Source organism: Bidens hawaiensis, unplaced genomic scaffold, assembly GCF_021521415.1.
Source record: "Bidens hawaiensis isolate Kalapana, Puna unplaced genomic scaffold, B.hawaiensis_p1.1 tig00010984_1, whole genome shotgun sequence".
In the NCBI taxonomy this organism is placed as follows: Eukaryota; Viridiplantae; Streptophyta; class Magnoliopsida; order Asterales; family Asteraceae; genus Bidens; species Bidens hawaiensis.
In genome coordinates this window covers 470,005-758,362 of record NW_027491849.1, presented here as the reverse complement: position 1 = coordinate 758,362, position 288,358 = coordinate 470,005, and the positions used below count along the sequence as shown (strand labels likewise).

General features: G+C 37.1%; 3 protein-coding genes and 3 pseudogenes across 3 annotated transcripts; 3 read left to right on the top strand and 3 right to left on the bottom strand.

Annotated features, from left to right (window-relative positions):
- Nucleotides 1-48,998: 48,998 nt before the first annotated feature.
- LOC143536897 (elongation factor 1-gamma-like) lies at nt 48,999-230,887 on the bottom strand. The gene is made up of 8 exons (XM_077030783.1): nt 230,875-230,887; nt 51,867-51,923; nt 50,606-50,755; nt 50,459-50,519; nt 50,335-50,387; nt 50,152-50,253; nt 49,505-49,988; nt 48,999-49,378 (listed from the first exon to the last, which is right to left on the bottom strand). Exons 2-8 carry the CDS (start codon nt 51,873-51,875, stop codon nt 48,999-49,001), a joined length of 1,239 nt encoding a protein of 412 aa, XP_076886898.1. The 5' UTR covers nt 51,876-51,923; nt 230,875-230,887.
- Nucleotides 67,461-68,434, bottom strand: LOC143536896 (glucuronoxylan 4-O-methyltransferase 1 pseudogene; annotated as a pseudogene).
- LOC143536899 (putative serine/threonine-protein kinase At1g54610) lies at nt 70,566-78,620 on the bottom strand. Its single transcript, XM_077030785.1, has 8 exons — nt 78,153-78,620; nt 76,729-77,013; nt 75,248-75,565; nt 73,765-73,992; nt 73,579-73,679; nt 73,356-73,470; nt 72,025-72,423; nt 70,566-70,784 (listed from the first exon to the last, which is right to left on the bottom strand). The coding sequence occupies exons 1-8, from the start codon at nt 78,612-78,614 to the stop codon at nt 70,590-70,592; spliced, it is 2,103 nt and encodes a 700-aa protein (XP_076886900.1). The 5' UTR covers nt 78,615-78,620; the 3' UTR covers nt 70,566-70,589.
- Nucleotides 117,808-119,393, top strand: LOC143536903 (protein FAR1-RELATED SEQUENCE 5-like). The gene is made up of 2 exons (XM_077030788.1): nt 117,808-118,275; nt 118,800-119,393. Exons 1-2 carry the CDS (start codon nt 117,808-117,810, stop codon nt 119,391-119,393), a joined length of 1,062 nt encoding a protein of 353 aa, XP_076886903.1.
- On the top strand, nt 166,252-172,917 carry LOC143536902 (uncharacterized; annotated as a pseudogene).
- LOC143536895 (uncharacterized) lies at nt 180,526-182,063 on the top strand (annotated as a pseudogene).
- Nucleotides 230,888-288,358: the final 57,471 nt, after the last annotated feature.

The following is a 288,358-nucleotide window of genomic DNA, read 5'->3' as shown; positions in this document are numbered from 1 at the left end:
AACAGCAAAGAGCGGCGGTGGAAAAAAGAAAACGGTGGCGGCAAAATCCATGTTTGATTGTCCTGCGTGAGGTTTAAAGAGAGATCTGAAAGAAGTTCAATTTTGATGAATTGACATGATTGATTGTCGATCTAGGTTGCGGATAGTTTGGAGAAATATCTGTTTTTAGGGTTTCAGAGGGTAATAAGTGCAACTTTTCATATTTTATCTCATATTTCTCGTGATATCCTTGCAATTTCAATTTCTACGGTGGCTTCCAAATCTACTTTCAGTACTGGTGGTAGGGTACTTGACTCATTTAGGAAGCAATTTGGTTACTCTAGAGAAGGTGGGGAGCGACGTGAGAGCGGCACGTAAAATTTATGGTCGACAATATATATATATATATATATAGGGGTGGGATATGGTGAAAACTCCTCTTAAATAGAAAACTTAAAAACTCCTAAAAACTACTAAAAAAACCATTTTTAACTTCTTTTTTTAAATTTTTTTTGAAGTTTTTTTTTTCATTATTCTTATACATTGTTATTGGTTGTAGTGCACATGTGCAATAGTGTGCATTGCATATATGCAAAAGTGTTTGTATTGCATAGAATACAACACTATGGCACATATTTGATATACACAATTGTATATATGTAATATAAGACTAATATGCATATCGAATAAACATTAGTACGTATGTGTAGTATAACATTAACGCACGTGTGCACTACATCGACTTTTATTTCATTATTAATTTTTTTTCCATATAATACAACACTACTACACATATACAATGCACAAATATTGAATATATGCAATTAAACACTATTAATCTTAAAAATACATAGTAATACACATGTGTAACACAACGGTATCGCACAGTAATACGTATGTGCATTACAGCGGATTGTTTTTTATTTTTTTCGAGCAAAGGGTAAGAAAATATAAGAATAATGGCAAAAGCAAAAATTTGAAAATATTTTTTTATTTTTAATTAAAAATAATTCTTTAGGAGTTTTTAAGTTTTCTCTCTAAAGATGAGTTTTCTCTTGATCCTCTCCCTATATATACATATATATATAGACACACACACAGACAAAATTAAAAACTCGTCTTTAGAGAGAAAACTTAAAAACTCCTAAAGAATTATTTTTAAATAAAAATAAAAACTATTTTCAAATTTCCGTTTTTGCCATTATTCTTATATTTTGTTACCCTTTACTCGAAAAAATTAAAAAAAAAACGTTGTAATGCACTTCCGTATTACTGTGCAATACCGTTGTATTACACATGTGTATTGCTATGTATTTTTAAGTTCAATAGTGTTTAATTGCATATATTCAATATATGTGTATTTTATATGTGTAGTAGTGTTTTATTATATGCAAAATAATAATAATAATAATAATAATAATAATAATAATAAAAGTCAATTTAGTGCATATATGCGTTAATGTTATATTACACATACGTACTAATGTGTATTCGATGTGCGTATTAGTCGAACATTGCATATATATAATAGTGTGGGTCAAATATGTGCAATAGTGTTATATTCTATGCAATACAACATTTTTGCATATATGCAATGTACACTATTACACATGTTCACTACACCGACAAGGTTACCAACAAGTTTTTTTTTTTTTTTTTGCTTTTTTTAACAATAACAACATATCAGAATAATGGAAAAAAAATAGACTACAAAAAAAATTAAGTTAAAAACAATTCTTTAGGAGTTTTTAAGTATTCTATTTAAGATAAGTTTCCATTTAATCCCACCCCTATATATATATATATAGGATCAGGATCATGTGAGAATTTTTTGGGAATTGAGAACTATGAGAACTATTTTGGACCACAAAAAAACCCAAAAATAAAAAAAATCATAAAACAAAAAAAAAACACAAAAATAAAAAAAGTAAAAAAACCAAAGTTTTTATTTATCTCCTGGTTTCTAAAAAAACGTAAAAAAAATTTCTCGGTTTAGCTAAATTATACATATATGTATAATATGTACATATATGTACACACATGTTTTTTTCCTATACACATATGTATAATTTAAGGTAAATGATAATGTACATATGTGTACATTACGTAACTAGAGATTAAATGAAAGTATACATATATGTATAGGTATAATACGAATTAAAAAGAAAAAAAAATCAGTTTTTTTTATTATACATATATGTATAATATGTACACACATGTTTTTTCCTATACACATATGTATAATTATGTATAATTTAAGGTAGATGATAATGTACATATGTGTACATTACGTAACTAGAGATTAAATGAAAGTATACATATGTGAATAGGTATAATACGAATTAAAAAGCAAAAAAAAAATTCGGTTTTTTTTTTAAATGAAACCGCAATGAAATATAAGAATTTTGGTTTTTTTACATTTTTAAAATTTTCGTTTTGTTTTTGTTTTATAATTTTTTTAAATATTTTTTAGAGGTTTTTTTTTGTGGTCCAAAATGGTTCTCAAAATTCTCAATTTGCCAATGGTTCTCTTAGGATCCTTACCCTATATATATATATATATATATATAGAGAGAATCAGGATCATATAAGAACTTTTTAAAAATTGAGAACCATGGCACATTTTAGACCACAAAAAACCCAAAAATTAAAATATATATATATAAAATAAGAAAAAAACACAAAAATAAGAAAAGTAAAAAAACCAAAATACTTATTTATCATCCCGGTTTCATAAAAAAATGAAAAAAATCTTGGTTTAGCTAAATTATACATATATGTATAATGTGTACATATATGCAGTGACGGAACCACATACTAGACACCGGTTCGGCCGAACCCGGTGTTTTTTCTGTTTTATATACAACCTATTGTATCGAATTAACAAGCGAACTCATTCTTATTCGGCGAGCGCATTGGTGGAGCCACATACTAGGCACCGGGTTCGGCCGAACCCGGTGTTTTTTTCGGTTTTATATACAACCTACTGTATCGAATTATTAGGCGAACCCATTCTTATTAGGTGAGCAAACCCAGTATCATCTAGAAAAACATTCGAACCCATAATTATGAAAAAAATAGTTAAAACATTTTTAGTAATGAATATTTTGTTAAAAAATATAGAAAGCTTTACAAAAACTTGAAAAATTACTAACAAAAATTATAAATTAGTCAATAATATATATTATAAAAAAGCCCAAAATTATTTATAAAATTGGTGAATAAGCCCAACCCAATCAACATTCTTAATAAAACATAATACCTAAATAAAAATTAAATTTAAACAAAATGAGCAACTGATCAAATTCTGTTTCAATCGACCAAAGTCCAAACGTCGTCTACTTATCTTCAACTCTACGCCAGTTTGCCTCAAGGCTTCAATCATCGCCTGTCACACCCCGATCCAAGGCCTAGGAGTGTTAACAACAGTTGGTACCTGTTTTATAAATATATCAGAGTAGCGGGTTCATTTTAGCGGAAGTCTTTAAATATTAAAATATTAATTTACATTATCAAAATTACTCGGGAATTAAACACCCGAGTTTCAGTTTTATAAGATAGTGATATTAATAATACAAAGATTTATAATATTACAAAACCGAGCCATCTCGAGCGACCTTCTATGACTCCAATCCTTGTACATCATCTATTGACATTTAATTACCTGCAAGGGTGGGAAAAACATGTCAGCTATATGCTGGCGAAACGTTGACTCGATAAAACAGTTTATAACAGTCGTTAAATACATAGTTTTCTGTTTCACAAACTCAGCAGGAATGCCTGTCCATTCCCGGGATTTGTACCACTGCCCTACACACACAATTCAAAGGTTCCCCGAGTACATGTAAGGCCCCGTTCCCGGAACCCTACTTTGGCGTTGGATTTACTCATAAACACAGTTCCAAAATCAGAGTTAATTAAAACTTTCGCAGAATAACTTAAAACTTCAAACAACACATTACAAAACATTAAATCTTGTCTAACAAAAGTTAACTTGTCTTAATACATATCATATAATTCAGAATACTTCTATCTCGGGATGCCAGTCTTCCAGTCCCTGCCACATGCCATCCTCAAGCCAGCTCCTTCAATCTATTTACCTGCGTGCATAGTAAAAGTCAGCTACGCTGAGTGAGTTCTAGTTTAACAGGTTACAGGATTATTTTTACACATTCTTTCATTTACATACAAATATTATTTGTACTACTCTTACATTATTCTTACACGTTCTTACAACATACTATTATACATACATTCTTGCACAGATATTATAAGGGTCTGCCACCCGACTTCTTGCACCGATATCGTAGAGTCGGCCACTCTATTCTTGCCCAGGTATTAGAAGGGCCTGCCATCCAGACTCTTACTATTCTTGCCCAGGTATTAAAAGGGTCTGTCACCCTGACTCTTACTATTCTTGCCCAGGTATTAAAAGGGCCTGCCACCCTGACTCTTACTATTCTTTCACGTGTATATATATCCGAAGACACACAGTATGTTCATTCTTACTTTCATACTTTTACTTACCTTCATTATTTTTATACATACATAACTGTTCTACGTTTTAAAGAGACTTTCGCCCTACAACCTTCGCATATATTATTAAGGTATGCAACCCTTCATTCTTCGCCTATATTATTAGGGTAGGCAACCCTTTATTCTTCGCCTATATTATTAGGGTAGGCAACCCTTTATGCTTCGCCTATATTATTAGGGTAGGCAACCCTTTATTCTTCGCCTATATTATTTGGGTAGGCAATCCTTTATTCTTCAACTCTACATATCATACATACCATTCATACACTACACATATCGTACATACCTTTCTTTCGTTAGCTATATCTGTTCTCATATACCTCTTACACATATCATACATACATTCCTTTGTTAGTTATATTTGTTCTCATATACCTCTTCACACATACGTTTAGCTCTTTCTACACTAATTAGGTATATTTATGAACATTCATACGGCAAACACTTCCCACTTAAGGTAAGTGTATAAACTAATCACATTGAGTATGCACACAGCCCCGAAAACATCTCAAGAGAAATGGGGCTAGAACTCATCTGGAGTCAGTTTCTCTCGCCGTTACTGGTAATGCCCTTCCTTAGTTGTGCACGACTAACTGTACAATACATTACGCGTGTCAATCATCTGTTACTAGTATCTCTTATATCTATGCTAATGAAACCCTCAATTAACGGGGTCATGGAATTTCGCATGGAAGAATTTCTCATGGAAGAATTTCGCTTCTCATGGAATTTCTCTTCTCATGGGATTTCTCTTCTCATGCTTTTTCTCTTCTCATGGGAATTTCTCTTCTCATACTTTTTCTCTTCTCATGCTTTTTCTCTTCTGTAAGGCCCCGTTACCGGTAGCCCTACTTTCGTGTTGGATTTACTCATAAACACAGTTCTAAATATCAGAGTTAATTAAAACATTTACGCGGAATATAAAACTTTCATAAAACATTACATAATTCATAACTTGTCTCAAAACATCCAATCTTTCAACATTAAAGCATTAAAATTAAAACATCATAAGTCTTCAGATTCCAGACTCTTGTTCAATGCCACGTGTCTCCTCAAGCAAGCCGCCTCATCATACTCACCTGCGTGCATACTAAAAGTCAGCTACGCTGAGTGAGTTCTAGTTAATCGTACACTATACAATACACATAAACTTATATTCTTTCATTCATACTTTCATACTTTCATTCTTTCATACTTTCATTCTTTCTTTTGTATTAACTTACCTTCATATCTTACGTTATAAACAGCATTACGCCCTACATTCCTCGAGTATTATTAGGGCTCGGTACCCTCCTTCCTCGAGTATTATTAGGGCTCGGTACCCTCCTTCCTCGAGTATTATTAGGGCTCGGTACCCTCTTTCCACGAGTATTATTAGGGCTCGGTTTCCCTCTTTCCACGAGTATTATTAGGGCTCGGTTTCCCTCTTTCCTCTAATATTAGTAGGGTTCGGTTCCCTAGTTCTCGAATATTAGTAGGGTTCGATTCCCTCTTCGTTACCATACAACCATACATCATACCTCGAGTATTATTCGGGCTCGGTACCCTTTTCGTAACCATACAACCATCCTTTCCTTCTTTTATTAACTTTATCACATTCATACACATAAGCATACATATCATACTTACCTTATACTTAGCGTTACAACCTGACAGTACGTGCAATATCCGAAGATCGTTCACGTACCGTCAAGCCATCATTCATACATATCACATTATTCACATAAGGCATACACTTATCTCTTAGGATAAGCGTATTAACAAACATATTGAGTATGCACACAGCCCCGAAAACATAACACATAAATGGGGCTAGAAACTCACCTGAACACGGTTACGTTCACCGTTAATCGTAATCCCTTTCTTCAGTTGTGCACGGCTGACTGTATAACAAGTATACATATCAATTAACTATCACTACTCATAATGTATTTCTATCTTTATATGACCCAAAACGAACGGGGGTCCGGGGGCAGCGCCCCTGGCAGCGGGGTCTAGGGGCGGCAGCCCCTAGCAGGGTCCAAGGGGCAGAGCCCCTGGCTGGGGTCGAGCTGCCAGGTCAGCTTGGAAAAATTTTATTTCCATTAACTGTCTTAACACATTTTTCATTAGATTTTTAATTTATTTTCTAAACGAACTTGACTTTAAGCGAAGTTAAACCTTAGGCGAACTTAGCTTTAGGCGAAGTTATCAGGCGAACTTGGCTTTAGGCGAAGTTAAACCTCAGGCGAACTTAGCTCTAGGCGAAGTTATCAGGCGAACTTGGCTCTAGGCGAAGTTATCAGGCGAACTTGGCTTTAGGCGAAGTTACCAGTTAGGCGAACTTGGCCTCAGGCGAAGTTACCAGTTAGGCGAACTTGGCCGTAAGCGAAGTTATCAATTAGGCGAACTTGGCTTTAGGCGAAGTTACCAGTTAGGCGAACTTGGCCTCAGGCGAAGTTACCAGTTAGGCGAACTTGGCCGTGAGCGAAGTTATCAATTAGGCGAACTTGGCCTCAGGCGAAGTTATCGCTTTGAAGGCGAAGTTGCCCAGTTGCAGGCGAAGTTGCCCAGATCAGCCACGGCTTTGATTTCTGTCCAGCATTTTGGGCGATTTTAACACCCTTGTTATGGTTCGATATCACCCACTACGTTTCCCAACCATTTTCGGTCGTATCTACACTATAAAACTTGGATCTTTAAACTTCAAAGATCAAGAAGCATACCTTTTTGAGCTTGTTTGGATCTCGTTTACTTGTTTAATCACAACCAACGCTCTCTCTCTCTCTCTCAGATCTGTCCGTTCCTCTCCTCGGTCGGCCGGCGGTGTTTGGTGTGTGGTGTGTGTGTCTTGGAGTGTTAGAAAATAGATGGAATGAATGATGGTTTGGGGTTTTAGGAGATATTTATATCCCTTAAATCCCATGGACCTAAGGCCCATTCTCATTTAACCCATCTCAATTATTCCAAGTTCATGATCCGCTCCTTACTCGATAATAAATAATTAACGCGAAATCACTAAACATAACTTTCTTTATTCAACATTAAAATTTTAGGATGTTACATCTTCTCATACTTTTTCTCTTCTCGTGGTTTTTTTTCTCTTCTCATGCTTTTTCTCTTCTCATACTTTTTCTCTTCTCATGGTTTTTCTCTCCTCATGTTTTTCTTCACATTTCACAGCCCGATCTATCATCCTATCAGTTTGCATGTCGAAACCGACTAAAAACTTAACCATTTAAACTGAAACCTACTTTTTGCTTCGGGGGTTCGGTTCGGATCCGAGACGACTCGAGGATCTGGACGTGATTCTTGTTATTTGAAGACACTTTGAGCACCAAGATTTTCCTTACTTTAACCCGGATTTGGATTCGGGTCTTGAGAGAGTATGTGTTTACTATGGTGTGTGTGAAAGTGTGTGGAGAGAAAGAAAAATGGTGAAAGGGTGGAGGGGTTGGGTTTATATAGGGGGTTATGGGCCCCACAACCCACTCACACTTCCAAGTCCAAATATTATCCAAACACTAAACACACGACTAACTTAACGACACACACGCAACAGTAAATTCTCTTTTATTGCAATCTCGTAATACGGATGTTACAGTACATAGCCCCTGTTCGGAGACAACTTTCCCCTAGGCTATGTAACCCTGTTGGAGAACCGGTTATGACTAACTTGGTTTTGTCTGCCAGTTATCAGTTATGTTTGGATCCAGACACATGTGTATTCGGTCTGTGTTGCTTTTTATTATCTATTTTGTATTATAACGATTTTTAGAGATTATATCTCATGCAAACATTTATCAGACTCTTTGTAATAAACAACCAGTTTATCACAAGAGTAAAATCAGTTCAAACAGTAAAATGTTAACGTGTTCACCTTATATTATCAGTCGGAAATATTAACTTCCTTGGCTTCAGTATGCTATTAACCTATATTCATAATAGGTATGCATAAGTACCTAGTTGGTATTATTCAGGAGACGTTAAGTCTGTTTCAGTTCAGCAAACTCAAGGTCTGATCAGCAGACTTGAAGTCTGATTCAGTTCAGCAGACTCGAGGTCTGATTAGCAGACTCTTAGGTCTGACCTAACCTTAGTATAGTTATAGTCGTTATATGAAAATACTTTGGTTTTATATATGACGTTTGGAATAGCACGCTTTGGCCTAATAAAGGATATCACGTTGGCAAACTTCTCCAGGTAAGCAAACGGGTTCCACGGTTGATTGGGATGTATACGAATTGCTTTCCTTAGGCAAGAAGAGTATACTAATGATACCCCCCTTCCAGTTAATACGTGCTCGTCAAAATAATAGTTTTGGTAACATTACTTCACATGGAAGCAACGTCTTTACTTTGTAAAACATTACTTGGAAAATATTAGCAATTTAACGACTATACCCTTAATTAAGTTATATCTATGTATTTAAAGTAACTAGTAAAGTAACTTAACCTTAATCCTACCTTAATCGGCTAAGCGGAACTTAAGAACTTAAGAAATCAGCAGCACTTCGGTGTGTGCTTCGTTTATCATATCAACAGCTCGTTTAACAGCGTAACGACTCCTCGTTTCTTCACGAAAACAGCCGTCGACACCCTAGAACACCCTTGGCATGATTCCTTAGGTTAAGTGTGTGAAAATGAGTGTGAAAATGGGATGAATGGGCTGTGTTCGTGGCTGCCCTATTTATAGCTGATTTTGTGCATCTTCGCGATACGCGAAGATGCTTGCTTGATCCAGTTCGCGATGCGCGAAGTTGCATGTACGGCGCTGCAAAATTAACCCCGTGCTGACACGTGTCGCCTCGTCACTGGGTAACGTTGAATTGTGTGCCAACCACTTCGCGATACGCGAAGATGTTCTTCTTTGCATCTTCAGTCCCTTTAGTTTCAGGTTTGTCATTTTTAGCCCTTCCACTTCTAAAATTTGCATTTTTGGCCCAAAAATAGATAGGGTATTTTCACAGTGTTACATCGCCTCACCTTCGGACTTCAACCAGACAACCACAACAACGGCCGACCAACTATTTCTTTAACAAATGATGCTTGCATTTATTATATTGAAAATAAGTTTTTTTTAAGTCCAGATTTAAGATGTTATGAATCGTTTTCAAAAAAAGAAAATGCATTGGGAACAATACTAATATGTAATATCTTTTTTATTAATTAATATGATTATATATTTTATTTAATGTTGATAATGTACTTTCACTATGATAGTGATATTTTTTTAAGTTATCTGACCGAAATACTGACCAGGCCCGTCGATGCCGGAAAAAAAATGGGGCATCGAAAGATCCCGAACCCATAGGAAAAATATTCTGGCTCCGCCACTACATATATGTACACACATGCTTTTTATGCATATATGTATAATTTAAGGTAAATGATAATGAACATATGTGTACATTACGTAACTAGATATTAAATTAAATTATACACATGTGTATAGGTATAATATGAATGAATTTTTTTTATGAAACCGAAATAAAATATAAGAATTTTGATTTTTTTACTTTTTCTAAAATGTTCGCTTTTTTATTTTATAATTTTTTAAATATTTTTATAGGTTTTTTAGTGGTCCAAAATAGTTCTCAAAGTCCTTAATTTGCAAAGGTTCTCTTAGGATCCTTACCCTAAATATATATATATATGGAGAGGAACAAGAGAAAACTCATCTTTAGAGAGAAAACTTAAAAACTCCTAAAGAATTATTTTTAATTAAAAATAAAAAAATATTTTCAAATTTCTGTTTTTGCCATTATTCCTATATGTTCTTACCTTCTGCTACAAAAAAATAAAAAAAAAACCGTTATAATGCACATACGTATTATTGTGCGATACCATTGTATTACACATGTGTATTACTATATATTTTTAAGTTTAATAGTGTTTAATTGCATATATTCAAAATTTGTGTATTGTATATGTGTAGTAGTGTTGTATTATATGGAAAAAATAATAATAAAATAAAAGTCGATGTGGTGCATATGTGCGTTAATGTTGTATTACACATATGTAGTAATGTGTATTCGATGTGTGTATTAGTCTTATATTGCAAATATACAATAGTGTATGTCAAATATGTGCAATAGTGTTGTATTCTATGAAATATAAACACTTTTACATATATGCAATGCACACTATTACACATGCGTACTACACCGACGAGTTCACCGACAAGGTTTTTTTTTTTTTTTGGAACCAATAACAACATATAAGAATAATGGAAAAAAACTTCAAAAAAAAATTTTTAAAAGTTAAAAATTGTTTTTTATTAGTTTTTAAGTTTTTTATTAGTATTTAAGAACAGTTTTACTAGATCACACCCGTATATATATATATATATATATATATATATATATATATATATATATATATATATATATATATACACACGGGTGTGATCTAGTAAAAATTGGTTGGCTTCCGTAAGCCAAGTAAGGATCGATTTGATCAACAGGGTGTAGCTGGTTTGGATTTATCGGGTTCAGTTCAGTCGGGTTTACATACACCGGTTAAGTCGGATTTACCTAAACAGTTGTCCACCTAGGACCAAAATTTGTACTAACTTGATCAGATGGCTCAGCATCGGGGGGCAGGGTTGTATCGCCTTGCAACCCGACGTTTTTGTCCATAATAGTTTGTATATGACATCTGCATATATATACACTTAGGGAAAGGTAGACTACCAATCATAACTTATCCCTACTTATTAAATAAATGGTTAAAGCATAGGTACTAATTTTTATTAATACCTAAATCGCTGAAACCGATGGCTCTGATACCAACCTGTCACACCCCGATCCAGGGCCTAGGAGTGTGACCAACAGTTGGTACCTGTTTTATAAATATATCAGAGTAGCGGGTTCATTTTAGCGGAAGTCTTTAAATATTAAAATATTAATATACATTATCAAAATTACTCGGGAATTAAACACCCGAGTTTCAGTTTTATAAGATAGTGATATTAATAATACAAAGATTTATAATATTCCAAAAATTAGCCATCTCGAGCGACCTTCTATGACTCCAATCCTTGTACATCATCTATTGACATCTAATTACCTGCAAGGGTGGGAAAAACACGTCAGCTATATGCTGGTGAAACGTTAACTCGATAAAACAGTTTATAACAGTCGTTAAATACAAACATAATTTTCTGTTTCACAAACTCAGCAGGAATGCCTGTCCATTCCCAGGATTTGTACCACTTCCCTACACACACAATTCAAAGGTTCCCCGAGTACATAGCCCCTGTTCGGAGACAACTTTCCCCTAGGCTATGTAACCCTATTGGAGAACCGATTATGACTAACTTGGTTTTGTCTGCCAGTTATCAGTTATGTTTGGATCCAGACACATGTGAATTCGGTCTGAGTTGATTTTTATTATCCATTTTGTATTATAACGATTTTTAGAGATTATATCTCATGCAAACATTTTTATCAAACTCTTTGTAATAAACAACCAGTTTATCACAAGAGTAAAATCAGTTCAAACAGTAAAATGTTAACGTGTTCACCTTATATTATCAGTCGGAAATATTAACTTCCTTGGCTTCAGTATGCTATTAACCTATATTCATAATAGGTATGCATAAGTACCTAGTTGGTATTATTCAGCAGACTTTAAAAGTTAAAAATTGTTTTTTATAAGTTTTTAAGTTTTTTCTTTAAGAGTAGTTTTTACTAGATCACACCCATATATATATATATATATATATATATATATATAGGTTTAGTTTCATTTGAGAACTCAAAAAAACTTAAGAAATCTTTAGAAACTCTTAAAGACCAAATATTTTTTTTTAACTTTTTATATTTATCAACATTATTTGAGACTTGTTTTATCATATTAAAAAAAAGTTTTATTACATATATAAATCATAAGTTACACATATGTAAAATTTATGTGATCAAAAATTTACATATGTGTAAAAAAACATAGATATGTGTGAAAAACTAATTTTCATAATTGTAATCGTAAATATAGATATCAAAAGTGATAAAACTACACTCAAATAACATTAACATGCAAAAATTTTTATAAAAAACGTTAGTTATTAAGAGTTCCTTCAAGTTCTTAAATAATTTAATAGCTCTGTAATGATACTAATCCTACATATATGTGTGTGTGTGTAGGAGATGGTTCATGCAAGAAGTCAAGTTATAGCGAGAAGTGCGAAAAATCAATCTGGGCCATTGATTACATTAATCAATGGCATATATTGATAATGGCAAACTGGTAATTCTCAATAATCTCATATACATGTTTTTTAATGTGAAAATGGTATTTTTATACTTTAAATGTATGCACTCAATAATGAAACTCTCACTTGTTACTCCTTAAAAACATTTATAATTATCAAAACATAAATGACTTATAATTAGCTACATTTAATATTCATTCTTTTTTAAATGGGTATAATATTTGTTCTCTGTTAATGTTCTTTAACTAATGATTTAGGGTATGGATTCTATGCCACTGTAATATACACACATCAGTTTTACGTGCACTACATTATTAATTATGACTACACATTATTTAAAAATGTGTCTACACTACATTAGTTTTACCTACATTACGTTAGTTTTGTCTACACAATATTTGAAAGTGTGCCCACACTGTGATATTCGTGACAAAATCAGGTACACCTTAGTAATTACATATCAAATAAACGATTTACCGTTTATTGCGAAACGAACAAACGAATAATCAAACGAGACCGGTTATAACCCAGGCATATGGGGGGCTATCTATAAGTGATATACGTATATTAGAAGCTAACATATTAATATTATGGCTATAGTACATAGCAAACCAGTTAAACGAAAAGATACTCGTTTAACAACCCGCTATGACCTTAAACGCGAAAACTAGTTCCAAAACAAGCTTTGTATCATCCGTTTAACTGAAAAAGACCTAGAAAAAAATTATTTGAAATGTTTTAAGTGATCCGTGAAAATATTTTGGGTTTTTACAAACAAAACGTATATTTTTCTAAATTTACAAAAATTTGGCCGAAAAACACTCAATTTCGCGCTGTTTTTCGTGCCCGTTATATTTTTCTCACCAAAAACCAAAACCCGAAATAAATTTAGACTCGGGATTTACGTTCGGGAATGACCAAAGTGGGGCCTAAGACTTGCGGACGCCAAGATTGAAGCGCACCCTTTTTTTACCTTTCTTCATATTTAAGAAACTAAACAAGATATTTTCCACATATTTCAAGCCAAATTCTAGAGAAAAATTTATGCTCTCTCTCATTCTTCAAAAAAACCTAAGGTAACAAATTTATTTTGATCATGTTAGGCTTGATTTCAACATGATTATTACATATATATTGAAGTTTGATTACCAAAAATCAATTCTAACCATGCAAAAACTCTTAAAACGATTCAGAACATATTTTTATCCTAAGAATGCTTAGAAATCAGAGTGAATAACTTTTTTTTGCCATAAACACATATTAGGAGGTTTAAATCGCGTTTTTACAGTTCAAAAACTCTATTTTTGAAACCCTAACCGAAAACCTTTGTTTAAAGACTGGATGATTGATGATACATGCTTGGTTTTATGATATATGACCTCTAGATATATACCTAGAAGGCCAAGAACCCGGACAAGCGAGAAAAGGGTCGAAGCAACCAAAAACCGTAAAGGTATTACCGAAAGCCTCGTTTAGGGGCTATTTAGGACCCGATTGTGATGTGCTTGATGTTAAGATATGAAACTTTGCAAGGACATCAGGGACCATATGAATGAGTCCCCGTCCAAATTTGGGAATTTTTCGATAATCTGAGAATATTTGGTGAATTATTACCGTTTGTTATGGTTTATTTAGGAAAAATAGTTAAATTGCTTGAAAAATTATAAAATTTTGTGGATAACTCGGTTAACACATCACATGATCATATATAAATTTTGGTATCAGTTGGAGAACCCTAGATATAGTCTCTGGATTCGCGTTTATTCGAGTTTTAACGATCGTTTTTTGGCTCAAAAAGGTAATTTAGCAAAATTGTGAAGTTTTGGAAATTTTGCAGGGTACTTTGGAATTCATTTGGATCACTCAGAAAATTTATCAGATTTTTCAGAAATCGTTTGGTATAAACGGACGATTTACCTATTAAAAATAGCATATAAAATGAATTTTTATAAATTAATGTTTATCAATAAATAATTCCAAATATATTTTTATAAAAATATAAATAAATTAATTAGTGAGTGTATAAATTTTTGTAATTTAAATATAAACAGATAATTAATTGTGCTAATTTGAAAGTTAAACAAATTCAATTCTGATAAAAACCGACAGGATTGTGATTAACGAACCTGTTGGAATATCAAAACATTAAGAGTGGTCAAATATCATATTTTTGAGTTAATTGAATAAAACCGAACATTTGTGAGAAATCCGGACAATTCGGATGAATTGTGCGCGTTTTTCTCCAAACCAAACTATATAAACTAGAAATAGCGAACCCAGACATATAAACTATGAATTCTCTTCATAAATTTAATCATTTTATCAACAGACACGTTTACCCGTGTTTATGTGATTATACCTGTTTTAGAAACGCAAAAACAACTAACTTGGCCCAACACGTGAAACGGTGAAACTGAGCCAAGTTCGATTTTAAACTTTAGACATTAAGCAACGTCACAATCTAAGTCTACAGACATGTTCTATGCGTGACAGCTATACCCAGACTAGTTATACAACCTAGTTTAGTATGGATACTATAATAATATTAAAATATTAATATTTTAATACTGATTATATGAATCAAGTGGTAACAAGCGAAAAGAACCGCGAACTGATACAGTGTTGAGTGCATACTATACATTGAGTTCATGACCCCTCTTTCTAAACTGCTTTACGAACTTTTGGGGTGAAAAGCATGTTTCTTTATACCTATATATCTGAAAACATGTGATGATGTGAATTATCTAAGTGCTAACACACAAAAGTCCCCACAATCAAAGTGATTAACTTCGAGACGGTGGCTTGTGAATAGTACTATTGATTTGACAAACCCAAACGGATCCGGCACAGATTCTGAGACATTACTTACACCGTTTGCAGATGATCGTAACTGTACAAACACGCTATGTAGTGTTATGCATGGCTACTTGGGGCATGTTGTGGGCGGAAGGGGGGCCACAGTAGTAGATATTACGTGGGAAATGGAGGCACGTAGCACGAACCAACAGTCAAGGCTTCATTGTAACTTAGCATAATTACATCACATATATATATATATATGCATGTGTACATAAACGTTTTTACACACATACATGCATACATACAAACTATGATTGTTATGGTTACGCATAACTGATTTTTTGTAACTCGTGAAACTCACCAACTATTTGTAGTTAACATGTTTTAAAATGCTTTTCAGGTGTACAAAAAATTGGAATTAGAATGATGGCGTGCTACCTGTGTTGGACTGTGATTGATGCTGTGTAAATAGATGCAAGTGCATTAGTAATAAGTAATCAGTTTAACGGACTTGTTTTGATTGTATCACCTAGTTTGTACACGATCCTAGAACGATCTAATATATTTTAAATTAGTTTGTAATGTTTCTTTATAAACAATGTGGTTGATACCAGAGGTATCTGTTACATACCCGTTTTACGCTTCCGCATTTGCTAGTCGGGGTATGACAGAAGTTGGTATTAGAGCCACTGGTTATAAAGAATTAGGTTATCCCTTAGGATGCCTAAAATATAACCGTAGGCTCGATTATCTCTGGGAAAATAAATAATAAGTAACGATACATACTGAAGGATATCGGGATGAACTCGAAGGGCAGGAGAGTTATTATGGTTCGGAACGTAATAGCATACTTGCTTATACGAGGGGATTTTGGGGAGAAGTCGCGGAACATACTGATAGGTAAAAATGACAATATATGTGATGTTAAGTATATATATGTAACATGCATACGTGTTTATTTCTGGCATAATGTATACGAATAAGTGTATGTAAACATTATACCGACTCAATTACAATAGAAAGTAGGTAACCGGGCAACAAGTTGCGCCGCTACCCCTTTTTGAATAGCAAATGTTATAACTAATATTAAACCTTATTATAATTAATATTATAATTCATTATAATTAATATTTTACCTGATCATAAATAATATTATATTTTTCCCTAATTAATAATATCCCATACTCTGATTAATACTATTGAAAAATGTTATTTCTATGACTAACCGTTGCACAGAAAGATGTCAAGATCTGGCAGTCTTGTGTCGGATGAAGAACCGGTGTTGCCTATAAATGAGGATATCAGTACAGCCGACCCTGAAAGACCCACCTAACCAGCAAACTCGTCAAGCCATCCGTATTCGAGTACCTCAAACCACTCATACATTTTCTCCACTCATATCGATTTGTTATAAGATAGAAACCTCACGCCCTCGGGCAAATGATGTACCTTGGCTTTATATGGGTTATACTTACTCCCAATTAATAAATTACAAATTTTAGTAGACCCAGCATGATTAAGGGTACTTACTAACCTGGTGAAAGAACGTTCTATAGCTATATCTAGTAACATCCAAAGGTAAAGTGAGATGTATGAGTGCATTCTGACATACAACAAACTGTTTAAACTTATAACGGTCAGGTGCCTATTCACGTGGGTGTCGGGACAAAACAGTGTAGCAATGGTGGGATTGCATTGGAATAATTATTGCATGTGTTGTGAACTGTTCATGATTATTATAATGTGTAGACGAATAGACAGGGATAGTATGGTACTGTTGTGTATAGTTTTTTTTTCGGTACTCCATAAATGTATCTAGTAGTATGCTATGCTAATATGCAGGACGATTTAGATCTTTTATTACAAATACTGACCGTTACCGGGATCAATTTACTTGTCACTTGGTTGCAACTTTTGATATATATATATATATATATATATATATATATATATATAAACAATGGCCTTTATTAGGCTAAGTCTATGTACTATCCTTAGTATATAGACACAAAAACAGATGTGTGTGATACATATGTGCTATTTGAAATACCTGATTACTAAATGATGTGATTCCTTCTATGATGAGTTATATGTTGAGATTACTATTAATTGAGGTATAAATGATTATCGTTATAGAATTGCCTCGAAGAAAACAAACACACTATCTGAGGCAGTTGTGGCCGAGACGATTTTCGACAACTGCAGAGAGTAATTCCGACAATAGCAGCACGATTCGTTGCCTGCATTAATACAACTATGACCTTAAACGCGAAAACTAGTTCCAAAACAAGTATTGTATTATCCGTTAAGCCAAAAGAGACCTACAAAACACTTATTTAAAATGTTTTAAGTGATTCGTGAAAATATTTTGGATTTTTACAAACAAATAGTTTGTTTTTCTTAATTTACAAAAATTTGGCCGAAAAACACTCGATTTCGCGCTGTTTGTCGTACCCGGTATATTTTTCTCGCAAAAAACCAAACCCAAAATAAATTTAGAGTCGGTATTTTATGTTCGGGCAAGCAAAACAAGGCAAATTGACCAAAGTGGGGCCTAAGACTTGCGGCCGCCAAAAGTGAAGCCCACCCATTTTTTACCTTTCTTCATATTTAAGAAACTAAACAAAATATTTTCCACATATTTCAAGCCAAATTCTGGAGAAAAATTTTTGCTCTCTCTCATACTTCAAAAAAACCTAAGGAACATATTTATTTTGATCATTTTAGGCTTGATTTCAACATGATTATTACATATATATTGAAGTTTGATTACCAAAAATCAATTCTAACCATGCAAAAACCCTTAAAATGATTCAAATCATATTTTGCTCCTAAACAAGCATAGAAATCAGAATGAATAACTTTCTTTTGCCCATAAACATGGATTAGCAGGTTAAAAATCACGTTTTTACGTTTCAAAAACTCGGTTTGAAACCCTAACCGAAACCCTTTGTTTCAAGGTTGGATGATTGATGATATGTCACACCCCAACCTAAGGCGGAAATGCCGGGGCGTGATCCGATTGCTCACAGCTCAAAGATACTATCATAATACAAAAGTGACAATATCTATAAGTTAATTATTTAATTTGAATAAAATACACATAATATCCAAGTATGAAAAAATATTCCAAATAAACTTTAACAATGGTTGTCTTCGTTAAATCCTAAGGTGCATACCTCAACTTTAATTAATGGTAACCTGCATATGCATAGAAAACATAGTTTGTCAACAACACATGTTGAGTGAGTTTATCACCAGTTTTACAATAAAATAATGTTAATATAATAAATAAGAGAAATAAGAAAACGTAATAAATGCGGTAAATGAATCAAACCATGAGCAAATAAGTTGCCAATTAAACCATTGCCAAGCGAATTGGGTGCCGGTAAATCAACTAAGAGCAAATAATAATAAGACCGTTGCCGAGCGATTCGGGCATTGGTCAATAGTATGAGAACCCTATACAAGGGGATATTATGGACCTTTCCGAATGCGAATTTGCACATAAACATGTAAACACATAACAACTATATCTTATTAATCACACACAATTACACGTTTGCTATTGTTTGAGATATATATATATATATATAATATGATATACGCATATGTCCCCAAACGTTTTAGAAAACTGAGTAAAATAGGGGAATGACAAAACTCACCTTAAATTAATGACAAGCTAATATAAATACGAATAAGCGAGTTAACGAATAAGCGAGTCGTCCACTACACGTCAAACGATATAAACAATTCAGTATCTAAAAATTTGATATATGATAATATAAGTAAAAACGAACTCGTTGCCGCTGCAATCAACCCAAACGGATGTTCCGAATTCAAGTTATGTTTGTTATAAGATTTAAGCTAGCTGGTACTGACCAGAATCCGAACAGCGAGTCGGATGTTGGGTTTTGGTCAGTAGCCTTAAAATTTCATTACGAGAATAAAAGTCTTCTGGACTGAACGTTGAATCCGACCAGAAGTATGACAAAACATTAAGTCAAACAAGTTGACTATTTTGCCCTTTATCGAGTTTTAAAGTAATTGACTAGTCAACACCCTTCAACCTAAGAAATTGATTGAAGATCTACTAGGGAATGTTTATGAATGAAATCTCAGTTACAACTTACCCGGAAATTAAAAGAATAAAGAGATATGACGAGTCAAAAATCCACACGCATGCAAAGTCAACCAGTTTATGAACGGTTCTTCAATAAAATAGCAAAACCAAATAGATTTGATGATGGACAGAGATAGGTGACGGCTAGGGTTAGTATATTAGGATATGAGGAAGTTTGTGGCAGAAGAATCATGTGTTGTTTATATAGAATAAGCATAAACGAACCATATTTGGAAGATTTACTCGTTTAGGTAACCGAATAAGAGTTTAATGATCAAATCGATGAAATAAACCAAAAAATTTTGTGCTTGATCAGTAATCTAAAGTATGGTCTTGTATTTTAGTTAATATCCTTTTCTTGGACCTTAATTCACTCGATTTATGCCTAAAATAAGCGATTTTAATTCCAAAAACAAGTTAGGAAACGAAATCGATCATGTAAACTGCCCAGCTACTCCATAGCGCCGCGTGATGTGGAGCCCTAGGTTGGTCGCGTAGTGCCCCGGCCTCCCTAGGGTTGAGGTTTCACATTTTGTCATAATTGGTCCTTGTGGTTCAATTATTGGTCAAATATTGAATTATTTATGAAATAAAGAAGAAATGAACATGATATAAACTATGAGGGGTTTAAAGTGAACTTTAGAAAAATAAATACTTATAAATATTTGATTTGATTAGTAATAATGATCTAAAAATGTTCTCGGGTCGGGTTATGCCTAAAATACAGCCTCCCCTACTTTAGGGAATTTCGTCTCGAAATTAAGGAAAACCAACACATTATCATTTTGAAAACAACTAAAATTTTAAAGAAAACATCATAACATAGAACTTCCAGTAACCGAAACAACGCTTCAAATAACAATCCGATAAGGGCACTTATATATAGGATGCACCAGCGGCGTATCCACCATGTCTTTGTCATCTCATTATTTGTACTGTTACCCAAGCTACCTTAGGTTCTAAATCATGACACATAATTGTACGTATTATGATTTTCATGCGAGGAATTTGGTAATTACGTGTCGACCCATAATTACTTAGATCGTCGGATGGTCCACATAACTGGCTTCATCATGTGGATTATAAAACATTTAAAACCATCATTTTGAAAGAAACAAACATTTTGATAACTTTAAATATAGATTTAGGATATACTCAATAACTTTTCGAGTTGGATTATTAAAACCGTGTAATTTTTAAAACATCTTTTATGGCAAAGATATGAATTATAATGATCGAGAATAAGCTAAGAGTAGAATATTATGTGAAGTTAACCTTGATAGCTAAAGAAACTTGATTCATGAGATGGTATGCGCAAAAGTTTACTAAACAACAAATCTCAAAATAACTAGTGACATGTGAACTCTTTTAAATATCGTATTTATTAGGAATAAAATTCTTAAGACCGATAGTATAGGTTTAAACATAGTTAACAAAAAATTTGATGAGTCCAGTTTGGTTAATTTGAGAACTTATGAGATTAAAGAGAAGTTAATATAAAATTTATAGCTTTTCAAGTTGTGATTTTGAGATGAGATTAATTCGATTTTATAATAAAATATTATAATAATTAATAAATAATAATTTAAATATTAATGAAAATGCAAAAATTTACATATTCAAAAAAATCATTGACAGATTAAATTGGGAAACGGATATTCCTGAACCACCGAGATAGTCCTATTCCAATTAAATCTTTAAAATTAGATAAAATATAAAGTGGATAATTGAAGATATTAAATTAGATTTAGTTGGGAATTCGTGAATTTTTTTTTCACAAAATCGTTATAAATATTAGGAAATATGTAAATTGAATTATTGATAATGGAAATTCAAGTAAATAATAAATTTTAAATTAATAGTGATACCAAAAATAAGATGTGAAGCTTATCATAAAATAAGATAAATGCAAGACTAGAAATGCATGAACCACCATGACTATTCTAACAACTACGAATTTATCATTTAAACCTTCAAAAATTTCAAGGTGTATCAAAAATCAAAGTGGGGAGTTGAAATATTTACGAACCCACGTTTAGTTTCAAATAACGAACTTAATCAATAAATAAAGTGAGTGATGGGTTTTAATGGAGATTTATCAAAAAGTTAATTTTAATGGAAAAAATTTAATTAATGGAAGATTTAATTTAATAATGAAAAATAAATTTTGAATGATGAAAAATTTAGTTTAATATCAATCAAATTTACAATATTTGAATTTTAATACTAAAGATTTATAAAATGGAAAGTAAGTTGTGAAAAGTAACATGAGGAAAAACAAGAGGTAATAAAATAATTATAGTTTAAAGGTGAGGGTAATGATTGAAATACACTTGGTAATTTATAGTTTGAGAATATGGAAATAAATGAGAAAAGATGATTTAAATAATATTTTAACGGATATGAGTTAGTATAAGATTTCTTGTTCGAGATATTTTGGTTTTGTAGAGGTTGACGGTTGATTGGTTAATGGCATACAACAGCAACTCCTTGGCGATTCTAGTTGTCGAACGGCGATCGTGAGAAGCAGATGAACAACATTGATTATGATGATGAATTCTTAGGAAAAACATTCTATGAGGACCAATAATGAAATTTTATAAGATGATGGGTAAGTTGTGGAAATGAATTGATATAAGATAATAGAGATGTGTATTTAAATGAAATTGTGCTAGTGAGGACTCGAGGACGAGTCAGGATTTAACATAATAATTTTTGAGATATTTAATTGAATAAGCAATGTTTATAAAATTTCAAAAGTAAAATGTTATTGTGTTGGGCTTCCCATGGTAGTTCGAGATCCCAAATAAAATAATGAAACATGTTCAATGAGTTGGCCTCCCATGAGCTTTCCATGGCAATTTGAATGGCCCAACTAAAATAATGAGTAACAAACAATTGAGTTGGTCAGCCCATGAGCGTGTACATGGTGTTAACTGACCAAACTAATTAACAAATTATCAAATCAATGGAGTTGGTCCGGCCATGAGTGTTACATGGCATTTAACCGACCGAACTAAATATCGAATCAACGAATCAAATAGTTTAAAAATAATTAAAAACACAATTTTAGAAGTTCTCCCGAATTTAGCCATGAACCACCGTGAATTCAGTTTTTATAAAATGAGTGTAACCGTTTAGCCCTGGTTATGTTTACCACGCAACCATTTAGCCGGTTATGTGTACCACTTAAAGTTACGGTTGTACGAAATTTGTCATACCCCCATGCTTCAAGGTAAAGTAGCAAAACCAAAACACGGGAATTCTTAAGGGATTTCCCACAATAAAAGGCAATCAACTAAAAATAAGAAGTTTTAAAAATATTTTGAAAGTGAGGCATAACCTCGGAATTCGTGTGTGTGTGCAATACATAAATAAGATAAAATACAATAAAATAATTAATCTAATTAAGTTGTAAACAATTAAATAGCACATAAGGCAGTTCAGATAAACATGTATGGGTTCCTAACATATGACAAGGACAATTTCTAACGACCTATCTTATAACCTTCGGCTCCGATACTAGGGCTAGCAATTCGTGTCTTAACAGGTATAACAGGTTTGAAGCGACGCGCTTAACAAAATTATCAAACATGACTACAATTCGTTTAACTACTTTATATGACATGACTATAAGATAGTTTTAAGTTTTATGTGTCAATAAAGGAAAATGATGGAATCTAGCCTACTAATTTCAATTATTTAAGAAAATAAAAGAATCACATACCGCACATTTTTTATTAACAGGTCTTATCGTGCATTAAACAGGTACCCAATTGCCAGCCCTACCGATACCAATCTGTCACACCCCAACCTAAGACGGAAATGCCAGGGCGTGATCCGATTGCTCAAATCTCGAAGATACTATTGATGTGGTCTAAATTATACATATTATTATATAAATATTTCCTACTTTTAAGTGCTTTTGAGCCAAGTTTTTACTTAATATTATTAATATTTGGTTCACATGTGAGTTTAATGGTTTCTAGAGACAATAAGCTAAAATGAAGTATTTTTACTAAACTTGAGGCCGATGAATAACGAGTAAAACATATGATATATTATCTAATTATGATTATTACAACTATATGTAGTATTTAATAAGAAAAAATAAATAAATAAAAGCTAACATACAAAAGTGAATGTATATTCTAATAATAATAATAATAATAATGAATAATATAGTATGATGAAAAAGTTGATAGAGAACAAGAATTGTAAATATAAGAGCATTCCCAACCCATCCTTTATATTTTTGTGAGGGGGATTTGTAAATTATATGGTATGGTTATGAGTGGTTGTGAGTAGAGGAGTGAGCAAATGTTATAGGGGAAAGTTAAATTTGGGGATTCACTGTTCATACCGTATAATTTTTTAATATTTTCTAAAAATGGTTGTGAGTGGAGGAAAGAGAAAAGATAATGATAAAGGTATAAAACGTATTATATAATTAAACAAAAGAGAAAAAAAACAGTGATTTTTAGTGTAATTATATGATATATATAGATATAAGGTAGAGAATGAGTTGGTGAAGAGGTAGGTCCCAGCAGAGCCCAGTTGGACCCGCAAGACTCACCTTGAAGAGGTACGTCTGCGCAGAAACCAACTGGATCCGCAGGACCAACCATGCTCAGAGACGTGACGTCCTTACGCGCAGTACGCAAGCTGTTCCCGCAGGAAATGCCTCCCAATGGTGAAGGACTCTGCCTGTTCCCGCAGTTGCGGATACAAGCCATCAGGGAAGGCCACCCGCGCAGCAAGGCTACACGCACAAGGCACTTAGCTCTCAATCACTCAGTGTCACCTGAAGGAATGAGCAAAGCCGGGAACAATCCCGCATAAGGGCGGGAGGGGGAATACTCCCGCCCAAATAAGCCAGTCCGTACGATACGGGAAGATCTTCTGTACTGTACCTGACGAGGTATGGGCAAAAGATCTGACTAAAGATACGACAGCTTATTGACAACAGTATGGCGAGCAGCATGCTCCTGTACTGTATCACTATTAGCCGCTGCCTACTCACCAACTCCTGTCATACCACGTGCATAGCCGGCAGTTGGTGGAAAAGGAATAGTACACAGCAGACCTGGTCACTATCAGCCGCTGCCTACCCACCAACTACCAGCAGGGCACGTGCGTAGGCCACTGTTGGTGGAACAGGAACACTATTGCAGCCGGCCACACCTCCTTGGAAACCTACCTTCGGCTATAAATACCACAAATGGTATGATCATCTCATCTTAACATATCTTATCATATTATACCTGATATCTGCTCTAGCAATCTCTTAATATACATTTATATTTAAAGAGCAATCTAGTCTGATTCTCACGCCGGAGGGTGGTCACAAGGAGGAACCCCCCCCCCTTCTCAGTGACAAGCTCACGGTGTCTGTTTTGCAGGTTATCAGAAGAACCATCTTTTATGGGTCTAACCCCTCGTGGGAAACATCTATCTAACCCCCAGGTTACCCGTAATCTGCCCGGGGTCCGGTTAGTGTTTCTTCATTGGCGCCATCCGTGCATAAAAGCTAGAACTTCATTTTTCTCCAGTCTTTTCAAACTTCTGGAAAGATGGTTAAAGAAACTCCGGTAACCACAACCCTAGCTACTGGGGGGAATACCGGCTACACAGTCTTTACAAACACTACCCCGGTTACCCAAGCCGGGGCAAGTGAAGTAAATTTTACGAACACTACCCAAGTTACCCAAGCTGGGGCAAGTGCAGTAAATAATCGCTCACTGGGAATCACCGATACCCAGTTAGAGAAACGAACAAGACTCCCCCGCCAAACACTCGATGAAGTTAAGGCATGGGCGGAGGCACGTCAAAAGGAATTCCAAGCTGAGTTGGACGAACGCTTGCGTTCCGTCCAACAGGCTGACGAATTCGAAGAATACTTGGACGATGACTCGGAGGAGTCCGACTCCGACGCGAACCCTCGCCATAGGGCAAAAGGGAAGCGTAAGGAAACGGACTCCCAACCGAGAAGGCATTTTGGAGAAGCCTTCAAACCAAAAAACACAAGTGGAAGTCCACGTGACTTCTCCAAAACATTCAGACCAAATGTTGCAAATGCGGGAACGTCCAAATTTGCAAGGGACATTGCGGAAGCAATTGCCCCAAAAAGTGCCAAACAAATGTCCAGCATAGGCACATATGATGGTATATCTGACCCAGATGATCATTTGAACAGATTCATAGCGGGGGCAACCGTCAGTAGTTGGACGGAACCTACGTGGTGTTACATGTTCCAAATGACGCTTGTCGGGGCTGCTAGAGCGTGGTTCGATCGTCTACCGGTCAACCACATCTACGACTGGGCAGACTTCCAACAGAAGTTTAGCCAACACTTCAGCCAGCAAAGAAAGTATACCGAGGAGCAATGGACAATCCTCAAATGCATTCGAGAGGAAGATGAATCTTTGCTAGACTTCATCACTCGCTTCAACTCAAAGAAGCTAAGTCTGGGTAACATTAGCGAAGATCTTGTTCGCGCTGCTTTTATTCAGGGCGCGAACGACCCAGAGCTCATCCGCACCTTAACGGGTAAAGATGGCATGCCATCCACATGGGATGCCATCATGACAGCAGCTAAACGCTTTGCAGAAATGGAGAAGCAACTGGGTAGAGATCTCCCACAGAGCACAAACCTCTACACCCAGAAAACAAGAGAAGACAACGTCCTTACCGCCCGATTAAACAAAAAGCGGAAGCTAGGCATTTGGCAGTCAAGGGTAAACTTTGACACCTCATCCGGCTTGCAGCATCGGTTAGGCGGAAGGGATAACGTACAGTCAAACAAGAACTCCAGATGGACGCCGCTCACCAAAAGCGTCACCGAGATATTCGCTACTGAGGAGCTCCCATGGCCAAAGCCTCAAATAATCCGACATCGTCACAATGCTGATCGGAGCAAATACTGTGACTTTCACAGGACAAAAGGCCACAACACCGAAGAATGCATAGACGTAAAGGACATGGTCGAAGCATTTGTCAGAGATGGGACGCTCGCGCACCTCGTGGCGCAATGAACGCTGAGCAGGCTGATGCGTGTAGAACCCCAGCTGGGGAAAACACGAATAAAATTGCAGCTTCAATATGGAGACTACATGCTGCGTAAAGAACGAGATCCCGAACCAGGTATCGGCTCGATGGCACTCCCATCCCAACATGGAAGGGAGCTCAATTACACAGTTTGCATGTAAATCAATTCCAAATTTGTAAAGAAAAGGCCCAGAGCCACTTCTAATGGAAATGATTCTCCTTAGAACATCGACGCTGATGATTTTACATTTATACTTTTAACACTGATGCCGGTTTTCACCGCATACATAAGTGTGAGTCGTTGCGTGGGGAAGGCGGCAAAACCCGGATAAACCCAAAAAACGGCAAACCTTCACGCAGGTCAGTTGAAGGGGAAAAGTTCAGTCATCCCACTAAATGAAAGTGCCGGTCTATCCGCATGAATCATGATAGAGGAAACTGAACACTAACCTATTAACAACCGCGCGTCGAACGGTTAATTTATTCAACACGGATATGCCGGTCTTCACCGCATAATTACGTGGAAAGTCGTTGCGTGGGGAAGGCGGCAAAACCCGCATAAACCCAAAAAACGGCAAACCTTCACGCAGGTCAGTTGAAGGGGAAAAGTTCAGTCATCCTACTAAATGAAAGTGCCGGTCTATCCGCATGAATCATGAGAGGAAACTGAACACTAACCTATTGACAACCGCGCGTCGAACGGTTCAAAACAGAATTTCTAACAAAAGGATGAGGAAAACCTACACGCAGGTCAGATATAGGTAAAGTTTAGCCATCCTACTAAGTGCAAGTGACGGTCCTACCCGCACAATCACGAAAGAGGAAGCAAAACTTCAACCTATTATCTACCACGTTCAAAGGTTAACTTATCCTAAACACTTAGAAATTTCAAAAAAGATGAGGAAAACCTCCACGCAGGTCAGATGTAGGTAAAGTTTAGCCATCCTACTAAGTGCAAGTGACGGTCCTACCCGCACAATCACGAAAGAGGAAGCAAAACTTCAACCTATTATCTACCACGTTCAAAGGTTAACTTATCCTAAATACTTAGAAATTTCAAAAAAATGAGGAAAACCTCCACGCAGGTCAGACGTAGGTAAAGTTTAGCCATCCTAAGTGCAAGTGACGGTCCTACCCGCACAATCACGAAAGAGGAAGCAAAACTTCAACCTATTATCTACCACGTTCAAAGGTTAACTTATTCTAAACACTTGGAAAATTGCTAATTTAAACTAAAGTATGCAAGTCATATAACGTTTATAAAGCAAGGAATCCAGAGAAAATAGCGGTCTTACCCGCACAAAGATTTATATTTCACAATGATTCATTACAAGAATGGCCGGGTAACTACCCGCCTACAAGAAAATAAATCTATACAAGCTAAATCTATCCTAGCAGTGGGAAGGGATCTTTAGGATCAAGCTTCAGGGCCACTTCCACTTGGACCAGCACCATCAGTAGATCGTGGCAGTTCAAGGAAAGCTTTAAGGATAGCTAGCCCATCATCAGCAGCAGCAACTTGGTTCACCTTCTCCACCACCGGATGCGGGAAGGCGGCATACTGATTCACTGCTTGGTCGTAAACAGCTTAAGTATCAACATTGTACAAAGGGAAGTTGGAAGGCGGGATGCCTTTCTCAACGAACCCTAGACCAAGCAGGAAGCCGGCCTTTTCCCCATCCTCGTGAGAAGCGTTGAGGGCTGCGCTCATAGCATCGTCATAAGACGTCTCTGAGAAGACCCGATGCACAACCTACAAGAAAATATACAAGCATCAAAACCTTTTCTATCTACAAAGAAAAGCGTAAAGAAATGAAAAGCATACCTGAGACAACGCTTCTCGAAGAAGCCATTCCTTGGCAACCAGAGCTTCTTGGAGGGCAGCTTGAGCTTCGTTACGGGCGCGTTCGGCTTCACTCTTGTTGAGGTTGGCAAGCAACACTTCTTTAGCCGCAGCCTCTTCGACGCCCTTTAGCCTCCGCTCAGTATGGTCAAGCACCCCCCTCTGGTCCAAGATCTCCTGGAGCTTTTTGGCGTCTTCCATCGCCAAGGCATCATGAGCCTGCTGGAGAGCCTCTAATTTGGCTTTAAGCTCTTCATTCCCCACGCGTAGAGGCTCAGCAACAGCTTCAGCCTTGGTGGCCCTCTCGGTTGCGTTCCTTGCAGTTTCCTTAGCCAGCCGAAGCTGTTCATTAACAGCTTGGGCAGCCTTGGAACGGGCCTCGAGCCGGGCCTGAACTTCAACCTCGAGGGCCTTGAAGGCCTTCTCCTTTTCCGCAGCAGCTGCGGTAAGCCTTTGGTTCTCCTCCCGGACAGCCCGCGCCTGAGCTACTTCTTTAATGCGAGCTGCTTTTAACTTGTCGTTTTCACGACAAAGCAGCTCGACGCGCGGCTGCATCCGGGCCAGGAGAACCCGAAGCTCATTGGTTAGCCTACCCTCCTGGTAGCTAGCCATGGCTTCCCCCAACGCACCACTGGGAGCAGCGTCACGAGCCCACTCCACGCACTCCACAGGGGTGCGAAGGGTTGTTCCTCGGCGAATGTTCCATCGTGGAACATACACTTCATTGGAATCCGACACTGCAAAAAACATAAAGCAGTTAGGAAAAGATGATAAAAAAAATATATATATATAAAATGGGCCAAAAGAACCCTACGCACCTGTAGGGTCAATAACAGGCCGATAGCCGCCAAACCCATCACCTGAACCCAACGGAAATCCATCCAAGAGGTCAGGCAGATGGGAAGGAGGCAGAGGTTGGCGATAAGCCCCATGCATACCTGAAGGTTCGGCCGTCGTTGCCGATGACGGAGGCATGGTAGAAGCCGCCGCGGTCGCCGCCGCGGAATCCGCAGCAAAAGTAACCGCCGGCTCGGTGAAAGATGCTGTAAAAATAGCACTCACAGCCGGCGGTGACGTCATCACAGCTGGAACAGTCGGCTCAAAGGAGTGAGCAACTGAACCAGCGGAAGCAGGCGCAGGCGCCTGGGTCGTCGCCTCAGGTAGGCTGACCAAGCCTACCGTCATGGGCGGAGTACTCTGCGCTCCACCCTGGAATGCGTCAACATCCACGCCTGCACAAAGAAGATAAGTGTTAATGATATTAAGCTATGAAGTTAAAGATAAAGGAAGTTTGTACTTACGGGTTTTCTTGAGCCTAAATGTACGGACAGGCGGGGATGAACCCGATGGAGCCGGCCTCTTCACGCCGCTCACCATTGTCATCCTGGGCTCTTCGGTGACAGTTGTCACAGCCTCCGGAATGGTAGTCTTATCACCACCGGGATTCCCCGCCACCTCTTCGCTCTCGGTCTCCGAATCAGACCGAGGCGCCGGATCGGCAGTGGAGGCCACCTTCTCCTTCCCCTTCCCGCCGGCAGCCTTCTTCTTCCGCACCAACGGAGGACCATCTGCGGATTCCTCATCAGAACACACGATTAGAGGAATTCCAGCAGAGGTTTCAACATTGAGGGGTCGAGGGTCGAATAGCGCCTTACCTGGCCGCCTGGCGCTAAGGATCTCGTGGCCTAACGGGTAGACCTCCACGAACCGATCCGCCGTTTGTTCTAGGATGGGCAACTCGTTCTCGTCTAGAGCGCGAGTACCCATCCGAGCGGGACCGTCAGCCTCCCGCGGGTACATGAGCGACTGCAAGTCGTTCCCCTCTGAAATAAACAGGAAAAAAGTTAGAAGAGATTCTAAATCAACAAAAAGAAACAAAGCATACCGTAAGGAACAGAGTTCGAACCGTATTCGAGGACGATTGGGATCTTTTGCGCATCCGCAGCCTTCCACACCCGGCTCATCCCCAGCATCACCATCCCGGACTCCGCAAACCGGTAAACCGGAGATTGGACTCGGGATATCTTCGCAAACCATTCCGCCTCCTGATAGTTGGAGGCGTGAAGGCTGGGAAGTGCTTGCCCATTCTTGAATTTCATGGCAAGGGGGATGGTGCGAGCGGAAATGTAGAAGAACTCCCGCTTCCACGAGCGAAGACTGCGCTCGGTTGCGCAAATCTTCAAACCCTTTATCCGGGTTATCAACGTATACCACCCCTGGATGCACCTCCAAGAGTAGAAGGTCATCAGGCGGTCAACATAGGGCTCAATGCCCAGAATCCGGCAGACCCACTCGAAGTGGCGAATCTTGGCAATCGCCATCGGATGCACCTCGGTCAGGTGCACACCGTGCCTCTCAAGGACACGGTAAACAAACTTTGTCAATGGGAACCTAAGATTCCCATAGACAAAGAATGCAGCATAAACCCCGATCTTGCCTCTGGGGGCATCATACACCGTCTGGTGGGGTTCAGGAAACTCAAGCTCGAGAGACTCGAGCATGAACTTCCTGACGACGTACTGATACAGATCGACAGGCAGAGCACACTGGCACTCGCCAGCAGTACTCTTGTCATCGGCTGTAGACTCGAGATCACGTGAAGACATCTTGCAGATGAAAGAAGAAAACGATTTCAAGGGAATGCTCGACTGAAAAGATGAGTATTCGCCGGAAATCGTTTTGAAGATGAAGAGAAGAGTGAAAGTGTGGATTACAAAGAACCCTCTCCCCCTTTATATACTAATCGCAATTAATGCGATGAATTTAATGCGGAAGAGAGAGAAATCAAAGGTGCAATGAAACTATGACACGTGGCAAAAAGCAAGCTGGCAACAGCTGTTGAAAGGACGCGTACCATTAATTTCGCGGCCACGCGCCCGAAATATCGCGCCCACGCGCCTGAAAAGGCGTCTGGAATGACCATGTACTGTCACGTCACCATAACTTCCTGCACGTCCTGACACAGTCAGAAGAAACCGTCGCACGACGTTTCAGAGGTTTGGACTGTTCTTATCCTTTCACCAACTCTTCGAATTTCAAAATTCAAAAAGATTCAAAAGTAAGCGGGAAAATACCCCTTACCTTGGCAACCAAGTAACTGTAAGACGGATGCGGGTACAGTGTTAAGGCAAAACCCTTCATATACCTAGCACCCGCAGGGAATTGAAGCCAAGTAACTTGGCAACCAAGTAACCGTAAGACGGATGCGGGTACAGTGTTAAGGCAAAACCCTTCACATACCTAGCACCCGCAGGGAATTGAAGCCAAGAATACCTTGGCAACCAAGTAACTGTAAGACGGATGCGGGTACAGTGTTAAGGCAAAACCCTTCACATACCTAGCACCCGCAGGGAATTGAAGCCAAGTAACTTGGCAACCAAGTAACCGTAAGACGGATGCGGGTACAGTGTTAAGGCAAAACCCTTCACATACCTAGCACCCGCAGGGAATTGAAGCCAAGAATACCTTGGCAACCAAGTAACCGTAAGACGGATGCGGGTACAGTGTTAAGGCAAAACCCTTCACATACCTAGCACCCGCAGGGAATTGAAGCCAAGAATACCTTGGCAACCAAGTAACCATAAGACGGGTGCGGGTACAGTGTAAAGGCAAAACCCTTCACATACCTAGCACCCGCAGGGAATTGAAGCCAAGAATACCTCGGCAACCAAGTAACTATAAGATGGGTGCGGGTACAGTGTAAAGGCAAAACCCTTCACATACCTAGCACCCGCAGGGAATTGACGCCAGGAATACCTTGGAAGTAAAGTAACCGTAAGACGAGCGCGGGTACAGTGTTAAGGCAAAACCCTTCACATACCTAGCGCTCCGCAGGGAATTGAAACCAAGAAGGATCTTCTGGGCAATGCTTGCGGAAACGGAAATAACATCTCCGCATAGCGAGAACGTCGAGAACTACATTGTTTGAAGCTCCAGGATGGAATTGGTGGTTTTAACATAATTGATCACTATGTTCAAAACTACCAAAACCTCATGGAGAATCCACACAAGTGGGACTCAACGCTCCTGACATGCGAGGAGGTTACAGACCTACCCGCATCATACCCAAAGATCAAGCAGGAAACTCGGGAATTCCTGCAAGTGACAAGGACTTCCGCGGGAAGAATCCCCATGGAAAACCTTAAAAAACACTTTTTCAAAACCCTTTGCTTAAGTCCAAAAGTTCACCTCACTTTATTAAACACTCATGAGAAGAACATTGGACTGGGGGACTTGAAGAGGTAGGTCCCAGCAGAGCCCAGTTGGACCCGCAAGACTCACCTTGAAGAGGGACGTCTGCGCAGAAACCAACTGGATCCGCAGGACCAACCATGCTCAGAGACGTGACGTCCTTACGCGCAGTACGCAAGCTGTTCCCGCAGGAAATGCCTCCCAATGGTGAAGGACTCTGCCTGTTCCCGCAGTTGCGGATACAAGCCATCAGGGAAGGCCACCCGCGCAGCAAGGCTACACGCACAAGGCACTTAGCTCTCAATCACTCAGTGTCACCTGAAGGAATGAGCAAAGCCGGGAACAATCCCGCACAGGGGCGGGAGGGGGAATACTCCCGCCCAAATAAGCCAGTGCGTACGATACGGGAAGATCTTCTGTACTGTACCTGACGAGGTATGGGCAAAAGATCTGACTAAAGATACGACAGCTTATTGACAACAGTATGGCGAGCAGCATGCTCCTGTACTGTATCACTATTAGCCGCTGCCTACTCACCAACTCCTGTCATACCACGTGCATAGCCGGCAGTTGGTGGAAAAGGAATAGTACACAGCAGGCCTGGTCACTATCAGCCGCTGCCTACCCACCAACTACCAGCAGGGCACGTGTGTAGGCCACTGTTGGTGGAACAGGAACACTATTGCAGCCGGCCACAGCTCCTTGGAAACCTACCTTCGGCTATAAATACCACAAATGGTATGATCATCTCATCTTAACATATCTTATCATATTATACCTGATATCTGCTCTAGCAATCTCTTAATATACATTTATATTTAAAGAGCAATCTAGTCTGATTCTCACGCCGGAGGGTGGTCACAAGGAGGAACCCCCCCCCCCTTCTCAGTGACAAGCTCACGGTGTCTGTTTTGCAGGTTATCAGAAGAACCATCTTTTCTGGGTCTAACCCCTCGTGGGAAACATCTATCTAACCCCCAGGTTACCCGTAATCTGCCCGGGGTCCGGTTAGTGTTTCTTCAGTTGGGAATGCTTTAAACGAATTGTAAACATAAACCCTAGGCCGTCATTATTATTACTATAAATATTTAGTGAAACATTATTATTTAAGCCTCTTTTTGTCTTTCGAGGGTTGAGGAGAAACTCAGAAGAGCCGCCATAGATAAAACTTTTCCATCCTCAGTCTAATAGATTATTATTATTATTTATTCCTGAAGTCAAAAGTTCCTGGTGGAGAGGTTTAATTGCTTTGGAGGAGTTCACGTTATATTAGTTGAGAAATTAGTGCCACAAGTCAACAGAGGCAAAAGACAAAAGCAGCCGTGACATATAACAAGCTTGGAGTCCATAACAGCCGCAAGTCCGAAATTTCTCGGAGGAATTCAGGTTCACACCTACTCATTCATACACGGTTATCTTGTTTATTCTATTACTTTTATTATGAACTTGGGTGTTGAACAAATTTATTTTATTCCTGTTTTGAGCATGACTACTGGCTAAAACCTTTTTAGTTACCTAAGCTTTGAATGAATATTTGTTGAGTTTAGATTGCTTGTCAGTTTTATTGGTTATTGGTGTTGGACTAATATTATTGTAACCAACTTTTTGATGTTTGATAAGATGAACATGCATGCTTATTTTTAATTTACTTTTATTTAATAGTTTCATATGTGTCTCTATGAAAGTTTTTCATGTGTAGATGCATATTAGGTTACCTACTGTGTGTTCGTAACTAGTTTATGGTTTATAGTCGACATAAACCATAGGAATTATTGTTTGAAGGTTTAGAGATTTTAAGTGTTCTACCTATCTTGATACTGAGAAGTAATAGATAGTTGGGATTGTCTTGGTCATTAGGTGGTTTGGGTATAGATTACATGAGAGTGGATTTCCCCCTTATTGTCTTTTGATTTTTGCTATCCTAAGTCTTTTTGAGCATCTTTAGGTTACTCCTTACGTCCCTTACACTCCCGGATGTATTGTGATTAGTGATACTGAGAGGTGATCCAGTCATCAGAGTACTTTAATATTGTTGGAGAGACTGATAGGTAATCCAACCAACCGGTTTGTGTCATACGTCCTTAGGGTTTCCTTTTAGGTCACACCTAGAGAATGATCAGATCCACTAGGATTTCTAGGGTGTCGTATCTTTAGATCTCGGTTCCATCACAGTTTTGATAGCCGATAAGCGTCCAAGATTCACAAATAGGATTTCAAGCCTAGCTAACGCCCTTCTAATTATTGTCTTCGTCTAAGTCTTAGAGCTTTAATTTATTTTTCCTAGTTTAATTTAGTAAATTAATTATAAGTTTTAAAATAAAATAAATAAATATTCAAAAATAATTTGTGTAAGTGTCAGTTTTAGTTTAAGTATTTTTAGTTTATAGTTAATAACTAAAAAACATAAAAATCAATTAAATGTATTTATTTGAGTTTTTAGTCAAAGTCTAGTTTAGGTGTCGCTAGTGTCCTTTAGGTTCGATATCCCGGACTTCTTTAGGCTTTACTACAGTCGATAGGTACACTTGCCTGTCTAGTGATCTAGCATTAGGAGAGTCTAGGTTTATAAATTTAAAACTAGAGTGTCTAGGTTAAGCTAAGTTTTTATAGACCGTTTTCAGCACATCAACTATCATAATACAAAAGTGACAATATCTATAAGTTAATTATTTAATTTCAATAAAATGCACATAATATCCAAGCATGACAAAATATTCCAAATAAATAAATATAATCCAAATAAGCTTAAACAATGGTTGTCTTCGTAAATCCTAAGGTCTTTCTAAGTGTCCATACTTCAACTTCAATTAATGGTAACCAGCATATGCGTAGAAAACAAAGTTTGTCAACAACACATGTTGAGTGAGTTTATCACCAGTTTTGCAATAAAATAATGTTAATATAATAAATAAGAGAAATAAGCAAAACGTAATAAATGCGGTAAATGAATCAAACCATGAGCAAATAAGTTGTCAATTAAACCATTGCCAAGCGAATCTGGCGCCGGTAAATCAACCATGAGCAAATAATAATAAGACCGTTTCCAATCGAATCAGGCGTTGGTCAATAGTATGAGAACCCTATACAAGGGGATATTATGGACCTCTCCGAATGCGAATGTGCACATAAACAAGTAAACACATAACAAGCGTATTTGATTAATCACACACAATTACACGTTTGCTATTGTTTGAGATATATATATATATATATATATATATATATATATATATATATATATAAAATACGATATACGCATATGTCCTCAAAACGTTTTAAAAAACTGAGTAAAATAGGGGAATGACAAAACTCACCTTACATTAATGACAAGCTAATATAAATACGAATAAGCGAGTCGTCCACTACATGTCAAACTATATAAACAATTTAGAATCAACCCAAACGGATGTTTAGAATTCAAGTTATGTTTGTTTTAAGATTTAAGCGAGCTGGTACTGACCAGAATCCGAACAGCGAGTCGGAAGTCGGGTTTTGGTCAGTAGCCTTAAAATTTCATTACAAGAATAAAAGTCATCTGGACCGAACGTTTAATCCGACCAGAAGTATGAGAAAACGTTAAGTCAAACAAGTTGACTATTTTGCCCTTTATCGAGTTTTAAAGCAATTGACCAGTCAACACCCTTCAATCTCAGAAATCGATTGAAGGTTATCTACTAGGGAATGTTTATGAATGAAATCTCAATTTACAACTTACCCGAGAAAGTGAAAGAATCAAGAGATATGACGAGTCAAAGATCCACACGCATGCAAAGTCAACCGATTTATGAACGGTTCTTCAACAAAATAGCAAAACCGAATAGATTTTATGATGGACAGAGGTAGATGACGGCTAGGGTTAGTATATTAGGGTATGAGGAAGTTTGTGGCAGAAAAATCATGTGTTGTTTATGTAGAATAAGCAAAAACGAACCATATTTGGAAGATTTACTCGTTTAGGTGACCGAATAAGAGTTTAATGACCAAATCGATAAAATAAACCAAACAATTTCGTGCTTGATCAGTAATCTAGAATATGGACTTGTATTTAGTTAATATCCTTTTCTTGGACCTTAATTCACTCGATTTATGCCCAAAATAAGCGATTTTAATGCCAAAAACGAGTTGGGAAACGAAATCGATCATGTAAACTGCCCAGCTACTCCATAGCACCGCGTAATGTGGAGCCCTAGGCTGGTAGCGCAGCACCCCAGCCTCCCTAGGGGTGAGGTTTCACATTTTGTCATAATTGGTCCTTGTGGTTCGATTATTGGTCAAATATTGAATTATTTATGAAATAAAGAAGAAATGAACATGATATAAACTATGACGGGTTTAAAGTGAACTTTAGAAAAATAAATACTTATAAATATTATATTTGATTAGTAATAATGATCTAAAAATGTTCTCGGGTCGGGTTATGAGTAAACGAATACGAGTTTAGAAAATCCAAAATTTTACATGATACATGCTTGATTTTATGATATATGACCTGTAGATATACTAGCTAGAAGGCCAAGAACCCGGACAAGCCAGATAAGGGTCGAAACAACCGAAAACCGCAAAGGTATTATCGAAACCCTCGTTTAGGGGATGTTTAGGACCCAATTGTGATTTGATTTTTGTTAGGCTAAGAAAATTTTCCAGAATATCAGGACCATATGAATGAGCCCCTGTCCAAATTTGGGTATTTTTCGATAATCCGAGAATATTTGGCGAATTTATTACCGTTTGTTATGGTTTATTTGGGAAAATAGTTAAACTGCTTTACAAATTATAAAATTTTGGGGATAACTCGGTTAATGTATCACATGATCACATATAAATTTTGGGGTCAATTGGAGGACCCTAGATATAGTCTCTAAATTCACGTTTATTCGAGCTTTAACGTTCGTTTTTGGCTCAAAAAGGTAATTTTGCAAACTGTTAAGTTCTGGAAATTTTACAGGGTATTTTGGAATTCATTTGGATCACTCAAAAAATATATCGGAATTTTCAAAAATCGTTTGGTATAAACGGACGATTTACCGGTTAAAAATAGTATATAAAATGAATTTTTATAAATTAATGAATTAGTAAATAATTCCAGAAATATTTTTATAAAAATCTAAATATATTAATTAGTGAGTGTATAAATTTTCGTAATTTAATGATAAACAGATAATTAATTGTGCTAGTTTGAAAGTTAAACAAATTCAATTCTGATAAAAACGATAGGTTTGTGATTAACGAACCTGTTGGAATATCAGAACATCAAGAGTGGTCAAATATCATAATTTTGGGTTATTTGAATAAAACCGAACATTTTTGAGAAATCCGGACAATTCGGATGAATTGTGCGCGCTTTTCTCCAAACCAAACTGTATAAAACAGAAATAGCGAATCCAGACATATAAACTTGGAATTCTCTTCATAAATTTAATCATTTTATCAAACGACATGTTTAGCCGTGTTTATGTGATCATACCTGTTTTTGAAACTCGTAAAAGAACAACTTGGCCCAGCATGTGAAACAGTGAAACTGAGCCAAGTTCGATTTTAAACTTTTGACATTGAGCAACGTCACAATCTAAGACTACAGACATGTTCTGGGCATGACAGCTATACCCAGACTAGTTATACAGCCCAGTTTAATATGGAGACTATAATAATATTAAAATATTGATATTATAATACCGATTATATGAGTCAAGTGGTAACAAGTGAAATGAACCGCGAACTGATACCATGCTGAGTACATACTACACATTGAGTTTCATGACCCCTCTTTCTAAACTGCTTTATGAACTTTTGGGGTGAAAAACATGTTTGTTTATACCTATATATCTGAAAACATGTGATGATGTGAATTATATAAGTGCTAACACACAAAAGTCCTCACAATCAAAGTGATTAACTTCCAGCCGGTGGCTTGTGAATAGTACTATTGGTTTGACAAACCCAAACGGCGCCGGCACGGATGCCGAGTGTGAGGCCGCAAACCCCGGGAGCCCCACAGTTGGTATTCATACAAAATATTATTTAAATTAATTAAACTTGAAAACGGTTTCTTCCATTAAAACAAACATCTCAGAGTGTAAATTCAACGGAAAACATAAATTGTAAAATAAGTTCCCTAAAACCCGGGAACTTTGCCCAAAACAAATTTTAAATATAATTCATAAAACTATTTAAAATAAAATTGTTCAAAATACATCCTTCCATCCACGTATGCCCTTCACCGTCCAAGTAGCTTCGTGCACGTCCAAGCGATAAGGCATCCTCTTCCTAACCTGAAACTCACACTAACATGCACACAAAGTCAGCTTGAGCTGAGTGAGTTCAAGTTTTAAGTAAATAATATCAGTAATAACAAATATGATAGACATACCAAAAGTTTTAAAGTAAAAAGAGTGCATCCATTAAGTCATCATTACCGAAGACTAAACATTCTCATACATACATATACAAAAGATATATATATATATATAAACATCCTTTCAAGTACATACCTATATATATATAACAATATATATATATATAATATCCACGTATAACATCAGGGTCGAGCAAACGTACAACCCAAATAACATCAACGCATGCAAACACAAAGTAGGCATACGCAACATCCGTAGTCGAAATGACTACAACATCGCCAAATATAGGCCAAACAATAATGTATACTAGCAAGCCTATATAAAATCGTTTAAAAAAGTAAGAAAAACACTTAGGTGTGCATGCTAGCCCAAAATTTAAAAGAGTAAAAAGGGCATCATGAACTCACCTGAAATCAACCAAACACCAGCAACGAGCTAAAATCTATAAGTTCACACTCACAAGTATGGGCCTGTAAATTGTACATAACGCGTTACTAAACTAGACCGTAAAAACACACTTGCCTAACGGGCAACTTGGCCCGAGGCCCAACCCATATTCTTTTACTTTACCTTAGCCCCTAAAACCATTAAATTAACCAAATCCACCCTACGATCATGGTCGGGGCTAACCATGATGCACAACTCACCCGTCGGTATGCAAATCGAGTCGAATACGCGCGTACTAAATCTTAAAAACCAATTGTCAAACAAATCAGCCCCAAATGGACCAAATTCCCATATTAACCTTTTCATACATTATAATTATGTCCCCCGAGTTGATAGTGTTGACGGTTCCTTTTTACAACACTCACTTTAATGTTTAAACGACAATTCGTGCACAACCGACTCGATTGACTAATCACCAACCTAATCAGCCCCGAGTACCAAAGAAATAACTTTCCCACAGCCCTTAAACCCCCCTAGGGCCATGAAAACTGATCCGGTTGGTAATTCAATCGATTAACTCATCAAACTCAACAATTGACGATTCTACACCCGATAAACCCTAGTTTTCGACTCAAAACCGATTGACCGACCTAAGCACCTTCAATGAATATGGTTTTTAAGTATGATGTACCACACATACCTAGGAGGATTTTGGTGCAAAAACCTGACTCAAAACAGTCCCAGAAATGCTCAATTGGACAGCCACCCGCTTAACCTACAACAAGCCATTAATCGATCAATACGCGTGTTACAACGACCAATTATGGTGTAAAAAAGTTGGGGAATCATAGTACATACCTTGAATTGAAGTTCTAAGGCTTAATCTTGGCTGCAAAAAGAAAAATCGGGGGTGCTTGGGTCCTTGCTTTCTGCCGATTGCAAATAGGGGGGGGCTAGGGTTTAGTTTATGATATAAAATAAATGTTTCGCATTAGCCCTCAAGGTTTAAGGGATATGGTAACTTGGGAGGAAAGGTTTGATAATTTAACGTACCGGGAAGATGGTCGGGTCAACGAAAGATGCCGGACAACTCCCAAGAAATATACATACTCTACATGCAGGAAATCTTTAAACCGATAACTTAGCGGGCGTTACAAGTCCACCCCCCTTACAATGGGATTCGTCCCTGAATCCCGATGCGACAGGAACAACTGCGGATAGTGCTTCATCATCTCGTCTTCGGACTCCCAAGTAGACTCGGAACCCCTACGGTGCCTCCACTGCACCTTCACCTGCCTAACCACTTTATTCCTCAGACGCCTTTCTTGAAGGTCCAAAATAGCGATAGGTTCCTCAACGTAGTTCAGCTTACTATCAAGCTCAATATCATCAAGAGGCACATGGGCCCCCTCGTCTGCTAAACATTTCCTCAAATGGGACACGTGGAAAGTAGGATGAATCCCCGCGAGCTCCTCGGGCAATTCCAGCCTATACGCTATCTCACCAACTAAGGACAAAATACGAAACGGACCAATAAACCTCGGACTAAGCTTCCCCCTCCTACAAAAACGGATAATACCCTTCCACGGAGAAACTTTTAACATAACCCGATCCCCAGCCTCAAACATAATAGGCCTTCGCCTCTTATCCGCATAAGACTTTTGACGATCCTGAGTGGCCTTCATAAAATCCCTTATCTTATCGAGCTTCTCGGTTGTAGCCTCGACCACCTCCAAACTACCCAACTGCTTCTGACCAATGGAACCTCAACAGACTGGAGTCCTACACCTCTTCCCATACAGCATCTCAAACGGTGGCATCCCAATCGTGGCATGATAACTATTGTTATACGAGAACTCTACCAACGGTAAGTGACGATCCCAACTACCACCAAAATCAATTACACAGGCCCGCAACATATCCTCAAGAGTCTGAATGGTCCTCTCGGACTGACCATCTGTCTGCGGGTGATAGGCAGTACTGATGAGAAGTTTGGTACCCATCTCCTTGTGAAACTTTTTCCAAAACCTGGAGGTAAAACGCGTATCCCTATCCGAAACAATAGATAGCGGCACCCCGTGCCTGGAAACGATCTCACGAATAAGCACATCGGCCAGCTGCTCAAAATTAAAAGTCTCTCGAATCGGCAAGAAAATGAGCGCTCTTGGTCAGCCTATCAACGATTACCCAAATGGTGTCATAAATACCCCTAGGAGTACGAGGCAGTTTAGTCACAAAATCCATCGTAAGATGTTCCCATTTCCACTCAGGTATTTCCAACGGCTGAAGTTTCCTAAACGGCTTATTATACTCGGCCTTAACTTGCAGACACGTCAAACACTTACTCACATACGGAGCCACCTCAAACTTCATCGCAGGCCACCAATAATTCTTTTTAAGGTCTTGGTACATCTTGGTCGCGCCCAGATGAATGGAATAGCACGACTTGTGCGCTTCATCTAAAATTTTACCCCTGAATCCCCCATACCTCGGTACCCATAAACGCCCATCCTTATACTTTACCCATCACCGACGTCTTCCAACAACTTTTCCTGACCCCAAATACGTTCTGACATAATCCATTCTACCTGTAACGCTTCATTCTGGACGTTGGCTGTTTGTTTCAAAATGTCGGGTTTAAGAATAAGCTGATAGCATTTCACACGAATAGGTTTTGGTCTCTCCTTCCGGCTTAACACGTCGGCTACCACGTTAGCCTTACCCAGATGGTACATAATCTCCAGATCGTAGTCCTTAATCAACTCCAACCATCGACGATGCCGCATATTCAGTTCCTTTTGCTCGAAGAAATATTTTAAGCTCTTATGATCGGTATAGATAACGCAAGGAACACCGTACAAATAATGCCTCCACAACTTAAGCGCGAACACAACTGCCGCCAGCTCCAAGTCGTGAGTAGGATAATTCGCCTCATGAGGCTTCAACTGTCGTGAGGCATAAGCGATGACTCAACCTCACTGCATCAAAACACACCCAAGCCCTTGATAAGAGGCATCAGAATACACTACCAGATCATCGGTGCCATCGGGTAAAGCTAAAATCGGGGCATGCGTCAACCTGTTCTTCAACTCGAGAAAAGCCTCCTCCTGCTCAGTACCCTAAATGAACTTAACACTCTTCTTAGTCAACTTGGTCAGTGAAGAAGCAATTTTCGAAAAGTCGGGAATAAAGCGGCTTCCATTCATTCACGGCTTCCACCTTTGCAGGGTCAACCAAAATACCACTCGAGTTAATAACATGACCCAAGAACTGAACCTTGCGCAACCAAAAAGAACACTTAGAAAACTTCGCATACAACTTGTTCTTTCGCAGAGCTTCCAAAACTTCCGTGAGATGACCGGCGTGATCGGATTCGCTTTTGGAATATACCAGAATGTCGTCGATGAATACAATAACCGAACGGTCGAGCATCGGTCTACACACCCGGTTCATAAGATCCATGAACACAGCCGGTGCATTGGTCAAACCGAAAGACATCACGAGGAACTCATAATGCCCATAACGAGTGCGGAAGGCGGTCTTAGGAATGTCTTCCTCCCGAATTTTCAACTGATGATACCGGATCTAAGGTCGATCTTAGAGAACCAACTAACTCCTTGGAGCTGATCAAATAAGTTTTCGATCCTTGAGAGAGGGTACAGATTTTTAAAAGTGAGCTTATTCAATTCACGGTAGTCGATGCACATCTGCATGCTACCGTCCTTCTTCTTAACGAACAGGACCGGGGCACCCCAAGGTGAGATGCTCGGTCGAATGAAGCCCTTATCGAGTAAGTCTTCCAACTGGGCCATAAGTTCTTTCATTTCATTCGGTACTAGACGGTAAGGAGCTCGAGCAACGGGTTTTGCGTCCGGCGCAAGGTCTATCTGAAACTCGACCTCACGGTCCGGCAGCACGTCTGACAAATCATCAGGAAATACATCCGGGAAATCCCGAACAATAGGAACATCACCGACGGTAGCCACCTCGGTTTTCATATTTATAGCATACGCTAGATACGCCCCGCAACCCCGCTGCATCAATCTCTACGCTTTAAGCATAGATGTGATATGTGGCGTCGCACCACTCCGATCACCGAAGGCAGTGATTTGGGTCCCATCTGGGGCCCACAGACGAACAAGTTTCTGACCACAAATGATTTGAGCATCAACACTCGCGAGCCAATCCATCCCGAGCACCACATTGAAACAACTAAGCGGCATCAAATACAACCGCACCGGAAATCTATACCCAGACAAATCGATGGAACAACCCTGAATAGCCCTAGACACGGATACGAATTTTCCTACGGCAACCTCAACCTCAAACACATCGACTACGCGCTCGGGTGATTTATTCAACGAGGAACAAAAAGCGGTATATACAAAACTTCTACTGGCGCCCGAATCAAATAAAACTGACGCCTGTAATTCATTAAGTAGAAAAGTACCTAGGACGATATTATACTACTGCTTAGCTACACGATCATCACATACGATTTCAAAGGAATAAGGAATTATAACGGTGGAACGAAAGCAAAATAAGGAAAAGTACCTGAAATCGACATCCGCATCCTCCTTCGCTTCCTTCTTGGAGATGTTGAAGGCCCTCGCCCTGGCCTTCGGCTTCTCATCCATCTTCCCCCTTGAGGAAGTCCCCTGACCGGACCCCCCGGCCTTACTGGAAGGACAGTTTGATGCCAAGTGACTCTAACCCTTACAGCGGAAACAGGTCAATGTCGGGCACTCGAAATGGGGGTGTCCGACCTTATCACAACGAAAACAGGTGCCAGACCCACTCTTACATTCCCCCTTGTGTGGTTTCCCGCACTTCTTGCAATTACCGAACGCCCCATCCCTTTTAAAATAAGAAGTCTCAGCCTTTACCCTTTTCTCAGACGAAATAAAATTGCTTCCCCCGGGCCGCTTACCGTACGAATTTGAGTTCCATGCCTTCCTAGTCTCGGTCAGCGGTAACTTCTCCCTCTGATCATACAACGTACCTACTAGAGTAACCACCGAGTGAAAAGAGTTCATGTCGATAGTCAACACACCCCTACGAATATCCACCGGAAGCTCCTTCACGTACTTCTTAATCCTCTTGGCTTCGGGAGTAACCAAATCGGGACACAAACGAGCCATCTTGTTAAACTTGGTGGTATACTCCCGATGCGACATAGCACTAGCCTTTAAGGTCAAGAATTCCTGTTCTATCTTATCCAATTCATGCGGAGGACAAAACTGATCGAGAACCAATTTATTCAACTCATCCCACGTCATCCTCCTAATCGAACGATCACCCATAGCTTGCGCCAAGTTATCCCACCAACATAGTGCCTCGGAAGGAAACGAGGCAGTAGCATAAGTCACCATGTCATCCCCCTTGCACTTACTAACCCTCAGAACGGCCTCCATCTCTCTCACCCACTGATGTGCTGCCAATGCATCTTTAGTACCATCGAAAGAAGGGGGGTCACACTTCTTAAAGTCACCATACGAGCAACCCCAAATAGATACACTAATAGTCTGCACCTCATCTTCATCCCCACTCAGCACATACACTTCCTCTTCCTCTTCGACCTGCACCTCCTTACTCTTCCTTCCCTTATCCGAGCCTTTACCAACCAGTGACTCCTCCATGGCCCTAACGGCCTCAGCAACGATCTCAGGAATGGCGCTATGGAGCACCTGGTAGACCTCGTCCGCGATATCCGCGCGCATAGCAGGATCTAAGGCGGGGTTATCCCCCTCCTCATGAGTCGGGCCTTCCTGCTGGGAAGTAGGAATCTCACTCTCGGCTTCGGCACGTGGCCTGCGACCACGACCACGACCACTAGAACCACCTCTCTTAGTTGCTCGAGTATCAACCATGACTTATCCCTACAAAGACAGAATTTTAATATGATTAAGTACAAGTGGCATTTAGAACATGTAAGGTAAGGATAAACTACTAATGACGTTGATTAAGTGTAATTAGTCGTTTACTTTACCCGCCCGTCCTAATCACCCCCGGCCCCTAACCATATTAGCACTCTATCTAACACTTAACAATTAATCACATACTTGAAATCTTAAATTCAAAGGAATGACTAACAATTAAAGTTACCTCTTGGCGTGCAGCTACTCGCGGTGGGCATACTAGTCTTTTCCTTTACAGTTCGAGTCCAAGCATTCAGGGATGCTCGGATCCCTTAAACCATGGCTCTGATACCAACTTGTAAGGCCCCGAACACCAGGAGCCCCACAGTTGGTATTCATACAAAATATTATTATAGTAATTAAACTTGAAAACGGTTTCTTCCATTAAAACAAACATCTCAGAGTGTAAATTCAGCGGAAAACATATATTGTAAAATAAGTTCCCTAAAACCCGGTAACTTTGCCCAAAACAAATTTTAAATATAATTCATAAAACTATTTAAAATAAAATTTTTCAAAATACATCCTTCCATCCACGTATGCCCTTCACCGTCCAAGTAGCTTCGTGCACCTCCAAGCGATAAGGCATCCTCTTCCTAACCTGAAACTCACACTAACATGCACACAAAGTCAGCTTGAGCTGAGTGAGTTCAAGTTTTAAGTAAATAATATCAGTAATAACAAATATGATAGACATACCAAAAGTTTTAAAGTAAAAAGAGTGCATCCATTAAGTCATCATTACCGAAGACTAAACATTCTCATACATACATATACAAAAGATATATATATATATAAACATCCTTTCAAGTACATACCTATATATATAACAATATATATATATAACATCCACGTATAATATCAGAGTCGAGCAAACGTACAACCCAAACACGTAACATCAACGCATGCAAACACAAAGTAGGCATACGCAACATCCGTAGTCGAAACGACTACAACATCGCCAAATATAGGCCAAACAATAATGTATATATGTATATATATATATATATTTTAACATCCCAAGGCCTACCATATACTAGCAAGCCTACATAAAATCGTTTAAAACATTTCATCAAGTAAGAAAAACACTTAGGTGTGCATGCTAGCCCAAAATTTAAAAGAGTAAAAAGGGCATCATGAACTCACCTGAAATCAACCAAACACCAGCAACAAGCTAGGAAATCTCTAAGTTCACACTCACAAGTAAGGGCCTGTAAATTGTACACAACGCGTTACTAAACTAGACCATAAGAACACACTTGCCTAACGGGCCGCTCAGGCCCAAAAACTTGGCCCGAGGCCCAACCCATATTCTTTTACTTTACCTTAGCCCCTAAAACCTTTAAATTAACCAAATCCACCCTACGATCATGGTCGGGGCTAACCATGGTGCACAACTCACCCGTCGGTATGCAAATCGAGTCGAATACGCGCGTACTAAATCTTAAAAACCAATTGTCAAACAAATCAGCCCCAAATGGACCAAATTCCCATATTAACCTTTTCATACATCATAGTTATGTCCCCCGAGTTGATAGTGTTGACGGTTCCTTTTTACAACACTCACTTTAATGTTTAAACGACAATTCGCGCACAACCGACTCGATTGACTAATCACCAACCTAATCAGCCCCGAGTACCAAAGAAATAACTTTCCCACAGCCCTTAAACCTCCCTAGGGCCATGAAAACTGATCCGGTTGGTAATTCAATCGATTAACTCATCAAACTCAACAATTGACGATTCTACACCCGATAAACCCTAGTTTTCGACTCAAAACCGATTGACCGACCTAAGCACCTTCAATGAATATGGTTTTTAAGTATGATGTACCACACATACCTAGGAGGATTTTGGTGCTAAAACCTGACTCAAAACAGTCCCGGAAACGCTCAATTGGACAGCCACCCGCTTAACCTACAACAAGCCATTAATCGATCAATACGCGTGTTACAACGACCAATTATGGTGTAAAAGACTTGGGGAATCGTAGTACATACCTTGAATTGAAGTTCTAAGGCTTAATCTTGGCTGCAAAAAGAAAAATCTGGGGTGCTTGGGTCCTTGCTTTCTGCCGATCGCAAATAGGGGGGGGGCTAGGGTTTAGTTTATGATATAAAATAAATATTACGCATTAGACTTCAAGGTTTAAGGGATATGGTAACTTGGGAGGAAAGGTTGGATAATTTAACGTACCGGGAAGATGGTTGGGTCAACGAAAGATGCCGGACAACTCCCAAGAAATATACATACTCTACATGCAGGAAATCTTTAAACCGATAACTTAGCGGGCGTTAGACCGAGACATTACTTTACTCACACCGTTTGTAGATGACCGTAACTATACAAACACACTATGTAGTGTTATACATGGCTACTTGGGCATGTTGTGGGCGGAAGGGGGGGCACAATGGTAGATATTACGTGGGAAATGGAGGCACGTAGCATGAACAAACAGTCAAGGATTCACTGTAGCTTAGCATAATTACATCACATGTATACTTACATGCGTACATACAAACTTTGATTGTTATGGTTACGCTTTACTGATTTGTTGAAACTCGTTAAACTCACCAACTATTTGTAATTGACCTGTTTTAACATGCTTTTCAGGTGTACCAAAAATTGAAATTAGAATGATGACTTGCTAGCTGTTTTGGACTGTGATTGATGTTGTGTAAATAGATGTAAGTGCATCAGTAAGAATTAAACAGTTTAACGGACTGGTTTTGATTGTATTACCTAGTTTATAAACGATCTTAGAATGTTGTAATATATTGTAAATTAGTTTGTAATGTTTCTTTATAAAAAATGTGGTTGATACCAGAGGTGTCTATTATATGCTTGTTTTACGCTTCCTCATTTGCTAGTCGGGGTGTGACATACACTACGCTAGTTTTTCCTACCCTACATTAGTTATGATTACACAACATTTGAAAGTGTGCCTACACTACATTAGTTACGACTACACAATATCTTAAAGTGTGCCTACACTACATTAGCTTTGCCTACACTATTGTAATTATGACTATGCAACATTTGAAAGTGTGCCTACACTATATTACTTTTGTCTACCTTAAATTAGTTACGACTACACAACATCTGAAAGTGTGCCTACACTACACTAGTTTTGCCTACACTACATTAGTTATAACTATGGTATATTTGAAAGTGTGCCTACACTACGTTAGTTTCGACTACACAACATCTTAAAGTGTCTCTACACAACATTACGTAGCTTATCTACATTACATAAGATAAACCTATAGTATATTAATTGATTGAAAACCAAAGAAAAAAAAACAATTCAAATTTGAGATCAAATAAAAAAAATAATAATTAACCATGTTTTAAATAAAATGATTTTTGATCAAATGGATTTTAATGGTTCAAATTTTAGATGAAATAAAAAGAAATAGTTTGTAACCTATCATTAGTTAATAATTTATCATTAATTAAATTATTAATAAGTATTGGTTATAAAACAAAACACTTTATATTTTACTCATATACCTTGTATTTAAATAATCAGAAAATAAAAAAGAAATATTTTGATTGGTTAGAATTTCTTCTCGAATTAAGAAATTCTTCTAAAATAAACCAAATCCTATATATATATATAATACTCCTCACTTAAAGCACTTAGCATCCAAAAGAGCCTCACCCTCAAAAGGCTTGTGATCTTCAATCATTTGGTTCACACGTTCCTTTTGTGTTTCATCTGAAGGATCCACGTTTGTCCACTCATAGAGCTCCATGTCGTAGCATTCATCCATTACAAACTTTGGGATCTCTAGGCCCCGGAATAGCCACAGGCCCTTAACCTTGAATGGGGCCTCATTTCCAACAATCAACATTTTTCCAAATGCGTATTTTCTTGCTAAGTCCATTCGTTGAAGGAAACCACCAACCTTGTTCATTGTCACAAACGAGACTGTGTTTTCATTGTTGTATTTGTATTCACAAAACCAAATAGAGTAGCCTTCTGGATCAAACATCTCCCAAAAACCTATAAGAAGGTCAACAAATTATATCAAACTAATGCTTGCAAATATTCACAAACAAATAGCAAAAAACTATGACTAATGCAAAACATGAAATCACATAAAAGCACAAAATGGATAGGTGAAGTTACCTTTAACCGCAATCTCACGAAAATTAGACTTGGTGTTAGAGTAAAGCCTCTTCCAATCATCCAAAACCATCTTACTTGGTGGCAATAAATCAAGAGGGTTTCTGGCCTTAGGCTTTGGTAAATCTTCTTCCTTTGGCTTACCAGAATTTTCATTCGTTTCTACTATTTTTGGCTTAGCATATGCATTAGTTTTACTAAATTTCATGTCATGCTTCATATCACCAATTATTTCTGTCTGCTTTAACTCACCGATTATTTTTCTAAAGTTTGGCTGATTAACCATTGTCCAAAAGTACCTTTCAACATGAGGAAATTCGGATGTGAAGCTTTTGGTCATCATGAATTTGAAGCCTGAGTATAAATTACATGTCATGATGATATCGGCCAAGGACACAGCATCACCAACTAAGAAAGTATGTGCAGTAAGATACGTGTTTAGGGCGTCTAGAGCTCTCCTCAAAGCAACAACAGAAGCCTCTTCAATCTTCAAGGCATGTTAAAAAAAAATACTTTTTAGTTCTTTGCACATGTAATGATTAGCGTCTCATAGGTAACTAAATAAATATTTTTCATATTGTAGAACAACATTTGATGATCTTGGAGTATCTAACCAAAGCCGACAGAATTTGGTTATTTGGATAACTAACCGAAGAAACATAGTTGTCAAGGCCAATTATCTGCCTCAACCATGTCAACAAATTTAAATCAATCTCCATTGAGGCAAAATCAATCCACTGTTCTATTTGTCCCTGTGAAACCAAAACATCATTTACTAAAGAATCGCAACACTTTTGTAATGAATAGGAATATGAAAGAATGAGAAGGTATACATATTCTATTGGTGAAGATCCAAACAGAGCAATGTCTGTCTTCAGGCGTGCAACTACGGTAAAGAATATACAAGTTAACAAGTAAGAGAACTTGGTTACAAAAAAATGCCACATGATCACTCACCATATCGAGTAATGGCATTACTCTCGAATATAACCCCATCTGGAGTCTCCAAAACTGGAACCTTCAGAAACGACATGAAAATTGGATTTCATGAATTGAAGAAAGTGCTTAAAAGATGGTGAAACTAAACTAAAAGAACACGTGTACCTTCCCAAGTGGATTCATATTAAGGAACTCTGGTGTTTTATTTGACACACCCATCTCAAAATTTTCAGGGCACTTAACTTCAACACCAACATATTCGGCAGCAATCAATACTTTTAAAGCATTCTTGTTGGGTTTTCCCACATGCATGACCTAAAACAACATTATAGTTCTAAAAGAAAACATCTTAAACTATAACGAAGACAATTAACCGTCACCACATCAAAGATAGCAACAAATATATATATATATATATATATATATATATATATATATATAATATATATAGGGGTGGGTTAAAATAAAAAGAAATAGTTTTTTAGGAAGAATAGGAATAAATCATAGCCATTGGATCATGTTAATCAATGGTTGAGATTTAAAATTATCAAAAACCGACATAGTTTCCTATATTTACTCTTTCACCATTATAACCGAATAGTTTCTTAGAATTATTCTTTTACCATAGGTTTTAATGCCAAATGTCAAAAATCTATTGGTTCTTACCATTCCTAAGAAACTCTTTATTCTTATTTGAACCATTTTCTATATATATATATATATATATATATATATATATAAGGGTGGGTTAAAATAAAAAGATATAGTTAGAGTATGAATAAATCATAGCCATTTGATCATTTTAATCAATGGTTGAGATTTAAAATTACAAAAAACCGATATAGTTTTCTAGAATTACTCTTTCACCATTATAACCGACATAGTTTCCTAGAATTATTCTTTCACCATATGTTATAATGCCACATGCCAAAAATGTATTGGTTCTTACCATTCCTAGGAAACTCCTTATTCTTATTTGAATATAGAACCCAAAATTCGTGTATCATTATAGATCATCACGGTTTACAAGTTTTAGGAGAGTTTCTGGACTATATCAGTAACTATGGCTTATAAGAAAAAACGACCTAAACAACTCGGGTTGGTTGGATAACCTGGACCTAAACCATCATAAAAACAGTTCAGTTTGGCGTTTTACGGTTCGATCGGCTATTTTTTTCCTCTGAAAATTATAGTCTCCGTTATATTTCTTAAAAATATCAGAAATATTCTTAACTTCATATTCAAAACTTGAAAAAGAACATGAAAGAAATGTTAAAGCCTCCTAGTACAGTTTATACAGATAGCTACAAATCATATGGCAATGCCTACGTTAAACCCGGTTTTTAAACCATGATCCTAACACTCAAAAACAAACAACTCGATTCAGCTAAAGAAATAAAGAAAGTCGAAAGCAGTAAAAACTCACCAGAGCCATTCTTAAGGAAGTAGAGGTTCGTCAATGATATCGATCTGGTCCGAAATACTAGAAACTTATATATGCCACAAATTATAAAGTGTGGAACAATGATAAGACCAATTTGAGATTAAATACTTGGAACACGATTGAGACTGAGCCGATAATTTTCAAGTCCACAACCTATAGTCAAATATGGTTGGCACACAATCATTTGAAAATTCTTCAAACTAGTTTAAAGTCTTCCGAATTTATTTATACTAGCTTTTTAACCCGTGTATTACACGAGATTTATCAAACGATAAAAATAAATAAGGTCCGTTATTTCAATTATGATTCTCAAAATACTTATGAATTAATTTAATATAAACTTAAAGGAAAAGCAAGCGGGTTAACGAAAATTACTAAAATAACATGGTTTTGAAAACGTCAGGTGTGGATTTGCAAGAAATTTAAAAAATGTGCTAAAGTTGCGTAGTTGGTCAAACTTCAGGTATGAAATTGACACTATGTTATAAAATCCACACTATGTTATAACCCGCTTGACAAAATGATTTTGACCCATGACCCATAGATAGCTAGATTGAAGGAGATGAGAAATTAAAAATTATGAGAAATGTATGCTTGACACCTAAGTTTCAACATTTTCTTTTATGAGTATTGTAAGATAAGATTTCAGTTGTGATTCTCAAAATATTTATGAATTAATTTAATGTAGACTTAAAGGAAAAGCAAACGGGTTAACGAAAATTACTAAAATAACATGGTTTTGAAAACGTCGGGTGTGGATTTGCAAAAAATTTAAAAAATGTGCTAAAGTTGCGTAATTGGTTAAACTTCAGGTATGAAATTGACACTATGTTATAATTAAAATCCACACTATGTTATAACCCGCTTGACAAAATGATTTTGACCCATGACCCATGGATAACTAAAATGAATGAGATGAGATTAGAAATTAGGAGAAATGTAAGCTTGACACCTAACAATCTCAGTTGATAAGATTTTAATTGTGATTCTCAAAATACTTATGAATTAATTTAATGTAGACTTAAAGGAAAAGCAAACGAGTTAACGAAAATTACTAAAATAACATGGTTTTGAAAAGGTCGGTGTGGATTTGCAAGAAATTTAAAAAATGTGCTAAAGTTGCGTAGTTGGTTAAACTTCGGGTATGAAATTGACACTATGTTATAAAATCCACACTATGTTATAACCCGCTTGACAAAATGATTTTGACCTATAACCCATGGATAGCTAGAATGAATGAGATGAGAGATTATATATTAGGAGAAATGTAAGCTTGACACCTAAGATTCAACATTTTCTTTTAGTAGTATTGTAAGATAAGATAAGATGTAAGATTGGTTTTTATTAATCCCAATTAATGAATTGGTTGCTGATGGTTCTAACTTTAAACGTATTTGTTCCTAACGACCCGCGACTAACAAAATCCTATCGTCGTTAGTTTCAGTTTGTTGGAAAAACGTTTTTGGCCGGAAAACTCACTATTTTCCCCGAAAACTCAACATTTTCGTCCCAAACATTTTGGTAACTTTGTATCGGACCTTTAGGAACCTTTTTTCTAGTAAAAGCCTTAATTATCTAGGTCGTCAGAAACCCCAGAACCATCATCGGAATCGTTTGATGGTGCTCAAGTGGTGGTAGTTGGTTGGTAGTGAGTCAATTGGTGGTGGTTGTGGTGTTCAAGTGGTGTTTTTCGACAACAAATTTGACTTTTCCGGCCAAAAACGTTTTTCCGACTACTTGAAACTAACGGTGTTAGGATTCTGTTAGTCGCGGACCATTAGGAACAAATACATTAAAAGTTTGGATTATCAGTAGCCAATTCATTAGTTGGGACCGACAGTGACCAAAAGGCAATAGTTAGGATTAATAAAAACCAATATACCATTTATTAATAATTGGCCGGTCCAATTATTATGTTCACGTTAGTATTAGAGTCAGGTTATTCTATAAAGGGTTATGATCAAATAAAAATGAAATTAACGTACTAATTGTAAGAATCAAGTAGAGTAATTATGTAATTATATCATAGAGTAATTATGTCATTACTCTATGATGTAAATATATAGTTACTATACTTGTATATATAATTACTCTACTTGATTCTCGCAATTAGCATGTTACGTTAACTTTCTCCTTTTATAAAAAGGGGCAAAAATGAGAAGGATTTGTGGGCTAAAAAAACTCCTTGTTAAAATTCAAAAAAATTAATAAAGAAATCATAACTCAAAATTTTATAAAACACAAAATTGTTTCCACTGTCTTCCTTGTTCTAAAAAAACAATATCGAGGAAAAAAACATTGTGCCTTTTTATTTATCATCGTATTTTTTTTGTTTATTTTCATTGTTGATTGTGTCTTTTTTCTTGACATTTTGTTATATTTTGTGATCTATTGTGTCTTTTTTTATTTATCATTGTGTTTTTATTTATTTTTGTCATTGCGTCTTTTTTTTCTCGGCAATGTGTCTTTTCGTCTTTTTTTTGTGGAACGGGAATGACGGGGAAACATTTTAGTTTTTTTTTTAAGTTATGATTTTTTTATTATTTTTTAAAAGGTTTTTTTTTGTCACAAATTCTTTCCACACTTCTCATTTTTTTCTCTTTTTGCATTTTAGCATTTCCCTAATATTAGATCAGGTATTTTTATCCTTTTGTTTGATGGGGTGGGATCAGGTACAAATAATATTAGCATATTAAATATACAAATAATTAAAGTAATTACAGTTTTAAACTAGAGTAATTATGTTATAAAAAATAAAATATCGTAATAATAATTACTCTAGTTCAAAAGTTATAGTGTAACAATAATTGCTTTAGTTATTTATACATTTTTTACGATTAAAGTTAATTATATTTTATCTAAACCCCTTTTTTGATATTAAATCACAAATTACTGATATTTCATATTTACCTAAAGTTATAGTTTTATGTGAAAGTGTAAATAGCAAGTAATCTTTGTGTAAAAAAATGGTTAGTTAAATATATTACAGAGTTGGAAATTATTGTGTGACGTAACAATTAATCTTAGTGTTGGTTTTGAGGGATGCTTTTTTTTTAATGGATGGAAGCCCACACAAGTGGTAAACCATTTGGTACCGTCAATATTATACCAAGACCATCTCCATCTGGATGAGGTGGATTGGTTCATACATACAAAAACCAAACATATGGACAAAAGGTGGGGTGGAGAAGGACCAATCACTTTGTCCGGTTTTCAAACAAAAACAAAGAATTTGGAGTTTTTAAGGACCCCATTAAAATATAATATTGTTTTATTTTATTTTATTATTAATTTATAATTTTATTTTTTATAAATAATCTTTTTATAAATTAAGTTAACCGAAAATATAAAAACTTTATTATTATTATTATTATTATTATTATTATTATTATAAAAGTAGTTTGATTAGTAATATTAAAGTAAAAGTAGGTGATGATGTGGATGATTAGGTGGAAGTTTGGATTGGTTTGTGAGTGGAGAAAAAAGTAGGGTTTTTAGAGAAAAGTTTGGAATCTAAGATTGGAATCTGATGTGACGCTGAGGTGGCTATAAGAATTGGGTTTTAAAGGTTTTGGGGGTGTGGATTAACTAACAAGGACAACTAAATCGTGGTCAAAGCTAGGTAGGTGGCCTGAGAGGGAGCAAACCTGGCAAACAAGATTTCAACCACTTATCGCGATGCTAGGGCTTGAGTGCTTACCATCTGACTACCCTCGGGTTTTGAGAGAGGTTCTTGAAGGTTCTCAACTATTAAGTAGGATTGATAGAGTGTGTTCTTGATATATTTGTCACTTCTGTTTTTTTTTAACGGCGACTTTCTCAGTTATGCGGCCCCACCACCACTCAGGCCAGACTATGTTGACATTATCGGGGCCCACGCTGGCATCCAAGTGGCTTGGCGTTCCCGGTAAAACCCAGTTGGCTCACCCCGCCCGAAGGCAAGACAGGTTTTTATGCTCTGGGAAAATCCGGTCGGCACCAAGGATCGAACCCAGAACACCCGAGTCTCCCATCACTTGCCTGGCCAACTGGGCTAGCCCAGCTGGTTAAGTCACTTCTGTTATTGGTTTGATTCTACCAAGCATGCATATTCATTTTTTTTTTTTTTACTCATCTTCTTTATTTAGATGTGTCAAAAATTGGGTTCCAATATGTAGAAACATAGATATTACATCAATATAGCAGGTAGGCGGGCAACAAGCTGCGCCGTCACCCCTTTCTGAATTGCATATTCATTATATTATAAATAAGGAATTAAACACTGAAAACTAATATAAAGTTGATTTTCATATTCAAAACCTCCCATCCTTCATAAATTTCTGTCATTTGGCATTTCGTGTAAACACAATGGATTGATTATATTTATTCATAGAGAAAAAGACACAGAAGAGAACTTGTAAAAGGAATTATATATATATATATTAAAAATCATATGTTGGTATACACAGAGAATTTACTATTCATGAAATAAGCCAATCACTTTGTTACAAATTACTTTGAGGTAGTTATTTTGAAGTTTGATTTTTAATATTATTTTAATATTTTATATCTTTCATATTCAATGCATTTGCAAAATTAGACTTATATAATTAACATTTGACATATTTAATTTTTGAAAATATTATGTTTCTTAAATTCTGTATACACAATTGTGACGTGACTATTTATATTTACGTTTTAGTATAAATTTCATTCAAAACCAATCTGGGTCAAAGACAATATATTTTTGTTTCTTTTTCATGTAGTAATGCTACTCTAAATTTCAAATACAAACGTTAACGTTTCTACGTACGCCTCAATAAAAATTGTATTTAATACCGAACTCACGCAATGCGTGACCAAAACAAATGGTTAAATATTATATATTTTTTTATGCTTTCTTCACGACAACTTAATTTTGTATAAATGCTTTTTTATTTCTATCTACGTTTTGATATAAATTTATTAGTCATTACGTGCGTACAAACATTAGTAATTTTATGTATTAACGTGTATCGACGCTCTCGCAGTAACGCGCGGGTCGTTTACTAGTTATTCATTTAAGTTGAGTTATGAAATGGGTTAATGTGGCTAACATCAAAATTTGTGTCGAGAGTTCTCACGGCTATGAATAATATGCATTAGAAGGAACTGGCTAACGTCTCATCATTTCATTTCTTATAACCACATGTTTTTTCATTTGAGTATTTCTAACATACGGTTTTGAGGTGATGAGGCGTTCGATCTTGTTTGTGAGTGATGAGGCCGTCATGTCATTGGAGCTGTAGGATAACACCCAAATAGAGAACTGAATAACAATATTGCGTTGGAGTAACCAAATGAACCGCTAGAAGGATCAAGAGACATGATAGAAAAAAGACAGAATTACAAATTTTGTCCTTTAAAAAAAGCCAAATTACGGTTCGTGTCCTTTTCTAAGTTTCCTTGCAGGCGGTGTACTTTAAACTTTTTTTTTCTACACGTTATGTCCTTTACGCTAACTGGGTTAGAAAAACTCAGTTAAATGACAACATGTGCATAGCATGTGAGGGCATATTGGTCTTTTCGTCTATATCCTTTTATTTATAACACCTTCCTCTCCTTTGTGCACCACCACCATCACCACCACACCTCCCTTCATCTCTATTACACCTGCAAATCACATTATTTCCAAATCGAAGTCCCAATTCCAAATCAAACCTGCAAATCGTGACTTACAAGGGTCGAATTGAAGATCTGAACTCGTTTTTCTTTGTACTCACCGGAAACCTGCAACTCGTTTTTCCGGCAAGTAGATCTTAAAAGGCTTGCGGTGGTTGCAGGTGACGGTTTACGGTGGTAGCATGTGTCGATGGTGGTTGAAGGCTTGCGGAATAAAATGTTTATATAAGTTAGTGACCCGCCAGTTGTCTTAGCTGGCTGTTAAAAAAAGTAATTATAATAAACATGTACTTATTAAGCTAATCAAACCATTAATTAGACCACACCAGCATCATCATTCCACATAATTCCGATGTCGTCGAGAGAACCAAGATCATACCAGCATCATCGTCCCACCTAACTTCCGTCAACATCCACCTGCAGCCATCCACCACCATTAAACGAGATTCACCAGAGCCGTCGTTTATCTTTATTCATGTTTCTGTTAATTTCTTATCATTCCATATGAAAACCTATGGTTTGTTATTTTATAAAACCTAGAATTTGGGGATTTTTCAAATCGATGGGTCAGTGTGGTAAGGGGATATAGCTAGTTTGCTGGATGCTATAATTAATCGATTGTTGGAGTCTCGACGAGCGAGGACGGCCGGTAGGTTCAGTTATCGGAGTCGGAGTTCCGGTAACTTTGTACCATTTTATGATATATCTTCACTTCACGTCACAACAAACCCGATGTTCAAACACACACTCTTCCTTCGCCACTTCACAACCCACCAATCAACTCACCTCCGTTACATATCCGACTTGACCCGACCCGAAATAGTCGACACCATCTGCCGTCTGCTCGTTCTCCGTCGTTATGACGCTATAACCACTCTCTCAATTAAGGGTTTTGATTGGATTTTTGGAGGAAGATGAGCGTTTGAGGATGTGGGTTTGGGCTAAATTAGTTAGGGTTTATCGGGAATTCGGGTTTTCGCCGACTGTGTTTGATATTGTCTTGAAATTGTATGCGGAAAATGGGTTGGTGAAGAATGCACTCCAGGTGTTCGATGAAATGTTCAAGTTAGGATCTACTTGCCGGAAAAACGAGTTGCAGGTTTCCGGTGAGTACAAAGAAAAACGAGTTCAGATCTTCAATTCGACCCTTGTAAGTCACGATTTGCAGGTTTGATTTGGAATTGGGACTTCGATTTGGAAATAATGTGATTTGCAGGTGTAATAGAGATGAAGGGAGGTGTGGTGGTGATGGTGGTGGTGCACAAAGGAGAGGAAGGTGTTATAAATAAAAGGATATAGACGAAAAGACCAATATGCCCTCACATGCTATGCACATGTTGTCATTTAACTGAGTTTTTCTAACCCAGTTAGCGTAAAGGACATAACGTGTAGAAAAAAAAAGTTTAAAGTACACCGCCTGCAAGGAAACTTAGAAAAGGACACGAACCGTAATTTGGCTTTTTTTAAAGGACAAAATTTGTAATTCTGTCTAAAAAAAATTATAAGTCACTGTCAATAGAAAGGGGCACAAGAAAACAAAAGAATCTCCAAAATAGAAAATGTGAAGTGGTCCTATATGAGGCCATTACCTATGACATCATTTTAGATGCCATAAGTATGTTGTAAACATGTAATGAAGAGCATGCCTTCGAATTGGGCTTCAAAGGTATGCTCAGGTCCATTAAAGAGGAAGGGAGGCGAAAGGTCAACAAGAAATGCCCAATACAAGAAGAATTCTAGAAAGGAGCTTGGAGGGAAAAGCGTTTAGGTGAGAAATGCAACTCCTGTTCACCTGACCCGGTTGGTGGCTCAAGGCATGCTGTCTCAAGACAGGAAGCATAGCCTAATGGACAAAGGGCTAAAACCATATGAGAAGAGGAGAAACCGTAGGTACATGGTGAGGAATACCTCCCCTCCTCTAAATAAAGGAAGGGGAGATTGTATAGAAAAAGATATACAAAACACTCTAATATAATCCACCATTCACTAAACGGATCACCATTCTTGTAAGTATCATCAGAAACTCTTCACCACGAAGTCAGTACGGGTTCCAACATGTAAAAAGTCACATTCATGATATATGAATATCTATAATATATATAAACGAAAACCCAAAAATCCTATGTGTCGCGATGTGGTCGCTCCCCTATTTTATGGAAGCCACCAGATTTCTTGATTTTTAAATGGACGCCTCTCATTGATTTAACTCAAATTCATAGGTATGGCCCTTACCAAAACCAGATAGCTCTTAAACGGGTTATAACATCTCATTAAATTAAAAATTAACTTACCAATTATTTGATATGAAAATCTTACAAAATAGGAATATACTAAAATTTAATATCCAATTTAAAAAGAAAAGGATATTATTTATAATTAATAACCAATTTTATAGTAAAAAAACATAAGCAGGTCATGGGTCACCAAATCCAGATAGCTTTTTAACGGGTTATAACATATCATTTATTTATGAAACCTTTTCATCATCAAACCCTAAGTATATTGTTAACTTTCTTACAATAAAGAAAATTAAAATCCAAAAACTAAATATTAAAAAACAAAAAATGTAAAACCACCATTCTCTCAAGCCATCAGATTACTTTATTTGTAAATGAAGGCTTCTTACGCATTTGACCCGAATTCACGGGTAAAGGTCTCACCAAACCCAGATAGCTTTTAAACGAGTTATAACATCTCATTATATTAAATAAATAATCTCATCAAATATTTGATATGAAAATCATATAAAATAGGAATATACTAAAAATTAATATCCTATTTTATTTTAAAAAAAGATATTATGTATAATTAAGAAACAATTTTATAATAAATAAAATAAACGGGTAATGGGTATCACCAAACCCAGATAGTTTTTAAACCGGATTATAACATATCATTTATTTGTGAAACCATTTCATCATCAAACCTCAAGTATATTAATTCTTAACTTTCTTACAATAAATAAAATTAAAATCCAAATATACATATATAAATATTAAAAACGAATAATGTAAAACAACCCTCGTAATACGGGGGATAAAATCTAGTGTGCGTGTGTATCTCCGTGTGTGTTCTGTCACTAACTCTCGTCATCATTTTTATCACACTCGACCTAAATTCTTTGACATAGGAGGTATCATCGGACTTGTATAATCCAATGGTATTTGCTTTAGCAGTGACAGTATTGGAGTGGACCTTCTTGAAGAAGGGCAGGCCGAGGGGTAGAGGTGGGCCATGATTGAGTTTTTATCTAATTTTTTTTGTAGTTAATTAGGAGAAAAAAAAAAAACTGACATGAAGAATGACTTATCTGTTATGATATGTTTTTTTGTTTTTTTTTTCTACTTCTTGTTTTTTATTTACATATATTTTTTTGTTATTTTTAGCTTTGAAAATGTGTTCGTCATAAAAAAATTATAAATTCCTAAACCATATTAAATAAATTAAAAGTAAAATAACTGGTTTATTGTGATAAACTATTTTCTTTTAAGCAAATGTAAAAAGGCGCTGATCATTGGCATAATTTTAAATGCTTTTAGCCTTTACTATTGAAAATAATAAGTTGGAGGCCTATTGCGTTACGGGATTTGAACTTGATTTACGAATGAGTCCTAAGGCATCTATAGGTTACCTCGCCGGAAACATGAAAGGATCCAAACCTTCTCTATGTAGCTACTATCGGCGAGTTGCAATGGGGACGGAAGGAAACTCGGTCTGAATTATTTCGGTTAGTTATGGTACCATCAAAACAAATACTGTGTGAAAAAAGTTGAAAGTTTTATCATTTGTGGCTAAAGTATAAAAGACAAAAGTTTTAAAATAAGTTTTTATGAGTTTGCTGGCTAAAGTTTAAAGTTTAGAAGACAAAAAAGTTTCGTGGTCAAAATAAAAAGACAAAACCACAAAAGTATATTTGGTTGTCAGAATATAAAAGGTAAAAGTTGATGGCCAAAGTATAAATAACAAAAGTTAGTAGCCAAAGTATAAAATGCAAAACTTAAATTCGGTAAACCTCTTTTTTTTAGAGCGGCGACTTTCTTATATTTAGGCTACCGTACCCTCCAAATTTGAAGAGCCCCGGTGCCCTACTCTGGCCAGACTATGTTGTCTTAACCGGGCCAACGCTGGCTTCAGAGTTTGGCTTGGGCGTTCCCCAAGGAAACCATACCGCCGACTGTCACTTGACAGCCGTTGTGCCACCACAAGAGCAGAACTCTCTGCTATAACACACGGTGGGACGAAAACCCGGGTGGGCTCAGGATTCGAACTGACAGCCTTTGCACAAGACCTAACTCAAATCCTTCATTGCCAATATCCACCCAAATATGACACAAGTGGGATTCGAACTTGAGTCTCCATTGGAGAACCCAAGCATCTTACCACTATGCCACAAGTGGGGGATATTCGGTAAACCTCTTAAGCTGTTTTTTTAATATAAGTAAATAAATATTATGCTTTTAAGAAATAAACAAAATTTTTTATGCCAGCTAAACATGTTTTTGAATGTTTTTAATCTTTAGGATGCGGTTAACATTAGGACTAAAAATGAAGCAAGATAGGTGTCAAGCAAATTATTTATTATTAAGGACCAAAATTGTGTGTAACATCAAGAATGATAAATGATAATTAACGAACAACTTAGAAATAACCGACTTATATTATAATCAGAAATTATAGCTCAAAAAACTGATTACAATATCTTTGGTAGTGATGGTGGTGATTGTTGTGTTGTGATGTTGTGTCTAACACTAACTTTGTACATGTATTTATACTAGTAACCCAACTTGGTCACCAAGCATAATATGTGTCCACCACTCAACTTGGCCACCAAGGTGAACTTGGGTAACAAGGTCAACTTGGCCAATAAGGTGAACTTGGCCACCAAGCAAATGGAAGAATGTTTCATAATACCCCTTAGACTTTAACCGACTTGTTAAAACCTCTTAGGCCCGGTTCACCGACTTGTGACCCGGAATAGAAATTAATCCAACATTCATCCCCCTAATTTCTAATTCGGATTAGAAAGGTCTTCAACTCCAAGTAACCCGCGCATCTTCGTGAACTTGATTCTAGCGAGTGCTTTAGTGAGGATATCGGCCCGTTGCTCTTTCCCGCTAATGTGCTCAACATCAACCTCGCCGTCGTTATAGCAATCTCGGACGAAATGAAAACGAGATTTTATATGCTTTGTTCGATTGTGAAAAACTGGATTTTTCACAATGGCTATTGCGGACGTGTTATCAACTTTCAACACAACTTTCTGCAATGCTTCTCCAGTCAACTCGCTCAACAACTCTCGGAGCCATACTGCTTGACATGCGGCTGCTGACGCCGCCATGCACTCGGTTTCACATGATGAGAGTGAAACTGTCACTTGCTTTTGTGAGCACCATGTAATTGGAGATTGCCCGTAATAAAATATGTGGCCAGTGGTACTTCTACCATCATCCTCATCTATGTTGTGACTACTATCACTATAACCGACAAGTTGTTTGGATCCATTCTTCCCATACTTGATCCCGTAACTCGTCGTTTTCTTCAAATATCTCAATAGTTGTCGTATTGCCATACCATGAGATTCTCGTGGGCTTGCATGTATCGACAAACAATACCCACGGAGTATGCCATATCCGGACGAGTGTGTAATAAATACCGTAAGCAACCTACCACCTTTCGATATTCGGTTGCATTGAGTTCGACTTCGTTCTCGGCTTTCGATTATTTCACACCATGATCCATCGGGACTTGAGATGGATTACAGTTTTGCATACCGGTCTCCTTTAGAATTCGTTTGGCATATCCTTCTTGTGTAATTACTATCCCATCCTCTCGTTGAAATACTTCGATTCCGAGATGGTAGGTTAACTTCCCGAGATCCGACATCTCAAACTTGGTCGCTATACCCTTCTTAAATTAGAAATTATACTCGAGCTTGTACCTATCACAAATAAATCATCCACATACACGGCTACGATCAAAAAATGTTTCCCATCCGTCTTTCGGTAAACAGATTGTTCCGTGGAACATTTTTGAAACTTCATGTCTTGTAGGATGTTATCGAGCTTTGTATTCCAAGCTCGGGGAGCTTGCCTTAACCCGTACAAGGCCTTTGACAACTTGTAAACTTTTGCCTCCTTGCCCTTTTTCTCGTATCCTTCAGGTTGTGAAATAAACACAACTTCTTTCAATTCACCATGCAGAAAAGCCATTTTCACATCAAGATGGTGGATTTCCCACCCGTTAGATGCGGCTAATGCGATTAGTAGCCGAACAGTCTCAATTCGGGCTACCGGAGCGAAAACATCATCAAAGTCGATCCCGGGTTGTTGCACGTAACCCTTTGCAACGAACCGAGCTTTGTACTTATTTATCGTTCCATCCGCATTTCTTTTAATTTTGAATACCCATTTCAACCCGACACATTTAGCACACTTGGAAGTTCAACTAACTTCCACGTCTCGTTTTTATTTATCGAATCGATCTCGGCATTCATGGCACGAACCCATTCTTGGTTCGACTTAGCCTCAAAGTAGCTACTCGGTTCACCACTTGCTACTAAGAGTAATTGCTCATAATCAGAACTAACCTGCAGCACGTAATCTTCTTGCAACCTTCTTGGTAAAACCGAAACTCGGGTTGAACGCCTTAGACCCGTTTGGGCCTCGCTTTCACCCGAATGGACTTGCGACCCATTACTCATCGATTGAACTTGCTAGTGGGCTGAGGAAGCAGGCTCGTTTTGACTCGGCTCAACAGAACCACTGGACTCGGGTTGAACAGATGATGGAGTTTCGGAGCTTGGGCTATTCGGGTTGCTTTCAGACGTGTCTTCAAAAGTGGGTTCGATTTGACCAGTTCCATTGTCAACCGCACCCCCCAAACCATAGTAAACATACCCTGCTCATAGTCATTCGTCTCGACTTTCTTTACCAAGTTCCACCCTCTATTTTCATCAAACACAACGTCCCGGCTAACAACAATTTTCCGGGTGTTCGGGTCGTAAAGACGGTAAGCTTTTGAACCCGTCTCTGACCCAAGATAAACGAGTTGTCTCGACCTGTCATCAAGTTTCTTTAGGTGTATACTATCAACTTAGCATACGCCACACACCCAAATACTCAAACGTGCTCAATAATCGGTTTCTTTTTCTTGAACTGTTCATATGGAGTTTGATGAACCAAGGCCCGGGTTGGGACTCGATTGATTAAAAAGGTTGAATGTTGGACCGCTTCTCCCCACATATAATTCGGTACATGCATCGTCTTTAGAATACTCTGCACCATCCCTATTAAAGTTCGGTTTCGCCTTTCTACCACGTCATTTTGTTGTGGTGTACGGGGCGGTTAAATGTCGAATTATTCCACTTTCATCGCAGAACCGATTGAAATCACGTGAAGTGAATTCTCCTCCTTTATCGGTTCATAGAGTTTTCAATGGTAAACCTGCCTCCGTCTCGATTAGGGCTTTAAACCTCTTAAAACTTTCAAACGCTTCACCTTTTTCTTTCAATAAAAACGTCCACATATATTGCGAGTAATCATCTATAATAACAAAGACATACCTATTACTCGAGATAGTGGATGGGATTATTAGACCGCACAAATCACCATGAACTAACTCCAAATGTTGGGTTGCTCTAAACGAGGTTGTGGCCGGAAAGGAACGCCTCGTTTGTTTACCTACCAAACATGATTCACACAACTGATTTTCGTGTTCAACATGAGGTAAACCTCGTACAAGATCCTTCTTAGCCATCAACATGAGGTAAACCTCGTACAAGATCCTTTCGTGTTCAACATGGGCTTTAAACATCAACATGAGGTAAACCTCGAAATTGATGTGCCCAAGCCTTGCATGCCAACGCCATGCATTATCTTGGATCTTTGAGTGCAAACACACGGGAACTCCAATCTCCATCCGTATTTTATAGAGTCGGTTTGCGGATCTTGTGACTTTCATGAGTAACCTCTTGTTCTCATCGTACATGGTCAGAAGATCGTGCTTCATCCGAATGTCGCATCCGGACTCCGTTGCTAGACCGAGACTTATTATATTATTTTTTAACTCCGGAATATAATAAACATCTGTTAGCAAGTCTTGGTCACCCGATTTTCCTTGGAAAAGAATTGAGCCTTTTCCCTTGATTTGAACAAATGACCCATCTCCGAACCTAACCCTCCCGGTTATGTTCTCGTTTAATTGAAAAAAATATGACCGGTTTCCTGTCATATGATTACTTGCCCCTTATCCAAATACCACACATCATCTTCGACCCGCTCGGTTCATATTTCTTTGGTATTAGGTTTTGTTCATTTAAGAACACAACTTGATGCATATACGCCGCATCATCAAAATTTTCATGGGCTTCGGTTTTGTTTGCTTCTTGACCCTTTTGAACTCGGTCCGGGCAACCGGATGCAAAGTGACTAAATTGGTCACATCGGTAACATAGAATCTTTGACCAATCTTTCTTCATCTTTTTTTCCCCTCGATTTGATGACCCTTGTTCGGTACTAGGGGTTCGGTCTTGGCCATTAAATTGGCCTCGACCGCGACCTCGACCTCCTCGTCCTCGTCCCCTATTAGATTCAAAACTTCTTTGACTTAATGAATCATATTTACCGAATAAAAGTTTACCTTGGTCACCCCCTTGAATTTTTTCTTCTCGGATTTGCTCCTCATAGGCTCGGAGTCGGCCTACAACATCTTCGAATTCCGTTTTATTGAGATCCAACACTTGCTCAAGCGAAGCAACCATCTGAATATACTTCGATCTTGGGAGACCTTTGAGAAACTTATTTACCAACCTTGCTTCATCTATAACTTCGTCAAGAGCCGCGAATTTCAAGGCAATACTCGATAACTTGCCCGCAAAGTTATCTATGGAATCTGATTCGTTCATTTTCATATTGTCAAATTCCATTGACAAGGTTTGGAGACGTGCTTCTCTAACCCGTTCGGCACCTAAGTGGCGGGTTTTAATCGAATCCCACATGGCTTTAGCAGTTTCTTGATCTCCAATTTGCATAATCAAGGTTTCGGGTATGGATTGAAACAAGAAGGCCATAGCCATGTCATTTTTGTCTTCATCGGAGACACCCGAGTTGATGGTGTCCCAAACTTTGTGAACTCTTAGGACTACTTTCATCCTCATAGCCCATACGGTGTAGTTCGTTGTAGTTAACATTGGACATTGAACGGAAGATGGCCCATTCTCTTTCTCCTTTGGCGGCAGTGGAGACATGTCACCCATGGCTACTCAAAACCCAACTTGTTTGAACAAAGCAACAATTGAACAAACTATCCAATCGACAATGACAACAACTTCTTCAGAAGATTAAACCAACTTGTTCGATCAACCACGGCAACAACTTCTTCGGGAGATCAAACCAACCTTTTCGATCGAAACACCTTCTTTGTTGGCCGTTAATTATCGCGTTCTTGAATCGGGCTCTGATACCAATTCAAGAATGATAAACGATAATTAACGAACAACTTAGAAATAACCGACTTATATTATAACCAGAAAATGTAGCTCAAAAAACTTATTACAATATCTTTGATAATGATGGTGGTGATTGTTGTGTTATGATATTGTGTCTAACACTAACTTGTGTCTAACACTAACTTTGTACATGTATTTATACTAGTAACCTAACTTGGTCACCAAGCATAATATGTGTCCACCATTCAACTTGGCCACCAAGGTGAACTTGGGCAACAAGGTCAACTTGGCCAATAAGGTGAACTTGGCCACCAAGCAAATGGAAGAATGTTTCATAATACCCCTTAGACTTTAACCGACTTGTTAAAACCTCTTAGGCCCGGTTCACCGACTTGTGACCCGGAATAGAAATTAATCCAACATAACAGCGTATTGCAAACAAAATTTCTAATCTAATATCATTTATTTTACGAGCTTAAAAAGTAAAATGCAAGATTATTATAAGAACAAAAGCCAATTGCAAGAAATGAAGGATGAATATTATAGAATCAAAATGAGGGTGAGATGTGGGACTATATATTTGCTAAGGGCAAAAGGGCTTGTTAGGGTCATCTCTATGACTAGGAATCCTAAAGTGCCTTAGCCTCCCCTCTTGTTTCTTCATATATCCTTCACACAAAAATGCATTAGAAAACTTATCTTCGACCACCCTATTTACATCATGCACAAACACATCAGTCTCCCCATCTTCCCGGTTCCGAGCCATCATCCCAGCGGTATAAATCGCGCTCATCCTCCCGGGCGCCTCATCATAATACCCGGTGGGTGCATCCACCATGATCAAATCCCATGTCGTCTCATAGACGTCACTAGGCAACCCTTTAAGTGCCAACTGACACACTGAGTGCCTAGGGTCACCAACCGCGGTGCACTCTGGCCCTTGCCCGGCTTCCATAAGGCTATTCGCTTGGTTCACCTTACTATCATAGGTCACATGGTATGACTCTAGCATGGGGAACCTTTTCTTGATTTGTGCAATCCACGCCTCGTCTTCTTCTAGAAACACCGTGAGCCCTCCATAGTTTAACAAACTCCACATTAAACTATCGTGACCGAGCCCAAAAACTAGAAAGTTGCAAGGTGATTTTTTGTCTAGAACTGCTTTAGTGACCGATATTTCTTTGATAGTTTGTTGTGGTGTGATGGTAGACGTCGAGTAGTGGATTAATGCTTGTATTAAAGCAGAGGGATCTTGGTGCATGTTGGTGAGCACTCGGTCACCCTTTGGATGCTTCTAAACGAATCCGAAACCGCTTTGGGAATGATCGTTTGGGGGGTCGTGACGTTGCTGGAAGACGAAGATGTTGATCTAAATACGAAGAGAAGAAAGAACACAACGATGATGGCGATGATGATATGCTTGGTATTAACCGGATGTTGTGTTCTCGACCTCATATTCGACGAAGATATGCAACTTAAGCAAGTGTGAATGTATGTATATATACAAATATTGTAGATGGGTATTGTGATACTTAGAGTTGAAGTGATTATATATATTATAAATTGTATGATGCAGGACATGAAACCAAGAAAGTTTATGAATGAAGCAAAAGGGTTGTTGCTATAGTATTAGTTGGGTGTCAACGAATCTGATAAGATGGTTCACAAGTAAAGGTAAAGCAAGATCATATGGGTCACATTGGAAGTCAGATATCATCGGTTGATTTGGGTTTTTCAAGGAATCTGGTAGGATTGTTAATTCTTTGTTATAGAGAAAACGTGGCACTTTGAAGTCACTAGTTTACCTAAACATTAAGGTGGATTTTAGTCATATGTTGATTTACTCCATTCATATTTAAAAACTTGGCTAACATAACAATTTAAGATTGTAACACTTGTCATGCTTTACACTAATTGATGTTCGGATTTCCTGTTCAATTTGAGTAAATGATTATTATGCCCTTGTTAACACATAAAATTGTAAAGATAATAATAAACTTCATAAATGAGCTCAAATAAAATGGCGTTAAGTGCATATAAGGAGCTATTCGAGTATAAACGAATAGCCAGAAACTCGACTCTAAGTATCACAATACCCATCACCACTAAGGAGCTATTCGAGTATAAACGAATAGCCAGAAACTCGACTCTAAGTAAACTTCATAAATGAGCTCAAATAAAATTCGTTTCATATAAGGAGCTATTTGAAACGAATAACTCAAATAAAATGGCGTTCAATTTGAGTAAGAGTATAAACGAGCAGCTCCACTAAGGAGCTATTCGAGTCGACTTACCAGAAACTCAACTCGAAACAATCTATAGGCCATTTCAGAGCACAATTAATAAATGAACTCAAGCTCTTACTTGAGTCACAAACATAAATGCACATATTTTTTTTTGTTGATATACTAGGTTTCTTTAATGTAATGAATATACAAATGTTACCAAATCCCAGCACCAAAATGAGCATTTTGATATCGGTACCGATACCAAATCTTTAAGAAAATCAAAATCGGAAAATTTGGGATCGGTACCACATGGTACCGGCATTTACCGAATTTTTGCTTAAGGTACCAGTACCGTACCGGTAACGAATCAAGCATTTTCGGTACATTTATAGAAAATTCGTGATCGAAGTTTTTAGAAAATTTGGGATCGGTACCAATTCAGTACCGAGCTCATCCTAGGTTTATAATCTTCATTCGACATCCTATAACTATTTATAAATATATGAGAAAATTACTGTTTGCGTCCCTGTGGTTTTACGACAGAGACACAATGAGTCCCCAAAAAATTTTTTGAATTGGTTGAGTCCTCGTGGTTTCAGGAACGAACCATTTGAATCCCTGTCGTTTCTTAACTTTCAGGGTAAACTTTCATTTTACTGAAACCACAGGGACTCAAATTGTTCGTTTCTGAAACCACAGGGACTGAAATTGTTTGTTTCTAAAACCACGGGGACTTAACCAGTTCAAAAAAATTTTTGGGGACTCATTGTGTCTACGCCCTAAAACCACAGGACGCAAACAGTAATTTTCCTCTAAAAATATTGAAAAAAAACGTATTTATCAAACGCATCATACACACATTAAATAGTAACATATATTAAGCGAAACCCATTATATTTTCAGCATTCTTGAGCTAAGATAAAATCTGCATGTCCTGGGTTGGTGGCCCTGTAACAGAAACAAAGTCTTATAAACACCTGACGGTTCTGGTTTCAAGTCCCGAGAAGTAAAAAAGAAATTTGCCTTTATAGAAAAGAAATAAATCAGCCTGTACTTGTTCTCATTGGGGGCCATGTTGCCACCCATATAAATAAGATATTACATGAATCCTTAGTGTATGTGTGACCTTACCATAGCCATAACTCATCACCAAAGTTTTCCCTAAAATATATATATTTTTGCCCTTTCACATTTAAATTATTTTAAACCAAAACTAAAAACCTGTACAAGTTTAAAACCCCCTCAATCCTTCAAAAAAAAAAGAGAACAAAACATCCCGAGCGCTTTAGAAACTGGTTTTAGGATCTTGAACGCTCGATATTCTTCTTCGCGGATCACTGTTGGTTGATCATAATAATGATGTTGAACGATTCGATAAATTCATCTATAGTTTCACCCGTAACGAAGTAACGATTCCCGTTGACCATTGTCAGCATAGCCCTTTTTGGTCTTGGTTTTGTCAAGACGTGCTTTACGGACCGCGTGTTGAATTTGTCTTTCGTGTTCTTTAAGCATTTCATCCATATTGCCACCTGGCGGGACTAACGGGCCCGAATAGTGGATCCGGTTTTTCTTTTGAGCATAACCCTGTAATCATAGCACATAGGAGGTTAGCTTTTAACTACTTTTTGTATATTGTTTGATGTTCGCATGGGCGTTTTAAACTAATTATGTGATTAAAAAGCATGAGAAGCCGCCAGCAAACAAACAAACGAACACGAACAGAGCATGTCCGTGTTTGTCGTTTTCATGTTCGTTTATGTTCATGACTTCATTCGTTAACAATATAAATGAATGGTTACCAAATGAGCACGAACTTCATTTAACTTTGCCGAATAAACGATCGGACATGCACAAATTAAAAGAACAGGGTTTTCTCGTTCGTGTTCGTTTATCAAGATAATGAACATGTTCATGCTCGTTCATTAGCAACAGGAATGGTTAACTAACAAAAATAACAGAACATAAAGGAACGATCATAATTTAGCTAAAACCGCTTATAATTAAATAAGAACAATGTATTGAGCCTAAAAAGTTACTAAAACTAGACAAAATTGTAATAGGCCTAACAGTTTAAATGAATATACTAGCAAACGTAAACTAACAAACACAAGCGAATGAATGTAAACGAACGAACTTGAACATAAGTGAACAAACGAGACATCTGTTTGCGTTCGTTCATTTAACTAAATGATCAAAAAAAGCAGATTGTTCATGTTCGTCGGTTATTAAATAAACGAACATAAATGAACTTCCTGCTGAACAGTTCACAAGCAGTTCACTGAATGTTTGGTTAGTTACAAGCCTCTCTATGAGCGTTTGAAAAACTCTAAAAGTCCATAGAATTGTTACTAAACAGATCAATACATGTTTGTTCATTTAACAAAAAGAAAAAAAAATGTTCATGCTCGTCCGTTCATTTATTAAACGAACATAAGCAAACTTCCCACTGAACAGTTCCTAAACACATGACTAAACATTTGATTCGTTTCCAATCTACGAGTGTTTGAAAAACTCTAAAAACATAGAAGTGTTAGCATTGTTAACAAAGAGAAATGTGAGCAAAAGTTTTTCAAATAAGACAAAAACGAGGGTAAATATAATTTTACTCGTAAGTCGTATGAAAAATCTAATAATTACTTCAACCGCGTGACAATAGTAAAACTTATAAAACTATTAGTATTGCTAACAAAGAAAAAGTTGAGTAAAAAGTCTTACAAATAACGCAAAAAGGAGGGGTAAATACATAATTTTACTCGTAAGTCATATTAAACTTCATAATACTTCGACCGCGCAATAATTATAAAACCTTATAAATATTAAATACCTTTCCGGGCACATGCTCATGCTTCTTATAAGAAGAATTCGGGTCATCCAACATAAGGTGAGATGATGACTCAGTGTCGTTTAATTGATGATATTTTCCATTTGAGCGATCTTCGGGCCAATGTGCACTAGTACCTTTGCTATGGTCCAACCGTGAGCTACCATGCCAAGCTAATGAGTTTGAGAACCGTGATAACTGGGCCCCACGATGTTTGTAGTGGTGGGATGAATCGGGCCCGTTATGTGGTTCATCTGATTTTTCGGGTTGTTTTAACCGAGTGTTGTAGATGCCATTGTTTAATGAGCCTCTGGAAGGTTCGATAGGAAACCCTGAACGGCCATCTTCTTCGTGGGTGAATTTCTCGCTACTACTTTCAGGATTTTGTTGTTCTAGCCGTTTCTAAAACACATCAAACATAATGATTATTGGATTTTGCTTCAATATGTCTTTCGGTTTCCCAAATTGTTTACATGACTTTAGCACATTTAAAACTAGGTGTAAAACGAGTGAAGCCGGTTGTCTAAGCTTGAACTCAGCTCGTTTAACTAAAGAGAGCTCAAGCAAGACTTGTTTCAAGCTCTATGTCTAAATTTTGAGCTGAGCTTGTTTATCATTAATTTAAGTATACATATAAATTATAAACTAGATCATTCGTTTTTTGAATCTTAATTTTTTTAAATTGCAAGAAATGGTTGAAATGCAATGTTTATTCATCTCTCCTGAAATTAAAAACAAAATATGTATAAATTCTGTTTATTTATTGAACCTACACGTGTAAATCGTGTACAGGTTATATCACCAACACGTGTAGGTTAATGTTTAGAAATTATAAAACATCTATTCATATTAATTTAATGGTTCTATTCATATTAATTTAATGGTTTTTTATGTACATAAGCTCAAAATAATTTAGCGTTTTGTAATAAACCTCTCCCCACGTATACAAATAATCGGGTTACTTTTATCATAATATAAACGTTTATATGTAAGAACTAAAACATTTTAAAACTATGAACTATTTATAAAATAAATAAACAATTTAACTTTGTTCTTTTGGTGCTCAAAATAATTTAGTGTTTTGTAATAAACCTCTCCCCACATATACAAATAATCTGGTTGCTTTTACCATAATTATATAGTCATATATTTATTATATCAAATAAAAGTTATTAATATTATACTACTAATAAGCTTACTAGGCCGTGCCCAAGTCAAGCTTATATATGAATCCCAAGCTCAGGCTCGTTTATTAAACGAGCTCCAATTTAAGCTCAACCTTTTACTGAGCCGATCTGGATCAACTTCAATAAAAGAAAATAAAACTTAATTACCTTTATGGACGCATGCAATTCGGCATTAGCATCAGGATGTGGCTGAGCTCTGGATTCTCGTGTACCCTTTCTTGACGGTTCCACTCCACGCCCTTTCCCGCCCCCCGCTTTATTCCTGCCATCGTAATAAAAGACAATAAATATCACCGTCTTATTCATGAGCTTCATAACAAACCCGTATACTGTAAAAACTAAAAACCCTAAAAAAATTAATAAGCATTACCGTCTTATTTCATCGTCCCGTAATTTAGCATCATACTCCTTACTAGGCGGGTACTTGGGCAAAGTTGAAGGATGACAAGGAAACGGCTTTGTTGTGAAGAACTGTATTTCAAATTCAAAGAATAAAGTAGACGGGCCCCACAAACAAGAGATTGTAAAGATTATTAAATTAAGGATACAAGTGTACCTCACTTTGTAGTGCAGCAGATGAAGATCCACGGTTGTTGGGTTCGACCGCTAGAAGAGAATCCAGAAGTGCCAAAGCGGATGGTGGGAAATCTTTAAACGTGTCGGACACACAGCGTTTGTAAGGTTGTTGTGGTTTGAAAATCGTAGCATGAGGTAACCTTGATTTTCTCCAATATTCTTCCGATGGTGAACCACAAAGTTTGAAGATTTTATGTAGTTGTTCCACCTGTGAATTATATAAAAAAAAATAATCTGTAAATTAAGAAAATGATGCGTAAAGTGAACAAAATGATATTCTTGTGTAATAGGGTTGTGTTTGTGAGCTGGCGGAGCTTTAACGAGCCCGGGCCTATAAATAAGCTTGTCTAATAAACTAGCCTAAGCCCAAGCCCAAGCTTCACTTACTGAGCTCGACCTCACTAGCGAGCTTATTATTTATAATTTTATTTCAAATATTTAAATATATAGTCATATAACAATTACTAATACGTATAAAACTATGATAAAAATACATATATATTATGTTATATATAAAAACTATAATTGTAAATGTATACAATTAAATACTAAACCTTGGTTTTAAGTTATGCAATGCGTTTCGATGCGTTTTGTCCAAATATCCGATGCGCGATGCGTAATGCACGTTGTGAGCGCATCACGTATGCGGTGAGCTCGCCAATTAAGAAAATACTAGAAAATTGAAGCATGCCTAAATATGTGCACATTTTGCTATTAGCCTAATATTCAAGTATTTAACATTAAGTTAATATATATTCAAGTATTTAGCATTATGTTAATACAAACAGAGTAGCAAAATCAAAAAGAACTAATAATTAATAAACCCTTTTTTCTCTATTTTGAACTTATGAAGCTTTACAATTTCCCGATTATCATTATTAGTGCCCCACTAATGGCTGCAGTTAATAAAATTAAAAAGAAAATGCCCCATTAATAGGAAGGGCAGTTAAGACTTAAGATCAAATTAAAAAGAAGATACGAAACTTGAAAGTAGCGAATCATAAAATGCGGCCTATCGGTGTATTTCACCTGACACGCCATCACTAATCGGATTTTGGAAGAACTGAAATTGATTGTTCTTGGAAGCACACTACTTTCTACAAACCTAATTTCCAGGTAAACTCACCGCATCTTGCGATTTTGGCACAATATTGGCGCAACATGGAATTGCTACGCATCGCAGCAAGTTATGCGCTCTTACCATCGCACCAGTGCATCAGCACAATATGCGCGGAATTTAAAACCAAGTACTAAACAATAAATAAGCCAAGTCTTAGCCGAGCTCGAGCTTAAAAAATGTTTCATGAGGCAAGCTCAAGCTTTAAAAAATAGAGCTCAAAAAGATCCGAGCTCATGCTTGAGCTCTAGTAAGTTAGACAAGCCAAGCTCATGTTACACCCCTAGCAGCTAGTATAAAACTAATTACGTAACCCTAAATATTAATATAATCAGAAACAGAATACCTCTGTTCTTCCAGGCATTATAGGTTTGCCGGCAAATAACTCCGCAAGAATGCAACCAGCACTCCATAAGTCAACAGCTACACCGTAATCAGTAGACCCTAGTAAAAGCTCGGGTGGTCGATACCATAAAGTAACCACGCGACTGGTCAAAGGTTGTCTTTGACTGCTGTTGAAAATGGTTGCCAACCCAAAATCACCAATTTTAAGGTTCCCGTTGTTGTCAATCAAGAGATTTGACCCCTTGATGTCACGATGCAGGACTCCACGTGTATGGCAATGTTCTAATCCACAAAGTAATTGTTGCATATAACATTTGATCTGCATTATAAATACATATAATCTTTATTAGAATAAGATTACACTAAACGTTTTTTGCTCCTAAAGGTACATTATTAAACATTTTTACTTCACTTAATGAGACATAACTAAAGAATATATATTTCAATCACTTAGCTTAATTTGATTATTCTATAATTTATAATTCCTCAAGAGTAATGTATGACTAATAATTAAGAAATTAGTTGCAGAAACCTTTTTTAATAACAATCCCAAATCTTTATACTTAAAAAATAAGTAAATGTGGTGCCACGTGGCACAATTCTAGGACACCTAAATTGTATTTTCCTGCTTTTTTATCCAATCGATTTTCTTATTTTCCTCTGCAATCAATTCATCCTTACCTTATTATTGATTGTTATATTTACAAAATAAAGTAAATAAACACATTTATATTATTGGATATAAAATCCAAATCTTCATTATCTCAAAATATCGTTTATAATTCCTATATCTCCATTACAAACTATTTAATATATCCTTTATTCAACATATGTAATGCATGGATTTCTAACCTTGTGAATATAATAAAGACATAAAACATCATATATCAATCTTAGGTTCATCTGAAAGGTACTAGAGAAAAATTTATAACAATATGTTTTACATAAGCTAATACTACTTTTTACATTACATATAGCAGTTATTATATAAAGTAATTCAACTAAAGTAATTTTTGCTCCAACATGTAAATTAAACATTTTTACGTAACATAATAACATGTAAGTGAAGAATATATATTTCAATCATTTAATTTAACTTATTTATTTTATAATATATTATATATACTCTATAGTTATGTGTAAGTAACAATTAACTAATTAGTTGTAGAAACATTTTTAACAACAAACATAAATAAATATAACAATATAAAACATTATACATCAATCTTAGGTTCATTTGAAAGGTTCTAAAGACTAAAAAGAAACTTAAAACAACCTGTTATATATAGGTTAAAATCATATTCGTGCTATATAAATTAATTCAAATACGATAAGAATTCATCAGCATGAAGTGTTACAAGCAAAACAGATTTAGTTTTAATGCAATAAACAGCGTTACAAGGTATGAATCATACGAGATACACATGCATAAAATAGCATATACACATGGATACAATAAATATAGCAATGATTAAAATTTACCTGCGGTTCAGTAAACTTAACCATAGGTGAAGCTGCAAGACCAGCAAGATCATGGTCCATGTACTCAAACACAAGATACAAGTTACCCGAAACCCGAGATGTTAATAAACCTTCAAGCTTCATCACATTTGGATGATCTAACCGACGAAGAACAATGATTTCTCTTGCCATAAAACGAACACTTTCGGGATCCATTTTAGCAAACCGCACTTTCTTTAACGCAACAATATTTCCAGTTTCAAGATCACAAGCTCTGTACACGCTGCTATAAGTTCCCTGCCCAATCTGCATTGAATTCCAAATGTCACATATACATACAAGAGTGTGTACCTAAAGGTTCATATACTTGGATACACAAAATACGCATACAATACACGATGCGGCAAAACTAGATTAACTATTTACCAGTTTCCAACTGTTTAGCCTGATTTGATGACTTTTACTCCTATTTCACAAAGCGTTTCTCGCAAAAGTGTCATCTTTTATCATTATATCTATAAATTCCTTAAACAATAAAAAAAATGACAAGAAAATATCATCAAATTATTATCACTTCAATCAGGAAAAGTGTATCCAGTAATGTTATCAAAGTTGGGGGATGCTTCAGTCTCAATCTCACATGACCACTTTCAAAACACATAGTTAAAATCCCAAAGAATCTAAAAACAAACAAACGTACCTAGTAGCATCCCACTCAAAACACAATTAAAAGGTCCAAAAGAATCTAAAAAACAAGCAAGCAAGCAAGCAAATGTGCGCAGTAAAATTTCACTCAAAACACGGTTAAACATCCAAAGAATGTAAAAAACTAACAAACGAGCACGGTAAAATCCCACTCAAAACATAGATAAACATCCAAAGAATCTAAAAACAAACATACCCAGGAAAATCCCAGTCATGCAAAAGCTACTAGTAGGGTCCGGGGAGGGTAGGATGGGAACAAACTTTCCTCTATCCTGGGATGCTCCCACTGAAACCCCCGGCTCCAAAAACCTTTCTTGGCATGCGAGATATAGCATCCAAAAAGCATAAAGTGTGACATAAGGAACCAACAATAGCAACAAAATAAAAGGTACTAAAATTAGTGGCAGGAAACTAATTGCTTGAATCTAAAACTATATTTAATTTATAACTATTCACATAATCACACAATATCATCAATTCCAACAATCAAGCCTACCCAGTATAATACCATTCATATTAATAAGCCAGTAAGCTACTGGTAGGGTCAGAGGAGGGTAGGATAAGGGTAAACCTCAGCTCCAAAAACCTTCTTTTTTAAATTTCCTTTTTTACATTTACAAATATGAAGTACAATTATTCATATAGAATATAATGTAGCTAACAAAATCAAAGCAAACAACCATACACAGTATTATCAACAGAAACGAGTATATCATAATTCATAAATAAGATTATCAAACCTTATCTAACTTCTCAAACGAGTCTGCCCTACGTGGCAACCACCCTTTAATCGCTTCACCGGCCACAGCCGTCAACCAAGCCGGCCACCCAGCCGCCTCTTGTGCACCATCAACTCCATTAGCAACACTAAACACTCTACACATTTCCGGGACCACACCATTCCGGTTACTCTCAACTTTCACCAGCTTCTGACCCATCTGCACCAACGATTGCACCACCGGCTGCTCGTAAACCACCACACTATTCCTTTCACCCTCATCCCACAGTGGCTGCACTAAGCTTGATCCAGTGTCCACATTCCCCTCTGAAATAAGCCTAGCAGTGACATCATTCCTACCATTATCAACCTCCACTGCCACGTCATCCCTTCTAGAAGACCCAAGAAACCGTTTTGAAGATCTCTTTGATTCTTTGTCGACATACTCATTTGCTGAAACCCCTTTTGAGCAAATGCAGCCCATAACTGTTCAATTAATTCCCAGTTGCATTATTATCAAAACCCTAGTTTCCTAAAAACCAAAGCAATTTAAGATCTTTAATAGCAAATTGAAAAATTACAGACGATGGTTTTGAAATTGAGATGAAAATAAGGATACCCAGATCGAAAGATTTGTTAAAAACGTAAAATTGAAGCCAATTGTATTATTATCTTGAACCCTAATTGGGGGAAAACCGATTCAAGATCCCTAATTGCAAATTGAGAATTACACACAGTGGATGTGAAATTGGGATTCAAATACGGAAATCCGGATCGAAAGATTTGTTAAAAACTAAAAAATTGAAACGAATTATGGGAAGATCCGGCAAAGTCAACGGGTCAAAGATCGGAAAAACTTGATTTTTATGATATTATTATTATTGTTAAGAACAAACCTAATAGCAAAAGGATATGAGAAACATACATGATACATATGTATGGAGAAAGAGAGATATTTCATAATCATGTGTGTATGTTACAATAAGATACAATGAAGTATTTATATGAGGAGGAAACTTGCGGAGGAAGCTAATCTAAGTGTTGATAATCATAATATTTAATATATTTATAACACTCTCCCTTGGTGATCAACTTAATACGTTTCGATATGCTGTCTCATTAAAAACCTTGCTAGGAAAACCCAGTGGAACAAAACCATAGTTAGGGGAAAAAGAGTGCAGCGCGTATTGTCTCCCCCTGATTTATATATCCGTTAGAATGATAAATATCGATCTTCTGCGAAAGCTTCAAAACGTTTGTACACAATCATTTGTGTCTTCGTCCCTTTACATGCAAATTGTTAAGTTGAACAATATTGCATGGTCTTCGCGTGAAAACTTTGGTTTTGTCATCTCGTAACCATATACTATTGTATTGATACCCAGTTGTGTTTCTCTGCATGACAAGACTAACAAAACTTGTTTTGATGGGTTAGTAAAATATAAACGCATATCTTTCATACCTGAAATATATGTTTTAACCCATTTTGATGTCTCCTAGCTAGACACATGTCGATAAATATAAATAAAGAAAATAATAATCAAATATAGCTAACAATACGATATAATGCACTTATGCATTTAATTGTGGTGTTTTCGAACTAATAATAGTTCATATTCGGGTAGGAAATGATATTAGAGTGTATTGTTGGACATCCATTAACGTACTCAAAGAATGAATCTTTTCTTTGGTAAAATGTGTCAACATCTTTTAGATGTACTTTCATGGATTAATAAACATATAATTACACATATACTCGAACTGCAGGTCAAACAATAATCACATCATGTCAAGGTATTTCAAAAATTATTCTTCTAAAAGTTCTGCAGTTTCTCTCGATGATTTGTACATCATCACTGTAAACTGTGATTATATGAACTTTTAAGAGTAAAATTTTGATAAAAGCATGGCTAATGACATCCACCTTATCTCCCTCCTTATCAAAATATTTCCTGATTGCATGTACCACGCTGAATCTGACTATTTAGTCCATATGCAATTTCTTAACCTTGTAGAACATTTATTGATACTTTCATGCCGATGCTTAGGCGTTTTCAATCCATCACAAAATTCTTTCTATCTTAACCAATTATTAATGTGCATTCACTCCTCATGAGTTTCGCTATATGAACTTGCTCATTTGACACATGATATGGTCTGAATTATATATATTATTAAATAAATATTTTCTACACTTTTGAGTATATCTAAGATTGTTTTTTATAAATTATACTCATTCATGATTCATATTAAAAGTTTAAAAGTTTTAAAAGAAAAAAAGCTAATATAAGGTGTTTTTACTAAACTTGAGAGCACCGAGTAATTAGTTGATTACTATTATTATTATTCTTATCCACCATGTTATTAAACTTGAATTATATATAATAACATTATTATTAAGCAAATAATGTACTATGGTCAAGAAAAGAAAGATGAATGAGTGTTGGGTACAGGGTCTTGCAACGTCAAACAATTTTATTGTATTTATTTATATTAGTGTCAACTGAATTAATTTTATTTGGGCTTAAAATTAATAAATTCTATATAGATGCAGTGGGCCGACCATTTTATGGTTTTCAAAAGGAAATTTAAAGTCCAAAAAAGTTTGGAGTCGAAAAAGGTTTTTTTTGGGTGCTGAGCATATAAATTATAAAAGAGGCGCCAGTCAGAGAGTAGAATTGGAGGGGAATTCTTTAGAGCCGACTACAACAGAGAAAAGAAACCTACGCAAAAAAAGACAGAGGAAGAAAGCAGTTGGTTTGAGCAGAGAGCTTTTGGGTTCAACACCTACTCATCCAAACATTATTATTATTTGGTTTGAATTTATTGTTTTCGTCATGAATTTATTATTTGAACCTTATTTGTTTGTTTTGTTCTTGAGTATGGTTGTTGGCTAAACCCCTAGATCACCTAGGTTTATGATGAACTTTTGTTGACGTTGGATTTTAGTTTGGATTTTATTTTTGTTATGGTTTATGATTAAGTAAAAGGTTTATTGTTATTTATTCGATGCATATGTGTGCTTAGGATTGTTTGACGAGTTTTATTGTTTCACAGTTTCCTTGGTGATTGTCTGTCATATGATAGGATTCTATTAGGTCATCTACTATGTATTTTTGACTAGTTTTAGTTGATTTGCAATAAAGCCATAGGAACAATATTAATAAATCAAATAGACTTAAGTGTGCCGCTAATCTAAATCTGTAAGGTGATAGATTATATGATAAGTCTTGGTTGTTTAAGATTGCTAGATTTAGTTCTTCGTAAGGAGTCCGTCTGGGTTGATTTTTCAGCCTTGTTTATCTAGTCGAGTGAATACTTTAAACTACCTTTGATTTCCGCGCTGTAAGGTAGGATTTCTTATAGAGGTACTTGTCATAAAATTATTAGCAACCGTAAGCGAGTTAATTAAACTGGTGTTTTTAAGAACTTAATAGAGATCCATAGGTGTTTTCTTGAGAAGGGTCAGGGGTCCTGTTCGGGTTTTCTTTAAGTGACTATTTTAAGATCCCGATTCCATAACTTAGCATTTTCCTACTATTTGATAATTGATGCATTAGGGATTCTAGCCTAGGTGGTTGTTTGTCATCATTTGAATTAAGTTTAGGTTTAACTCGTCTTTAAGTCTTAGTGATTAATTTAAATTAGTTTATTAGTAAAACCCCTCAAAATAATAATAAATAAATAGTCGTGTTTGTAGTTAAGTCTAATTTAGCTAGTTAACGTAATTAAAAGAGTCTCGTGGGTTCGATATCCGGACTTACTTAGTTGTACTAGAGTCGACCGGGTCACTTGCCGGTTAGTAGTTTAGTTAAGTTTAAGAGTCTAGAATTTATTACTTAGTGTCTAGATTAGCGTATTTTTTTATATAACTACTTTTAGCACATCAACACATCAATTTATATATTATATATCAAAACCCATATTGTACCATTCTTTGTTTATTAAGATATGATAGCCATTAGGTACAATTTCTTCTATGTATGCTTATTGGTGCACAATAATCACATCCTTAAGATGTTTCAATTAATCTTTTAAACATTCGCGTGATTAGGAACTCTTCAAGAGTTCCAACATATAAAATAATCATAACGTATTCAAATATGAATATGTATACAACATGAGTCACAGTGTTCTCGAGAACATAATTTACATGATTTGATAATTCAAATCCTTAATAGACTTTCATTTAAACTTTCAGTATCAACTGAATCACAATGTTTGTTAGACGCATATCAATTCTCTTTTCGTATTACCAGACTATTTAGGTATCAGAAAGACATTGCTTCCACCATTGGAGAATGTGTCTCCTCAAAATCAATCTTGGGTCTTTACAAAAATCCTTGAGCCTACAATTTTTCCATATATAACTTAATTCATAATTCACATAGAAGACCCTTTTTGTATGGACTACAGTTCCAAAAAACTTTCCGTTATATTAGAGCATTCAACTCTTCCATATTTGCGCCTTTCCACTTTGGCCAATCGTTAATATGCTTTTATTCGTAAGCAGATCTTAATCTTGATCCTCATCATTCCATAATTTTAAACGCTATATTGTATACAAAAGTATAACGACGTTGATTTTATTTCGATTCCATACATCTCATAGACATGATAATATATATTTATTGAGAGCTCTTTGTTTTCAGGTACCTAAGGTTCTTCAAGAACCATCATGTCTATTATCTCTTAAGAGACCTTTTTACTATACCTCGACTTGACCATCTTTATTACTTGCTCCAATTTTCGAGAAATCCTTATTCTTGGAATCGACTAGTCTACCACACTTCAGACGTGCCTTAGACTCACTAGTCATTATCAATGTATGGTTGTCCTTCCAAGACGTTTATATTAATTGGAGCATAAGAAGTTGTTATATGTGTTTTAGCTAGACACTTTGTTTTGGTCAGTGAATCGTCTGGTAATTGATTCGTTAATCTTTATACATGAATTATTCTTTGAACTTTTAGTTCGTATAATTTAATTTGAGGATCAATGGTAATTCAAACTAATTTCATTTTCCAACTGCTTTATATCTCCCCCTAATGTTGGGAATGTTGCTTCACTAAAGTGAAGACCAATGAGCCATAAACAAATCTCATTAATAGCTCTATGTAACACCCCGGCTAAAGCGGAAACGCCTGAGTGTGACGTACAGATTGCTCAAACACACGTGACACTATTAGGTGACCATAATAACATTATTTCATTTAAATCTTCATGTAACACAAGTTTATCAAATAATACAAGTTGTAACAAATAAATAAACAAATAATAAGTTGTTCTTTGAATATCCTATAGGCATGCTATGTGTCTTCTAACTTTCATCCTCGTATCTTTACACCTGTAACATATGTATAAAATAAAGTCAGCTATAAACATAGCTGGTGAGAATCCCACAGTTTGATATAATCATACAATTCCATGAAACTTGTGAAATGAGCACATAAGGGTTCTTTACATTCGATGCAATGAACCTGAGTGTAAAAACCATACGAAGGTCCTTTCCAGTTGGGGCTACCAACGTACTCGGATATGAGGTCCCTTTTCCACTCGATACAAATGGACCTGAGTGCAAAGGGGGGCGTATAATCATACTTAATGAGGCAACCACTTGAAATCCACGTATATAACAAATAAGCAAGTAAGCACACAAGTCCATGATATGAATTGTAGTTTGTAAGCAATATCGTAAATAATTGAAGTTTTGTAAGATACATATGCTACCCCAAAATATGAAAACGTTTAACAAGGGGTTGTGAGAAACTCACCTCGAAAATGAAGATCAACTTGAAATATAAAGCGAAGCGCATTTAACGAAACCGAAGAAACTGAAAGAATCCGAAACGATTGAACTCCTCAAACTATAAATAAAATAGATACAAATATTTAAGGACAAACTAACGGGATTAAAAGGTTATATATATTTGGCTTTTAGGTGTTAAACATCATTTTATTATATTTTATTAGCATTTTATGGCTTCTTATATTATAATATTATATTTAAAGTTTTAAAGGAATTTTAATGATCTAAGATTATTTTAATATTATAACTAAGTTATTGAAGTAAAGGGTAACTAGTTTTGTTTAAGTTAACGATTTTGAGATTAACTAGCAAACGAATTATGGTTAACGAATGATAAGCTAATGATTTTAAAGTTAACGGGTTATGTTTGACGAAATATAAGTTTAACGAATTTCAACAAATAAATTAAGGTTTAACGACTTAAAGTTAGCGAACGAACAAATTAAAGTTGACAAGTTAAAGCTAACGCGTCGTGACGGAAATATAAACAAATTTTAACGATTTAACGAGTGAAAGCTAAGTTTTTGATGCAAAATAAAAAGTTATAATCTATAAAAATTTATTTAGATTAAAAAAATACAATTTTATTTGATTATTATGATTTCTAAATAATTTATTTTTATTTAAATAGAAGAGGTTTAATGAAAAATAAAATAACAAAAAGAAATGCAATGACCCGGGTCCTCTGGGTTACAAGAAGCTGAGTTAACCATTAGACTAGCAAGAATTAGTTGTTGACATTCCAGAACTAAAAACTATATATGTTCAAGTACAGGTTCATCTTCATCATAAAAAAAACCCTAGATCTTAATCTGTAAATCTGTTCATAGTTCGATTAAATTAAGTTGGGGGTTTTGTTTAACATCTATCAACTATCAAAAACCAAATAGTTATTACCTGGTTTGGTTATGGATTGAAGGTGAACAACGAACTCGCCGGAAACAACTTTGACGGATCAAAACGGAATTATTGAGTGTTTTCAAGTGGAATTAGAGATTGTGAGTGAGTTTAGATACAAGTGTAGGTCCTATTTATACTACGAATTGAAACGTAACTCGTTAATTGGATGTTAATTGATTTGGCCAAAATTCTGGCGAAGGTTACGGGATTATATCGTTGATTTATAGGTCGTTATAACTTATGATTATTGAAGATTTACGTTCGTCAACGAAGTCTACGGTTGTTACAAGAATTTAATTTGATTAATTTGCGAGTTTTACGGGTTTATTTGGTCGCCGGAAAATCACGGCACATCGGAACGTCGCCAGCCGGAAAAACGTGACAGGGGGGTGGGTAACAGGCTGGAATCTTTATGTTATAATATAATAATATAATTTAAATATAATTACACATTAGACCCTCAAGTTTCCAAGTATATTAAATCAGAAATTAAAATAAACTTACCAAATGAACCTTGAACTTTGAAATGTTTTAAAATTTAAATATAATTTACGAATTAGGTCCCGAACTTTGAGATGCGTTAATAAACGTAACGTGAAGTTATAATTTGGACATTTAACTTATTATTTCAACTCGTTTAAATAGAAACTATAAATCTCGTAGATTCTTTATTTGAACAACATGAACAAGAAACGAATGAACGATAAACGTAAATCCCCGTGTATATTATATTAATGATGAACGTTAACCACGAACATAACGGTATGGCGAAATAGGTCGGTTTAACGATTACGAATACAAACCCAAATAAAAATAACGAATGACACGTAAAATACATGAAACGATTTTGAGATATAAAATACATATATATATATATATATATATATATGTATTTTATATCTCAAAATCGTTTCATGTATTATACGTGTCATTTATATATATATGTATTTTATATCTCAAAATCGTTTCATGTATTTTACGTGTCATTCATTATTTTTATTTGGGTTTGTATTCGTAATCGTTAAACCGACCTATTTCGCCATACCGTTGTGTTCGTGGTTAACCCGACCTATTTTGAACACATGAACGTTAACCCGACCCATTTCGAATTTTTGGTTTTTGGTGTTATATATATATATAACACCAAAAACCGAAAATTCGAAATGGGTCGGGTTTTCAGGTTTGAAAAGTAACGAATGTTACAGGATTCACAACTTTTTGAAATTTCGTCCCGAAATTAAAATAAAAATAAAATTTTAAAAGAAAACAACTAATACAAGGAGTTGTTAAAAGGTTTTAACAATTTTACAAATACATGATTAAATAAAAATAATAACATCGATCTTTGAATGGCCCGAAAGACGCCACAAACTTGAAATATGACAAGGACACTTATATATAGGATGTACCAGCGGCGTATCCACCATGCCCTTATCATACTACATTTGTCTCGTCTTTCAAAATCATTCCAGGTTTCGAGTTATTGCACACAACCGTACTTATTATGTCTTTCATGCGAGGACTTAGATAATTACGTGTCGACCCATAATTACCTTTATCGTCGGATGGTCCACATAATCCGTCCCATTGTGTGGGTTTTAAAACATATATGAATAAAAACAATATGTTCTTATGTGAAAACTTGGATATCAAGAACGATGAACTATAGAAATCAAAATTAACAAAATATATAAACAAATCCTTGAGGATAAACAAAAGCATTAGGTCCAAATAAATGAAATCGTTGAAGTTTAGACGAAATAGCAATGTGATTGAAGTTCGAATAAAATAAACGAGATTCTAGAGTAACCTAGAATAATAATAACGAATGGAACGTTAAAGTCATAAATATCAACATAATTAAACGAAACATTGACGTCAAGAATAACAAATAAATACATGTGGCATCATGTAACACCCCGTAACCGCAGCGGAAACGTAAACGGGATGCGACAGACACCTCTGATATCAACCACATTGTTTATAAAGAAAACCGAATGCATTAATATACTTCAAAATTACATTATCTCATCTTTCATTACCGTCTAGGTGATACACACATCATACAATACGGTTCATAATTCTATCTGTTATAATGTATCCTAACGTCCAGCACGCAAACCTTACACACATCAAGCACTTAGCACGTAATCAATCACTTTATCTTAGTTGTACCTGAAAAGCATGTGAGAAAACGGGTCAACTACGAATAGTTGGTGAGTTTCACAATTCGAGTAAACCATGATAAATCATTATCAAAATATAATATTATCGATGTAATTATGCTGAGCCCACAAGTGAAACCTCTGACTATCACACACAATCCCCGTGGCATATCCCCCGCCCACGGACCCGTGACATATCCCCCGTCCACGGAACTGCCCCAAACCGCTATGTCTAACATTACATAGCAAAAAAATATATATAACACCCAACATAGACATGTGCAACTGGCTGGGAAACATCAGCAAATCCATGCCGGACCAGTTGGGTTTGTCAGACCAATAGTACTATTCACACTCTACCGGCTTTTAGCTAATCACTCGTGTTGCGGGGCCTTACAATGTTAGCAACTCAGACAATTACCATCTTAGTACATTTCCGTACGATTCCCGTACAATAAACATTATATAAATACATTCATTTCCATGCGATCGGCATGTACTTAAACACTTTGATAATAACATGCTTTCCGCCCCGGAAAAAATATTTAAAACAGTTCAATAAAAAGGGGCTCGTGAAACTCACCTTAGCACATGCAAGCAGGTAACAACAATCAATATCAGTTAACCCGTCCAATCTGTAATATGATCCCTACGATCATTACTATACACTCAATATTAATATAACTTTAATAGTATCAACCGGTACATCTGGGGACACTGTTAACCCAGCACTGTACCCGTTCTGGGGGCAAGGTTAACCCAGAAACACTTTTCCGGACTCAGATTGTGATGTCGTTTAGAGTTCCATGGTCACAATTTCTATTAGTCGTTTTCTCGTTTTGCGTGCCTAGCACGAATATCCGTTTTATGTTTCAAAAATGAGTTTGGTCACACACGACCCGAAAATAGTGGTTGTCTGATAATTTGATTTAAAATGTGAAATTATAGCCCGGTTTAGACGTCCCGATTGGCCGCGGAACTCGTTTCCGTCTCTGGCGTACCGGAAACCGTTAAAATCGGTTAAAAATACCCAAATCATCCGACTTATTTTCGGATGATTCATTTTTACTTGTTTAACTCAATTATATGAAAATAGTCCATTTTTAAGGTTTTTATACACCAGTCAGCTCGCTTAAGCGAACTTCATCGGTTTACGCGTTTTAACTTTAAAAGTTTGATAATCAGCACGATTAATTATCCGTTTACTCTCGGATCTTGAAATTTTGCACAAATCACTTTTTAATAGTGGGGAATTTTATAAAAATATTTCCAGAATTAATTCTTATATTTAAAATTTATTTATCTATTTTTAAACACCATTTAAACACTAAATATGTCGTAAATACCAAACGATCTTAGAAAAATCCCAAATCTTTCCTGGATGTCCCCTGCCATCCACATAGTCCCCTGTAATTTTTTCCAGAACCAAAATCTTCTTTTACATCCCCTTTTTCCCAAAACCGAGCTAGAAATCCCTAGAACTCGTTTAACCGAAAAGCCTACTTAGACTTCTCCAACGGATCTCAAATTTTGTGTGTGACTTATAAATGATATCAAAAGCTTATCTACAATTTTCCAGAATTTTTCATGATATTTAACTATTTTTCACCATTTTTGGCCAAAACCAAGCATTAAATTCACCAACTATTCATCCTTTATCCAAAAATTACCAAAAATTCACAGAATTCATATTTTCATGTGTTTAACACCTCTGTAAAATTTCATGACCTAACTCTAAACGGCCAACAATATGTCCAAAAACACATACACCGACATAAACCGAATATACCTTTCGTTTTCCGCCACTACAAGCTACAAACTCGTCTTTCCGCCTTATCTACCACTAAACACAGATCCTACAAACAACATACCACAATACCAAGCAAGTCACACTCACGATCAAGCCATTTCTTTCATGGTTACGGTTATGATACTAAAAACAAAGATTTAACCGTAAAAATTCGTTTTTGATTCGTTTAACTCATTTCTTGGACCAAGATCCCTTGTATAACCCGTATACATCACTTGATCATGCAAGAATCGGTTTTCATCTTTGAAACCTCATTTTCTTGCAAACAAACTCAAGAAACGAAGATGAAAACGTATATAATTCGATCTTACCTCGGTTTTTCTTGCTAGAATTGTCGGTTTTTGATTCAAGACCTTGAGAGAATTAAAGGTTTGTTGGATGGTGTTTGTAAAAAAAGAAAATGGAATGTGTTTTGAGGTGGTGTGGTCCGATCGGACTAATGGATGGATGGGGTGGGTCCCACAAGTTCATTTTTGGCCACTTATTTGGATATCCGCAATCCGGATAATGTTTTGGATAATCTGGTTCAGTTCGTTTCTCGGTTAAACGTTTAATTCGGCTTAAAACGAGGCTAAAACGGTCGTTTTTCGGCTAAAAATGAAATTTATATAAAACCGATTTAAAAACTTAAACCATGACATTTATTAACTTAAAACGTCATATTATTAGTTATTACGCATCTTTTTCGGCTTGATCGATCGTCTCTTGCTCGGTTTGGTATTAAAGGTTTCGTTTAACGTACCGACGTACTATTAAATCGAAATCCTTTTTCTGTGCTTTAATCCACTTATCCCGAAGCTTTAATACTTCGTAACGTCACTAAATATCATATATCTCGTCTATAATTGAACCCTCGATTCATTCGGGTTTCAATAACTATCGATCGTTTGATCGCATATTCAATACGGTGAATTATATATTCACATACAATCAATACAATGAACCATGTATTCTCGTATAATTACCATGGTAACTCATGTACCCGCCATTACATATGACGTAACTAACGTCTACCGGTCAGGGTATACCTGGTTTCGTCGGAATCGTTACATTCTCCCCCCGTTAAGAAATTTCGTCCTCGAAATTTTACACGCCCACTATCTCCTTTCGAGAGAAAGGTGGGGGTTTTTCCTTCAGAATTCATCCTCGCGTTACCAAGTATAATCTGGTCCTCGCTGTGAATTTCCACTTAATCTTAATTAATAACGCTTGGTATGTCCAAACTGTTTAGCTTCTACTATCTCTACGGAATTAGTTATGATATCAAACATGTCTTCTATGAGTACCTCTATTACTAGTACTTTCGTTGCCTCATCGCTTAGGCACTTTTCAATCCGTATACATGGCAAAATATTATGTATAGTATTTAGCCCCTGGAGTACTTTAATCAATAAACTAAGTGACCAATCATGGAGATAATCTCATGAGGCCCAATATATTAAGGAGCTATTTTCGGTTTTGGCAAACCTCATATCACCTTTCTAAGGTGATGCCTTTAAAAATGCCTTGTCACCTCTTTCCAATGACAATGGTTTCCTATGAATGTTGGCATAAATCCTTTGCCAATCTCGCGATGGTTTCAACTCATCTTAAATATTATAAATCCGATTGGTTGTTTCTCGAATCAATTCGAATCTTATGGCTTGATTGACGCCCATTTTCAATTTACAAATTGGTGATAATTACTTCACCCATAGCAAGCTTCAAGCTCTCGATGCTTCCTTCCCCGCCTTTCAATAATGGAATTAGGATGACTATTTTGATCTGAGATCATTGAAAATGGTACTCCACGACGAGATACCATTTCACCATCAGGAATTTGGGCAAGAATTCATTGTAATATATTCCCACTAGCATTGGCGAATTTTCTGTCGTCGTGGCGTTCCCTAGGGTTTTCGGTGTGCAGCCTTATCTCTGGCATAACTCAATATTCACCAACACACGTAACCATATCTTTCTCCAAACTCGGCCATTAATAAAAATCCTTTCAGATATCCGTATCATCAATAGTCAAATCCGATCCCGGATGTATGGATCATTTCGATCTATGCGCTTCGTCAATGATTAATTCACGAAGGTCATGGAGGGTCGGGATCCAAACCCGATTTTTGAAGTAGCGAATTTAGTCCACGCGCTGTTCGAAATTCTTCTCATTGCCGTAAAGTTCCTCCTTTTCCAATTGTCCCTCTTTCAACGCCTCACGTTGAGCGACTCGAATCAGATCCGAAAAGTTCGACTGGACTATCATTCCCAACGCCCTCATTCGCAATGGCTTAACCCGATCTTTCCTACTCAAGGCATCGGTTACGACGTTAGCCTTGACGGGTGGTAACGGATGTCACAATCATAATTTTTTAACAACTCAACCCATCTTCGTTGCCTCATATTTAGTTCTTTCTGATCGAATATGTGATGCAAACTTTTATGATCGGTGAAGATGGTGCACTTCGTATCGTAGAGGCAATGTCTCCACATTTTAAGTGCATAGATAACCCCTCCCAGTTCTAAGTCGTGAGGAGTGTAATTTTACTCGTGTACTTTTAACTGTCGGGAAGCATAGGCTATAACCTTAATATACTGCGTCAACACGCATCCTAACCCTTTACGCGATGCGTCACAATATGCGACAAAACCATCGTCTCCATCGGGAGACTTAAAATCGGCGCTTGGCACAACTTTAATGGTTTCTATCTTATTTGGATCTTTGTGAAATCCTTGTTGCTTTACAACATGACCAAGGGATTATGCATTCTTTATTCAAAATCACCTTTTGAAAACTTCGCGTACAACTCCCCTTGCTTTAACACTTCCATAATTTTCCTTAACCGTCGATCGTGCTCTTCTTTACGTTGCGAATATATTAAAATATCATCAATGAATGTTATGACAAATTTGTCAAAATAAAGTTACAGACTCGGTTCATGAGTTCCATGAATGCTGCCGGCGCATTTGTTAGCCCGAAAGGCATAACTAAGAATTCATAATGGCCGTAGCGAGTCCGAAACACTGTCGTTGCAACGTCTTCCTCTTGAATCTCTCATTTGGTGATAACTATATCCACGATCAATTTTTTTCTAAAAATAAATCGTCCCTTGCAGTTGGTTAAACAGATCATTCACTTCGAAGAAGTGAATACCTATTCTTGATCGTCCCTTTATTCAATTCTCCCTGATCAACACATATCCTAACACTTCCGTCCTTCATTTCCCAATTAAAACTGGTGCACCCCATGATGACTAACTAAGTCGTATAAAATCTTATCCAGCAATTCTTGTAACTGATTGGATAATTCTTGCATCTCGGACGGTGCAAGTCGGCAGGATGCTTTAGCAACAGAGCTAGCTTGTGACATTAAATCGATTCTGAATTCGACCTGCCGGGTTGGCGGTAATCCAGGGAGTTCTTCTGGGAAAACTTGTGGAAATTTGCGCACCACCGGGATATCTTCTATATGTTTTCTTTTAAATACTATGGCAATCACGTTTGTTAAATACACCACGTCTTCTTGTCGTAAATATTATAACATCTCCAGATGAGATTTGAATGGCAACATAATACCGTACACTTTTCTCTGTATTTAATCGCTTCATCGTCCGAAAGAGATCTTCTAATCATCTTCTTTTCATATTTGATTTCTGATTCATGTTGAGTTAGCCAATCCATGCTAACTATTACGTCAAAACTTCTTTGCTTTACTGGTCGTAGGTCGATAAGGAAAGGTTAATCGTTCAGAATAATAGGACAATTCCGTACAATTTAGTTAACCATTAGGGATTTACCGTTAGCGATCCTACAGTATAGGGTTCTATAGTTTCACTAATCGGTATCTTTCCAAAGGGTAGGAGGTTAGCAGGAACTAACTTCTATCGACGACCGCAAAAATATCACTGAAGCCTATTGATTTAAAACTACAACGTACTTAATACCACTGTTGGATCATGACGTGCTTTATTTGAATTACTCACAAAAGCACGGCTCCTTGCTTGATCAGAGGTTGTTGCTTGTCATGAGGTTCATCTTCACTGCCACATTCATAGCAAGTACAACTGTTTGGCATAATTTGATTTCTTCGGATGGATTGTTATTGAAGTTGTTGGGTTCGGAGTGGTTGTACATGAATGGATTGGGGTTGCCGGTTCTCATGGCTTCAGTTGGTTCTACGAATGGGGCATTACGTCCATCTTTACCATACCTGTGGCCTACTATCACCCGGCATTCTTCTTTCTGCCGATAACTATATTTTCCACATTTAAGGAATGACCCTTTATGCGGTTCATGTTTTCGCACCAGAACTAGTCTCAGTATAATTCTGGGTTGTAAGACATACCTACTTATTCAAAGGCCTATCTTGCACTATGCCTTTATCACTTCTCTTCTTTAACACTCGACGTCTCACCTAACGTCCTTCCAGTCCGCTTCTCATAGAGTAAAATATATCAATGCTGGCTTGTGACACAACCCTTCCAAAGGTTGTATATTTTACATGATTGACTATACTCCTTATCGATGGAGTTAGCTCCCAATATAGCGCTCACTTCGCTTAATTTCAGGAGTAATTAGCCAAGTTACCAGACATGACAATTCCTTCGAACGATTAGCGTGTTCTAAGTGATCAGCACACAACATTTCTACCTTTCATAGCTCAGTTTCCAACTCTGAACTCAATTACTCGAATAAAAGTGCTCTAGCACAAGGATTTTAAATTCTGACCATATCATCTGAGTAAAAATTTTTCTAACTATAATTTTGTACCATCGTGTTCCATCACGACACAACATAATCTACCAACATATCTGTAGCATATTTCACTACACAATGTTTTAGACTCTTACCAATATCCTTAACCATTTCGATCTTTTCTATCCACTCGCTAATCTATTCCTCCCTTTACCATCAGTAAACTATTAATAATTTCCTTAACACAATCAACAGACATATCCTTCATACCGGATCTAATTCATTACGACTACTATTCATGTTTAGTTTATAACTAATACTTGTAGTCATAATAGTATTCGGTGGAACATTATCACTTTTAGTAATACCACCACGAATTGAAATATTCATATTCATGTGATTGCTCGATCTACAATCTTGCGATCACATTTGCATCACCCTAGCAGTGATCTGTGATACGACATTCGGTATCATCATCTGCTATCTTTGAGCAATCAACTAAATCATATCAATCTCCATCATTGGAGTTACTCTTTTTATGTCATTCTGCCGTACTCATCCCGTACGCAGTAATCAATACTAATCTCACCGTATAACTCGTTACCAGCTCAATCATAACAGCAGGTACACATACACACCAAATATTATCATATATATTACACATACCAGTATCTAGTATATATGTCTCACAAATATAATAACATATGGACTTAACCTGTCGTCGGTTAACGTTTTAAAAAATGTTTCATAACCCTTGTCATCAACTGACACCTAGATCTTTCTCAACAAAGATTAATGTTTAATATACTGGATTTCAATATCCTTCTGCATGTCAGCATAACCGATACATGCTCACCGTGAGCACCAAATGATTACGTACCACGGAGTTATAATATCCGTGTCTATTTGTATATCGGCATACACGGTATACCATCTACGAACAGCCAACTATGCTATAATGACTCCAACACCTCTTTGTGTATGGGTAATCATTCTATTCGAGCATACATGGGCGTAGGCATCTAACGGATATAAGGATAACATAGGGAGTTGCAAGGTTCAAGGTAATCGCGCAACATGGGTTGCCTTCAAATATTATTAATTACTATTATGGGAAATTCTATCACTTGCTCAGTCAATGTCCTCAGGCGTTCTAGGTTCGTTGAAATCGGTAATTCTCGATCTGGAGGTGTTATGTCTCATATGTTTGAGAGTGAGAAATACATATATATTCTTCTATATATTATTTTTATCTGCTGATTAATTATTAAATTTATTATTATCATTATTTATTTATTTATTTACCTTAATGGAATAAGAATGGGTTCAGGTACGGATCCGTCCGTACGTGAGGGTCGACGGTTCGGGTGAACATCCGGGGTTATTAGGATATACGGTACCGGTGTTGGTAGGGTAAGGGATTCATCAATTTTGGTTGGGAGTGACGGTTACTAGATATTCCTGGTTAATGTCAAACGGGAGATCTAACTTGGTACTATCATAACTATGGCCCGATAAGTCAGACTTATCATCAACCGATGCTCTAGAAATTTCGGCATCCTCGGTACTTTTTATTATTTCCTTCCCCGGTTCCTTATCCGGGTCCTATTTCTCAATACTTGTACCCACAAGATACGCACATATGTATATACACCTTAGCACGTATAAATAATATTATATACTTTACACATATGTTGCCATTTTTACCTATTAATGTACCCCGTGACTTCCCCTAAATTCCCTCGTGCGGGCAAGTCTGTTATTATGTTCCGGACCATAATAACTCACTTGTCCATCCAAGTTCATCCAGACCTCGTCACTATAAATTATTAGTTGATATTCAGATCCTATAATACTTGAGCTACTGGTTATATTTTAGGTATCTTTTAAAGACATCCTAATTCTTTTATAACCAACGGCTCTGATACCAAGTTCTGTAACACCCCGTAACCGTAGCGGAAACTTAAACGGGATGCGACAGACACCTCTGATATCAACCACATTGTTTATAAAGAAAACCGAATGCATTAATATACTTCAAAATTACATTATCTCATCTTTCATTACCGTCTAGGTGATACACACATCATACAATACGGTTCATAATTCTATCTGTTATAATGTATCCTAACGTCCAGCACGCAAACCTTACACACATCAAGCACTTAGCACGTAATCAATCACTTTATCTTAGTTGTACCTGAAAAGCATGTGAGAAAACGGGTCAACTACGAATAGTTGGTGAGTTTCACAATTCGAGTAAACCATGATAAATCATTATCAAAATATAATATTATCGATGTAATTATGCTGAGCCCACAAGTGAAACCTCTGACTATCACACACAATCCCCGTGGCATATCCCCCGCCCACGGACCCGTGACATATCCCCCGTCCACGGAACTGCCCCAAACCGCTATGTCTAACATTACATAGCAAAAAAATATATATAACACCCAACATAGACATGTGCAACTGGCTGGGAAACATCAGCAAATCCATGCCGGACCAGTTGGGTTTGTCAGACCAATAGTACTATTCACACTCTACCGGCTTTTAGCTAATCACTCGTGTTGCGGGGCCTTACAATGTTAGCAACTCAGACAATTACCATCTTAGTACATTTCCGTACGATTCCCGTACAATAAACATTATATAAATACATTCATTTCCATGCGATCGGCATGTACTTAAACACTTTGATAATAACATGCTTTCCGCCCCGGGAAAATATTTAAAACAGTTCAATAAAAAGGGGCTCGTGAAACTCACCTTAGCACATGCAAGCAGGTAACAACAATCAATATCAGTTAACCCGTCCAATCTGTAATATGATCCCTACGATCATTACTATACACTCAATATTAATATAACTTTAATAGTATCAACCGGTACATCTGGGGACACTGTTAACCCAGCACTGTACCCGTTCTGGGGGCAAGGTTAACCCAGAAACACTTTTCCGGACTCAGATTGTGATGTCGTTTAGAGTTCCATGGTCACAATTTCTATTAGTCGTTTTCTCGTTTTGCGTGCCTAGCACGAATATCCGTTTTATGTTTCAAAAATGAGTTTGGTCACACACGACCCGAAAATAGTGGTTGTCTGATAATTTGATTTAAAATGTGAAATTATAGCTCGGTTTAGACGTCCCGATTGGCCGCGGAACTCGTTTCCGTCTCTGGCGTACCGGAAACCGTTAAAATCGGTTAAAAATACCCAAATCATCCGACTTATTTTCGGATGATTCATTTTTACTTGTTTAACTCAATTATATGAAAATAGTCCATTTTTAAGGTTTTTATACACCAGTCAGCTCGCTTAAGCGAACTTCATCGGTTTACGCGTTTTAACTTTAATAGTTTGATAATCAGCACGATTAATTATCCGTTTACTCTCGGATCTTGAAATTTTGCACAAATCACTTTTTAATAGTGGGGAATTTTATAAAAATATTTCCAGAATTAATTCTTATATTTAAAATTTATTTATCTATTTTTAAACACCATTTAAACACTAAATATGTCGTAAATACCAAACGATCTTAGAAAAATCCCAAATCTTTCCTAGATGTCCCCTGCCATCCACATAGTCCCCTGTAATTTTTTCCAGAACCAAAATCTTCTTTTACATCCCCTTTTTCCCAAAACCGAGCTAGAAATCCCTAGAACTCGTTTAACCGAAAAGCCTACTTAGACTTCTCCAACGGACCTCAAATTTTGTGTGTGACTTATACATGATATGAAAAGCTTATCTACAATTTTCCAGAATGTTTCATGATATTTAACTATTTTTCACCATTTTTGGCCAAAACCGAGCATTAAATTCACCAAATATTCATCCTTTATTCAAAAATTACCAAAAATTCATAGAATTCATATTTTCATGTTTTTAACACCTCTGTAAAATTTCATGACCTAACTCTAAACGGCCAACAATCTGTCCAAAAACACATACACCGACATAAACCGAATATACCTTTCGTTTTCCGCCACTACAAGCTACAAACTCGTCTTTCCGCCTTATCTACCACTAAACACAGATCCTACAAACAACATACCACAATACCAAGCAAGTCACACTCACGATCAAGCCATTTCTTTCATGGTTACGGTTATGATACTAAAAACAAAGATTTAACCGTAAAAATTCGTTTTTGATTCGTTTAACTCATTTCTTGGACCAAGATCCCTTGTATAACCCGTATACATCACTTGATCATGCAAGAATCGGTTTTCATCTTTGAAACCTCATTTTCTTGCAAACAAACTCAAGAAACGAAGATGAAAACGTATATAATTCGATCTTACCTCGGTTTTTCTTGCTAGAATTGTCGGTTTTTGATTCAAGACCTTGAGAGAATTAAAGGTTTGTTGGATGGTGTTTGTAAAAAAAGAAAATGGAATGTGTTTTGAGGTGGTGTGGTCCGATCGGACTAATGGATGGATGGGGTGGGTCCCACAAGTTCATTTTTGGCCACTCATTTGGATATCCGCAATCCGGATAATGTTTTGGATAATCTGGTTCAGTTCGTTTCTCGGTTAAACGTTTAATTCGGCTTAAAACGAGGCTAAAACGGTCGTTTTTCGGCTAAAAATGAAATTTATATAAAACCGATTTAAAAACTTAAACCATGACATTTATTAACTTAAAACGTCATATTATTAGTTATTACGCATCTTTTTCGGCTTGATCGATCGTCTCTTGCTCGGTTTGGTATTAAAGGTTTCGTTTAACGTACCGACGTACTATTAAATCGAAATCCTTTTTCTGTGCTTTAATCCACTTATCCCGAAGCTTTAATACTTCGTAACGTCACTAAATATCATATATCTCGTCTATAATTGAACCCTCGATTCATTCGGGTTTCAATAACTATCGATCGTTTGATCGCATATTCAATACGGTGAATTATATATTCACATACAATCAATACAATGAACCATGTATTCTCGTATAATTACCATGGTAACTCATGTACCCGCCATTACATATGACGTAACTAACGTCTACCGGTCAGGGTATACCTGGTTTCGTCGGAATCGTTACACATCAGGCCAACAAAATATAAATGTGTAAGTCGATAAAGTATTGGGTTCGTGATTAAAATACATACCGAAACTTTAATAACAGAATAGAGTAAGTTCTTGGAGTTAATATTGACTTGTAACAAATGAAAATTTTCTAATAAAATAACAATGTGAATTAAAAGTCACATTGAGATTAAGAATCACATAATAAATAATCAAAACTTCCTGATCAAAATGAAACATTCATCTCAAATTGATAGAACATTGAAATCAAGAATACATAATTGATATTTCAAGACCAAGATAAAACATTGATTAAATTGATGAAGCAAAATAATAATTTGAATAAAATGTTGAGTGAAAATAGAACAAATCACACAATCAAAACGATTCATGTAACAATAATAAACTCAACATGTATATAAACATGTTCATAGTCCACTTACACTAAACGATTACGTTTATGGGAAAACGGTTATAGACCGCGAGAAATAACAGAGTAACCCGATTCAAAACTGCAACCATGAATGAAATTAGTACACTAATTAACGAATAACCAAACTCAATATAAACTTTGTAAACAACCTTTGAAAGAAATCGATATGTAAAATTATTTCGATACTGTCCAAACAGAAAGTATATATAATAATATATGTATATAAAGAAGAAAAAAAGGAACTCAAAAGTTAGCTTGCGACGCTTGTCTTCTCGAAGATGGATTTCGGTATGAAAATTATTATGGGGGCGATGGTATGACTTATTAACTCGAAACTCGTTGGCGTTGAAAAGGAAGAGGAGAAGGAGCGATTGTTGAACTTCGTTTAAATTTGTGAAAATCAATTGTAAAAATGTTATTTTTTTATTTTTTATTTTTTTACTCAAGGAAAAAAATAATAATAACAATAATAATAATTTGCAAAGAAACATTTAGTAAGTACTAAAGTTTGTGAAACTTTATAAGACCTTTTAGTGTAGAAGATTTTCTGTCGGGTTGTATCTTATGGAAACACTATGGAAGATCGTCAAATGTTATAACTGTTATAGTGATAATATTTTTATTAGCAGGACTCACGGATTTAACATGTAGAAGTTGGTTATTGAGTGAAAGGTGATAAGATTAATTTGTAACAAAAATAAATAATAATAATAATAATAATCTTATTTTAAAGATCTTTTTTTGGAATAATAATAATAATAACAATAATTTTTTTAAAAAAAGATAATAATAATAATAATAATAATAATAATAATAATAATAATAATAATGATCGTACGAGTAGTAATAATATTGGGGATAACCCATTTGGTTAAAATGAGATTTCTTTTAGAAAAATATCTTGATTATACGAAATATATATGGATACATATATTTGTTAATTGACTATTTAAAATAACCGAGATTTGATTTTTCACATAAAGAAATAAACGTGGAAAATTATGTATGAAAATTTATATATTTAAAATTTAGGAATAGTTGATGAGTTTGAAAAGACTAGGTATTGATGTCGGAAAACGAATAAACTTTTTAGTAGTCAAGGGATGTGGGGTAAGGTATGGCATGGCGGAAACAAGTCAGGCTTTATAATGGGTGTGCTTGAGTTACTGCAATAGTAGCGAGCATGAGGTAAGGCAAAATGTGGGGAATAAATGGTTGGGTAACAAGTCGTAGGAATAAAGGTGTCATGTCGAGTATGTATAATTATGAGATAAAAGTTGATGAGTTGGTCGAACTTAATATCATTTGGAACATTTTAACATCGCGGTCGCGGAGTGGGGGAATCATCCGTGTTATACAAAGAGTGGGTTCTCGTGTAAATATCTTGGTTGGGTTGGGTTTGAGTATCCAATAGTTATGTTGGGTTTGGATTTACTTAAGTAGCTTCGAGGTTTAAGTGTATTGTTGTGGTTGGTAATGAATCTTGGTTTGTCATGGTCGGGATTGCGATGGTCAAATGCTTGATGATTTGGATTGTCGTTTTGTGGTTTGAGTTTCGAGGGCAACGTCGAGGAAAGCGAGCAGGCATGCTACGAAGCGTGACACGGAACGTAAATATGAAATTCGTATCAAAAAAACAAAAGAAACTTTACATAAAAGATTCCTAAAATCGGAATCAATCTTTATAAATAATAAAGATGAAATCGCATGAAACAAAAGTTGAAATCAAAATTGAAATGCTTATGAGTTTTCGCATTTCAATAATAATCTAATTAATCTTTGAATAAACATATGAAAAAAAAAATGTATATATCAAATTTGAAATAAAACATGGAGTTATTACAAACTTAATATAAGTATGAAATCGAATTGAAAATTTGGTGTTTATGTACCACCATAACTTTTCGAATTTTCAATTAAAACCATAATAATAAACGAATTATATAAAGAAAATGAACTGAAAATCGATAATTCATGCATCACCATGACTTTTCGAATTCTCAATTTTTAAAACACAAGAGGAAATGAGTATTGAAAATCGACTATTCATGTATGACTTTTTGAATTTTAAATTTTAAATCCGAAACAGTAAATGAATATATAAATAAAGAAAACAACTTGAAATTCGACAATTCTTGTAATAGCACGACTTTTAGAAATTTTGGTGAATATATAACCACAACAAACGAGTTAAAAACTTGACTATTCACATAACGCAATGACTATTCAAAACAGTAATATGAACAATTAAGTCTTTGGAATCACATGTTGTAAAATCATCATTATTTGTATGTTCCAATAAAAATAAAAATGTGTAATGAAATCGAACCGAAAGTTGGTTATTTGTGTATCACCACAACTTGACAGATTTTCAGTTAAAACATATAAATCAGAATGCATAATTAAATTGAACCAAAAGCTGTTTATTCGTGTACCACCACGACTTGTCAGACTTTTAGTTAAAACACATTGTAAAACATGGAGGGTCGGAGTCACACATTGCATGAACCACCATGACTTGTGTGACATCCTAAGGAGTGCAACCATATCCTTATCACAAAGGGGACATGGTCTTTAATAAGATGAAATATCGGAACACCGAATTTGAAAATTGCTTGAAATTGCTTTTGAGAAAACTTGTTTTAGGCCTAAGCCTTGGACTTGTGTGTGTGTAATGGTGTTCATGAGTCATTAATGAAATCAGCAGTACAGTAATACCGTAATAGTAAGTGCGTTTAAACAATCAAGTAGAGGCTCACATAATTCAATCATGCAACCTTAACAACTAAACAAACAAACTATAACTAACTAGGGCACTACGTCTAATGTCCTATCTTATAGTCACGGCGTTGATACCAATCTGTAACACCCCGGCTAAAGCGGAAACGCCTGAGTGTGATGTACAGATTGCTCAAACACACGTGACACTATTAGGTGACCATAATAACATTATTTCATTTAAATCTTCATGTAACACAAGTTTATCAAATAATACAAGTTGTAACAAATAAATAAACAAATGATAAGTTGTTCTTTGAATATCTTATAGGCATGCTATGTGTCTTATAACTTTCATCCTCGTATCTTTACACCTATAACATATGTATAAAATAAAGTCAGCTATAAACATAGCTGGTGAGAATCCCACAGTTTGATATAATCATACAATTCCATGAAACTTGTGAAATGAGCACATAAGGGTTCTTTACACTCGATGCAATGAACCTGAGTGTAAAGAACATACGAAGTTCCTTTCCAGTTAGGGCTACCAACGTACTCGGATATGAGGTCCCTTTTCCACTCGATACAAATGGACCTGAGTGCAAAGAGGGGCGTATGATCATACTTTAAAGAGGCAACCACTTGAAATCCACGTATATAACAAATAAGCAAGTAAGCACACAAGTCCATGATATGAATTGTAGTTTGTAAGCAATATCGTAAATACTTGAAGTTTTGTAAGATACATATGCTACCCCAAAATATGAAAACGTTTAAAAAGGGGTTGTGAGAAACTCACCTCGAAATTGAAGATCAACTTGAAATAAAAAGCGAAAGCGCATTTAACAAAACCGAAGCAACCGAAAGAATCCGAAACGATTGAACTCCTCAAACTATAAATAAAATAGATACAAATATTTAAGGACAAACTAACGGGATTAAAAGGTTATATATATTTGGCTTTTAGGTGTTAAACATCATTTTAATATATTTTATTAGCATTTTATGGCTTCTTATATTATAATATTAATTTAAAGTTTTAAAGGAATTTTAATGATCTAATATTATTTAATATTATAACTAAGTTATTGAAGTAAAGGGTAACTAGTTTTGTTTAAGTTAACGATTTCGAGATTAACTAGCAAACGAATTATGGTTAACGAATGATAAGCTAATGATTTTAAAGTTAACGGGTTACGTTTGACGAAATATAAGTTTAACGAATTTCAACAAATAAATTAAGGTTTAACGACTTAAAGTTAGCGAACGAACAAATTAAAGTTGACAAGTTAAAGCTAACGCGTCGTGACGGAAATATAAACAAAGTTTAACGATTTAACGGTGAAAGCTAGGTTTTTGATGCAAAATAAAAAGTTATAATCCATAAAAATTTATTCAGATTAAAAAATACAATTATATTTGATTATTATGATTTCTAAATAATTTATTTTTATTTAAATAGAAGCAGTGTTTTAAAAACCGGTATGAACTGGCCGGTTCAGCCGGTATTACCGGATTTTGTATGGATACCCGGTATTTTAAGCCCGGTTTTATTGGACGGTTTACTAGATCTTTGAACCAACTGTTTTTTTCAAAATACCGGTTTAAACCATCAAACCGGTTTTAGCCCAATATTTTTTAGCTGCTGTGTTGCAGGCTTGCGACCCATTTTGTTTTTAACTGTTAACCTAGCCAACATAAGGATTATAGTCAGAAGAGTAAACAACGATTCCATCTCCCATTACAATCAACTGATAAAGCAAAATCCCAGGTAAAATTCTAAATCCTTGTTTAATAATTATATTTGTATGCTTGATCGATCAATGATAGAGCATTACAATTGAGATTCCATCATTCCCATTATAATAATTTTGTATGCTTGATCGTTGATCAATAACAAGAAAACTGATTTATTAATAGTCTATAATTAAGATACTCATGCTCAATAATGATATTTATTAATGGTTTATTCATGATTTATTATGAACATATGATGCTCTTGTGATGATGCTACCTTCTAGATGGAAAAAACATCATTTAGAGTCCAAGTATTTTGAGTTATTTAACATATATGCATACAACATTTTGATGTCATAAATCTATTGCGTACCTTTATTTTAAAAGAACTTTGTTTCACAAACAAGTATTTTTGTATTATTTTAGAATATGGATTAATTCTTGGATTATATTTTATAATAGAATCGTATATTTTTTGGTTATATTTGAGTTAAAGTTGCATTTATATAAATTATAGGGTAAACTATACAACCCGGTTAAACCTTCCGGTACATCCCGGTTCAACCGGGTGTACCATTTTTTAGTCAAATCCGGTAAGCATAAAATACCGGTTTTTAAAACATTGAATAGAAGAGGTTTAATGAAAAATAAAATAACAAAAAGAAATGCAATGACCCGGGTCCTCTGGGTTACAAGAAGCTGAGTTAACTATTGGACTAGCAAGAATTAGTTGTTGACATTCCAGAACTAAAAACTATATATGTTCAAGTATAGGTTCATCTTCATCATAAAAAAAAACCCTAGATCTTAATCTGTAAATCTGTTCATAGTTCAATAAAATTAAGTTGGGGGTTTTGTTTAACATCTATTAACTATCAAAAACCAAATAGTTATTACCTGGTTTGGTTATGGATTGAAGGTGAACGACGAACTCGCCGGAAACAACTTTGACGGATCAAAACGGAATTATTGAGTGTTTTCAAGTGGAATTAGAGATTGTATGCGAGTTTAGATACAAGTGTAGGTCCTATTTATACTACGAATTGCAACGTAACTCGTTAATTGGATGTTAATTGATTTGGCCGAAATTCCGGCGAAGGTTACGGGATTATATCGTTGATTTATAGGTCGTTATAACGTATGATTATTGAAGATTTACGTTCGTCGACGAAGTCTACGGCTGTTACAAGAATTTAATTTGATTAATTTGCGAATTTTACGGGTTTATTTGGTCGTCGGAAAATCGCGGCGCATCGGAACGTCGCCGGCCGGAAAAACGTTACAGAGGGGTGGGTTACGGGCTGGAATCTTTATGTTATAATATAATAATATAATTTAAATATAATTACAAATTAGACACTCAAGTTTCCAAGTATATTAAATCAGAAATTAAAATAAACTTACCAAATGAACCTTGAACTTTGAAATGTTTTAAAATTTAAATATAATTTACGAATTTGGTCCCGAACTTTAAGATGCGTTAATAAACGTAACGAGAAGTTATAATTTGGACATTTAACTTATTATTTCAACTCGTTTAAATAGAAACTATATATCTCGTAGATTCGTTATTTGAACAACATGAACAAGAAACGAACGAACGATAAACGTAAATCCCCGTGTATATTATATTAATGATGAACGTTAACCACGAACACAACGGTATGGCGAAAAAGGTCGTAACGATTACGAATACAAACCCAAATAAAAATAACGAATTACACGTAAAATACATTAAACGATTTTGAGATATATATATATATATATATATATATATATATATATATATATATATATATATATATATATATATATATATATATATATATATATATATATATATATATATAACCAAAAACCGAAAATTCGAAATGGTCGGGTTTTCGGGTTTGAAAAGTAACGAATGTTACACTCTAACTCTTTAATAAAGATAATATATAATACCGACATAAATTCCCAACTTCCTTTATTTTCTTATCTTTATGTCTTGTGGTGGATTAATTTCTATATTATATGAGAGATACTTGGTTACTGACCAAAAACAATTTCAATGGGGAGGAAGTATCATAACTTGTTGGCTCGATGTGAATGCATGTAACATGATAAATACCCAAATAAAACATGAACTTTTGCTCTCATGATCATTGACGTTGCAACCAATTGTATTGACGTTTGATGATCTTCTCAATAAAATCAATTCGTCTATTAATAGTGATTTACCAAAATAAATATGAAAATCTAGAATATTGTGATTGCTATTTCATTAGCTAAGCCACAACCACACAAACTTCATGTTGTAAATTGATAACCATTTAGACGATGCATCGATTTAAAACACTAAATAGTATCATGTTAGGATATGTGTGTCCTTTTCTCATTCCATAACATTTAGGATTCACACTTTTCTTGAGTTGGTAAATTAATAATTTCCCTTGAGAGCAATATGACATGTATAATTATGAGGAAGAATCTTTTAGTTCTTTAATAAATTTCACAACATTGACTTGGTGTGGTCTAACCGGTCATGCCATTAGATAATCATGATCTATAAACTTCAGATTTATGATCGTATATGTATTATGCTTCTTTAATGCAAAAAATTAAATATGAGAGAACATTATATTATCCTTTCAAGCGATCATGTGATTTCACTTTTGTATTTTCATATTTTGTTCTAATATGATCAATCCCTTTGCCACTTCTAGTGGTCGATCTCAATATTAGCATGGCCATTATAATGCTGATGGTCGATATATTTATTAAAATAATCATCGTTAGAACTTTTTAATTATGTCCACGATCGCAATGATCAATACATAGTCACTTTCACTTCAGGAAATAATATAAAGCCAAACAAATTTCATGGTTTATTCATAAATTTCTCAAAACCAGATAGAAAATCACTTCAAACGCTTCATACGTTTTAATGATATGCTTCTTCAGGAGCATATTTGAGATTTGACAAATGAATATTTATCTTATATGGTTTTTCCTCATAATTATTCTTCTCTTTATATAATAATTGAGAAGTAGGTAATGGCCACTTCATTTATAATTCGTTAGTTCTAAATGTTATGACCTTCTAGATAATGAATTATGAGGGTTGACACTTTGAATGTCATATCAATACATATCAATAGTCTTTTATAAGAGTAACCTATACTCTTTTATGAGTGTTGTATAACAAGACACAACTTTGATTAAGTTGTTTTTGAATACGATCTATATGTAACATCCTAAAATTTTAATGATGAATAAAGAAAGCTATGTTTAGTGATTTCGCGTTATTAATTAATATCGGGTAAGGAGCGGATCATGGACTTAGATTAATTGAGATGGGTTAAATGAGAATGGGATCTAAGGGATATAAATATCCCCTAAACCCAAGATATCTTTCATTCCTTTCATTTTCTAATACTCCAAAAAGAAAAACACACACCACAATTCACCGGCCGGACCAAGGGAAGAACCGGGCAGATCCAAGAGAGAGAGAGAGAGAGAGCGATTAGTGTGTTAACAAGTTAAACGAGATCCTAACAAGCTCAAAAAGGTATGATTCTTGATCTTTGAAGTTTAAAGATCCAAGCTTTTTAGTGTATAAGCGACCGTAAATGGTCGGGAAGCGTAGTGGGTGATGTTGAACCATAGCAAGGGTGTTAAAATCGCTCGAAATGCTGGTCAGAAACCGAACAGCGGCTGATCTGGACAACTTCGCCTGCAACTGGGCAACTTCGCCTTCAAAGCGATGAACTTCGCCTGCAAGCTAAGTTCGCCTGATGAACTTCGCCTGCAAGCTAAGTTCGCCTGATGGCAACTTCGCTGTAAAGTTAAGTTCGCTTAACTGGTAACTTCGCCTGAGGCCAAGTTCGCCTGATGACAACTTCGCCTGAAGCCAAGTTCGCCTGATGGCAACTTCGCTGTAAAGCTAAGTTCGCCTAGCTGGTAACTTCGCCTAAAGCTAAGTTCGCCTAAGGTTAACTTCGCCTAGAGCTAAGTTCGCCCGAGGGTTAACTTCGCCTAAAGTCAAGTTCGATTAGAAAATAAATTAAAAATCTAATGAAAAATGTGTTAAGACAGTTAATGGAAATAAAATTTTTCCAAGCTGACCTGGCAGCTCGACCCCAGCCAGGGGCTCTGCCCCTTGGACCCTGCTAGGGGCTGCCGCCCCTAGACCCCGCTGCCAGGGGCGCTGCCCCCGGACCCCCGTTCGTTGTGGGTCATATAAAGATAGAAATACATTATGAGAAGTGATAGTTAATTGATACGTATACTTGTTATACAGTCAGCCGTGCACAACTGAAGAAAGGGATTACGATTAACGGTGAACGTAACCGTGTTTAGGTGAGTTTCTAGCCCCATTTATGTGTTATGTTTTCGGGGCTGTGTGCATACTCAATATGTTTGTTAATACGCTTATCCTAAGAGATAAGTGTATGCCTTATGTGAATGATATGATATGTATGAATGATTGCTTGATGGTACGTGAACGATCTTCGGATATTGCACGTACTGTCAGGTTGTAACGCTATGTGTAAGGTAAGTATGATATGTATGCTTATGTGTATGAACGTGATAAAGTTAATAAAAGAAGGAATTGACGGTTGCATGGTTGTATGGTTACGAAAAGGGTACCGAGCCCTAATAATACTCGAGGTATGATGTATGGTTGTATGGTAACGAAGAGGGAATCGAACCCTACTAATATTCGAGAACTAGGGAACCGAACCCTACTAATATTCGAGGAAAGAGGGAAACCGAGCCCTAATAATACTCGTGGAAAGAGGGAAACCGAGCCCTAATAATACTCGTGGAAAGAGGGTACCGAGCCCTAATAATACTCGAGGAAGGAGGGTACCGAGCCCTAATAATACTCGAGGAAGGAGGGTACCGAGCCCTAATAATACTCGAGGAATGTAGGGCGTAATGCTCTTTATAACGTAAGATATGAAAGTAAGAAAGTAAGAAAGTATGAAAGTATGAATGAAAGAATATGAGTTTATGTGTATTGTATAGTGTATGATTAACTAGAACTCACTCAGCGTAGCTGACTTTTAGTATGCACGCAGGTGAGTAGGATGAGGCAGCTCGCTTGAGGAGACACGTGGCATTGAACAAGAGTCTGGCATCTGAAGACTTATGATGCTTTAATGTTGAAAGACAAGAATGTTTGAGACTAGCTATGAATTATGTAATGTTTTATGAAAGTTTTATATTTCGCGTAAATGTTTTAATTAACTCTGATATTTAGAACTGTGTTTATAAGTAAATCCAACACGAAAGTAGGGCTACCGGTAACGGGGCCTTACACTATATGAATGAATAGTAGCATATAAGTTAAATATAAAGATAGAACATTATAACATGCATGCCATCATTTAAAAACAATTTGTAATAAAATATTATGAAATATTAAATTTTCATCACTTCTAAGGGAATATTTATACAACTAGCTTATTAGCATATCACGGTATAACATACCACATATATATATTCTAAATGTTTGTCATACCTTCAAACATAAAAAAAATGTCATATCTATTCTAAGCATATTTAAACTCTTTCATTATAGGGTGATAAACCACAACTTTTGATTTATTAACCAAGTATACAAATTTTAGATATACACGCTTAAAACAAGCATGATAGTACTCAAAAATCGCTAATTCTTTAGACATCACGTTAAGAAAATCACCAAGTATAAAACACATGAAATGATGGTCAATCTATATTATTTACGAAAACACTACATTGCTTGTACATTAATCAATTAATACAATATTATCAATTTATTTCACAATATATAAATAGGCGATATTATCATAAGTATTTATCATAATCATATCATAATTATAAAAGCAATATTAAACAATTATTAGAACTCGTGTTAAGAGGTCTACTTTATTAAATCAAAACTTATAATTTTTTATAATTTTCAAATTGATGAATTTCATTCATCTTAAAGTTCGTAATAATATCTTTAACATTATTTTGTTAATATTATAGAGAGAATATATTCACTTTCGTAGAATACATCGAATGATTCAATATCGTAAATAATAAGCAAATATATATAAAAGTTAACTAACTACTTATATTAAAACAAGATATAAAATTTATAAGCTAACCTATTAAATTTTCAGAAAATCATATTGAATGAATCATTAAAATTTAATTTAGTTAGCATGCTATTATATAATATGCTACTTGCATCCTTAATAATTTTTTCTTAATGAGAAAGAATTCATGAATAAGCAAAACTAGTAGTCCCAAGCCCATACTATAAATCAAATTGAGAACTATGTCTAAATAGCATCTTGTTAGCATCAAAAAATTTTCAGTTGATCAAATAACCCAACCGACTTTATAGCAGTTAAATCTTACAAAATCTAAACAAAAAATTTTGATATGTTGAATAATTCAAAATTATTTTAAATAACAAATATAAATCTTGTTTAAGCAAAAATATACGTATTGTTGTAAGAGATTTAAAAGAACAAAACAAATCTCAAACGTAACCCAAAATTGTATGACTCCCAATATGGTTCATGTTTGAGAGAATCAAGAATAATGATATGTTAAATACCTACGTACCTTATGATTTGCGATCAAACTCCAAAAACAATTCGTGCTAATAACGTGTTGTGAAACAAGCCTAATAGCCAAAGAATATGAAAAATAGATGTAGGGAGAAAGAAAGAGATTTCATTAATTATGTGTGTATATTACAATGAGATACAATGATATTGGAGGGGAAAATTTAAGAAGAAAGTTAATCTATATTAGGTGTTGATAACCATAATATTTAATACATTTATATCAATTATTATTATTTTATTATATAGTATATAGCTTGTAAGGCAGGAGAGTGAGGTGGTTTGTGGGTGAGTGTTTATAAAGTGAGAGTATGTGGTGGCACGTGGCATATACTTGGTTACTTTTGAAGAGCTATATCGATGTGGGTCACGAAGAATTCAAAGACAAAACACTGTTGTTTAGTTTTTACAAGTTTGGTGCTTTTGGTGACCAATAATGATCTTTTATTGTGTATAAATTTGCCCATTTAGTGGGATTCACATCACAACAAAGAAGCAACAATCATGACAGACAATCTAAGGGGGTGTTTGGCATGGCTTTTATTTTTTTCGCTTATGCTTATATTTTCAAGTAGCTTATAGCTTATTTTTTATTATTTGATAAGCATTTTTTAAGTGTTTGAATTAGCTTATATTCTACAAGTTGATAAGCTCTTTTTAAGTATTTGTGTTAGGTTTTTTTTATTGTGCTTGTGTTAGTAAAATGACCAAAAAGGGCATGGTTACATATTATCACATAATTATATTTTATATGTATCTACTTTGTTTTTATGAGTTATATCATCATTTTTGGATAAATTTATATCGAGGATAACGTAAAACTTCTACAAAAGTACATTAATATTCAATAAATTCATCTTGGTTTGGTTACATCTTCTGCAATCATATCTATAACTGCACTCATATATAAATCATCTATTCTACGTTGTGTACTTCTGTCTTCATCTATTCATTAATGTCACTAGATCCTCGACTATCAATACTATTGTTTGGAATGTAAGATTCTTGTTGCGCCTTGTTAAATCCTTCATCACATGTATCTTTTCTTCTAATATAATTATGAATTGTCATAGATGCTAGCACAATCTTCACTTGTGCCTCATAGGTGTAATTGACTTCAAAAGTTCGTTCAATGACATTTCTCAATGATGAATTATGGTAGTTAAATATCTCTTTAGGTCGTCTAGGAGCACGACTAGCAACCGTTTTTCCATGACAAAGATTTGGTATATGATAACGAATGTTGGTTCCTTTATATGGAGCAAGATAACCTCTAGTATTTGGATATCCTGCATCAACAACGTAATATTTATCTATAATGATTAAAATAAATAGTAGTACTTTATATAAAAAGTTAAGCAAAACATAAGGTTTAAGCAAATGAGTAACTTACATAAGTTGTTAATTATCCACCATTTTCCTCTTATTAATTACGTGTCTTAATAAGTTGTTAAATCCACAATTCTTTAATTTGTTAAAGTAATAAGTTATTTCAATAATTATTAGTTCACCACCATTTGAGGGCAAATAAGTAACTTGCACCCTTACACGAATAAGCTTCTACGAATAAGCTAAAAAACCATCTTCAATAAGCTTCTTTAAATTATCTTATATAATCTCATAAGCATAAGAAATTCTCATCCCCCTCTCTTAAAATATTCTTATTAAGATGCTAAACTTTATGTGATAATCCACAAACAATGTTGGTGACAAGCAGAAAAGAGTTTAGTTGTAATGATGTTTCACGTGTAATGTGCGCAAAATGATAGAGGCGGTATGATTGGGGTTATTTGACAACATGTTAAGGGTATACATGTCTATTGAGCTGGTAATGATGGCTGGTATAAAAGGGCTTACAAGAAAATTTTGGTAAAGTGATGGTTGTTTAGTAACAATTGATTCTGAAATTATTTATATAATATAATTTAGAACTTTGGTGCCATCAAGCCCCTTATTAAGCCATTTGGCGGCACCATGTTAGTTAAGGCATTTTGTTTTTTTCCCCGTTTTACTTCCGGTACTGTAACGAAAACCCATCGATTGAATATCAATTTTTTATAGTGCTTGTATCGTAATGAACGAGATGAAAGCCGACCGAATTCACATAGACTCGCCACGTTTTGTTTTAGTTTTGGTACCATGACGAATGTAACGAAACCGACCAAATGGCAATTGTATTTTTTTTGTCTTAGCTGTGGTACAGTAACAAGGTGACGGAAATCGACTGAATTTGCGTAAACTCACCGCCTTAACTTCCAGGTTCGACAACGATCGGGTCTAATCAACGCCTGAGTTTTACCGACAACGGCAACCCATTGGTCCACCTCCATTTTCAAATACTTTTTTATTTTAGTTCTGGTATCATAATGCATGTAACCAAAACCAATCGAATTCGCATCAAATTAACGCCTCAATGTTCTAGACCGACAACACTTGTGTTTTATCACCGCGCGGGTTTTACCAACTTGCCCAGCGCAACGCGCCGGGTTAACACTAGTTAATATATATGTTTGAAGTGTATCGTTATATACTTAAATAACTATATGACGAATAACGAATTCAATATTTTGTTTATGTTAACTAGACCCTTGAGGTTTCTCATTCGTTACCAACTTCGTCCAAATCGACAATCTAATTATTTTCTTCGTTAACTCACGGACATTTGGACATCTTACGTATGTATTTATTTAATTATTTCTTAATACTAGTAACATAAGTAGATTAACCCCACCCCACCCTCATCCTCACCCTCACCCTCACCCTCACCCCGAACCCTTTCTTCTTCCACTGCCAGACCCTACCACGGGCCACCACCTGCAACCACCCCCTAAACCCTACAACCAGTACCTTAACTTCTCAAGCTGCCATCCCATTCTATGCCCTAATTTCTAGGTAAACAAAGAGATAAAGAGTGGAGATAAATAACGAATTAAGTCTAAACAACGCCGGATTTGGGAATTTATTTACTAAGGTGCTGTTTGTTTTTGAAGACAAAAACTGTCTGCAGTCTGATTTACTAAGATTTCATATCTGCAACTGAAGATCTGCTCAGAAGGTATGCAATATGAAAATATAATATTGTTTGTTTTATAAACTGGATATCGTCTGCATAAGTTGAAAATTAGTTACCTATCACACATATCACAGTAAATAGAAGTCATTTAACGTCTGTAAACTGCTAAAATAATTGGTGGTGGTGTACGGATTGTGGAAGTGGGTGGTGGTGGACGATTGGTAGCAGACGATTCTGGTAGGCGGTGAACGGTGGTGGTGGACGGTGGGTGGTGGTGGTGTTGGACATTGGATGTTAAGAAGTATGAAGAAGTGTGAAGAAGTTGAACAATAGCTTATTTTTTAAGATCATAAAAGCATTTTTCAGATCTATTTTAGAAGAAAAAACAAACAGTCTTCAGAAGGCTATGTCTGCGCGCCCGTAGACATAAGCCCCTTGCAAACGTTTTAAGCAAAAACAAACAGAACCTAAATTGCTAAGAACTTCGTCTTCTAGTTTCCACAACCGAGTAGTATTTAGTAATTTATTTAGAATATTAAATATATGTAAATGAAACCTTTAAAAGTTCTCTAGTTGCTCCCTACATTCTCTCAAGCCACCACCAAATTGCTTTATTTGTAAATAGAGGTTTCTCATACATTTGACCCGAATTCACGGGTATGGGTCTCACCAAACCCAGATAGCCTTTAAACGGGTTATAATATCTCATTATATTAATAAATTAATCTTACAAAATATTTGATATGAAAATCTTATAAAGTAGGATATACTAAAAATTAATATTCGATTTAAAAAAAGGTATTATTTATAATTAAGAAACAATTTTATAGTAAAAAAAATAAGTGGATCATGGGTCTAATCAAATCCAGATAGTTTTTAAACCGGGTTATAACTAGGGATGAGCTCGGGATGGTACCGGTACCGACCGGTACCAATCCCGAAAATCCCGATCCCGAAAGTCAGAAATAGTTGGTACCGGTACCGAAATGTTCGGTTCGGTACCGGTATTTCGTGAAAAATTCGGGAAATACCGATACTGAACCGTACCGATACCGAAAAATCAAACTTGGAACCGTACTGGTACCGTACCGATATCGGTACGGTACCGATACTGGTACAGTACTAACGGTACCAAATCGGTACCGAATTCGGTACCGGTACCAGTACGATACCAGTACCAATCGGTACCCATACCAAAAACGCTCATCCCTAGTTATAACATCTTATTTATTTGTGTAACCATTTCTTCATCAACCCTATGCATATTACTAACTTTCTTACAATAAATAAAATTAAAATCCAAAAACATATATAAATATTAGAAACGAATAATGTAAGACAACCCCCGTAGTACGGGGGACAACAATTTAGCTATAAAGGGAACTGAAAACAACTTATTTGAGAAAGATATATACAACACAAGGTAATCTACCTATATTATTGAAGCAACACATTCTTTCCATATGTCATTCAACTAGAGCCTCCACATAGGTGCCAATTGTATAACTTTCCGTTATTACAATTTCCATTTAATGAATGACAAAATGAAAAATATGTTGTTGGTGGGATTTGAACTCATTACCTTAATTTTAAAATGTTTGTGGCATACCACCTTAACTAGGATGAATTGATGTTAACCTTCTTTTTTTTCTTAATTGTTATAGATTCACAACCTTCCATTTTGATTTCTTTTAAAATACAAATACAAAATATTCTTGCTAATCTATACTATGTTGAAAAAAAAATTATTTATATCATATAAATCCATAAGGTATGTTATTATGTATATTACTAACTCTAACTTTTTTGTTTACTTTTTAACCACCGTATAGTGCTTTAGGAGTGAAAATGATTGGGTTAGAAACTAACCACTGAACGTTGGTAATGGAGATGCGACGGTAATGTGGTGCTAATTTTGGGTTTATTTGGTATGTGTAGTTTGGTGGCCGAAGACGATGGTGGTTATGGGTAGTGCTGTGATAGAGGATCAGGCATTGCGTTGGGGGGGGGGGTGTCACACCCCAACCTAAGGCGGAAATGCCGGGGCGTGAGCCGATTGTTCACAACTCAAAGGTACTATCATAAATAAAATGACAATATCTATTAAATTAATTATTTCAAATTACAACGCAATTCATAACACAAACAAATATCTAAAACAAGTAAAAATAATCCCAAACAAAATTTAAATAGTGATAGTCTTCATTAAGTTCCCTAAGTTCTTCTCTAGATGTCTTTCATGTCAAGCTTCACGTCACACGATAACCTGCATATGCGTAGAAAATGGAGTAAAGTTTGTCAACAACACATGTTGAGTGAGATGATCACCAATTCTCATGAAAATAATAATAGTATATATATATAGGGGAGATTTCAATTAAGAACCCCTTTGAGTTTTAAGAACTCGAAAGAATTCAGTGTAACGATTTTTTTTTTCGAATTTTTTTTACACATGCGTAATATATGTAAGTTACATACACGTAAAAAAATTACAGAATTTTTGAAGTCGACTTTTTACACATGTGTAACAGACGTAAAAGTTAGTGTAACCACTTACATATTTATTCTCTCTCTTACTTTGACTTTTTTGCCAGATTTAATCTCAACCACATATTCCAATCCATTTAATTAAATGTATGGCCTAGAATTGAGTTCTTAAGTTCTTAAAACTCAACATGGTTCTCAAAATATCCCTCCCCTATATATATATGGATAAAGGATATAAGACACTAATAGTTTATCGTACATTACGTACGCTACTATATTGAACGTAGATCTTAACAATTTACAATCTGATATCGTAACTTAACATAAGGGTAGGATTGTCTTTTTACATCATTTAAAAATTCAACAAATTCAATGCCAATGCCGTTACTAAATTTGGAAATGGTTTCTGTTATACTCTGTTTCCATAAACCGTTTTTGTGTGAGTAATTGAGATTACGATTTTGGCGATTTCGGCGATTTGCTGATTATTGTTTGCTTTTTCCATTGAACGCGATGTATTCCGATCATCAAAGTAAGTTTATTTAGATTTTGATTAGAGATGATTAGCTGAATTGATAGTCGATTTTTTGTTGAGTTGGTAGTCGATTAGTTGTAATCGGTAAAGTATTTTATGGTAATATGTTTTGTTCAATATTATGAATTAGAATTGAACGACTTATTTATGAATTTTGAACGTGGTAATTAAACATAGGTTTGTATAGAGTGTACTTGGAATTCTGTTCAAAATGTATTAAGTGCACGTATTAGAAAAACGTATAAGAATTGAAAGAGTTAATTAAGAACGTATTAAAAACGCATTAAAGTCGTTGAAATAATTATAAGATCGTACTATAAGAACGTATAAACAGAATGTGTTAAAAAACGTATTGAACGTGTAACGACTGGAAGTTCTAAATTTTAATAGGTATGTTTAGAATGTATTAACTTTAAATAGGTGTTAACTTCTTTTTGTTTTTGTGTATTTATCTATTTTATTAGGGTCTTTACCAGAGGATGCTGTACCACAAGTGAATGCCTCTATTAAACCTATTAAAGGAATGTCATTTGAGTCTATTGATCTTGCATATGATTTTTATTGTGAATATGCAAAGAAAGCTAGTTTTTGTGTTCGTAAGGGAGGTTCATACATGAATGATGGTATATTAAAGTCTAAGTATTTCACATGATCAAAAGAAGGTCATAAACCTCCAAACAGTTATGATTCAATGGATAATAAAGATAGTTCAAAAACACCATATTATAAAATAAGGAAGAGACCAACAATTCGGTGTGGTTGTAAAGCTCAATTTTTTTGAAATCTGTGGATGTTATTAAGTTTGAAATAAATGAGTTTGTGGAAGAACATAATCATGCAATGGTAGAAGAAGAAGATATGCATTTTGTTCGATCTAATAGGAATTTAACTCATGTGCAAGAAGATATCTTATATGAGCTGTCAACATTAAATTTGCGCCTAGTTAAGGCATTTAATATTCTCAGGACAAAGTATGGAGGTTTTGAAGAAGTTGGGGCTTCAAAAGATGATTGTAAGAATTTTAAACAAAGGTTAAATTGTTTTATTGGCGAGTTTGATGCTGAAATGGTTGTCCAAAGATTAAGTGGAAAGAAAATATGCAATGACGATTTTTTTTTGAATACACTGTTAATGATAATGGTAAGTTGACTCGTTTGTTTTAGGCTGATGAGATTTCAAAGAAAAATTATTTGGCATTTGGAGATATCATCGCATTTGATGCTACTTTCAAGACCAATAAGTGCATGATTTTAATTTTGTTTTTACTCTTCAAATTTTTATAGTTGTTTTATATATTATTTGACTTTTTTTATGCTATTTTATATAGGTACAAGATGGTTTTTATGCCTTTTACTGCTATTGATAACCATTGCCTGAATATAACAGTTGGTGCTGGGTTGTTATCATCAGAATCTATTGAATCATATACATGGCTTTTGAAAGTTTTTCTTGATTCATTTGGTGTCGCTCCAAAGGTTGTTGTTACCGATCAAGATTCGGCTATGAAGCTAGCAATTGCATCAGTCTTCTCGAACACGCGACATAGGTTGTGTATGTGGCATATTATGAAGAAACTTGTTGACAAGGTAATGGTAGAACGTGTTAACGGCGAAAGAACGTATTAACGATGATAGACCGTATTAGCATATGTTTTTTTGTTTTATTGTTGGTTGGTGTTGCCCTTTGCAACAATGAAGACTTTAAACGAAAAATTTGTGAAATTGTGTGGACTGATTCAATTTCTCAATTCGAATTTGAGACAAAATGGCAGCTTATAATGAAGGTATATATCTTGAGTTTAATAAATGGTTGACTGACATTTTTGATATGAGATACGATTGGATACCAGCTTATTATAGGGATGAACTGTTATCTAGTCTCATGCATACTACATCAAGATCAGAGAGTGAAAATCATTTTTTTTGTCAAGTTTCTAACTCACAATTATCACTTGTTGAGATTTTTAGTCATTTTGATCATTGTATGGAGATTCAAAGGCATAAGAGTAGGAAAAATGACCATGATACAAGGTATACGCATCCTGAATTGGTAAACGAAAGTCCTATTGAGCAAGAAGCAGAACTGATGTATACAAGGGCAATTTTTAATGATTTTCAAGATGAAATATATCACATTCGAAGTGGTGTTGCATCTCTTAAGTCAACTGAAGAAGGAGATTATTTGAAGTTTTCCATCTTCGACTTTAATGCATATGTACTAGGATGTTTGGAGGTAAGATTTAATTAATTTATACAGAACTTATTATTTTTATTATTTTAAAGTTTGTCTGATAAAAGACCGTATTAGCAAAGCGTAGTAACATAAGGGTATAATTGTCTTTAAACATTTTCATAAGAAATTATAAAAAAACGTTTTAGCTAAACGTATTAGAGGAAAAATCAAAAATCCGGAGTGTTGATGAATCAAAAACGTCTTAGGAAAACGTATATACATGTCTAAGTTTTGTTTTTGATTTTTTTAATGATAAGGTGTTTATTAAGAAGGATGGTGAAGTAGGGTTTGCATAGAGCGTATGAACAAAACGTGTTAATAGAACGTATTAAACGTGTAACGACTGGAAGTGCTAAATTTTAATAGGTATGTTTAGAACGTATTAACTTTAAACAGATGTTATCTTCTTTTTTTTTGTTTATTTATCTATTTTATTCGGGCCTTTACCAGAGGCAAAATCAAAAACGTATTAGCAAAACGTATTATACATGTTCAAGTTTTGTTTTGATTTTTTTAATGATAAGGTGTTGATTAAGAAGGATAGCGAAGATGGAGTAGATTCAATTGTATCATGCAGTTGTAAAAGATTTGAACAATACGGGTTATTGTGTCATCACATTCTTTACGTTTTAAATTTGTTTCGAGTAAAAAGATTTCCTAAAAGGTACATTTTGGATCGTTGGAAGAGAGATGCGGGTGTAAATATTAGAACGGCTCTAATTTCTAATTTGGGTAATGAGAAGAATTTGAAAGTTAAGGAGATTTCAAGGGAAATAACATTGGCGGGTGAGTATCTTATAAACAGCTATGTCACAGACATTGATGAACTTACAAAAGTTAGGGATCAGATGAATATTATGATCCAAAAAGCAAATGAGACACGATACCAAAGGACTTCTTTGTCAAAAAGGGACAGATTTGCAGCAGTTTTAGGATATGATCAACCGTCAGAGGTGACCGTCCGTGTGCCGAGTGGAATAAGAAACAAGGGTCGTGGGTCACATAAAAGAATTAAATCTCAGAAAGAGATAGCCATAGGTCGATATGGGAAGAAACATAGAGAATGCAAGTTGTGTAATTTGCCTGGTCCTAACAGCAGAACATGTCCAGGACTTTAAAAAAAAAATAGTTTGTATCTGCTTTCACATTAATTTATGAGGGTTGGACTGATTAGCATTTTTATCCTACCAAGTTTTGAACTGATTAGCATTTTTTTAATCATATTTCTGTTAGTTTGTTTAAAACGTTTTAAGTTTATATAGAACGTATTACCAGAATTTTTTATCATGGTTGTAGAGATAACAACATTTTTCAAAATACCTTATATTAGATCCATAAACACCTTACAAGATGTCCCACCTTACAAAACAAACACCTTACCAAAAAAATAGTTAACAAAAACACCACCACAAAATACAAACAAACAAACCAACAAACAAACCATTCCCTACTTTGTAACACCCGTTAATTCTGGTTTCAAGAATTAAAGCTTGTAGAGTATGTATAATTCTTAGGATTTATCCGACTTTTCTCGGAGGCCTTTACGTTATCCCGGTACGTCTAATCGCTTAACATTTCTTCCAAGTTGCATTATTATTAAATTCCGGGGGCTAGAATGAAAATGTTTTATGATATAACATTAAACAAAAACCTAAACCCTAATCCACAGCTGCTGCTGCGATCGGCCCCTTCCAGCCACCCCCTCCCTTCCATGCTTCGACTTTTTGATCGATTCCAAGCTCCTAGGAGTAGTTCAAGGTATGTACTACAAAGGCCAACACTCTTTTTGTTCACCGCTAATCGTTTTGATGCTCTATTTTGCTGAAACTTTTCGTTGGACAGATTTTCGGCCAAGGTGTAATTGACCCACTTCCTGTGGATAAGTTTCCGGTGTAGAAAGATCCCCATGTATGGCATTTACAGCATATTAAAATTTCGTGGTCATTGGAGTTGTTTAGGTCGGTCAATCGATTTTAGTTCGAAAACTAGGGTTTATCGGGTGTAGAATTGTAAATTGTTGAGTTTGATGCGTTAATTGATTAGGTGACCGACCGAATCAGTTTGTACAGCCCTAGGGGGGTTTAAGGGTTGTGGAAAAATTAGTTTTTTGATGCTCAGGGCGGTTGTGGTTAGTACTTCGTCAATCGAGTCGGCGGTGCGCGAATTTTCGTTTAAACGGTAAAGTAAGAGTTGTAAAAAGTAACCGTCAACCCTATTAACTCGGGTGACATAATCTTGACGAATGAAAATATTTAAAATGGAATTTGGTCCATTCGGGGCTGATTCGTTTAACAAATGGTTTTAAGGTTTATTGCACGCGCATTCGACCCGAATTGATTGTCCTTGGGTCTTGTGTTGGGCCTTGGGCCAAGTTGTTGGGCCTTGGGCCAAGTGTTGGGCTTTGGGCAAAGTTGTTGGGCCTTGGGCCAAGTTTTTGGGCCATGGGCCAAGTGTTGGGCCTTGGGCCAAGTTGTTGGGCCTTGGGCCAAAGTGTTGGGCTTGAACGGCCCATTAGGCAAGAGTTTTCTTACGGTCTAGTTTAGTAACGTGTTGTGTATAATTTACAGGCCCTTGCTTGTGATTGTGCTCTTATAGATTTTCTTAGCTCGTTGCAAGTGTTCTATTGATTTCAGGTGAGTTCTCGATGCCCCGTTTAACTATTTTTAAGTTTTGGGCTAGCATGCACACCTAAGTGTTTTTCTTACTTGATGAAATGTTTTGAATGGTTTTACATAGGCTTGCTAGTATCGGTAGGCCTTGGAATATTATGGAATGTGTACGTATATATTTATTTATATATATTTAGAATGACCATTATTTGGCGAATGTTGTAGTCATCTCGACTACTGAATGTTGCGTATGCCTACTTTGTGTTTGCATGTGCTGAATGTTACGTGTTTGGGTTGTACGTTTTCTTGGCCTTGAATGTTATTATTGAATGTTATATATATATATAATGATATATATAGGAATGCTCGTATAGAGATGCGCATACGTAAGGATGATTATTTATTTGAATGTGGTGACCTAACCGATATACTTCCGTTTACCGTTTTAAAACCATTGGAATGATTATTAAAACTGTTGCTACTTATTTAAAACTTGAACACACTCAGCTTAAGCTGACTTTGTGTGCATGTTAGTGTGAGTTTCAGGTTAGGAAGAGGATGCCTTATCGCTTGGACGTGCACGGAGCTACTTGGACGGTGAAGGGCATACTGAAATGAAGAATTACTTATAAACCTTTTATTTCAAAAGACTTTTAAAAGTTATAACTAATTTTGATTTTGGGAACTTATTCATCTATTTACGTTTTCTGCCAAATTATACTCTGTAATGCTATTTTAATGCAAAGAATTGTTTTTAAGTTTATTTAATTTCTCAAGTGTTTTGTATGATTACCAACTGTGGGTTTTCCTGGGGTTCGGGGCCTTACAAGTTGGTATCAGAGCCTTGGTTCGAGGGATCCGAGCATCCCCGAATGCTTGGACTCGAACTGTAAGAAAAGAGATCAGTATGCCCACCGCGAGTAGCTGCACGCCAAGAGGTGACTTTTAATTATTTAGTCATTCCTTTAAATTTAAAAGTTTCCAGTATGTGATTAACTGTTTAAATGTTAGATAGAAGGCTAATGTGGATAGGGGCAGGGGGGTGATTTGGACAGGCGGGTAAAGTAAACGATTAATTACACTTGGTCAACGTCATTAGCAGTTTACCCTTACCTTACATGTTCTAAATGCCACTTGTACCTGCCCATATTAAAATTCTGTCTTTGTAGGGATAAGCCATGGTTAATACTCGAGCAGCTAAGAGAGGTGGTTCTAGTGTTTGGGGTCGTGGTCGTGGTCGTGGTCGTGGTCGTGGTCGTAAGCCACGTGCCGAAGCCGAGAATGAGATGCCTACTTCCCAGCAGGACACCCCGATTCACGAGGAGGGGGATAACCCAGCTTTAGATCTTGCTATGTGCGCGGCTATCGCGGATGAGGTTTACCAGGTGCTCCATAGCACCATTCCTGAGATCGTTGCTGAGGCCGTCAGGGCTATGGAGGAGTCACTGGTTGGTAAGGGTTCGGATAGGGGAAGGAAGAGTACGGAGGTACAGGTCGAAGAGGAAGAGGAAGTGTATGTGCCGAGTGGGGATGAATATGAGGTACGGATAGTTAGTGTATCGACCCGGGGTTGCTCGTATGGTGACTTTAAGAAGTGCGACCCCTTCCTTCGATGGTACTAAAGACGCTTTGGCAGCGCATCAGTGGGTGAGAGAGATGGAGGCCGTTCTGAGGGTTAGTAAGTGCAAGGGGGATGACATGGTCACTTATGCTACCGCCTCGTTTCGTTCCGAGGCATTATGTTGGTGGGATAACTTGGCGCAAGCTATGGGTGATCGTTTGATTAGGAGGATGATGTGGGATGAGTTGAAGAAATTGGTTCTTGATCAGTTTTGTCCTCCGCATGAATTGGATAAGATAGAATAGGAATTCTTGACCTTGGAGGCTGGTACTATGTCGCATCGGGAGTATACCACAAAGTTCAACAAGATTGCTCGCTTATGTCCCGATCTGGTTACCCCTGAGGCAAAAAGGATTAAGAAGTATGTGAAGGGCCTCTCGGTGGATGTTCGTAGGGGTGTGGTGACCACTGACATGAACTCCTTTCACTCGGTGGTTACCTTGGCAGGTACATTGTATGAGCAGAGGGAGAAGTTACCGCCGAACGAGGCTAGGAAGACTTGGAACACTAATTCGTACGGTAAGCGGCCTGGGGGAAACAATTTTAGTTCGTCTGGCAAGAGGGTGAAGACTGAAACTTCTGAGTTTAGGAGGGATGCGGCGTTCGGTAATTGCAAGAAGTGAGGCAAAATACAAAAGGGGGAGTGTAAGAGTGGGTCCAGCACCAGTTTTCGTTGTGATAAGGTTGGGCACCCCCATTACGAGTGCCCGACTCTGACTTGTTTCCGCTGCAGGGGTTCTGGTCACTTGTCATCAAACTGTCCTACCAGTAAGGTGGGGGGGGGGTCAGGTCAGGGGACTTCCTCAAGAGGGAAGATGGATGAGAAGCCGAAGGCTAGGGCGAGGGCCTTCAACATCTCCAAGAAGGAAGCAAAAGAGGATGCGGATGTCGTTTCAGGTACCTTTTTCATTACTTAGCATTCATTCCACCGTTATAATTTCTTGTTCCTTTGAAATCATATGTGTTGACCGTGTAGCTAAGCAGTAGTATAATATCATCCCAGGTACTTTCCTACTTGATGATTTACAGGCTTCAGTTTTATTTGATTCGGGCGCCAGTAGGAGTTTTGTGTCCACCGCTTTCTGTTCCTTGTTGAATAAATCACCCGAGCGCGTAGTCGATGGGTTTGAGGTTGAGGTCCCATAGGAAAATCCATGTCCGTGTCTAGGGCGATTCAGGGTTGTTCCATCGAGTTGTCTGGTTATAGATTTCCGGTGCGATTGTATTTAATGCCGCTTGGTTGTTTCGATGTGGTGCTCGGGATGGATTGGCTCGCGAATGTTGATGCTCAGATCATTTGTGGTCAGAAACTCGTTCGTCTAAGGGCCCCGGATGGGACTCGAATTACGGTCTTCGGTGATCGGAATGTTGCGACACCACATATTATATCCATGCTTAAGGCGGGAAAATTGATGCAGCGGGGGTCGGGGCGTATCTGGCGTACGCTATGAATGTGAATACCGAGGTGGCTACCGTCGGTGATGTTCCTATTGTTCGGGATTTCCTGGATGTATTTCCAGATGATTTGTCAGATGTGCCGCCGGATCACGAGGTCGAGTTCCAGATAGACCTTGTACCGGGCGCCAAGCCCGTTGCCCGAGCTCCTTACCGCCTAGCGCCGAATGAAATGAAGGAACTTATGGCCCAGTTGGAAGACTTACTCGATAAGGGCTTTATTCGACCGAGCATCTCGCCTTGGGGTGCCCCGGTCTTGTTCGTTAAGAAGAAGGATGGTAGCATGCGAATGTGCATTGACTACCGTGAGTTGAATAAGCTCACTGTTAAAAATCGGTACCCGCTCCCGAGGATCGACGACTTATTTAATCAACTCCAAGGGGCCAATTGGTTCTCGAAGATCGACCTTAGGTCCGGGTATCATCAGCTGAAGATTCGGGAGGAAGATATTCCTAAGACTGCCTTCCGCACTCGTTATGGACATTACGAATTTCTAGTGATGTCTTTCGGTTTGACCAACGCACCGGCTGCGTTCATGGATCTTATGAACCGGGTGTGCAGACCGATGCTCGATCGTTCGGTTATTGTGTTCATCGACGACATTCTTGTGTACTCTAAAAGTGAATCCGATCATGCCGGTCATCTCGTGGAAGTGTTGGAGGCTCTGTGGAAGAACAAACTGTATGAGAAATTCTCTAAGTGTTCCTTCTGGTTACGTGAGGTCCAATTCTCGGGCCATGTTATTAACCCGAGTGGTATTCTGGTTGACCCTGCAAAGGAGGAAGCCTTGAATGAATGGGAGTCTCCTAAGTCTCCAACCGAAATCCGTAGTTTTCTGGGTTTGGCGGGGTATTACCGCCGCTTTATTCCCGATTTCTCAAAAATTGCTTCTTCTCTGACCAAGCTGACTAAGAAGAGTGTTAAGTTCGTTTGGGGTACGGAACAGGAGGAGGCTTTCCTCGAGTTGAAGAACAGATTGACGCATGCCCCGATCTTAGCTTTACCTGATGGCACCGATGATTTGGTGGTGTATTCTGATGCCTCTTATAAGGGGCTTGGGTGTGTTTTGATGCAGCGAGGTCGAGTCATCGCTTATGCCTCACGGCAGTTGAAGCCTCATGAGGTGAATTATCCTACCCATGATTTGGAGTTGGCGGCGGTGGTGTTTGCGCTTAAGTTGTGGAGACATTATTTGTACGGTGTTCCTTGCGTTATTTATACCGACCATAAGAGTTTAAAATACTTCTTTGAACAAAAGGAACTGAATATGCGCCAACGACGATGGTTGGAGTTGATTAAGGATTATGATTTGGATATTATGTACCACCCCGGTAAGGCTAACGTGGTGGCCGACACGTTGAGCCGGAAGGAGAGACCGAAGCCGATTCGTGTGAAATCCTACCAGCTTATTCTCAAACTCGACATTTTGAAACAAATAGCCAACGTATAGAATGAAGAGTTACAAGTGGAATGGATTATGTCAGAATGTGTTTGGGGTCAGGAGAAATTGTTGGAAGACGTTGGTGATGGGGTGAAGTATAAGGATGGTCGCTTATGGGTACCGAGGTATGGGGGATTCAGAGATAAAATTTTGGATGAGGCACACAAGTCGCGCTATTCTATTCACCCAGGCGCGACCAAGATGTACCAAGACTTGAAGAAAAATTATTGGTGGCCTGCGATGAAATTTGAGGTGGCTCAGTACGTGAGTAAGTGTTTGACGTGTCTACGAGTTAAAGCCGAACATCAAAAGCCATTTGGGCAACTTCAGCCGTTGGAAATACCTGAGTGGAAATGGGAACATTTTACTATGGATTTCATGACTAAACTGCCTCGTACTCCTAGGGGTAATTATGACACCATTTGGGTAATCGTGGATAGATTGACCAAGAGCGCTCATTTCTTGCCGATCCGAGAGACTTTTAATTCTGTGCAGCTGGCCGATGTGTTTATTCGTGAGATCGTCTCTACGCACGGGGTACCGGTATCTATTGTTTCGGATAGGGATACGCGTTTCACCTCCAGGTTTTGGAAAAGGTTTCATGAGGAGATGGGCACCAAACTCCTCATCAGTACTGCTTATCACCCGCAGACGGATGGTCAGTCCGAGAGGACCATTCAGACTCTCGAGGATATGTTGCGGGCTTGTGTTATCGACTTTGGTGGTAGTTGGGACCGTCACTTACCGTTGGCGGAGTTTTCATATAATAACAGTTACCATGCCACGATTGGGATGCCACCATTTGAGATGTTGTATGGTAGGAGGTGTAGGATTCCAGTCTGTTGGGGTTCCATTGGTCAAAAGCAGTTAGGTAGTTTAGAGGTGGTCGAGGCTACGATTGAGAAGCTCGACAAGATTAAAGCATTTATGAAGGCCGCGCAGGGTCGTCAGAAGTCTTAAGTAGATAAGAGGCGAAGGCCTATTGTGTTTGAGGTTGGGGACCGGGTTATGTTAAAAGTTTCTCCCTGGAAGGGCATTATTCGTTTTCGTAAGAGGGGGAAGCTTAGTCCGAGGTTCATTGGTCCGTTTCGTATAGTGTCCTGTGTAGGTGAGGTAGCGTATAGGTTGGAACTGCCTGATGAACTCGCGGGGATTCATCCTACCTTCCATGTGTCCCACTTGAGGAAATGCTTAGCGGATGGTGAGGCCCATGTGCCCCTTGATGAGATTGAGCTCGACAGTAAGCTGAACTACGTTGAGCAACCGATTGCTATTCTTGACAGTTAGGAGAGGCGTTAATAAGGTTGTTAGACAGGTGAAGGTGCAGTGGAAACACCGTAGGGGTTCCGAGGCCACTTGGGAGTCCGAAGACGAGATGATAAAGCATTATCCGCAGTTTTTCCTGTCGCATCAGGATTCAGGGACGAATCCCATTGTAAGGGGGGTGGACTTATAACACCTGTTAATTCTGGTTTCAAGAATTAAAGCTTGTAGAGTATGTATAATTCTCAGGATTTATCCGACTTTTCTCGGATGCCTTTACGTTATCCTGGTACGTCTAATCGCTTAACATTTCTTCCAAGTTGCATTATTATTAAATTCCGGGGGCTAGAATGAAAATGTTTTATGATATAACATTAAACAAAAACCTAAACCCTAATCCATAGCTGCTGCTGCGATCGGCCCCTTCCAGCCACCCCCTCCCTTCCATGCTTTGACTTTTTGATCGATTCCAAGCTCCTAGGAGTAGTTCAAGGTATGTACTACAAACCCCAACACTCTTTTTGTTCACCCCTAATTGTTTTGATGCTCAATTTTGCCAAAACTTTTCGTTGGACAGATTTTCGGCCAAGGTGTAATTGACCCACTTCCCGTGGATAAAAATTAGAGTTTCCAGTGTAGAAAGATCCCCAGGTATGGCATTTACATCATATTAAAATTTCATGGTCATTGGAGTTGTTTAGGTCGGTCAATCGATTTTAGTTCGAAAACTAGGGTTTATCGGGTGTAGAATTGCAAATTGTTGAGTTTGATGCGTTAATTGATCGGGTGACCGACCGAATCAGTTTTACAGCCCTAGGGGGTTTAAGGGCTATGGAAAAATTAGTTTTTTGATGCTCGGGGCTGTTGTGGTTAGTGCTTCGTCAATCGAGTCGGCGGTGTGCGAATTTTCGTTTAAACGGTAAAGTAAGAGTTGTAAAAAGTAACCGTCAACCCTATTAACTCGGGTGACATAATCTTGACGAATGAAAAGATTTAAAATGGAATTTGGTCCATTCGGGGCTGATTCGTTTAACAAATGGTTTTAAGATTTATTGCACGCGCATTCGACCCGAATTGATTGTCCTTGGGCCTTGTGTTGGGCCTTGGGCCAAGTTGTTGGGCATTGGGCCATGGGCCAAGTGTTGGGCCTTGGGCCAAGTTGTTGGGCTTGAACGGCCCATTAGGCAAGAGTGTTCTTACGGTCTAGTTTAGTAACATGTTGTGTATAATTTATAGGCCCTTGCTTGTGATTGTGCACTTAGGGATTTTCCTAGCTCGTTGCAAGTGTTCGATTGATTTCAGGTGAGTTCTCGATGCCCCGTTTAAGTCTTTTTAAGTTTTTGCTAGCATGCACACCTAAGTGTTTTTCTTACTTGATGAAATGTTTTGAATGGTTTTACATAGGCTTGCTAGTATCGGTAGGCCTTGGAATGTTATGGAATGTGTACGTATATATATATTTATATATATTTAGAATGGCCATTATTTGGCGAATGTTGTAGTCGTCTCGACTACTGAATGTTGCGTATGCCTACTTTGTGTTTGCATGCGCTGAATGTTACGTGTTTGGGTTGTACGTTTTCTCGGCCCTGAATGTTATTATTGAATGTTATATATATATATATATATATATATATATATATATATAATGATATATATTGGAATGCACGTATAGAGATGCTCGTACGTAAGGATGATTATTTATTTGGATGTGGTGACCTAACCGATGTACTTCTGTTTACCATTTTAAAACCGTTGGAATGATTATTAAAACTGTTGCTACTTATTTAAAACTTGAACTCACTCAGCTTAAGCTGACTTTGTGTGCATGTTAGTGTGAGTTTCAGGTTAGGAAGAAGATGCCTTATCGCTTTTACGTGCACGGAGCTACTTGGACGGTGAAGGGCATACTGGAATGAAGAATTACTTATAAACCTTTTATTTCAAAAGACTTAAGTTTATTTAATTTCTCAAGTGTTTTGTATGATTAGCAACTGTGGGTTTTCCCGGGGTTCGGGGCCTTACATACTTGTTGTCGAGGATATCTTTTGCTCCCTCAAGCTTTGATTTCTTGTTAACCGAAACCATGTGAGCTGCTTTTTCTAGGACGACTTGAAGTCGTCCATAGCATGAGGCTTGGTGCTCAAAGTAGGTCATGGCTTCGTTCTTGAAGGAGCTATCGGGTTGGTTCTTTAGTTCTTGATGAAGGTTATTGTTCTTTGTTTCTTCTTTCGACAAGCGCTCCTTGGTTTGCTCAATAACACCTAGATGATGTTCATCTTTCTCTAACTTCAGGTTTATCCTCGTCCTTAGAATGCTTTTGACGGTGTAATTAGCAGAATCCATTTTTTAATATGTGTTTTTGTTGTGTGTGTCTTTTGTTTGGGTGTCTGGCCCTGTTTTTATATTTTATTTTCTAGTTGAGTTATAATTTTGGTTGTTGAATGAAGTTATTGTAGTTCTTTAGCTTTTAATATCTGAATTAAGCATCATTACCTATACATATGTCTCTTCATCTAGGCATTATATTCTTTCCATTTTTTAATTCTTGGTAGATGATCGTATTAATGGAACGTATTAAAGGAACGTTTAATCAAAATTCATTTTCTAATAAAGTTTAAATCATATCATTTTATACTTTCTCTTTTTAAAGTTTAATAAAAATTCATTTTCTATTAAAATTTAAATTATTGATTATTAATTGTTTATTGACGTTTAATTTTATATTGAAGTTTAATTGAACGTTTAATTAAATTAAATTTCTACTGTATGTTTGTGTTGTCTGCCCTTGTTTAAAGTTTTAATTTTTAAACATTTAGTTATAACTTGGTTGTTGAAAGTAGGTTATTGTAATGTGAACTTTTAATACATGACATAAGTATAATTACATATGGGTGCCATTTCATTATAATTACATTTGTATTTTTTAATACGTTTGTAAGTTGAACGTTTTATTAAAACATTTAATTAATTTATATTTGTCTGGAATTTAAAAGATTTCAAACCTTTTTACTTTCACTATAACTAATTTACATTTAATATAACGTTTTATTAAAGAATCTTCACATTTTTCAATTTTTATTTTATTATTGTTTTGAAAGATCTACACGTTTTGGGTGCTTTTGAAATGTTAATCCATTTTCACCACACATTTTTTCTAACACAATAAAACAATAAGAACAGGCGCCGAACATTTGCACCACACAATTTCACCAAATCACAAACCTTATCAACAAAAATGGAGTGCGAAGGTCCGTCGTCTTCATCATATGTTAAAGACTTGTTGCTAAAAAGGATAAAAGACTAGATCCGTGAAGATTCAAAAAACCATGACGCTTTGAAGGATCAATTTATCAAAGACGCCGGTGTTAACATGGAATCGTGGGATGAAATAACAAAATTGCTTGTAAACATGCCTGCTAGCACTATTAATTATCTTTGCGCTTTGTTTTTTGTTGACGTAGGTAAAAACGAAGTTGATGAGCTGAAGGAGTTGTGCAAGGCAATAAAGCTTCTAAAATGCTCTATTCAATTGAAGCTTGACTTTCTCAAAGCTGTCATGTAACGAATCGAGTTGTACTTTATGGTAGCAGGTTCTATGTTATGTTTTCCAAGTGTTTGTTTTTGAGGTTTTGTCTATTATGTTTATGTATTTTTATCTACAACGTATTGCTATGAATTTTCATATATAAGTTATTGTATTTAAGCTTTTTGATCAGGTTTTATAATCTAATTTTGTGTTTGTGTTGAGCATGTTTAGATTTGAACCTTTTTTCTAATGTATGTATAAAAAATATAAAAAGTTAGAACGTATTAGAGGAACGTATATATGTTCCTCTGACAATACAGACTGTAAAGTTTAGAAGATTTTCAAATCAAATCCAACAAACAAAATTATAAAACTTAAAAACGTATTAGTCGAACGTATTACATAAACTACTTAAACACAATCAAGATTTAAAAAAGCAAAAAACTTCTATTCTTCCTGTCTCTTCTCGATTAAATTGTATATATTCTTCAATTTTAACTTGTCACGGTCACCTTCTCTATCCCGTTCATTATACTTTTTTGCTGACTTTATTAACTCGTCTTTGACAGTGTTGATTTCCGAGTGTAGTATTTTACACAAGTATTTGACCCTTAAATCATTTAGTTGCTTTTTTTGTCTTGGTGACTCTTTATAAAAACCAGAAGACCATGGATGCGTCCCCTTGTATGTTTCCATGTGTCTTATAGCAAAGATCCCGCAATCCTTCACATTGTTTTTTGTCATCCATTCCATTTCCAATATTTTTATAACAACAATTTCCAACCTTTGTCCAACAGGGTACTTGTTTTCTTTAAGTACATGCAAAAAATAGCCCTCTAAAGGGGATTAAATAATATTAGTTTCACTCTAAGGAGAGATTAAAGAATATTAAATCAGCAACATTTTTAATCAAAAAAAAAAATATTTACCAGTTTAGCCGGTATCCCTTTGTATCTTTCATGAAAAGAATATTTAACAGCTGTTGTTTTCTCCTCAACCGTGTCAAACTTAATGGTTTCTGGTATTTGCCCGTTCATCATGTTGTCTATCAGTTCGATTGTTCCTATTTTCAAATTGAAAACTAGCAAATAGAAATGGTATTCGAATAATACTGGCACAATAAACAAGGTAACAGCTTGAAGAGACTTGTAGTTATTGTTCCGCATTAACTTCTCAAGATTATAAGTGAAAATTTCCAGCATTTGAAAGTCATTGGCAGTACCTTCTTCGTCATAGTAGTGAATCGGCTACACAAACAAAAAAAAATTATTAAGGTTGATTTTTATAAAAATAGACATAGAATTCCATAGGTAATACTTAGTATAAGCGTAGATGATGCAAAAAACCGTAAAGGTGATGCTTTTTCATCCCTCTTCCCTTCTTCATAGTTTAAAAGTTTAGTAAAAATGTCCATTGCACTAGCTGAAATGTACACATCAGGGTAAAAGTTCAAAGACAAACTTGAAACATTCTGTGAATTTTGACTTGTAAATGATCCCCATCTTGTTTTTCTCAGAGAGTTCAGAAAAAATGTAACGCGCAAGAATCCTCTCATCAGTTGTTACTTTTTCAGCCAGTGCGATTTGCCTATGTAGGTAAGGTGATTTCAATGCAGGAGGTAGTTTTTTCTCTCTTGCTTCTCTTTGTACTACTTCCAAATTAATGTCACATGGTGGTGTAGGAGATGTAGCTTTATGTGGTATAATCTTGAATTTTGATGTTGGTGTTGCAAATGTTGGTGTTGCAAATGTTGGTGATTGATTTAAAAATGGACAATTCATTATCACTAAATCCAAAACTTGATTGTCATAATCATAATTTTCTTCAATTTCAACATCAACAAGTCCTGCAATAAATTTAGTTATATTTTTACATGAGGGTATAAACTTTTTTCAAAACGTATAAATCTCTCAATACCTTCATTATCTGTATTTCCAATATTCTTCTCAACAACTTTATTTAACTCTTCCATTTCTGTAACTACATATTTTTTTAATAAGAAAAATAATTTTACAGTGTATTATGAAATACCATTTTTAATTTGACTAACCTTGAACGAAATCGTTTTGAAGTGTTTGAACATCATCTTTAACACTTGAATTAGTACATTTGGCAACATCATTGTCTCCAACTTCTTTATTTAACTCTTCAATCTCTGTAACTGCAAAAATCATTTTGTTGGTCAACATAATTTGTGTGTTTTTAATTTATTTTTATTTATATAAAAATAATATTTTAGTCAACAACCTGGAATGATCTCATCATCATCTGTTTCACCATCATCTCTGTCACCTTCTTTTGAACATATAAGCAAAACGTATAAGAATATATTAGCATTACCATTAGGAACTAAATAACAGACTGTATAAGTAAGAATTTTTTTATGTTTATACCTTGCTCTTTGTTATCCACCTTTGGATCAGCAACACAATCTCTTTGTTCATCACCTTCGATTGAGATCCCTGGATTTTGAAATGCACCTTAGGCAGAACGTATAAGCAGAACGTACAAGAATAATAATATATAAGCATTACCATTACGAACTAAATAATCAGAATGTATACCTTGGTCTTTGTTATCCACCTTTGGATCTGCAACACAATCTCCTTGTTCGGCACCTTCGATTGAGGCCCCTGGATTTTCAAGTACATATTCGGATAATCATTGTTTTTATGAACTAATAAGAATGTGTATGTGGAAAGAATTAGTCACCTTGAGCATTGTCAACTCCTTCGGTTAAGACATCTTTGTTACCCACATTTGTTTCAACTACTAGATTGTCAACAACATCCTTTTCTGGAAAACGTATAAGGAAAACGCATAAGCATAGGCATTTACAAAAATGTATTAACATAACGTATAAGGAAAACGTATAAGCATATTATACCTCGTTCTAGGTTAAACACATTTGTTTTAACTCCTTGTTTGTCAACTGTATCCTCCTTTTCTGTAAAGCGTATTAGAAAAACGTATAAGAATGCGTAATAACAAAAAACGTATTTATAAAACGTATTAACAAAAACGTATTAATAAAACGTATAAGTATATTATACCTTGTACTATGTTCCCAGATTTGTTTCAACTCCTTGATTGTCAACTGTATCCTCCTTTTCTGTAAAACGTATTAGGAAAACCGTATAAGCATGTGCATTCACAAACACGTATTAACAAAAACGTATTAACAAAACTTATAAGTATTTCGTACCTTGTACTGTGTTACCCATATCTGTTTCAACTCCTTGATTGTCTACAGCAGCCTCTTCTGGAAAACGTATTAGGAAAACGTGTAAGCATATGTAGCTACAAAAACTTATTAACAAAACGTATTAGGATATTATACCTTGCACTATGTTACACATATTTTTTCCAACTCCTTGATTGTTAACCGCATCATTTTCTGAAAAACGTATTACGAAAACGTATAAGGATTTGTATTTAGTAGGAAAACGTATAAAGAAAACGTATTAGCATATTATACCTTTCTCAGCATATGTATCAATATCTTCTTCGTTCAGTGACAGATCAACTGCTGCAACTATATAACAAAGCTGTCAGTTTATTGGATTTAATTCGTATTATGTAAACATATTATAATACCTAATTCGTTTAAACCTCCTTCTGCTTGACTTTGACTTTGACTTTCATATGATTTTTTATTGAACTTGGCTTCCCAAGCGCAACACTTATCAAATAGCCATACATTTGATCCATGTTTTGTCTTCCCTTTAATCACCAACTCGTTTATTTCAGAGATAACTTTATCAAACTCTTCTAACTTTTTGTCCATTTCTTCATTCCATTTCTACAATAAATATTAGTGTAACGAATTATAATTTTTTTGTTAATATATAAAATGTTTTTATTGTTTAGAAGTTTTACCTTCTCCTCATCGGTAAACGGCTTTCTAGGCAAATATGCTGACAAACCAGACAACTGTAGAGGGGTAGTATAGTAGTCTATTATTTCTTGTGTTGATGTCCCTATAGGCATATGGAAATCCAATGGTGAATTGTAATCAAAACAATTATAATCTTCAAAACTATTATCATTTTGTTCATCACTTGTCAACTCTAATATATCACTTTTCTTCTGTTTCTCCAACTCATTAGCTGCTTGTTTCTTATGTTTCTCCAAATCATCAGCTGCTTGTTTCTTCTTTTTCTCCAACTCATCAACTGCTTGTGTCTTTTTTTTCTCAACCTCATCAGTTGCTTGTTTCTTCTGTTTCTCAACTACATCAGATGCTTGTTTCATCTGAGTTTTCAATCTTTTGTGCTTTCCCTTTTCTTCTCCCACTCTTTCATTTTCAGGTGCTTCAGCATTTTCCCTTGTTTTTTAGCAGTAACATACAGTTATTAAAGAATAAATATTTTGTAAAGCATATTACAGTACTTACTTGATTCATCTTCCTCATCCTCATTATCAGTTAACGGACCATTATTGTGCAAATGGCTATCCATGGTAAAAAGAGTTTTCATTGTTATGTAGCTAATTGTTGGTGTTTTTATTGGGTCCCCAAACGCCCCATGACGTCTCTAATACTCGTGTGTGTATAGTACTGCAAGCAAGGTTACAGGACCATTGAATTGTTCTTGTTTTCCATTTTTTTATACCTCTCCACTCCATTTTTGATTTCTTCAAATTATGAATCATGTACGCGCACCAATACATTTTTGATATGTTTGAAAAGTCATTAATTGAGGACGTAAACAATAGATTGACTGTTGTTAATTTTGTTATCAATCCCATGCATGTGTTGAATAACACAAGAAAATTTAACTTAAACTCTTCACATTTCCCATTATGTGTTTTCATTCTGTCCAACACATTTGGAATGGTTATCCTTGAATGGTCAAATTGCTTTCTAAAGTTATCTGTAGAGATACTCGACCCTATATTTGGTCTGTTGTTTTCTAAGACTGTTTCCCTACCAACTGGTATCCCAAAAACCTCATGAACTAATTGGGGTGTGATCTTAGTAATATGGTTACCTATGTTTAACTCGTCATTCTCATAATCACAGTTCACAACCAACCAATATCCTAGATGAGTGGGAATGGTGCAATGTTCATTGTTAACAATGATCCAAATCCCATTTCTTCAACCCATTTCTTTTCTTGTTCATTCATTTCTTTTATTGCTTTGAAAATATTTACCCGTGAACACCTCATCCAAATTTTTGTATCTCTGTATTCTTGAAATGGTTTTCTAGTATGTGATTTAATAGAGGTTGATTTTTTACCTTTCTTTACTAGTGCTTCAAAGTCTGAAACTGTTGTTGCATAATCAACTAGAATTCCCATTTTTTTCTTTTCAGTTTGATGTTTCTGAATCTTTAGTGGTGTTTCGAAGTTTGAATCTGAGTCCCCTTCTTCACATTCATTTCTTTTACGTTTATTTGTTGGTGATGCTAGGGTTTTTTTCTGATTGCTTATATAGCAACTATTCAAACATATTACAACAAGGTATAAGCATCAAACTAACATAAACAAGTATATAAGCTAACATGTTCTGTAAAATGTTTGGGATCATCTAATTGTTGGACTCGTTATGCCAAAGACACATAATTTTATTGATGTGGCTAGTACGTCATGATCCAAGTCGGGTCATACCCAATAACAAGCTAGACAAACACCAATAATATTCGTTTATATATGATATGATCATAACAAATAAATATTAACACTTGAGTTATTTGGAAAGGGGTTTCTAAATAATATGTACTTGTGAAATAAATAAATCATGTGGATGATATATGATTTGAGAAAGAGCATTCCATATTGTTATTTAAATACCTAACATGTTGCCCATGTTGTGTTATCTTTATAACACAATGTAACTTTTTTTTATAACACAAAATATAAACATATATATATTATATTTAAAAGATTGAAAATAATATAAACAAAGAAAGGAAGGGAGCCGCCCCCCCTCTCTTCCTCTTTCCTTTTATTTGTTTATTATTATTTAGAGATAGTGGCAACATGCAAGGATTCTTATTGGACCAAAGGTTGGTGCATTTAGAATAAAACATCTCCACTCTCTTTCATTTTCATAACACACAAGATACAAAACAAGTCTAGAGGATAAATCCTCTGCACATTTTTCTTCCTCTCTTTTCTCTTGGACGGCCAAGAACAAAGACAAGAATGAGTCCACAAGTGTTACCAAATCCTAGCTAGAAGTGGTGTTTGTTGGAAAGCTTGGGGTATGCTAGCTTGAGGAGCTTCATATTCAAGTTCTTGCCATCTTCATCATCATCTCCTTCCTCTTTCTTGGATTTGAAAGGTAGCTTTAACATGCATGGACTTATAGTGACATGCATGTGTTTGATAGTATGTATTTCGTATTTGGATCCGGGCTTGGGTTTTGCATGTGTAAAATTGGTTTTTTACATATCAAATTAACAAGATTTAAAACTAATTGTCGCTGCATTTTTGGTAAAATAGGGATTTTATCACTTTGATAATCTTGTTAAAACCCAACAATGGTATCAAAGCCACTTATACGGATGCATGCTTCGTTAGACCCAAAAATTTTCGGGTTTATGGTGGGGTTTTACCATATGGCCGAAAATTTTAGGGGTTTTGGTTACCCCATGGTTTTTCAAGATTATACTTTACATGCATGTGGTAATCTTGAAAAATAAGTCATTTGGATGATTGATTGTGTTGTTTGGACAAAACCCGGAACTTTCAGTTTTTGTTTGTTTTGGCCGAAAGTTTCAAGGGACAAGGGGAACCATTTTTGGGTCATTGTGTTATTACATATTTGGATGTGTAATAGATGTTCATAACCTAGCCATGGCTAATCGGTTGAATGTTTATTTTGATTGTTTGTTCATTCAAATGGTTTTTTGTTCATTTGATATGGTTGTAATATTTATTTGGGTTTGTAATCTATTTATTCATTTTATTTGGTTTGTAATAATAAGTAGATTAGATGCATTTCTTTTACTAGAAAAATGTATTAGGATATATTTTGTAAAAGAAGATGCAAGAAAGGAAGCCCAAATAAAATGATAGAGACCCCAACACGGGGGTGAACACTTGGAGCATTTGGATGCGGGATCAAGTGGGAGTTCACCGACACAAGCACATGTCCTTTCGAGTCCCTTAGGAGAGACCTTTTGACACACTTGTCTTCTGTCAACAAGTGTGGTCAACATTAGGAGGCTATGGTTATGAACTTGTGGTTGTGTATGTTTAATGCTTGTGTGGTTGTTTTAATTTTGTTTGTGTTATTGCAATGTGGTTTGCTAACAACTTAAAATCAACTAGCATAAAATTGGTTCCTTAGAAATTGTTAGGTAATAAAAATTGGTTTTATTAAAGGCTAATGATTTCATAATAAAATGGGTTTTATTAAAGGCTAATGATTTCATAATAAAATGGGTTTTATTAATAGGAACTTTGAAAATGGGTTTTCCAACTAAGTACCATACATTTGAATGCATGCAAATGAAAGGTACATAAAAAGTTTTCCAATCTAGAATTTAGAAAACTAAAACCCCTTTTATAAAATAAGTTGAACACCATCCTTTTATACGACACTCGAATCACTTGGGAACTCGGTGTGGGATAAAGGTCACCTAACCACATTAGAGGAAACTTGTGAATTGAGGTGGGTTTGCCATATTTGTGGGTTAAAGGTCACCTAACCACTTGTATGTGTAAATCACACGTGTGTGTAAGTAGGACGACTTAAATTGGAAACCATGTGAATAGGGTCACCGAAGCATGGCGTATAATGGTGTTGATGGGATTAAACATGCCAACTAAGCATGAGATGCTTAACCGATCCCATAAAACTAGAAGTTGCAAAGGGTTGCAATCGTCAAACGTTGACTACCTTGTTAATTTAAATAGTAGGATAAAGGTCACCTAACTACTATTTGAATGTAACGTTGGGTTCTAGATTTTAATCATTAATTGTCTTGGGGACATAAAAGGGCATTAACGATTAAAATAATTGATATCGAAAATACTAAAATTGAGCTTTGTTATATTTGTAGATGGCCGCAATCAACAATCCACCTAACGTCATTATTCCACCCGTTAATAACCTATCACTAAGATCTATTCTCGATAAGGATCGTCTAAACTATACCAAATTTATGGATTGGTATCGAAACTTGAGAATCGTTCTCAAGCAAGAAAAGAAATACTACGTATTAGAGGATCCAATTCCCGATGAACCTAGCATTGACGATGCCGAAGACCATAACAATTGGGTTAACCACAATGAGGGTTCGGTGCAACTTTCTTGCCTCATGTTGGGAACTATGATTCCCGAGATTCAAAAGGATTTTGAACTTCATGGGGCATACGACATGATCACCCAACTTAAGGAAATGTTCCTTACACAAGCTTGGGTGGAACGCTTCGAAACGGTTCGAGCATTTCATGCATGTCGTATGGAAGAAACCCAGTCGGTCTCATCTTATGTACTTAAGATGAAAAGCCATATTGATCGTCTCGAGAGCCTTAATTGTCGCGTCTCAAATGAGTTAGCCACGGATTTGATCCTAAATGGCTTAACTAAAAGGTTTGAGACATTTGTTATGAATTATAACATGAATGGATGGGACAAGAGAATTGGTGAGTTTCACGCAATGCTTAAGACGGCCGAGACGGGAATGGGTAAAAAGGTTTTACCCGTTCTCACGATCAATGAGGGAGGCAATAAGAAAAGGCATCACCTGGAACCCAAGGCAAAGGTTGCCAAAGGTAAGGGACAAGTCAAGGGCAAGTTCAAGGGAAAGGCTAAAGTGGAACCACCCAAACCGAAGAGGCTAAAGGTTAGCTCGGAGGACCCGAGCTTTGGAAGTGGGCAGATAGGTCATTGGATGAGGAATTGTCCAACCTATCTCAAAGAGTTGAAAGCTAAGAGGGATGCGGGGCAAAACCTCAGGACAACTTTCATGATTCATATTGATCTTAATCTTATTTCGTCTAACACAAGGGTATTGGATACCGGATGTGGAACTCATATTTGCAATTCATTGCAGGGGTTCAAGGGAAATGAAGGATTCAAGAAAAAAGATATTAGTCTCTTCATGGGAAATGGAGCAAAGGTTGTTGTCGAAGCCCGAGGAGACTATACATTGAAGCTTCCAAATGGTTTGGAAGTTGTTTTGAAAGATGTTTTGTATGCTCCTAATTTGACTAGGAACATTATCTCAGTTTCTTTGTTAAGACAATATGGTTATGATTTTAAGTTTATGGACAATGGTATTTGTGTTTTCATGAATGATATCTTTTAGTTTAAAGCAATGCCGTCTAATGGCATTTATGAATTAGTTCATGATAACACATCCTATGATAACATGTTGTACCAATCAAGCACCAAGAAACTCAAAATGGATTTGAGTAAGACCTATCTTTGGCATTGTCGCCTTGGTTACATAAACAAAGACCGCATACATACACTTTAAAAGAATGGTTTTTTGGAATCAAGTGAAGATGATTCATTTGATAAGTGTGAGTCTTGTTTACTAGGGAAAATGACCGAGGACCCCTTTAGTGGGACAAACGAAGGGGCAAAAGACTTATTGGGTATCATACATTCGGATGTATGTGGTCCTTTTAAGACAATGACAAGGAATGGTGAAAGATACTTCATTACCTTTATCGACGATTATAGTCGTTATGGGTATGTATACTTGTTAAGACACAAAGATGAAGCCTTTGAAATGTTCAAAGTCTTCCAAAATGAAGTACAAAATCAACTCGATAAAACCATCAAAGTACTTCATTCGGATAGAGGAGGTGAATACCTAAGTGATGCTTTCGGAGGTCATCTTAGAAGTTGTGGAATCATCTCACAACTTACTCCACCCAGAACACCACAACATAATGGTATGTCCGAAAGGAGGAATCGAACTCTATTGGATATGGTTTGATCTATGATGGCTAGAAGCACATTGCCTCTATCATTTTGGGGTTTCGCTTTACTCTCTGCGGCCCGTATTCTAAATATGGCCCCAACCAAGAAAGTGGACAAAACATCTTATGAAATATGGAATGGAAGGGTTCCATCATTATCATATTTAAAGGTATGGGGTTGTGAGGCTTATGTCAAGAACAACACCCAAAAAAAACTTGAAAGTCGATCCACTAAGTGTATCTTTGTAGGACATCCCAAGGACTCTATGGGATATTATTTCTACAACCCAACCGAGCAAAAGGTATTTGTTGCACGAAAGGCCGAGTTCTTGGAAACTAAGTTCCTTATGGAAGGTACTAGTAGAACGGTGGAACTCGAGGAGGATCGAGAACCACAAGCCGATACACGTTTGGTTGAAACTAGCAATCAACAAGAGGTTGCTGAGGATGATCAAATGGTTGACCAAGATACACAAAACATTCCCAAATCCGGTAGGATTAGTCATCCACCCGAAAGATATGGATTTTTCATGGATGGGTGCTATGTGGTAGATTCGGATGAACCCACCACATAACGTGATGCAATGTCACAATCCGATTGTGACAAATGGCTTGAAGCCATGAACGTAAAGATGCAATCCATGCATGACAACCAAGTATGGGATTTGGTTGTACCACCTCTTAATTCCAAACAGATTGGAAGTAAGTGGGTTTTCAAGAAGAAAATCGATAGGCATGGAAACTTGGATACTTATAAAGCAAGACTTGTAGCAAAAGTTTTCACTCAAACTCAAGGGGTTGACTATGATGAAACTTTTTCTCCCGTAGCAATGCTAAAGTCTATTAGGATATTGTTTGCCATAGTCGCACATTATGACTATGAGATATGGCAAATGGATGTCAAAACCGCTTTCCTAAATGGGCATCTTGAGGAAGATGTCTATATGGTTCAACCCAAAGGTTTTGTCAACCCACAACATCCTAACAAAGTATGCAAGTTAAAGAAATCAATCTATGAATTGAAACAAGCATCTAGAAGTTGGAATCACCGATTTGATGAAGAAGTTAAGAAATTTGGATTCATTAAGAATGGTGATGAAGCTTGTGTGTATAGGAAAGCTAGTGGGAGCATCATTACCTTCTTAGTATTGTATTTTGATGACATACTACTATTTGGGAATAACATTCCAACCATGGAAGGGGTAAAAGCATGGCTTGGAAGTTGTTTTTCTATCAAGGATCTTGGTGAAGCCGCCTATATTTTGGGAATAAAGATCTATAAGGATAGATCAAGGCGGTTGATAGGTTTAAACCAAAGTGCATACATTGACAAAATCTTGAAGAGGTTCAAGATGGAAAACTCTAAGAAAGGTTTGGTACCTATTCAAAGAGGAACGATATTGAGTAGGTCTCAATGTCCAAGCTCAAAGGATGAGCAAGAGAAACTGAATGAAATCCCATACGCATCGGCTATTGGATCCATCATGTATGCAATGGCATGTACTAGACCGGATGTATCATGCTCTTTAAGCATGACAAGTAGATTCCAACATAATCCGGGAAGTAGCCATTGGATGGCGGTCAAGAGTATACTGAAATACCTTAGAAGGACTAAGGATATGTTTCTAATATACGGTTCGGGTGAGGAGGAACTCGTTGTAAAGGGTTACACGGATGTGAGTTTCCAAACCGATCGAGATGATTCTAGATCACAATCGGGATATGTTTTCATTATGAATGGTGGGGCAATCTCTTGGAAGAGCTCAAAGCAAGATGTGGTAGCATTATCCACCACGGAATCGGAATACATCGCCGCCTCATTGGCAGCTCAAGAAGCTGCGTGGATTAGAAAATTCATTGCCGACCTAGGGGTAGTCCGTACCATTCAGGACCCTCTAGATATCTTTTGTGACAATGAAGGTGCGATTGCTAAAATCAAAGAACATCGTGCACATCAAAAGACGAGGCACATTGAGCAGAGGTTCAACTACATAAGGGATGAAGTTGAAAAAGGAAAGATATGTATTCGTAAAGTTCACACCAATCAAAACACTGCGGATCCAATCACGAATCTCCTTGAAAGGCCAAAGCATGAGGGTCATACTTGTGCCTTAGGACTTCGATATTCTAGTGATTGGATATGATCGAATTTTGTATTTGGATATCGGAACAATTGTTATTTTGACTCATTCATATGATTATGGTTTATGATTATGACATTTTGAGTTATATTCCATTTTAGCTTGTTTAAATCTGTGAATAAGTTACTTATTCTAAATGTCCGTAGTTGCTCATATTTGTGGGAACAAATATGAAGGTAAGACTATTATGAACTTGGATTGTGGATATTCATGGGATATGAATATAGAGAAAGCGTTGCTGCCAAGGTTCATAGATATTTATGGGTTATAAATATTGGACTGACCCGTTCTCAAATGTTACTACATGGAATCCTTGTGATTGATCATAAGTAAGTTTGAGTAAAGGCGAATATCATAGTATCCTCCGACCTGAGATACATATTGGGTCTTGATATTCACCAAGTATTATACTTTGACTTAGTTCTTCGCTACTCTGAAACATGACAGTACATAAGGCTAAGATCAGGTCTGGTACAAGGTGATTGTGAGAGACGTATGTAGTCAAGAAGGGATTTGTCCTCTTATTCGTTGAGAGTGAGATGTCTAAGGCCTGAAAGTTAAATCAACAGAGAATTATCACTCTGTGTCTCTAGATTTGACATGACATCTGAGGCAAAAGGATAAATGATAGATGTACCTAAATCATTTCAAGTAAGGGACTTGAAAGGGATGATGTTATTGAATGGCACTTCGTCATGAGTATCAGGGGTAGTAAACCGTAGTTAGGCGGTATTTGCTACTTGCATCAATCTTCTATGTGTCTTGTGCAAGTGGGAGATTGTTGGACTCGTTATGCCCAAGACACATAATTTTATTGATGTGGCTAGTACGTCATGATCCAAGTCGGGTCATACCCAATAACAAGCTAGACAAACACCAATAATATTCGTTTATATATGATATGATCATAACAAATAAATATTAACACTTGAGTTATTTGGAAAGGGGTTTCTAAATAATATGTACTTGTGAAATAAATAAATCATGTGGATGAAATATGATTTGAGAAAGAGCATTCCATATTGTTATTTAAATACCTAACATGTTGCCCATGTTGTGTTATCTTTATAACACAATGTAACTTTTTTTTATAACACAAAATATAAACATATATATATTATATTTAAAAGATTGAAAATAATATAAACAAAGAAAGGAAGGGGGCTGCCCCCCCCCCCCTCTCTTCCTCTTTCCTTTTATTTGTTTATTATTATTTAGAGATAGTGGAAACATGCAAGGATTCTTATTAGACCAAAGGTTGGTGCATTTAATATAAAACATCTCAACTCTCTTTCATTTTCATAACACACAAGATACAAAACAAGTCTAGAGGATAAATCCTCTACACATTTTTCTTCCTCTCTTTTCTCTTGGACGGCCAAGAACAAAGACAAGAAGGAGTCCACAAGTGTTACCAAATCCTAGCTAGAAGTGGTGTTTGTTGGAAAGCTTGGGGTATGCTAGCTTGAGGAGCTTCATATTCAAGTTCTTGCCATCTTCATCATCATCTCCTTCCTCTTTCTTGGATTTGAAAGGTAGCTTAACATGCATGGACTTATAGTGACATGCATGTGTTTGATAGTATGTATTTCGTATTTGGATCCGGGCTTGGGTTTTGCATGTGTAAAATTGGTTTTATACATATCAAATTAACAAGATTTAAAACTAATTTCCGCTGCATTTTTGGTAAAATAGGGATTTTATCACTTTGATAATCTTGTTAAAACCCAACATTAACACTCTTTGTCTAATACGTTTTGGTAAAATGTTTCCCTAATACGTTTATGTTTGAAAACTCCAACAAGTATATAAGCAAATATGTTATGTAAAACATTTGGGATCATCTAATACTCTTTTGCTAATACGTTCTGGTAAAACGTTTACCTAATACATTTTTGTTTGATCAACTCCAGCAAGCATATAAGCTAATATGTTTTGTAAAATGTTTAGGATCATTCAACACTCTTTTGATAATACGTTTTGGTAAAATGTTTTTCTAATACGTTTCTGTTTGAAAACCCTAACAAAATTGCCTTTTACCTCATCTCAGTTGAACTAATATGCTCGTCTACACACAGCAAAAGTCAAATCGCCGTACGCAACTAAAGTATCTCATAATACGTTCCTTTCCACATAAACCTCTACCTATTAAGTACGGTTAATATCAAATCGGCGTATGCAACCAAAGAATCTCATAATGCACTGCCGTTGACATTCGAAAACTTATCTAATACGTTTAATCAAAGGTTTAAAATACAAAATAGTACAACTTTTTAGAATTACCTGATTTTGCCGTTTTTTGTGGTCTGTCATTGTTAATTTTCGACTGACGTTCCTTGTTCACTTTATTAATTCGCACATTTGACGTAGGTTTTGCTTTCGACTGTCGATTGACCTCCATTTTGTATGTAATAGTGGTTTTGATTGCCGTTTGGAATGGGGGTTTAGGTTTTGATTGCCGGATTTGGGGGAACTTCGAAGAACAGAGATTTGGGAAATTGAATAATAGATTTGGGGAGATATACTTGGACGTTCCGGACAGAAATACCCTTTCGATAACTGGCGTATAACTGCGTATAATTGTATTTAAAAATTTAATGGCATATAATTGTACGCTCTGGATACTTGCGTACGTAATGCACGATAGTTTATTAGCATATGTTAAATGTTAAATGCGCAAACAAACATATGTGAGTAATAATCGAACCATAAACAAACAATGTGTGCCATTTAACCGTTGCCTTGTGAAATGGGCATTGGCTACAATGACTGACTGAGATTGTCGGTTTACCATCGCCATGCGAACGGGCTTTGGTTACTACGACGGCGTATGATCACACTGACTTGCTAGACTTCAGATGGACCTCTCCGAGACTTGATAGAATATAAACACAATTAAAAAAAATAGCAAATAACATTTAATTGAATTACACACAATAATTATGTTTGCGAGTTTGTGTGTGTGTGTATATATATATATTATAAAATATGAATAGGTACACATACGTCCCCAAAACGTTTAAAAACAGTAAAATAAGGGGAATGATCAAACTCACCTTATTGCGTAAGCGAGTGAAAAAGAATATGAGTAAATGATAAACAAATAAACAAGTCGTCTTCTAATGCGTTGAACAAAGTGAGTAAAATAAACCTAAAACTTTGAGATAAAGAAATATGAGAAAAAACCGAATTCGTTTCCGCTGGAATCGTTCCAAACGGACGTCTAGAACTCCGATTATGATAGATTTAACGTTTAAGCGAGCTGATACTGACCAGAATTCGAACAGCGAGTTGGGAGTTGGGTTTTGGTCAGTAGCCTTAAAATCTCGTTAAGAAAGTAAAAGTCCTCTGGACCGAACATCAGTTCTAACCAGAAGTATGAGAAAACGAGTAGTCAAACTTGTTGACTATTATGCCCTTTAACGGGTTTTAAATGAATTGACAGTCAACACCCTTCAATCTCAGAAATTGATAAAGGTTATTGACTAGGGAATATATATGAATAACTTTACAGAAGTCAACTTACCCGGATAATGCTTAAATCGATGAGAAACGGAAGTCAAAGGTTGAGAATGCTTGAAAGTAAAAAACCAAAGCTTGTTTATTCGATTATTATGGCTAAAACGAAGAAGAATTTGATGGACAGGAGAGAGTGACGTCTGGGAATGATAATGTAACATCATGAAAAAATTTGGTTCAATTTTGACAAATTAATAAGGATGATGGACTAAAAATATTCATAGCATAAGTGATGGGAGAAATAAGATAAAGCATGGAAACACCTTATGTTAAGGAAATAAGAAAGGAAAACTCCATCCCACATAGGAGGAAGGAAGAAAAAGAAAGCACTTTATAAGGAAGAAACTTTCCATGATAATGTTCTTATATGGCCAACAACTCTCCCTAGTCCTAGCGGAGGATGCGAAGCACCCGACGCACACACGCACGGGCACGAGCATGGGCTCGGGTGAAGGGCGATGGGCGCAATGTGGCGCTTTCATGGCGCACTTTGCACTTCGCACGCTTGCATCGCCACCTAAGAGCCGCATTAGTATTTTTGGATGTTGGGACGAAATCAAGACATGGTGAGTTACCAAAAGATAAGGGACTAAAAATGGACAGATTTGAAATTCTGCATCTTCGCGCGATGCAGAATTTGAGTATGGCATCTTCACGCAACGCGAAGTGACAATAAAGTAACTTCAGCGTGGAGCGACACGTGGTGACACGTGGCAAGCCGCGGTGACACGTGGCAAGCCTACTTGCCGAATTAGCAAACCTACTGCATCTTCGCGCGACGCGAAGATGTCACTTTTTGCCTATAAATAGCCGGCCATGGGGGGAGACTTCTCATCCATCCTCACACCCAAATCACAACACAACCTCGATATTCGTGCCACAACCACGACATGCCGATATCCCGACGATTATGGTCTCGAAGTGTATGCTAGAACTCCACCTAGTTGCTCTCTCGACTTCCCCTACCAAGTAGAAGTACGGCCCGAGTAAAGCCTAGGCATTTCTTATAATGAGCCGTACAAGGTAGGGGTTCGACCCGATTATTATATTATAAATGGCTTAGACCCTAGTTGGGGATATAGCCCGTACCTTGATCATATAATAAAGTGAAAAAAAATAGATTTCATAAGTCGAGATTATAGATGAAATACTGTTTCTTTATTATATATAAAGATTTTTATAAATATTTCTTATGATAAAAGAAACTTGAAATATACGTTTCTTCATGAAAAAGAAACGTAATTTATAAATGATTAAAAAAAGAAAGGACTAGAGGTCCTTATATTTTATAAAAGAAATAAATGTCAAGGTAAAGGTTATACAAACGTACTAAAGGTCTGAAGCTAGATTGTTGATCTAGTATTTATAAAACGTTATTATCATACTATAGGTCCGAGGTAACAAGACAATACAAATCAGTGAGAAAAACCGAACATGAAGAAAGGCGAACACGCCCAACTTTTATAACTTTTATAAAACAAGTATTTAAATGTTTGCATGGGATTACATATCCCTAAAACTTTATAAACAAAGGTAATCGCTGGCCCTCAGGCTATTGTATACGTTTGTTTGGATCCTTACATATGTGGGTAGACGGTGGGCACACTGCTAATACCTCCGCCACGTTGGCCGGACCTAAGTAATGTCCGAGAGGAGATTATCTCGTGTATATTGGTAGTTGCTAAGTCCTCGGTATCGCTGAGCGGTTTCAAGTGGAACTGGATGTTTATAATAGTAAATTGACTTTTCAAAACTTGTTTGTTTCCTAAGCTACGATGGGCCGGGTCATAAGATACCCGAGGGGATAACTAACTATTAAAATATTTTGCGTGTTCACCAGCATGTGTTGCTGACGTATTTTTATAACTGTTTTACAGGTAATGAGGATAGGTGATTGGAGATGATGACTAGCCATTAGACGATCTGATGGCTTATATGAAGATTTTGATATTAAAATAATGTAAAATTATGGTGTTGTCATCTAAACACTTTTGTACCAACCAACGGGTGTTTTAAATCCTGTCTTTTGAATATAATAATATTTTAATCAAGTCTTCCGCTTTACAACCTTAAACTCTGATATATTTACAAAACAAGTACCAACTTTGGGTCACACGCCTAGGCCCTAGATTGGGGTGTGACAGGGTTGGTATCAGAGCCATCGATCTTAGCGAATTAGGTATATAAGTATACCTAAGCTTTGATCAAAGATAAGTTTTAATATTTTATTATATTATTATATAGGGATAAGGTAGGTTGGTATTCTTTCCTATCCCTTATTATTCTAATCCTAATAGATGTCGACATTCAAAAAATACATGGAGACCTTCTGTGAAGAATTTAGAAGGGCAGGCTGTCCGGAACCTGTTATTCCTCCCGATGATGAAAGTGATAACTACTATTCCGATTTCTCAAACAAGACAGACCAGTCTTACAAGTAGTACTAGTACCATATGGAAGTCAACCCGTTCATTTTCCCGGCACGGAGCAAATGCATATCATCATACCAAGTGATCCACCAACTCCGGAGAATCATCTTGTTGACAAAATGGAGGTTGACGGGCCAGCTAAGTTTGAACCTAAGAAGGACATCTCAAGCTGGAGGCAGTATCATTCTACCAAAGCTGACAGTGTACTAGAACTCCAGTCTATAACCCCATAGATTCTCCTAATGATTCTATTGCTGGTCCATCAAGGAAGCCCAAAATGAGGGTGATGCAATCTTTCGAAAAGGTGACCATACAGGTTGATTTGAATAAAGGTGATGTAGAAGTTGATCCAGAAGAAGAATCAGCGGAAGATCCCGAAGAAAAAACAGATCCAGAGGAAGAGTCAGAGGAATATCCCGAATCCGAAAGAAATGAGTATCGATGAAGAGAGCCATGATGTTCAAAACAATCCAAAATGTGGTTGTCCACCAAATATTGGTTGCCAACATCTGATGTTTCACATGTCCTCTTATTATGATCCGCAAGATCCTTACATTCAAGGACTTACAAATGGTTTTCCACCCTACACCGGTGTTGTTCCTACCATATCAGAACAAGCGGATGAGATAAGGCAGCAGAAAGAAGCTGCGGAAGCTTTTTATAACTTACCATTTGAATCAAGTCCCCCACCACCGTATCCAAGGAACCACTATGACATAGTTATGATGGGATATCTAGATCCACCACCTCGATATGGGTATCCGAATATCATCCCTCAGTCTCAAGAAGAACACCTTGACCGGGCACTCCATGAAAGCGATGAGTTGTGAAAGAAGATGGCTACGAAAGGTAGCAAGAAAAAGAAGATGGGGAAGAAGTTACTACAGAAATGTAGTAAGATGAAGAAAATGATCAAGAAGTACATGAAGGATTAGGGATCCCACTCTATTGTAGTTGTACTGTTTGTTTCAATAATAGTTTGTTGTACTTGTTCTTGTATCGTTTGTTTCTAAGTCTGTGGTAGTAGAAGTCGTTGTTGTGATGTATTCCCGTTATGTTATAAATAAAACACCTTTGGTTATAAATCCATTTCCTTATAATTTCATAATGTCGAAACAAAGTAATCCCTCTCAAAATAAGGAAGCTTCTAATGCAAAAAGCAACCAATCAAAAACCGAGCTTGCTCAAGGAAATCATGAGCAACTGATTAAAAAAATGCAGGAGATGATTAATGCCATGAATACTTTATTATCCGTCATGAAAGAAAAATATGTCCATCAAAGTGAAAATCGACAGCCCAGTAAGACTGTCAAATCCAAATCCCGTCCGAATCCTACGCCTCAAGGGGGGATCAGGGTTCTTATGGTTCCGATCCAGGCTGAAGCAGAAGCTTGGACTGATCCAATTAAGGGTGGTGTTGGTAATATTGTGGAAGATTTTATCGGTGGATGATGGACGGTAGTTGTGGTGATATAATGATGATGGGCCCCATTATTTTCTTTTAATTGTGATTTTAGAAAATGTGTCCAAAATACCCCTTGAGTTAATGATGAAAGTTAATGAAGTTAGCAATTTGAATGAAAATGATAACAAATTGGGAAGCATGTAAGATCCAATAGCAAAAGAAAACAAAAATTAAAAAATAAAAATAAAAACGTTTTTTAAATGAAGTCAGAACCTCTTTTAGTTATTAAAAACAAACACATATTTATTCTTATCTTTTTTACTTTTAACTAAGTTATGGTACTTTTTATTTCTAATATATAGTTACTAGCTTTATAACTCGTATGATGCGCGAGAAACTTAAAAGAAATACAATTAAACTATAAAAATTAAATAATTAAATATGAAAACTATATTTTATCAAATTAATAGTTTACTAAATTCAAATTATATTTTCTAATGGAATATGCATGCGAATACATGGTGTATTCTCACGCAATTTCTTCATAATCACGAAAAATATTTACCTAGTGATTTTATAAGCTGTAATTATATTTTTAATAGAATAACGAATTCGAACAAAAGATGATAAGACGTTTCATTATAAATGACATAAAAAGAGAACATCATATATAAAATTAGCATGACTAAAACACGTTTGTGTATTACAGATTTGAAAAAGATGGATGAGAACTCATGGATCCAGGGAGGTCGAATAAATGTGAGTATAAAATGGATATTCATTCATAATTTCTTATTGTTTTTATCTTCTTAGACCTATAAATATTGTTCACTAATTTTTACCACATTCGTCTCCTACACTGAAAAGTGTTTATAAATTGATTTAATGAGAAAAAAAGATAGATTCAAGATATAAATATTTTTGGTATCCTGACATAAATATCCGCATATTTTAATCTATATAATTTAGGTAATTTGTTATTTGATTAAATGATGCATTGATATGTTTTGTATACCGGCATAAATAAATTTTCATTAAACTTAGGAAAATAATTTTCTAGCGGGAAATTTTGGCTAAAAATGAATCTCCAAGTGACATGTGTCTCTAATTATTTTACTTTATTAGAATAGTTAGATTAGATTAGATCATTCGTTTTATTTCTTTCTAAAATGGTCCCACCATTAGACTTATAAGGCTACCAATTAAAGCAACGGTTAATTTACGAGAACATCAATTGTAGGGATGAACATTTTTAGTATCGATTTGATACTTATTTGGTCTTCGCTATCGAATCGGAACCAAGTTTTGAGTTTTTGGTATCGGTAAGGTTTAATACAATACCGGTATTTCCTGAACTTTGCACGAATGTTGGTACCAAACCAAACCAAACATTTCGTTCCGGTACTAGATCTTTCCAATTTTCTGGATCGGGATTTTCAAGATCAGTGACGGGTACCATCTCAAGCTCATTCCTAAGCAATTGATCTCATCACCTCTTCTCTCTCTTTCTTCTCATTCGACCTCTCATTCTTTACTTACCTCTTTTTTGAGCCTCTTAACAAGACCAAGTTTTCTATTCCCACACATAGCCACTTTGAAATAGGCTTGTAAACAAACCGAATAAACACGAATGAAGCGTATCCGTGTTCATATGTTTAACTTTAACAAAAAAAAACGTCCAAGTGCGAACAATTCAACGAACGAGCCATTCGTATTCGGGTTCATTCGTTGGGAAAATCAATATTTTTGTATTCGCTTGTTAAGAATATAAATTATTGGTTCACACACATAAACGAATAAGCATTCATGAACATGGACAGGCAAACATAATTGAGTTTCAACCTATTAAAAGTAATGTAAAACCAATTTATTGGCTTGAAAATTATTAGAGCTAGACTAAATTGTAATGAGCTTAATAAATTAAATGAATATATTAACGAACGTAAATGAACAAACTTAAACTAAGGAATATAAATGAACATAAACTAATAAAGAAACTTTTTTTTGTTTGATCGTTTATTGATTAAACGAATGTAAATGAACCTTCTGACAAATGATTTACTCAAGGTTTGATACGTTACGTGCCTACCCTAAAACTAATAAGATTTCCAAAATGACAACCTGCTTAAATTGTATTGAAGAAAATCACTTTACATCCTGATAATGATATGTTATAAAGATATTGACGGTTGACCTGTGATTGATCAATGACCAGTTCACATACAACCTCACATGGGTGCTGGTTAGTAGTGTTACCGGTTCAAACTTGTTGACCCCCTTGTTTTATAGTTTACCGTATTCCCACTAAGAAAAATGTCAGCCAAATAACTTTAACTACTGATCGACCTGTGCGTTGCGGCAGGTGCGTTGATACAAGTTAACTTATGCGTCGTGATGAGACATTGATAAAACATAACGTTACTAAAATTTGTATGCGCGTTTATGATTGTTCTGGTTTTAATAAAATTTATATCGAAATGTTATACAGAAATAAGGATGTATATATGCAAACTTAAGTTGTCGTGAAGAAAAAAAATATTATATTTGACCCATGTGTCTCATTGGATGAGCTAGGTATTAACTCAAATTTATATTAAAGCGTGCGTAGAAATATTGACGTGTGTTTGTATTCGAAATTTAGAGACACGTTACTTGTGAAGAAAAGTTAAAATATGTTATATTGACCATGATTAGTGTCACACAAAACTTGTACTGAAATGCAAATATAAATAAGTGCATCGCAATGGTTATTCGAAGTTAATAATTTAAAAACAAAGTAAAAATGCAAAATCAAACATAAAAATGAGTTAAAATCAATATGTCTATGGAGAGACTTAAAATAACATTAAAATCAAAGTTAAAAATGAATTAAGTTGTAACCAACTACTTTGAAACTTGAGATACTATGCACGCGTGTAAAAAACAAATTGACTTCTCTTATGAATAGTGAATTATGTGAGTTAACTAACATGCGCCTTTTAATATTATATATACTAGATTTTATCTTCCGTATTACGGGGGTTGTTTTATATTATTTATTTTTAATATTTATATATGTATATTTGGATTTTAATTTTATTTATTGTAATAAAGTTAATAATTAATATACTTGAGGTTTGATGATGAAATAGTTATACAAATAAATGATATGGTATAATCCGTTTTAAAAGCTATCTGGGTTTGGTGATACCCATTACCCGTTTATTTTCTTTATTATAAAATTGCTTCTCAATTATAAATAATATATTTTTTAAATAAAACAGGATATTAATTTTTAGTATATCCCTATTTTATAGGATTTTCATATCAAATATTTGATGAGATTAATTTTTAATATAATGAGATGTTATAACCCGTTTAAGAGCTATCTGGGTTGGTGAGACCTTTACTCGTGAATTCAGGTCAAATGCTTGAGAAGCCTTCATTTACAAATAAAGCAATCTGATGGCTTGAAAGAATGGTTGTTTTACATTTTTCGTTTTTTAATACTTAGTTTTTGGATTTTAGTTTTCTTTATTGTAAGAAAGTTAATAATTTACTTAGGGTTTAATGATGAAAGGGTTTCATAAATAAATGATATGTTATAGCCCGTTTAAAAGCTTTCTGGATTTGGTGACTCATGACCCCTTATATTTTTTTACTATAAAATTGTTTATTAATTACAAATAATATCTTTTTCTTTTTAAATTAAATATTAAATTTTAGTATATCCCTATTTTATAGGATTTTCATATCCAATAATTAGTAAGATTAATTTTTAATTTAATGAGATGTTATAACCCATTTAAGAGCTATCTGGTTTTGGTAAGACCCATACCCATGAATTTGGGTTAAATCAATGAGATGCCTCCATTTAAAAATTAAGCAATTTGGTGGCTTCCATAAAAGGAGGGAGCGACCACATCGCGACACTTAGGATTTTAGGGGTTTCGTTTATATATATTACTAGATTTTATCCCCCGTATTACGGGGGTTGTTTTACATTATTCGTTTTTAATATTTATATATGTATATTTGGATTTTAATTTTATTTATTGTAAGAAAGTTAATAATTAATATACTTGAGATTTGATAATAAAATGATTTCACAAATAAATGATATGCTATAATCCGGTTTAAAAGCTATTTGGGTTTGGTGATACCCATTACCCGTTTATTTTCTTTATTATAAAGTTGTTTCTTAATTATAAATAATATCTTTTTTTAAATAAAATAGGATATTAGTTTTTAGTATATCCATATTTTATAGGATTTCATATCAAATATTTATTAAATTTTAGTATATCCCTATTTTATAGGATTTTCATATCAAATAATTGGTAAGATTAATTTTTAATTTAATGAGATGTTATAACCCGTTTAAGAGCTATCTGGTTTTGGTAAGACCCATACCCATGAATTTGGGTTAAATCAATGAGAGGTCTCCATTTAAAAATCAAGCAATCTGGTGGCTTCCAAAAAAAGGGGGAGCGATCACATCGCGACACGTAGGATTTTAGGGTTTTCGTTTATACATATTATAGAAAGATGGATATCTTTTATAAAAAAAAATCAGATATTAATTTTAATTATATCCCTATTTTGTAGGATTTTCTTATCAAATATTTGGTAAGATTAATTTTTAATTTAATGAGATGTTATAACCCATTTAAAAGCTATCTGGGTTTGGTGAGAGCTATACCCGTGAATTCAGGTCAAATACATGAGAAACCTCCATTTACAAATAAAGCAATCTGGTGGCTTGAGATAATTTAGGGAGCAATCAGAGAGCTTTTAAAGGTTTTCGTTTATATATATTATAGATATATAGAGTTAGGATCATGTGAGAACTTTTTGGGAATTGAGAACTATGATAACCATTTTGGATCACCAAAAACCCTAAAATAAAAAAAAAATCATAAAACAAAAAAAAAACATAAATTAAAAAAATTAAAGAAACCAAAATTCTTATTTATCATCCCGGTTTAAAAAAAACGAAAAAACAAATTTCTTGGTTTAGCTATAAATTATACATATATGTATAATATGTACATATATGTACACATGTGTTTTTTTATACACATATGTATAATTTAAGTTAAAGGATAATGTACATATGTGCACATTACGTAAACTAGAGATTAAATGAAAATATACATATGCGTATAGGTATAATATGAATTAAAACAAAACAAAATTTTTTTTTTTCTTGATTTAGCTAAATTATACATATATGTATAATATGTACATATATGTACACATATGTTTTTTTATACACATATGTATAATTTAAATTAAATGATAATGTACATATGTATACATTACGTAAACTAGAGATTAAACGAAAGTATACATATGTGTATAGGTATAATACGAAGAAAAAAATTTTGGTTTCTTTCTTTAATGAAACCGGAATGAAATATAAGAATTTTGGTTTTTTTTTTACTTTTTTAAAATTATTGTTTTTTTTAGTTTTATAATTTTTTAAATATTTTTTTAGAGATTTTTTTAGTGGTTCAAAATGGTTCTTAAAGTTCTCAATTTGTCAAGGGTTTTCTTAGGATCCTTATCCTATATATATATATATATATATATATATATATATATATATATAGGCTAAGTAAAAAATGAAAACCCACTTGAGTTGTGAAAACTCTAGAAACCCATTCTCAACCACATGTTTTTAATTAATGTTTAAATCTTGTGGTCCACAATTAAAGTGAATAAAAAATATAAATATAAATATAACTTTTTCTCTCTCCTGAAAACATATATAAAAATTCGTAAAATGTTAAAAAATATCAAAACATTTTTTTTATGTTTCGATATTTTGTATTAAATGTTACAACATATATTACATGTAACAAAAAAAAACGATGTTACATAAAGTTTTCGAGGGGTTTTCACAACTAAAGTGTGTTTTCATTTTAACCTTACCCTATATATATATATATATAGGGGATGGTTCCATTGAGAACCAACGTTTTCTTGAAAATCAATTAAATCAATTTGAACCATTGATGTTTCATTGATCTAAAAGATGAATGGTAGATATGTTGAATGGCAGTTAGGTAAATAAATGAAAATTAAAGGATGTTAATTAAAGAGGTAAAGGCAAATTTGACAAATTAAAAATACTAATTTTGCAAAACTCCTATAAATCTTCACTCTTTCTATTCTATTTTAATATTACATACGTATGTATATTTTATCTTTATTTAATTCTCTTTCTCTTTAATTCCATATATGTAGGTAGATTCATCTGATTGTTTTTTAAACTTTCTTATATTTTTATTTGCGGCTCTTTTACTTATATTTTTTAATTTAGATTGGTTTAAAGTTGAGGTGTATGTTTCACGAATTTATTTTTTATTATGTTTCAATACTTATTATTTATTTTGTTATCCTTATATGATGATATGCCAAAACAAAGTTAATCATATTGATACATATATGTAACGACATATTTACGCATACGTAATTAAAAAAAGTTGCATATATGAAACACCGTAGTTAGCCGTATTTTTCTGTGTTCAGTATATACATATATGTAGTTCATGTGTGTTTACGTATATGTTTCTCCAGTATTTTTACATTTGAAATTGGTCATACTAAAATACGTATATGTAACTTAATGATTTACATATATGTGAAATAATTCATACCCAGTTCCCATTAAACTAATATATCTTAAGTGTGTATAATTTCTAGAAACCACAATAGCTAAAACCCATTTAACTTATCATCTTTTTTGTGTATTAGATAACCTCAATTTAATTTAAATTGGATTACGAATGTTGGGTTGACATACACCTCCGATTACACCTCTCATCCACGCCCCCCATTAATAAACAAAATAGTTAAACACAACATTTGAAATTAAAAGTAACACTATAACCATTTACATATATGAACAAGTATTTTGTATGATTAAAAAAATGGATTTATATCAAACAAAATAAAATCTTTGTAACAGCAAAAGAAGTAACAATTTGGGAAAATAATTTCATGACGGTTGATTGATTTCTAAATGTTTGGTTTTAAAAACCCGATTAAAGAAAATAAAACATGAAGTTTAATTAATATACAATAAATCATTTCCTTAAATACTGGTAAGTGCCTAATATAGTTGAAATGCATTTTACTAAAAAGCCCCCAACTAAAACTAAAATAAAAATAAATTTTAAATTATGTGATTGGTTGAGAGTTAGGGGTTCTCATTTGAACCCTCCCATATATATATATATATATATATATATTATAGGCCACTGTTTAATTGCACATGTGGCCCATCTGTATAAATCTAACTAGTTTTTATCCCCCGTATTAGTGTATTACGGGGGGTTGTTTTACGTTATTCGTTTATAATATTTATATATTTTTTTGGATTTTAATTTTATTTATTGTAAGAAAGTTAATAATATACTTAGGGTTTTATAATAAAATTTTTTAACAAATAATGAGATGTTATAACCTGTTTTAAAAGTTATCGAGGTTTGGTGAGACTCATGACCCATTTATTTTTTTACTGTAAAATTGTTTTTTAATTATAAATAATATCTGTTTTTTTAAATTAGATATTAATTTTTAATATATCCCTATTTTATAGGTTTTTCATATCAAATATTTGGTGAGATTAATTTTTAATTTAATGAGATGCTATAACCCGTTTAACGGCTATCTGGGTTTGGTAAGATCCATACCCGTGAATTTGGGTCAAATGCATGAAAAACCTTTATTTACAAATAAAGCAATCTAGTGGCTTGAAAGAATGCTTGGATCAACCAGAGAGCTTTTAAAGGTTTCGTATATCTATATATATATATATAAGATTAAATTTTGACACTCAAAAATGAAAAAAAAAAGAATAAAAACTAAATCGCTTTAAGTTAGGGTGTAAATCGTAGGATAAGTTAAAATACAATGGACAATAAAAATGAGAAATGTGATAATGAATCTAATCTATTGATCTTAATTTAAGAGAAAAAATTGATGGGAATAGAATAAAGGTAATAACCCACTTTTGTTGGTTTTCTCTTTTCACATACAAGACACATGTCAATTCATCCATCATTTTAAAACGTCCATTACTTTTTCATGTAACATTCTTTAAAAAAAATTCACCATAATAGCAAGCATTTTTTTTTAATCTCTAATATGAGTATCATATTGTTATATAAAAGTAAAAAAAATTAGTGGGTTTTTTATATTGTGTTATTGGTTGTTCATTGTGTTTTTTAATTGGCCTTTTATATGCATCGTGTTATAGATTTTGGTCATTGTGTTATCAATTGGTACTCATATTAAAGATAAAAATTAATACAAATATTATGTCATTGTGTCGTTGTGCTCATCATTTGTCTTTCTACTTATCACTGTGTTTTAGTTATCGTGTAATATGTTCATTGTCTTATGTTCAGAATTGATATATTGTGTAAGACCCCGAATCCATGGAATCCTACAGTTGGTAATCACATCCACAAATTCACAAAAATTTAAAACCAAACGATTCTTTGTATTTAAAACAAGTTCAGAGTAAATAACAGCGGAAAAGTTTAAGTATTAAAAATCCCAAAACACGGGTACAGGTATCCAAAATCAATTGTAAATAAAATATTCGTTTTATTTGAAATCTCCATCTCATTAAAATCGTTTCAGAGTAGTAAACAGCGGAATAGATAACATCAAAATTCCCAAAACCCGGGAAGGTGACCAAAATCAAAATTTAACTACCTATGGTAATAATTTAAAAGAAACAGTTTGCGTTATTAATTCTTCGACTAGATGTGCCTTCAACCGTCCGAGTAGTCTCTAGCACGTCCAAGCGGAAATCTCTAATCCTCAACCTGAAAGTCAATCTAACATACACACAAAGTCAGCTTGAGCTGAGTGAGTTCAAGTTTTCATAAACAATAATTCATACTTTATTTCAAAGCTATAGTTATAAACAATAGAGAAGGTATAAATAAAATAAATTATATATAATTCACCAAGTAATACAATCATTGTCGAACACACGTACACGGGCCTCTCCACCACGAGTCAAGACTCGAGTAATATATTTGACCCGGACGCGGTAAGACCTAAGCATGTGACACGAGCCTCTCCACCACGAGTCAAACCCGAGTAATATATTTGACTCGGTCACAGCTTATACATCCGAGCACGGGATACGGGCCTCTCCACCACGGGTACAACCCGAGTAATATATTTGACCCGATCTCGGCTCATACATCCAAGCACGGGGTACGGGCCTCTTCACCACTGGTGCAACCCGAGTAATATATTTGACCCGATCCTGGCTCATACATCCAAGCACGTAATACGGGCCTCTTCACCACGGGTACAACCCGAGTAATATATTTGACCCGATCACGGCTCAACATCCAACGGGCCTCTTCACCACGGGATTTTAAAACCCGAGTAATATATTTGACCCGCCAAAATGATGATCACGTCACACGGGCCTCTTCACCACGGGTACAACCCGAGTAATATATTTGACCCGGCCGTGAATCACCATGCACACACACAACAATAAGCCTACATACTTCATTCTTAGTCACGAGAAACTAAATATCATTACACAATCGTAAACTATAAGGTACACATCCTCATACGCACATACATACCTCCATATATACATACATATATATTCCTACATATATATATATATATATATATATATATATATATATATATATCATCCCAAGGCCTACCTTATGCTAGCAAGCCTATATAAATTCGTTTAAAAACATATCAAGAGTTTAAATATCAAAACGGGATTATAAAACATTCTAAGAGTTTAAATATAAAAACGAGATTATAAAACATTCCAAGAGTCTAAATATAAAAACTGGATTATAAAACATTCCACGAGTTTAAATATAAAAACGAGATTATAAAACATTCCAAGAGTCTAAATATAAAAACTGGATTATAAAACATTCCAAGAGTTTAAATATAAAAACGAGATTATAAAACATTCCAAGAGTTTAAATATAAAAACTGGATTATAAAACATTCCAAGAGTTTAAATATAAAAACTGGATTAGCAAACATTCCAAGAGTTTAAATATAAAAACTGGATTATAAAACATTCCAAGAGTTTAAAATATAATACGGGATACGAACAGTTAGGCCATCATCAACACTAAGTATTCGTACTTAGACATCTATATACATCTATATATTTATATCCCTATAAATACCGTCCAAATAATAACATCAGGGTCGAGCACACGTACAACCCAAACACGTAACATCTCATCCAAGTAATAACATCAGGGTCGAGCACACGTACAACCCAAACACGTAACATCTCATCCAAGTAATAACATCAGGGTCGAGCACACGTACAACCCAACACGTAACATCAGTGCATGCAAACACAAATAGGTCTACTCATATTCAATTACTGCCAAGTCTACTAACATCCTCGAGTCTAGACCATTAATAATGTATGTAACCTTAAGGACACAAGACCATGAACGAGTCTAAAATATCCTAAGGCATATAAAATAATTCAAATATAGCTTTCAAAATGCACCATCATGAGTGAGACCATGTAAAACTATTCAATTCACTGTAACGAGTAAAATCGTTTAAAATTGTATTTCGGTATGTATGCTAGCCCAAAACGTAAAAGGGTAAAAAGGGCATCATGAACTCACCTGAATCAACCGATCACCTGCAATGAGCTAGGAAATCCCTAAGAGCACAATCACAAGCAAGGGTCTGTAAATTATACACAACGCGTTACTAAACTAGACTGTAACAACACTCTAGCCTAATGGGCCATTCAGGCCCAACACTCCGGCCCAAGACCCAACAATTGGGCCCAAGGCTCAATACTTTGGCCCAAGGCCCAACAACTTGGCCCGAGGCCCAACCACTTGGCCCGAGGCCCAATCACTTGTCCTGAGGCCCAACCACTTGGCCCGAGGCCCAACACTTGGCCCGAGGCCCATAAAACCTTTCAACTAACTAAAACCACCGGTTAAGCCTAAAACGAACTTGTTGATTAATAACGAGTAAAACGTGCAGATTTTAGCATGCGAAGATGCATTTAATTACATAGGATAACCTTTGAATTAAATTATTAAATTTTTACCAGACTTTAATAAATGTCTTAGGTTTATAAAAATATTTTTATTATATTTTTCTATTGGACACAAAAATCATAAAAATTCTTCCAACACAGAAAGGTATGTGCAGCTATTTCAGCGCTTTTATAAAATTCATTACCGAACCAAATTAAACGATTCCAATTGGGTTTGGTTCCTAACTCAAAACACTAACTCCCAGAAGTGGAACCAACCAATTTGGACTTGTCGAAAAAAGGTTATGACGTCGGGAAGACAGACCAGAATCCGTCATCCCGCATCAGCTTTGACACTCGATTTTATAAATTCATAAAAACTATTCAAATCTCGTCCAAAAATTACGTATTATACCTTTCTGGAAACTAGACTCAAAGTAGAACATCATGGAATCAAGAATCGATCAAAAACAGTGTATTAACATCGCGTTAAAGACCCTACAATAAACGTATACGAATCTGTCAGCAAGTTGTTATCATCAAAACTCAATCTTAACGACCAATAAGCGCGTTAATATGATCAATTAAGGTGTAAAAGACATGGGGAATCATAAAACCGACCTTTAATTGAAGTTTTCACGGCTGAAACTTGGCCGGGCAGAAGAAAAACGAGCAGGGGGGGGGGGTCCAGGTCCGACGGCTGCAAATAGGTTTAGGGTTTGAGTTTTCTTTTGTTTTATGATATAAAATAGTTACATCCAAGTCCCTCCAAATTGAAGTATGTAGCAACTTGGGTGGAAAGTTAAGTGAGAACGTTTACGAGGTTTGCAAGGAGCTCCCGAGAGAATGCCGGGTCAAGCCCGAAAGGTGTACATAACACTACAAGATTAAACCTTTTGTCGGAAATTAACGGGCGTTACATATTGTCACACCCCGACCAATGAAGGCGGAAACGTCAAGGCACGACATGATTGCTCATTGCACAACGACACTATAAAGTTACAATATTTAAACAACTTATTTAAATCCATATCATCATAAATAACACAACAATTGTTCATACAAAACGCCAAATAGATAGATAAACAAATAACTTGTCCTTTCATTTTCTAATATCCTAAAGCCAAGATGATAAGTTTCTTCAAGTAATCCAATCAAGCTAACATCAAACCTGTAACATTGCATAAAATAGAGTTTGTCAACACAAAGGTTGGTGAGCAATTTTCATAGTTTTGGACAATAAGTATATAGTATGAAATCCACAACTAGTATATGAAAACAATAAATAATAGCAACAATTTAGATAATAAAACCGTCAATAAGAATAAATTGGGGATACCATATATACTCGGAATTAACGTATGATCATAATTTAATGAGGCTACCCGCCTTAGCATTCAAGAGGCTATCCGCCTTAGCATTCAAGAATTTGCACATAATCATGTAAAGCATATAACACCAAATCGAGCATTTATTTAAGTAAACATATACAACAAGTGTTGTGATTTAAGACTCAAGTATAAATCATTTGAATTTGAATAAGTATGCAATGCCAACCCCAAAACGAAAGATAGAAAACGGGGGATGAAAAAGTACTCACATTAACAAGTAACTTGAAAGATAGTGTCGTGAATAATCGGAGAGATCGGTTTAACGAGCAAGACCTATATTAAACGGGTCTTGTGTTAGTAGGTAGTCTTGGAAGGGTTTAAAATAAAATACATGACAAATAAAGTAAATAAATAAAGTTTAGGTTTTAAAATGTAAATATTTGAGAAATTAAAGAAACGAGTTTTGTAAAATAAGTTTACTCGAAACCGGGTCTTGGTATTCTATTCATTAGTTAATTTTTCCTTTTTTTACTTAACCTATGTTAAGTAATAATGTGGGTTAAAATGCAATATTGCAAAACCCTTGGTTATAAGAATACCAAAACGAGTATTCGGGTTTGTCGGTTCGAGACTTGATAATTGACCAAGCTCAAAGTTAACTTCCCAAATAATAAATGTTATGAGATAACTCAATAAAATCAAAATAGTCTTAACCAAGTATGTAGTTCTATTGTGAAGAACCTTAACGTTCGTTAAGAGAGAATACGACTTTATCGGTCCGAACTTGTTATAAGATCAAGTTGGTTACTGACGGGTGGATTGTAGAACCACCCTTAAGTGTAGTATTTCTCGTTAAAACGTGTGTGTTTATGTTTAATTTCACGAATTTGGATTACTACACTATGTCGTGTGTTTGTAGGTACAAGTGCTAAAAATGGCGATTCAAGTGAACTATGATGGAGAGGAGCAAAGGAATCAAAGTTGGCGATGGCAGTCAACAAGTCAAAGAAGAACAAAGGATTTGGAGCTAAGGCTACCGTAGCTTACGGTAGCCACCGTAAGCTACGGTAGGGTTCCAGCGTAGCATGCTGCCGTAAATAGATAGAGGCTGGCGTAATGAATTTTAAAGCCACCGTAAGCTACTGTGGCCACCGTAGCTTACGGTGGACTCTGACGCAGAATTTGTAACTGCCATTTAAGTCCGTTTTGGGACGACTTTTGGGTATCTTTTTCATAGTTTTCGATTGGAGACACTTTGGGAGGCGATTTTAAGGAACAATAACTCAATTGTGGGTTGTTTAAACATTAGAGACTTGTTTTTGGTTCTTATGCACATTATAATCGAAGGGATGATGAACTGAATCATGCTTGGCTAATCTCCTTTGTGTTTTCCCTCGGATTGTAAGGTTTTATATTGTTTGTTGATTGAATGTTTATGCAATTGCTGAGATAGTAATTTGATATTATTGATTTCATAATTATGATGTCTATGTATTGATTGATAAGTTGTTAGTTTGTTTAGTTCGTGTTCTAATCCTTCAATTCTCGGTGCTATAGGCAATCTGGATTAATCGGGTGGAATTCGGGGTTGGATAATCTAATTGGTTTTTGAGTGATTGCCTTGCGTTTGTTAATCCAAGTACTTAGTCCTCAATTACCACAATCGTTTGCATATTCATGAATTATGTTTTTACAGTTCGTCTCAGATTAAACGTTTACATTAACATTCATTGAAACCTGAAACCGAGGGAGAGAATATACTCTCATCTTCGATTGAAAAACCATGTTAAGTGTTTTAGTTAATTTTCGTTAATCAAACAAAACAACCAAAACTTTGAGATTTTATTTTCTTCATTTAGTTTAAATTTAGTTAATCTATAAAACTACTTGGTAACACATATTCTACAAACTCCTCGTGTTCGACACCCACTTACCGCTATCTAGTTAGTTGTATTTGGTTTATTTTTGCGCGAGTCTTCGACCTCGTATCAAATTTTAGCATTGTTGCCGGGGAGTAGTGCGCAACGTGTGTTATTTTTGTAGTTTTTATTTAAATTGTTATTGTCAGTTTTACGCAGGTTGTGTTACTGTGTAGGTACTTACAGGTATATGCATACAAGACACTCTCTGTCTTCATCACCGTTAGCGTTTGATCCTGAAATCGAGAGAACCTTTCGTCAGAACCGGATTCTGCAAATGGAAAACAAGGTTATTGGGTCGCCAAAAAGTCGAACAACTGACACCACAATCATGGCTTCGGAACAAACTATCCCGCCAATGCCACCCCCCATAAATTCTAAAAACCCATCATCCACTGAACCCATTACTACCACAACCTCTACAAGTGTACCAACTTCAACCGTGTTTAGTTTTCAATTACCACCTAACCTTCCACCCTTGACCACTTTCATGCCTATACAAGGACAATCATCAAACTAACCACAACAATTATCTTTCCAATCTCAACAAAATCCACGTTATCAACAACCATACACATTTACCCAAGACCCACCCATAACTCATATTCCATCGGGTCAAAGATCGGGCCCACAATTGTTTGGTGGGCCACGGTATGGTGATGGTAATGAAGGGTATGAAGAGTTTGAAGAAGGATATGAAAGTGGGGTTGATGGGAATCAGTTGAGGATTCAAGGACAGTTTGGGTATGGATCCGACTTTCAACCGCAACAACAAGTGCAGCAATGGGGTGAACCACATGTCAATCAAATACAACAACCACAACCATTGCAACAAGTTCCACAACAACCGCATTATCAACAACCTCAATTTCAACAACCAAATCCCCAACCACAAGTTCCACAAAATATGCAACAAAGGCCCGTTTACCGACAAATGGGTCAACCAAGAGTACCATTGGGGGTACCAAGAAGACATGCAAGGGAAATGGTTAGGGGAATAGAGGCTCATTTTCGACCAATTATCACCAATAACCCATCTCCGGTGGTTATTCCTCAAAACCAGAATGGAAGAACGTTTGAGGTGAGAACTAATGCACTTCAAAGTTTACCAAAGTACAAGGGTCTTGCAACAGAAGAACCCTATTTTCATTTGGAGGCATATGACTCTATTTGCAACACGATTGGGGGTCAAGGTTTTACACCGGATGAGGTTAAGTTGGTTTTATTTCAATTTTCGTTGGAGGATAAGGCGAAGAGATGGTTTTACACATTGCCATCCGCATCAATTTATACTTGGGCCAAGATGCAACAAAGGTTCTTAGAAGAGTTTTACACGGCCCAAAAGACTAATGATGCGAGACGAAGTTTGAGGTCTTTCCAACAACAATCGGGTAAAATGTTTCATGAAGCATTTGAGAGGTTCAACATGATGATCAAGAATTGTCCTAATCATGGTATAGCTCTTTGGGAATTGTTGAATGCTTTTCATGAAGGGTTGAATGCGGAAGATGAACGAGATTTGATGTCAATCACTAATGGTACTTTTGGTACAAATTATGAACAAGATGATTGGGAATTTTTGGAGAAAATGTCGGTCACTTCGAAGAGAAAGGCTCAAACTGCAAGAAGAGCAAGACCGGCAATTGGAAGACCGCAAGTTCATGCCGTGGAAGATGTGGGGGTACAAACTACTAATCAAAGAATTGATGTTTGTACCAATTGTAATGAGTTGGGTCATGGGGCTGATGTGTGTACGATAGGTCAAGCACAAGTTGAAGAGGGAAATGCACTTCAAGGTCAAGGGGGTGATAATCGGAATTTGAACATGAACTCAAACACTTACCACCCCGGGTTGAGAAATCATCCAAATTTCCGTTATGGAAATCAAGCAACTCAACTCAATCCGAATTTCCAAGGGACTTCTCAAATTACCTTTATCCCTCGTCAACAATACTTCAACCAAGGAAATCAAAGTCAATTTCAAGGAACGGGTGGTAATCAAGGTGGGTCTTCGGGCCAAAGTTCATCAAGTGGGAATAAAGTGATGGACATGCTAAAGATGATGCAACAAGAGATGCAAAAGGGGAATCAGTTGGATGAAGCTCGTATACAAAAGGATGAAATTCGTGACAAGGCCATCCAATCATTGACAACTCAAATGGGCCAACTTGCGACCGAGGTATCTAACTTGAAGAAGAACAAAGGTCGACTTCCGAGCGACACCAAGGTGAGCCCTACTCACACTACTTCTCGCAATGTGCCGATTAATAAGGTAAGTGTTTTAAGAAATGGTAAGGAGTTTAAAATCAATACCACACCGGGGTTAGTTGAAGGTGTGGTAGAGGATGTGACGGGGGTAGAAAGTGAAGATGAACAAGCTTCACCCATTTAACCCTCTAAATCATCCATGTTTTCAAACAAAGATTCGGGTCAAAATGAACTTTTAAATGATAAGATCAAGGAAGTGGAAGAGGTTCCAATTCCATTTCCTTCGGCTTTGATCGATCCGGGTAAGAAAAACGTGATTTTAAAATGGGGTCCTCAAAAGGAGGAGATGTGGGAGGTATTTAAACATGTTAAAATTAATCTTCCTTTACTTGAGGCAATAAAACAAGTACCCGCATATGCAAAATTTTTAAAAGAATTATGTACTCAAAAAAGACAACAAAAGGTTTCTAAACGGGTTGATTTAACTGAACGAGTGAGTGCAATTCTTAAGGGTGATCTCCCGCCTAAGCTTCAAGATCCGGGAGCGTCCCTTGATTAACATTCAAGTAGGTGACTTTCAAATGTCACGGGTGTTATTGGATCTTGGAGCGGGTGTGAGTATTTTACCAGGGGGTTTGTATGACCAATATGATTTTGGTCCACTTAAACGAGTTGAGACCACAGTTGTATTGGCTGATTTATCTCACAAACTTCCTCGGGGGATCATGCGGGATGTTATTGTTAAAGTAGAGGAATTTTATTACCCTGTTGACTTTTTGGTTTTGGATTACTCGTCGGTTGACCCAACACAACAGCAAAACGTTATATTGGGTCGGCCATTTTTAAATACTGCTCATGCTATTATTGATTGCCGGTTTGGTACAGTTGACATGGCCTTTGGAAATAGAAAAATGCGTTTAAATGTGTTTACTAATGTTGCTAATTCATTGGCTAGTGAAGAATGTTTTATGGCAGATATCATAGATGGGTGTGTACCACACGAGTATGTGGAAGGTATGATGGATATTTGTGTTTGTGATGATTCTGAACAGGTTCAAATTTGTGAATTGGAGTTAGAGGAAAGGAAACACGAGGTATTGGCAACGCAAGAAGGAAGACCACCGTGGACTCATCAGGTGGAAAGTCTACCAACAGAAATCAATTCGGACACCAAACCCTCATTGATTTGTCCTCCTAAGGTGGAATTGAAAGAATTGCCAAGTCATCTCAAGTATGCGTTTTTGGGAAAAGGTGAGACGTTGCCGGTTATCATTGCCTCTAACTTGAATGAGGCTCAAGAAGAAGGATTGTTGGAAGTTTTGAAAGCTCACAAGGCAGCGATAGGGTGGACTATAGCCGATTTGAAGGGTATTAGTCCATCTATAGTCATGCACAAAATCATCACCACCGATGATGCAAAGCCGACTCGGGAAACTCAAAGGAGGTTGAATCCCAATTTGCGAGAGGTGGTGAAAAAGGAAGTTATCAAATGGTTGGATGCGGGAATCATCTATCCCATTTCAGACAGTGCATGGGTAAGTCCAACACAGGTAGTTCCAAAGAAAGCCGACATCCAGGTAATTACAGATAAAAGTGGTGAATAAATCGCCACACGACCAGTAACCGGGTGGCGAGTGTGCATTGATTATAGGAAGCTAAATGCGGCTACCTCAAAAGACCATTTTCCATTACCTTTTATTGACTAAATTATTGAAAAATTATCGGGTCAAAAATTTTTTATTGTTTTTTGGATGGGTACTCGGGATATAATCAAATTGCAATCCATCCCGACAGCCAACACAAAACCACATTCACATGTCCATATGGCACTTTTGCCTTTAGGCGAATGCCATTTGGATTGTGTAATGCCCCGGCCACGTTCCAACGATGTATGATGAGTATTTTTTCGGACATGGTTGGGGATTCACTTGAGGTATTTATGGATGACTTTTCATTTTTTGGGTCAACTTTTGAAAAATGTCTTGATGAATTGGAAAAAGTTTTAAAACGTTGTGTCGAGACTAATTTGGTTTTAAATTGGGAGAAAAGTCATTTCATGGTACAAGAGGGTATTGTGTTGGGGCATGTAGTTTCAAATCGGGGAATGGAGGTGGATAAAGCAAAAATTAAGGTTATTTCTTCATTACCACCACCGAAAAATGTAAAAGGGGTAAGGTCGTTTTTTGGGGCATGCCGGGTTTTACCGGCGGTTTATTAAAGGTTTTAGTATGATTACTAAACCTTTATGCAACTTGTTGCTATAAGATGTTGCATTTGATTTTACTAATGAGTGTTTGTAAGCATTTGATGTTTTGAAGGAAAAATTAGTGCAATCACCGATTTTGCAACCGCCGGATTGGACGAAGCCGTTTAAGATTATGTGTGATGCAAGTGATACCACGATTGGAGTAGTTTTGGGTCAAAGAATTGATAAGAAGCCGGTGGTGATTTACTATGCAAGCAAAACGTTATCCGAGGCACAATTGAATTACACCACTACTGAAAAAGAATTACTTGCGGTGGTTTACGCCTTGGATAAGTTTCGGTCATACATATGGGGAAGTAAGGTTGTGGTCTATTCGGATCATAGTGCGGTTCGTTACCTCATGGAGAAGAAAGATGCAAAACCCCGTTTGATTCGTTGGGTTTTGTTGTTACAAGAGTTCGATTTGGAGATCCGAGATAAGAAGGGGTGTGAAAATGTGGTGGCGGACCACTTATCGAGGATTCCTTTGGAAGGTGTGGATGATTCACATGAAATCAATGAGAGATTTCCGGATGAACAGTTGTTAGCCGTGTCCACTACACCGTGGTATACCCATTATGTTAACTACTTGGCCACGGGTGAGATGCCGAAACATTGGGCCAAGAAAAGGAGGCAACAATTTCTATCCCAAATCAAGCAATATATTTGGGATGAGCCCGATTTGTTCAAAATTTGTGACGGTCAAATCATTAGGCGTTGTATTCCCGAATCGGAAGTTCAAGAGATTTTGACACATTCTCATTCATCCGCTTGTGGTGGTCATTTTAGTGGGCAAAAGACGGGTTATCGAGTTCTTACAAGTGGGTTTTATTGGCCCACAATCTTTAAAGATGCAAGTGACTATGCATGCCATTGTTTGAATTGTCAAAAGATGGGTGGAATTTCAAAACAGGATGAGATGCCTTTGCAACCTATTTTGGTGGTTGACATTTTTGACGTATGGGGAATTGACTTTATGGGCCCGTTTCCAAATTCTTGTGGTTATGTATACATATTGGTGGCGGTGGATTATGTTTCAAAGTGGGTTGAGGCCATAGCAACAAGGACTAATGATCACACCGTGGTATGTAAGTTTGTTCAATCCAATATTTTTGCAAGATTTGGAATTCCGAGAGTGATTATAAGTGATGGTGGAACGCATTTCAAGAATTTCAATTTCGGGAAATTGTTGAAGCGGTATAATGTGAATCATCGAATTGCTACTCCGTATCACCCGCAAACAAATGGACAAGTTGAAGTGTCCAACCGACAAATTAAAGAAATATTGATGAAGACGGTAAGGGTTGATAGGAAGGATTGGTCGGTAAAATTGGAAGATGCACTATGGGCGTATCGAACCGCTTATAAAACGCCCATAGGAACGACTCCTTACAGGTTGGTTTATGGGAAAGGATGTCATTTGCCTATGGAGTTGGCTCACCGGGCATTGTGGGCCATTAAGAGTGTGAACATGGATTATAATGAAGCTGGTGGGTTAAGGAAGTTGAAGTTGGCGGAATTGGAAGAGATAAGGGATGAAGCATGTGAATGTGCATTGGCATACAATGATAAGTTGAAAAAGGTTCATGATGCCAAGTTGAGGAAGCGGGTTTTTGAAGAAGGGCAAAAGGTTTGGTTATATAATTCACGACTCAAGCTTTTTCCCAGAAAGTTGAAAAGCAAATGGATAGGCCCGTACGTGATAACAAGAGTGGGTAAGTTTGGTGATGTGGGAATTGAAGACTTGCACAATCAAGCAAGACAAACTGTGAACGGACACCGACTTAAACCATACTTGGAGGGTAAGGATATTAACATGTGTGAAGTGGGCAATGTAGGCTACCTGTTGCGGTCGCCTGAGGAAATAACCAATTAAGCGGTCCAGGTTTGTTGTATAATTTAGTTTAGATTTTGTTCAAATTTGTTTTTTAAAAAAAATTACCTTTCTCATTTAGGAGGTTGTCCAAATCAAGTGTGGGGAATTCTTAGGAATCTCTTCACCGTGTTGAGGACAACTCGGGTTTTTCATGGGGGGTAGGGTAATTTTTAGTTTTTCATGAGTTTGGCTTTACTTAAAAAAAAAGTTTGCATCAGGTGCCACCGTAGCCTACGGTGTCCACCATAAGCTACGGTGGACTTGATAATTTCTACGCTGGTCGTACTCTGTTTACGCTGGGTTTCTTACGCTAGGACCTACCGTAAGCTACGGTAGCCACCATAGCTTACGGTGGACTGTGAATGGGCGACGCAGAACAGCAGCAACATAAAAAATAAATAAAATAAAATAAAAGTTTTAATAAAATCCAAAAATTCTCATCCACATCTTCCATTTACCTTCTTCTTCATACTCTCATTCACCCATCATCTTCCTAACATCCTTCTCTATCAAACCTTAATCCCCAATTCATAACTTCTTCAAATCTTAACCAAAATCAACGATTTTCGGGTCTAGATTGACTAGATTTTCGCAAGGAATCACATTCTTTGCTTGGTTTTCATCAATCTTAACTTTTTGGGGTTCGATTGTGGACGTTTTTGGTCTGAAAATTTTGAACAACAAGTGGGTTTTGCAAGCGACTAGTGATTAGAATGATTAGAGGGTTTAATTCGGCTTAAAGGTATGTTTCTCTTCACTCGTTTGCTACAAAACTCATTAGTTAAGATTACATGTTGTACATTGCTTACATTTGCTTGTTGAATGGAGAAAGTTTGATGATAGTTTGAAAATGTGTTATGGTTGTGAATATGGTATGGAAAATTAAAGTTTGACAAAAGTTGAAGACGGATTATGTCTATGTTTAAATGACATGCTGTCAAAATTTTGTGAAAAATGATTTATGACTTTCATATATTCACAACCTTAGAAACAAGCAAGTGTGGGAATGTATATAGAGATGAATACTGACTTGGTTAATATGTGTCATTGTTTAGATGGGACGTTCTACTAAGGATAAAGGAAAAGGGATTGCGGGTTCCTCTAGCAACTCTGCTGCCAAACAAGCAAAAAAGCGGAGGTTAGAACAACAACAAGAACGGGAAGAAGAGGTGGAATATGTTAAATCAGATTGGACTCATGGACCACTAACAGATCATGATTTGAGATGGCAACCAGAGTTGTTTCACGAGAAAATGAATACATTGACAAATAAGTACGACGCATTTATTTGTGAGAAACTGGTTCCGGAATGTGAGTTTGGCCCGTTTGATGTTTTTGATCGATTCAAGGCATTGGGTTGGGAAGCAGCCCTCAGGTGTTATGATCGAACCGAGAAAGTATGTTTTCATCAATGAAATTGAAGAATGGATGGCAACGTTGAGATGTCCTTCGTTTAATAAACCCTCGGGAATGAAGCTTGTTGGAACTGTTAACAACATTGAGGTCACTATGTCATTTGAAACATTGAGGCAAATTGCACGATTTGACAGTAAGCCTCAAAGCAACTACGTGTAACCAGATTTGAATGACTTGTATTATCAACCCGACAGGCATCCAACATGGAGAATGATGTTGGAAGCATTGTTTTTACCCGGCACTTATGATGGGAAGTTATTGAGGAAGAATTTGAAGATTGAGCCAAAGATGTTGCTCATCATTTGTTTACACAATGTCATGCCAAGAAGAGGGGATATGCAAGAAGTTCGGTATCCCGATGTCCCGATTCTATATTCTTTGATGCATGGAGGACCACTTGTTTCATTCCGGTATCTAGTACTTAACAATATTTGGATAAGCCGGAATAATGTGAGTAGGAAGATTATTCCACATTGTCGGTTGATTACCGCGTTGTTGATGCGGTTTAGTGTTATTGGAGATAATGATATTGGAGTTGGGAAGAAACACAAGCCGTTCGATGTGACGAAGTTGGGGGTTGGTTGGGAATACCGAACAAGTGACAGGTTCCATATGTTGAAAAGTGAGGGACAGAGATGGAGGGCATTGAAGGTTGATGCTCGACCTTTGCAACCGGGAGAAGAAGATGAAAGTGAGAGTGATGATGAAGAGGGAGAGAGTGGAGAGGATGATTATGATGATGAACCGGGAGAGCGGGTTGCGATGGAAAGTGAAGGAGTAGGTGGTAGTTCAAGTGCACAAGGACGAGGACGGGGAAGTGCCCTACCATTTGACTATTCGAGGCAAACATTTGATTCAAATTGGGCGCACCAAGGCAGCATGCGGGATGTGATAATCAACAACAGGCCAGCACACTTCTATAATTGGGCTGAGACAACTCAGACATTATTTGATCACCAAACTTTCATGGGCGCGAGCATGGAATGGGCCCAAAGCAAATGTATGATCACCAAGAAGTGTGGAACCTGACCCACGCTTATGCTGAGCAAAGAGAAATTAATCATCGGTATGAGGATGACCGTCAAAGGAGATTGCATGAAGCGTGGCATTCTGGTCAACCTGTGGTGGCTGACCCACCGATCGTCGACTACACCACATTGCCACCATACGACGGTACGGTGAATTATCCCATGTCGCCATTGCTTCATTCCGAATGGGTGAACCCGCATCAAACTCAAGGAGAAGGTCAAGCTGGTGGAGAGGATCAGGGGACGTTTGGTTTCGGTGAATTCACGGACGTGATGACGTCCATCTTTGGACCACCGTAACCACGTTACTATTGAGCTACGTCGGCAGCAAATCAGGTGTCCTCTTGTACATTTTTGTATCATATTTTTCTGTTTATGTTTGGGTCTTGGGAGGTTGGGTGGAGTAATGACAAGTTGGAATTTAAGGGTCGTGCTTGTGGTGGTGTTCTTGTTACCCTAAATACCCTACATTGAGGACAATGTATCTCAAGTGTGGGAAGGAGGGATGAAAATAAAAACTAAAAAAATAAAAAAATAAAAAATAAAATAAATAAAAAAAATTGAAAGAAAAACACCGGAAAAGTGGTAAGATTGTCAGGGCAAAGTTTTGGTCCCTTGTCATGGTCATAATTCCCCCAAAAATCAAGTTCGCTTAGCTATGTTAAAAGTGTGGTCGAGTAGTAATCTAGGCAAGGTTAGCATGCTTTCGGTTTATCTAATCACATAACATGCCCACAGTCACTGGAGTATTGGGAAAACGAAAAGTGGTGACGGAATGGTTATTCTCCGTTAGAACTTGTGCCATCAATGCACTTCAAGACCTTAGCTTGGCATAAATGCAAAAGTGATTGAGGCACTTAGGTTAAAACCTCGTCTCGGATGAGTGTGAGTGTGGGTTTTGGGGGTTGGGCCTCATAAATTACATATATGAGCATGGATAATAAGAGGGGAGGGGGGTTGGTTCCTTTAGAAAACTTTATTGGACATATTCTTTTAATTGGTCTAACCCCGATGTATTTGTGAGACAATCCGGCTTAGTAGGTTGTTCTTTGTAATTGTAGTTGTTATGTCAGTAATCAATAGAGAGTAGTAGTTAATTGTTTATGCAAGTTAGTTAAAAAAAAAGAGAGAGAAAAGACAAGGAAAAGTCGAGGCATTGTTCAAAGCCTTGTGATTCGAGTTCGTGATGAAAGCTATTATGTATATAGTAGTGTGTTTTATTGTTTAATTTAGTTTTGATGTAACAAGCCGGGTCGGATCATTTGAGCCAATTTCAATATCCTCATTCCACACCTTTACCCCTAGCCTCATTACAACCCGTTTAAGACCTCTTGATTTGCATTTATGTTAAAGCACGATTAGGTGGAGATTTGACGGTGGTACAAGCGTATGCGAGGAGAATTGAGTCTGATTGTGATATTTGGAACGGTCACCGATAAGTGAGTTAATGAGTAACAATGTGTTATGTGCGAGTAAAGACCGAAAGCATGTTAAGGTTGACTAGAATTCTATGTTTTAAAATATAATATCAAGTAAGCTAGTGCAAACCTCTAATTATGTGGGAATAGGGTATGACTTGGGACCTTGATTGAGCCGGGCTTGTGGTTTGTGTGGAGGTGGTGTTCTAAAAACAATTGGTTTGATGAGTTGCTTGAGAGCAAGCAATATTGAAGTGTGGGAATGTGACGGGTGGATTGTAGAACCACCCTTAAGTGTAGTATTTCTCGTTAAAACGTGTGCGTTTATGTTTAATTTCACGAATTTGGATTACTACACTATGTCGTGAGTTTGTAGGTACAAGTGCTAAAAATGGCGATTCAAGTGAACTATGATGGAGAGGAGCAAAGGACTCGAGAGTTGGCGATGGCAGTCAACAAGTCAAAGAAGAACGAAGGATTTGGAGCTGAGGCTACCGTAGCTTACGGTAGCCACCGTAAGCTACGGTAGGGTTCCAGCGTAGCAGGCTGCCATAAACAGATAGAGGCTGGCCACCGTAGCTTACGGTGGACTCTGACGCAGAATTTGTAACTGCCATTTAAGTCTGTTTTGGGACGACTTTTGGGTATCTTTTTCATAGTTTTCGATTGGAGACACTTTGGGAAGCGATTTTAAGGAACTATAACTCAATTGTGGGTTGTTTAAACATTAGAGACTTGTTTTTGGTTCTTATGCACATTATAATCGAAGGGATGATGAACCGAATCATGCTTGGCTAATCTCCTTTATGTTTTCCCTTGGATTGTAAGGTTTTATATTGTTTGTTGATTGAATGTTTATGCAATTGCTGAGATAGTAATTTGATATTATTGATTTCATAATTATGATGTCTATGTATTGATTGATAAGTTGTTAGTTTGTTTAGTTCCTGTTCTAATCCGTCAGTTCTCGGTGCTATAGGAAATCGGGATTAATCGGGTGGAATTCGGGGTTGGATAATCTAATTGGTTTTTGAGTGATTGCCTTGCGTTTGTTAATCCAAGTACTTAGTCCTCAATTACCACAATCGTTTGCATATTCATAAATTATGTTTTTACAGTTCGTCTGAGATCAAACGTTTACATTAACATTCATTGAAACCTGAAACCGAGGGAGAGCATATACTCTCATCTTTGATTGAAAAACCGTGTTAAGTGTTTTAGTTAATTTTCGTTAATCAAACAAAACAACCAAAACTTTGAGATTTTATTTTCTTCATTTAGTTTAAATTTAGTTAATCTATAAAACTACTTGGTAACACATATTCCACAAACTCCTCGTGTTCGACACCCACTTACCGCTATCTAGTTAGTTGTATTTGGTTTATTTTTGCGCGAGTCTTTTACCTCGTATCAGTTACCGACATGCCAAGTATGTTTAGAAATTAACTAAAATTGATTTAAATATAATCTTGAAGAAAAATATGAGTTTTGGTGGCTAAAAACACACTTGTGTGTCTTAAGCGAGTGAACTCGGTTTAGTTCGGTTTTTGATTCGGTCCTTGACTCAGAATAAGACCGAGGATGGTTACCACATACCCAATTACCATGGAACTTGTAAAATAACTTATAAATAATAATACTCAAGTTTTACATTCAAAAAGTTAACAATAAAGCTTTTAAATGAAAGTTCTGTTTTTGGTTCGGTTCTCAATTCGGGATGAAACCGAGGCTAGTCACCACATACCCAATACCATGGAACTTGACAAATATGAACAATAAACTAAAATATGCAGAAGTTAAGCAAGTATTACAAGTTATATAGTTAGATTTGTTAAATATATAAACAAGGACTACAAAGTCCTCCATGTAACCTTGCCTTACTAGCCCGACATTTCAACCGGCCGAGACCGGAGAAATGAAAGACTAAAGGTAAACAAGGAATGTATATTATATATATGTTGTAACATCAAGCTTTAAGTATCGAGAAGTTAGTTAAAATGAAAGATTAGCTTAGTTTGACATTGAGAGTCAAACTATGAAGAACAACCTTATAATTCAAGAATTTGAAAGAGAAATGAGGAAATGAGCAAGCACAAATGAAAAAGATAGGTGTGTATATATAGGGTAAGTTGAATGGGTCTTTCATAAAGGGTGTTTCATGAAAATGGGTTGGTTATAGACCCAAGAAAGCACAAACTACAAATGGGTCTTTCAAGTCTTCATTTTGGTAGTTTTAGTCCCTGGAGTTCGTTTTGAGCATTTTCGGGGCATTTTAAGAATCGAAAAGGGTGTTTTTTTAGATCCGACAACTATAAAACAAATATATAACATAAAATTCATCATTTTGATAATATAGAAAGGTTCGAGATACAAAACGGGTCGGGTTTACATTAAGAATACAAGTATAAAATAATCCGAAATTGACAAATGTCACACATGTGGCATTCACTTAATTTTGAGAAAAAAAAGTATTATGTTCATTGTGTATTACGTCAAGTCATTGTGTGATATGTAGTTTCTATTGTGTTTTACGTTTCAGGTCATTGTGTTTTATGTTTTAGGTCATTGTGTTTTACGTTTCAGTTTATTGTGTAATATGTACTCATCATTATGTTTTATGTATTAGATAATTTGTTGTTATTTTGTCATTATATTTACGTATTATTACTACACAACGGTACTATTAATATTTTTAAAAAAATCACAATGATTATTTGATAGACACAATGACGAAAAAAACCATAATGACAAACAAAAAGACACAATGGCGTAATTTTTGTTCTAACTTTTATATAACAAACTCATACTCATATTAAAGATAAAAAAAATACTTGTTATTATTGTGATTTAAAAAAAATATCATATGAAAATGTTAAAAATGTTTTAAAATCATGGGAGAATTGATATGTGAGTTGCATGTGAAAAGAGAAAATATGTACCATTATATTCACACAATCAAATTGTAATCCAACATTTATATTGATATCAAGAATTAATTAGAATAACACGTCTCACAAAACACATTATAGATATGTTATAGCATGGAAATAAATCCTAATCGATAACATAGACTCAATTCTTTCACATAGTCTTACACAAGAGTGCCAATGATTAAAAAATACACGAGAGTGCATTGTTTTGATTCACGCAGAGTATTCGAATTTCATGGAGCGTGAAACCACATACAATACTGGTGAAAAAGATGATTTAGACAAGCTCATTTATCATTAAAATCTCATTTAATTTTTAGTAACCATTTATTACATATTGATTTGTCGAAGATCGAAACATATCTGACGTGTTTTGTACTTTTCTCAATGGTGATATAATGTCTAAATATCTATATCATAAGTATTCAGATATTGATCTTTATGTTATAAGCATAACATTGACAAATATTTCGTTTGAGCAACTATGGTTCAAGGTTGCGTTTTGTGTCCATATGTTTAAGAGAGGCTATAGCTTGCTCTTGTCCAACTCTTGAAAGATGGGGGAAGATTAATAATTCGACTTTAGATCTCCACGATAATTAAGTAAAAAAAATAGGTTTTAGTTTCTATACATTCAACTTGAAACTTAAACTCTATTAAATCATCTACAATGCGTTATGAGATTACATACATGCTCACACTATGAACAACTCGTGTTCATTGCTTGAGCTAGACTTTTCCAAAGCTAGATAAACATGCAATCAACGTTTATCACTAGTGGCTTAAGAATTCATTACTGTACATGTAGTTTTTTTTGTTTTTCATACTAGGTTTCTAGTAAGAGGGTTTTTTTTGGAGCATTTACATATTTCCCCTTTTTAAACTTTGAAATTACATATTTCCTCAAACCATGCTTAAAGAGCATTGTACATTTTGCATTAAAAACTTTTATTTTAGAGAAATATGTAATTTCAAAGATTTAGAAAGAAGAAATATGTAAAAATCCCCCTTTTTAATAACTACCGTCTTATTTGTACGAATGGTTAAAAATGAAATGATTAGCTATACTGATATCAAACTAATTATTGATCTTGAATAACCAATGCACTATTATATTGATACTAAGAATTAATTAGTATAACACATCTCATAAAACACATTCTAGATATGTTGTAGTAGGAAATCCAAATTGATAACATGAATCACTCAAATTTACAATACAATTCTTTCATGTGGTCTTGTACATGAGTATCAATTACACAAAAATCAAGAGAGGCCATTGTTTCGATTCATTTAGAGTATTCGAATCACGTGGAAAGTGAAACTATACAATGATGGTGAAAAAGATCATCTAGACGACCACATTTATCATTAATATCTCATTTAATTCTCAATAATCTTATATTACGTATTGATTTGTCAAATATCATAAAATACCTAACCTGTATTGTACTTTTCTCAATGGTGACATAATGTCTAAATATCTATATAAAAGTATTCAGATATTGATCTTTATAAAGTTTAGCTTGAACAAATATGTTTTGAGTAAGGTTGCATTTGGTGTCTTCACCTTTAAGGGAGGCTATAACTTACTCTAGCCAAACTCTTGAAGTATGGCTGGGAGATGATAATAATACAACTTTAGATCACCATGATAATGAAGTACAAAAATTGGTTTGAGTTTTTAGAACGTCCCACCCACAAACCAATTCAAACATCCACCTCATCATCACATCATATTCTAAACTTTTCACCAAAAATCTCCACTTTTTCTCCATCCATAAACCAATCTAAACTCCATTAAAATATAATAAATATGTATATATATGTATATATATTTTATATATATGATTTGTGTGTAGTGGTTGTGGTGGGGCCACTACAAACCCACCTTTCAAACGTTTGAGAATGCAAACCAAACCTAACACAAACTTTTGTCTTCACCTATAACCCAATCTAAACCCCATGCCATGTCAACAAAAACCAATGGGTGGAGATGCTCTAATATGTTCAACTTGAAACTTAATTTTTTTAATCATGATTAAAGGTGACACGAGACTAGATATATGCTTATACATTGAACAACTCATGTTAAGTGTTTGGAGTATAGTTACTGCTACGCCTTAGCTAGGCTGTTTTAAAGCTAGGTAAACATGTCATAAGCGTTTATCACTGGTGGTTTAATAATTCATTACTGTACATGTAATTTTTTTATTCATGTCCAACCGTCTTGCTAGGAGTGTTTTCTTAATAAAATATTGTCTTTCCAAAATAGATCAAACAAGCAACGGGCGTATATGATGTAAACAACGAAGTGTCAAGGGTGGATGAGCCTTGAACAAAGAAACTAAAAAGAGTTGTTAGAGAATAAATTCTATGATAACGATTTTCATTTTATATTTAACTATAACAACTCACATTAAATAACGAGTTTTCATTATGATTCTCACGATCATCGTCAATGTCTCTCATAAACTTAATTGAAAAGACACCAGACTAAACAAACTTCTTAAACAAAGAAAGCAAAATTACATTAATCCATCAACTCAAGCATCAATAATGCTCAATACATAAAAAAAATAAATTAACCAATTCATTTTATCCAGTGATCCATTTTATAAAATACATTCTTTCTAGTAGTAGTTGTTGTTATTATTATTATTATGATTATTTGTTTTTTTGATCCTATTTGTAGATTATTATTATTATTTGTTTGAATGGTGTATTTGCTGGAGACAGGCTGTCATCAACAACGAAGCCCCCTCTTCTTCTTGTTCTTGTTCTTGTTCTTGTTCTTGTTCTTGTTCTGTATTTGCTTTGCTCCTCTATTACCTTACATCTTCTCTCTCTCTTAGGGTTTCATTGATTCTCAATCTGCTTTCACCTCAACCCAACCGATCTCCAGTTCCACTTGACGCCGTAAGTTTCTTCGCCAATTTGATGAATGATGTTTTCTAGGATTTGTTAATTGCTCTACTTAGTTGAAGGAATTAGCATTAGGTTTAACTTTATGAATGATAACTTCAATTCTGTTTTACAAACCAAATTATCATTCGGATCCACATATTCTTCTTTTTTTATTTTATTTTTCTACCTATAACTTACTTTTAATACATTATTATCAAAATTATTTAAAAAAAAAAATATTTTTTCCTTTCCATCTTGTTTTATCCCCATACCAAACAATTTGGTTGAAGAAATATATTTATAGATGATTTTGAAAAATTACATATAAATACATCAAGCATAAACAATCAAACGTAAATACAACAATTTAGTTAGAAATCAAAGGTCCATTGCTTAACCTTAGCCTTAGAGAGATGAGATTTTTTATAAATTCCCATTTTCCAGCAACAATTATAATTTGCTCTTGTAGTCATGAACAAGAAGCAGCTTCATATTGGTTTTTTGTATGCACTGAATAACAATATTACAAGGTCTAATTTTTTTTAATAATATGTCCATAACTATTGTCGCAGGCGGTATATCGGTAAAGTAACCGTCAAGTTGTCATCTTGAATACCTGGTTTGCAAAGAGGAAGCTTTGAAAACCAATACCAGTAAGTGTATGCTGGCTGCTGGTATCCACAAAGTCATTTGTTTTCCTCATTGACATATGATTAAACTCCGTGTTGTTCATGTAGCTTGAACTACAAGTTACCTGGTGGATTTTTGTATCTATGCTGTCGGAGAGCATGCGTGGAATCTGTCTTTTGGGTGATGCCCCTGACAAAATTCGTTGCTGATGCACTTGGTGTGGTCACAATATCACTCGTAGCTGTTTTGGGCCTTATCGGTTTCCTTTGCATCTTGTACTTGTTTTACTTCCACTCTCACATTCGCGGTCAAGGGTATAACCGTCTTGGATATTTTGCCGGCCCGTGGACCATCCGGGTCATTTTCATATTATTCTCAATTTGGTGGGGGTTTGGAGAAATTTTACGCCTTGAGTTTCTTCGACAAGACGGTCGGGTATTACACACCCTTAGCTTAAAATGGCAAGATATTGTTTGCAAATGCTACATCATGTCAAACCTAGGGTTTGCAGAACCGTGTCTACTCCTCACCCTCGTTTTCCTTCTCTGTGCATCCTTACAGAAAACCGAGTCGGGCCCGCTAAGTCAAAACTGGAATTTCAAAACCACTGTTTACGTTCTTTTATGTTGCTTCCCTATCTTTGCCCTTCAATTAACCGTTGTTCTAGTCGGGCCTAACTATAAAGCCGACATGCACGCGCAGACAAGCAAATGGAGAAAATTTTTCAAAATTACAACTCAGCAAAACGAAGTTGCCCGTTGCTATTATCCGTTAATGAGTACCATCTTTCTTGGTCTTTTCGCCACCATGTTGACAATCTATTTGTTCTTGCTCGGGAGACGGATATTAGGTTTGGTTATAAGTAAAGGGTTGCAGAAACGCGTATTGATTTTAATAATATCAGTTTCGAGTTTCTTCATGTTACACGTTTTGTTACTTGGTTTATCCGTTCTATCTCACCCGGGTGAGACCGTGTTTGAAGTTCTTGCGTTCTTGGCGTTTTTATCGCTTTTATGCTGTTCCGCACTTGGTGTTTGTATGCTTGTTTATTTCCCGATTGCTGATTCGTTGGCGTTAAAAATTTACAAGATTTAGAGGACAGGAGAAGGATTATTGAAGAACATAATGACACTCTCACTCTAATTGCTAACCAAACTCTTGATGATAATGATCATGACAATAATTTGGGAAAACAAGGGTCAATATCGTTTTGGGTGACGAATATTAACGATCGTGATCGGTCTGGTGGGTTTGTGGAGCTGAGTTTGTTTTCGCCTAGTCAGCATTCGACCCGGAGTGGTTCACCTCAGCTATTGGGGTGGCCTATGATTCCATCAGCTTCAACTTGAACCAAAAAAATGTTCAATTTTGTGGTAAATCAACAGTTTGTAAAGGGTTTTTAGACTTATAAATTATAATAATAAGGGTTGATGTTTTTAATTTTTGTTTTATTTGTTTTGGAGAGTTGAGATATGTATTTTGGTTTGGTTGGGAACCCACCTTGTTTTTGTTTGGTGGGAAGAATTGTTATATGTATCTCGTTATATTATGCTGACATTATAAACCCAGTGAAATTTTATCCTTGGTGGTTAAATTCTGTTTATAATTTTTGAACCTGTTGCTTTCATTTTTTGTGATGTTATAATGTAAATTTATATGAGGAACCCTGCTTAAACCGTAGCAAAGCGTCGCCGGGTTGACTTAACCGGTTTAAGGTCTACAGGGCTTGATCTTTGGTTTATTACTTGAAACCAATGTTGTAAAAGTAGGTTGCTACAGGGATGTCGTCGAGGGGAGTTTCTTTCGCTTCGCCTAGCTATTACAAATCGATCAAAGGTGGTCAATCTCAGCTAGAATCAAATCTAGTAGGTGTTTTTGTGCCGATTTTGACTTAAAATGTAAATCATAATTCGTATCTCATCTTACTATACTATTAAAGCAAGCAAGGGTTTTCAATGCCACCATTTTAGGGACTTCACATAGGATGCCACGCGGACTATTTCCTATTCTCCTAATTTCTAGCCATTAAAATAAATCAATATTAAATATCATGTGAGACCTAATTTCTAGCCATTAAAATAAATCAATATTAAATATCATGTGAGACACAGACTCATTATAGAATTTTATAACACATGATCCGTAATGAACTGCTTCCTCCACAAATGCATCCACATTCACATTAACGTCGTGTTCCGGAGTTCATTTACCGAAAAAATGTTAAAGAAAAGAAACTAAAGTTTTTTTCTTTCCATTCTACTTTTTTCTTTTCCATTCCTTTCCTTCATTCCAATTTGAAAAGAAACACTTTCCTTCCATTTTACTCTTAAAACATCATTTTACACCTTTTTTTGTTGTTTCCTTCCATTTCCTTCCAAAAACACACTTCTTTTCATTTCCTTTCCTTTCTTTTTGCTTAAAAGCCAAATAATGAAACCCTAGCCAGCTGCTATCATTCCTTCTCCTCGTCTCCCTCTCTCACTGGCCCTGATTAAGGTATCCTTTCTTTTAGACAAAAATGCAGTTAAATTAAGTTTTCTTTGAATTATGGATTAATTAACCAAACCAAAAGGTTCAATTTTGTGGTAAATCAACAGTTTGTAAAGGGTTTTTAGACTTATAAATTATAATAATAAGGGTTGATGTTTTTAATTTTTGTTTTTTTGTTTTGGCGAGTTGAGATATGTATGTTGGTTTGGTTGGGAACCCACCTTGTTTTTGTTTGGTACAAACCACATAAATGGGCCCAACAATCTCCCTCTTGGTTTGTAGCTTGGTTCTCAGTCATGCTCCATATAACCAATGTCAGCGTCTTTCAAAGCACCTGCCCAAAATTTGCACCTGATAATAGAGGCCACCATGCTTGTATATTCTTTTGCGGCTGATTCAAAAATCTGGTCGGCAATTATCTGAAATGTACTGAGTGTCTTGATGTCTTTCTCTCCAAACTTCAGCAGATCTCATGGGTCAACAAATCTATACTGCCCTTTACCCTTCTGCAGACGTACAACCACGGTAGCAATTTCACTGTCATACATCCAGAATCTCATATTATCCAGAGTACCATCTGGAATCGCTTTAGGCACAGGAATACGAGGGACTTTCTTTGTAGCAGGCCACATGACATTGACCATTGTCTTTCCTGTTTTTGGATCCACGGCCCCCTTCGCTTTCTTCAAGAACGATTCTGCAGTTGGCATCTTTGGAAAGCCTTGATCAACTTGATTTCTCAGAAAGTTCCAGAAATCCCTACCACGTTTATCATTTGTTGGATTGTGGAATGGGGAGTTTATCAAATCACTGAGATCCACCTTAGTCCAAGAACCAAAGTCTTTCATCTTATTATAGTACTCAGTGGTACCGGACTTCCGTTTAACCCACCACATGTTCTTTTCAGCATCAAAACCCCATGACACAATTCCAGAACGATTTCCATATTTATCCGAAAAACCTTTTTGAAGGGTGACAACGAACCTATCTGGGTGATCGGATGATTCAACATTTTGATTGGAGTTTTTCATTACCAGTAGCTTCCTCTGAACTTTGTCTGACTTTTCTTTAGTGACTGGAGGTGCAGACATGTACTGTTTCAGCGTCTCAGATTCATCTATGTTTTCAAATGAACGAACAGTAGAGCTACCACCTTGATCAACGTTTGGCATCTTTGAAGTCACATCACTACTCTTGAATTCATCTCCAAACTTCTGAACGAGTTTTTGTTGGAGGTCTAGATAAACAGTAATTAACTCTCCCATGTTGAACTGAAGCTCTTTGATCTTGGAGTCTTTATTAGAGTTACTGGCTTCCAGTTCTTGAATACGCACATCTTTCACGATAGAATCTTGTTCAAGTTCAAAGACTCTACGTTGAAGAGCTTGCACATCAACGGGAGCATCATCAATCACCACTCCCTTGCCTTTATCTTGCAAATATCTTTCTTGCATGGCCAGAATCTGAGCAACCTTTTCGGAAACACTTGAGCTTGACTGACCCAGATTGGACGAGCCAGAAGATCCAGAAGAAACATCAGTGAATGGTATAGTAGCCTCATCAGTGGATGGCATATCTGACTCAAAATCAAATTCACGAGCAATGTCATCAAGCATCTGATCTTGAGTCAGTGGCTCTACAGTGGATGAACATGGTTCAACTTGAGTCTCTGGAGCTTGTGACTTAGGTTGTGATTGTTGCTGTAGGCTAGTGGTTGTGATTGTTGCTGGTGTTGTGGTTGTTGTTTCAGTTTCACGAACCAGCACGCCCAATCTCGGATCTTTCTTTCTGCGCTTTCGTGGAATGAGATCAGCGGCTGGTTCCTCAGGGATATCAACTTCTTCATTTACAACAACTGCCTGAGGAGGCTTCAGAGCGGTTGACTGTAATAATTCTTTGAAGGCTTCAAAATCTCTTAATTGCTCATCAGTCAGAGCAGTATCCTTTTCACGGTGTTTTGTCTCTTCTTCTTCTTCATCTGAACTGATCTCGATTGCAACAGACTGCCTTTGAACAGGTGTCACATGTTCATCGACAATTTGTGCTGTAACTGGTACGGCTTCAGTCTCAGCAAATTTACCAAACTTTTCCAGAGCATTGAGGCCCTGATAGACAATCTTGGAGCCTTTCCTGGACTGCTTCATTAATCCAAAGGTGTTGGGTCCCATTGACTTCATATCTAATGTATCAACAGATTTGACAAGGTCGGTGTAGTGAGAGTCAAAAATCATTTGCAGAAATCTGGGATACATGAGGAACATCTCTTTCTTTTTCCCTTTCAGATTGCTCATCATTTCATTAAAAACGAACTTGGAATAGTTGTAATTCCAATCCATGATCAGAGCAACATTAGCAGACATCTGAGTATGACTGATCTCGTCAGATCCCCCCTTTCTTCCTGACACGCATGTGAAGAACGTGTGTATCAAAAACCTCTGGTATGGGTGAAATAGTTTCTTGATTGCTGGAGGATAAGCAACCTCATAACCCATCCCGGTAATAATCTTAGAGACGGCAGTAGCAGAGTTGTAACATCCCGACATTTTCAAAATGATATTAATTATATTACTTAATAATAGAGGGAAAGTTTACTCGGGTTATCGGGAAATAAATAAATAGAGTAGGAGTTGGTATGGGTCGGGCTAGTGTTGGGTAATGGATATGGGTTATGGACTTGGATTAATGGAGATGGGTTAAATGAGAATGGGCCTTAGGTCCATGGGATTTAAGGGATATAAATATCCCCTAAACCCTAAACTATCACTCATTTCATCCTATCCTCTAACAATCCAAAACACACACCACACACCAACACCGCCGGCCGAGGGAAGAACCGAGCCAGATCCGAGAGAGGGTGAGGGTTAGTTGTGATTAAACAAGTAAACGAGATCCAAACAAGCTCAAAAAGGTATGATTCTTGATCTTTGAAGTTTAAAGATCCAAGCTTTATAGTGTATAAACGATCGGAAACGGTTGGGGAACGTAGTGGGTGATGTTAAACCATAACAAGGGTGTTAAAATCGCCAAAATGATTGATGAAAACCAAAACAGCGGCGGAACTGGGCAACTTCGCCTGCAACTGGGCAACTTCGCCTTCAAAGCGATAACTTCGCCTTCAAAGCGATAACTTCGCCTGAGGCCAAGTTCGCCTGATGAACTTCGCCTAAAGCCAAGTTTGTCTGATGACAACTTCGCCTAAAGCCAAGTTCGCCTAAGGTTTAACTTCGCCTAAAGCTAAGTTCGCCTAAGGTTTAACTTCGCCTAAAGCCAAGTTCGCCTAAGGTTTAACTTCGCCTAAAGCTAAGTTCGCCTAAGGTTTAACTTCGCCTAAAGCTAAGTTCGCCTAAGGTTTAATTTCGCCTAAAGCCAAGTTCGCCTAAGGTTTAACTTCGCCTAAAGCTAAGTTCGCCTAAGGTTTAACCTCGCCTAAAGCCGAGTTCGATTAGGAAATAAGTTAAAAACGATAAGTAAAAGTATGCTAATACTAGGCCACCAGATTGGATCAGGCGAGTATTAATACGTGTAACTTATACAGTCAGCCGAGCTCAGTTAAAGAAGGGATTTACAGCTATCAGAGGAAGAAGCAGAGTTCAGGTGAGTTTCTAGCCCCATTCCTTGTTATGTTTTCGGGGCTGTGTGCATACTCGATGTGTTGTTAATACATTTATCCTAAGTGATAAGTGTATGCCATATGTGATATATGTGATGGATATGAATGATTGCTTGTCGGTACGCGAACGATCTTCGGATATTGCGCGTACTGTCAGGTTAAAAATAAAGGTACGAATATTATATATCGAAGATGTATGAACATTACAAATGAATACTTGTCGGGGTGTGAACGATCTTCGGATATTGGACGTATCGACAAGGGGTATGGTTGTTAAATGAATGATGTAAAGAACGCCTAGAGTGTTCTTATGTTATAATGTAATTATTGTATATGTGAAGTATGTGTATATAGGTACACGAATGGAATGTGAGTTCTACGTTCGACATAGTAAGTTAGGATGGCAAATCCCTCTAGCTTCTGTCGGACATAGACTCGGCTGGTGATGGCGTAGTTAAGGACTGCGAGCCTTATACGTGATGTAGATGATAGATGTAAACGTAGATAAGGACTGCGGACCTTATACGTAACGTAGATAAGGACTGCGGACCTTATACGTAATGTAGATAGGCGTCAGCACAGGAAAGGACTGTGGACCTTACACGTGCTATATTTCAGCATAGGAAAGGACTGTGGACCTTATACGTGCTGTAATTGTAGCATAGGGGAGGACTGCGGACCTCGTACGTGCTATGAATTAGGTTGCAACATAGGGAAGGACTGTGGACCTTGTACGTGTTGTGGATGTATTTCAGCATAGGAAAGGACTGTGGACCTTATACGTGCTGTAATTGTAGCATAGGGGAGGACTGCGGACCTCGTACGTGCTATGAATTAGGTTGCAACATAGGGAAGGACTGTGGACCTTGTACGTGTTGTGGATGTATGATGGTATAGGGAAGGACCGCGGACCTTGTACGTACCATAAATGGTGAACATAGGTAAGGACTGCGGACCTTTTACGTGTTCACGACCTTGTGTACAGGTATAGACGGCGGACTATGAACGTACTCTCGGTAGACTGAGGTTAGTGATTGTAGATATGTATGTATGTATGGTAGCAAGTATGTACGTAGAACAGAAGGGTAACTAGTGAAGTATGGATATGTATCTACGGATATGTATGTATGTGTATGTATTGTATGGCGTTCGATTAACTAGAACTCACTCAGCGTAGCTGACTTTTAGTATGCACGCAGGTGAGTAGGTTGAGGCAGCTCGCTTGAGGAGACACGTGGCACTGAATAAGAGGCTGGCATCGGAAGACTCAAGACGTTTAAGTTTAATGTTTCGTTAATTTTGAAAGACAAAATGATGTTTTAAGACAAGACGTGTTTTGTTATGAAATGTTTTATGAAAGTTTTTATATTCCGCGAAAGTTTTAATGACCTCTGATTTGTAAGAACTGTGTTTATGAGTAAATCCGACGCTAAAGTAAGGCTACCGGGTTTGGGGCCTTACAAGAGTATTCTGTCGGGTGATCAAGTTGATCACCAAACAAAAGCACATCCCTTATAATAGTCTCTGTGATGACGACCGGCTTATTCTGCACTTTGGAGCCTATCGACACAATTCCATCTGCTCCTCGTGGATTGATTGAGGCATTATTCCAAAAATCAGTGATCATCTTTCTGCAAATGACAGGGTTTTCTCGTAATGCGTGAGAAATCCTGCAAGTGTTGAGGCCGACAATCATAGACTTGAATTCCTTGTGGGCCAGTGGTGGATCAAACAAATGTCCAACTATGTTATGTGTGTCCACAAACTTTAACGGAGCCTGATCAGCCATTACCTTTGGGTTTCTTCTTGGAATGTGTGTCGTCTTCTCCAATTCATGGAAATCTTCATTATTCCTGCAACGAAACTCCTTAAACTTCCAACAATTTACCATAAAACAACTCAATACCTGTAACACGATCAAAAGAACACCAAATACAATGGAGTGTGATTAGCTTATGTTTGTGAGATTTTCGGCTGAATGGTTTGAGGTATGAAAGTGTTTTTTTTAAATGAATGAGAACAAAATCTGGGATAAATATCATTTATACCCAAAAGAGATGGGCCGAGAACCCACAAACAAGCCCAACCCTTTGTTTCAGCCCAAATACTTTTAATCTCATACCTGACAATCCAGTCTAAAGCCCAAAGAAATATAAACATATTGAAAACGACCCAGTTAAATCACATGTTTCGAGGAGAGTGATTTCGAGATAAAACAAAAAAAAAAATATAAAGAAAACAAGAATAATAAAAAAATAAATATACAAGAATAATCTTTTTGAGATTTTTGTAGATTGGGATCAAATTTCAGTTTTGTAAAATCGCCGTCTTTTACAAAAAGATCCGAACATGAAATTATATTGTTTAAGATGCTGTCACAAGGATTCATGTTCAGCGTTATTATGACATAAAGAGACAGGTTGATAGCAGGTAAAACAAACTTAGCATGACTTTCATTGCATCAGTGATATGAATTAGGTTCAGTTCGGCATAAAGCTTAGATGGACATCACTCATGGATCTGTGACGCCTCCTATCTCTTCTCAAAACGTATTTGGCTTTCTCCAGATCACCCCAATTTGATTTCAACCCCCTAGTATTTGATCAAAAGGTTTTTATTTGAAAATTAAACAAAAATTTGAGCTTTAAGGCTGAACGTTGGACTTACAAGCCATCTGGACTTACAGGCCTTTCATTCGAGACATGACAGGACTTACTTTTATGCCCCCATCTCTGTAGTTCTAGTTTGACCCTTTAAGTTATTTGAAAAACGAATTTTTAAATACCACAATAATAATATTTTTTTTAACAATAACTTAGAAACATAACATTTTTGGTGATCAAGACACTAACGGGCTCGTGTATGTCTGGGTAATTGCTTTTCTGTCTATCATTCGGAGAGATGTATATGGAGACATGCACATTTCTTCAAAATGACTCTCCATAGTAAGTTTAGCAAATTTAGTTTATATCACTTCAACTTTTACGCATCATGGAAAGCTACCATACAAATCAATGACTTTTCTAGAGCGTTTTAAGCTTAATAACTTCACCCGTTAGGCACACAGAAACAATATATCTATCATTTTCCAAAGGTTGGAACAATTTTCGTTTGAAAATATTTGAAGTTTCCCAAAAGCTGTTAACTGAATAGTAATATCATTTCCCAGAAGACAGTTTGAAACTCGATCACCCCGGTCACTCTTAGGTTTCAGATGAATGGCTACCCCGTATGTCCACAAGTGGTTAACAGGACCAAACACATTTGAAAATACATGTCCTTCCAACTTAGAGTTACCGACATAATTTTAAGTGAAATAATTCAAAACACAAAACATATCACAATCGCCCCAGATGCTTTCAGTCTTTAGACAAATGGCTATCCTCTGTGACTCTACAAGTAAATCACCGAACCAAACATATACAAGTATATGTTCTTCAAACTTAAGCAATCGACATAATTTTAAGCGAAAATGAAACTTACACACACAATATTGTTTTTTTTTTAATTATTCACGCACACACACTATTTTTGGCTTTTTGATTTTTCTCCCCCTAAAATTGTACAAATTAAGAAGATATGTATGAGTTTAAACTCAAAAAGACTCAATCTTCGAAATGAAGTATTTTAAGAAAACTCACAAGCACATTAAATTTGGCTGTTCCGACCGGTTTTGTAAATAAGTCCGCCACATTATTATCAGTGTGAACTTGTTCAAGGTGAATCAATTTTCGGTCATAACAGTCACGAATAAAATGAATTTTAATATCGATGTGCTTGGTTTTAGAATGTTGAACTGGATTCTTAACAATTGCAATGGCAGCATCATTATCACAAAAGATGGGAGTATCAAGAAAATCCAAACCGTAATCCAGTAGTTGATTTTGCATCCAGATAACCTGAGAGCAGCAGGCTGATGCAGCAACATACTCCGCTTTGGCGGTCAAGGTGGACTCCCTCTGTTGTTTCTTACACTGCCATGTAATGAGACGATCTCCTAAGAACTGGCATCCGGCAGATGTAGATTTATTGTCAATGTCATCTCCACCATAATTTCTATCAGCAAAAGCATAGAGATCAAGTTCTGATTGTTTGGGGTACCAAAGACCTAACTTCGATTGTCCCTTCAGATATTTGAAAATACCTTTGACAGCAATTAAATGAGAGAGTTTAGGATTAGCCTAGAAATGAGCATATTGACAGACTGCACATATGATATCGGGTCGGCTGGCGGTGAGGTACATTAGAGATCCGATCATTGATCGATAGTATGTTTGATCTACGGGACTCCCTTCCGGATCAGATGACAGTAATGGCCTTTCCGCCATGGGAGTGTTAGCACTCTTGGAGTCTTGAAACTCAAACTTTGCGAGCATATCCTCAACATACTTCCCTTGACGCAGTAAAATTCCTACCCGGCTTTGGCGAACCTGTAATCCCAGAAATGTTGTCATTTCACCCAGTGAACTCATCTCAAATCGTTTCTTCATTACTTCTTCAAACTCCGCGCACAACTCAGCACTGGTGGATCCGAAGATAATGTCGTCTACATAGATTTGGACTAAGATCAAATCCTTTCCGACAGTTTTGCATAACAGAATTTGATCAACGGTTCCTCGCTTGTAGCCATGATCTAGAAGATGTGCTGTCAATGTAGCATACTATGCTCGAGGAGCCTGATGAAGCCCATACAATGCCTTGTCTACCTTGTAAACATGATTTGGCTTCTTGGAATCAGTAAAACCCGGTGGCTGTTCCACATATATCTCTTCCTTGATCTCGCCATACAGAAATGCAGTCTTAACGTCCATTTGATACACTGTGAACCCCATAAATGAAGCGTAGGCCAAAAAAATTCTGATGGCTTCAAGTCTAGCCACTGGAGCATAAACCTCAGTGTAATCTAACCCTTTAACTTGACAAACCCACGAACTACCAATCGAGCCTTGTTTCGAACAATAACCCCGGTGTCATCTTGCTTGTTTCAGAACACCCATCTCGTATCAAGTGCTTTCTTTCCCTCAGGTAACTCAACCAATCTCCAAACTTTCAACTTATCAAACTGATTTAACTCTTCATGCATAGCGTCTACCCAACTGGGTTCCTGGAGGGCCATGTCTACAGTCTTTGGCTCTATCTGAGATATGAAATGTAACGCCCTGAAATTCGATTGGTAAACTAGGATCGTGAAATCATCGGAAACTATAGACTTTGGGATTCTGGACGATAAGTTCGGAACCCATATCATTGGAAAAATCTGCTTTTATCATTTAAAATGTTTATTCTATAAAACGACATTTACGCCTGAAAAATATTAATTTTTATGCTTTCGAAAAATTAAATGTTCTTATTTAAAAAGATTTCAAATAATTATTCGGAAAATGGTTTTATAAAAGTTTTGCTGAAAAAGTTTTAGTTTGTTTAAAAACTTATGAACTCGACTAGTCTTGACCCGTCGGTAGCCTAAACCCGAACCCGAGTCACCCGAGTATTTAAGCGGAAAATCAAGTATTCTTACACCATCTCTTTCATTTCCACCAACACTTCCCACCCAAACACTCTCATTCTAGAGAGAGAAACTAGAGAGAGAAAGTCTTCAAACTTCAAATCCGAGTCCACAAATCTGTTTGTTGTTATTCTTGGTAAGATCTTCTTGAAAATCATCCATTTTCATAACCATTTTCGGCCTCAAATCGAGCAAAAACACCCATTTTCGTTTCTAGAGTTTTCGGGTCAAAAACCGTCTTGTTTTGGTGTCAAAATGCAGGCTTTTGGGTTTAAAATCACTAGGAATCGATAGCCCTTTCAATCCCGAGCATTTCCATGTCAAAAACTTCGATTTTGGGTCAAAAATCTGGAAAATCTGAAAAACCCGTAGGTTTCTCCGTCGCCCAGCTTGAAGGAGTCGAATCAGACTCATTCGATCGAACCAGTCGATCGAATCAGTCCAGTCGATCGAATAGGAAAGCAACCGAATGGTCTCCAACTCATTCGACCGAATGAGTTTCGTATTCGATCGAACGAGTGTCTATTCGATCGAACAAGTTCCATGTTCGACCGAACGAGTTTTTCCAACTGGTTCGACCAAATGTGTTTCTAGTTCGATCGAGTGTGCCTCAGATTCGACCGAATGTGTGTCTATTCGATCGAACGTGTTCCTATTCGATCGATTCAAGCCAGAACCAAGCTGTTTTCGTCTTTAAAACCCAGTTTTTGCTCGAGGCCGCGTAAGCTCGTTTTCTTAGACTTATAGCACGTTGTTAACCTTATATATATGTTCAACTCTAGGCTAAGGAGATCTATTGTAGCACCATCCTAACCCGAGATCAAGGTGAGTTCATAGCCCCTATTTAAGCTTTTCAAAACTATGGGGTGGAAACATGGTAACTTTACACGTTTGGATAAAATCATTTATGCAAACACTCTTTAAACTATAAACTTTTGGATTTCTACACACGTGCGGAAATCCACAAGCTTTTTAAGAATCTATAAACTTTGGAAATCTATGAACATGGGGAAAACCCATCAACTTATGGAGATCTAAGAACATTGGAAATCAATGAGTATGGGAAATTCTATGAACATTGACATCATGGGAATGGGAATCATATTCATATCATCATAGTCATTGTGTCAGCATGGAAATCTAGAGATCAAAGCATCATGAGTTGAATTGGACGCGAGAGTCTATTCTACTCTCGGTAGAACTCGCGACCATGAGTGGCATTCTATTCTCGGTGGCACTCGTAACTCTTGGGATTTCATACTAGTCTCGGTGAAATCCATAACTCTTGAGGACCTATACTAGTCTCGGTAGGGACCAAGGGAACCCAGGATTCTTTGGGGAGTCTATCCTACTCTCGGTAGAACCTAGCTGAGTCCTGGATGACAAGAACGAGGTAGTCTTGGTTTAAGTCTTGCGTGGGATCAATCAAGTCTTGTGTGATCATTGAGTTTCATCATCATTCATCATCATCATCATTTATTCACCATCATCTTGGATACTAGTAAACAGTGGGATCTTGGTGTTGGTTTATCTAGTAAACTTAGCATGCTCAAATCTATATGTCCTTATTTATGCTTAACTGCTATGTGCTACATGTACCGTTGGGAGACCACAAATCTTTGAGTAATCTTATCACAAACGACTCTAATGGGAGAATAATAAGCCCGCTGAGAGTCCAGGAGAACATTTCATGTTTTACTTACTACAAAAACCTCTTTGGGAAAACCAAGAGACCTTTTCTTACAAACCATCTTAAAACCGGGTATTATATCCAAACATAGTAGTATAAGTTGTAGGAGTGGTGGGTTAGCCGCAGGTACACCTTATATATAAACCCCTACAACCTATACTAGTATGTTTGTGTATAAACTCTTTTTCTTTAAACCTATGAATTCACTCATCTACTTTATGTAGTTGACAGTTTGTTACATGTTTTCAGGAAATAATGCAGCAAGAAATCCCTAGCAAGTTTAGAGGCCTTAGAGAGATGAAGGCTAGTCTAGGAGTTGTTTGGAAACTTGATATTTTGTATTAAAACAATTTGTTTCATGTTACCTGGATGGTGTAATATTTGACATTTTGGTTATATTTATGCATTTAGACTTTTATACTATTGTGCTCAACAATCACGACTTAGTCGCCGCGCCTCGATTATTCCGCCATCACGATCGGGGTGTGACAGATTGGTATCAGAGCCAGTGGTTATAGGGAATTAGGAAACCGACCTAGACTATAACCTAGGATCCTTGACTCTAGATAGCTCATGCATCACAATCACATGTCTACACTTATATACGTGCTGCGTGCTTATGTGTTGTATATTAACTGTTAATCTCTTGAGCCATGTCATTCTGTGTTCTTGAATGCCTCCCAGACGTGCACCCGCCCCCTTGGACTCCGCTGATCTAGCCAACCTTATAGCCCAGCAGATCGCGGCTGTGTTACCAGGCATGGTAACAGCCATCAGCCAGGGGCTGAGGCAAGAAGGAACCTCTGGGGCCAACCAAATTCCAGCTCAGAACGCAAATGAACCAGCAAATAAGCCATACAAGGACTTCATGGCTACCAAACCCACCAGCTTCAGCGGTTCAGAAGGCGCCGTTGGTCTCCTCCAGTGGATCGAAAAGATGGAGGCTGCCTTTGTTATTAGCTCGTGCCCTGAGACACTGAAAGTCACGCACGCGGCAAGCATGTTGTCTAAACGCGCGCTGACCTGGTGGAACAACGAGATAAGAACCCGCGGGCGTGAGGCTGCCTTGGCCATGACCTGGTCGGAATTTGTAGCTTTGGTTACCCGCGAGTTCGTACCTCGCAGTGAGGTGCAGAAACTTGAAGCTGAGTTTTGGGTGCACAGAATGAAGGGCGCTGATCACCAAGGGTACACGGAGCGTTTTCACGAGCTCTCCCTTCTCGTACCACACTTGGTCACCCCTCCCTCCCGGGCTATTGAGCTTTACATCAATGGCCTACCTGACACTGTCCGTGGAATCGTTATCGGGGCTGACCCATCAACCCTACAAGCGGCCATTGAACTAGCTGCCCGACTGACCCAGGACCAGGTTAAGACTGGGGTCCTAGCCAAAGGTACGGGCAAGGCCGCTGAGGGCTCATCCAAAAAGATCAACCGCATCAAAAAGCGTAAGGCTAGCAGTTACGCGATGGTTACTCCCGCAACCCCAATCAGCTCTGTCGCTCCTGCTCCCACCCCTTCTGGAAGGCCAAAGAGGGAGTACACTGGGGTTCACCCCAAGTGCGGCACTTGCCAATTTCATCACCCTGCCGGAACCCCGTGCTGGAAATGCACGAACTGTGGACGTTTGGGGCACCTAGCGGAACGCTGCAGATTTCAAGGTAATCAACTGGCAATACAGAGCAGCAGTTCCCAACCCAGCAACACTCGAAGCTGTTTCGAGTGTGGAGCCACGGACCATTTCAGGAGCAGGTGTCCTCGTCTTGCAAATCTTCCTCCGGCCCGAGGCCGAGCCTTTACTATTGGCGCTGCTGAAGCTCGCCAAAATCCTGACGTCATTACTGGTACGTTCATCCTTAACAATCTCTGGGTTTCTATTCTATTTGACACGGGTGCAGATAGGAGTTTTATTTCTAGCGAGTTGGTCCCATTGCTTAATCTAGGAACCTCTGTCTTAGACCCCGCTTTCTCTGTCGAAATGGCAAACGGAGAGTCTACCCAAGTGAACAAAATCGTTCGCAATTGCACGCTTACGTTTGATCAGACGTCTCTTAACATTGACCTCATCCCTATGCAATTAGGAAGTTTCGATGTAATTGTTGGGATGGATTGGTTGTCCATCAACCACGCGGAAGTGGTGTGTGCTGAGAAGCTCATTCGCGTTCCTTGTTCTTCTGGCGAGTCCATAATTATTCAAGGAGAAAGATCAGGCAGATGTCTGAAATTAATCTCCTGCTTTAAAGCTCGGCGATGCCTTCGAAAGAAGTGTCTCGCCTTCCTAGCTCATGTCTCCATCAAGAAATCTTTGGGGAAGAAGCTCTCTGATGTCCCCGTTGTGCGTGAATTTCCAGACGTTTTTCCTAAAGACTTACCCGGACTACCTCCTAGCCGACAAGTCGAATTCCACATCGAATTAGTTCCCGGTGCAACCCCCGTGGCAAAATCTCCGTATCGTTTGGCTCCGTCAGAAATGCAGGAATTATCGAGCCAGCTACAGGAACTACTAGACAAGGGTTTTATTCGCCCTAGTTCATCTCCATGGGGAGCTCCAGTCCTCTTCGTCAAGAAGAAGGACGAATCTTTCCGGATGTGCATAGACTATCGTGAGCTTAACAAACTCACGGTCAAGAATCGGTATCCATTACCAAGGATTGACGATCTTTTCGACCAGCTGCAAGGAGCCACTTACTTTTCCAAGATCGACCTACGCTCAGGTTATCACCAAGTACGCGTCATGGAGGACGACATCGCGAAAACCGCTTTCAGAACTCGTTATGGACACTACGAGTTCCTAGTCATGCCTTTTGGTTTGACGAATGCCCCTGCGGTGTTCATGGATCTCATGAATCGCGTTTGTCGTCCATACCTGGACCAGTTTGTTATCGTCTTCATTGACGATATTCTCGTTTATTCCCGCTCTAAAGCCGACCATGAGCTTCATCTCAGGCTTACCTTGGATCTGCTGAGGAAAGAGCAACTCTACGCCAAATTCTCCAAATGCGAATTCTGGCTAAGGGAAGTTCAATTCTTAGGTCACATCATTAACAAGGAAGGCATTCATGTCGACCCTGCCAAGATTGAAGCCATCAAAAATTGGGGAGCGCCTACAACGCCAACCGAAATTCGTTCATTTCTTGGTTTAGCTGGGTACTACCGTCGATTCATCTCGAACTTTTCAAAGATCGTATTGCCTCTCACAATGTTAACTCAAAAAGGGGAACCATTCATTTGGAACCAAGAGCAAGAAGAGGCTTTCCAAACATTGAAACATAAACTCTGTCATGCACCAATCCTGTCACTTCCTGAGGGTAACGATGATTTTGTTGTTTATTGCGATGCCTCGAGCCAAGGTCTAGGCTGCGTCTTAATGCAACGCGGTAAGGTCATCGCTTATGCCTCGCGCCAACTCAAGAGTCATGAGAGGATTTATGTCACCCACGACTTGGAATTGGGTGCTGTGGTCTTTGCCTTAAAAATATGGAGACACTACCTATACGGTACGAAATGTGTCATCTTCACCGACCACAAGAGCCTACAACACATCCTCAACCAAAGGGAGCTAAACATGCGACAACGTCGATGGGTTGAACTCCTAAGTGACTACGACTGCGAAATCCGCTACCACCCTGGAAAGGCTAACGTAGTGGCTGACGCGTTAAGTCGCAAGGAAAGGACCCAGTTGCATGCGATCCGTATTCAGTCCAATCTTCCCTCCTTGGTTCTTGAAGCTCAAAAGCAAGCGATTGCTGGTGGTGATCTCAAAAATATGCTATCTTGCGGTGCCGAACGGAAGTTTGAAACCAAGTATGATGGTATACTTTACTACTTAAATCGCATGTGGATTCCAAACTCTGAACCACTTCGAGAACTTATCCTGAACGAAGCGCACAAATCCAGATACTCTATTCACCCGGGCAGTGATAAAATGTATCAGAATCTCAAGTCTCACTTCTGGTGGCCGGGTATGAAGAAAGTCATAGCTTTGTACGTCGGTAGGTGCCTAACATGCTCGCGGATCAAGACTGAACATCAGAGACCATCTGGCCTGTTACAAAAACCGATCATACCGCAGTGGAAGTGGGACGAAGTCGCTATGGACTTCATTACCAAACTCCCGCGGACACCCAGCGGTTATGACACGATTTGGGTTATCGTGGATTACTTGACCAAGTCTGCCCACTTTCTCCCTGTCCGCTAGGACTACACTACGGAGAAGCTGGCGCGGATTTACATTCGTGAGATCGTAACCCGTCACGGTGTGCCTAAGGGCATCACGTCTGACCGTGACCCCTCTTTTGCGTCAAGGTTCTGGAAGTCATTTCAGAAAGCCTTTGGGACAAGTGTGAAACTTAGCTCTGCCTATCATCCTGAAACGGACGGACAGAGCGAAAGGACCATACAAACCCTGGAGGATATGCTCAGAGCCTGTATCCTTGAATTCGGTAGTAGCTGGGAGACTCACCTTCCTCTTGCAGAGTTCTCATACAATAACAGCTATCATGCTACCATCAAATGCGCACCATTCGAGGCACTCTATGGCAGGAAATGTCGTTCTCCACTGTGTTGGTCCGAGACCGGAGATTCTCAAATCCTCGGCCCGGAACTGATACAGGAAACCACTGACAGTATCGCCATCATCCAGCAAAGACTTAAGGACGCCCGCTGTCGACACAAGTATTACGCTGACAAACGCCGCAAACCTCTGGAGTTCCAAATAGGCGATCGCGTAATGCTCAAAGTTTCCCCCTGGAAGGGCATTGTTCGCTTCGGGAAAAAGGGAAAGTTTGCTCCAAGGTACGTAGGACCTTTCAAGATCATCGAAAAGGTCGGACCCGTAGCCTATCGCTTGGAATTGCCTCCAGAACTCAGCCGTGTTCACAACGTTTTTCATGTGTCGCAACTCAAAAAGTGCCTCGTTGACGAGACCGCTCAAATCCCGATCGACACGGTTCGCATCGACGACAAACTACACTTTGTTGAGGAACCTGTCGAGATCCTAGATCGAGAAGTCAAAAGGACTAAGCGAAGCCGGATACCCATAGTCAAGGTACGTTGGAACAACCATCGTGGACCCGAGTTCACATGGGAGCGAGAGGATAAGATGAAGGAGGAATACCCTCATCTGTTCGCATAGTCATCATCTTTGTAATTCTAGAAATCTTGGAGTCTATGTAATCGTAATCATGTAATCAGGGACCAATATCAATCAATGAAGTATCATGTTGTTCCTATTTGCTTATAAATATTCTCTTATTTGCATAACACCAAGTTTGGCTACCCATGACTCGTGCTGGAAAACACAAGTTGTGCATACTTAATCATGTAAACATTGGGGTAAACTATGTATCATTGAGCCAAAATTTGTAATCATTCTAGCATTCATGAAGCATGGTTGTGTGTGTGTGTGTGGTGTCGTGTCGATTTTTCTAGCCGCACACAATGGAGTTTATACACGTATACAAGGTGAACTCGTAATTATAGTCCGGAATATAATTACATCAAGTTCACAGGTGTATACGTGTATAAACAATATGCTATTGTGTAACTATGAGTCGTGAACTCAAGCTTCGTGTAGGGAATTAATCAATGAATGTTGAAGGAGTGGTGGGTTAGCCGCTGGTACACCCTATACATAAACCCCTTCGGCACAAGTTGATTATGTCTGAAGCGAGACTTGGAATTAGGGACTCATAGTTAGCGTGGCAGCTGTGAGGCGTTAAATTCAAGAGTTATTGAGGGAATTATTCATTGGAGATTGAAGGAGTGGTGGGTTAGCCGCTGGTACACCCTATATATAAACCCCTTCAATCCGAAATGAATATGTCTGATGTAAAGCTTGAAGGTGATGCCTTGTAGTGGAAAATAGTGTGTCGTCCTGTGTGTCATTGAACTAATAGGAGTCGAAAGAAACACCCAAGTGGAGTTGAGGGAGTGGTGGGTTAGCCGCTGGTACACCCTATATATAAACCCCTTCAACTTGATTTGGGTGGTATCCAAGACGAAAATTAGGGGTAGTGACGCATAGTGGTCATCATGGGATCATTTGATCTAAAACATCATTGCATCAACTATACTAAGTTCTAAATTTCGGGACGAAATTCCTCTAAATTGGGGAGGATGTAACGCCCTGAAATTCGATTGGTAAACTAGGATCGTGAAATCATCGGAAACTATAGACTTTGGGATTCTGGACGATAAGTTCGGAACCCATATCATTGGAAAAATCTGCTTTTATCATTTAAAATGTTTATTCTATAAAACAACATTTACGCCTGAAAAATATTAATTTTTATGCTTTCGAAAAATTAAATGTTCTTATTTAAAAAGATTTCAAATAATTATTCGGAAAATGGTTTTATAAAAGTTTTGCTGAAAAAGTTTTAGTTTGTTTAAAAACTTATGAACTCGACTAGTCTTGACCCGTCGGTAGCCTAAACCCGAACCCGAGTCACCCGAGTATTTAAGCGGAAAATCAAGTATTCTTACACCATCTCTTTCATTTCCACCAACACTTCCCACCCAAACACTCTCATTCTAGAGAGAGAAACTAGAGAGAGAAAGTCTTCAAACTTCAAATCCGAGTCCACAAATCTGTTTGTTGTTATTCTTGGTAAGATCTTCTTGAAAATCATCCATTTTCATAACCATTTTCGGCCTCAAATCGAGCAAAAACACCCATTTTCGTTTCTAGAGTTTTCGGGTCAAAAACCGTCTTGTTTTGGTGTCAAAATGCAGGCTTTTGGGTTTAAAATCACTAGGAATCGATAGCCCTTTCAATCCCAAGCATTTCCATGTCAAAAACTTCGATTTTGGGTCAAAAATCTGGAAAATCTGAAAAACCCGTAGGTTTCTCCGTCGCCCAGCTTGAAGGAGTCGAATCAGACTCATTCGATCGAACCAGTCGATCGAATCAGTCCAGTCGATCGAATAGGAAAGCAACCGAATGGTCTCCAACTCATTCGACCGAATGAGTTTCGTATTCGATCGAACGAGTGTCTATTCGATCGAACAAGTTCCATGTTCGACCGAACGAGTTTTTCCAACTGGTTCGACCAAATGTGTTTCTAGTTCGATCGAGTGTGCCTCAGATTCGACCGAATGTGTGTCTATTCGATCGAACGTGTTCCTATTCGATCGATTCAAGCCAGAACCAAGCTGTTTTCGTCTTTAAAACCCAGTTTTTGCTCGAGGCCGCGTAAGCTCGTTTTCTTAGACTTATAGCACGTTGTTAACCTTATATATATGTTCAACTCTAGGCTAAGGAGATCTATTGTAGCACCATCCTAACCCGAGATCAAGGTGAGTTCATAGCCCCTATTTAAGCTTTTCAAAACTATGGGGTGGAAACATGGTAACTTTACACGTTTGGATAAAATCATTTATGCAAACACTCTTTAAACTATAAACTTTTGGATTTCTACACACGTGCGGAAATCCACAAGCTTTTTAAGAATCTATAAACTTTGGAAATCTATGAACATGGGGAAAACCCATCAACTTATGGAGATCTAAGAACATTGGAAATCAATGAGTATGGGAAATTCTATGAACATTGACATCATGGGAATGGGAATCATATTCATATCATCATAGTCATTGTGTCAGCATGGAAATCTAGAGATCAAAGCATCATGAGTTGAATTGGACGCGAGAGTCTATTCTACTCTCGGTAGAACTCGCGACCATGAGTGGCATTCTATTCTCGGTGGCACTCGTAACTCTTGGGATTTCATACTAGTCTCGGTGAAATCCATAACTCTTGAGGACCTATACTAGTCTCGGTAGGGACCAAGGGAACCCAGGATTCTTTGGGGAGTCTATCCTACTCTCGGTAGAACCTAGCTGAGTCCTGGATGACAAGAACGAGGTAGTCTTGGTTTAAGTCTTGCGTGGGATCAATCAAGTCTTGTGTGATCATTGAGTTTCATCATCATTCATCATCATCATCATTTATTCACCATCATCTTGGATACTAGTAAACAGTGGGATCTTGGTGTTGGTTTATCTAGTAAACTTAGCATGCTCAAATCTATATGTCCTTATTTATGCTTAACTGCTATGTGCTACATGTACCGTTGGGAGACCACAAATCTTTGAGTAATCTTATCACAAACGACTCTAATGGGAGAATAATAAGCCCGCTGAGAGTCCAGGAGAACATTTCATGTTTTACTTACTACAAAAACCTCTTTGGGAAAACCAAGAGACCTTTTCTTACAAACCATCTTAAAACCGGGTATTATATCCAAACATAGTAGTATAAGTTGTAGGAGTGGTGGGTTAGCCGCAGGTACACCTTATATATAAACCCCTACAACCTATACTAGTATGTTTGTGTATAAACTCTTTTTCTTTAAACCTATGAATTCACTCATCTACTTTATGTAGTTGACAGTTTGTTACATGTTTTCAGGAAATAATGCAGCAAGAAATCCCTAGCAAGTTTAGAGGCCTTAGAGAGATGAAGGCTAGTCTAGGAGTTGTTTGGAAACTTGATATTTTGTATTAAAACAATTTGTTTCATGTTACCTGGATGGTGTAATATTTGACATTTTGGTTATGTTTATGCATTTAGACTTTTATACTATTGTGCTCAACAATCACGACTTAGTCGCCGCGCCTCGATTATTCCGCCATCACGATCGGGGTGTGACAGATTGGTATCAGAGCCAGTGGTTATAGGGAATTAGGAAACCGACCTAGACTATAACCTAGGATCCTTGACTCTAGATAGCTCATGCATCACAATCACATGTCTACACTTATATACGTGCTGCGTGCTTATGTGTTGTATATTAACTGTTAATCTCTTGAGCCATGTCATTCTGTGTTCTTGAATGCCTCCCAGACGTGCACCCGCCCCCTTGGACTCCGCTGATCTAGCCAACCTTATAGCCCAGCAGATCGCGGCTGTGTTACCAGGCATGGTAACAGCCATCAGCCAGGGGCTGAGGCAAGAAGGAACCTCTGGGGCCAACCAAATTCCAGCTCAGAACGCAAATGAACCAGCAAATAAGCCATACAAGGACTTCATGGCTACCAAACCCACCAGCTTCAGCGGTTCAGAAGGCGCCGTTGGTCTCCTCCAGTGGATCGAAAAGATGGAGGCTGCCTTTGTTATTAGCTCGTGCCCTGAGACACTGAAAGTCACGCACGCGGCAAGCATGTTGTCTAAACGCGCGCTGACCTGGTGGAACAACGAGATAAGAACCCGCGGGCGTGAGGCTGCCTTGGCCATGACCTGGTCGGAATTTGTAGCTTTGGTTACCCGCGAGTTCGTACCTCGCAGTGAGGTGCAGAAACTTGAAGCTGAGTTTTGGGTGCACAGAATGAAGGGCGCTGATCACCAAGGGTACACGGAGCGTTTTCACGAGCTCTCCCTTCTCGTACCACACTTGGTCACCCCTCCCTCCCGGGCTATTGAGCTTTACATCAATGGCCTACCTGACACTGTCCGTGGAATCGTTATCGGGGCTGACCCATCAACCCTACAAGCGGCCATTGAACTAGCTGCCCGACTGACCCAGGACCAGGTTAAGACTGGGGTCCTAGCCAAAGGTACGGGCAAGGCCGCTGAGGGCTCATCCAAAAAGATCAACCGCATCAAAAAGCGTAAGGCTAGCAGTTACGCGATGGTTACTCCCGCAACCCCAATCAGCTCTGTCGCTCCTGCTCCCACCCCTTCTGGAAGGCCAAAGAGGGAGTACACTGGGGTTCACCCCAAGTGCGGCACTTGCCAATTTCATCACCCTGCCGGAACCCCGTGCTGGAAATGCACGAACTGTGGACGTTTGGGGCACCTAGCGGAACGCTGCAGATTTCAAGGTAATCAACTGGCAATACAGAGCAGCAGTTCCCAACCCAGCAACACTCGAAGCTGTTTCGAGTGTGGAGCCACGGACCATTTCAGGAGCAGGTGTCCTCGTCTTGCAAATCTTCCTCCGGCCCGAGGCCGAGCCTTTACTATTGGCGCTGCTGAAGCTCGCCAAAATCCTGACGTCATTACTGGTACGTTCATCCTTAACAATCTCTGGGTTTCTATTCTATTTGACACGGGTGCAGATAGGAGTTTTATTTCTAGCGAGTTGGTCCCATTGCTTAATCTAGGAACCTCTGTCTTAGACCCCGCTTTCTCTGTCGAAATGGCAAACGGAGAGTCTACCCAAGTGAACAAAATCGTTCGCAATTGCACGCTTACGTTTGATCAGACGTCTCTTAACATTGACCTCATCCCTATGCAATTAGGAAGTTTCGATGTAATTGTTGGGATGGATTGGTTGTCCATCAACCACGCGGAAGTGGTGTGTGCTGAGAAGCTCATTCGCGTTCCTTGTTCTTCTGGCGAGTCCATAATTATTCAAGGAGAAAGATCAGGCAGATGTCTGAAATTAATCTCCTGCTTTAAAGCTCGGCGATGCCTTCGAAAGAAGTGTCTCGCCTTCCTAGCTCATGTCTCCATCAAGAAATCTTTGGGGAAGAAGCTCTCTGATGTCCCCGTTGTGCGTGAATTTCCAGACGTTTTTCCTAAAGACTTACCCGGACTACCTCCTAGCCGACAAGTCGAATTCCACATCGAATTAGTTCCCGGTGCAACCCCCGTGGCAAAATCTCCGTATCGTTTGGCTCCGTCAGAAATGCAGGAATTATCGAGCCAGCTACAGGAACTACTAGACAAGGGTTTTATTCGCCCTAGTTCATCTCCATGGGGAGCTCCAGTCCTCTTCGTCAAGAAGAAGGACGAATCTTTCCGGATGTGCATAGACTATCGTGAGCTTAACAAACTCACGGTCAAGAATCGGTATCCATTACCAAGGATTGACGATCTTTTCGACCAGCTGCAAGGAGCCACTTACTTTTCCAAGATCGACCTACGCTCAGGTTATCACCAAGTACGCGTCATGGAGGACGACATCGCGAAAACCGCTTTCAGAACTCGTTATGGACACTACGAGTTCCTAGTCATGCCTTTTGGTTTGACGAATGCCCCTGCGGTGTTCATGGATCTCATGAATCGCGTTTGTCGTCCATACCTGGACCAGTTTGTTATCGTCTTCATTGACGATATTCTCGTTTATTCCCGCTCTAAAGCCGACCATGAGCTTCATCTCAGGCTTACCTTGGATCTGCTGAGGAAAGAGCAACTCTACGCCAAATTCTCCAAATGCGAATTCTGGCTAAGGGAAGTTCAATTCTTAGGTCACATCATTAACAAGGAAGGCATTCATGTCGACCCTGCCAAGATTGAAGCCATCAAAAATTGGGGAGCGCCTACAACGCCAACCGAAATTCGTTCATTTCTTGGTTTAGCTGGGTACTACCGTCGATTCATCTCGAACTTTTCAAAGATCGTATTGCCTCTCACAATGTTAACTCAAAAAGGGGAACCATTCATTTGGAACCAAGAGCAAGAAGAGGCTTTCCAAACATTGAAACATAAACTCTGTCATGCACCAATCCTGTCACTTCCTGAGGGTAACGATGATTTTGTTGTTTATTGCGACGCCTCGAGCCAAGGTCTAGGCTGCGTCTTAATGCAACGATGAATAACGATGATTTTGTTATTCTTGGTAAGATCTTCTTGAAAATCATCCATTTTCATAACCATTTTCGGCCTCAAATCGAGCAAAAACACCCATTTTCGTTTCTAGAGTTTTCGGGTCAAAAACCGTCTTGTTTTGGTGTCAAAATGCAGGCTTTTGGGTTTAAAATCACTAGGAATCGATAGCCCTTTCAATCCCGAGCATTTCCATGTCAAAAACTTCGATTTTGGGTCAAAAATCTGGAAAATCTGAAAAACCCGTAGGTTTCTCCGTCGCCCAGCTTGAAGGAGTCGAATCAGACTCATTCGATCGAACCAGTCGATCGAATCAGTCCAGTCGATCGAATAGGAAAGCAACCGAATGGTCTCCAACTCATTCGACCGAATGAGTTTCGTATTCGATCGAACGAGTGTCTATTCGATCGAACAAGTTCCATGTTCGACCGAACGAGTTTTTCCAACTGGTTCGACCAAATGTGTTTCTAGTTCGATCGAGTGTGCCTCAGATTCGACCGAATGTGTGTCTATTCGATCGAACGTGTTCCTATTCGATCGATTCAAGCCAGAACCAAGCTGTTTTCGTCTTTAAAACCCAGTTTTTGCTCGAGGCCGCGTAAGCTCGTTTTCTTAGACTTATAGCACGTTGTTAACCTTATATATATGTTCAACTCTAGGCTAAGGAGATCTATTGTAGCACCATCCTAACCCGAGATCAAGGTGAGTTCATAGCCCCTATTTAAGCTTTTCAAAACTATGGGGTGGAAACATGGTAACTTTACACGTTTGGATAAAATCATTTATGCAAACACTCTTTAAACTATAAACTTTTGGATTTCTACACACGTGCGGAAATCCACAAGCTTTTTAAGAATCTATAAACTTTGGAAATCTATGAACATGGGGAAAACCCATCAACTTATGGAGATCTAAGAACATTGGAAATCAATGAGTATGGGAAATTCTATGAACATTGACATCATGGGAATGGGAATCATATTCATATCATCATAGTCATTGTGTCAGCATGGAAATCTAGAGATCAAAGCATCATGAGTTGAATTGGACGCGAGAGTCTATTCTACTCTCGGTAGAACTCGCGACCATGAGTGGCATTCTATTCTCGGTGGCACTCGTAACTCTTGGGATTTCATACTAGTCTCGGTGAAATCCATAACTCTTGAGGACCTATACTAGTCTCGGTAGGGACCAAGGGAACCCAGGATTCTTTGGGGAGTCTATCCTACTCTCGGTAGAACCTAGCTGAGTCCTGGATGACAAGAACGAGGTAGTCTTGGTTTAAGTCTTGCGTGGGATCAATCAAGTCTTGTGTGATCATTGAGTTTCATCATCATTCATCATCATCATCATTTATTCACCATCATCTTGGATACTAGTAAACAGTGGGATCTTGGTGTTGGTTTATCTAGTAAACTTAGCATGCTCAAATCTATATGTCCTTATTTATGCTTAACTGCTATGTGCTACATGTACCGTTGGGAGACCACAAATCTTTGAGTAATCTTATCACAAACGACTCTAATGGGAGAATAATAAGCCCGCTGAGAGTCCAGGAGAACATTTCATGTTTTACTTACTACAAAAACCTCTTTGGGAAAACCAAGAGACCTTTTCTTACAAACCATCTTAAAACCGGGTATTATATCCAAACATAGTAGTATAAGTTGTAGGAGTGGTGGGTTAGCCGCAGGTACACCTTATATATAAACCCCTACAACCTATACTAGTATGTTTGTGTATAAACTCTTTTTCTTTAAACCTATGAATTCACTCATCTACTTTATGTAGTTGACAGTTTGTTACATGTTTTCAGGAAATAATGCAGCAAGAAATCCCTAGCAAGTTTAGAGGCCTTAGAGAGATGAAGGCTAGTCTAGGAGTTGTTTGGAAACTTGATATTTTGTATTAAAACAATTTGTTTCATGTTACCTGGATGGTGTAATATTTGACATTTTGGTTATGTTTATGCATTTAGACTTTTATACTATTGTGCTCAACAATCACGACTTAGTCGCCGCGCCTCGATTATTCCGCCATCACGATCGGGGTGTGACATGAAACAGGAAAACAAACAACTGTTTATATTTCCAGTCCGACTTCTGGTGGACACGCCCGGTTCAAGAGGACCTATGACGTTCTCAATTGGATGATCTTTCTGAATTCTTGAATGAAGTATTGATCGGAAACATCACTGGTGGAATTCAAGTTTGACAAATTCACGTCAATGTTAGCAAGGGGGTTTTTCCATCTGGAGGTCGCCATACTATGTGAGTACGAAGTGCTTGCGACATATTCATTTGGAATGACATGGGGAAATAGTGTGCTCCCGAAAATCTGACGAATAGTACTCTCCCCCTCAACTGTCGTGGTATCTTCAGACGGACTTTGCGAATATTCATTTTCTGGAACTGCTTTGGGCGAGAGACGGATGTGGGTTTGTCGTCATTAATTGGTTCTGGGACATCATCATCCAGAAGTGGAGAGATGTGAGATACTGCATGTGAGTCATCTTTCTCAGCATCTACTGTAGTGCTGCCTGAAGGTTCTGTGTTAATGACCGGAAGCACATTGAACGATTTGAAGAGTTCATTATAATCGAATAACCAGTCTGGACCAACACGAGCATCAGTCTCGTTTTCTTCCAACCAATGAACATCATAAGATTCTAGAATCTGTTTGGTAGACTTGTTGTAGACCCTGTAAGCAGTATGGCCCGCATAACAAACAAAGTAGCAATCATCAGCTTTGTCCTCAAATTTCGGAGTAGACTCGAGGTTTAGTAGAGTGCATGGGCAACCAAAAGCCTTGAAGTGCGCGACAGTAGGCTTGTGTCCATAGACAATCTCATAAGGAGTCTTCATTTGTGATTTGTTGATTATCACCCGATTCTGAACATAACAGGCCGTATTAATAGCTTCTGCCCAGAAAAACAATGGCAGCTTAGAATCACACAACATCGTCCTTGCCGCTTCAATAAGAGTTCGGTTTCTACTTTCAGCCACACCATTTTGTTGTGGTGTCCGTGCTGAACTATATTGACGAAGCACTCCCCTCTCTGAGCAGAATTAATTTAATGATGCATTCTTGAATTCTGTACCATTATCACAACGTAATCCCTTCAGCTTCAAGTTCAGTTGGTTCTCTATGAGCACTATAAACCTTTTGATCAAATCTGCAGTTTCACTCTTATTCGACAAGAAAAACACCCAAGTAAAACGTGAGTAGTCATCAGTAATAACAAGATAATAAGAGCTGCGTGAAAGACTCAAAACATGCACTGGACCAAAGAGATCCATATGTAGCAATTGAAAAACTGATGAGATGGTGTTGATCAATTTTGGTTTATGAGTTTTTCGATGATGTTTACCCAAGGCACAAGCCACACATTTTTCAATAGTAACAAAATCTTTAATGGGTAAGCCACGGACCAAATCATTTTTAGCAAGACGATTTAAATTTTTTTGTATTAGCATGACCAAGACGACGATGCCAAAGCATAGCATTGTGTTTCGACACTTTTGAAAACAAGCATGTTATTTCATCAGGAACTTTTTTGTTCATGTCGATCACATAAGCATTATCCTTTCGTTGTGATCGAACAAGAATCCAGTCTTCTGGTATTATGATACCAGGTTTCAAAATCAAACATTCTTTCTTAGTAAAGTGAGTTGAAAACCCTTTGTCACAGATTTGTGACACGCTCAGCAAACTGTGCTTCAATTCAGGAACGAAATTAACATTTTCAAATTTTAGAACACCGTTACTTATAGTACCCTTATGTGTGATCTTTCCATTTTCTCCTCCCGCGAAGGACACATATCCACCGTTAAAAGTTTGAATGTCTTGTAGTTGGGAATTGTCTCCTGTCATGTGCCTGGAACAGCCACTATCAACATGCCAAGGTCTGATGATATTCCTCCATAGCTGTCCCTGCACAAAGCGCGGGATTAGTTAGATTTTGGTACACAGTCCATAGTTACACTGGGTGACCCTGATGCATTTAAAGCTGTCACGGGTTGCCATGACATGTCCCTTTTATCATCAAACGTGGATTTTTCAGATTCCTTTGCCGGAGATTTAGGCAACCATTTGTGTCTACCATTGTATGATTTGGCATTATATGTACGAATGGTTGTCATAACCTCCGGTGTTTTGGGGTTGGAAGAAGACGAGGTTACCTTTTCCACCCGTTTTGGCTTAGAATTTGTGTTCGCTTTTGAAACCGAAGCACTTTTTCTAACCTTTTTTCGAAACATGTTAGGCTTGGTCTGATGAGAACTAAACCTGCCAGATTTGTTTCGGTTCCAATCATCGTCAGAGGAATTAACCTGATTATGCCTGAATCTTTGCTTGTACGAATTATGATGCATATAGGGCATATTCCTCTGATAATATCCATAATAAGGAACATATGGACGATGTGAACAATTTCTGGCAATATGACCAGGAGTGCCACAATTAAAACAAGTTTGACATTTCATGTAGAAATCATTTTGGGCAACTCCTCGTCTGGACTGGTTGTGAGGACCAGTTTGCTGAAAATTGCGATGGCCCCTTTTTACATTATTCACATTATTCAGCTTATCACCGTGTTTGTCATTAGAGCATCCCTCTTTAACAAATTTAGGTGGTAAATATTTGTTGGATTTTGAATTTTTAATTTTATTTGAAACCACATTGTCAGAATTCAAAATATTAGCCGAATTAATCATACAAAAATCCTTGCTCTTTGAAACATATGTCACACAAACAGTCGGAATAACAGAATTTAAAACAGGCAGTTTTAAAGGAACATAAAAAATAATGTCATTATTAAATTCAAAGCAAGGGTCGTCGTCCTCATCAGTCCATTCCCTCGTAGTTACTTTTTCTGCACATGAAGCAAACACGTTAGAATCGTTCACTCTTGAAGTGGACGCACTTGCTTTCACGAAATTAGCTTCATCTTTTGTATCTAGTTTGCCGTACTGCAAGCCTTTTACCTTTTCTTCCTGTTCTTTGGTAACAGGAGTACTAACATAATTGTGATGATAAGGTGGTGGAACATTACTATAACCTATGCCTTCACCTTTGTTTTCTTTCCACCACAATTGATTTTCAATCATTGAGTCAACTATTCTACTAGAACCCTCGAATTTTTTAAAATCTAGTTCAGCTCTTTCAAATTTACTAGTTAGATTCAAAATTTCCAATTTAGAGGCTTCCAGCTTAGCAGTTAATTCAACAATTTCCTGTTTGGCATCTAGGTAATGACAACATTTTAGACTAAATTCAGACTTCAGCTTAGAAAAATCTTTTTATTTGCTTCTATTTTATCTAGAAAACCTTTTTCGTTTTTCTTGAGTTTAAAGTTTTCAGATTTAACTCTTTCCATGTCTCTAATTAAGTTATCATTGTGAAGTCTATATAATTCTATCTTATCAACACAATCTTGAGAACATGGTTGAAAACTTACCTCAGATGAGTCGGGAGAAGTGAACGCCATATATGCAAACTGAAGTTCCTTGATTTGCTCCTCAGCAACGTTTTCCTCTTCAATGTCTTCAACATTTGCAAAATTTGCGGTCTGATTCCAATGTTGAGAGCTGCCATCTGATCCTCCCAAAAAAACTGTTGAGCAACCAATCCCCTTTCACCATTTCCCGAACTATCACCAACATTTCCCCTAGCATTACCCACTGGAACCAGCGCCCTTTCTGTGTTTCCTTCCTTCGCTAGGTTAGTACATTCACAAGCAAAATGACCCGGCTCGTGATAGTTATAGCGTCTCAGAGTGTTCTTGTTAAAACCCACCTTCTGATTATTAGGCATGTTCCAATTATTTCTACCAGTCCTCTTAGTGAATTTCTTGGCACGAAATATTGCCATGGCGATTTGCCAAGAGATATCCATTTCTTCAACATCATCAGGGTGAATCTGATCAAGTTCAGCAGTCACAACAGGTTGAACCAAATCTCCAGCTAGGAAAGCATTATAGCAGTTCATGAATCCTGCCATTAGAGCTATGTCCTCCTGAGTCTCTTTCGAAATGGAGGGAATCTGACTTGAGTTCTGACCTTGAGCAGCACCAGCAGATGAAGGTTGAGCTAAGGAAGATTGATCAGACTTAGTGAAGAAAACTGGAGCTGGTTGAGGCGGAGTAAAGGATGAATGGCCTTGAGTGGACTTAAACATCTGAAAGTTTCCTTGGGGTGGAGGTTGCTGAGTGGCCTTGAACATAGAGAAACTATCTTGAGAAATAAGAGCATTGTTGGAGGCAACGTTGTAACCAGTTGCACTGTAAGAATTCGCATGGTTTATTTCACATTACTTGTCGTCCATATCACATGCCTTGATAGTAGCCATCATCTCAGAGATAGACATTCTGTTGAGATCTTTAGTCTTCTTGATTACAGCAACATTCATATCCCAATTCTTTGGCAATGAATTTACCAGTTTGTTGTTTATCTCTGAAGTTGCTAGATAAATACTCGCAGATCTCATTTAAGTCACTAAAGATATGAACCTTTGGAGTTGAGTTTCCAACGACTCCCCCAGAACATGGTTAAACATGTTGAACTTTTGTCACAGCAAGTCTTGGCGACTCCTTTTCATGTCTTCGTTTCCCTCATACACCTCGATTAATGCCTCCCATAGTTACTTAGCAGATTGAAGTTCTCTAAAACCAAGGGCAATCTCAGGTGAAAGTGCCATAGTTAGAGTTGAAAGTGCCTTTTCATCTTCCTCAATTTTATCAAAATCATCATCATCATACAAGGCAACAGGCTTCACAAGAATTTCAGTCGAGTTTTCACGTTGATAGGTAATTCTTTGAGGCCCCCTAAGAATACTTCTCCAAACTTTGGGATCCTTCATCTTAATGTACTTTTCAAAACGAAATTTCCATTCACTAAACCCCTCATGAGACAAGAGACGGGGTATTCGAGTGGTGGTCCCCATTATGGAGTCAAGTTCTTGATGGAGTGAAGTGTTGGGTGAAACATTGCTGTTTGTTAACTGATCCATTAGTTTAAGATTAATAATTGTAAGTCCAGGAAGTTTTAAAGTCCAAGAACCAGGCCCAAATCAAATTAATCAGGCCCAAAAGAGAACAGAGAACAGAGAACACCAATGTTGTCCGAGAACAATATTGACCGAGAACTACTGGCAGCCAAGAGAAGATGCTGAGAACTACAAAAGTTGACCGAAAACTCAAAGTCAACCGAGAACAACCTGTGCCCGAGGACAAGGATTCTTGAACAGATTGTGGCCGAGAACAAGTTTTCTTGAACTGATTGTGGCCGAGAACAAGTTTTCTCACCAAAGGTCAATCTGTAGCATAACAAACTTCCGAGAAAGTTGGGATTTTGAGTTGTTTCCAAACTAAAACCAATCTTTTCCCAAAATTGAATCTCCTTCTTCTCCAATCACCTGTTCACCGAAAATACAAGCAAACCACCAATAAATTAGGATCTTGAATCCTTGATATCACAATAACGAGCCTGAATAGGTCTAAGGCTCTGATACCAATTTTAAGTCCCGAATCTGGATCACTACAATTATGATATCAACAATCTAGGTGTTGGTGTGGAATTCCAACACTAGATGATTCAAGAACACAAGTAAACACAAACACGTAGAACACACGGATGGCTTCAAAACACACGTATTATTATACGTCGGGTGCTTAAGCACTATTAATACCAAATTCGTCTAGAACAACCCCTAGACGGCCAATACACCAGTGAATGAACAACGAACCCCTAACCCTATACAATGCATTATATATATATAGGGAACTAACCACTCAAGCCCAATACTAACCAAAAGCCCATCGAGATCCAAATGGATCTCAGTTTACATAAGCAACCCAAGTTAAACAAACAGACTAAGTACAAACCACATAAATGGGCCCAACATTCTATCATAGGAACTATCACTCGTGTACCACGACTACTGTCATCAGAAGGGTTTGCTGAGTGGAAGTTCAGATTTGAGAAGTACGTGAAAGCAAAGGATGCGAAACTGTGGAGAAGCATAGTTAGAGGTCCTCAGGTTACCTATCAAAGAGAAGGCTATGAAGAAGTGGAAACAAAGCCAGCTGAATGTATTCAGATGCTAATTTCGATATAGTTGAGTAGGATGAGAAGGCTCTGGCTATCTTGACCATGGCACTTTCACCTAAAATTGCCTTGGGATTTAGAGAGCTGAATTCTGCTAAAGCACTCTAGGAGGCTCTCATTGAAGTGTTTGAAGGAAATGAAGACATGAGGAGAAGTAGGCAAGATCTCCTCAAACAGCAATTTATCATGTTCAACTATGTCTTGGGAGAGTCTCTTGAAAACAACTTCACCGGTTCATCTCGTTAGTCAAGGAGATAAGGTCAGCCAATATAAACCTCACCCCTGCTGAGATCAACAACAAGCTAGTAAACTCACTGCCACAAAACTGGGATTTGAATGTGGCTGTCATCAAGAAGACCAAGTATCTGGCAAGGCTGACGCTCTCTAAGGTGATGGCCATCATCAAGGCTTGTGATATGGACGACAAGCAGCGTGCTATCAATCATGCAAATACCTACAATACTGCTGGCTAGGCATTGCCTCCAATAATGCTTTAGTTTCACAAGACAGTTTTTCACTGTTCATGTCGTCTCAGACTCAGCCAGCTCAATCACAGCAGTCTCAGCAGACCTTTTCCATGTTCAAGTCCTCACAAAATCAACCTACTCCACAACCTACATCATCAGCTGCTCCTGTTTTCTTTCCACAACCGGCTACTACACCGAAAGCACAAATCCCTATGGCTACCTCCAGCCAGTCTCCCACTCAGATTCCTGTTATTTCTAAGGGGACACAAGAGAACATCGCTTTAATGGCAGGTTTTATGAAATTCTATGAAAGAGCTTGGTTAGGATCTAGAACTTATGATTACGATGATACATGATGTTTAGGTATACGATTAAGGTCGATATACGTTATGATTGATACGAATGATGTGAGAGAATGAATTGGCAGAGTAACGAGAGAGAATTAATAAACAAACTTTAAAACTTACATTAATGAATAAGTTACAGCATATAAATAGGGGATGACCACATTCGTTAACATAACAGTTAACGAATGTGTCATTCGTTACATTAAACCACACGAATGAACTCTTCATTCGTTAATACATTTAACATATAACGAGTAGCCCTTATTCATTATCTCATTCGTTAATCTGGGTTAACGAATGAGCTTACAGATTAGACGAATGTGTTACATTCGTTACCCGTTAATCTGGGTTAACGAATGAGCTTACAGATTAGACGAATGTGTTACATTCGTTACAGGGTAACGAATGTAACTTACATTAGAGCGAATGGCCCATTTAGCCATATTTACATTAAGATCCCTATACTTTAAACTAATTATATTAATGTCCTGATAAAAACTAAGACGTACAAAATGTGTATCAACAAACTTCCCCTCGTCTCGAGCTCTTTATCATACTTTAGCGTTGAAACATTTTTGTCTTCCAATCAACGCAGCTATGAATCTTGTATGCGTAGCATACACGAACAACCCTCTAAAACTGCATTGCAAGATCATAATCCTTTACATTAGCGAATTTGATCTGATTTGTGAATAATGCGTGGTTGTCAGACTCAGATAGATTGACCAGCCACATCGGATCAAATACATGTAACGTCTTCGTGCGTGAACCCTGGCCATAAACAATAACCGCTTCACCTATGCGATTATCATAATACCAATAATTAAATGAGGTGAATAGACTCTGAGGGAATATCTTCATCGGAACCCTCTTCATCGTCTTCGGCGGCTTCACTATTAAGATTAACTTCCTCCATCCCGTGCGTGCATCTATTTCGTCAATATATTTGTGTGTCGGCACCTGAGGCTGGAAGAATTTGAGACCAAAACGGGTTTCATGCAATAACTGCCTGTAGAACCAGCTAGCTCATTTATCGTCTCCACGATTAACAAATGGACGATTATCTAAGGTTCGCACATCCCATCGAGGCATAGATAAAATATCGTGTGGGCGTCTGAAATAATTAATACCATGCTCCCACTTCACGATATATACCTTAAGATCTGAATCGTACTGCCAGGCCACCATGTCACCTTTAACGTCTTTAGCAGGCTTGTACTTCTTCATCTGGTATGCAGATTCCCGAGCTTTCTCAACTTTCACATCTTTTCGGTCATGATATCTGAAAGTCTCGATCATCTTATTCATCTTCTCAACATTATGCTCAAACATACCATCAAAAGCACGTTTGCTCTTCTTCTCTGTAGTGGACACAAGGCTCGATTCTGTGGCTTTTAACTTATCTTTTTCTTCCCGTAATCGATGCTCTACAGCATTGAAATGCTCAGTTGTAAAGAACGGAATACCCGAGTCATTGTTATTATCTGTGTAAAACTCTGGATATTCTTCAGCAGTAACATCTTCCACTTCCACTTCTTCAAAATCAGGTACATTCCCGTGAGGAATACATGTATCAGTACTATCTTCCATCTCCACATCCACGTTCTTACCCAATTCCTCAATCTCATCATCATTTAGATTCAGAAGCAAGGCAATTTGTTCTTTCGTTAACGAATGATCAACAAATTCACCTTCTTCGATCTCATCAGCATTCACCATACTATATACAATCCCATCCATTCCTACAAACAGAAGCATGTTAGCCGGAATAATGTCTATTGGCTTGGCTCTCGTGTAATCTTTATATGGAACAATCTGTAGATTACTAGCTTCTGACCCACCACCAACACTCGCATCAGTCTTATTACCTGCCGACGGTGTGGAACTTCCGCCGTTAACGAATGATCAACAAATTCACCTTCTTCGATCTCATCAGCATTCATCATACTGTATACAATCCCATCCATTCCTACAAACAGAATCATGTTAGCCGGAATAACGTCTATTGGCTTGGCTCTCGTGTAATATTTATATGGAACAATCTGTAGATTACTAGCTTCTGACCCACCACCAACACTCGCATCAATCTTATTACCCGCCGACGGTGTGGAACTTCCGCCGTTAACGAATGATCAACAAATTCACCTTCTTCGATCTCATCAGCATTCACCATACTGTATACAATCCCATCCATTCCTACAAACAGAAGCATGTTAGCCGGAATAACGTCTATTGGCTTGGCTCTTGTGTAATCTTTATATGGAACAATCTGTAGATTACTAGCTTCTGACCCACCACCAACACTCGCATCAGTCTTATTACCCGCCGACGGTGTGGAACTTCCGCCCGGTTGCTGATCTACCCCACCCCCTACACCATCCTGATCATCTTCATTATTCTTCAACTTCTTTAATTCATCTTCTTTGCATGTTAGTTGAAGAATAATCTCCTCCTGTTTGTCTAACCTCTCCCCCTGAGCAGCAACTAGGGCTCGAAGTTCCTTATTATCATGCTGAGCCGATAGAAGATGCCTCAGCAAATTTCGTTGTGCCAGCTCATTTGCAGCTCGATCTGCTTGCATTTGAGTGTGTTGTAAATGCAGCAGATTCATCATGTGAAACCATTGAGCATGAGGAGCCATGTGATAGAAATTAGGATGCACTGGTTGCATAGGACCCTGAGGACGACTGAATGTCATAAAAGAGTGCTCAGGCCTCGGCAACGGTATAGGAGTAACAGGAGTAACATATGTCGTTGGCTGTGGTGAAGGCATCTATGCCAATACAGCATGTAAGATGTCTCCAAAGTGAGGATCAGGCCTCACAGTAGTAGCCAAAGTCAAAGTTGGAGGCATTGGAGACGTAGGCATCTGCACAGGTGTTGGAGAACGAGGAAAATCTGCCATTGTACTAGGAGTAGGAGATCGTGGAATCTGTGGAACTTGAACTGGAGAAGCGATAGAAGAAATAATAGGAGTAGAAGCAGCAGTAGAAGGCACAAATGGCTGACTTGGTATCTCAATACCCGAACCCCTTCTAACTCGTTGTTTCTTGATTTTCTCCCCTTTGTCCGTCATCAGTTCTTTACCTTTACGCTTACGCTTCTATTCATAAGTTAACTCGGCTTGTGGTCCTGGACCACCATCACCACCATCATCTCCACCATCATTACCGTCACCACTTTCACGTTCTGAATCTGAATCGTCATGTGCCCAACGATCATTAGGAGGTGCGACATAATCAATATTCACTAGATGACCAATCAAGCCTTTAAACTTTGGTCTATCTGCCAAACTCTGACCTCTGTATGATCTCAAACGTCGCATCGTCTCATCATTCATATGATCGAGCTTCTTCACGTCTGCTTGATCTTTTTCCAAGTCAGGCACCAGATCATTTATCATCATTTGCAAAAATCTGGGATACATTAAGAACTTATGTCTGCTGGTGATGTTTTCTTACAAATGATAATAAACCAATTCGGAGAAATTGAATGGTTTATTAAGAACAAGAGCAACAAACGCAGATTGAAGCATCACCCGGCACTTGTCAAATCCACCCTTATGTCCACCGAGACGATGAATCAATACATGAAGCAAATACATGTATTGTTCACACAAGTTTGCTTTGTTGTACATAGATCTGCCCAAATCACCATTATACTTTACACGACCAAATAACCCTCTGATCAATGCTCGATCGAACTCACATCTGTCGTCAATTGTGTTATTAAATCCCAGTGAGTCTCTGATCACGCCAATATCAATCACCACCCGTTTGTCCTGAATAACCGCTTCTATATGATTATCTTCTTCATTGAACGTAGCAGTATTCCAAAACGCTTGGATTATCTTCTGATAAACAACTGTACGAGTAGAAATGGCCTTGTAATATATTGAACGGATGAGAAAACTAATCATACCCCCAAAGATAGGAGTATCTTCAAAGTTCGGCTCTAAAAACGCACATATGTTGTGGCTTTTATTCCAAGACAGTGCCATATCTGTTTAGAACAAACATACATTAGTAAAATATCTGAAAATAAACAAACTGTTTAACAAATGACAGTCACATTCGTTAAAAACTGTAAACGAATGGGACATTTGTTAAACATGAAAAGGTTTATTTGTTATCTTTAACGAATTATCCTTAATCGTTAACCTATTTGTTACAAGTAACGAATCAAATTTAACGAATAACACTTAACGAATCCAATCTGATTCGTTATGACTTTAAACAATCCATTCGTTACTTTAACGAATCATACAGTCATTCGTTATCTGTTTTAACGAATCAAGCTACATTCGTTATAAAGATAACAAATCATGCTTCATTCGTTATAAAACTAACGAAACAGTTTAGAGTGTCTGTTTGACTAATCTGAGAGTCAAAATACAAACAATTTTGACTATTTATAGTCAAAATCGTCATGTTCATGTCAGAAACTGTTAAAATTTCAAACAATCTGTATGATTAACCATTGAGTTTGTGTTCAAAAACCAAATGCATGGAAGAATCTATCCATTATCGATTCAAAGTAAACTTATATATGAACATTATCGATTTTAACTATTCAATTAAGTTCGTAAGTAATGAATCAGTTTAACACTTAAGCCACCAATGAATCTTTTTGAAACACATATGATGAGTATCATATTTACCTGCTGAACACAAAGATAGCAATCAATTAGGCAAATATGCAAGTAATGGATTTTGAGAAAATTTTGGCAGAGTTTCGTTTAGAGAAGACAATGTAATATGAATTAGGCGAATGAACCGTCATTCGTCTAACCTTGGGATTATATCCAATAATTTCACGCGAATCAAGGTCATTCGTTCAAAATTTGAACTAACGAATGGCCTCATTCGTTAACTGTTGAATCTCATTCGTTAAAATTTTTAACGAATCTTCTCTCATTCGTTAAATTGTTAACGAATAACTAAGGCATTTGTTAATCTTTAACGAATCAATAAGTCATTCGTTAATCTTTAACGAATAATACATTAACCATTCTTATTCGTTAAATGTTTTAAACGAATGTCTTTCATTCGTTATGCACAACGGAAGCGAATGTCTTTATAACGAATGAGAAACTCATTTGTTATGTTTAAATAACGAATGGCTTTACATTCGTAAAACTTTTTAACGAATCACCATGTTCCTTAGCGAATGAGACAAAATTCTCATTTTAAGGAATTAAATAATCATTAAAACCAATTAGGGTTTTAATCAATAAATTAAATAATCAATTAAATCCAAGTTAGGTTTTAATTGCACACATTAAAATACCCGATCACCGTGGATCGGTAATACTTAACTTAAATGGATTTTTACATTAAAACATCAATTGTTACCAATTGAAAATACGTTAAGCATGATTTAACTTAAATTTTTGCCGGGGTTTAAATCTTTTTCCTTTTCTCAATGATTTAATTTGCAAGCTTGGCAAATCGAAACTAAAGCAGAAAAAAAAATAAAAATACAAAATCTTTTTGTATATTTTGAAAATTTTCAAGTAGTAAAGAACTAAACACAGTAAATGAAAAGCAGTACATATTTTTGTGAGTTGTGCAGGGAATCATATTGACTAAAAACATCCTAGACTACACTTCAATTTTGACATTATTATGCACATAACCCAAAGAAGATTGCAGATATAAATGTTCACTTTAAACTTTAGACAGATCCGTCCATAACTTTACGATACATTTTAAGGTTCAATTAAGCACAAATCTTATGTGGAACCCACCTGTCAGACACAGTTTCATATCTCTTATACATTGAATTTCACATGTACGTTTTTCTTCTTTGAATTGATTAGCTGTGACTCATACAAAAATAACGAAAAGAAAATAAAGCAGAAAGTTAAAATTTTCCCTTAAGATCGGTATTACTACACGCATATAAGGTTCCATTTTAACAAAAATAACAAGATAAAATAAGTTGAAGTTGCATAAAATCTTAACTCTCAATTCGGATAATCCCGTATTATCGCACGGAGAAAGTCCAAGATTTTATGCGAAACACCAAGAAAATAAAGCAGAATATCCAAATCTAACCCTCAGGTTTGAATAAAAAAAAAGAAAAAATGAAGTTGAATTTCTTTGCAAAATTAAAGATAAACCAAAACAGAATTTTCTTCAAAAATGAATGTATGCACACACAGCAATCTTTAAAGCTTTTTGATACTTAATACAGATATTAACTATGCATCAAGATGTAACACCACTAGATTTGGCAAGCATTTAGGTTTATATCTTTTCAGCACTTATACGATCTGTTAAGCCTATCATACACATCATACAATTGATCTTACGACACTTTTTAGTCTACTTTATTCATGTGTTAGGTCCGCTAAGTCAATGTACTATCATTTTCCCTTTTTGCTTCAAAAACTCAATTTTGAGGAGCATTTTTCAATGTTTTTGTATTTTTCAATATTTGAATGTTTTTGGAGTTTATAGAATTTTTCTGTACAAACTAAAACACAATATTTTTGTATTTTTCTATTTTCTCCCCCTAAAAACAGTAAAAATTGAAATAACAAAAAAAATGATCTAACCAAGCTTTTGAATTTCTGTGAAAGATTTTAAACCGTTTATACCAAGCAAGTATTGAAAACGCGTCTTGTCAAAAGCGTTGGTATAAAGGTCAGCCTTTTGAAAATCGGTATGAATTTTATCAATTGATATTAATTTCTTTTCATAGCAATCACGTATAAAGTTATACCTAGCGCACAAACAGACAGCAAACATAATGTCTGGTCGAGAAGCAGTCAAATACATGAGTGATCCAATCATGGCTCGATATAGGGTCGGATCTACGGTATCCTTCAATTCATCCGGTGATAAATTGTGACCCACGGGAAGAGGAGTAGAGGGAATTTTTCCATCGGATATCCTGAATCAGCTCAAGACATCGTTCACAAATTTTGTCTGATGGATAAAGATTCCGGTGTCAGACTGGTGAACTTGCAAACCCAGAAAGAAACTCATTTCTCCTATCGAACTCATCTCGAATTTTGTCTACATCGTTTTCTCGAATTCTTTGCATAAACTATCGTTTGTCAAACCCAAAATAATATCATCCACGTAAATTTGGACGAGGAGCAGATCATCACCCATATTCTTGTAAAATAACGTACAATCCACAGTTCCCCTCGTGAATCCACTTTCAATCAGATGGTCAGCCAATGTACCATACCAGGCTCTCGGGGCCTGATGCAAACCATACAGAGCTTTTTTTAAACGATAATCATGCTCAAGAAAGTCTGGATCCTCGAAGCCAGGAGGCTTTTTCACGTACACTTCTTCATGAATTGCTCCATTCAAGAATGCCGATTTCACATCCATTTGATAAATTTTGAAGTTTTTGTAGGCTGTATAGGCAAGAAAGATTCGTATAGCCTCCAGCGTGCCACCGGAGCATACACTTCTGTATAATCTATGCCTTCCTGTTGATTGTAACCAAGAACGACCAATCGTGCCTTATTTCGCACGATAACCCTACGGTCGTCCTTCTTGCACTTAAAAACCCATTTTGTAGGAATCTCCCTTTTAACGCGATCGGGTTTGTCAATTAAGTCCCATACACCCAGTCTAACAAATTGTTGCAGCTCCTCCTACATAGCTTCAACCCATGATGGTTCCGTGAGTGCCATTGCGACACTTGTCGGTTCTATCTGTGATAGAAAGCAGGTGTATTGTGCGATACTAAGGGTACCCGAAGAGTGAAAATCCGCATAAGCACAAACAATCGAATCCTCAGTAGGAGATACATTATGATCAGATTGATCATCACATATATTAGCCAACTGGTGCCTTGTGCGAACCCCTTCGTTCACATCACCAATTATCTGATCCTGTGGTGTTGCGAATAAATCCGTAACATCGTTTGACGTTTCAGATACATTAGGAGAATTCAGAATCATCGGAGAATTCAGATGATGAATCAACAAACTCATTACAGATGATGAATCAACAAACTCAGCATCATCGGAGAATTCAGAAACATCGTTTGACGTTTCAGATACATTAGGAGAGTCACTTGCATCAACCGAAGAAAACCTTGGACTTGGAAGACATTGGTCCTCCAAATACGATCTAACGAGATCTTCAGGTATGTCATTAACTGTTGATGTAAATGAGTTAAATAATCGATCCTAGTCGAACATCCAATCGGGACCTAAACCAGTTGGTGGAGTTGTATAACTTTGACAATCAACGTGATACCATTCCTCCACGCAACCAGAAGAAATATTGAAAATCCGCTTCTTCGGAGAGTTATAACCCAAGAAATAACCCTCAAAAGCTTTCTCATCGAACTTTCCAACGTCTTTCTTCAACACAGTACATGGACACCCAAATGGTTCCAAATACTTTAAGTTCGGCTTACAATTATGTAGAAGCTCGTAACAAGTCTTCTTGAGCTTCTTTACCGTTAGTACGCGATTTAATGTGTAGCAGGCGGTATTCACAGCTTCGTTCCAGAATTGAACAGGTAGCTTTGAATCAGCCAGCATTGTATGTGTAGCTTCAATCAGTGTACGGTTCTTTCGTTCAGACACCCCATTCTGTTGAGGAACATAAGGTGCACTGAATTCCTGATGAATTCCTTTCTGTATATAGAAGTAATCCAATACATTTTCCTGAACTCAGTTCCATTGTCACTACGAATTCGTCTCACTTTTAGTTTGTAAAGTGATTCGTTCTTTGTAATAAGGTTCTAAATTAGCACAGGAGTTTATTCTTTCGATCCCATAAATAATACCCAAAAGTAATGAGAGAAATCATCCGTCACAACTAAACAATCAAAATCTCCAGTAATGCTAGCACGGTTCACTGGACCAAAGAGATCCATATGAAGTCGTTCCAGAGGAGTAATGATATCATTTAGTGATTTGGTCGGGTGAGATTTCTTCTTTTGTTTCCCCTTCTTGCATGCAACGCAATGATCATTAAATTTGAAGTTCTTAAGGGACACACCATTCACTAAATCATTTGTCATCAAAAAGTTCATTTTTCTTAAGTGAATGTGTCCCATGCGTCTATGCCAAAGAATAGAATCTTTCTCTGTTGCTTTAGATACGAAGCAAGTAGATGAAGGCGAAACTTTGACATCGTAACTCATGTCAAGTACATAAATATCATTTGATCGAGGTGATCGCATGACAACCATGTCTTCTGGAATTGTGTCTCCCGGTTGAAGAATAACACATTCCTTATCGGTGAATATGGTGGTGAATTTCTTATCGCATATCTGTGAAACACTCAACAGATTGTGATCCACCTTTTCACAATAATTAACTTTTTCAAACGTTATTCTACCGTTTGAAACTTCCCCTTCTTTTGTAATCATTCCTCCTTGATTACCAGCAAATGCCACATAACCCCCTTCTATATCTTTAATGTTGTTCAGAAGGTCTGTGTTGCCGGTTATATGCCGAGAACATCCGCTATCCAATATCCATTTTTGACTTGATACGGACCTAGATGTACCCTGCACAAACAAGTAAAATGATTAGTCCGAAAAGGCAGCCCAGGCCTCAGTCTTGGGCTCTCCCTTTGAAACTTTTGGAGAACTTAATAATTTAACACACGTATTCGGTACTTGAGAATAAGTGGCAGTTTTCTTAGTTTTGTTCTTTAGATAACCATCACGGATTCTTTCCGAATCTGTGTTTAAACAGATGGGTTGAGCACGATCAACACATGTGTTTAATATTTTAAGAGTATCAACCTGAATTACTTTCCTCGGATTGATGTTTGAATACATTATCATAGAATCATCAACTTGATTTTCCTTTGTGTTTGAAAAATATTTAGTCTTGCAAGTTGAATAATCTTTGATATTGTTGATCTTTGCTTTGCATCGTCTTGAAACATGACCCAGTTCACCACACTTGAAACACAGTCGAGATTCATTTAAATTTTGTTGTGATGATGTACCGGTTGTTTGTGATATCAAAGTTTTAAGATCAACAGATTTAGGTGTCTCAAATGTGGCCTTCTTTGATGACTCATGTTTTAAACCCTTCTTTGTTTTGTAAAATTCAAGATTTGTCAAATTCGATGAATTTTCCAAACCTGACGATTTTATGAATTTTATAGGTTTGAAAACATTTGTTTTTTGTTTTTGAACATTACTAATTTTTGATTGAAAGAATTTCTTCTCAAGTTCAGTCATTTCAGTAGTTTCATCTTGAAATACACTTTCAATCAATTCTAGTTTAAGAAGATTCAATGGAACTTCTTTATCTAAGAACACTTTTGAGAGACCTTTTAATTTAAATACTTTTCCAGTTGATGTTTTCAGAGGAGGATTAATGAATCGCATTAATTCCTCATCAGACACTGAAAGCTTTTCTGTGGAAGTTACATTAACATGTTCCTTTGGAATTACTTTAGGAATATCCTTAGGAACACATGAATTATATGAAGAAACACTTGAGGATTTTGCTCCATAAACAGCTTTTTCAAAATCTTCCGGCTCACACAGAATGTGATTGTCAATTGGAATGTCCATATTTTTAACAATCACATCTGTTTCAGTCAGCTCCTCAATTGAACCGTCCATTTCATTTTTGGTAAACACCTTTTTGCTTTCAATATTAACTGGTTCACGAGTCGGTTCAAATGAATCAACATTTTCAGGTTTATCAGTAGGCATAATTAAAGAATTTTCTGCCTTAGGAATGCTACTGTAATCCTGATTAAATGGAGGAGGAATTTCGACGTATCCCAAACCTGCTTTTCCGTTCTTTTTATGTGAATGATTAACCTCGATTATTTCATTCAACAAGAAAGAGGAATCTCTGAATTTACTAAGTTTATGATTTAATTCTATTTTTTCTTGTTCAAGATTTGAAATGCAAGTTTGAAGACGAAGAATCTACTTTAAATGTTGATCCACTTCAATAATTTTACAATGAACCTTAGCTTTAAGATCATGATTACTATCTGATAATTTCTGAATTTTCAGAAATTATTGCTCAAGCAATTTTGTCTTTTGCTTATAGCATTCCTTGATAGTAAAGTAATCATTAGTAAATGTATTGTTTTGAGTTGATGCTGTTTCATGTTTGGCTTTTAAAACTGCACACTCAGAACAATCGATCATTATTGAGGCAGGATCATTTACATTAATTTGAGGTGTAGGACATACCTCATCTATCTTAGCCATGCAGGCATAAGATTCAGTTTTCTCAGGAGTTGATTCTGGTTAAGATGATAGAGATTGATCACTGTCAGTTTCCGAGTCAGATGAATCACTACTCTCCAACACATTATCGCTACTGGCATCCTCAAAATTCTCCACAGGCTCAACGATAGCAACGTTTGCCTGGTTTCCTAATAAGCGCTGAGACCAATCAACTCCATCATTTACCAATAAAGCTTGAGTAACAGGAGATTTGTCTTGATCACCAGAGCCAGCAGTGTTACTTTTATCTCCTTCAGATGAAGACTTTATAGAAGCACGATCAGAATTGCGTGAGCCAGAATAATCTTTCTTCGGCTTGTCACATTCTTTGGCAAAGTGGCCAAATTCACTGCAATTATAACACTTGACTTTTAACTTATCAAACCCAATCCTTTTGTTCAACGTGGGAAGATCTTTTCCCGTTCGTTGCATGAATCTTTTAACCTTTCGAATAATCATGGCCATGTTCCACTTCAAATCCATAAGCTCAAGATCATCTGGGTCGATTTGATCATAGTCCTCATCTATGAGATCGCTCGTAGCAATTTTACTTCCCACCGTTGTTCATATGAAGTCATGAATGCACATACAAAAGCGAACTGTTGTTCAGCTTTTGGTAAATTGACCTAGGGTAAGGTTGAAGTATGAGAAATTGAGTTGCCAGTTGCACCACTTGCCATGGAACATACATTATGAGGACTGTTTATGTTAGGATCCTCTTGGGATTGAGCAAAGAATGCATTAATAGGCACTAAGCTTGTCGCATTATTTGCTGGTAATGCACCACCATAAAGTAACGGGTTTTGAGTTGATGACTGCTGATGTTGATTTTCTTTCAAAGTAGATTGACATTTAAGATCGAATTCCCTTTCTTCGATCTTATTAATGAATTGTACAGCAGTCAGTTCAGGTTTCTGAAAGAATCCGTTCTCTTTAAGCACAAACAGGAACGTCGAATAGTCTGTAGGTAAAGCATTCTTCAAAGCATCAATCTTGTCCTATTCTGTTGGCTCAAGATCAACAGAAGACATTTCAACAATCAAGTGGCTGAAACGGTTGATCATTTCTTCTACAATTTCATTTTTCATCATAATAAAGTTTCTGAATTGGAATTTCACTAAGGTCTTCTTGCTTTCGAGAGTATTGCCCAAACTTCTGGTTTTCAAGGTAGTAAACAGTGAAGCACAGACTTTGATTGTACTATATTGATGAAAAATATGTTCCGGTAAAGCCATAGTGAGTGTAGAATATGCTTTTGTCTCACTTTCAAAGTCCTTCAACTCATGTGTCTCATACTCTTTAAACGGTTTCGGAGTCCAACTCGTGTTGTCATTACCGATCAGTGGTGCAGCATAAACATCATCAAGAAAACGAACACTGCTAGGATGCACGGATCCCAGATGTGCACGGAATCTTGGTTCCCAACGGGCAAAGTCCGATAGTTTAACAGCTTGGGACATTTATTATGACTGCCTATCTCGTTATCCATCGTCAGCATTTGTTGCAATAAGACGTTCTGTGATGCTAACGCATAATAAGATGAATTCTGAGCAGCCATCATAAACCAACTGACAAACTTCAGAGATTTACAAAGTTTACTATTCACACAAATGAACCAGTAACGAATGAACAAGTAATGAATGGGTTTTAATGAATCTCTTCACATTCGTTAATGGATTAACGAATGAGCTAATAACGAATAGGTTTTAACGAATGGAATATTCGTTAAAACTGAGATACTTTAACGAATGGGATATTCGTTAAAAGTTGATTACTTTAGCGAATGTCTAAGATATTCGTTAATGAATGAAAGTTAACGAATATGGCTTAACTAATCAGGCTTTAACGAATGAAAGTTAACGAATATGGCTTAACGAATCAGGCTTTAACGAAGAAGGTTGAACGAATAAGGTAGCATGACGAATGAGTGTAACGAATCAGTCTTCATCCTAACGAATAAGACTTCATCTTAACGAATCAGTCTTCAACGATTCAAACTTCCAATTTCAACTTCAAACTCATCCGAATCTTATTTAAACTACTTAAAACTTATACCAAAACAATCCAACACCAAATCCGAACCTATCTAGCCATGTCCGAAGTCACAAACATTCTTCAATCAAGTTCAATTTAACTAATAACCAGTCTCTGGTTTTGAACTTCAATCTACTCACAAAATCAATCAATTCATATTTGGAATTGATCAATTGATTACTGTTTTAACTTGATTATGTATTGAAGATCAGATCCAAGGCTCTAATACCACTTGAAATAGCTTGGTTAGGATCTAGAACTTATGATTACGACGATACATGATGTTTAGGTATACGATTAAGGTCGATATACGTTATGATTGATACGAATGATGTGAGAGAATGAATTGGCAGAGTAACGAGAGAGAATTAATAAACAAACTTTAAAACTTACATTAATGAATAAGTTACATCATATAAATAGGGGATGACCACATTCGTTAACATAACAGTTAACGAATGTGTCATTCATTACATTAAACCACACGAATGAACTCTTCATTCTATTTAACATATAACGAGTAGCCCTCATTCGTTAATCTGGGTTAACGAATGAGCTTACAGATTAGACGAATGTGTTACATTCGTTACAGGGTAACGAATGTAACTTACATTTAGCCATATTTACATTAAGATCCCTATACTTTAAACTAATTACATTAATGTCCTGATAAAGACTAAGACGTACAAAATGTGTATCAACATGCTATAATGCCTTTCTTGCTGGAGACCTGGTGCAATCTGTTTGGGCTGCTGAGCTGGATCAAATACATCCTGATGATGTGGAAGAGATGGACATCTCTTGGCAAATTGCCATGGCTGTCTTCAGAGCCAAAATGTTCACTAAAAGGATAGGCAGGAACAACTGGAATGTTCCTGCTAATCAGAAGGTAGGTTTCAACAAGTGCTCTTTGAGGTGCTACAGTTGTCATAAGCCGGGTCATTTTGTTTGTGAGTGTACCAATCCGGCTAAGAAAGGGAATAGAGAGAGGGTGATGGTTCCTGTCAATGGTGGAAAAGGAGAGAGTGTGGTTAGTTTGAATGTGGGTGAGCGTGGTTTGGTGGTTCAAAACTTCTCATGGGAGGAACAGATGGCAGCACTGAACATAAGTGATCAAGTCGCAAATTTTGCTGAAATAGATGTTGAAGAAGAGGAGAACGAAGCTGAGGAGTAGGTCAGGGATCTTCAGCATGCTTTCATGGCTTTCACCTCCACCAAACCATCTAAGGTAAGTTCTTTGCTTTGTTCTCAATCATGCATTGAGAAAGTGGGTCTGTATAAAATTCACAATAGCAATTTAATTAGGGAAATGGGGGGTGTTAAATATGAAAATTCCACATGTTAAAGAACAATGTCTATTGCTAGGGTCTTAGATGTATTAGATATGATTGTATAGGGCTAAAAATGTCAAATTTATAGTTTGTGTTTGTTAGTCAACACATAAGTCTTCAAGTCAACGCATATCATATGCGGCGTATATGATATATGCCGTATATCATATACGGACTTGATGAGCTTGTTCATGTTTCCTATAAATAGGGGACTTATGTGTTTCTACTTAGACTTTTGGTCATTGTTAGAGAGAGAGAGAGAGAGTAGAGAGAGAAAGTGTGCAAAGTGTCATATCTTGTAATCTTTCTTGATATATATGAAAATGTGCTTAATGTTTTTGGATGTGTTCAATCTCAATGGATTCCGCACTTTGAGATACAAGCTATAACAAATAGAGATCCTTATTGTTATCTACTCCAAGATCACAGACCTTTTCAAGTGGTATCAGAGATTTATGGCTTGTTACTAGCTTGAACACTTCAAGTTTTCAAGGTTTTTCTTTCTACATTCAAATTCCATAAGTCAAAAGTTCTTCAAAATCTCACACATTGTTCTCTACCTATCAGTGACAAACCCTACCAAAATTCATTCAATTCCTACATCATTTACATCTTAAAAATCCAAATTTACCAACAACATGAATTTCACAGTATATGTGTTACCTCAGTATATGTTGATCAAGCATAACATATACGGCGTATAACATATATGCCGCATATGTTAACCTGAGATTAGATATACGTTTTTTTAGACATCTACGTTGATCATTCTTGTTGTTCTTACATATCCGTTTGACCAAGATCATATCCGTTGACCTTTGAACCTCACACTTATACGTTGACCTACCTTGACCGGGATCATATCCGTTGACCAACCTTGACTAGAAACTTATCCGTTTGACCAGAAGGGATACACGTTGACTTTATTCGATATGGAAAACCTAGTGCGTTCGTGTCACAACCGTCTATTTTACTTCAGAACTTTAGTTTGGAAAATGAAATGGGAACTTCCAACAAGCCTCCTAAGCTACTGAGAATGGAAGACTATCCTTCATGGGCTGACAAATTCGATACGTATGTTCAAGCATTGAACTACGATACATGGACTGCCGTGGAGGAAGAGTATATAATTCCCAAGAATGTGAATGGGGAAAATTACAGATTATCCCAGATTGCTGATGCGGATAAGGATTTATTCCTTAAAAAGAAGAAGATGTTGAATCTCTTTCAACAGTCCATCAAGCTGAGATCTTTCAACTTCTGCAACACAATGGTTCTTGTTACTCAATATGTCAAGCGTTATTGAATAAAGATCGTGGAAATCTCGACATGAGAAAGAGCAAAATTGCTTTGCTGAAGAAAGAATTTGACATATTCACTCAAGTTAAGGGTGAATCATTTGCTCAATTGATTGAAAGATACTGTTATCTTGTGAATGAGATGAAGAGGCTGAAGATTGACAAGCCTGAGTATGAGTATATAGATAAACCTGCAGATGCTTTACCTAAAGAATGGGGTACTTTTATCTTGATTCGACAATCAAACCCCATTGCTTATGCCCATCTGAATTTGGCAAGCTTTATCGAGAAACTTGAAGCTCATGACTTGGAACTGAGAAAGAAACAAAAGATGAAATCTACAGCCATATCACAAGATGTGGGATTGTATTACAAGAATTCTCATTCAAGTGTTACTCCAAATCCCAAGATTCCTACTGCATTTAGTGCTGAATCAATCAGTCAAGCTTGTGTTACAAATGTTGCTGCTACTCCTTAATATAGTAGTAGTTATTCTGGAACAATTCCAATTACTCAAGCTTCAAGTTCAAAGGATTCTGATGTTATCCAGTGTAATATAGCAGTGAATCTGAAAAATGCTAGAAACATGACCACTAACACTATCAAGGAACACATGGCTTTTCTAGGATCTTTTCTAGATTCATATGAGTGTTTGATGGCGGGTCGCATTGGGAATTACAACATGACTAAAGAGGATTATGACCCGGAGAAAATGGAGATGATTGGTATAAGATGGTGCACAGCTAGTCGAAACGTGCTTGATGGTAGAACTTCTAAATTAGGCTTTGACAAGTCTAAGGTTAGATGTTTTCGTTGCAAGGAGAAAGGTTATTTTAAAAGGGAATGCACAAGTTAGAGTGTTGATGATAATGCTGCTAACCCTTTTGGACGAGACTGCTATAAACAAGCTATATATCATCGTCCAGAAGGTGAATCATCAAAGGGAAAGAAACCTACTGAAGCATCAACCTCGCAGCAAAAGGCAGCTACAACCTAAGTTGATGAAGGTTTCAACTAGAATTCTGTATTCCAAGCAAATGTAGTTCAAGTGGTTGATAAGGACAAACAGGAGGTTATTTCAAAAAGTGTGGTCAATAGTTTTGAAGACAAGGATGAGTTTGAGATTGAGATTCAAGAATCTGCTGATGCGGTCAAAGATAAAGATGTGAACGAAGATATCAACTATGTAAAGAAGTTGCTTGTGATACTTCTGATGATGAACTTCCTCGAACTTATGATAAACTTCATGAGGTTCTTTTTGACTATCTTATCTCATTATTTCCTCTTGATATTGTTGAGAGTTTTGCAAGTTGGTTTTATGAGGAAGATGTTCCACAAGGTAAAATTGACTTTGGTGTGGAAGAAAATGATGAAATTCCAGAGGTCAACAAGTCAGAAGATGAGGAATATTTCGTTTCTGTTGTTGAAAAGATTGTTGAGAACAAGTTTGTTGAAGGAGTGGTAGAAGACATCACTGATGTTGACTCAGAAACTTCAAGTAAAGAAGTAATTGATCAAGCGTTCATGGCCAATGAGGTAATTCTAAACTCAAATCTTTGTGAAAAATGTGAATTACCATGCGATGAATGTGATTTTAAGACTCTAGAAATCAAAGAATTAAAGAGACACTATGATAAATCTTTGTTTGATTTAAATATTGTTAATGAGGCTTATATGAAGCTTCAATCTTGTGAAAATGGTCTTTGGGAAAAGATTTTAAGAAACCAAAAGACAATTTCAATGCTTAAGCACACGGTTGAAGATAAACAGATTGCCATTAACAGACACATTGACGAAAACGCAACACTCAAACTTGAGCTTCAAACACTCAAGATTGAGACTGAACGAGTTAACCTGAAATTGGTAAGCTATGCTGCATCGTCATATGTAATTGATCACACTATCCCCAAAACATCATCAAAAAGTGAGGATAATGAGACCAAGAACTTAAGAGAAGATTATCATGCTGTGCCTCCACCTTTGTGGAATGATTATGTTCCAAATAAACCGAAAGGTTTGAAAAAGGCACTTAATGTGGAAATCAACACACCACATTATGATGATACTTCTAATCCTGTTGCTGATAATGAGAGTTCTGGTTGTGATTCTGCAATTGGAATAAAAATGGCAGAAGCTGTGTTGAATGAGGAAGTTGTTAAACCTCATGGGTTGGGTAATCAAAAGAGTGTTTTGGATAATCAAAAGAAAGTAGTTGAACAATCGACAAGATTTGCAAAAACAAGTTTCTATAACAAGCAATCTTCTCGAGTTAATCAATTTCAAGAGAAAAAGATAAAGTTTGTACTTGGTAAAACTTTAGAATCTGAAAAGGAAGTAGAATTCAGAAAACAGTCAAATGATGAAGTTTATCGTTTGAAAGCATAACGTGATTGTGTTGAATCAACATCTCAGATCAATAAGTTTATTGATAGGAGACGTTGTTTTGGTTGTAATGAGGTTGGGCATGTGTTTTACGCATGTCCTAATCGATACAAACAAGATCACATTTAGACTCAAAAATCTCAAAAGACTGTGAGCAAGAGACCTGGAGTAGGTTATATGTGTGATAAGAAACCAGTTTGTGTCACTGAAAATGTGAAAATTTTGAAAAGAGAGGAGTCAGTTGATGCTAAAAAGATTGTTCAAAACGATGTTTTAAAATCAAAAATTTCAAAAACAAGTCAAACATCATTTTATAAAAAGAAACAATCTGTTGTTTCAAAACTGGGTACCAAAATCTGTTGATAAAATACCTGATTGTGATGAGAAGGTGAAAACTGCATCTGAGTCACCAACATTAAGTGAAAATTCAGTATCATGTGATTCAGAGGTTGTGGATGATAGGTTATTTTTTAAACATTTTAAACAACCCAAGACCAAGAAGGCTTGGGTTTCCTTGTTTCACTAATCCTTTAACTGTATGTGCAAGGGCTTCCAAGATCCTAAGATTCTCATTGGATAATGGATAGTGGAGCCTCTAGGCACATGACATGTACTCTCTACTTTCTGAATGATGTTAAATCAATAAGAGGAGGGTATGTCGGCTTTGCTGGAAATCAAGGTGGACAGATTGTTGGTGAAGCCACTTTAACAAATGGAAAGGTTACATTCGAGAATGTCAAATACATTTCAGAGTTGGAGAATAATCTGCTCAGTATATCACAGATTTGTGATAAACAATTCTCTACATATTTTACGGATCGAGAGTGTTTGATTTTGAAACCGGGTTTCAAAATACCTGAGGAACGGATCATTATGCCTGCTCCTCGGGTGAATGATCTTTATGTCATGAACATGAGCACTGCATCTACTTCATCAGGATCTGCTCAATGTTTCATCTCAAGAGCCTTTGAACGGGAATCTGTATTATGGCATCATAGGATGGGACATATAAGCTTGAGAAAAATGAACCATTTGGTTCACAAGAATTTGGTAGAAGGAGTTAACTTGAGGAACTTTCAATTAACTGAAGATTGTTTGGATTGTAAGAAGGGAAAGCAAACGAGGAAATCTCATCCAAAGAAACTTGTCAACTCCATCAACCTACCTTTTGAACGTCTTCACATGGATCTATTTGGTCCTGTTAATGTCAAAAGTATCACAGGAGAATTGTATTGTCTTGTGGTTACCGATGATTACTCAAGATTTTCATGGGTGATGTTTTTGGATCTAAAGATGAGACATATGATTCCCTTATGGTTTTATTCAAGAGACTAGAGACATTGTACAATCTTCCAATCCGTCGTATCAGAAGTGATAATGGGACAGAATTCAAGAACAACAAAATGCTAGAGTACTGTAACGAATGGGGAATTCTTCATGAATTCAGCGCTTCTTATACTCCACAACAAAATGGGGTTGCTGAACGAAAGAATCGGACTTTGATTGAAACAGCTCAAACTATGCTTTAAGATTCAAAATTACCAGTTAACTTTTGGTCTGAAGCAGTTGCGGCAGCTTGATATACGCTTAACCGAGTGCTTACAGTAAAGAGATTTGGTAAGACGTGTTTTGAGCTACTGAATCGTCGAAAACCCAATCTGAAGTGGCTTGAACCGTTTGGGTCAATGTGTACCGTTCTTGAACCAACTGGGAAATTTGGTCCTAAATCCTTGGAAGGATTATTTATGGGGTATGCTAGTCCACTCAGACGTGTTTACATTCCTAGCCTCCACAAGATGGTACAAGTTCAAAACGTTGACTGTCAACGATACACTCCTACCATACAGAGACCAGGAGATTCAAGGCTGCTCGATTATGAGAGTCTTTGGGAGAGTTTTCAACAAACATTGATGATGATTTACAATCAACATTTGTCGGAAAATCAAGAATCTATGCCTGAAGAACCTGTGCCTGTTTCTCAAAATGTTCCTGAAAATGTTCAATCCGATGATGTTCCAGAAACTGTTCCAGTTTTTGATGACAATGGTGCTACAAATGAGGAGATCATCGAAGCAATCTCTCCATCCATTTCTCATGATGATGATAATACTACAAATCTCCAATCCGAAGTGTCAGTACCTTTAGTGGTGGTCCCGAAAACTGTGTCTTATCATCCCGAGGAAAATATTATAGGAGATCTAAATGTTGGAGTACAAACAAGACAACAACTTGATCAGAATCTTCAGTGTTTCAATACTCGTGTTTCTATTTTACAAAATGGATTCTCATTAAATTGTTTTATTTCTCAGGTAGAACCAAAGAGTTACCAAGAGGCCCTAACAGAAGAAAGCTGGGTGAATGTGACACGAGGTCGAAGACTCGCGCAAAAATAAACCAAATACAACTAATTAGATAGTGGTAAATGGGTGTCGAACACGAAGAGTGTGGAATATGTGTTACCAAGTAGTTTTATAGATTAACTAAATTTAAACTAAATGCACAAAATGAAGTTTCAAAGTTTTGATTGTTTTGTTTGATTAACGAAAATTAACTAAAACACTTAACACTGTTTTTTAATAAAAGACGAGAGGATATGCTTTCCCTCGGTTTCAGGTTTCAATGAATGTTAATGTAAACATTTAGTCTGAGACGAACTATAAAACATAATTCATGAATATGCAAATGATTGTGATAATTGAGGACTAAGTACTTGGATTAACAATTGCAAGGTTATCACTCAAAATCAATTAGATTATCCAACCCGAATTCCACCTGATTAATCCCGATTGCCTATAGCACCAAGAACTGACGGTTTAGAACACGAATTAAACAAACTAACAACTTATCAATCAATACATAGACATCATAATTATGAAATAAATAATACTAAATTACCGTCTCAGCAATTGCATAAACATTCAATCAACAAACAATATGAAACCTTACAATCCGAGGGAAGACACAAAGGAAATTAGCCGAGCATGATTCGGGTCATCATGCCTTTAATTACAATATGCATATGAATAAAAAACAAGTCTCCAATGTTTAAACAACTCAAAATTGAGTTATAGCTCCTCCAAATCGCCTCCCCAAGTGTCTCTCATCAAAAACAATGAAAAAGATACCCAAAAGTCATTCCAAAATGGCCTTAAATGGCAGTTACAATTTCTGCGTCAGTGTCCACCGTAGCTTACGGTGGCTTTGAAAGCCACTACGCCAGCCTCAATCTGTTTATGTTAGGCCGCTACGCTGGAACCCTACCGTAGCTTACGGTGGCTACCGTAAGCTACGGTAGCCTCAACTCCAAATTCCTTGTTTCTTCTTTGACTTATGACTTCCATCACCAACACTCGAGTTCTTTGCTCCTCTCCATCATAGCTCACTTGGATCGCCAATTTTAGCCCTTGTACCTACAAACACACGACAAAGTGTAGTAATCCAAATTCGTGAATCAAACATAAACGCACACGTTTTAACGAGAAATACTACATTTAAGGGTGGTGCTACAATCCACCCGTCACATTCCCACACTTCATTGTTGCTTGCCCTCATGCAACTCATCAAACCAATTGATTTTAGAACACCACCTCGACACAAACCACCAGCCTGGCTCAGTTAAGGTCCCGAGTCATACCCTATTCCCACATAATCAGAGGTTTGCACTAGCTTACTTGATATTATATTTTAAAACATAGAAGTCAAGTCAACCTTAACATGCTTTCGGTCTTTACTCGCACATAACACATCGTCACTAATTAACTCACTTATCGGTGACCGTTCCAAATATCACAATCATACTCAATTCTCCTTGCATACGCTTGTACTACCGTCAAATCTCCACCTGATCGTGCTTTAACATAAAAGCAAATCAAGAGGTCTTAAACGGGTTGTAATGAGGCTAGGGGTAAAGGTATGGAATGGGGATATTGAAAGTGGCTCAAATGATCCGATCCGGCTTGTTACTTCAAAATTAAATTAAACAATAAAACATACCACTATCTACATAACAGCTTTCGTAACAAACTCGAACCATAAGGCTTTGAACATTGCCTCGACTTTTCCTCTTTTTTTTTTCTTTTCTTCTTTTTTTTTCATTTTTTTTTGACATAATAACTTGCATAAACAGTTAACTACTACTCTTTATTTATTACTAACAAAACAATTACAATTACAATGAACAACCTACTAAGCCGGATCGTCTCACAGTTACATCGGGGTTTGATCAAATAAAAAGAATAGGTCCAATAAAGTTTTCTAAAGGAACCAACCCCCCGCCCCTCTCATTATCCACGCTCATGTATGTAATTTATGAGGCTCAACCCCCAAAACCCACACTCACACTCATCCGAGGCAAGGTTTTAACCTAAGTGCCTCAATCACTTTTGCATTTATGCCAAGCTAAGGTCTTGAAATGCATTGATGGCACAAGTTCTAACGGAGAATAACCATTCCGTCACCGCACTTCGTTTTCCTAATACCCAAGTGACTCTGGCATGTTATGTGATTGGATAAACCGAAAGCATGCTAACCTTGCCTAGAATACGACTCGACCACACTTTTAATATAACTAAGCAAACTTGATTTGTGGGGAATTATGACCATGAAAGGGGACCAAAACTTTGCCCCGACAATCTTACCACTTTTTCGGTGTTTTTCTTTCAAAATTTTTTTGTTTTTTTTTTTGTTTTTTTTTTAATTTTCATCCCTCCTTCCCACACTTGAGACACATTGTCCTCAATGTAAGGTATTTAGGATAACAAAAACACCACAACAAGCAAGGCCCTTAAATTCCAACTTGTCATTACTCCACCCAACCTCCCAAGACCCAAACATAAGGAGAAAAATATAATACAAAAATGTACAAGAGGACACCTGATTTGTTGCCGATGCAGCTCAATAGTAACGTGGTTGCCGTGGTCCAAAGATGGACGTCATCACGTCCGTGAATTCACTGAAACCAAATGCCCCCTGATCCTCTCCCCCAGCTTGACCTTCTCCTTGAGCTTGATGCGGGTTCACCCATTCGAATGGTGCAATGGCGGCATGGGATAATTCACCGTACCGTTATATGGTGGCAATGTGGTGTAATCGACGATCGGTGGGTCTGCCACCACAGGTTGACCAGAATGCCATGCTTCATGCATTCTCCTTTGACGGTCATCCTCATACCGATGATTAATTTCTCTTTGCACAGCATAACCGTGGATCCGGTTCCATACTTCATGGCGATCATACATTTGCTTTTTGGCCCGTTCCATGCTCGCGCCCATGAAAGTTTGGTGATCAAATAATGTCTGAGTAGTCTCGGCCCAATTATAGAAGTGTGCTGGCCTGTTGTTGATTATCACATCCTGCATGCTGCCATGGTGTGCCCAATTTGGGTCAAATGTTTGCCTCGAATAATCAAATGGTAAGGCCCTTCCTCGTCCCCGTCCTTGCTGTACTTGAACTACCACCTACTCCTTCGCTTTCCATCGCAACTCTTCACCCGGTTCATCATCATAATCATCCTCTCCACTCTCTCCCTTTTCATCATCACTTTCACTCTCATCTTGTTCTCCCGGTTGCAAAGGTCGAGCATCAACCTTCAATGCCTTCCATCTCTGTCCCTCACTTTTCAACATATGGTACCTGTCACTTGCTTGGTACTCCCAACCAACCCCCAACTTTGTCACATCAAACGGCTTGTGTTTCTTCCCAACTCCAATATCGTTATCTTCAATAACACCAAACCGCATCAACAACGCGGTAATCAACCGACAATGTGGAATAATCTTCCTACTCACATTATTCCGGCTTATCCAAATATTGTTAAGTACTAGATACCGAAACGAAACAAGTGGTCCTCCATGCATCAAAGAGTATAAAATCGGGACATCGGGGTACCGAACTTCTTGCATATCCCCTCTTCTTGGCATCACATTGTGTAAACAAATAATGAGTAACATCTTTGGCTCAAACTTCAAATTCTTCCTCAATAACTTCCCATCATAAGTGCCGGGTAAAAACAATGCTTCCAACATCAGTCTCCAAGTTGGATGCCTGTCGGGTTGATAATACAAGTTGTTCAAATCTGGATACACGTAGTTGCTTTGAGGCTTACTGTCAAATCGTGCAATTTGCCTCAATGTTTCAAATGACATAGTGACCTCAATATTGTTAACAGTTCCTATGAGCTTCATCCCAGAGGGTTTATTAAACGAAGGACATCTCAACGTTGCCATCCATTCTTCAATTTCATCAATGAAAACATACTTCTCATTTCTATCATAACACTTGAGGTCTACTTCCCAACCCAATGCCTTGAATCGATCAAAAACATCAAACGGACCAAACTCATGCTCCGGGACCACTTTCTCACAAATAAAAGCGTTGTACTTCTTTGTTAAAGTATTCATTTTCACATGAAATAACTCTGGTTGCCATCTCAAATCATGATCTGTTAGTGGTCCGTGAGTCCAATCTGGTTTAACATACTGCACATCTTCTTCCTGTTCTTGTTGTTGTTCTAACCTCCACTTTTTTGCTTGTTCGGCAGCAGAAGTGCTAGATGAACCCGCAATCCCTTTTCCTTTATCCTTAGTAGAACGTCCCATCTTTAAGCTGAATTAAACACTCTAATCACACTAATCACTAGTCACTTGCAAAACCCACTTGATGTTCACAATTTTCGAACCAAAAACGTCCAAAATCGAACCCCAAAAAGTTAAGATTGATGAAAACCGAGCAAAGAATGTGATTCCTTGTGAAAATCTAGTCAAGTTAGACCCAAAAATCGTTGATTTTGGTTAAGATTTGAAGAAGATAGGGTTTGGGGATTAGGGTTTGGTAGAGAAAGATGGATGAAGAAGATGGTGGAATGATTGAGGAGAAGAAGAATAAAAAGAAAAGATGTGGACGGGGATTTTATGATTTTTGGTTTATTAAAATAATTTTTTTGATAATTTTTTTTACATATGCTGCACTGCCGTCGCCCATTTCACAGCCACCGTAAGCTACGGTGGCTACCGTAGCTTACGGTAGCCCCTAGCGTAAAACTCCCAGTGTAAACAGAAAGAAGCCAGCGTAAGGGCTTTAAGGTCCACCGTAGCTTACGGTGGACACTGTAGGCTACGGTGGCACCTGATGCAATTTTTTTTATGTAAAGCCAAAATCATTAAAAACTAAATAAAATTATTTACAATCAAAAACTAAAAATTACCCTACCCCCCATGAAAAACCCCAGTTGTCCTCAACACGGTGAAGAAATTCCTAATTCCCCACACTTGGTTCGAACACACTCGCATGAGAAAGATAATTTTAAAAATAAACGTTTAACAAAAACTATTTACCTTATACAACATACCTGAGCCTTTCCTTTACGAAATGGAGCCATCCAGTGAGCTTAGAAGAAAACTCACCTTATAATTGTCAATCATGTTCAAATCCTTTCCATCTAAATAAGGTTTGAGGCGATGTCCATTCACAACTTGTTTAACTTGACCTTGCATGTCTTCAATCTCCACATCACCAAACCTCCCGACTCTTGTGATCACATACGGGCCCATCCATTTGCTTTTGAGTTTCCCGGGAAACAGTTTGAGTCTTGAATTATAAAGCCACATTTTTTGCCCAACCTCAAATGTCCGTTTCCTTATCTTGGCATCATGCACCCTCTTCAATTTCTCCTTGTAATTCGATGCACATTCATATGCCTCATCCCGGATTTCTTCCAATTCATTCAATTTCAACTTTCTTAACTTACCAGCTTCCTTGTAATCCAAATTCACATTTTTAATTGCCCATAATGCTCGGTGAGCCAACTCCATCGGCAAATGACAACCCTTCCCATACACCAACCGATAAGGGGTGGTACCGATCTGTGTCTTGTAAGTCGTGCGATAGGCCCACAATGCATCCTCCAACTTAATAGACCAATCTTTACTATCAACCCGCACCGTCTTCATTAAAATTTCTTTGATTTGTCGATTCAACACTTCAACTTGGCCACTTGTTTGAGGATGGTAAGGCGTTGCAATTCGGTGATTCACACCATAACGTTCCAACAATTTGCCAAATGCAAAATTCTTAAAATGCGACCCACCATCACTTACGATAACTCGGAGAATCCCGAATCTTGAGAAGATGTTGGATTGAACAAACTTGCACACCACAGAATGATCATTAGTTTTTGTTACAACCACTTCTACCCACTTTGACACATAATCAACCGCAACAAGAATATAGAGATACCCAGATGAGTTTGGAAACAGGCCCGTGAAGTCTATGTCCCATACATCAAAAATGTCAACAACCAAAATAGGTTGTAGAGGCATTTCGTTTCTCTTCGATATACCCCCCATTCTTTGACAATTTAAACAATGCCTAGCATATTCATTGGCATCTTTAAAAATTGTTGGCCAATAGAATCCACTCATAAGTACCTTGTACCCCGTTTTAGAACCATTAAAATGGCCACCACACGCCGATGAATGGGCATGTTTCAAAATCTCTTGTACTTCATTCTCGGGTATACATCTTCTCACTACTTGGTCTGCTCCAATCTTGAAAAGGTCTGGTTCATCCCAAATATATTGTTTAACTTGAGCTGCGAATTGTTGCCTTCTCTTCTAGACCAAAATTCCGGAATCGCCCCCATGGCCAAATAGTTGACATAATGAGCATACCATGGGGCGGTTGAAACAATAAGCAACTGTTCATCCAGAAATTTCTCGTTTATTTCTTTCGGATCATCAACACCCTCAAGGGTAATTCGCGACAAATGATCCGCAACTACATTCTCACAACCCTTCTTGTCACGAATTTCGAGGTCAAATTCTTGTAACAACAACACCCAACGAATCAAACACGGCTTTTGCATCTTTCTTTTCCATCAAATAACGCACCGCACTATGATCCGAGTACACCACAACTTTACTTCCCAAAATATACGAGCGAAACTTATCTAAGGCATACACCACCGCAAGCAACTCCTTTTCGGTGGTAGTGTAATTCAATTGTGTCTCGGATAAAGTTTTGCTTGCATAATAGATCACCACCGGCTTTTTGTCCACTCTCTGACCCAAAACCGCTCCCACTGTGCTATCACTAGCATCACACATAATCTCGAACGGCTTTGACCAATCCGGTGATTGTAGGATTGGTGCTTGCACTAACTTTTCCTTCAAACTGTCAAATGCTTGAAAACACTCATTAGTAAACTCAAAGGGAACATCCTTCAACAGAAGATTACATAAAGGCTTTGAAATTGCACTAAAACCTTTAATAAATCTCCTATAGAACCCAGCATGTCCCAAAAATGATCTCACCCCTTTGACATTTTTCGGGGGTGGCAAAGATGATATTATTCTAATTTTTGCTTGATCAACTTCCATCCCCTACTTGAAACCACATGACTCAACACAATACCTTCTTGTACCATGAAATGACTTTTCTCCCAACTTAACACCAAGTTTGTCTCAACACAACGTTTTAAAACTTTTTCTAAATCATTGAGACAAGACTCAAAAGTTGAAACAAAAGTAGAAAAGTCATCAATAAAGACCTCAAGTGAATCCCCTACCATGTCTGAAAATATGCTCATCATGCATCTTTGAAAAGTAGTCGGGGCATTACACAATCCAAAAGCTTCTTTATGCACTTCCAACACCTTCACTAATGCCCGCTCTTGCTCTTGCTCCAAATTCGAAGAAATGATAACCGGGAGTGTTTCATTCTCCCCTAAAAACACATACTTCAAGTGACTTGGGAGCTTCTTCAATTCCACCTTTGGTGGACACTCCAAAGATGGTTTTGTATCCGAATTGATTCCCTTTGGCAAACTCTCCCGTTGTTGTGTCCATGGTGGTCTTCCCTCTTGTACAGCTAGCGCATTCTGTTTTTGTTCTTCCATCCGCAAAGCAAAAACGTGTTCCTGTTTAGAATCATCACAAAGACACGCCTCTACACAATCCTCATCATATTCATGATGATTGAAATGATCCACCACATTTGCCAAAAAACATTCTTCACCACTCAAAGAATTAGCAACATTAGTAAAAACATTTAAACGCATTTTTCGGTTGCCAAAAGCCATGTCAACGGTACCATATCTACAATCAATGATTGCATGGGACGTGTTAAAAAATGGTCGACCCAAGATAACATTTTGTTGTTGACTTGAGTCACCCGTTGAATAATCCAACACCAAAAAATCCACAGGATAATAAAAATCCTTTACCTTCACAATTACATCCCGTACGATTCCACGGGGAAGTTTATGAGATAAATTGGCCAATACAACCGTGGTCTCCACACGTTTCAAAGGACCAAAGTTATATTGGTCATATAAACCCCCCGGGAGAATACTCACTCCGGCCCCAAGATCCAATAATGCCCTAGACATTTGAAAATCACCCACTTGAATGTTAATTAAGGGTGTTCCCGGATCTTGAAGCTTAGGAGGGAGGTCTCCTTTTAAAACCACACTTACCCGCTCGGTTAAGTCTACCCGCTTAGGCACTTTTTGTTGCCTGTTTTGAGTGCATAATTCTTTTAAAAATTTTGCATAAGCGGGTACTTTTTTTATTGCCTCAAGTAAAGGTAAATTCACTTTAACCTATTTGAATACCTCCCACATCTCCTCCTTTTGAGGACCCCGTTTTAAAATCACGTTTTTCTTACCCGGATTGATCAAGGCCGAAGGAAATGGAATTGTAACCTCTCCCACTTCCTTGATTTTATCGTTTAAACACTCATTTTGATCTGAATCTTTGTTTGAAAACGTGGATGGTTTAGGGGGTTGAATGGGTGAAGCTTGTTCATCTTCACTTTCTACCCCCCGTCACATCCTCTACCACACCTTCAACTAATTCCGGTGTGGTATTGATTTTATATTCCTTACCACTTCTTAAAACACTTACCTGATTAATCGGCACATTGTGAGAAGTAGAGTGAGTAGGGTTCACCTTGGTGTCACTCGGGAGTTGACCTTTGTTTTCCTTCAAATTAGATACCTCGGTTGCAAGTTGGCCCATTTGAGTTGTCAATGATTGGAGGCCTTGTCACGAATTTCATCTTTTTGTATACGAGCTTCATCCAACTGATTCCTCTTTTGCATCTCTTGTTGCATCATCTTAAGCATGTCCATCACTTCATTCCCACTTGATGAACTTTGGCCCGAAGACCCACCTTGATTACCACCCGTTCCTTGAAATTGATTTTGATTGCCTTGGTTGAAGTATTGTTGACGAGGGATAAAGGTGGTTTGAGAAATCCCTTGGAAATTCGGATTGAGTTGAGTTGCTTGATTTCCATAACGGAAATTTGGATGATTTCTCAACCCAGGGTGGTAAGTGTTTGAATTCATGTTGAAATTCTGATTACCACCCCCTTGGCCTTGAAGTGCATTTACCTCCTCAACTTGTGCTTGACCTATCGTACACACATCCGCCCCATGACCCAATTCATTACAATTGGTACAAACATCAATTCTTTGATTAGTGGTTTGTACCCCCACATCTTCCACGGCATGAACTTGCGGTCATCCAATTGCCGGTCTTGCTCTTCTAGCAGTTTGAGCCTTTCTCTTTGATGTGACTGACATTTGCTCCAAAAATGCCCAATCATCTTGTTCATAATTGGTACCAAAAGTACCATTAGTGATTGACATCAAATCTCGTTCATCTTCCGCATTCAACCCTTCATGAAAAGCATTCAATAACTCCCAAAGAGCTATACCATGATGAGGATAATTCTTGATCATCATGTTAAACCTCTCGAATACTTCATGAAACATTTCACCCGATTGTTGTTGGAAAGACCTCAAACTTCTTCTCGCATCATTTGTCTTTTTAGCCGTGAAAAACTCTTCTAAGAACCTTTGTTGCATCTCGGCCCAAGATTAAATCGATGCGGATGGCAATGTGTAAAACCATCTTTTTGCCTTTTCCTCCAACGAGAATTGAAATAAACCAATTTAACCTCATCCGATGTAAAACCTTGACCCTCTATCGTGTTTCAAATAGAGTCATATGCCTCCAAATGAAAATAGGGTTCTTCCGTTGCAAGACCCTTGTACTTTGGTAAACTTTGGAGTGCATTAGTTCTCACCTCAAACGTTCTTCCATTTTGGTTTTAAGGAATAACCACCGGAGATGGGTTATTGGTGATGATCGGTCGAAAATGAGCCTCTATTCCCCTAATAATTTCCCTTGCATGTCTTCTTGGTACCCCCAAGGGTGCTCTTGGTTGACCCATTTGTCGGTAAACGGGCCTTTGTTGCATATTTTGTTGAACTTGCGGTTGGGGATTTGGTTGTTGAAATTGCGGTTGTTGTGGAACTTGTTGTGATGGTTGTGGTTGTTGTATTTGATTGACATGTGGTCCACCCCATTGTTCCACTTGTTGTTGCGGTTGAAAGTCGGATCCATACCCAAACTGCCCTTGAATCCTCAACTGACTACCATCAACCCCGCTTGAATATCCTTCTTCGAAATCTTCATATCCTTCATTGCCATCACCATACCGTGGCCCACCAAACAAATGCGGGCCCGATATTTGACTCGATGAACTATGAATTATAGGTGGGTCTTGGGTAAATGTGTATGGTTATTGGTAACGTGAATTTTGTTGAGATTGGAAGGATGTTTGTTGTGGTGAGTTTGATGATTGTCCTTGAATAGGCATGAAATTTGTCAAGGGTGGGAGGTTAACTGGTGGCTGAAAGCTAAACACAGCTGAAGTAGGTTCACTTGTGGAATTGGTGGTGGTAATGGGTACAGTAGATGGTGGATTTTGTGAATTAATGGGTGGTGGCATCGGCGGTACGGTTTGTTCTGAAGCCATGATTATGGTGTCCGTTGTTCGACTTTTTGTGCTAGGCGACCCAATAACCTTGTTTTCTCTTTGCAAAATCCGGTTCTGACGAAAGGTTCTCTCAATTTCAGGATCAAACGCTAACGGTGATGAAGACCGAGAGCGTCTTGTATGCATATACCTGTAAGTACCTGTACACTAGCACAACCCGCGTAAAACTGACAATAAATCATCATCATCATCATCGTACTCAGTATATCCCACCAATAGCAATGCTATGGTAGGGTCTGAGGAGGGTAAGATGTAGACAGCCTTACCTCTATCCCATAGGGATAGAGAGGCTGCTTCCGGTGAGACCCCCGGCTCGATAGTAGTTTTGCATCAAGCCTTGGACATAAGGCACATAGCACTCAATCATCGGGACACCGGCTGATAAGTGCATGTGCCCTTGTCTTTCGGCTATCAACGCCACCACATGATGCCTGATTAACCTTCAGCCACTTTTAACGTTATTTTCACGAGATTAGTAAAATAAAGTCAAAATTAGTGCAATTTTACTTTTGCCCGCCCGAGGGTTCACACATATATACATTATATGCGCGCACCGCAAGCAGGGCGTAAAACTGACAATAAACAACTAAACAAAAACTACAAAAAAAAAATAACACACGTTGCCCACTACTCCCTGACAACGGCGCCAAAATTTGACACGGGGTTGAAGACTCGCGCAAAAATAAACCAAATACAACTAATTAGATAGTGGTAAATGGGTGTCGAACACGAAGAGTTTGTGGAATATGTGTTACCAAGTAGCTTTATAGATTAACTAAATTTAAACTAAATGCATAAAGTGAAATTTCAAAGTTTTGATTGTTTTGTTTGATTAACGAAAATTAACTAAAACACTTAACACTGCTTTTTAATCAAAGACGAGAGGATATGCTTTCCCTCTGTTTCAGGTTTCAATGAATGTTAATGTAAACGTTTAGTCTGAGATGAACTATAAAACATAATTCATGAATATGAAAATGATTGTGATAATTGAGGACTAAGTACTTGGATTAACAATTGCAAGGTTATCACTCAAAATCAATTAGATTATCCAACCCTGAATTCCACCTGATTAATCCCGATTGCCTATAGCACCAAGAACTGACGGTTTAGAACACGAATTAAACAAACTAACAACTTATCAATCAATACATAGACATCATAATTATGAAATCAATAATACTAAATTACCATCTCAGCAATTGCATAAACATTCAATCAACAAACAATATGAAACCTTACAATCCGAGGGAAAACACAAAGGAAATTAGCCGAGCATGATTCGGGTCATCATCCCTTCGATTGCAATATGCATATGAATCAAAAACAAGCCTCCAATGTTTAAACAACTCAAAATTGAGTTATAGCTCCTCTAAATCGCCTCCCCAAGTGTCTCTCATAAAAAACAATGTAAAAGATACCCAAAAGTCATTCCAAAACGGCCTTAAATGGCAGTTACAATTTCTGCGTCAGGGTCCACCGTAAGCTAAGTTGGCCGCCTTAGCTTACGGTGGCTTTGAAAGCCACTACGCCAGCTTCAATCTGTTTACGCTAGGCCGCTACGCTGGAACCCTACCGTAGCTTACGGTAGCCACCGTAAGCTACGGTAGCCTCAGCTCCAAATTCCTTGTTTCTTCTTTGACTTATTGACTTCCATCACCAACTCTCAAGTTCTTTGCTCCTCTCCATCATAGCTCACTTGAATCGCCATTTTTAGCCCTTGTACCTACAAACACACGACAAAGTGTAGTAATCTAAATTTGTGAATTAAGCATAAACGCACACATTTTAACGAGAAATACTACACTTAAGGGTGGTGCTACAATCCACCTGCCAGAATGTGATGCAAGAAGAGCTTATTCAGTTTGAGAAGCTCAAGGTCTGGAAATTAGTGGATCTACCTGAAGACAAAATGCAGATTAACACCAAGTGGGTGTTTAAGTTCAAACGGGATGAAAACGGAATTATTGTAAGAAACAAGGCAAGATTAGTGGTTTTGGGATTCAATTAAAGAGAAGGTATCGATTACAATGAAGTGTATGCACCAGTTGCAAGGCTAGAAGCAATTCAGATCTTTCTAGCATTTGCTTCTTGGAAAGGCTTTAAGGTTATCAGTTGGATGTGAAATCAGAATTTCTTAACGGTAAGATTAGTGAAGAAGTCTACGTGGGACAACCACCGGGGTTTGTCGATCCAATCCACAAAGACAAAGTGTATCTACTTGATAAAACCCTCTACGGTCTCCATCAAGCCCCGAGAGCATGGTATGAGACGTTGTTATAACATCTTTTGGACAATGATTTATCAGAGGAACTGTCGACTGTACACTTTTCACTAAGTTTGTTGATGGACATCTACTGATCGTGCAGATTTACGTCGACGACATAATCTTTGGATCGACGAATGAAGTTCTGTGCAAGTAGTTTGAGGAAGTCATGAAACAGAAATTTGAAATGAGTGCTATAGGGGAGATGAAGTTCTTTTTTGGACTTCAAGTTGAACAATTGCCAGATGGTATCTTTATCCACCAGACAAAATATTTCAATGACATTTTTACAAAGTTCAACATGTCTGATGCATCGGCTATCAGCACTCCCTTACCATTGAATCATGGTATCGGTCCTGATCCCAACGGGGATAAGGTTGACCAAACCTTATACCGATCCATGATAGGTTCATTGATGTATTTCACTGCTTCTCGGCCAGATATCATGTATGCTACCTGTTTGTGTTCCCGATATCAGTCTAATCCGAAGGTTTCACATCTCATGATCGTCAAAAGAATACTACGCTATCTCAAGGGATGTCCGGGGGTCGGTCTCTGGTATCCAAAAGACGATGAGTTTGTGTTAAGGGCTTATTCTGATTCAGATTATGGAAATTGTAAACTGAATGCAAAATCTACAACGACAGGGTGTCAGTTCTTCGGCAAACGACTTGTCACCTGGCAATGCAAGAAACAGACCACAGTTTCGTTGTCTAACTGTGAAGCTGAGTACGTAGCTGCTTCTAGTTTTTGCTCTCAGGTTCTTTGGATACAACAACAGATGCGGGACTACGGTTTGAATTTTCTTAATATCCCTATCTTTGTAGATAACACTGCAGCTATATCGATTACTAAGAATTCGGTAAATCACTCTAAAATGAAACATATAGAAATACGGTATCACTTCATTTGTGACTGTTACGAAATGAAGTTAATTACTATTGATAAAATTCACACCAATGAACAAAAGGCAGATCTTTTCACCAAAGCTTTTGATAAGTCAAGATTTAATTATTTATTAAAACTAATTGGTTTAAAAGTTTTGGGCGGCGTTGAAAAGGGGGTTACCGAGATTATAAGTGTGTTGGATACCTTGTGATCCTGTTCATCAGAGTCAATTTTAGTTTTTGTATAGAGTTTTTCATAAAGTTTTTGATTTTAGGGGGGTATATTTTTTAAGAAAAAAAACCAAAAACATTAAAAAATTTGAAAAAGTCAAAAACAGTAAAAAATTCAAAAATGTCAAAAACATTACAAAATGTTGCTTTCAGAAAATGAGTTTTAGAAGCAAAAAGGGAAGATGATAGTACATTGATCATTTGGTCCCAAATACAGTAAAAAGTAGGCATAAAAGGCTGAGTGCTTAATTGTATTGGTGCATTGGTAGGCCTTTAAAACAAACAAGTAAGGAAAAGTAAGTGATATAAACTTAAACTTTGTCAAATTGATGAGGTATTAGTTTCTAACAAACGTCTTGATAATGAGGGCAGAAATGTAATAGCTAGTCATACTCAAGTCTTTTAATCAGAATGATAGTTTAAAATTTTGTTAAAACATAGCTATCAGTAAGTGGTTAACGCTTCAATGATGTACGGTTTTATGGCCTTAAATCCTGTATTGATAGGATGCTATAAGGTTCCTGGATTCATCGGGTTTTTATGCGGTTTATCATCTGGGTATTCATTTCGATGAATATTTAAATAAGCTTTAAAAATCAAACCCGCAGCTTAAGCTGCATTATAAGTCATTAAACTTGATCACAATAGTACTTATGTACAAATCATTACTAACTTGATCAAAATCCGCTGTTAGACACACGTTGTCCCCTTGCTCGCATCTTATTACCATTAAGAAACGGACCACAAGAGACACAACGTTTGCAAGCCGATAGATGAAATTGTGCATACTCATCCATGGAACAAGACCTTAGGGTATTGCTTGATAACGGGGGTATGTCTTGTAGTGGGGATTATTTGCTGATTTGCTTGAAAAGTATTGTTATCTTTTGGTTCTAAGGTTTAAGTAAAGTTGGGGTGACTATGTGAAAATCAAATTAAGCCTGAATCAAGATTAGAGCTAATATTTTTCTGATATCTTGTGCCTAATTGAACCTATTAATTGTATCATTGAAATTCCTAAAAAAATTGTTTAGAAGGTTTAAGTGGACAACAATACCAATGACTGACTTAACACCAGTAATAATAAACGCTAAAAATAAAACTGTGATGGAAGCGCAATTTGGTCAATATGATTCCCTACTCAAACTCACAAAAATATGTGATTTTAGTTTTGTATTTTCATTTGTTTGATTTTAATTGTGTTCATGTTTCTATTTGAAAAACCAAAAAGATTTTTCTTTTCTGATTTAGTTTTAGACTCTTGATGGGCGGGTGAACTATCTCTTTGGATGTTTTTCATAAAACAACAAAATCTTATCTCTGTTTAATCAAATCAAAATCATAGGATTCAAACGTTTATCTGTTTTATTCAAGGTCATTGAATTGGACTTGGTAAAATAGTGCTTTTTTCTAAAATGAGCTTATTTAAGTTATTCTTTTAATGTACAAGGACATTAAGTTGTACTTGTGACATTATATGGGTGTGAACATGATTTGAATTCAAAGATTGATCGAGCATACTTATGCAACGTATAAGTATGAGACTTATACACCGCATAAGTTATGCGCTGTATAAGTCTTATACTTATACGTAACATATGTCAAGTGAGTAAATATGGGATATACGCCGTATATGTTCTCATATCCGTTGTGTATGATATTGTTGTTATCCGTTTGCATAATGATAAAATGTGTCATAAAAACCGAGACAAGGGTGACAGTCTGGTCACGAGGGATACAGTGCTTTACAGTGAAAAGATATTTCTATATCTGGTTATAAGTAAAAGTGTTCAGGAATTATTAAAACATACCAAAAATAGTCTCTAGATGATATTGATCATTACTTGGTGTTAAACTACTTCAGGTAATATGATTAGAAGTAAAATTGTTGTTGTTAAAGAGTTGGTGTCAAAGTTAATAAAAAGTTGTCCGGAAAATAGTTAAAATCTTTTATGAATTTATACGAATCAAAGTGTTTTGATGTTTGCAGAATGATGGAGGAAGAATGTGATGATGATGAAAATGAGAGTTTGATGAAAATGATAACATTCAAAATCGTTTCTTTCAAATATCAAATTTTTATAAGTCATTGCTTTCAAATATCATGTTTCTCTAGATCAAATATGAGATGAATCTATAACAGATCAGATACAAGTAATAATCTGATCATATCCTTCTTATATAGTTATTTGTAACCTGAGTGTTTCCTAGAAGGAGTTTAGGAAAAAGAGGTTACTTTTAAGAAGGAGTTCATGAAAAAGAGGTTACTTTTAAATGAAAGATTGAAGATCGAAGACCTAGCAACATCCAAGGGGGTGTTTGTTAGAGCATAATGTCTATTGCTAGGGTCTCAGATGAATTAGATATGATTGTATAGGGCTAAACTTGTCAAATGTATAGTTGTGTTTGCTAGTCAACGCATAAGTCTTCAAGTCAACGCATATCATATGGACTTGATGAGATTGTACATGTTTCCTATAAATAGGGGACTTATGCGTTTCTACTTAGACTTTTGGTCATTGTCAGAGAGAGAGAGAGAGAGAGGGTAGAGAGAGAAAGCGTGCAAAGTGCCATATCTTGTAATCTTTCTTGATATATATGAAAATGTGCTTAATGTTTACTTGGACGTGTTCAATCTCAATGGATTCCTCACTTTGAGATACAAGCTGTAACAAATAGAGATCCTTATTATCATCTACTCCAAGATCATAGGCCTTTTCACCACACTTAAGAAACTTGAAAAGGCCTTAAAAGACAAAATAAAGGCACAAAAACAAGATTTTTCTAAATTGAAGTTGGATTTTAGCATAAAATGCTGTCACCATCTAGATGCTAAAAAGAAAATCGCTGAACTAACTGCGGAGTTAGAAGCATCAAGATTGGAGATAGCCAAACTAACAAATAAATTCGAAAATGCTGATTCAACTTTAAAAAGTTTGATGTCTCTAGTGCTGTTGTTGAATCGATGATAGAAAAACAATTAAAACGGAAAGAAAATAAGGGTGTGGGTATTAGATATAACTCGGTTCTCCCTCCATATAACAATAATTATACTAGTCTTCCTCTCACCAAGGAAGAAGAAGAAAAGGAAAAGTGTTTGCAGTGTGGTAAGTCACCTGCAACTGACAAGGGTATGGTTGGCTAAGATAAGGCATCTGAGTCAACCTTCGGGGCAAACGATTTAATGTGTCTACCTCATATGCAGATGAAGTAATAGTTGAGGATTGGACCGATGAGGATGGTGAATCACCCATTGCTTTTGCCGTTTCTTTTAATTTTCCTGTTTTCCTATTTTAAACAATAATGTTACTGATGTGTGTGTGGGCTCTGTTTTTAAGAGAAAAGACAATTGTTTTGACACTTTTCTAAAACTTCAAAAGGTAGTGATCTATCACTTAATAAATATGATGAGCTTAAAAGTCATAATAAGTGTTTGTCGCCTAAGTTTGTAAGAGACAAGAATATTTGTGATAATAAATTTGGAGGCTCAAATGCTAAGTCCAAAGATGGAAAATCAAGCTCACACAACAAAGCAAGACCGGGAATCGGCCACAACGATTTTTACGTTAAAAATAAAACTTGATTCAATTATGGCATTCCCGGTCACATTGCTAGAAATTGCTCTCGTCTCCCGTATATTTCTTATTATAGATGCCATCAGAGGACCATGTCTCATAATGCCTACAAAAATTTTCATTCTAATAATTAAAGGCATTATCAAGCAAGGCTCCCTGATGGCAGCTGGAGAAGAGACAAGGCTGATATGTCAAGTTTTCATCAGACCAAGCCTATTGTGACTCAAAGGCGGAGTGGAAACTCGATTTCGGTTCCAAGACCGAAGTGGGTCTCTGAACCGAAAACGTTTAAAAGGACTAAACCGACCGAGTTCCCTATCCGCAAACCAGAGACTAAGTCAACCATTTGTGTAAATCACAAAGTTTTCAAACCAAAATACAAATGGTTGCCCAAGTCTCCGTTAACAAAATCCTCAACGTCTTCAGATTCGGTTTTTGATAATGATGAGGATATGTCATGGCAACCCGTAACATGATTTACCAAGTCAGGCTTACCCAGAACTACTATGGACTGGTACCCAAAACTAACTAATCTCGCACATTGTGGAGGAATAGCTATGGAGGAATATTATCAGACCATGGCTTGTTGATAGTGGCTGTTTCAGGCACATGACGGGGGACATATCTCAGCTAAGTGATATTCAAATCTTTAACGGTGGATATGTTTCCTTTGCAGGAGGAGAGAAAGGGAAGATTACTCAAAAGGGTACTGTGAGTAATGGGGTTCTAAAATTCAAAAACCCTTAACTATGTTCCGGAATTGAAGCACAGTCTACTTAGCGTGCCCCAGATTTGTGAACTTTACCAACAAGGAATGCTTGATTCTGAAACCTGGTATCATCATACCAGAAGAGTGGGTCCTGGTCAGATCTCAGAAAAAAGATAATGCTTACCTGATTGACATGAACAAGAACATTCCTGATGAAATTACATGCTTGCTCTCTAAAGTGTTGGAACATAATGCCATGCTTTGGCATCGTCATCTTGGTCATGCCAATATCAAAACCCTGAATCGTCTTGCAAAGAACAATATTATACGTGGCCTACTAGTTAAAGATTTTGTGTCTATCGAGAAGTGTGTGGCTTGTGCGTTAGGCAAGCATCATCAAAAAGCACACAAGCCAAAGCTGATAAATACCATTTCCAGTGTCTTTCAGTTGCTTCACATGGACTTGTTCGGTCCAGTTCATGTCTTTAGTCTATCTCGTAGTAATCACTGTCTGGTCATCACCGACGACTACTCTCGTTTCTCATGGGTGTTTTTCTTGTCGAATAAAGGTGAGACAGCTGAATTAATCAAGAATTTCGTGGTGCTTATGGAAAATCAATCGAACTTTAAGCTCAAGGGAATTCGTTGTGACAATGGCACGGAGTTCAAGAACTCTACACTGAATCATTTTTGTGCCGAAAAGGGAATTCTTCGTCAATACAGCCCAGCTCGTACTCCGCAGCAAAATGGCGTTGCTGAAAGACGAAACTATACTTTGATCGAAGCTGCAAGAACGATGTTGTGTGATTCAAAGTTACCGCTATTTTTATGGGCTGAAGCGGTCAACATTGCTTATTACATTCAAAATCAGGTGTTGATCAACAAATCTCAGATGAAGACTCCCTATGAAATTGTTTATGGTCACAAGCCCATAGTCGCACATTTTCGAGCCTTTGTTTGTCCGTGAACCTTGTTAAATCTTGAGTAGACTCCGATTTGAAGCCAAGGCAGATGATTGTTACTTTGTTGGTTACGCTTGTAGAACTGCCTACAGAGTCTACAACAAGGCATCGAAACAGATCTTAGAATCATATGATGTGCACTGGGTGGAAGAAGATGAGACAGATGCTCGCGTGGGGCATGACTGGTTATTTGACTATGACAAGCTGTTCAAGCCATTCAATTTTTTTCCTGTGGTTGATTCAGATAACTCAGGGGGAGGAATCTCTACTGTTGCTGATGATGAAGAAGATATTTCCGTTGACTCTCATGAGTCTCCTATACTGAGTGTGGACCCATCTAAATCCTTATACATCACTCAGCTGTCATCAGAGAATCTGGAGGAAATCGTCATCGAGACTGTATCCCCACAAGAGCCCTTTACAGCAGAGATTTCACCAGTTGAAGGGGAGAGTGCCATTCGTCAGATTTTCGGAAGCACTCTATTCCCCGATGCCATTCCAAACGAGTATGTTGCCAGTACCTCGTACTCGCAAAGTACAACAGCATCGGGATGGAGGAACCCTAATGTGCTAAAAGTAGTTATTAATTTATTAACTAAATAAACGCTAATCTAGACACTAAGTAATAATTCTAGACTCTTAACGTAACTAAAACTACTAACCGGCAAGTGAACTGATCGACTCTAGTACAGCTAAGTAAGTCCGGATATCGAACCTACAGGACTCTTTAAATTACGTTTACTAGCTAAGTAGACTCAACTGCAGACACGACTTATTTATTTATTATTTGTTTAAGGGGGTTTTGTTTAAAATACTAAATTAAAATTATTATTAAAAAATATTTTAAGAAAACAAGTAAATTAAACGAAAACACAAGGTTGACTAAATAAGATGATGATGAGAAAACTACCTTGGCTAGAATCCCTTAAATTTCAGTTGTTAATTAACCTGGAAAATATTAAGTTATGGACTGGGATCGTAAAATAGACACCTAAGAGAAAACCCGAACAGGACCCCTGACCCTTCTCAAGAGACACCTATGGGTTTCTAAAAAGTTTTAACGCACACCAGTATTAAAAATCAAGTTTCCTTACGGTCACCTAATTATTTATGACTTAGTTCCTTTATACGAAATCCTACCTTACAGCGCATAAATGAAAGGCAATTTAAAATATTTAATTGATTCAATAGACAATAATTAAATAATCAAATCTAGACGGACTCCTTACGAAGAACTAAATCTAGCAAGACCAAATAATAAAGATCTATCAATAACCTAGCACTTTACAGATTTAGGTTAGCAGCACACTTAGGTTTATTTAATTAATAATTATTATTCCTATGATCTTATTGCAAATCAATTCTAAAATAATCAAGAACAGAAAGTAATTGACCTAATTGCAACCTATCATAATGACAAACAATAATCAAGACAACTATGGAATAATAACAATTAATCAAACAAACCTAATGTAAGGCCCCGAACCCCGGGTACCCCACAGTTGGTAATCATTCAAAACACTCATAAAAATAATTAAACTTAAAAACAATTCCCTTCATTAAAATAACCATTTCAGAGTATAATTCAGCGGAAAACATAAATAATAAAATAAGTTCCCAAAACTAATTTAAATAAATGTTAAAAAGAAAACATTTATTATTATTGAAACATCCGATTAAGTATGCTCTCCACCGTCCAAGTAGCTTCGTGCACGTCCAAGCGGTAATGTATCCATCTCCTAACCTGAAACTCACACTAACATGCACACAAAGTCAGCTTGAGCTGAGTGAGTTCAAGTTTTTATAAATAACATCTATAATAATAATCATAATAGTCATCCCAAGAGTTTTAAAATAAAAGGGATAAAACAGTTAGGCCATCATCAACAATAAGTAATCATCCTTATATATATATATATATATATATATATATAAACATCCTTATAATTAAATATAAACATCCTTATAATTATATACCTACATATGTATCATCAAAGTAATAACATCAGGGTCGAGCAAACGTACAACCCAAACACGTAACATCAACGCATGCAAACACAAAGTAGGCATACGCAACATCAGTAGTCGAAACGACTACAACATCGCAAGATATAGGCCAAACAATAATGTGTATATATATATATATATTTAACATCCCAAGGCCTACCATATACTAGCAAGCCTATATAAAATCGTTTAAAAAAAACATTTCATCAAGTAAGAAAACACTTAGGTGTGCATGCTAGCCCAAAATTAAAAGAGAGTTAAAAGGGGGCATCATGAACTCACCTGAAATCGATCGAACACCTGCAACGAGCTAGGAAATCCCTAAGTACACACTCACAAGTAAGCGCTTGTAAATAGTACACAAAGAATTACTAAACTAGACCGTAAGAACACTCTTGCCTAATGGGCCGTTCAAGCCCAACACTTTGGCCCGAGGCCCAACACGTTGGCCCAAGGCCCAACCCATACCCAATTACTTTACCTCAGCCCCTAAAACCTTTCAACTAACCAAATCCACCGGTTAAGCCTAAAACGAACTTATCTATTAATAACGAGTAAAATGTGTAGATTTTAGCGTGCGAAGATGCATTTAATTACATAGGATAACCTTTAAAATAAATTATTAAATTTTTATCAGACCTTAATAAGTGTCTTAGGTTTATAAAAATATTTTTATTATATTTTTATATTGGACACAAAAATTATAAAATTCCTCCAACACAGCAAGGTACGTGCAGCTATTTCAGTGCGCAACAAAATGGTTTTATTTTTATAAAATTCATTACCAAACCAAATTAAACGATTCCAATTGGGTTTGGTTTCTAACTCAAAATACTAACTTCCAGAAGTAGAACCAACCAATTTGGACCTGTCGAAAAAAGGTTATGACGTCGGGAAGACAGACCAGAATCCGTCAACCAGCATCAGCTTTGACACTCGATTTTATAAATTCATAAAAACCATTCAAATCTCGTCCAAAAATTACGTATTATACCTTTCTGGAAACTATACTCAAAGTAGAACATCATGGAATCAAGAATCGATCAAAAACCATGGATTACCATTGTGTTACAGACCCTACAATAAACGTATACGAATCTGTCAGCAAACTGTTATCATCAAAACTCAACCTTAACGACCAATAAGCGCATTAATATGATCAATTAAGGTGTAAAAGACATGGGGAATCATAAAACCGACCTTGAATTGAAGTTTTCATGGCCGAAACTTGGCTGGGCAGAAGAAAAACGAGCAGGGGGGGGGGGGGTTTCTCGGCCAATCGCTGCTGCAAGGGGGGCTAGGGTTAGGTTAAAAGTTTTATGATATAAATAAAATAGTTACATCCAAGTCCTTCCAAATTGAAGTGTAAGGCAAAGTGGAAGGAAAGTTAAATGGTTTAACGTACCGAGATGACGCAAAGACTTCCGAGAAACGTCGAATAAATCCCGAGAATTATACGTACTCTACAAACTTTAATTCTTGAAACCGGAATTAACGGGCGTTACACCTAAATATCCATATGCATCAATTTAATATAATTAAACCTTTTACTAAATCATAAAACCATAACGATAAATAAATCTTAAAAAAACACAACGTCAAAGTAGGTTCATCATAAACCTAGGCAGTCTATAATGTTTAGCCTATCATTATAAAATCAAACAAAACAAACTTAAAGTAAACCATGGTGAAAAATAATATAAACGGAAGAAAATAGGTGATAAAACCCGTAGTCTTCGTTCTTGATCGATTAGCACTTCACCGGCTGATTCATTGCCTTCAAACCCGTCAAATATTGCAATCCTAAGCTCCAGGAAACTCCAAATTCGACTCTAGTTCGCAGGGTATGGTCAGGATTAAGTTTAGGGGTGTTTATATAGGTTTCCTGGGCCCACAACTGATAAAAAACGAAGAAAATTCGAGAATCTGGGTGCCCAGAGCGCTGCGTGGCGGCGTTTTGCTTCCCAGTCGCGCGGCGCCTCAGGCTAGGGATGGCTGAACGGTCCGGTTCATTTCCTGATGAGGTCCGGTTTAATTCTGATGCGGTCCGGTTCAATTCTGATGCGGTCCGATTCAATTCAGATGCTCCGGCTCACCGGTTTGGCTTGTTTTAGCTCGTCTTTCGCCCTTTTTAACCACGATAAACCTCCGGAACCTACATTATTCAAATATGTTAGTAATATACAAATTCTAATAAAAATCGAACAAAAACTAATAAAATATTATATAAAATATACAAGGGATTTATATATATTAAGCATTATATCAAATATCCCCACACTTATCTCTTTTTCGTCCCTGAAAAAGTCTAATGGCAATGGGATCAGAATCAGAGAAATATGATCTTAAAAACATATTAGGTTATTTTAAAGCTCAGATAAACGTAAAAACCGCGATTGTCGATATTGTTGTCCACTTAAACCCAGCCACCAGCCTAACAAGCCCCCACGCACATTAAGTATTTAAGTTCATGTGATATCAAAAACCTATGAGTCTCACACCTTTAGAGTTAAGATCCACCTAGCCCATCTCAAGCATAGTAAAGACAATTAAAAATAATTGAGTTGAAGCAAACTGGTTCAACATGTCACCGTAAGATAAGAACCCCTAAATGGTAAGAAGAATATGTACTTAGATGGAATTAATGGATGATAGGTCAAGTGAGGTCGTACGAGCATCCCGTAAATATTATTGGACTTTGTCCTATATATGCCCTAAGAAAATATTTATTGACTAGAAACTTTCGAGCTTCAATAGTGTATACTCAGAGTCGCCATCCACTTGGTAACACGTAAACTCTCAGTCTCGTCTAGTATGTGCACTTTGGCCTCTTTTTCTATTTTTGAGAATGCTTCTTTGGCTTTGTTCATTACATAACTTTTCTCACTTTTTCTTTTCTTTTTTTTATTTTCTTTTTTTTTATTGTGCACTTAGGCATCTTTTACCTAAAAATATATAACTAAAGACTAAAGCTCGTATAAATTTGGTCATTTGCGGGGCGCCACCACTCTTTGTTTATTTTCATAAAACGTAGTGGCGTGCAAATTTTAAAGTGAATTCAATTCTCACCACCTTAGGGTAATCAGCTTATGGTAATACTCTCTATACCTTATCGAATTTCAACTTCATTGTCCCCCCTTAGGATGAGAATCTACAAAATCTAAGATTAATTATGTTTATTAAGAATATGCAATGGAAAACCTTTCAAGACTAGTTGGGCATACCAACACATCCCAAGCTTAGTACGCTTTCTTTTTATATTATCTCATATTATTAGTAGTTTGAAAAACCGATTCCCGATAAATATCCTCATCTCCCATTTAAGTGCAAAAAGAAACAAAATCAAGGGACATTTTTCAAAACTTTTTTTCAATTTTTTAATATAATTAAACTAGAATTTAACTATTACTCAAACGTCCTATCCCCATACTTAAATTTAGCATTGTCCTCAATGCAAGGATAAGGTTTAAAATTAAAAATAAAGTCGGAATACAAAAAATAAAAACCTAAAAATAAACCAAAATAAAAATAAACAAGCAAGATCGATAATGGAAAAGACTTAGCTGGTAATATGCGCATGAAATTTGATGCCAAAGTCTTCTTCCATAATTGCCCCCAACTCCAAACATACGCAACAAACGTTATCTCCTCCTCTCACACACGAACCGAAGCGGCAAAAACAACAAACAATATCTAAAAATATCTTATCAATTTGATAGATGTTAAGCACTTAAGTATTTTAACAGACCAACCAACCCACCCTATATATAAAACATGAATAAATAGAAGCAAATAATAAAAAGTATACAGTTCGGCTGCTCCATCCCCACACTTGAAATTTGTATTATACTTCATGAGGGTCATTTTTCTAGCTCAAAACCTACAAAACTTAAAAACAAAAACAAAGAAGAACTACAAAAATCTATGTTAGTGACTAGACTAAAAAATAACGATAGGACAAATATACAAACTCCACACTTGAGTTCTCACTCAAGAAACTCTCCTATGTGAATGATACGGGTTAAATTATATATAAATATATATCAATATTCTCCACACTTTTAAGTACTTTTGAGGTAACTTTTATTGAATAATATTTCTACTTGGTTCATATGTGGGTTTTTAAGGTTTTATGAGATATGGAGCTAAGATAGAGTATTTATACTAAACTTGAGACCAATAAGTAAAACTTTACACAAATTTTTATTTTACTTAAATTTTCTTTTTTTAAATTAACTTTGTTAATTAACTTATTAAAGTAAGTTACCGTTTAAATTCGTATTTACTATTGTGCTAATTTAAATCAAATCAACCATGTGTGGTGACTAGTTAAAACATATATAAACTATTAATGTTAAATGTCACACCATCTTTTTTTGATTTTAATCAACGAATTTAAACAGGGAATTATAAAGGACCATTGGGCTGATGTTTGCTTGGGCCCTTTGTTCAATAAAATAAATATAGAAATAATAAAACCTAACTTGGGGTTTATATAAAGGATTGGAAGCAGACGCCATAGGGGGGTTTTTTGAGGTGAGAGGCAGCCGTGGTGTGTCTAGTGCCAGAAGCCAGCCACAAAAAGAAGTCAACGAAAGAAGCAAAGGAGAAAGAAAGCAGAATCTTGGAAGGGAGCACTAGTTGGTTTGTTGACTATTTGATTTAAGACTTTTTACGTCTTTCTTTTTTCTTTATTCATAATTATTACACATGAATTTTGTTATTACCTATGAATTGTTTTTGTGTATTATTATTATGAGTAGCTAAACTATTTGAACTACCTAGGTTTGGTTTATTGATGATGTGTTAACGATTGTTTTGGGTTGACTAACGAACATATAATTGATTTTCTATTTTCAAGTTCATATTATTGTGATTTTATTATATGTTTACTATTGAGTTTGTTCAATATTTTATTAATTAAACCCCGTGTGATTTTATCTTTACATGAATTTGTTTCGTGTTTTGTTTAGGATTGCATGCTAGAATAATTACTTGGTGTTTTTGGTCGTTTATGGTAGACGTCACCATAGGGTTTGAATGGTTAGAGTTGTTATTCTCAGTAGTTCATCTCCTTTAGTCGGACCAAGACATTAGAAGTCGGTTTTTCTCTTTGGTCTAGTCGATTTAGTTAGCCGTTGCGAGACCACGTTCGGTTTTCTAGCCGTTGATTAGGTTAATTTGTAAGCTGAATTATTTAATCTTTAATATAGAATTACCCCTTATTCCCTAGGTTTGTTAGGATAACGAGCCTTAGAGGAATTTGTGATTTTGATACGGACCAAGTAATAAATCATTAGGGTACTTATAAAATCAACCGTGCTTTACCTATCTTTCTAGACGTTTTTAGGGGTTTTTAGTAAAACTGACCGTGGGGACCTATTTTCCCTTATTATTGTCTAGTTAGATTATCTTTAGAACCCGGTTTCTGTGTTCGTTGTCACCCTAGCGTCGTTGAAAGTCGTTAATATTCCTTACCTAGGTGGTTCCCCTTCATCATATTTGAGAGCTCCGTTAGTGCCGTTAGTGTCGTTAAGTCAAGTAAGTTAGTTAAATTAGTTTAAATTAATTAAATAAAATAATAAAAAAAAGATAATTAATTAAATATTGTTATTAGGCAGTACTTAGTTTGGGTTTAGTATCTGAACCACCTCACATGTCCTTGAGTTTGATATCCGGACTTCCTTAGGTCTTTGCTACACGCGACCGGTACACTTGCTGATTGTGTGAACTAGGTTAGGTTATTTGGTTTTAAAGCTTAGTTGTGAATCGCATTCTATTTATATATATATTTTCGCACAAAAAGTTTTTGGCACCGTTGCCGGGGACACGGTTTGAGGCGATTAGAGAACGACCCAAGTTGGGAACTTGCCTGTTTATTTTTTTTCTAGTTTAGATTAGTTTAGCTTAATTAGTTTCATTTTGTTTATTTCGTTTAGTTAAGGGCTCTACATGCTACTTGAAAAAAAAAATTATTTGCCTTTTATTTGACCTTCACCTGTTTGTCTCACTAGTGCATGCCACACACACGTTCACAGGGACCATCTGAGTTAAAACCTTTTTCCGAACCCGAACGTGAGTTTCGTAGGAGATCTAAGGCACTACCAGCAGCAGAAGAGATGGGCGACGCGGTACCACCACCGAGAAGGATCGTTGCAGACCGGGTCCGTCCGGCCAATGCTGGCGCGAGATCCAGCATCATTCCACCAGCGATCACGGTAAACACGAATTAGCAGATTCCATCTAATATTCTGAACACTATTTCAAATTCTGCACAATTTCACGGGTTGATCCGTGAAAACCCGCATTCTCATCTCACTCGCATTGCTCGTATTGTGAAACATTCAATCTCACTGGTGTTTCTGAAGATGCTATCAAGCTTCGCGTCTTTCCGTTCTCACTCGTTGATCAGGCTAGTCTGTGGCTTGAATCCCTCCCACATGGGTTCATAGCTACTTGGGCCGCCATGCAAGCCCACTTTCTTGAAAAATACAATCCTCCAGCTAAAGCCGCTCGTTTGCGTAATCAAATTCATTCTTTTCAAATGGAGGACATCGAGACATTCTATGAAGCATGGGAGCGATTCAAAAATCTACTAGCATTATGTCTGAACCATGGCCTACAAGACTGGGCGGTTGTCAAGAGGTCCTATAACAGAGTGACGTACGCGACGCAGAGTATGCTTGACACGGCTGCGGGAGGCAACTTGCTAACGACGAAGGATACCGATGAGTGCATAGCCCTGTTCAATGAGTTAGCCATGAGTGGATACCAGCGACCACCGGCTAGGAGTACCAAGAGCGTCGACTCTCTGTCATGTGGCGTACATCCGGTCGACACGAACACCGCACTTACGCCACAGGTGGAGGCATTAACAAAGATGGTGAAGGACCTGCAGGTGAAGAGTCAGCTTTGTGAGATTTGTAGAGGGTGCCATGATACGAATAAGTGCCCCGTAGGTTTTCAGGAAGAGGCTGTTGACTTCATAAGCTATCCAAACCGAAACCAAAATTCCTATAATTTGGAATGGATAAGTAATCAAAACTCAAACTGGAGGAACGGAAATCAATCCGGCTTCCAGCAACGTCAAAGCCTATTCCAGGATTCCGTCGAGGGGCCGAGCAGTGAAGAGAAGAAGCCCACCTTAGAGGAGATGATGGCACAGCAGACACAGATGCTATCCCAGCTCATGACACGAGAAGATTCCTGTCATAAGGAAACCCAAGAGAAATTCCGTGAGCACGAAACCTTCACGAAAAATCAAGGAGCATCAATTCAGAATCTAGAGCGGCAGATAGTAGAGATAGCTAGTCGTTTAAATGAGAGGCCGCCGGTTACACTTCCGAGCAATACCGAGCAAAACCCGAGAGGATTTGAGAAAGCTGTGATTACTAGGAGTGGTGCAGGGGCACGTGACGAGCCTGTGATTCAGGAGGTGACTACAGAAGGAGTTGTCGAGCAGCCTGCGGTCGATGGAGAGGAGCAGGTAGATGAGGAGATTCAGATGGAGTCTCTGCCGGCCAAGGTGCACCAGAGGCGCAGCCCAGCAAGTACAACACAGGCCGAGAAGCAAGCCAAACCACCACTAAGAGTTTTTAAGCCCAAATTGCCATATCCCGGGAGACTTCAGATGGACAGAGACGAGGAGCAGAACGCCAAATTCTTAGAAATCCTTAAGCAACTTCATCTAAACGTTCCATTCCTTGAGGCATTGACTCAGATGCCTAAATATGCCAAGTTCCTCAAGGACATTCTCACTAATAAGCAGAAGTTAGCTGAAGTCTCTTCCGTTCCTCTTAGTGCTGGATGCTCTGCTGTTCTGCAGAGCAAGTTGCCGAAAAGATGGCTGATCCTAGGAGTTTCACGATTCCTTGCATCTTAGGCGATGGTACGGTTAGTCATGCATTGGCCAACCTTGGGGCCAGCATTTACCATATGCCGTATTCTGTTTTCAGTAGATTAGGTCTGGGTGAGCCGAGGCCCAGGAGGATGAGCATTCAACTGGCGGACCGATCCGTAAAATATCCGCGTAGGATTGTTGAGAATATGCTCGTTCGTATCGGCAAGTTCATCTTCCCGGTGGACTTCGTCATTCTTGATATGAACGAAGACGATAGCATTCCGCTCTTTCTAGGCAGACCTTTTCTTGCTACTGCGCAAGCGTTAATCAACGTTCACGACGGTAAATTGATTCTTCGAGTTGGGGATGAGAATGTCACGTTTGACGTTCAACTGTCACTAAAGCATCCCAAATCGACTGATGACTCCCTATACTTCATTGATACGATCATGACTCATGTGGGGGAGTTTTTCAGTGACATCTGTGGAGGCTCCGCCTTAAACACACAGATTCTAGATAGGGAGATTCCAGAGGTTGAGATGGTCGCCGTGACCGAACAGCCATCTGATGATTCCAACATAACGACTGAGATTGTGCGAGTTGATCCAAAGGACCGACCTTCCGTCGAGAGTCCTCCTTCTTCCTTAGAAATTAAAGATCTACCCACTCACTTAGAGTACGCGTTTTTGGACGAGGAGAGGAAGTTGCCAGTGATTATTGCTTCTACAGTAACGGAGGGCGAGAAGATGAAGCTGTTGAAGGTGCTCAGGGCGCACAAGGAGGCCATTTCTTGGAAGATTATCGACATCAAAGGTATAAACCCCTCATTTTGCACTCATAAAATCCTCATGGAGGATGATTTCAAAACCATTGTTCAGCCTCAGAGATGGCTAAATCCGAAGATGCAAGAGGTGGTGAAGAAAGAGATTATCAAACTCTTTGATGCAGGGATCATCTTTCCCATATCTGATAGCCCCTGGGTTAGTCCATTTCAAGTGGTTCCAAAAAAGGGTGGCATGACTGTCGTCACCAATGAGAGGGACGAGCTCATTCCCACTAGAACTGTGACTGGTTGGAGAGTCGGCATCGACTATCGCAGACTAAACGATGCCACTAGGAAAGACCACTTTCCTTTACCCTTCATTGACCAGATGCTGGAGCGTTTGGCAGGTCAGCAGTACTACTGCTTCCTTGATGGTTTATTTGGGTATTTTCAGATCCTGGTAGCTCCAGATGACCAGGAGAAAACCACATTCACTTGTCCTTATGGCACGTTTGCCTATAAACGTATGCCCTTCGGACTTTGCAAAGCTCCAGCCACATTTCAGAGATGCATGGTGGCTATCTTTCACGACAAGATTGAGGACTCCATGGAGTTTTTTATGGACGACTTTTCCGTGTTTGGGAGTTCCTTTGATCATTGTCTTTCTAATCTTGAAAAGATGATGTCTCATTGCGTTGATACCAACGTGGTCTTAAACTGGGATAAGTGTCATTTCATGGTGCGCGAGGGCATTGTCTTGGGGCATCGAATCTCGAGTGCGAGGATTAAGGTAGATCGAGCCAAAATTGAAACAATCTCTAAACTCCCCCCGCCTACCTCTGTGAAATCTATTCGAAGCTTTTTGGGTCACGTTGGATTCTACCGTCGTTTCATCAAAGATTTTTCAAAAATCGCGAGACCCATGACTAAGCTTCTTGAAAAGGATGCTCCATTTGTCTTTTCTGAGCAGTGTATCAAGGCGTTTGATCTTTTAAAAGACAAACTCGTTAACGCCCCAATCATGGTTGCTCCCGACTGGTAGTTACCATTCGAGTTGATGTGTGACGAGAGCGATTATGCAGTCGGTGCCGTTCTTGGATAGTGGAAGGAGAGACACTTCCATCCTATCTACTATGCGAGCCGGACTTTAAACGATGCTCAGGAGAACTACACCACCACCGAGAAAGAGCTGCTAGCTATGGTGTTTGCATTCGATAAGTTTAGATCCTATCTAGTTCTATCCAAGACTGTTGTTTACACGAATCATGCTGCTATTCGATATCTCTTCAGCAAGCAGGATGCTAAGCCTCGTCTTATCCGTTGGATTCTTTTGTTGCAAGAGTTTGATATAGAGATCCGTGATTAAAAGGGGGCCAAGAATGTGGCGGCCGATCATTTGTCACGCCTGGAGAGAGCCGAAGTTGAAGATGAAGTTGTTGAGCTCGATGATCATTTTCCTACCGAGTGTTTGATGTTTGTTAAGGCACAGGATGCCGGTTACCCTTGGTTCCCTGATATTGCGAACTTTCTTGTTGACGGGTCTATCCCGAAAAAAATGTCTCACCAGCAAAAGAAGAAGTTCTTTGCTAATGTTAAGTTCTACATCTGGGATGATCCATATTTGTTTTGTATCGGTGATGATCAGCTTGTTAGAAGATGCGTGGATGCTAAGGAGGGATGGCAGATTTTGAGCCATTGTCACGAGGGATCGACAGGAGGGCATCACGATGCAAGCCTTACCGCGAAGAAGGTATTCGATGCTGGATTTTATTGGCTGTCAGTGTTTAAGGATGCACATACATTCGTTAGAGGTTGTGATCATTTGTCAGCGTATCGGTAATATCTCATCCCGTAATGAGATGCCCCAGAATTTTATTCAGGTTTGCGAGGTCTTCGACATCTGGGGTATTGATTTCATGGGCCCGTTCCCGTCATCTAGCGGGAACAAATACATACTCATGGCTGTTGATTATGTCTCAAAGTGGGTCGAGGCCAAAGCCTTGCCCACTAATGACGCCAGAGTTGTAGTGAGATTTCTTAAGGCTCTTTTCTCTCGGTTTGGTGTTCCGAAAGCCTTGATCAGTGATCGAGGTACTCACTTCTGCAACGCGCAAATGGAGAAGCCGTTGCAGCGCTATGGGGTCACCTATCGACTTGTGACCGCCTAAACGCATTCTTGAGAAGACGATTGGGCTAAACCAAAAGGATTGGTCCGATAAGCTAGATGACGCTCTGTGGGCTTTCCGTACAGCGTATAAAACTCCGACCGGTTCCACACCGTTTCGGATGATTTATGGGAAGGCATGTCATCTGCCCGTCGAGTTGGAGTATTGTGCCTCGTGGGCACTTCAGACGGTTAACCTTGATCTTTTGACTGCCGAAGATCATCGTTTTCATCAGCTGCATGAGTTAGAGGAGCTTCGTGATCATGCTTATGCGCATTCATATAATTATAAGTAGAGGACTAAGGAGTTGCATGACCAAAGCTACGAGGTAATAAATAGTTCAAGTGTGGGGATGCCGTACTTCTTTTTAATTCTCGGTTGAATTTATTCCCGGGAAAGCTTTAAGTCCCGATGGTATGGACTGTACACGGTCAAGGAAGTCTTCCCATATGGAGCAGTTGAGATTGAAGATAAAAACGGGAGCTTCAAGGTTAATGGTTACCATCTCAAACATTATATCGGCGTAAAGGCGGAAGAAAGGGAAGGTGTAGTCTTTCGCCTCTTAGCATTTGACGCATAGGCGTGATGGAGGGGTCAGGCTGAGGACCCGCTAAACTAAGCGCTCTCGGGAGGCAGCCCGAGTTGTAGAGTTTTGTAGTTATTTTGTTTATTTTATTTTCTGTTCAGGATATCTCTCTATTAAGCTCGTACTCAATCTCCATTCGAGTTGGTCGATTTTAGAAGCATTCTATATATAAAAAAAAATTAAAAAAATAATAAAAATTAAAAATCCAAAAAAAATCGTAAAATGCAAAAATACAAAAATATGTTTATTTCTTATATTTTCTTTTTGTTTTGTACGCCACTATATGCGAGCGAGAGTGGTTTAGTACAGATGGTATTTATTCGCATGATAGCTCTGATGGCGTTGTGGAACTTGCTCTCGAGGATCACAAGATTCGAAGACCCTGCTATTTACCAGGGGAGTATTAGTTCTTTTCTTTCGTATTTTTAATTTCTAGAATAGTTTTATTTTTATTTCTTTTTCTTGTTTTCATCGAGGACGATGTTTTTCGTTCAAGTGTGGGGATGGGAGTTTATTTTACTTAGTTGTAGAAAAAAATAGGTTTTTGAATGTCCCGTGTTTTTGAATTTCTGCTTTAAACAGGAAATGATATTATTACCAAGTGTTTTTGACAAATTCTCGGTGTTTTTTTCAATAAATAAATAAATAAAAAATAAAAAAAATAATAAATATATATAATAATAAAAAAGAAAAGAGTCGATAGGCCCACATGTAAGGTATTGTAGCTGAACGGTTTAGACTCAGTGTCCAATGTGTTTGTAGGCTCAGCCTTTAAGAATGAAAGGGCGGTTTGGTTGTTGACTTAATTGAACCCTTTAAAATGCTTGATTTTTATTAGGATACATCTTAGACTATTTAAAATGGGATGAAAGGTCGGGTCATACTCAAGCCTTATGTTTAGTTTGATCGTAAAAATTAAAATTTTATAGAAATCTGAATAGACTAATAATACGATGCTTGGGTAGGTTTAACATTAAGGTATGCCAAATTAGCCTGTGATATAAACATAAATTTCATGCTTCTAGTTTTAGTGGTTAACACTTCATAGGCGTATGGTTTTATAACCTTAAATCCTGTATTGATGGGATGCTCCGGGGGACGAACACCATGGGTCTTTATGCGATATATCAACTGGGTATTCACATCTCCTATGTGGATTTATGAATATTAAAATAGCTCAAAGAGCAAACCCGCAGTTTATCTGCCAAACATAAGTCAATAAACATGATCACCTCGTACTTCAAAGTACAAATACACTACTGACTTGATCATCCATGCTGTTAGTCATATGGGGTCCCCTTGCTCGCACGCTATTACCATTAAGAAACGGGCCACAAGGGACACGTCATATGTAAGCCCTACATATGAATTTGTGCATACTCACCCTTGGAGATGAACTTTGGGGTATTGCTTGATAACGGGGGTATGTCATGTAATGGGGAACACTTACTAGTTAGCTACTTAAACATACATTAATCATTTCTAATGGCTGCTAGATAGACCTTACTTCTTAAGCTTAGGTGGATAAACAATACCCTTGATTGTCTTTAGCTATTCTTACAAATGGTACATCATGTGTTGATCAACTAGATATAAGCTTTAAGTCAAATTGGGGTGGCTAGGGTCTAGTATGGTTCTTAATTGTGGGTCCCACTGTTATTCAAACTGATAAAATTGTCACGCCTTATTTGCCTCGATAAGTATTGGGGGCATGGGTTTAAGTGGACAGCAATACCGGCAATCGCCCTGATCTAGCTTATTAGGTGAAAGTTGGAAGAAATATTTGGGTAACGGGTCACTTGCTCTAATACTTTAAATAATAATAATAATAATAATAATAATAATAATAATAATAATAATAATAATAAATAAATAAATAAAACCAAGAGTTGTCGGTTTAAACTTGGTTATGATCCTGTGCAGATTTCTTTTTCAGGGACGAAAAAGATTTAAACGTGGGGATATTTGATACGGGTTTAATTATATATAAATATTCTCTACATTTTTAAGTACTTTTGAGGTAACTTTTATTGAATAATATTTCTACTTCGTTCATATGTGGGTTTTTAAGGTTTTATGAGATAAGGAGCTAAGATAGAGTATTTATACTAAACTTGAAACCAATAAGTAAAACGTTACACAAATTTTTATTTTACTTAAATTTTCTTTTTTTAAATTAACTTTGTTAATTAAATTATTAAAGTAAGTTACCCGTTTAAATTCGTATTTACTATTGTGCTAATTTAAATCAAATCAACCATGTGTGGTGACTAGTTAAAACATATATAAACTATTTAATGTTAAATGTCACATCATCTTTTTTTGATTTTAATCAACGAATTTAAACAGGGAGTTATAAAGGACCATTGGGCTGATGTTTGCTTGGGCCCTTTGTTCAATAAAATAAATATAGAAATAATAAAACCTAACCTGGGGTTTATATAAAGGATTGGAAGTAGACACCACAGGGGAGTTTTTTGAGGTGAGAGGCAGCCGTGGTGTGTCTAGTGCCAAAAGCCAGCCGCAAAAAGAAGTCAACGAAAGAAGCAAAGGAGAAAGAAAGCAGAATCTTGGAAGGGAGCACTAGTTGGTTTGTTGACTATTTGGTTTAAGACTTTTTACGTCTTTCTTTTTTATTTATTCCTAATTATTACACGTGAATTTTGTTACTCCCTATGAATTCTTTTCGTGTATTATTATTATTATGAGTAGCTAAACTATTTGAACTACCTAGGTTTGGTTTATTGATGATGTGTTAATGATTGTTTTGGGTTGACTAACGAACATATAATTAATTTTCTATTGTCAAGTTCATATTATTGTGATTTTATTCTATGGTTACTATTGAGTTTGTTCAATATTTTATTAATTAAACCCCGTGTGATTTTATCTTTACATGAATTTGTTTCGTATTTTGTTTAGAATTGCATGCTAGACTAATTACTTGGTGTTTTTGGTCATTTATGGTAGACGTCACCATAGGGTTTGAATGGTTAGAGTTGTTATTCTCAGTAGTTCATCTCCTTTTAGTCGGACCAAGACATTAGGAGTCGGTTTTTCTCTTTGGTCTAGTCAATTTAGTTAGCTGTTGCGACACCACGTTCGGTTTTCTAGTCGTTGATTGGGTTAATTTGTAAGCTGAATTATTTAATCTTTAATATAGAATTACCCCTTATTCCCTAGGTTTGTTAGGATTACGAGCCTTAGAGGAATTTGTGATTTTGATACGGACCAAGTAATAAATCATTAGGGTACTTAGAAAATCAACCGTGCTTTACCTATCTTTCTAGACGTTTTTAGGGGTTTTAGTAAAACTGACCGTGGGGGACCTATTTTCCCTTATTATTGTCTAGTTAGATTATCTTTAGAACCCGGTTTCTGTGTTCGTTATCACCCGAGTGTCCACTCGTTGATAGTCGTTAAGATTCCTTAGTTAGGTGGTTCCCCTTCATCATATTTGAGGGCTCCGTTAGTGCCGTTAGTGTCGTTAAGTTTTTCCGTTAGTTTCGTTAAGTCAAGTAAGTTAGTTAAATTAGTTTAAATTAATTAAATAAAATAATAAAAAAAGATAATTAATTAAATATTGTTATTAGGCAGTACTTAGTTAGGGTTTAGTCTCCGAACCACCTCACGTGTCCTTGAGTTTAATATCCGGACTTCCTTAGCTCTTTCCTACACACGACCGGTACACTTGCCGATTGTGTGAACTAGGTTAGGTTGTTTGGTTTTAAAGCTTAGTTGTGAATCGCATTCTATTTATATATATTTTTTCACACATCAGTGAACTACTCAACTGTCCAAGTGGAGATTCCTCCACCACGGTCAAATTCCATGGTCCTCCAAGAAACTGCATCATGATATGACTAATCATCTTCAATCTTTCCAAACTCCACAAAATTTTGCAGACCACCACCTTTCTCTCTATCAAACTCCATCAACTCTCGAGAACTCGCAACCTCTCTATCCTCCTCCAAACAAACTCTGACGGAACGAGGGTGATCAAGACGTGGATTCATGCCGGGAATAAAAGACTCAATCGCATAAACGGGATGACATGGATCAATGAGACCGTCTTGACCACTCGGGTGTCTCATGGATTTAGCAACATAAGTGACACTATCGTCGCCGGTTCTAAGAATGAACTTACCATCAAAAACATCAACAAGCGCCCTATCAGTACGCAAGAATGGACGACCTAAAATAATAAAAACTCTCTCATCGGCCTCATATCTAAAACCACAAAATCTACGGGGAAAACTAAATTATCGACTTTCACGAGCAAGTTTTCTATGATTCCCCAGGGTACTTCACCGAACGGTCAGCTAAAGATAAGGTCATACGAGTGGGTGTAAGTTCTCCTAGGCCTAGCTTTTCAAACAACGACTATGGCATTAAGTTTATGTTAGCTCCTAGGTCTGCTAACGCTTAGCACGAGGTATCCCTACCAAACAAACATGGAACATTAAAAACACCAGGATCGGGTAACTTTTCGGGTACCTTATTAAGAACTACTGCCGAACACTCTCAGTTCAGTGAAACGGTCGAAAGATCCTCCAGACTTTCCTTTCGTTTAAGAAGACCTTTCAAAAACTTGGCATATTTCGGTATGCTGGAGGGCCTGATAAACGGAAGATTAATCCTAAGCTGCCTAAACATATCCAAGAAGTTCCCGTATTCTATACGAAATTTATGATTCTTAAGACGGGCTGGATATGGGACACGAGCATGATCTATAAGAAGTGAAGGCCTAACATCTCTCGGTTTCTTTTCCTCACTTCCTCTAACTATGGGCTCATTGGTTGGTGTGATACTTGCTGGGTCTAGCCTAGGTTGCAGCCTCCCAGGAGTCTCCATCACTATCTCCTCATCAACTAACTCATCTCTCTCCTCTACCTCAATCTCTCTCTCCAGACCTAAAACCCTATCACTACGAGTAGAAATGGCATTTAACTGAGCTGCCGGATTTTGCTGAGTGGAACCCGAAAACTGACCTGGGGGTCTCTCATATAAATGTTGGGCTATATCAACTACGGTTCTCTGAAGATCTAAGAGTGCGGACTGGTGATTCCTTAAAAGCAAATCATGATTGGCAAATTTTTTGTGAGTTTCCTGATCTCTAACTAGGATTAGCTTCATTACCTCCTCTAACCTACCAATAACACTACTCAAGTCCTGCCCATTACTCCCACCTTGACTACTTTGATACCTACTAAACGACTAATCCTGCCCCCTGTTAAGATTTGAATTTGATTGGAAACTAGGGGGTGTACCGGAAGAACGCCAATTAGAGTTATAATTATTGCTTGTATAATTGTTCCAATTTGAATTATTATTTTCGTTAAACGCATTGGGAACCCTACCTGCTCCTGACTCATCAATGGACAATCTAAAGTCCCATGCCCCCCTCTACACAACTCACACTTATCTACCTTAGCCTTAAGTTTTTTAATCTCACTGGTTAGACTCTCTAAGGCAGTCGCCACACTAGTATCCAGATTAACCTAGTGCACACCTCGGATGGATGAGGGGTACTAGTGACGGGATTTGAATTCCCGTAACGTGGCTTTTTAGCAGACTTGGACTGGGCAAAACTTTCATACAATTCATTACACTCAACTACACTTTTCTTATCTATTAAGTTACCTCCAGCAGCAGTGTCGAAACGAGCCTGAGTCTCATATGTCAGCCCATTGTAAAACTTCTCAAAAAGGGCCCATGGAGTAAGACCATGATGTGAACAACGGGCTAGTTGTAATGCCCCATTCCCGGTAACCCTACTTTGGTGTTGGATTTACTCATAAACATAGTTCTAAAATCAGAGTTAATTAAAACTTTCGCGGAATAATTTAAAACTTCAAACATCACATTATAAAACATACATTTTTGTCTTAACATACAAATTCTCTTTCCATAAACATTAATTAAAACATTCATGACACTTCTTCGTAGATGCCAGTCTCTTCCGTTCATGCCATGTGTCCCTCCTCAAGCCAGCTGCCTCAACCTATTTGCCTGCGTGCATACTAAAAGTCAGCTACGCTGAGTGAGTTCAAGTTATTCAATTAACATACATAACATTCATACTATACTCATACGTGTCTGGAGATACGTATTCATACCTTATTTACTATTACTTCTTTCATACATACTTTACATACATGCACACGTTCTTAAATACTTCCTTTCATAAAACCCTATGGTATACCATAAGCTATTATATCTTAAACATCACAGATATTATAAGGGTATGGTCCCTAACATCACCGATATTATAAGGGTCTGGTCCCTAACATCACAGATATTATGAGGGTCTGGTCCCTATCATCTCAGATATTATGAGGGTCTGGTCCCTTCTGTCTCGAATAACCATACCTTTATCACAGATGCATACTTTACCTATCTTCTAGTTATAAATATATATATATATATATATATATATATATATATATATATATATATTTACTCGTTCATTCAATCATTATGTAACAATACATTCAATATACCATCAAACACGTATCATTCACTTTACTAATCAAATAAATGTATTATCTACCACATAGGAGTATGCACACAGCCCCGAAAACATAACAGATAAAGGGGGATAGAACTCACCTGGAGTCGGTTTCTCTCGCTGTTAATGGTAATGCCCTTCCTTAGTTGCGCACGACTAACTGTACAACACATCACGAGTGTCAATTATCCATTACTACTACTTCCTACATCTAAGTTAGTGAAACCCTCAACTAACGGGGGTCCGGGGGCAGCGCCCCTAGTAGCGGGGTCTAGGGGCGGCAGCCCCTAGCTGTTATTTTCACTAACAGTCCTTTAACAAAAATGCATCAGAAAATGAATTTCATGAAATTTCGCATGGAATTTCTCTTCGTATGGAATTTCGCTTCGCATGACTTTTTCGCTTCGCATGGAATTTCGCTTCGCATGACTTTTTCGCTTCGCATGGCTATGCGATGCGAAATTATTGATTTTGCTTCGCATGGCTGTGCGATGCGAAATTCCTGCGTTTCGTCGTTTTTACCATTTTAAAGCCATTTTTCTCCTTGTTTCCTCCTTAGGACCCGATTCTACTCTTTTTATGGGTTTTGAGTTGTACCAACTTTATATACCCGTGTTTCTCATAGTCCAGACTTCACCTTTTTTGTTCTATAAAACACCCGCGAGGCTAAAACTCACCAAGTTCATGTTTTTCTTACATTTCTCAACCCGATCTATCATTACACCGGTTTGCATGTCGATTCTAACTGTAAAACTTAACCCTTTGGCCGAAGCTTACCTTTTTGCTCTACGTTTGGTTCAGATCTGGACAACCCGAAGATCTGGACGTTTTCTTGATGTTTGAGATACTCGAACACCAAGATCTTCCTTGCTTTAGCCCGGATTCCGATCGGGTCTCGAGAGAAAATGTGTGTGTTCTTGAGTGTGTGTGTGTGGTGGAAGGGAAGAAAGTGGTGAAAGGAAGAAGGGGTTGGGTTTATATAGGGGACTATGGGCCCCACAACTCACTCACACTTCTAATTCCATTTATTATCCAAACATTAACACATCCAATTAGTTAATGACACACAGTTAATCATAAAACTTTCTGTTATTTATAATTTAGCAAAAGTTGGATGTTACACCAGTAAACTCTGAAAACGATCCCAAGCTTGATAGTACGGCTCGTCCGGCTCCATATAGAAAGAATGAATCTGATCTCGGAGACGAGATGCTTTGGCAGGCGGGAAGTATTTCTTCAAGAAAGTGGTGCGCAACGCCTCCCAAGTAGTGAATGCTCCAGCAGGTTGTGAATCGAGCCAAGTGGCGGTACGCCTCGCAAGTGAAAACGGGAACAAATGGAGGAAAATGGCATCTTCATTAGCACCTTGTAAATTGAACGTTCTGAGCACACGGGTGAGAGATTGATGTGCGCTGTTGCATCTTCATCGTCACGGCCATGGAATAGGTTACTCTGGGTGAGATTGGTTATAACATAAGATGGAATCTACCAGGAATTAGGGTTATTGATTACAGGGGAGATGGTGGGCGAGTCATCTATGGTGAAACCCTCGAAGGCTTGTTGTTACACGGTTTGGTTGTCGGCCATTAGAATCTCGGGATTATTTATGGGACTCGACGTCGGTGAACTTTGTGGTGATGACTTTGGTGGAGAATCTATGATGATCGGTGATGATTAACTGGCTTCAGATTTTAACGGAGGTGGTCCTTGCGAACGAAGATGTGGCATAAACCTGAAAAACACACAAGACCAACTGAGTAGAATCTATGTAAATAAAAACTAAGAATAAATAAAAAAAACTAGACTTAAAATTTAACTAAAATTAATTAAATTCCTACGACTCAAAGACAAAACAAAACAAAACAAGTAGCACTTATGTAGCAATTAAGTCTAATCAAAGCTAATAACGTAATCGCCAAGAATCCCCGACAACGGCGCCAAAAACTTGATTTGCTAAAAGTAGTTATTAATTTATATCTAAATAAACGCTAATCTAGACACTAAAGAATAATTCTAGACTCTTAACTTAACTAAAACTCCTAACCGGCAAGTGAACCGATCGACTCTATTACAGTTAAGTAAGTCAGGATATCGAACCCACTTGACTCTTTAAATTACGTTTACTAGCTAATTAGACTCAACTGTATACACTACTTAGTTATTTATTATTTGTTTAAGGGGGTTTTGTTTAAAATACTAAATTAAAATTATTATTAAAAACTATTTTAAGAAAACAAGTAAATTAAACGAAAACACAAGGTTGACTAAACAAGATGATGATGAGAAAACTACCTAGGCTAGAATCCCTTAAATTTCAGTTGTTAATTAACCTGGAAAATATTAAGTTATGGACTGGGATCGTAAAATAGACACCTAAGAGAAAACCCGAACAGGACCCCTGACCCTTCTCAAGAGACACCTACAGGTTTCTAAAAAGTTTTAACGCACACCAGTATTAAAAATCAAGTTTCCTTACGGTCACCTAATTATTTATGACTTAGTTCCTTTATACGAAATCCTACCTTACAGCGCATAAATGAAAGGCAATTTAAAATATTTAATTGATTCAATAGACAATAATTAAATAATCAAACCTAGACGGACTCCTTACGAAGAACTAAATCTAGCAAGATCAAATAATAAAGATCTATCAATAACCTAGCACTTTACAGATTTAGGTTAGCAGCACACTTAGGTTTATTTAATTTATAATTATTATTCCTATGATCTTATTGCAAATCAATCATAAAATAATCAAGAACACAAAGTAATTGACCTAATAGCAACCTATCATAATGACAAACAATAATCAAGGCAACTATGGAATAATAACAATTAATCAAACAATCCTAAATATCCATATGCATCAATTTAATATAATTAAACCTTTTACTAAATCATAACACCATAACGATAAATAAATCCCAAAAAAACACAACGTCAAAGTAGGTTCATCATAAGCCTAGGCAGTCTATAATGTTTAGCCTATCATTATAAAATCAAAAAAAACAAACTTAAAGTAAACCATGGTGAAAAATATTGTAAACAGAAGAAAATAGGTGATAAAGCCCCTAGTCTTCATTCTTGTCGATTGGCACTTCACCAGCTGATTCCTTGCCTTCAAACCCGTCAAATATTGCAATCCTAAGCTCCAGGAAACTCCAAATTCGACTCTGGTTCGCAGGGTATGGTCAGGATTAAGTTTAGGGGTGTTTATATAGGTTTCCTGGGCCCAAAACTGATAAAAAAACGAAGAAAATTTGAGAATCTGGGTGCCCAGAGCGCCGCGCGGCGGCGTTTTGCTTCCCGGTCGCACGGCGCCATCAGAATTGAACCAGACCGCATCGGAATTAAACCGGACCGCATCCGGAAACGAACCGGACCGGTCAGCCAATTTGGCTTGTTTTAGCTCCTTTTTCGCCATTTTTAACCACGATAAACCTCCAGAACCTACATTATTCAAATATCTTAGTAATATACAAATTCTAAAAAAAATCAAACAAAAACTAATAAAATATTTTGTAAAATATACAAGGGATTTATATATATTAAGCATTATATCAAACCCTCTCTCTGAAGCTCTCGAAGATCCAACTAATTTACCAGAAAAATGTTTTGTTCCTAATCACTCTATTCCATTAAGAATTCAACTGGATCAGCCCATTGACAGTATTATTCGTCCTTTTGAAGCTGGCGTCTCAACTAGAAGCCAGACCGGAACAATCAACAACTGCTTATATTCTTGCTTCATTTCACAAATCGAGCCCAAGATGGTAGACATGGCTCTGCAAGAACCAAGATGGTTTGACACCATGCATGAGGAACTAAATCAGTTTGAAAACTCAAGGTTTGGAGGTTAATCGAACTACCCGCTGGGAAAAAGTTGCTGGATATGAGATGGGTTTTTCGCAACAAGCAGGATGACTCTGGGGTCATTGTTTGAAACAAGGCAAGGCTGGTGGTTCATGGTTTTCGTAAGGTTGAAGGGTTAGACTATACCGAGGTGTACGCTCCATTGGTTCGTCTTGAGGCCATTCGGATCTTTTTGGCTCATGCATCATACATGGGTTTCACAGTCTATCAGATGGATGTCAAGACAACATTTCTTTATGGTGAAGCGAAGGAAGAAATTTTTGTGGATCAGCCACCGGGTTTTATGGATTCCAAGTATCCTTCGCATGTCTACAAGTTGGACAAGGCTCTCTACGGCCTTCATCAAGCTCCTCGAGTATGGTATGCGACGTTGACAGCTCATCTTTTGGAGCATGGGTATAAGCGTGGAACCATTGATCAAACACTGTTCATAAAGACTGTTGGAAAGGATCTGATTTTGGTTCAAATTTATGTGGATGACATCATCTTCGGTTCTACCTGCACTGCTCTCTGTTTTGACTTTGAGGAAGTGATGAAGAAAAGGTTTGAGATGAGCTCGTTGGGGGAGATGACAATGTTTCTGGGTCTGCAAGTTTGTCAAAGCTCGACAAGCATACTACTACATCAGGGAAAATACGTCGAGGATATGTTGGCAAAATTTGAGTTTCAAGATTCCAAAAGTGCGGCGACTCCTATGGCTGAAAGACCTCTTCTTTCATCAGATCCTGACAGGAAACCCGTAGATCAAACGTACTATCGATCGATGATCGGGTCCTTGGTGTATCTTACCGCCAGTCACCCTGACATCATGTTCGAAGCATGTCAGTGTGCTCGTTTCCAGGCTAATCCTAAACTTTCTCATTTAATTGCTGTTAAACGTATTTTAGATATCTGTATGCTTGGTCTTTGGTATCCCAAGAATTCAGAATTTGATCTGTATGCTTTTGCTGACAGCAATTATGGAGGTGATGATATTGACAAGAAATCAACGTTTGCTGGATGTCAATTGTTGGGGGATCAGCTCATCTCATGGCAATGCAAGAAATAACAAACGGTGTCTACAAGCATTTCTGAGGCTGAATATGTTGCTGCTTCTGCCTGCTGTTCACATGTTATATGGATGCAACATCAACTGCTGGACAACGGTTTGGAATTTCTTGATACTCCTATTTTTTGTTATAATGATGCTGCAATTGCCATTGTTAAAAACCCGGTTCAGCACTCTAAAACCAAGCACATCGATATCAAAATTCATTTTATTCGTGACTGTTATGACCGGAAGTTAATTCATCTTGAATAGGTCCACACTGATAATAATGTGGCGGACCTATTTACGAAACCGGTCGGAACAGCCAGATTCAATGTCGTTGTAGGGTTTCATAAGATGTTACGTTTTGAAGACTGAGTATTTTTTTTGAGGTTTAAATTTGTACATAAAATTTTTTTTGCCTATTATCTTTTATGTACAAATTTTGGGGGAGAAAAAGAAAAATACAAAAAGAGTGTGTGTGTGTGTCATTTAAAAAAATTGTTTTGTTCTATTGTTTAATCTTACGTCGGTTACTCAAGTTCAACGGACATATTTCATATGTTTGGTTCCGTTATCAACTCTTGACTCATGGGATAGCCATTAACCTTAGGACTGAAAGTGACCGGGACGACTGAACATAAAAAAAAACTTTTTTGGTTTAACTATCGGTTTAAGTTCTTTCACTGAAAAATATGTCGGCTACCTAAGTTTGAGGGACATATATATTATTATGTGTTTGGTCCTATCGTCTACCTGTAGACACATGAGATAGTCATTCACCTAAAAACTGAAGGTGACTGGGGTGATTGAATTTCATATTGTCTTCGGAGTTATCATCTGGGAAGTGATATTATTATTCAGCTAAAGCTTATTAGAAGCTCAAATATTTTTTAAAAAGGAAATTGATCCAACATTTGAGAATGATAGTAAATTGATTATGTGTGCCTAACGAGTGAAGTGATTAGGCTAAAAAGGCTTTTGAACAGTTATTGATGTGTATGGTAGTTTTCCATGATAAGTAAAAGTTTGAAGTGATATAAAGTAAATCTGTTAAACTTATCGTGAAGAGTCATTTTGAATACGTTTGCATGTCCCTAAATACATCTCTCCGAACGATAGGAAGAAAAGTAATTACCTAGTCATACGCGAGCCCGTTAGTGTCTTGATCGCTAAAAGTGTGTTTATATATATGTGTGTGTATATATATATAAAAGAAAATTAATTTTAAATTATGAGTGTTCAAATTTTTTATAAGCTTAAAAGGGCACCAGGGAACTACAGGGGTGGGGCATACAAGTAAGTCCTAAACACCCTGAATGTAAGGCTTGTAAGTCCGGACGACATGTAAGTCAAACGTTCAACCTTAAAGCTTAAAATTTTTTTGTATAAAGAAAATTCTTTAATCAAGCACTAGGGGGTTGGAGTCAAATTGGGGTGATCTGGGAAAAGCCAAATAAGCTTTGAGAAGAGATAAGGGGTATCATAAGTCCATAAGTGATGTCCGTATAAGATTTATGCCTAACTGAATTTAATCGTATCACTGGCGCATGAAAATCATGATAATTACCTGCCATTAACCTTTTCACTATGTCACAATAATGTTGATCAAAATGGATCATTGTGAAAGTATCTTAATCAATATGATTTCATGTTCGGATCTTTTCTTGAAAAGGGTAGTTGTTTTTAACAGCTGAAATTTGATCCCAATATATGATAAATCTATTAGATAGGTAAATTATTTTTGTTTTAATTTAGTTTTTATTCCAATTTTATTTTAATTTTAATTTTTTTTCATTTGTACTTGTGTCGAAACAGATGTCTTTCAGAAATCAATTTTTCATGATTTGGGATTATTTTTAATCATAAAACTTTGACAACTGCTAGTCTTGAGTTGTGGGCCAGTCTGTTTGGTCCAAAGGGTATTTTTGTTCTCGGCCTGGTCCAATTGGCCCAAGGTATTTCTGTTTGGCCCAACAAATTTTCTTTTACTATGTTCTCGGCCCAAAATAGTGTTCTCGACCCATAAAGGATCTCGGCCCTAATAGATGAATCCAGAAGTTTAAAAGGCATTCTTTGATCATCATTGTTCATTCTAGAGACTTTTAAACATCAAATCTCTCACCTACTCTCATCTATCAATCTTATCTTGTCTCTATCAAATCTTCAAGTGGATCTCTTCAAGAGTTAAGAAACGCTAACCGAAATCTATCTTCAATCCGTTGATATGAAGGTTTTAAGGTTGAAATGGTTTGATATGATCGGTTCATGATTTTAGCGAGTTTACTTGGTTTTTTCTTGAAGTTACTGATCATTCTATGAGTTTTTGTCAGGACCGTGAGTCGGGTGAAACCTTAGAAAAGGTTGACAAGATCACACCAACTCTGTTACCCAAAGGCCTATTGAATATACCGGCGGAATCAGGATATCCAACAAGTGGGAACGAAGGAGTGAAAATAACAAACACGAAATGATAATAAATAATCAGTAAGAGCACATTCAAAGACAAAGATTCACTATATTAAATGAGTCATTAATGAAACAGTGAAAGGAATGTCTAGGGTTTCGTGCATGACGGCGGCGACGGTGGCAGTACGAGGAAACAAAAATAGAACATTCTTTTGGAATGTTTCTCGTATTGTGTGCGTCCTTATCCGTTTCCGTCCGTTCACTTTTTTTAAATGGAAACCTAGGACCCTATTTATAGACCCTGACATTCCTTCTAGAAGTTCCTAATCATTACATAATGAAATACAAAATAATACAAGTGTTGAGTCCTCGAGCAAGATAACAATCTTGCTCGAGCAGACTCACTACACTAAATGTGCTTGATGATTCTCCTCGAGCATACATTACTTAGAATATCTTCAGTAAAGATATTCTCCTCCAGCAAGTTTCATTCCTCTTTACTAATCCATGCTTTGCTCGAACTAGTCCATCGAGCAAGCTCATTCTTCTTGATGTCTTCGGTCTTCTTATTCAGCAATCTTTAGCATGCTCGGATGTAAATCTTGCTCGGGGAACTGAACTGTGCTCGAAGTCCTTGCTTTGATCACGTGACATCTTTTTATTGCATCCATGCTTGTCCCCATGTGCTCGATCCTCCTGTGCTCGTAACACTTGGTTAAAACTTGTATGATCAAGATGTTTGCTCGATTGGCAATCCATGCTCGATAGAAGAACACTCTTGCTCGTTGAAGTGTAGCTTGCTCGAAGCCTTAACACTTAGAAGAATTTAACCATTTAAGGTTATGACGACCTTGCTCGAAGTAGTAAAACCATGCTCGATCGTCTAGGCTTGCTCGAAGTCCATACTTAGCCGTTTTCTGAGTAGGTTGAGAAGATTCCAATCTTTCTTATCAAAAATCTGACTAAACAATCTCCAACTAGATTGGAACAAGCTCAGATGCACCAAAACATACCTGCATAGAGTTACACATGTATCAGACATCATAGATATATCATTTAAAAACATGTCATTTCATTACATAAATAGGAATTCTGCCTCTTGGGCATTACACATCAAAGTATTTTTACATCAATTACAAAATAACAAAATTACAAAGATAAACAGAAATAAAATTGATTTTCTTTGAGCTCCATTCTGCTATCTTCTCTTCCTCCTCCTTGTGTCAGATTATTCTTTCATTTGCTTGACAAGGGCTGGCCTTTGTTTAATCATGTCTAGTTCCACAGCATCAGAGGAATCAATGGGGAATTCGGCATCAATTAAGTCTTGTAGATCTTGAGGGTGCATGAATTTAAGATCCCCATCATTTCTAATCACCGCTATAGGCAATCCCGACGCATTCCTCTGTGAAATTGAGTCATTATGCTGGTTATATGAGATAAAAGTAATTCTTCCATTAATCTGCACAACTGAGTTTGGTTCTTTCATCTCTTCCCTCATAGCTAAGCACTCCTTCAAAGTTTTTCTTTTTCCATGCGAGCTGCTTGCTTGGGATTTCCTTCTCTTATCTTCAAACAGAGAGAGCTCCTGAATATGTACTTCGTTTATTCTTTTGTTCCTTTTGTCCCTCTCTGCTTGACTGCTTATTTCTTTCCTTCTCTGGTTGAGAAAAGGGAATCCCTTTTCTGCTTGTTCTTTGAGGAACTTGGAAAGATCATTTCTTTGTTGTCCGATCAGTTGTCTTCTGTTTTGATTATCGTGTAAGTCCAGTTCGGCCATTCTCTTCAGCTGTTCTTTTGAAAAGTTTCTCAAATCATCTCTAAAGATGATGAGAGTTTCTTCTTTATCTTCAGTAATAACCCTCAAGGTCTTGGATCTTTTGTCGAAGAAGAGATGTGTGGGCAGATTTAAATTTGTTGGTGGCACAGGCCTCACACTCTCAGACCTTGGGGTTCTACTCAAGCTCCCTTACTGAGTTGTCTTTAATGTATCGAGTCCCTCCTCTACATACCATCTTTTAATTGTTTCATCAGTTTGAGAAATCAATCTTCCCATACCAACACCCTTCCTGTGTAGAGCACCCATCATTTCAGCTCTAACTAATTCATCCATTTTCCTTCTACCCTCCTCCAATTTTCTTTCAGTCTCCATATACATTCTTTGCTCTCTTTTGTCTATTTCCAGTAGTTGAGCATGGGGCATTGTATTGAACTCCTCTTCAGTCATACCCTTGTCCATTACTATATCCTTTAAGGTTTGGACTCTCTGAGGGTCTTGAAACCATTCTTTAGCTTCAGCTTCTTTCTTCTCAGACTCCATTCTCTCCTTTTCCATTTGTGCCTTCAAATTATTTTCTCTTTCACAATCAGCAGACACTTTTTGACTTTTGTAGGAGTCTTTGACACTTTGAACTTTCTTTTTCAATTCTTCCAGACTGAGTTTGATCAATGAATTGTATTGAAAACCATGAATTTGCAAAAACTGAATGTCCTTATGCTTCTCCTTCATAGATTCATACTCAGTATCTCCGCTTGTCCTTCTTCTTTTGTTTGCCTTTTCAACAATATTCGCCATGTCATCCACAAGGGCTTTCTTGTAAAGTTTATCAATCGAATCAAATGATTGTAAGTTCAGAAATGTAGGCTTGTAACCAGCCTTTATCAAGAATTCCCTCCAGGTATCCCTTTTTCTCCAACCCTCAGCTTCTTTGGCTATAGCTTCCTTTGATAGTCTTTGGAGATATTTCAGATCATATTCAAAACTTATCAAATAAGCTCTATCTTGATTTTCTTCTTCAGAATCCTTTGACCCCTCATCATCTTCATTCTCATCTTTTAAGTCAATTGTTTCTTCAAGATTATGGAGAGCCTCAATCATTGGTTCTTCATTACTTGCAGATTGAGCCCTTTTCCTTTCTTCAAGCTTATCCAATCTTTGTTTGTACACCATCACCTTCACTGATTTTTGTCTTTTGGACTTAGGTGTTTCTGTCTCAGCTGATTCTTTTCTTTTCAAAGGTGATTGAGATGGAGTGGGTGTGTCAAGTTGTGTCACTTTAGCTTCTAGCTCTTCAATTATAATTTCCTTATCAATTGACTCAGAGGTCTTAGATTCTTCATCATCAATCTCTTATGTTATTGGTTCTGTTCTAAGATCCTCTTCATCACAGATTTCACTTACTGTTGGCTTAGGTTTGTCCTTAATCAGGAGTTGGCTTTTCTTCCACTGTTCTTGTCTATGTTCTTCTTGAGCTCTTCTTGCTACAGCCATAGTTTCCGGTCTAAATTCTTCAGGATGTAGGAGAATGTCAAAATGTGTCCTGAGCATTACCAATTGAGAATTGTACTTGACATACACATTCCATGGCATCTTTAGCGCCTCATCCCTCTTGGGTTCTTCTCTTACTCCCAGACCAGTTTCTTGTTCATTATCAGTTTCCATCTTAGTATTAACAGGTTCAGATTCAGGTGTTCAAGTTCAGTTTCCATGGGCTCTTCAAGCTCAGTTGTCACTGGCTCTTCAGATTATGTACTCTCTTGTTCATCAACATTCAGATTTGCTCTTAAAGAATCCAGTGTGCCTTTAATTGCCTAATCTGCCTCCTTCATCTTTCTTTCATCCTCCTTTTATTTCTTCTTCATGTTTATTAGTACTTCAAGCACTTCTTAAGGTATTTCCTCCTCATCTTTTCTATCCAAAGACTCCAAATCTTCATTCATTAATCTTATGGCAGTCTTGACATATTCAACTTCTGCTACGTCAGGATCAATCACATTTTCTTTGTGAAGTATATCATCAGATTGAACTTTGTGTTGGGACAAGGGATGTAAGTCATCATCTGTAAAGGCAATCCCTTTCCCTTTTTCTTTCCTTTTCATCTTATCCTCTTCAGTTTCACCCTCCCCCTCATCACCAGATTCTCCATCTTCATATGCTTGATTTATCAATTTTAGCGCATCTGATGGTCCAACCTCCATAACTTCTTCATCAGAACTTTCATATAATTTTCCAATTATTTTTAAACCTTCTGCACATTCAATATTATCCCCTTGTTTTGGTGCATCTGAGATCTTCTCAACCTCAGACTGCCCCTCTAGGGTTCGAATTTTCAAGAGAGATTCATTTAATGCAGCCTCCAAAGCTTTGTTCCTTAAATCCAAAACCGCATTCCTCTCTCTCAGCATAATATTTTCAAATTCAAGTTTAGCATTTTCACAGACAATATCATACAGATTTGGGCTTGAAGGTGGGGTTTCTTGATTTGGCTTTGGTGCGGGATTCAGAGAAGGGTTCTGATTCAGCTGTTTCAGGGGATGGTACTTTATAAGGTTCAGAAGATGGAATTGATTGAGTTGTTGGGGTAGTGGTAGTTGCAGGTTGACCTTTTACTGGGCAAGATGGTGGTGTTGGAATGTGTGTGACTTGAATGGGTTAGGATGGTTGAGGTGGTGAGGTATGAAGTGGATCTTGTAGTTGAGATGTAGGTGGTGTAGGGACATGAGTGGCATCAATTTGTTCAGCATCAGATAAGGCAGGTTCAGCTATAGCTGGAGAGGAATAAACATTGTCAGTTACATCATTGAGGTCAAAGGAGTCTGTGTCATCATTGTGAATCTCAGGTGGTGGTGAGTCTGGTGGAGTTATCTTGTTGATGGTTTCAGCAACATCTGATACAACATTTGCTACAAATATGTCGTCATCCACATCTTCTGCAGCTCCACCCTCAACTGGTTCATTTGTTTCTTCACATACTTCCAAATCTGCAACATCTCCTTCCTGAGTGGATTGTTCAATCATAGGTACATTCCCTTCAACAGCTTATTGTTCATCATCATTTCCACCAACAACCATGGCATTTTCACCATCTGGACCACTGTCCCCATTATCTTCATCATCATCGTTCACATCATCATCACTGTTTTCGGGGATTCAAGGCACATCAATAGCACCTAGTACTGGCACAAGCAACCGTGGAAGTACATCCCAATCATCATTATCAACAAATTTACTTTAAGCGTCTTTCATGCGTTTGCAGATGTTGGGGTCTTGTAACTTCAAAATTTCTCCTGTTCTTTGAATATCTGGTAACGCACTGTTTATCAAAATTTGTAGGAAACGAGGATACATTAGAAATCGCTGATGGACTTGTTTTTCCGCAGTTGATACCAACCCTTGAAAGATAAATCTTGAAACATTGAAAGGCTGCTGGTATAAGATTGCCACTATGAGTGTCCCGAGTTCCTTGCTCAATAATGTCCAAGTCCCTCTCCTTGAAGTTCGTCCCAGGTAGTGATGGACCCAGGGGGAAGGTTTTCCGACCATGATGAAGCTCAACCCTCTAGAGAAAATGGAAAAATATTAAGGTAGATAGAAGCGTTGGCGATATGAAAAGTGTCGCAGATGCGAGTGAATTTGTTTAGATGGCCCGGCGCGTCCTCGTCTTCAAGTCCGTGAAATGGGGATGAATTAGTAATAGAATTCATGATGTTGGTCTGAATCTGCCAGTTATTAGCATCGGGCATCGCCGGACATGTGATAGCAGACCGTCTCCCCGTAACTCCCTCATTCGCTCTCGAGTGAACCGTACGCCTAGGGGGAATAGCGTCATCCATATCTAACGTGGAATCTGAAACGTGTACCTTTCTTTCGCGTAGAGCACGTGTAATCTCCCGAAGCTCCCTACGACGCTCACAAAAATCTCTCTCGGGTTCCTCAGAAACAGTGAACACTAGTGGTCCTAGCGAACGAGCACGTCGCATACGCTGAAAAACAAATAAAATCGTGAAGACCCAAGCTTATCCCTAAAGCACACAAATCACAGATAGCAATAAAGAGCAATTAAGTAACTAAATAAAATAAAATCTAATTATTTAAACTAAAACTAAAAACAAAGAAAAAGAAAATAGAATCTAATGCGCCAATTACCAAGTGTCCCCGGCAGCGGCGCCAAAAACTTGATGCGCCAAAAGTGGTATATCAAAATATTACAATTTATAACCTAGCACAACGAGTAATAAAAACCAAGAATACCCTAAACCAAACCACTAGCAACAGGCAAGTGAACCTATCGGGTGTAGAAGAGTTATGGGAAGTCCGGGAATATCGAACCCTAGAGACACTTATTGAATTAACGAACTTAGATTCTAAAATCTAAATAAACTAATAATTAAGGAAAAGATTCTTTTTGGATTTTTATTTATTTTATTATAAAACTAATTATTACTTAGACTAATTTACTAATAAATTAAACTTAAAATTCTAAAACTTAGACAAAAACACTAATGAGAAAGACGTTACCTAGGCAAGGAATCCGAATTGTGATGACTCGGGCTTTTATCGGTTACGGGAAAATGCTACTGGAACTGGGAATCTAAAAATATGAACCCTAGGAAACCTAATGGATCCCTAATCACTCTCAAGGTGTCACCTAAGAGGAAATCCTAAAGATCATCTAAAAGCACCGGCTTATTGGCTCCCTTATCAGTTCACCAATTATGATTAATTACCCTAAAAAACAGCTAACCCGTCGGTTTCACTATCCCAATGCACCTAAGTACACGGGCTGGTCTAGAAGAGATCTAAGGACACGGGTAAGCAGTGAAACTAAGGAAACTAGGCAAACTTCCTGTCAGACAGTTTAACCTAAAACCCTAATAACAAAGACAAACCCGACAACTTATCACCCGTCGGATATCTAAGCAAGTAAGAATATAAACTTCTAATAATATGCTAAAAAATCAGTTTCTATGGTGTATGAGCTCAATAAACCATAAGCAAGTTGCAAACACACAGTAAACAACCCTAACATGCACCTATAATCAAAAGACATTCAATCAAGTGACATGTGATACATTCATTCAAGCACAAATCAGAAGTAAATACGCATAAATAACATCCAATAAATCTGATCAAAATTTTTAATTAATCAAAACCCAATAAACAATTCCCGCAAACCGTTTAAACCCTTAATCAATCACAAAACAAGCCTAGATAACTAAAAAGGTTTAGCCAATCATAGTCATAAAAACAATGACATAATTATTTGAATTCATGACAATAAAGTGAAAGAAAGAAAAATAAATGAGCTCAAACCAAATAGATTAATATGAGAAAAACGTTCAACGAACTCAATCCCCAAGCTGAATGAACTTGAACTGCTATTTCTTGTGATCTCCTCTAGTGACG

Bases quoted from the DNA above. Each gene is read 5' to 3' on its own strand.
- LOC143536897 (XM_077030783.1), bottom strand. The intron at 50,388-50,458 runs GTGAGTGATCAT...TCTTTACCGTAG, and splicing joins TAATGCCATTACTCGATATG to TTGCACGCCTGAAGACAGAC. The intron at 50,254-50,334 runs GTATACCTTCTC...TTGGTTTCACAG, and splicing joins GATCTTCACCAATAGAATAT to GGACAAATAGAACAGTGGAT.
- LOC143536899 (XM_077030785.1), bottom strand. From the start codon at position 78,614: ATGGGCTGCATTTGCTCAAAAGGGGTTTCAGCAAATGAGTATGTCGAC. The intron at 77,014-78,152 runs GTTTGATAATCT...AATTCAATGCAG, and splicing joins CGTTTGAGAAGTTAGATAAG to ATTGGGCAGGGAACTTATAG. The intron at 73,471-73,578 runs GTAATGCTTATT...TTACGATGGCAG, and splicing joins CGGGACGATGAAATAAGACG to GAATAAAGCGGGGGGCGGGA.
- LOC143536903 (XM_077030788.1), top strand. From the start codon at position 117,808: ATGGCAGCTTATAATGAAGGTATATATCTTGAGTTTAATAAATGGTTG. The intron at 118,276-118,799 runs GTAAGATTTAAT...TTTAATGATAAG, and splicing joins ATGTACTAGGATGTTTGGAG to GTGTTGATTAAGAAGGATAG.